Source organism: Doryrhamphus excisus, linkage group LG18 (assembly GCF_037039965.1).
Source record: "Doryrhamphus excisus strain RoL-2023G ecotype Guam linkage group LG18, RoL_Dexc_Guam_v1.1, whole genome shotgun sequence".
In the NCBI taxonomy this organism is placed as follows: Eukaryota; Metazoa; Chordata; class Actinopteri; order Syngnathiformes; family Syngnathidae; genus Doryrhamphus; species Doryrhamphus excisus.
The window spans coordinates 4,467,962-4,713,150 of NC_136374.1; the positions used below are offsets into that span (position 1 = coordinate 4,467,962).

The window sequence follows — 245,189 nt, forward strand, 5'->3', positions numbered from 1 at the left end:
TTTCCCACAAAGCCTATAGCTTGCTTTGATTACATTATCACTGCGAGAGAAACACTTTTTCTCATTTTCGCTCCAACTTTACAGCAGTGCTTCTCAGCCACATGAAACTGTTGCAGATAGAACGGGATGCGAAGCTGCGTCAGGCACACTTGGAATGAGCCTCCTGGCACCTTCCGCTGGCTCACAATGACCTGCCCTATCATCCTTTGCTCACAATGTGTTTGAGAGCGAATAAAGTGCATTTTCGAATAATGGTTGTGTGTGCTAAGCAAATAATGCACATCACACTAAATGTGTTCCATAAGTGCCAAAACCCTAACCCTAACCCTAGCCCTAACCCTAACCCTAACCCTAACCCTAACTTTAACCCTAACCCTAACCCTTAACCCTAACCCTAACCTAACCCTAACTTTTCTTCTCTGAGTGAGTGGAGTGCTTTTTTGGACGTGGCACACATGTGCCATATATGGAGAAAATTTTTACCACAAAGCCTATAGCTTGCTTGAAATACATTTTCACAGCGAGAGAAACACTTTTTCTCATTTTCGCTCTAACTCTACAGCAGTGCTTCTCAGCCACATGAAACGGTTGCAGATAGAACGGGATGCAAAGCTGCGTCAGGCACACTTGGAATGAGCCTCCTGGCACCTTCCACTGGCTCACAATGACCTGCCCTATCATCCTTTGCTCACAATGTGTTTGAGAGCGAATAAAGTGCATTTTCGAACAATGGTTGTGTGTGCCAAGCAATAATGCACATCACACTAAATGTGTTCCATAAGTGCCAAAACGCTCTTCTCTGAGCGAGTGGAGTGCTTTTTTGGACGTGGCACACATGTGCCATATATGGAGAAAAATATTACCACAAGCGAAAAGGTTGCTTGAAATACATTATCACAGCGAGAGAAACACATATTCTCATTATAGCTGTAACTCCAGAGCAGTGCTTCTCAGCCACCTGAAACTGTTGCAGATAGAACTGGATGCAAAGCTGCGTCAGGCACACTTGGAATGAGCCTCCTGGCACCTTCCGCTGGCTCACAATGACACGCCGTATCATGCTTTGCTCACAATGTGTTTGAGAGCGAATAAAGTGCATTTTCGAACAATGGTTGTGTGCCAAGCAATAAAGCACACCACACTGAATGTGTTCCATAAGTGCCAAAACCCTATCCCTAACCCTTAAGCCTAACCCTAACCCTAACCCTAACCATATATGGAGAAGATTTTTACCACAAAGCCTATAGGTTGCTTGAAATACATTATCACAGCGAGTGAAACACTTTTTCTCATTTTCGCTCTAACTCCACAGCGGTGCTTCTCAGCCACGTGAAACTGTTGTACATAGTATGGGATGCGAAGCTGCCTCAGGCACACTTGGACAAGGAGACATGACAATATTGTCATGTTTACCCAATTCCTGAAACTTCTTGTCACTTATACGATGGAACATTCTAATAACGTCTCTCTCTTTCTCTCTCTCTCTCTCTCACACAGTACGCACTATAGCATGAATAGCCTGCTAGAGGCTGTTATATTATAATCAGTCATAGTATTCTGTAACCCAGTGGAGAAATAAATGGTCTTTTGTGCAGTTCAACGTGACAGCGCAAGGGGTCAGTGTGCTGTTTGTGAAGGGTTGTTTGGCGGTTAGATGAACGGAGAAGTGAGGGTTGGACGAGAGCCAAGTAGAAGCTACGTGTGTGTGGGTGCATGAGTCAACTCTGAGGTAAATATTCTAAATATTATGCATTCTTCAGCATAATAAATAGTTTTTAGTGAAATGGTAATAGTCTGTCCTTACAGTGTGTGGGTCTTTTTATGTTTAGGTGATCTTTTGCTTGCTGATAGCAAAACAGCAAGGAGTGCTGTTCTTTGACAAGTTGGCAGTTTGCCACAGATTCTGCTGTCCAACGGTTATTTCATCAGTTAGTAATGTATGTAGACTTGAATTCTCTTTCTAGAAATTGTACATTTTTATGATTTCTAACCATACACTTGTATATCGTGTTGAGTATATATCTCAATGTGCCAACTCTTGTTACAGAAATGTGTGAACATTGTTGTTGCTACACCGATGCCTGTGAAGATATTGAGGTATTTAGTTAGTATTTTTGTTGTATCCAAATGAAATGTGTAACAAGATATTAAGAGGATGCTCTTTATGTGACAGGGTATAGAACCACTGCAGTTATTTTACAGAGATTTCTTTCTTGACTTTGATACCTTTTCTAAAAATAGTAGTCAACCACCTAATTCTAAATTCCAGAATAAAGAATTCCATAATAATTTTGTGTCCTGTGATTAACAAAGCTTTGCCAGGCAACAATTACTTTCAGCTTCTTCAATTACTGACTTGTTACTAACTTGCCTCTCTTTGTCTCTTCTGTAGTAGGCACTGCTGCACGAAGACATGAGAACAGCAACACTGATACAATGTATCAGCGTTGCTTTTTCCCCCGCAATATATCATAGTGATAAAGTGTATATAGTGTGTGTGTGTGTAAACGAAAGAAAAAAAGAAAAAAAAATGGTGCAATTGGGTAAGGCGTAAGGGATGTACGACAATTTTCACCAGGGGGGGGGGGGGGTGACACCGGTGCCAAGGCGGGTACGTGGTCACATCCCGTTTCACACCTCAACCCAGCCAACATGTACATGTGGGCCCCATATGGGTATCAAAGGGGCAGCATGGGTACCGAGTGGGCATGGGCTTGAACTGGGCAAATTGTCTGGGCCCCATATGGTTTCAATAACATGGTGTCACAGTTCCGTTCCTGCCTTCTGGTCTGCCTCTCCTTGTTTTCCAGATGTCCTGGAGCGGGCTGGAGGCGGGAGGACTGGGCACACCTGAAGCCCATCCAATCTACTGCCTATTTAAGGCCGCCGCTTGCAGCGACAGTCGCTGGTTCCTCGCTTCGTATCCTGCTACCCAAAGGGAACTTCGGTCTACCCAGCACTCCCTAGCCGTCCAGCCAGCCTCCTGTTATTCTGTTAAGTGATTTATGTTTGCTGAGCCCTGTGGCGAGAGTTTTGTTTTTTTTGTGCCCTTCCTCGCCACCACCTTGTGTTTGCCCCCTGGGCCGTTTATTTATTGGACTTTGCTTATTAAAAGACTCTAACTGCATCTCCTGTTGGCCTTCCTCTGCGTCTGGGGCCCAACCCACGACACCGCGTGACAGAAGGAACCAGCCATAAGATATGGACCCCGCGGAGCCAGAGCCGATTAAGTTGGCTCTACGCCACCAGGCACAACGTCTGGGGAAACAGGAGGAGCAGCTCAACGCCTTGGGCTCCTGCGTTCAGGGCCTGGCCGACCAGCAAGACGCACGCATGAAGGCACTTGAGGCCCAGCTAAGCGCATTGGTGTCCGCCTTGCAGCGCGACGTTCCCGTCACCACCCCCCCGGCACCCCCCGAGGAGCCCGCCGACCTCCCGCCGACGTCGGACGTCTCCTTACCTGCTCTTGGCGCGCTGCTCTCCAAGCCGGAGAAATTCTCCGGTGATTCAGGGGAAGTACGGCCGTTCCTCACCCAGTGCGAGCTCCACTTCGAACTGCAGGCAGCGGCTTTTCGCTCGGAGCGAGCGCGAGTGGCTTTCGTCACCTCCCACCTTACTGGAAGGGCTGGAGCTTGGGCCACTGCTGAGTGGAGCCGCCGTTCTCCCGTCTGCTCGTCATATGCCGCCTTCTCCCAGGCCATGGAGCAGATCTTCCAGCGGACCCCGCCGGGGCGCGAGGCGTCCCGGGCTCTCCTACGGCTACGCCAAGGCCGCCGCAGCGCGTCCGACTACGCCATCGAGTTCCGGGCTCTGGCGGCAGAGAGCGACTGGAACCCGTCCTCCCTCGCGGACGCTTTCTTCCTGGGCCTGTCGGACAACATCCGGGAACGTATGATTCCTCTGCAGACTCCATCCAACCTCGACGAGCTCATCGCCCTGGCCATCGGGATCGAGAGGCGCAGCAACGACCACAAGGAGGACCGCCTCCTCCAGCACGGACGCCTCCCCGACGGCTGCTATCTCCGCGCGCACGGGGACCGCTCGCCGCCGTCGTCGCTGCGGCCCCTCCCCGCCATCGAGCCGGCACAGGCGCCAAGATATGACGAGCCCATGCAGCTGGGAGGAAGTCGCCTCACCCCGGCCGAGAAGGACCGTCGTCGTAGGCTGCGGCTCTGCCTTTACTGTGGGCAGGCGGGCCACACTATCTCTCGCTGCCCGGTCCGCCCAGATCGCCCACGCTCGCAAGCATCGCCTCCTCGTGGCGCAACGGTGGAACCGCCGGCTGGGATGACGTCACTAGCAGACGCGGCAGTCAACAGACTACAACTCCCAGGTACGCTCTCCTGGCGCGACAGACACGTTGACATTTCAGCCTTTATTGACTCTGGAGCTGATGATAGTTTTGTGGACGAGTCCTTTGTTAACCGCCTCGCCATTCCTGTTATTAAACTGTCTGCAGCACAAGTTGTGCACTCCCTCGACGGGCGTCACCTGGCCACGGTTACTCACCAAACCGCGCCTCTCTCTCTACGTGTGTCCGGTAACCACCACGAGTCCATGAGTTTTTTTGTTGTCCCGTCACGCTCCGCTCCGGTCGTATTAGGGCTTACCTGGTTACTCAAGCACAATCCGCATATCGATTGGGTCAAATCCTCCATCTCAAACTGGAGTGTGTTCTGCCACACGCACTGCCTCAAATCAGCGTGGCCTCGTACCACGTCCCCCTGCTCTGTTCCTCCCGAGAGGATCGACCTCTCTTCCGTTCCCGACGCCTACCACGATTTGCGGGAGGTTTTTAGCAAGGATCGAGCCCAATCCCTCCCGCCTCATCGGCCGTATGATTGCGCCATTAATCTGCTCCCAGGAGCAGTGTTGCCGTCGTCACGGCTGTACAATGTCTCCCGGCCTGAGAGGGAGGCACTTGAGCAGTATATCTCCTCGTCCCTCGCGTCTGGTCTCATCCGTCCCTCCTCGTCACCGTTAGCCGCTGGGTTCTTTTTTGTAGAAAAGAAGGATAAATCACTCCGTCCCTGCGTAGACTATCGGGCACTCAACGACATAACGGTTAAGAATAAGTACCCTCTGCCGCTTATGGACTCCGCTTTTAACCTGCTTCACTCCGCCAAGTTCTTTTCTAAGCTCGACCTGCGTAGTGCTTACCATCTGGTGCGCATACGAGAGGGGGATGAGTGGAAGACCGCGTTCAATACTCCCCTTGGGCATTTTGAATACCTGGTCATGCCCTTCGGCCTTACCAATGCCCCGGCCGTCTTTCAGAGCTTGATAAACGACGTCCTGCGGGACATGTTAGGTCGGTTCGTCTTCGTGTACCTGGACGACATACTCATCTTCTCCTCCTCCCTCGCTGAACATGTGCAACAGGTCCGGTTGGTCCTCCAAAGACTCCTAGAAAATAGGCTGTTCGTCAAGGCTGAGAAGTGTGCTTTTCACACCTCCTCAGTCGCGTTCCTGGGGTTTATCGTGGAGCGGGGTCAGATTAAACCCGACCCAGCCAAGATCCAGGCTGTGGCCGACTGGCCTACTCCTACAACTAGGAAGCACCTCCAGCGGTTCCTGGGCTTCGCCAATTTTTACCGGCGATTTATTCGGAATTTTAGTCGGGTCGCTGGACCCCTCACTAGGCTTACGTCGGTAAAGGAGTCGTCTGGTTGGACCCCCGAGGCGGAGTCGGCTTTCAACCGGCTTAAGGGTTTATTCACCTCCGCTCCGGTACTCATTCACCCCAACCCTGCTAACCAATTCTTTGTCGAGGTTGACGCTTCCAATACTGGCGTGGGGGCGGTCCTCTCCCAGCGCTCCACCACCGACCAGAAACTGCACCCCTGCGCCTTCTTCTCTCGTCGCCTGACCGGGGCCGAACAAAATTATGACATCGGCAACAGGGAATTGCTGGCCGTTGTACTCGCTCTGCAGGAATGGAGGCACTGGCTGGAGGGTGCGGAACCACCATTCGTCATACACACAGACCATAAGAACCTGGCCTACCTCCGCTCGGCCCAGAGGCTCAACCCCCGACAGGCACGGTGGGCGCTCTTTCTTGCACGGTTCAACTTCACCCTGACTTTTCGTCCTGGCTCACAGAACTGCAAGCCGGACGCCCTCTCTAGACTGCACTCGGCACCCTCGGAGGAGTCCCCCCCGGAGACCATCATCCCACAATCCCGGATTCTGGGTGCCCTCCAGTGGGACGTGGAGAGGCAAGTGGCCGACGCCATGGAGAAGGTCACCCCGCCCAACGGTTGCCCCTCAGGGCGCCTGTTCGTCATCCCAGGACTCCGACCTGAGGTCCTCCGCTGGGCACACGAGTCCAAGCTGGCGTGCCATCCGGGGGCGTCGCGCACCGCCTTCCTCTTGGCACAGCGGTTCTGGTGGCCTTCCTACCGAGCTGACGTACGGGAGTTTGTGGCAGCCTGTCCCACCTGTGCTCGGAACAAGTCCTCCCATCAGCCCCCAGCTGGGTTGCTGCAACCACTACCCATTCCCTCCCGCCCGTGGTCCCACGTGGCTCTGGACTTCGTCACTGGCCTCCCTCCATCCAATGGCAACACTGTCATACTCACGCTGGTCGACAGGTTCTCTAAGATGGCTCATTTCGTCGCCCTCCCCAAACTCCCGTCTGCCCTGGAGACGGCTGATCTGTTGGTCCACCATGCCTTCAGACTGCATGGTATCCCCCTGGACATCGTCTCGGACAGGGGCCCCCAGTTCACGTCAGCAGTCTGGAAGGCTTTTTGCAAGTCCCTTGGTGCTTCACCCAGCCTGTCCTCGGGTTACCACCCCCAGACCAACGGCCAAACTGAGAGAGCCAACCAGGACCTGGAGGCGGCCATCCGTTGCGTCTGCCATCAGCAACCCGCCTCCTGGTCCTTTAATCTCCCTTGGATCGAATACGCTCGCAACTCGCTGGTCAGCTCAGCCACAGGCCTCTCACCGTTCCATGTGGCGTATGGATACCAACCCCAGGCTTTCCCCTCACTGGAGTCAGAGTCCGCTGTCCCCTCTGTGGCAGCCCACCTCAGACGGGCTCGCCGAGCATGGCAAAACACCCGGGCCGCATTGGGGCGCACCTCCGAGCGGAACCAGCGGTTGGCCAACCGCCACCGTTCGGCCGCCCCGGAATACAGGATTGGACAGAGGGTGTGGCTCTCGTCTCGGGACCTACCGCTCCACACGGACTCAAGGAAGCTCCAACCCAGGTACATCGGCCCATACCCAATAGTACGGGTCTTTAGCCCGTCCTCTGTGCAGCTCCGTCTCCCTGAAGCTCTCCGGATACACCCAGCCTTCCACGTCTCCCTCCTCAAGCCAGTCGCCTCCAGTACCCTCAGCCCCCCGGAAGTCCCTCCCCCTCCGCCCAGACTGGTCGATGGCCACCCCGCCTTTACAGTCAAGGCCATTTTAGACGTGAGAAGAAGGGGCAGGGGTTTTCAGTATTTGGTGGACTGGGAGGGATACGGGCCGGAGGAACGCTCTTGGATTTCCCGCTCCCTCATCCTTGATCCCACCCTCCTTTCCGATTTCTATAAATGCTTTCCAGAGAAGCCAGGTAAGCCGCCAGGTGGCGACTCTTAGAGGGAGGGGTACTGTCACAGTTCCGTTCCTGCCTTCTGGTCTGCCTCTCCTTGTTTTCCAGATGTCCTGGAGCGGGCTGGAGGCGGGAGGACTGGGCACACCTGAAGCCCATCCAATCTACTGCCTATTTAAGGCCGCCGCTTGCAGCGACAGTCGCTGGTTCCTCGCTTCGTATCCTGCTACCCAAAGGGAACTTCGGTCTACCCAGCACTCCCTAGCCGTCCAGCCAGCCTCCTGTTATTCTGTTAAGTGATTTATGTTTGCTGAGCCCTGTGGCGAGAGTTTTGTTTTTTTTTGTGCCCTTCCTCGCCACCACCTTGTGTTTGCCCCCTGGGCCGTTTATTTATTGGACTTTGCTTATTAAAAGACTCTAACTGCATCTCCTGTTGGCCTTCCTCTGCGTCTGGGGCCCAACCCACGACACCGCGTGACACATGGGTCCTATATAGGAAGCCCATGTGGGGTAACCATATGGGTGCCATAGGGGTTGTGAGTCCACAAAGTGGGCATGAGATGGAATGAGCCTCACATGAAAAACCCATGTGGGCCAACTCCATGGGTCCCATAGATGATATAAGTGGGCAGAGTGGGCATGGGTCAGGACTGGGTATCATTTCTTGGGCCCCACATTGTTCCTTCACCTTCGGCCCACATGGTCAACCCACGTGGGCATCCCATGTGGGCCCTGTAAGTGACAAGAGTGGGCTAAGTGGACATTGGCTGGAAGTGGGCAGGTTTTGTGGGCCTCATACGATTTTAGTAACATGGGTCCTATATAGGAAGCCCATATGGGCTGATCACATGGGTCCCATAGGGGATATGAGTCCACAAAGTGGGCATGAGATGGAAGTAGGCAAGTTATATGGGTCCCATATGCGTAACTTGACATGAGCCCCACATGAAAAACCCATGTGGGCCAACTCCATGGGTCTCATAGGTGATATAAGTGGGCAGAGTGGGTATGGGTCAGAACTGGGTATCATTTCTTGGGTCCCACATTGTTCCTTCACCTTGGGCCCACATGGTTAACCCCATGCGGGCCCATAAGAGACAAGAGTGGGCTAAGTGGATATCGGCTTGAAGTAGGCAGGTTTGTGCAGGCCCCATATGGTTTCAGTAACACGGGTCCCACAAAGGAAGCCCATGTGGGCTGACCATGTGGGACCTATAAGGGATATGAGTCCACAAAGTGGGCATGAGATGGAACTATATATATTTAGCACTGTTGCTTCAATAATTAAATGTTTTGTATTTTTTACAATTATGCTAACTTAAGTTTGCAAAAATTGTGTCAAATTTGAAATGGCTGCAGTTCGGGCCCTAGAACACCTGGTCCCAAAGTTTGGGCACACACTCTTGGCAAACGACTATCCTCTTTTTTTTTTAATAACAAAAGTGTCTCGGACTTAAACACTCCTACAAGACGCAACCTCAGAAGTGAGTTTTGAGACTTTAAGATTCTGGAGGGCTGAGGCTGGCATATTTCATTTAATCCACACTTGTTTCAGGGCAGGTGTAATTTATAGTAGGCTGTGTTAAATTCTCACCTTGATCCCAAAAATAAATTCTCCAGTGCTAGTTCCTGTGGCCAGAGTGCAAGCTTGGACTGCCTTCTTCCACCTCAGAAAAATCTCTGCCCATCACTGTCCCAATTCAGCATCAAAATCCCGGTTAATGATTTGTTACCTGCTGCATTACAGTTTTTCTCGATTGTTTACACACAATTTGTGATGCATGAGACCCAATGACCACAACATATAACCAATGCACCAACTCCATGAACCTAAGCACAATTCCTGCTTTACACTCAGAATGCAGATCTACAACACACTTTTTTCAAAACACTACACACAATTCTCTGAGTTTTGGCACAATTTTCATGAAGTAAACTTCTTGTTTTCACAAAGAACACAATGCCACTCAAAACACTCAAATTAATATTCCTATTATTCACACTGACTCATCACATGGGTAAACACTTGTCACACATTTGTACAATTAGCAGTCTAACAATGAGGGAGGTTGGGCAAAGGGTCAGAAATCCACAAACACACAATCCCTTCTCCAAGCTATGGAAGATGCTTGTGGAGAGATTCCAGTGGATGCTTTCCATGGCTGGATTCGCCATGCTAGGCGATATTTCCCCCGCTGCTTGGCCAGAGAAAACCTTGCATGTGATGTGGATGAGGTGCTGTGGCCTGACCCAAACAGAAGACATGAGGCAGCATAGTCTTTTGCTTTGTTATTGATTGATTTTTTGTTTATGATTATTATTATTTCTTTAACTGAAGCTGTATACATTTAGATGCAGACCACTGTATGTGGAACTTTGTGTTGGCTGTGATGAAAACTTCGTAGATTGTTTTTCTGTGAAAAATAAAAATATATATTTCTGTGTAATTTTGTGTTCTGAGTCAAAAAAATACCAAAAAACCAAGAAACAATTCTAAAATATTTTGTTTCACACTGAACACAAAAAGGCCAGAGTCATGATGAATATGATCACAGTGTTTTACACTGAGCACATCAGTGTTAAACTGGTTCATACAAATGTTTGTTCATATAGTGGCTTGTGTGCGTCATTTGGAGACAAAACACCATTTTGAGAAGAATGAAGACTGTTTTGGATGTAAAGTTTCATTTTGCAGGAGAATTGAGGGGTTTTCAGAAATGTGTGAGTGATTTTTGGATTTGTGTGTAGAGTTCTGAGAATATGAGGCATCCTTTCAGAAAATGTGTTTAAACAATCGAGAAAAACTGTAACGACTGCAATGCCTTCCTCACCCGGCTCCCTGCCAAACTCAACAGACTGCAAGTTATTCAGAACTCAACTACATACAAATTGTTTGACGCATCTCCCCTATTCTCATCCAGCTTCAATGGCTCCCAGTACAATACAGTATCCAAGATACGAAAAAAAACAGCCCCTTCCACAACCACTATTACACGTAGGTGCCCAAGCCTTCAGCTATCGGCACCCAGACTACACCTCCCCAAACAATCAGACTCCATCACAACATTCAAATTTCAAACTGATATACTCACTGTTGTACATTGCACACTGCACTTGTTTTTTTTTTAGATTAATGTTTTAATAATGAGTGGTTAGCATGTATAGGCCACACAGGAGTTCGGGAAGACCTAGGTTTGATTCTCCGCTTGGGCATCTCTGTGTGGAGTTTGCATGTTCTCCCCATGCGTGGGTGGGTTTTCTCCCACATTCCAAAATCATGCTAGATTATTGGCGACTCCAAATTGTCCATAGGTATGAATGTGAGTGTGAATGGTTGTTTGTCTATATGTGCCCTGTGATTGGCTGGCCACCAGTCCAGGGTGTACCCCGCCTCTCGCCCGAAGACAGCTGGGATAGGTTCCAGCATACCCGCGACCATAGTGAAAATAAGGTTTAATAATGTTTGATGTTATTGTAGGCTTTTATTTTCTGTAAGGTGACTTGGGTGACTTGAAAGGCACCATCAAATAAAATGTATTATTATGATTATTATCATCATCATCATTATTATTGATATTATTAAAGCACATGACCCTGTGCTATACAGGCCAAATTAGACAGCTTTGCTGTGTTGTTTTTATGTGTATTGTCTGCTGAACAGCTGTTCCATTTGTTGTTTGCATCTTTAAAAACACCAAAATATCAGTTAAACATTGGTTGACTATTTTGTAATCATAATTGCTGTACGGCGTGGTTAGCACGCAGGCCTCACAGCTAGGAGACCTGAGTCAATTCCACCTTCTGCCATCTCTGTGTGGAGTTTGCATGTTCTCCCCGTGCATGCGTGGGTTTTCTCTGGGTACTCCCACATTCCAAAAAACGTGTTAGCTTCATTGGCGACTGCAAATTGTCCATAGGTATGAATGTGAGTGTGAATGGTTGTTTGTCTATATGTGCCCTGTGATTGACTGGCCATCAGTCCAGGGTGTACCCCGCCTCTTGCCCAAAAGACAGCTGGGATAGGCTCTAGCACCCCCGAGACCCTCATGAGGATAAGCGGTAGAAAATGAACGAATGAACCTTGATTCATTATTTATATATTTATATATTTATATATTTATATATTTATATATTTATATATTTATATATTTATATATTTATATATTTATAATGGATTGATATAATGAATATACGTATATATATATATATATATATATATATAGAGGGAGAGCGAGAGAGATATCCAAGACATATATATATAATGAATATTATATATAATACTATATAATACTATATTTTCCTAATAATACGGTAACTATAGACATTAACTGTAGATACTGTACAAGGTGAGGTAATCCAAGAGCAGCCCCCATCCTGTTTTTGTGAATTATTATAAATATTATTATATTTTGTCTCATTTTGAGTGGGATTTTTTTGGAGGGAATTTCGTCACTGCTGTTAGTGAAATGAAAAAACTTATTATATAGACAGAGCTGCTCAAGCTTTGAACATATCTTGCTAGAGTACAGAAACAAAGGTACAGTAGTACTATGGTGGCAGATACTGATCATTTATGAAGGGACATTTTTGTCTTTTTTTGGTCTTGTTTATGAGAGTGTTACTTAACAGCTTAATATGTAGCTTTTAGGGATTCAATGAGTTTAATTATCATCTCGTCAGTTAATATGTGTGAGTGCATCTGACATAATAACTTAGAAAACCTGGAGAGAAAAAAGTTACCCATTGTTCAACATCTAGGCTGGCTATACAGTTATAGCTAGTATATAGTTTGTGCTAAAATTGTGAATTTGACCTGAAATTGTATTTTATAGTTGGTGGGTGAATGTTAACCACAAAGCATTTACCTGTGCAAAAACAATAATTATAGAAAGTGCCCCTTGTTAACTTCTCTCAACCATTGTCTTCCTGTCCCATTTAGAATTGTCCAGATCAAACCGCCAGAAAGTGTTCTTTGCCACGTAAGTAATTTAAATGTATTAGTTTGCCACATTTGCACAATGTACTTAATCTAAAGTCTGTCATTCGAAAGTAAAGAATTATTACCTCACTCTCAAGCTCTTTGCCAGGAGCGGTCCGAGCAATGTCCCAACAAAATAGTTTATACTTTTCTATTTTTGAGAGCAGCACATGGTCACTAGAGTGGTTCCCAGTCCACACTGCTTCTAGATCTACAAAAGTGAAACATATACGTTAATCACAGTTACAAGACTGAACACTGACTTAGAAACATTTAAACATCCATGCATACCAGATTTATTGTGTAAAGGCAAAAATAAACATAATAAACATACATTTCTGTACTTCTGTGTCACCGTATGTGCCACAATTTCTGGACAGGACATGTCCTTCAGCTGCAGAGTCTTGATATTCCGGTCCTGCTGCACCTGGGACAGCAACTGGATGGACTGGGGTAGTTGGTCCTGTGGCAGCGACGACAGAGGCAGCTGGGGCAATAGCTGTAGGTGTTGCGGCGAGGACATTGGCCGCAGGGACAGAAGCAGTCAGCACAGTGGCTGCAGGTGTCGTGGCAAGGACAGTGGTAGAAGGGACAGGAGCAGCCAGGACAGGTGCTACATGTGTGGCGGCGGGGACAGAGGCAGCTTGGACAGCGGCTGTGGTGGCGAGGGCTGAAGCTACTGCGACAATCACCGAAGGTCTCTTAATGAGGACGACAATGACTGCAGGTCTTGTGAGGACAGTGGCAGTGGGGAGAGACACGCCTGGCACATTGAGAGCAGTGGCAGCGGATTGGCACTCCAGTGCTCCAATTTTATGTGGAATCCGTGGAGTCTCCTGCCTGAAATGCTTCAGGTGGTCTATGCTGATTTTCTTGTAGTCCACTCCATTGTCGCCAAGTAGATCAGCACCTTTCCCGTTGATTGCTGTGATGGTGAAGGGCCCAAGGAAATTAGACTCCAGCTTCCCACCCTTACGCTGCTGGCTCCTCACATTCTGTCTCAACACTCTGTCACCCTCTGCGAAGCTGACTTGCTTCCGTTTTGAACTACTCTGTTGCACCATTCTCTGCTGAGATCGGGACACGTTTTTGAGGACTGTGTCCCTGATCACATCAAGCCGCCTAATGTCCTCGCAAACAGTCTCCGCTCCAATGTAATCCTCCACATTACTGTCCATCTGTAAAATAGACAATAGCTCATGCAACACTTTCATTCTACAAATACATTAAATATGAAAGAAAACAGCATGGAAATATATTACTTCTTCAATTTCATAATAACAACTTTAATTCTTCATAATGTAACTAAACTTAATATTGCATTTCACAAACCAGAAAGTCCTCTGGAACTTCTGTTGGGTATCGGGCTTCACGGCCAAACATCAAAAAATAGGGGGAGAATTTGGTAGTTATCTGTTTTTTGGTACGCAACCCAAACATGACAGCATCCAAATATTCGTCCCAGATTTCTGGTTTGCCCCCTACCAGTTTACCAAGAGCCCTAAAAGAGAAAAAATAGATTGCAAATCTATTCAACAATATGATTTTTGAGGGACAACTTGGATGACAAGGTGACATTACTTACCTCTGGATGGTTGCGTTCATGCGCTCCACCAAACCATTAGTTTGTGGATGGTAGGGGGCACACAAACTCATTTTGATCCCCAAAATATTGCAGACATTCTTATTGACCTGGTAACACATATACAATTTCAGACAATTGCATAACATATTAAGAAACCTTATTTTAAACACATAGTAATAAATTCCAATAAGGTGTAATAATGCGTGATAGAAGAGTTTCAGCTAAAAAGAAAGGAAAGGTATCCAAAACCGTGGTGAGACCAGCCATGCTGTTTGGTCTGGAGACAGGAAGCAGAATTGGAGGTAGCAGAGATGAGGATGGTGAGGTTCTCATTGGGAGTGACCAGGATGGATAAGATCAGAGGGACATTACATGTTAGAGGCCTTGGAGATAAAGTCAGTTATCGGCCAGACTGAGATGGTTGGGACGTGTCCAGAGGAGAGATAGTAAATATATTGGTAGAAGGATGCTGCGTTTAGAGCTGCCAGGTAGGAGGCGTAGAGGAAGACCTAAGAGGAGGTTTATGGACGTAGTGAAGGAGGACATGAGGGTAGTTGGTGTGAGAGAGACAGATGCAGAAGACAAGGTCGGATGGAGGCGGGTGATTTGCTGTGGTGACCCCTGAAGGGCAAAGCACAAATAGAAAGAAGAAGAATAGATTCCAATAAGATATAAGTTCTGTGCTTACCGCATTTACAAACTCACTCCCTTGGTCCGTGAGAATGCGTTTTGCCGCTTCAAATTGATGAACAAATTTCAATATTTGTTCCGTGACCTCCTCAGCCCTTTTGGTCTTAAAGGGATAGGCATACATGTGTCCGTTTGTTGTGGTGGTTAGTTTTCCTATGAGGTCCATACCCACCAGTTCAAACGGCTGTGTGACCTAAAAAAACACAAAAAACAGTGAAACATTAAATTGGCTTTGACACCAACCAGAACACCCGCGACCCTAGTGAGGACAAAGTAATAGAAGAAATGATACCTTTATGGGAGTATGCTGGACATTGTGCTTTATGGTGTGCTGAGCCGCCTGGCAGACAGTACATTCTGACACCTGTGTAATGAACACAAGACGGATGTAAACTACGCAATTTAGATTCAGAAGAAATATATATATATGAGAATAATTATTTTCCAACAGTATGTTACGATGCTGAAGTTGGCTTCCGATACAGTACTTAAATATACATAAGATAGAATTGAAGGTCACATAATGATGAATCTTAGTGTTTTTGGTCTGTATTTGGTGACACTTCTTTATGTGAAAACATTTCATGTAAGACATTGCCCTTTCCTGAAGGTGACTATTGTATTTGTGAATAAAGTCACATTTAAAGTCACAAATTGACGAATCAGAAGATGGCAAATCAGAGTCCTCAGTACTCAGTACAGTCCTCAGTACTTCTTTGCTTCTTTGAATATGGTTCGGCCAAACACTAGAAAATACAATTATAAACGTGTGTGTTCTTACCCATTTGTCAATATCTTTCGTCATTCCAGGCCAGAAAAAACGCATGCCAATGGCATCCCGTGTTTTTTTCTGGCCTGTGTGAGCTCCTGTTGGGCTGGCATGAAACTCCACAAAAATGGTGTTTGCATCTTCTGCACCACAAACCACTTTTGTTTGTGTTTTGCCCTTGGTGTAATACAGTGCACCACCTGCAGGATAAATGATGACATTAATTATTTTAAAGCATGCCACACCTTGAGTTGAATTAAAACACAAACACTATGATCACATCTGCTGACTGATACGATACCCATCAATGGCCTGATAACTTTTTTAAAGCTATATAGATTAATAAACATTGCAGCAATTGCCAGAAATACGCAGTGGCTGGTCTCCTGCAGGACTTTATTGGAGTTTGTAATCTGCCAGGAAGTGTTGCACACATAGAACATTTGTAATAACTTAGTTGTAACACTGTAAGATGGCAAAGTTTCATCTGAAATGTGTAAAATAATTCATCTTTTGCCCTGAATAGATAAATAATAAATAAAGTGTCATCATCCAAACCACGATTTAGTCACTCCAATATGGACATCTTAAATGTAATTTTATTTTTAAACCATGTATTGATTGACTGAAAGCATAGCATTTTATTTTCACGTTATTTTGACAAACTACGGAATGCACAAATTATATCACAAGCACCTGCACAGGTTCACGTTCGCCAGTTGGCCATAATTAGCCTACCCACCTTCAGCCTGATACTTCGACGATTTTCTGCGAAGTTCAGATTTTTGCTGCCTTGTCAATCCATCCGGATACCGCGTATGGGTCTTGTACAACAAAATATCTCCGTACAAAGTAGGGTCCATTATGAAGTTATTGGAAATTACCAAAATAACGTAAGAAACGCACTTGCCACTTGTGATGTTAGAATCGATACTGAAATATCGAACATTCGTTACCAAATCTCCATGCTCGAAAAAAGATTCTTAAATAATTTTTTTTTTTCCTTTTGATACTTATGTCAGATTCACAGGTGGTGTATATCATTACCAAGCACACAATAGGGGGTGCATGCAAATTTCAGCAGGCCAAAATCCGCCCTGCTGTAAAATGCATGCACCCCATATGTCCTATATGGGAACTTTTTTGGTCCAAAGATGAAGTCCACATGAGAGATGGATGTCTTTAAAGTAAATCATGTGAACTATAGACATGTAGAAGTTATCTTAGTCCAAATGGGGGTGCATGCAAATCTCGGCAGGTCAAAAATCCGCCCTGCCGTAAAATGCATGCACCCCATATTTGCTGTTAGGGAACTTTTTTGTTCAAAAGATGAAGTCCACATGACAGGTGGGTGTCTTTAAAGTAAATCATGTGAACAATAGACATGTAGAAATTACGCTGGTCCAAATAGGGGGTGCATGCAAATCTCGGCAGGTCAAAAATCCGCCCTGCCGTAAAATGCATGCACCCCATATTTCCAATATGGGAACTTTTTTGGTCCAAAGATGAAGTCCACATGAGAGATGTATGTCTTTAAAGTAAATCATGTGAACTATAGACATGTAGAAGTTATCTTAGTCCAAATAGGGGGTGCATGCAAATCTCGGCAGGCACAAAATCCGCCCTGCCGTAAAATGCATGCACCCCATATTTCTAATATGGAAACTTTTTTGGTCCAAAGATGAAGTCATCTTTCATATACTGTGTGCTTTAGATGTCTCATAGTAAATGATAAAGGAGACACAAAGTATAATATCTTCATTATTGTGAAGTCCTGTGGCGAAAAAACACCGCTGCGTCACATATTTTCGGTTTTAACTAAGCGTGCGCGCTCCCGCAAGGTGGATGCATATTCCGGCAGGCATGCAAAACTCAGCACAACACCGGAATATGCATCCACCTCGCAGGAGCGCGCACGCTCAGTTAAAACCAAAAATATGTGACGCTGCGGGTTTTTTCCGCCACAGGACTTCAGATTAACGAAGATATTATACTTTTTGTCTGCTTTATCAGTTACTATGAGATACCTAAAGCACACAGTATATGAAAACATCGATTTATTGGCTTGGTATTTGTTAGGTATGTCAAGCATTTGACGCATGCGTATCCAGGAATACGGTGAGTGGAGCGGGTTAGACATTTACAATGTAATTGTGGCGCTTTGTAACACATTTCTTCCGCCATTTAGGTATTTCTGCATGACAAATGACAACTATGACCAAACCAACCAAACCACAAGGAAGAGTTGTTAACAGACAGTGAATGAGGCATGATGCAACAGTCAATCTCACCCGTTTGACATACTTTGGACTGTAAAATGAAAAATAAAAGTGTTGAACTTGGGGGCTCCACTCATTCATTCATTATGTGGCAACACAATGGTTATTTGGTGAATTTTAAATTCCCCATCAGCAAATATGGGTGCATGCATTCTATGGCAGGGCAGACTTGCCGAGATTTGCATCCACCCCTATTTGGACTGAGATAACTTCTATATGTCTATAGTTCACATGATTTACTTTGAAGACATCCATCTATCATGTGGACTTCATCTTTGGACCAAAAAAGTTTCCCATCAGCAAATATGGGGTGCATGCATTTTACGGCAGGGCGGATTTTGACCTGCCGAGATTTGCATGCACCCCTATTTGGAATAAGATAAGTTCTACATGTCTATCATTTGAATAAAAAAATTCCCCATTAGGAAATATGGGGTGCATGCATTCTACAGTGGGTGGATTTTGACCTGCCGAGATTTGCATGCACCCCCTACTTGGACCAGGATAACTGCTACATGTCTATAGTTCACATGATTTACTTTGAAGACATCCATCTCTCATGTGGATGTCATCATTTGAACAAAAAAGGTCCCATATTGGAAATATGGGGTGCATGCATTTTACGGCAGGGCGGATTTTGTGCCTACCGAGATTTGCATGCACCCCTATTTGGACTAAGATAACTTCTACATGTCTATAGTTCACATGATTTACTTTAAAGTCATCAATCTCTCATGTGGATTTCATCATTTCAGCAAAAAAGTTCCCATATAGGAAATATGGGGTGCATGCATTTTACAGCAGGGCAGATTTTTGACCTGCCGAGATTTGCATGCACCCCCTACTTGGACTAGGATAACTTCTACATGTCTATAGTTCACATGATTTACTTTGAAGACACCCTCTTCTTCTGTTGACTTCATCTTTGGACCAAAAAACTTCCCCAACAGCAAACATGGGGTGCATGCATTTTACGGCAGGGCAGATTTTTGACCTGCCGAGATTTGCATGCACCCCCTATTTGGACTAAGATAACTTCTACATGTCTATAGTTCACATGATTTACTTTAAAGACATCCATCTCTCATGTGGACTTCATCTTTGGACCAAAAAAAGTTCCCATATAGGAAATATGGGGTGCATGCATTTTAGGGCAGGACCTGCCGAGATTTGCATGCACCCCCTACTTGGACCAGCGTAACTTCTACATGTCTATAGTTCACATGATTTACTTTAAAGACATCCATCTCTCATGTGGACTTCATCTTTGGACCAAAAAAGTTCCCATATTAGAAATATGGGGTGCATGCATTTTACGGCAGGGCGGATTTTTGACCTGCCGAGATTTGCATGCACCCTCTACTTGGACTAGGATAACTTCTACTTGTCTATAGTTCACATGATTTACTTTGAAGACACCCTCTTCTTATGTGGACTTCATCTTTGGACCAAAAAAGTTCCCCAACAGCAAATATGGGGTGCATGCACTTTACGGCAGAGCTGATTTTTGACCTGCCGAGATTTGCATGCACCCCCTACTTGGACCAGCATGACTTCTACATGTCTATAGTTCACATGATTTACTTTAAAGACATCTATTTGTCATGTGGATGTCATCATTTGAAAAAGAAGGTCCCCATCAGCAAATAGGGGGTGCAAATCTCGGCAGGTAAAAAATCCACCCTGCCGTAAAATGCATGCACCCCATATTTTCAATATGGGATTTTTTTGGTTCAAATGATGAAGTCCACATGAGAGATGGATGTCTTTAAAGTAAATCATGTGAATTATAGACATGTAGAAGTTACGCTGGTCTAAATAGGGGGTGCATGCAAATCTTGGCAGGTTAAAAATCTGCCCTGCCGTAAAATGCATGCACCCCATATTTCTAATATGGGAACTTTTTTGGTCCAAAGATGAAGTCCACATGAGAGATGGATGTCTTTAAAGTAAATCATGTAAACTATAGACATGTAGAAGTTACGCTGGTCCAAGTAGGGGGTGCATGCAAATCTCGGCAGGTCAAAAATTTGACCTGCCGTAAAATGCATGCACCCCATATTTCCTATATGGGAACTTTTTTGGTTCAAAGATGAAGTCCACATGAGAGATGGATGTCTTTAAAGTAAATCATGTGAACTATAGACATGTAGAAGTTATCTTAGTCCAAATAGGGGGTGCATGCAAATCTCGGCAGGTCAAAAAACCGCCCTGCCGTAAAATGCATGCAGCCCATATTTTCTGTATGGGACCTTTTTTGTTCAAAAGATGACATCCACATGAGACATGGATGTCTTTAAAGTAAATAATGTGAACTATAGACATGTAGCAGTTATCCTGGTCCAAGTGGAGGGTGCATGCAAATCTCGGCAGGTCAAAATCCACCCGCTGTAGAATGCATGCACCCCATATTTCCTATTGGAGAACTTTTTTGTTCAAATGATAGACATGTAGAGCTCATCTTAGTCCAAATAGGGGGTGCATGCAAATCTCGGCACGCACAAAATCTGCCCTGCCATAAAATGCATGCACCCCCTATTTGCTGATGGGAAACTTTTTTGGTCCAAAGATGAAGTCCACATGATAGATGGATGTCTTTAAAGTAAATCATGTGAACTATAGGCATGTAGAAGTTATCTGAGTCCATATAGGGGTGGATGCAAATCTCGGCAGGTCAAAAGTCTGCCCATATTTGTTGATGGGGAATTTAAAATTCACCAAATAACAATTGTGTTGCCACATAATGAATGAATGAGTGGAGCCCCCAAGTTCAACACTTTTATTTTTCATTTTACAGTCCAAAGTATGTCAAACGGGTGAGATCGACTGTTGCATCATGCCTCATTCACTGTCTGTTAACAACTCTTCCTTGTGGTTTGGTTGGTTTGGTTGGTTTGGTCATATTTGTCATTTGTCATGCAGAAATACCTAAATGGCGGAAGAAATGTGTTACAAAGAAAAAAAGAAGAGAAAGGTGGGGGGGGGGCAGTAGAAAGAGAGACAAAAACAGCAGCAACAAGAATTCCCATAACAACAACAGTAACAAACAGAACAGTTAAATGTCAATGATGGCTAAGGGTCACAATGGAGATGATATCAGTGAAATGAAACAGTTCAACTTACCAGTAGCAATAGTAACAATGAAGACATGAACCGTGATAGTAAACACAATTACAGCCATACAGTTACAGTAATTAAAATCTCACTGCTTGACATAATTTTTACTATAATAATAGCATACCAATAGCATATAGACATCAGGGATAAGATGGTAGATTGTGTAGAGAAGCACCCATGTGCTGTGAGTGTCCATATGGAGGTGTGTACTTCTGTGTATATATTCATATATGTGTGCGTAAGCGTGCTTGTGTATGTGAATGCAAGTGTGTGAATGTGTAATTGTCACTGAGAATGACAAAAAGAGAGAGACTTCTACCACCCAGCAAACCACCCAGGACCGACAGAGATCGAACACCCTGCGCCAGACCCCCGCAGAGCCCCCCCCACCCCCCCGTATATCTATATAGCCATATACACACACGCACACCCACATATATATATATATATATATATATATATATATATATATATATATATATATATATATATATATATATAGTGCATCCGGAAAGTATTCACAGCGCTTCACTTTTCCTACATTTTGTCATGCTACAGCCTCATTCCAAACTGTATTAAATTAATCTTTAAAAAAATCCTAAAAAAAATACTCCATTATGACAATGTGAAAAAAGTTTTTTTTGACATGTTTTGAATTTATTAAAAATAGAAAACAAAAAAATCACATTTACATAAGTATTCACAGCCTTTGTAGATGATAGACAATAGACGACAAACGACATCCCCTGATCTGAACCCCCATCAGGGCAAGGAAAAACTCAAAACCCATTAGGGAAAAAGAAACCTTGAGAAGGGACCGCAGATGGGGGAATCCCCCTTCTAGGATGACCAAGCTGCAATGGATGGGGTGGGGGGGTGGGAGAGAGAAGGAGTGGCAGTCAAAACAGGCAGGGAATATTTTTAACTAAACGCTAAAGTATAGAAATGAGTCTTAAGTCGGGACTTGAACATTTCTACTGAGGTAGCAGCTCTAATATTAACAGGTAGAGCATTCCACAACGTTGGGGCCCGAATGTAAAAGGCTCCAGAGCCCGCATACTTCTTTCTGGCACTCGGGATAGTCAAAAGACCGGCGTGTTGTGAGCATAGGTTTCTAGACGGAGCATAGGGTACAATTAGGTCAACCAGATAAAAAGGTGCCAACCCATGTAATATTTTGTAAACCAGAAGCAGTACCTTAAAGTCACATCTTAAATGAACTGGGAGCCAGTGCAGTTTGGCTAGTATTGGAGAAATATGGTCACACTTACGTGTCCTTGTAAGAAGTCGCGCTGCAGCATTTTGTACTAACTGCAAGCTTTTGAGACTCGCCATTGGAAGACCAGAAAGCAGTACATTACAGTAGTCAAGGCGAGATGTGACAAATGCATGGACTAGGGTCTCTGCATCAGAAGTAGATAGAATAGGTCGTATCTTCGCAATATTGCGAAGATGAAAAAATGCTGTTTTAGTAACATTCTTAATGTGTTTATGAAAGGATAGAGTCGGGTCCAATATCACACCCAGATTTTTTACAGAGTCACTTTGGGAAATTATGCTATTATCAAAACTCAGAGTGGTGTCCTTAAACAGGCGGCTCTGTTTAGCAGGGCCGATGATCAACATCTCAGTTTTATCAGGGTTCAAGAGTAAAAAGTTACAGGACATCCAATGTCCAAGCCTCAATGAGACAAGCCTCCAAATTAGAGCAGTCCTGCGGGTCAGTTAACTTTAGTGGGACATATAGCTGAGTGTAATCAGCATAAGAGTGAAAGCTAATCTTATGTTTGCGAATGATGTCGCCAAGCGGCAACATGTAAATGTTAAACAAAAGAGGGCCGAGCACTGAACCTTGTGGAACTCCACAAGTGACACAACAGAACTCTGAAGTCATATCATCACAAACGACACGATGCGTCCGATCCTCAAGATAAGATCTAAACCAAGAGAGTACCGGACCAGTAACACCAATATATGTTTGAAGGCGTTCCAGTAGGATAGAGTGATCGACAGTGTCGAAGGCAGCACTGAGATCAAGTAATAACAATATTGTAGATGTGTCACAGTCCATAGATAGAAGAAGATCATTTGTCACTTTTGCAAGGGCTGATTCAGTGGAGTGGTTCATCCTGAAACCAGACTGAAAAGGTTCAAAAAGATCACCCAAAGCCATGTGATCATTGAGCTGTTGTGCTACAATTCTTTCAAGGATCTTGGACAGAAATGGGAGGTTAGACACCGGCCTATAGTGGGAAATACTCCCGGGGTCGAGGGTTGTTTTTTTCAGCAGGGGTCGAATCACTGCAGTCTTGAAAGCTGCAGGCACAGTGCCAGATGAGAGTGATAGATTAATTATATTTAAGATTGAGGGGGCTAGAATTGGGAACAAGTTTCACAGGAAGCGGGTCAAGCAGACATGTTGTCTGTTTTGCTGCACTGACAAGTTTTGTAAGCTCGTCCAGAGATACTGCCTCAAAGTAGGAGAAACTAGTGGGACAGAGGATGGAAGTAGTCCCAGCAGCGGTCATGGCGGCCGACATGTTGAAACTGTTTGGCGGTAGGGTGTCCTTTATTTCCTTCCTGATGAGCTCAACTTTATTTGTAAAGAATCGCAAGAACTCGTCAGCTGAGAAAGGGGAACTACTAGGAGAGGTCCTCTTCTCGGTTAGCAATGCAACTATGTCGAATAAGTATTTAGGGTTATTTTTATGGAGGTCAATTAGTCTAGAAAAATAGTTGTTTTTTGCCGAAACAAGAGCCTGTTTATATTTAGTCAGACTATCACCCCATGCCTGTCTGAAGACCTCAAGTTTAGTTGCACGCCATCTGCGCTCCAATCTCCGACACAATTGTTTCAGCCTTCGAGTTTCACCTGTAAACCAGGGAGTAAGTCTTTTGGCATGACACTTAAATCTCAAAGGTGCAACAGTATCAAGAGCTTTACATAACACCTTGTTGAAATCATTTGTAAGGTTGTCTATAGGGCCCTTATAGGAAGGAAAAGAGGAAACCACTGAGGGCAGTACCTCAGCAAGTGCAGTAGCAGTCGAAGAACTAATATTACGACTGCTAGAGCACTGGTTCCGGTCCAAGCGGTGGCATTGGGTCAAGATTTCAAATGTTATAAAATAATGGTCAGACACAGTGGTTATGTAAGGAAGGACTGTTACGTTGGAGGTCCTAATACCTCAAATTAAAACCAGATCCAGGATATTACCACTGATGTGGGTTGGCTCATTAATTAATTGAACAAAACCAAAAGTATCGATTATTGTCTGAAAAGCCACACTAAGGGACTCTTCAGGAGAATTGACATGGATATTGAAATCACCCATGAGTACAATATTGTCTGCGTGGGTTACCAGGTCTGCAATAAATTCTGAAAATTCATCCAAGAAGCCCGAGTACGGACCAGGAGGACGATAGAGAAGTGCTAGATAAAATGGCAATGATGCGGTCGATCGCAAAACGAGGACCTCAAATGTTTTAATTTCAGATTTTGACCAAGTTCTGAGGTTAAGAGCAGATTCATGGATGAGGGCAACACCCCCACCTTTCCTATTAGGACGTGAAACCTGAGAACTCAAAAAATTAGGTGGAGATGCCTCATTAAGGGATATAAAATCGTTTGGTTTTAACCAGGTCTCGCAAAGACCGATTATGTTGAGATTAGGATCTCTTATCAGATCATTAATGAGCACAGCCTTTGAGGAGAGCGATCTAATATTCATGAGACCAATTTTCGTAAAGGTTGGCTGACTGAGGCTGTTCACTCCCAAATAATTAATAGTAGTAATATTAACAAGATTGCTCCGTCTAGAACCCATGCCATATTTTGACTTGTTGTACACACGATAAGAAGTCAATACCATAGGGGTCTGATAGTTGTTTGTTGACTCATCACTAGTACAAGAGGGAGGTTCAAGTTTGTCACGAGGCCCTACCTCAGTAGAAGGCAAGACAGACTGTGGAGCATTTATGGGTTGTGAATCTGTATGCATAATATGTTGCTTTATTCTACAGAAAGGGCTATGTGTATTGTTCAAGTCCGGCATAGCGCCAGTTAGCCATAACCTTACAGACTCCACACCCGTTCTAACAGGCTCGCTAATCACCTGTCCCCCGACTTGTTCTAGTGCAGGATGTCATGTGGGACTTAAACAGTAATCTATATTTCTGGAAAGGGTAAGAGCACCTTCCCCATTAGGGTGAAGGCCATCTCTACCAAACAGTTGGGGGTTCCTCCAGAAGGAAGGCCAGTTATCTACAAACTGAAATCCCTGTTTGTTACAGAAGCCAGCCTCCGGTTTAGCGAGAATAATCTACTAAACCTCTCATCATTGCCTCTCGCAGGCAAGGGACCAGAGACAACTACTCGATGCCGACACATCTTTCTGGCGAGATTACAAGTCCTTGCTATGTTCCTTTTTGTAATCTCTGATTGCCTCATCCTAGTGTCATTGGAGCCGACGTGTATCACTATATCAGAGAAACTAGTGTTGTTTGCTTTATGTCGGTGTTTGGACCTGTTGCGAGTCAGCTCCCTAAGGCTAGCTTCAATATCGGGTGCTCTGGCCCCAGGAATACACATTACGGTGGCTGGGTTCTTAAGCTTAATGTTACGGGTGATGGAGTCACCTATAACTAATGTGCGGGAGCCAGTAGACTGTGACATAGTGGGGCTTTCTAAGGGAGTGTAACTGTTATGCGTCTGAATTGGCTCACCGCGGTTAGCCGGCCGCTTAGGGCTAATGCTAACCAGACTAGTAGGTTGGCTACAACCTACGCTATCCGGTGTGCCCGCCACATCTATCGTTACGAAATTACTCTGCTCTAGTTGGCGGAGACGTTCCTCCAGCAGGGAAAGCCTCTCAAGGAGGAGGGAGCAGGAGTTGCAAGAAGCCATACTCACGTTTCTTGTTGATCGGCGAGTTAGTAGGAAACTTGAAGAACAACTCCGGTGACACCGCTGGAAGTCCAAGTCGACGGGCAAGCTTGGTCCAGTCAGTCGTTTTAGTTTAAGAAAAAAAATTGGTTGAGAAAAAAAGTCTAGAAGAAAAGATCTGTTGAAGATCGGAATGAACAGAGCTAGCTTAATTCAACGAGCGCGCGCGCGTGACTTCACTTCCTGTTGCAGTCCCAATACTTGTGTCGTCTAGTGTCAGTAGCGTTTGGGCTTTTATTGCCATCTGGAGGTGGAAGCGTTCATCAACTCTGAAGGCACTGAAACACTACTAAGTACTATTATTTTAGAAAAGTATTAAATATTAGTACAAATATATTCTAATGAATGTAACTGCATAGAAGGGACTATTTATTTGTGTGAATATTTGTGCATCTTTTTTCCACTGATCATCCTTGAGATCTTTCTACAGCTTAATTGGAGTCCACCTGCAGTAAATTCAGTTGATTGGACATGATTTGGAAATATAATAACTGTCTATATAAGGTCCCACAGTTGACTGTGCATGTCAAAGCACAAACACCAAGCATGAAGTCAAAAGAACTGTCTGTAGACCTGCGAGACAGGATTGTCTTGAGGCACAAATCTGGGGAAGGATACAGAAACATTTCTGCTGCTTTGAAGGTCCCAATGAGCACAGTGGCCTCCATTATTCGTAAATGGAAGACGTTTGGAACCACCAGGACTCTTCCTAGAGCTGGCCGGCCTTCTAAACTGAGCGATCGGGGAAGAAGGGCCTTAGTCAGGGAGGTGACCAAGGCCCCGATGGTCACTCTGTCAGAGCTCCAGCGTTCCTCTGTGGAGAGAGGAGAGCCTTCCAGAAGGACAACCATCTCTGCAGCAATCCACCAATCAGGCCTGTATGGTAGAGTGGCCAGACAAAAGCCACTCCTTAGTAAAAAGAACATGGCAGCCCGTCTGGAATTTGCCAAAAAGCACCTGAATGACTCTCAGACCATGAGAAACAAAATTCTCTGGTCTGATGAGACAAAGATTGAACTCTTTGGTGTGAATGCCAGGCGCCATGTTTGGAGGAAACCAGGCACTGCTCATCACCAGGCCAATACCATCCCTACAGTGAAGCATGGTGGTGGCAGCATCATGCTGTGGGGATGTTTTTCCAACAGCAGGAACTGGCAGACTAGTCAGGATAGAAGGAAATATGAATGCAGCAATATATAGAGATATCCTGGATGAAAACCTGCTCCAGAGCGCTCTTGACCTCAGTAGACTGGTCATGTACCTTGACCATATAGACAGTAGACATTAGCACACAGCCAAGATCTGTTATGCGTCTGAATTGGCTCACCGCGGTTAGCCGGCCGCTTAGGGCTAATGCTAACCAGACTAGTAGGTTGGCTACAACCTACGCTATCCGGTGTGCCCGCCACATCTATCGTTACGAAATTACTCTGCTCTAGTTGGCGGAGACGTTCCTCCAGCAGGGAAAGCCTCTCAAGGAGGAGGGAGCAGGAGTTGCAAGAAGCCATACTCACGTTTCTTGTTGATCGGCGAGTTAGTAGGAAACTTGAAGAACAACTCCGGTGACACCGCTGGAAGTCCAAGTCGACGGGCAAGCTTGGTCCAGTCAGTCGTTTTAGTTTAAGAAAAAAAATTGGTTGAGAAAAAAAAGTCTAGAAGAAAAGATCTGTTGAAGATCGGAATGAACAGAGCTAGCTTAATTCAACGAGCGCGCGCGCGTGACTTCACTTCCTGTTGCAGTCCCAATACTTGTGTCGTCTAGTGTCAGTAGCGTTTGGGCTTTTATTGCCATCTGGAGGTGGAAGCGTTCATCAACTCTGAAGGCACTGAAACACTACTAAGTACTATTATTTTAGAAAAGTATTAAATATTAGTACAAATATATTCTAATGAATGTAACTGCATAGAAGGGACTATTTATTTGTGTGAATATTTGTGCATCTTTTTTCCACTGATCATCCTTGAGATCTTTCTACAGCTTAATTGGAGTCCACCTGCAGTAAATTCAGTTGATTGGACATGATTTGGAAATATAATAACTGTCTATATAAGGTCCCACAGTTGACTGTGCATGTCAAAGCACAAACACCAAGCATGAAGTCAAAAGAACTGTCTGTAGACCTGCGAGACAGGATTGTCTTGAGGCACAAATCTGGGGAAGGATACAGAAACATTTCTGCTGCTTTGAAGGTCCCAATGAGCACAGTGGCCTCCATTATTCGTAAATGGAAGACGTTTGGAACCACCAGGACTCTTCCTAGAGCTGGCCGGCCTTCTAAACTGAGCGATCGGGGAAGAAGGGCCTTAGTCAGGGAGGTGACCAAGGCCCCGATGGTCACTCTGTCAGAGCTCCAGCGTTCCTCTGTGGAGAGAGGAGAGCCTTCCAGAAGGACAACCATCTCTGCAGCAATCCACCAATCAGGCCTGTATGGTAGAGTGGCCAGACAAAAGCCACTCCTTAGTAAAAAGAACATGGCAGCCCGTCTGGAATTTGCCAAAAAGCACCTGAATGACTCTCAGACCATGAGAAACAAAATTCTCTGGTCTGATGAGACAAAGATTGAACTCTTTGGTGTGAATGCCAGGCGCCATGTTTGGAGGAAACCAGGCACTGCTCATCACCAGGCCAATACCATCCCTACAGTGAAGCATGGTGGTGGCAGCATCATGCTGTGGGGATGTTTTTCCAACAGCAGGAACTGGCAGACTAGTCAGGATAGAAGGAAATATGAATGCAGCAATATATAGAGATATCCTGGATGAAAACCTGCTCCAGAGCGCTCTTGACCTCAGTAGACTGGTCATGTACCTTGACCATATAGACAGTAGACATTAGCACACAGCCAAGATCTGTTATGCGTCTGAATTGGCTCACCGCGGTTAGCCGGCCGCTTAGGGCTAATGCTAACCAGACTAGTAGGTTGGCTACAACCTACGCTATCCGGTGTGCCCGCCACATCTATCGTTACGAAATTACTCTGCTCTAGTTGGCGGAGACGTTCCTCCAGCAGGGAAAGCCTCTCAAGGAGGAGGGAGCAGGAGTTGCAAGAAGCCATACTCACGTTTCTTGTTGATCGGCGAGTTAGTAGGAAACTTGAAGAACAACTCCGGTGACACCGCTGGAAGTCCAAGTCGACGGGCAAGCTTGGTCCAGTCAGTCGTTTTAGTTTAAGAAAAAAAATTGGTTGAGAAAAAAAAGTCTAGAAGAAAAGATCTGTTGAAGATCGGAATGAACAGAGCTAGCTTAATTCAACGAGCGCGCGCGCGTGACTTCACTTCCTGTTGCAGTCCCAATACTTGTGTCGTCTAGTGTCAGTAGCGTTTGGGCTTTTATTGCCATCTGGAGGTGGAAGCGTTCATCAACTCTGAAGGCACTGAAACACTACTAAGTACTATTATTTTAGAAAAGTATTAAATATTAGTACAAATATATTCTAATGAATGTAACTGCATAGAAGGGACTATTTATTTGTGTGAATATTTGTGCATCTTTTTTCCACTGATCATCCTTGAGATCTTTCTACAGCTTAATTGGAGTCCACCTGCAGTAAATTCAGTTGATTGGACATGATTTGGAAATATAATAACTGTCTATATAAGGTCCCACAGTTGACTGTGCATGTCAAAGCACAAACACCAAGCATGAAGTCAAAAGAACTGTCTGTAGACCTGCGAGACAGGATTGTCTTGAGGCACAAATCTGGGGAAGGATACAGAAACATTTCTGCTGCTTTGAAGGTCCCAATGAGCACAGTGGCCTCCATTATTCGTAAATGGAAGACGTTTGGAACCACCAGGACTCTTCCTAGAGCTGGCCGGCCTTCTAAACTGAGCGATCGGGGAAGAAGGGCCTTAGTCAGGGAGGTGACCAAGGCCCCGATGGTCACTCTGTCAGAGCTCCAGCGTTCCTCTGTGGAGAGAGGAGAGCCTTCCAGAAGGACAACCATCTCTGCAGCAATCCACCAATCAGGCCTGTATGGTAGAGTGGCCAGACAAAAGCCACTCCTTAGTAAAAAGAACATGGCAGCCCGTCTGGAATTTGCCAAAAAGCACCTGAATGACTCTCAGACCATGAGAAACAAAATTCTCTGGTCTGATGAGACAAAGATTGAACTCTTTGGTGTGAATGCCAGGCGCCATGTTTGGAGGAAACCAGGCACTGCTCATCACCAGGCCAATACCATCCCTACAGTGAAGCATGGTGGTGGCAGCATCATGCTGTGGGGATGTTTTTCCAACAGCAGGAACTGGCAGACTAGTCAGGATAGAAGGAAATATGAATGCAGCAATATATAGAGATATCCTGGATGAAAACCTGCTCCAGAGCGCTCTTGACCTCAGTAGACTGGTCATGTACCTTGACCATATAGACAGTAGACATTAGCACACAGCCAAGATCTCAAAAGATTGGCTTCAGAACCACTCCGTGAATGGCCTGGAGTGGCCCAGCCAGAGTCCAGACTTGAATCCGATCGAACATCTCTGGAGAGATCTGAAAATGGCTGTGCACAGACGTCTCCCATCCAACCTGATGGAGCTTGAGACTTATTGCAAAGAAGAATGGGCAAAACTGCCTAAAGATAGGTGTGCTAAACTTGTGGGATCATATTCAAAAAGACTTGAGGCTGTAATTGCTGCCAAAGGTGGATCAACAAAGTATTAAGCAAAGGCTGTGAATACTTATGTAAATGTGATTTTTTTGTTTTCTATTTTTAATAAATTCAAAACATATCAAAAAACCTTTTTTCACATTGTCATAATGGAGTATTATATAGTAGAATTTTGAGGTAACAGATTAATTTAACTCAGTTTGGAATGAGGCTGTAACATGACAAAATGTAGAAAAAGTGAAGCGCTGTGAATACTTTCCGGATGCACTGTATATATATATATAATTATAATAAAACAAATCATTATTTATCTAAGTATTTAAAACAATAAATACATAAAATAATCTCAGACACACGCGCACGCCCCATCCACGCAATACGCACACACACAAGCACACACTGTGGACGTCCCCGGGTGGGGCGTCCGGGGCATCACAGGGCGGGAGACCCAGAGATTGTGCCAGCTACGCCACCCCCGGACCACCAGCAGCCGCGGACAAACCACACGCCCCGAGGCAGCTCCTACAACCACCAGAACAGCAGGGACAGCGCACCGGCAACACATCCATCACCATGGCAGCCCAGGGAGTGACACCACAGAGACCGCAGGAAAACCAGGACCCGCATGGGGAAGAGCCCAACCACGCTCCCAGGGCACGTGAGCCAAAAGTGCCAGGGCGGGACAGAGACACACACACCAGGCAGCAGAGCCCACCAGATAAACGACACCCCAACAGCCGCAAAAAGTGAATGCTCCCCCAGTCCCACCCTCCGCCACAGCGCCGACCCGTCTCCACCACATCTCCCATCCACCCATGAACCTGCGGAGTAGGACACCCCGGAGGCGGGAAGACCGCCACCAGACCGGAGACAGAAGGGGCCAACCAGGCACCGGCCAGCCCTGCCCCCCAACCCTTGGTCTAGGCCCCCCCACGACCCACAGCCCACCACCCCGCCCCCCAAGCAAGCCCCCCGCCAATCCCGGCTCGCGCCACGCAGAGCACCTCCCCAACCGCTACCCGCCCCGGTACCCACGCACCCACAGCCAGCCCCCCCACCCACCCGCCCCACATCCACCACAACCCAGCCACCCCCCTACTGAAGGGAGAGAAGCAGGTAATGCCCCCACCCCACCCAGAGCCCAAGCTGCACAAACAAGACCCCCCCTCTCTCCAAGAGGGGTGGTGAGCTTACCAGGCGCCCCACCCGGGAAACAGCTACAGCCAGAGTGGGACGATAGCACACGGTCCCCATAACTCCACATGCCTACCATACACAAAAATAAAAATTGAGAATAAAAAATAAATAAATAAAAATAAAGTAATTGATAATAATAATAATAATAGTAATAATAACAATAATAATATATTGATAATAGTTATGTATGTATAATAATGATACTACTATGCGTGTTCAAACTATACTGTGTTTAAAGAGAGTTTTTTTAATGTTCATAGCTCTCATACTGTCAACCAAATTTGTTTTACAGAGGCTCTCAAGAAGAATTTGCTGACGGCACAGGTGAACCAGCAGGAAGCAGAGCGAGCACTGTCAAAATGGTTCACTGGGACAAGAGACAGAGGAGGACGCAGGGCCTCAAGACAGCCAGTGCTAAAAGCAGTGATAGAATATGAGTGAGTGCAATGTTCAGTTTGGTTCAGTTTAGTTTTGGTTTTCTTGTAAATAACTTGTAATATATGGTATTCTGATTAGTAATTATGTTAATTGTTTTGTTGGAAATATTCAGAAATAAAAGGTTGAAAAAGGTTTAAACGAGATAGAGCCTGACTCGTTGGTTATGATGAAATTATTTCTTGATTAATTGTTGCAGCTCAAATTGGGTGTTTATTCAAATTATACTCATTAGTACTCAATCAGGATGTTGTAAGGGAATATTTTTATGTGTAAATCAGTAAAAGGTAACAGGTTTGTGAAAGAGGGATGCATGTATCATTTTATTTGAAAATTATTCACATCTTTTCATTTCGGTCAGTGGGGTATCATATAGACCAGGAAGCTTAAAGCTGGGGGCAAGGTGGGGCTAAACCCATCTTGCTATCCCACTAGCAACCCATGTTTTAGCTCATGTTGTCCCCATGTTGGGCCATAGGACTACAATCTGGGACCAAAATGGGTCTAGCATATATTGCCCAGTCGGAGCCCAACTCCAACCGACAGACTATCCCACTTGCAACCCATGTTTCAGCTCATACTATCCCCATGTAGGTCCCACATAGGACTTAAAGTGTCACAGTTCTGCTCCTGCCCATGCAGCTGGGAGGAAGTCGCCTCACCCCGGCCGAGAGGAACCGTCGTCGAAGTATGCGGCTCTGCATTTATTGTGGTCAGGCGGGCCACACTATCTCTCGCTGCCCAGTCCGCCCAGATCGCCCACACTCTCAAGCATCGCCTCCTCGTGGCGCAACGGTGGAACAACCTGCTGGGATGACGTCACTAGCAGACCCGGTAGTCAGCAGACTACAACTCCCAGGTACGCTCTTGTTGGAAGAATTGTACATAAAGTTAATCTATTTTTACTATATTCTTATGACCTATTTTCTTATGACCTACAAGCATTTCATATCACTCACGTGGCAATGTAAGATTAATGCTGTGACGCCTGCACATTTTGGTGTATATCATGATAAGAGAAAACAGAACGTGACAGAACATTCTCTCACTAGATAGTTCTATCATACCCTCGTGGACAGGAAATAGCTGCATGTGACCAAGAATGTATATATGTGTGTGTGTGAGTGTCTCCGGAAGATCACATGCCAAAGAGGAGATACCCACACACTATGGATAACATGTTGTGCAAAAAGGACCGGTTTCAACTGGAATAGTTAGACCCCCCTTCCCTTAGCCGGTGAAACCACGTGTACCTAGGGCATTCCTGATTCAATAAATAGCAGGAGAATGGAGACTGTTTCAGAGTTGGTTGGGAGGATTGTAACTGTGCAGTCTCCATCATCTCTCCTTGCAAGAAAAAGAAACTCACCTCTCTGTGTCTTCCTTTGTACAGGCAGTGTTTTTTTACAAGCGTCGGGTTTTTGAACCTGACATTTAATTGGTCCTTCGAGCCGGATTCCAAGACACCTGACGATCCGAGCGGGCAAGCGAGATCCAGGCAAGACTGTGGCCACAGCATTCAGACCCTTTCCGGGACTGGTCCCTCTCTTGCGGGCTGGGATCCGAAGGTTGAAGGAAATCCAGAGACGCAGAGACTGTGAGTACAAGTTTTGTTTAAAAGGAATGAAAATGAGAAAAAGTAAAATAGAAGAAAGAGTAAAATAGAAGAAGAAGAGACAAACCCTGCAGGTCAGACGGTTAAAATCCGTAGGCGGAGTAGACCCCCCTAGTTGAAACAGACTAGTTAAACTCTACATAGGATAGCGGAGTCCTCTGTGCTGAGAAAAAAGTAAAGTAAAAGTGTTACAAACCCTGACAATTCTAGACTCTATCAGGTCAGACAGTTAAATTTCGTAGGCGGAGTAGACCCCCCTAGTTGAAACAGACTAGTTAAACTCTACATAGGATGAGCGGAGTCCTCTGGGCTGGAAAAATAAAGACGCGCGAAGTGTGAATGTGAATGTATGAATGAAAATACAATTACCACTAGGTAACTGTGTTTTATACCAAACCAACAAGAAGCAAATGGTGAGCCTTTGTGGATGCTTGTAGGCAAGAAAATTCCACCTGAAAAGGTTGAAGAGAATTTTACCACAAAAGGTTGTTGATCACCATCTTGTTGAAAATAACCCCAGTGTTAGAACACGACAGGTGTTAAGAACCACTGGGTCCAAATTTAGTTCAAAATGGGGAAGGGACAAAGTAAAGAAAAACAAAAAGTCCTTGAAGAACTCTCCTGCAAGGACTGGAAGGTAGTTGAAAAAGAGGATAGTCTAGCAGTAGACGCCCTATATTATTGGATAAAATAGCACAAATTCAACGGAAAAATTATCCACAGCATGTATTAGGGAGTTACAACAAAACATAAAAAAGAAATGTAAGCAAAACGAGAAGAGAATGAAAAAGAAAGTGAGTTGTTTGGTCTTGTGGAAGGTCAGGTTATGAGTGGCTTGGTAAGTCAGGGTAAGAATAAAGATAGACAGATGGTACGTGGGAAGTGTGTGAAGGGCAGAGTTGGGATAATATTGTGAAGGTTCAGAGTAAGTTTAGACGGGAGGAGGAAAAGATTATGAGCAGACACAAGTCTGGATAAATAAATAAATAAATAAATAAATAAATAAATAAATAAATAAATAAATAAATAAATAAATAAATAAATAAATAAATAAATAAATAAATAAATAAAAATAAACAGGAGAAGGAAAGACAGCAGAAAGAAAAAGAAAGTGAACAAGAAAGAAAAAGAAAGTGAACAAGAAAGAAAAAGAAAGTGAACAGAAAGAAAAAGAAAGTGAAGAGAAAGAAAAACCTGTAACGTTTCATAGGGAGAATCATCGTTTCAGAGGGAAGATAATGAATATTCAGGCCCTTACAACGTGTTGCACCAAATGAAGAATTAGGAGAGCAACCCCCGCAGTGTACACCTCAAATGACAGACGTAGGATTAGCGAAAGGAGCAGCACCTGTCATAATTAGACCCAAAACAGAGCATCGTCCCAGGATAAAACAATACCCTCTAAAACCAGATGCAATGACAGGAATAGAGCCAGTGATTGAAGATCTAAAGAAGGCAGGTGTACTAATAGAATGTGCTGACTCCCCAGTAAACACACCAATATTTCCTGTGAAAAAGGCACCTCCATCAACAGGGTGGAGGATGGTTCAGGACTTAATAGCAGTAAACAACGCAGTAATCCAAAGATCTCCGTGTGTTGCAGATCCACACACGCTGCTGAATTCGCTAAATTCAAAAGCGATATTCAACATGACTAGGCTTGTCTTAACAAATACAACCACAACCAAATGATGAACCAGTAGTATAATTACAAGTACACCAAATAAAACTAAATTCATATGAAGGAATAAAACCAGCAATAGAAGATTTGTTAAAAACTTAAGTCTTAGTAGAATGCGATAACCCACCATGTAACATCCCTATTTTCACAGTGAAAAAAAAGAAAAAAAAAAAGTGCCACTCTCTGTGGTATGGAGAATTAAATTCTTTACCAACAGATGTCACATAGTTCACCGTAGTAGACATCAGGCATTCTTCTCCATTCAAATAGAGAAAGAAAGTTCAGGTTCGCATTTACGTTTGCAGAAAAGAGAATAAATAAATAAATAAATAAATAAATTAGTTTGAACCCCCAAATGGAAGCCAGAAATGATTATATGTAGATGACATCCTACTCGCGTCACAAGATAGGAAGTCATGTGAAGAAGACACAATAGCCTTATTGCACCATTTAGCGAAAGAAGGCCATAAAGTGAGTAAAGACAAACTACAATTTTGTAAGCAATCAGTGAAGTATTTAGGCCATCAGTTGACAGGACAAGGGCGAACCATTCTAACAGACAGAAAACAAGCAATCTTAAAAGAAGCTAAACCACATTTAACACTTGAGCAATGCACCACGCTCAACTCAGCTACCTTTCTACCATTCCCTGAGGAAGGCCAACCATGTGATTGTTATGAGCTAACAACACAAATTGCAAAGTGTAGACCAGACTTATTAGATCAGACACTAACAAAAAGGGGTGATTTTGTAGATGGTTCCTCAAAGGAAAAATTATTTGGGAAAAACAATAACAGGCTATGCAGTCATAGCGCTTACAGAAGCATGCACATTAATGAAAGGTCAAAAGGTGACAATTTATACTGATAGCCAATATGTATATTCAACAGTACATATCTTTGCACAATATTGGCAAAACAGAGGTATGATAACATCAACGGGAAAACCAGTAACTCGTGCAGGATTATTAACAACTTTACTAGAAGCAGTGCAATTGCCAAAACAAATTGCTGTATGTAAATGCACGGCACATACTAATAATTCGGATCCAATATCTTTAGGAAATATGTTCGCTGATAAAATGGTAAAACAAGCGGCACTAAAGGAACTGAACCATCTTAACACAGAAAAAATTACAAGTACACTTTGAGATCCTGGCAGACATGTAACAACAGAGTCCAAAGCAAGAAATTGACCACTGGCTAAGGAATAAAGCAACCCTGGACAAAAATGTAAATATGTCGACAGATAATAAAACAATCTTGCCAAAAAATTGCATAAGTGGGACGCTATTTTGAGCCATGGTTTTACACATGTCTCAACAGGAGGGATGTGCTGTGGCACAATAGTGTGCTATTAACACCCACTTTACTACGTAGGGATTGAATTCTTATTCAAAAAAATTTTGTAGAGCGTGTTTAACGTGTGCAAAACACAATGCCCAGGGCAGCTTGCAACCTCGGCGTGGCCAATTTCAAAGAACCACTTTACTTATTTCAAGAAATACACATGGACTTCATTGAACTCAACAACAGTGAAGGGAAAAAATTCTGTTTACTCATTTTCAAAATTTCCTACAAAACACTAACAGTAGCTAAAGCTCTATGCAACAACATAATTTCACGCTATGGTATTCCAGAAAAAATTTACAGTGATAAACTATGACTAAATTATCCATCTCCATCTTAGTATTTACCCTAATTGTACCTGTTTGCGTCATGATAATAGCATTGATAACATGATAACAGCGTTATTAGGAGGGGTTGCAAGCCTGCAGGTAAGATGATCACTCAGACGCATAAAAATAAAAAATAAAAATAATTAATTAGCAGCAGTAGGAGGACTGATCAGAGCAATAATAGTGATGTCACTGCCACTATGGAAGAAAAAAAGAAAAGAAAAATAAAAAATCTTAACATGCAGAAAAGAAGGGTGGGGACCCTAACCGATCACAAACGCAGATCGAACAAACACCTTGGATAATTAGGTGGGCATACAACAACTCCATATGTATGACCATAGCCCCAAATTCGACTACCAAATACCCATATCATCGTTGAAAGGATTTTCAAATAGACATCAGGTGTCAGGGGAGACATATGCTAGTTATTGGTGGTATGTTACTGGACACGTGTTAGATTTAAGTTGGGACACATTGATTACCACACAGGAAGGTGATTACTGGGCACCTGGTACCACATTAGAAGCCAGGCATTTCCATAATAAAATTATGTTAAAGAAACATGGGGCCATATTAAGTATGACGTTTACTTTTACCTCAGCTAAGCTCAACCCATATGACCAACCATTGGGCACGATTTTAAATACCTCGTGTTGGGGTTTCCTTTTATGGGCCTACTCTTCTGGGGCAGATCCCTACTTTCCTATAATTATTTGCAAACCATGACCCCTGTTGAACTGCCAATCACAAATAACTACACACGTCACGCTGGAGTTAAAATAGCCGTAATTCGAAATGCAGATGATTGGTTTTATGCCACTACGGGCATTTCACAACAAAGCAATAACTGGCTGCTGCTAGTGGAACAGGTAGCAAAAATGTCAAATCAAGGAGATTGTGTAGTATGTATGGGAGCCAGACCACTGTTGCAAGTAGTGCCTTCAACTATGGGAATAGATTGTTTGATCGAAGTAATGAATAAGAAAGAAAAAAAAAATTTGTTCACAATGAGATAAGGTCTATCCTCTTACTTCCACTGAAAAACAAAAACCAGTATTTTCTAAAAAGGTAGCTGTAGGAAACTTCTCATGCATAAACAGAACAGGTGTTGGAATCAAATTAGGAAGATTGAATGATACTCAGTGTCAATCAATAGAGAAGGTAGACATAACATTCAAACCCAGAATCAAAGAGATCAGTGTCAGGGTGGGATAAAAATGATCCCACCTACATAGACAGTATTGGAGTTCCGAGAGGAGTCCTTGATAAATACAAATTAGTCAACCAGATAGCAGCAGGTTTTGAATCATCGATTTGCTGGTAGTGCACAATTAACAAAAATGTAGACAGAATCAACTACATCCACTATAACGTGCATAAATTAGGAAACAACACTGAAAGAGGGTTCTCCGCCATCCATGAACAACTGTCAGCTACCTCCCTCATGGCTTTCCAAAACAGAATTGCTGTTGACATGCTCCTGGCGGAGAAGGGCGGAGTATGCGCCATTTTTGGTGATCAGTGCTGCACGTTCATTCCGAACAACACGGCAGCGGGAGTCTCACCAAGGCCTTAGAAAGTCTAAGGTCCCTTAACAGCATGATGAAAGACCATTCTGGAGTTGACACGTAAATGTGGGATGGTTTTGGAGACGTATTTGGCAAATGACAACTGATAATGTCAGTTTTAATGTTAATCGCTGTATTTGCAGCTATTCTCACCTTATGTGGATGTTGTTGCATTCCCTGCATTAGGGTTTTGTGCACCAGGCTAATCACCACTGCTATCCAACCAATTAAGCAAGAGGTGTCAGAAATGTATGCGCTCCTTACTCCAAAAGAGGAGCCCCAAGAAGACAGCGACAATGAAGACACCAAAACTGAAGAAATAAATGATGAAACATCATGGCATTTTCCAGACTTGCCAGGACTGAAAATCTAAAAAGAAGAGGTCAATGGAGGATGGAAGAATATAGTGCAAAATGAATAAACAGGAGGGAAATGTTGGAAGAATTGTACATAAAGTTATTCTATTTTTACTATATTGTTATGACCTATTTTTACTATATTCTTATGACCTATTTTCTTATGACCTACAAGCATTTCATATCACTCACGTGGCAATGTAAGATTAATGCTGTGACGCCTGCACATTTTGATGTATATCATGATAAGAGAAAACAGAACGTGACAGAACATTCTCTCACTAGATAGTTATATCATACCCTCGTGGACAGGAAATAGCTACATGTGACCCAGAATGTATATGTGTGTGTGTGTGTGAGTGTCTCCGGAAGATCACATGCCAAAGAGGAGATACCCACACACTATGGATAACATGTTGTGCAAAAAGGACCGGTTTCAACTGGAATAGTTAGACCCCCCTTCCCTTAGCCGGTGAAACCACGTGTACCTAGGGCATTCCTGATTCAATAAATAGCAGAATGGAGAATAGAGAATGGAGACTGTCAGAGTTGGTTGGGAGGATTGTAACTGTGCAGTCTCCATCATCTCTCCTTGCAAGAAAAAGAAACTCACCTCTCTGTGTCTTCCTTTGTACAGGCAGTGTTTTTTTTACAAGCGTTGGGTTTTTGAACCTGACAGCTCTCCTGGCGCGACAGACACGTTGACATTTCAGCCTGATTTCTATAAATGTTTTCCCGAGAAGCCAGGTAAGCCGCCAGGTGGCGACCTTTAGAGGGAGGGGTACTGTCACAGTTCTGCTCCTGCCTCCAGTTTGCTAGTTCCTGCCTTCTCCTGGTTTGCTTTTCCATGTTTTCCAGATGTCCTGGAGCGGGCTGGAGGCGGGAGGACTGGGCACACCTGAAGCCCATCTAATCAACTGCCCATTTAAGGCCGCCGCTTGCAGTGGGAGTCGCTGGTTCCTCGTATAGTATCCCACTTACCTAATGGCGCTTCGGTCTACCCAGCACTCCCTAGCCGTCCAGCCAGCCTCCCGTTGTTTTATATAGTAGTTTATGTTAGCTGTGCTCTGGGGCGAGATTTTTTGTTTGTCATCGTGTCTTTCCTCGCCACCACCTTGTGTTGCCCCCTGGGCAGTTTTTCCTTGGACTTTGCCTATTAAAGTACTTTAACTGCAACTCCTGTTGGCCTTCCTCTGCATCTGGGGCCCAACCCTAGACACCCTGTGACATAAATCTGGGACCAAGTTGGGATCTAGTTCGTTTTGCCCAGCTGAGGCCCACCTAAAACTTGGTGTAATCCTATCTTAAACCCACATGGGCAATTCCTTGTGGGCGAATATGGAACCCACGGACAATCCCACTTGCATCCCATAATTCACGCCATACTGTCCCCATGTAGGTCCCACTTAGGATTTAAAGCTGGGACCAAGGTGGGATCTTGTCTGTTTTGCCCAGCTGGGGCCCACATAAAACCTGGTGTAATCCTACCTTGAACCCACATGGGCAATTCTTTGAGGGCCAATATGGAACCCGCGGACAATCCCATATGGGTGTGATCTGAGAACCCCACACGGGGCCCATTATTTAGCCCACTTTGTACCCACTTGGGCCCCACATAAAAATGTTGGCTGGGAACCGGCCATAAAAAATTTCGGGACGATAGGACTGTGTGGAAGATACTTAGTGCAGATATACATTTCCACTAGTGGGTGGCGCTATAAAGTCTAGTACACACATGGTAACGGACCGGAGGGTGCCCCAAACCACCAGAAAAGAATTCGGGCTGATCTGACCATGCAGAAGAAAGTTACGGCAGATATACATTTCCACCAGTTGGTGGCACTATAGAGTCTATGTACACACAGTCACAGACTGGAGGGTGACCCAACCCACCAAAAATTTTTTAGAGACATCCGACCATGCATAAGGAAGTTACAGCAGATATACATTTCCACCAGTTGGTGGCGCTATACAGTCTATGTACACACAAAATAACAGACCAGAGGTTGACCCAACCTACCAAAAAACATTTGAGATTATCCAACCATGCAAAAGGAAGTTACAGCAGATACACATTTCTGCTAGTTGGTGGCGCTATAGAGTCTATGGACGCACACAGTCACAAACCAGAGGTTGACTGTTAGAATAAAATGTAGATACAATTATTATTTTGTTAGTTATATATATTATATATATATATATATTATATATATATATATATATATATATATATATATTATATATATATAATATCCATTTGCTTAGATAATAGAGAGAGTGTTTGAATGTGCTGAAGAAGGAATGTTCCCGTGACCCTGATCAGAGACCCCCCAGTGACCCCCAGGTTCTGGAGGTGCCTGGATGCACCAACAGCAACCCTGCGGATGCTCATGTTAATCCTGCAAGAATGTGTCAAGATAAAGAACTCATAAAACATTAAAAGTAGTTGCTCTCACATACACACACACACATAGACAAACAAATACAGCTCGTGCAACTGTCTCCAACCCCCCCCCCCCCCCTTAGAGTTGCATGACCATGTAGTAGGGACCCCCGAAAGAGAATAAAAGGAGAGGAGTGTGAACTGCATATTCAGAGTGGAGCGGCATGTCACTGGGTATGTTGTTTCACTCTCCTCGCTGCGAGAAACTTTGAATATTGTTGTCTGTCTCTTCTGTATTTCTGTATTTAAGTGTTTTTACAAGTGTCACAGGAGTTTGAACCTGACATTTACTTGGTCCTTCGAGCCCGATCCCAAGATACCTGAGGAGTCCAGTTGTGGAGCGGACAAGACAGAAAGACCGTGGCCACGGCAGACAAAACCCTTTGATGGGCTGTCTTCTCAGCTCAACAACTGGAAGCTGAAGGTTGACGGGATACCGACGGAAGAGAAGACAACAAACAGTAAGACACTTTTGATCAGAGTGTGTGTGTGAGTGAAAGGGTGTCATCCCTTTGTGTTAAAGCAGGGGTGGGCAGACTGAGACCTGGGGTCCACATGCAGCCTGCTAAGGGTTTTTGACCCCTAGAACTGAGTGCGGCCCGCGAGTCAATAAGGTTTGTCACCCGGTGCTAAAAGCCTTGTGTATACTAGTCGCTGGCAAGCAAAGAGACGGACTTGACAGTCTTCTGTAGGAAGACGAGCTGGCAGTCTTGTGTAATAAGATGGACCCACAGTGTTACGGAGTTGGCGGTCTTTCATATTAAGACAGAGTTGGTAGTTTTTTGTACAAAGACGGAGTTGGCGGTCATGTTAGGCTAGAAAAGGAGTGCCTCCGCGGTGAAAGGCCTTTTCAGGGTTTGAATGCGAAAACGTTTTCAAAGTACGAATGAGTGTGTGAATGGGAGATTTTGTCACTAGACAGGTCTTCATATTAAAGGGTGAGAAAAAGAGTAAGTTTTTGAGGAAGCAGAGGCAAGAATTCTCCGCCCTCACCGGGGTAGAAGCTTGAGAATTACCTCAAAGAAAAGTTCATTACTCTCTCACTAACAAACAACCCTGCTGTTAGTTTTCCCTAGGAAGCTCATCACAACAGGGACCAAATTATTCCCAAGATGGGAAATAAATGTGGAAATCCACAAGTCAAAAGGGAGGAACTAAAGTGCAAGGATTGGTGTTACGTGTTTCAGCACCAACCAACCAAAATAAAACATCTAGAAATATGGATTAACGAGTATGGTTTTGACGGACAATTATCGATCCCTAAATTAGTAAAATTGCAACAGGATATTGCAAAAAGGAACAAGAATCAAACCAAAAAAATGCAAAAGGAAGGGTATGATGACCTGTCATATTGGAAGGAGTTGGCAGAAAAAAGACAGAAAGGCCAGGCTAAAATGAAGAAAGAAAGGAAGGCGAGAGAAAGAGCAGAAAGTGAAGGTTGTAAAAAGGAAGAGTTATACAAGATAGTAAGGGAAGTTTTACTTCAGGAGTATCAAAAAGATGAAGGAAAAGTAAGTGAGGAGAAAGACTCAGACACATTTTTTACACGAAATGAAGATAACGAAAGTAGGGTTATGCCAATTAAAGGAGTGAGCAATAGTAGTCAAAATTATGGTGTAGTAAATGGACAATCACGATTGTATCCACAGTTCCCTGAACCCCCACATTATGACAACCATGATGTCAGACCATCAGTGCCATACCCACCACAAACAAGAGCTAAACCTTTTTCTGTGGAGTGGTCAAAACAGATGGGAGAAGTATTTTCTCCTAAATCACCACCTAGGGTTTCACCGGAAACCGATGCGTTTCCAATTATAGAGGTACCAAACCCTAATGTAGACGCAATACATGCTAATTCAAATCCTGGCATAAAAGGGTGGGTTGATAAACATTTCATCGGAATGCCCACAGCAACTATGGCAGACTATATCACATACGCGCAGCATGCAGAAAAGGTGTTAAGTAACAAAAATAAGATGCAAAAAATAGACACCTTTGTTACAGATAACGGAGAAATCCTCTTTCAAAGTCAAGGAAGATTCAGAGGAAAAGGTAGAGGAAGAGGTAGAGGAACAGGTAGACAGAATGTACGAAGCTATCCCAACACTACTGGATGTTGGAATTGCGGTGAAGAAGGTCACTTCTCCCGTGATTGTGACAAAGGCCAGTTCAAAAGGAACCAAAAGCCATATTCAGCATGACTAGGCTTGTCTTAACAAATACAACTAGAAACAAATGATGAATAAGTAGTACAATTACAATTTACAAGAGATATTTGCCTTTGAACATCCCCGACCGGAAGTCACATTGGAAGTGAATGGTAATCCAATCAGATGCCTTTGTGACTCAGGAGCATGTAGAACAACTTGCAGATATGAATTTCTACATTTCAGATCTGCAGGCAATACATGGCTCAGGACAGCAGGAGGAAAATTTGACAATAGTGGTCAACGCCCTACCAATAGCGTTGTGGTCTCTAGGTCCATCAGATGTAGGACTAATTAAAAGTGCCCAACCTGTACAAATTAAAGCTAAAAATGATTACAGACCATGTGTTAGGCAGTACCCAATAAAACCAGATGCATATGAAGGAATAAAACCAGTGATAGAAGAATTGTTAAAAGCTAAAGTCTTAGTAGAATGCGATGACTCACTATGTAACATCCTTATTTTTCCAGTGGGAAAAAGTGCCACTCTCTGTGGGATGGAGAATGATACAGGACAAGTTGTAAATCAAGCTGTGGTGGCAAGAGCACCTTGTATGCCTGACCCACACACATTGTTAAATTCTTTACCAACAGATGTCACATACAGTGCATCCGGAAAGTATTCACAGCGCTTCACTTTTTCTACATTTTGTCATGTTACAGCCTCATTCCAAACTGTATTCAATTAATCTCTTACCTCAAAATTCTACACAAAATACTCCATTATGACAATGTGAAAAAAGGTTTTTTTTGACATGTTTTGAATTTATTAAAAATAGAAAACGAAAAAAATCACATTTACATAGTAAGTATTCACAGCCTTTGCCATGAAGCTCAAAATTGAGCTCAGGTGCATCTTTTTTCCACTGATCATCCTTGAGATCTTTCTACAGCTTAATTGGAGTCCACCTGCAGTAAATTCAGTTGATTGGACATGATTTGGAAATATAATAACTGTCTATATAAGGTCCCACAGTTGACTGTGCATGTCAGAGCACAAACACCAAGCATGAAGTCAAAAGAACTGTCTGTAGACCTGCGAGACAGGATTGTCTTGAGGCACAAATCTGGGGAAGGATACAGAAACATTTCTGCTGCTTTGAAGGTCCCAATGAGCACAGTGGCCTCCATTATTCGTAAATGGAAGACGTTTGGAACCACCAGTACTCTTCCTAGAGCTGGCCGGCCTTCTAAACTGAGCGATCGGGGAAGAAGGGCCTTAGTCAGGGAGGTGACCAAGGCCCCGATGGTCACTCTGTCAGAGCTCCAGCGTTCCTCTGTGGAGAGAGAAGAGCCTTCCAAAAGGACAACCATCTCTGCAGCAATCCACCAATCAGGCCTGTATGGTAGAGTGGCCAGACGAAAGCCACTCCTTAGTAAAAGGGACATGGCAGCCCGTCTGGAATTTGCCAAAAAGCACCTGAATGACTCTCAGACCATGAGAAACAAAATTCTCTGGTCTGATGAGACAAAGATTGAACTCTTTGGTGTGAATGCCAGGCGCCATGTTTGGAGGAAACCAGGCACTGCTCATCACCAGGCCAATACCATCCCTACAGTGAAGCATGGTGGTGGCAGCATCATGCTGTGGGGATGTTTTTCAGCAGCAGGAACTGGCAGACTAGTCAGGATAGAAGGAAAAATGAATGCAGCAATATATAGAGATATCCTGGATGAAAAACTGCTCCAGAGCGCTTTTGACCTCAGTAGACTGGTCATGTACCTTGACCATATAGACAGTAGACATTAGCACACAGCCAAGATCTCAAAAGATTGGCTTCAGAACCACTCCGTGAATGTCCTGGAGTGGCCCAGCCAGAGTCCAGACTTGAATCCGATCGAACATCTCTGGAGAGATCTGAAAATGGCTGTGCACAGACGTCTCCCATCCAACCTGATGGAGCTTGAGACTTATTGCAAAGAAGAATGGGCAAAACTGCCTAAAGATAGGTGTGCTAAACTTGTGGGATCATATTAAAAAAGACTTGAGGCTGTAATTGCTGCCAAAGGTGGATCAACAAAGTATTAAGCAAAGGCTGTGAATACTTATGTAAATGTGATTTTTTTGTTTTCTATTTTTAATAAATTCAAAACATGTCAAAAAAAACCTTTTTTCACATTGTCATAATGGAGTATTTTGTGTAGAATTTTGAGGTAAGAGATTAATTTAATTCAGTTTGGAATGAGGCTGTAACATGACAAAATGTAGAAAAAGTGAAGCGCTGTGAATACTTTCCGGATGCACTGTAGTTCACCATAGTAGACATCAGTAATACATTCTTCTCCATTCCAATAGAGAAAGAAGGTTTAGGTTCGCATTTACGTTTGCAGGAAAAAGATATACATATGTACGCACGCCTACCGCAAGGATGTTGTTAAAGCCCGATAATTTATTCACAAGCAATGATAACCATTATGTCTATGTTTAACCGCCAAATGAAAGCCAGATATTACTATATGTAGATGACATCCTACTAGCGTCACCAGATAAGAAATCATGTGAGGAAGACACAATAGCCTTATTGCATCAATTAGCAAAAGAAGGCCATAAAAGTGGGTAAAACAAATGATGTCCTTTTTAGGATTCACTAATTAGATGTAGATGTTGGATTCCAAACCATGCACAAATAGTGTCACCATTAACAAACTTAATGTATACAAATGATGTCACTCTTACAGCGGAATGAGGAGGCAGAAAAAGCATTCTGTGAAATTAAAAGAGTACTGGTAGGAAGTACGATTCTAGCACTGCCTGATTACAGCAAAACATTTAAACAAACAGTAGATTATAAAGGTGTGAAGTGAGACTGAGGTCATGTATTCAGTCAAGAGTATGGTGCAAAGAAACGACCAATAGCGTACTACTCTTCTAAGCTAGATGCAGTAGCATGCACCATCTTACATTGTGTGCGGGCTGTAATAGCAGCACCTATGGCCGTGGAAACAAGTGCAACCATTGTATTGTTCCAATCACTAGTACTGAAAGTACCTCATGCAGTTTCCACCCTGCTATTACAGACTAGCATGACATTTTTCTCTCCTGCTAGACATCTGTCTGGTGTCCCAACCACACGTAACACTTGAGCGATGCACCACGCTCAACCCAGCTACCCTTCTACTACTCCCTGAGGAAAGCGAAACACAATGATTGTGATGAACTAACAACACAAACTGCAAAGTGTAGACCAGACTTATTAGCTCAGGCACTAACAAAAAGAGGAGATTTTTGTAGATGGTTCCTCAAAGAAAAATAATTTTGGACAAACAATAACAGGCTATGCAGTTGTTACACAAGATATGGTGTTGAAAGCAGAGCCGTTACCATCCTCTTATTCTGCACAAGCAGCAGAATTAGTAGCACTTACATGCAAAGTAATGAAAGGTCAAAAGGTGATTTATACTGATAGCCAATATGTATATTCAACAGTACATACCTTTGCACAATACTGGCAAAACAGAGGTATGATAACATAAACGGGAAAACCAGTAACTCATGCATGATTATTAACAGCATTACTACAAGAAGTGCAATTACCAAAACAAATTGCATTGCATGTAAATACATGGGACATACAAATACTACTAATACCCTAAGGAAATGCGTTCGCTGACAAAATGGTAACACAAGCGGCACTAAAGGAACTGAACCATCTTAAGACTGAAAAATTACAAGTAGACTTTGAGATATTGGCTGATGTGCAACAACAGAGTCCAAAACAGGAAATTGACCACTGGCTTAGGAATAAAGCAACCCTGGACAAAAATGTTTATATGTCGACAGATAAGAAACCAATCTTGCCAAAAAAGTGTAAAAGTGGGCTGATATTTTGAGCCATGGTGTTACACATGTCTCAACAGGAGGGATGTGTCACACTATTAACACCCACTTTAATTCTTAATTAAAAAATCTTATTCAAAAAATTTTTGTAAAGCGTTTTTAACGTGTGCAAAACACAACGTCCAGGACAACTTGTGACCGAGGCATGGCCAATTTCCAAAACCACAATATTAATTTCAAGTAATACACATGGACCTTATTGAGCTAAATAAAAGTGAAGGAAAGTCAGCCCTGATTCTTGCATCCCAGAGCTGTTGTAGATTGGCTTCAGATGGGATGGAATAGGGATTATGTGTATGAGATGGACCAGGATCCTGTTCCTGGACCAGATACTTGCTCCTTCACCCCATTATCTTTATTACCTCCTGAGTTTAGTTTTCCAACGAGTGAATGACCATAAATGCCTGAGACCATCCTGGCTTTTTGGTTCTCCCACAATGATCTCTGAAAAGATAACACGAGACGCAGCACAAGATGCTGTGTCCTGACCTTATACTAACTTTACTAGTGGTTGACAGGTACTGATCACAGTTTAACATGGTATTCATCTAATCTCCATGGAATATATTTTCAATGAAACAGAATTAGACTACAGCAGTCACTTTGTAAATTAACTTGTAAAAAAAAAGAAAAAAAGGAAAGGAAAACAGGAACAATGTTCCACATGGACTTAAAGAACCATGGCACGTACCATCCCCAAAGTGGAGGACTAGTAGAACCGAAAATGCATGGAAGAAACAAAGTATCCAAGGACACAATGTTTAGACCTTGTTAAATTACACATAAACATAACAGCACAAATGGTTTGAGTCGATATGAAACGTTGTTTGTTACACCTTATAGGTTGACACAGTTCAGAAAATGTGTAGGAAACTGATGACGATTCCACTTTGATAGAAGACATGAGACTGACACCAGGAGACTGAGTGTTGAGTAAAAGTGGAACAAGAAAACACTGGTACCCTCCCAAGTGGGAAGAGCCTTATCAAGTGTTGTTAACGACACCAACAGCATTAAGAATTGTAGAAAGAAACACTTGGATACATCAAACGCATTGTAAAGTAGTCATTGTTCGGGAGTCTGACGAGGAAGGTAAAGACCAGTCTGTGATGCAGGGGACTTCAGAGTCCTAGACTCTGAGGCATCGTGCTGAGCAGTGAAGATTATAGCACATACCCTTGTCCAGAAAACCGAACAATGCATCCTAGATCTAAGATCACTATTGTAACAGGATTGGTATTCCTAACAAGTTGCAGTGTCTTCTTTCCCATACAGTGCCTCAGTGTCTCAGAGTGGTCCATGATCTTGATCGCACACCTCCACCCTTGTCTTGCCAACAACAACAAGCCTGGTACAACAGCATGCATAAGTCCTCTCATCTCATCAGCCATGCCATTGTGTCCAGTTTTATCTTCACCAAGACCTGAAGAAGATCCATCACATGAACTGTGCTCTGACAGCAAACGATCACCTGGCCGACTCAGAACTGGACAGGATCACACCTTTGATGCAAGCACAAGCCAAGCACCAGAATCTAGAAGTGGCAACAAATGGCCACCTGCAAGGAGGACATCCAGAGGAGAGACTGGAACAGCAATATGACCCTGGCATGTGCAGCAAAGGAGACTTTGGACCAAAGACTTGATGGAGGACTTTCTTAACAAGCAAGGCGGAAGGAAGCAAGGAGGTGGGGTGTGATGGGATCATGCCTACTCTGACTCATCTGATGCCAAGGATGACAATGAAGTTGACAGTAACGCACGCACACACACGAACACACACACGCACACACACAAACAGTACGAGAGAGCAGACTGTGGTGTTGATGTAGAGACAAATACCACTATGACATTGTATGTAACATGAGCGGAACATGTGCATTAGTGACATTACTGATTCCAGTATCCATTTACCCTATGAGTGTTGACATGTTACTAAATGCTATCTTTGAAGCAGATGAACATCACCTCCCAAACTACTTCCAAACGAAAAGGGAGGTTCCAGACACCGACTGGATGATCAATCCCACTTACATCGATGCCATCAGCGTGCCACGAGGGGTACGACCAGAATACAAACTAGTAAATCAGATTGCATCAGGTTTGGAGGAAAGTATTATCCCATGGATAAGTTGACAAAAATGTGGATAGGATTAACTACCTCCACTATGACATACAAAAGCTTGGGAACTACACCGAGGCCGGACTCACAGCAATTCGAGAACAACTCCATGCCACATCACTCATGGCCTTCCAGAATCACTCGCAAAATCACTCATCGCCTTGGATGGACTGCTGGCACATCAGCAAGGAGTGTGCACCATGTTCGGCGACCAATGTTGCATGTCCATCCCCAACAATACAGATTCCACAGGAATGCTGATGCGTGCGATCTCTGGTTTAAAGGCGCTAAACACCAAGATGAAGAACACTGGTGTTAACACTGAGGTGTTTGGTGACTACTGGAGAGCATTTTGGGGACAATGGTCTCCTTACGTGATGTCCGTGCTTATTGTACTCGCTGTTGCCCTTCTTTTGTGTGCCTTATGTGGATGTTGTATCCCTATCTTGAAGGTTAGAATCACATGGACTGTGAATTTAGCCATGGCACTAATGACAACAAGGTAAATGAAATGTACCCCCTACTGGTGGCAGGTGGCAGCGATGACAGTGAGGATGACTAGGACAACCATTATAGATATGCTCCTGACGTGTTTCTGACTTGTACTGTTGACTCAGATGACGAGAACACTTCCGTTTAAATGTAAGCATATTTTCTGACAATAGAGTGAGGAAAAACCGAGAGGAGACCCAAGGAACAACAGCAAACAGATAAAAGTGTGATAAACAGGAGGGAAATGTTAGAATAAAATGTAGATACAATTATTATTTTGTTAGTTTTCACCCTTATATCCATTTGCTTAGATAATAGAGAGAGTGTTTGAATGTGCTGAAGAAGGAATGTTCCCGTGACCCTGATCAGAGACCCCCCAGTGACCCCCAGGTTCTGGAGGTGCCTGGATGCACCAACAGCAACCCTGCGGATGCTCATGTTAATCCTGCAAGAATGTGTCAAGATAAAGAACTCATAAAACATTAAAAGTAGTTGCTTTCACATACACACACACACATAGACAAACAAATACAGCTCGTGCAACTGTCTCCAACCCCCCCCCCCCCCCCCCCACTTAGAGTTGCACGACCATGTAGTAAGGACCCCTGAAAGAGAATAAAAGGAGAGGAGTGTGAACTGCATATTCAGAGTGGAGCGGCATGTCACTGGGTATGTTGTTTCACTCTCCTCGCTGCGAGAAACTTTGAATATTGTTGTCTGTCTCTTCTGTATTTCTGTATTTAAGTGTTTTTACAAGTGTCACAGGAGTTTGAACCTGACATTGACCCAGCCCCCTATAAAAAAATTCGGGTCGATGGGACAACGCAGAAGACAGTGACAGCAGATATACATTTCCACCAGTTGGTGGCGCTATAGAGTCTATGTACACACAGTCACAAACTGGAGGGTGACCCAGCCCACCAAAAAAAATTTGGTGGGACATCCGACCATGCATAAGGAAGTTAAGGCAGATATACATTTCCACCTGTTGGTGGCGCTGGTTTTTGAACATAGGTTCTGGAGTGTTGGTGCGTCCTGTCATGATGGACGTCTCCACCGAAAATCATAGCGGTAAGGGAACAGCTTTGGTGATGATACACTGGCTGTGCATAAGCTGGCCTAATCCTCCGGTCAGAGAAGACACAGCAACTTCTCTCCCTTTGATGGCTTTATTGACTTGTTTCCAAATAGCAGGACACTGTATCCTTTCTAATTGTGTGTGTGTATGTGTGTGGTTTGTGATGTCTGCAAAGACAACAATAATAACAGTATTAATGATAATAAACTTACAGTGGCAATAATGTTAGAATAACCTGAATTACTATTGACATATACAACATGTCATACTAAAAATCACCAGTAGGTGGCAGTGTAGGGTCATGAATAACACAAACGGCCTGGCGCAGCAGGCAGGTTACACACCAAACTAAACTGAAACAGCCCCGGAAGTTATCGATCCGGTCAGTCTGTCACGCTAGCATACAATACAATAGCAGCCCCAAAGAGTTAACAGCTACACGGCCAACGATGACAGAAATAAACAAATGCATGAGAATTAGTCATAGTCCATGTCGGGCCGTTCACGTTTCACAAGGCTCTGTAAACATGCTACATGGTAAGCTACACATTGAGCTTATTAACCTGGTCTTATTAATCAACAACTCTCATTACGTACAAAGTAAAACTCATAAAACTTACATCATCACCGACGCACACTGTCAGTAGTACAAAGGGATGAAGGAGAATGTTTCCTATCGGCGAGGGGCGACTCAACTAACTAAACACAGAAGTTACTGAACACATATTGTGCATGCGCAGAACAGTCTATAGTGTCTGCATGGGGCAGCTTGCTGTGACGTAGGCTCCTCACAGCAGGGAATTCACAACACATTCATTCATGAATGTGTAGAAGAAGTACAAGTCCCTGCTGTTGTTAAGAGACCCTGGTGACCGTGTCATCTTCAGGCATTTTTGGGAGTGGTACTAGCTTGGTAACCGGACGAGTGTAAACTGTCCCTTTAATGTTGACATCCGCTGAACGAACTGTCCCTTCGTCATCGGGGTGAACTTTGGTGACTTTTCCTATGGGCCAGAGTGCCCTAGGGAGCTGGAGATCCACTGCCATAACCACTTAGTCTGCAGTGAGGTCAGCTGTCGGGGTCCTCCACTTCTGGCGGTGTTGAAGGCCAGGAAGGAACTGCCGGGTGAATTGGCTCCAGAACCGGTCTGCCAGGACCTGACTATGCCTCAAATGGCGGCAGCCTAGAAGCTCACTGGAACCATATGCGGCCTGTGGAAGCGATGCGTCGTGCCGCCCCATCAGCAGCAAGTTAGGCGTTATGGGATCAGGGTCAGCCAGGTCAGAAGAGGAGTATCCCAGGGTCTTCGAGTTGAGTATACCGTCTACCTCCACGAGTACAGTTGACAGCACCTCCTCTGATACAACTTGGTCCTGCAGCACAACTTGTAGAGAGGCTTTAACTGATCCCTCTCCCACGCACCACCGAAGTGGTGTGAAAGAGGAGGATTGAACTTGAATGGGATGCTTTGATTGGCCAACTGTTGCTTTAATGATGGCTCGAGGTCTTCCAGTGATTCTTTGAGCTCTCGCTCTCCCCCTTGGAAGTTGGTGCCTCGATCACATAAGATCTCATATGGCTTGCCTCATCGTGAGATAAACCGACTTAAGGTCAGTAGGAACGAGTCTGTGTCGATGTGTGGCAACAGATCGAGGTGGACACATTTTAATATAATGCCTCAGCGTTTCTCATGCCACCTTCCGACTTTCACTGTATAGGGCCCAAAGCAGTCGACCCCAGTGGACCAGAATGGGGGTTTGTTGATCCGGAGCCATGCTGCCGGCAGGTCTGCCATCTTTGGTGCCACGGGGATGCTTCGCCACAAACAGCATTCTGCACAGTGTTTCTGATGCTTCTTAATGACCCGGCAACCATGTAGGAGCCAGTAATTTCTCCAAATCTCTGCGAAGATTCTCTCAGGGCCAGCGTGGTGCAGACGATGGTCGTAGTCTTTTACGAGGAGCTGTGTGATTGGGTGATCAGGGCTGATGACCACAGGATGAAGGCAGTCTCCCAGCAGGCTCTCTCCTTTACGTAGGCGACCACCAACTCGAATGAGGCCTAGTACTTGGTCGTATTAGCCGTATTAGGCACTTAGCCTGAACGGACTGGTTTACCCTGTTTAAGCCTTTAGTTCCTCTGGGAGTCTGTCGGATTGTATCCTTCTCAGCAGAGTAGTCTCCATCTCGATACGGTCAGTGAAGGGACTGGTAGGTAGCCTGCAGTAGTTCAGTCCATGTACTGTATTTAGTAGGATCAGGCTCATCACTGCTGGTGATGGAGATGTGGCCTTGACTCCAACGGCTTGGCTGGGATAATTCAAGGAGAGTCTTCCCGCGAGTGATATCATCACCCGGATTCAAGTTGGTGATGATGTATCTCCATGATGGTGCGGTGAGGTCCAGTATTTCAGTAACTCTTGTACGGACAAATACTTTGTACTGGTTGGACTCCGACTGTATCCAGCTCAGTACAGTGGTTGAGTCAGACCACAGCACCACAGATTGGACGGACAAAGTCAGTTCGGTCTGTAGCACTGTGATGGGAAAATTTATATTTCACAGGTATAACATAGGTTAAACATTGTGTGAATTACTTTACAGCCTTTTGTAAAGCTTCAACGTTTGCATCCGAGCACATCCTGCTGTCCCTTCAAGGATCGTGGGCACAGCAGGAGGCTATCAGTAACCTGGGGTTAGGGACAGTGTCGGAGGAGGTCATTCTTTGATCAAAGCGCCCCCTTCACGGGACAGGGGACATCAGAAGGTACCACCAAATGGTTGACCCTAGGAGGTTATCTCGCATGGGTGTGACAAACCGTGCCAGAAGGTTGGATGTGTAGGCTAACCCCATACATGAGGGCGGCATCGGGGGAGTGACAAGAATGTCTCCTTTCTATTGTAATGTAATTCATTTGCATGCTATGGAGTATAAAAGTTCCCGCCAAGAGACCACTCTTGGCCAGACACCTACAGGCCGCCATGCATACTGTGTGTTGTCTGACCCCTTTGTTTTGCAAAGGTAATAAAAACTACCAGAGTTATGTATTTATTTCAGGCATTCTCTATCCTACTTAGGATGATAGACATTTTTTCCACAACAATTTTGGTGTCAGAAGTGGGATTCCTTGCCTGATTGGATCTGGACCTGTAACGGACAGCGACTGATCATCCTGGAATTAATTTTTTCCTCCAGCCTCTCTGTCATTGACATTCAGAGATTTTGAGGGCTAACCGTCCAGGACTCCAGACCATCACCACTTGAATCTCTTATCAGAGTGGAACTACGTCTTTTGACGGTGAGAATCGTGAAATAATTACTATATTTGAGCATTAGTTGCATATACAGTGCATCTGGAAAATATTCACAGCGCTTCACTTTTTCTACATTTTGTCATGTTACAGCCTCATTCCAAACTGTATTAAATTAATCTCTTACCTCAAAATTCTACACAAAATACTCCATTATGACAATGTGAAAAAAGATTTTTTTGACATGTTTTGAATTTATTAAAAATAGAAAACAAAAAAATCACATTTACATAAGTATTCACAGCCTTTGCTTAATACTTTGTTGAGCAATTACAGCCTCAAGTCTTTTTTAATATGATCCCACAAGTTTAGCACACCTATCTTTAGGCAGTTTTGCCCATTCTTCTTTGCAATAAGTCTCAAGCTCCATCAGGTTGGATGGGAGACGTCTGTGCACAGCCATTTTCAGATCTCTCCAGAGATGTTCGATCGGATTCAAGTCTGGACTCTGGCTGGGCCACTCCAGGACATTCACGGAGTGGTTCTGAAGCCAATCTTTTGAGATCTTGGCTGTGTGCTACTGTCTATATGGTCAAGGTACATGACCAGTCTACTGAGGTCAAGAGCGCGCTGGAGCAGGTTTTCATCCAGGATATCTCTATATATTGCTGCATTCATTTTTCCTTCTATCCTGACTAGTCTGCCAGTCCCTGCTGCTGAAAAACATCCCCACAGCATGATGCTGCCACCACCATGCTTCACTGTAGGGATGGTATTGGCCTGGTGATGAGCAGTGCCTGGTTTCCTCCAAACATGGCGTCTGGCATTCACACCAAAGAGTTCAATCTTAGTCTCATCAGACCAGAGAATTTTGTTTCTCATGGTCTGAGAGTCATTCAGGTGCTTTTTGGCAAATTCCAGATGGGCTGCCATGTTCCTTTTACTAAGGAGTGGCTTTCGTCTAGCCACTCTACCATACAGGCCTGATCGGTGGATTGCTGCAGAGATGGTTGTCCTTCTGGAAGGCTCTCCTCTCTCCACAGAGGAACGCTGGAGCTCTGACAGAGTGACCATTGGGGCCTTGGTCACCTCCCTGACTAAGGCCCTTCTTCCCCGATCGCTCAGTTTAGAAGGCCGGCCAGCTCTAGGAAGAGTCCTGGTGGTTCCAAACGTCTTCCATTTACGAATAATGGAGGCCACTGTGCTCATTGGGACCTTCAAAGCAGCAGGATTTTTTCTGTATCCTTCCCCAGATTTGTGCCTCAAGACAATCCTGTCTCGCAGGTCTACAGACAGTTCTTTTGACTTCATGCTTGGTGTTTGTGCTCTGACATGCATAGTCAACTGTGGGACCTCATATAGACAGTTATTATATTTCCAAATCATGTCCAATCAACTGAATTTACTGCAGGTGGACTCCAATTAAGCTGTAGAAAGATCTCAAGGATGATCAGTGGAAAAAAGATGCACCTGAGCTCAATTTTGAGCTTCATGGCAAAGGCTGTGAATACTTATGTAAATGGGATTTTTTTGTTTTCTATTTTTAATAAATTCAAAACATGTCAAAAAAAACCTTTTTTCACATTGTCACAATGGAGTATTTTGTGTAGAATTTTGAGGTAAGAGATTAATTTAATTCAGTTTGGAATGAGGCTGTAACATGACAAAATGTAGAAAAAGTTAAGCGCTGTGAATACTTTCCGGATGCACTGTATATATGGAAGTGTTGTAGTGTTTCCCATATGCACATTTTGTCGTTGGTACGGATGAGATCTCTGTAATATCATAGAGTGGGTCACGTACCTAAGTATACTTTCATGCGAATAAGATCTCAGTAACAACATTGAGTGAGTTACGCATGGTATGGGCGGAGTTAAATTATTAACTCTGGATCATGGTCCACTCAGAGTGGATCATGATCTTGATCGCACACCTCTACCCTTGCTCTGCCAACAACATCCTGATACAACAACATGCATGATGAGTCCAGTTTCATCTTCACCAAGACCTGAGAAGATCCATCACATGAGCTGTGTTCTAACTGCAAACGATCCATTCCAGATATACGTACATTGTCACTCGTATCCAAATGGATGCTTAGCAAGTATCCTGTGACTGATGATGGGCACCATGAGTGGGACAATGGTGTAAGGAGGGCGTGCGGGGAGGCCATATCAGCCCTGCTTGTGCTTAGTGAAGTTGTCCCACTTCCCCTGACCACTGAAGAGTTCTGAAGACGTTTACTGATATGGTGTTCACCAGCCACTAAAGCGGAATGTGGCCAAATTAGAACTGGAAGGATCACACTTTTGACTGGATGGATCACACCTTTGATGCAAGGACAAGCCATGCACCAGAATCCATGGGTGGCAACAAATGGCCACCTGCAAGGAGGACATCCAGAGAAGAGACTGGGACAGCAATATGACCCTGGCATTTGCAGCAAAAGGAGACTTTGGACCAGGATATTGGAGGACTTTCTTAACAAGCATGGTGGAAGGAAGCAAGGAGGTGTGGCGTGATAGGATCATGCCTACTCTGACTCACCTGATGCCAGGATGATACTGAAGTTGACAGTAACACACATACACATCTATATGCTTGGTCCTTTTCTTCCTTTTGTTTAGTCTTGGCTTAAATCAGCCCCTCTTGCTGATAACTACATAGAATATGATCTACTTCTCTCTTTTAGAATATGCTATAAGAAGACTTTGTATACAAAATATGGCAAGGTTATTTCTTTTCCTTTCGACTCTGATGAAACACACTCATTAAGAATGACAAATTCCTAACCTCTCCAAAGTTGAATGGCAATTATGTTAACTTTGTTGGCCAATCAGGTGAAGTGGACCAAAGACAAGGCACCATTGGACTTTCTGTTTACGAGAAAATTCAACTTAAAAAATTAAGTTTGTTGGCATATGGTGCAAAGGGTCAAATGGCCTATTTTCTAATTCAGATGGAGGTGAAGCTCTAAAAACTGACACTTTGATTTAGATTTTTTGAAGTGTTTTCGGGAAAAAATACACTCAAAAAGGACTGTCCAGCTGGTTTTTCATTGTTGTGTTGTCTTGTTTGTCTGTGTGAGTGTGAGGCTGAAGCCATCCCTGACCATCCCTTTGGGAAAGGGAAACCAATGTATTGCAATACAGAACAAACCCTAATAGACACATGCAAAGAACATATTGGGCTGTTCTGCTCTTTTAGCATCAATAGGCATAAATTAAATCTGCTAAAATGTAGATAGTTAATTTGGTTAGTTTGTCTGCTGCTGGTGGTCCGGGGGTGGCGTAGCTGGCACAATCTCTGGTGGGGCCCCCTGCATGGGATGGCCGGAGGCAGGCCGGACTGGTTGCCACGATGGGCTGGGTGGGGCTTGTGGTTGGTCCTGTGGCCCACGGCTTGCCCGGGTGGCTGGCTTGCCCCGCTCGGTTGGTCGGTAGTGCGGGGTGGCCGTGTGTGGGGCCCCAGTCCTCCCAGCTGCACTGCACCACCTCACATACATACATGTAGGACCTTGTGGGGTGTCCTGCAACTGGTTGTGCCGGGGGTGAGGGGTTTCCTTGCGGATGCCCCTTTGTCCTCGGCATTCCTCTGGCTTGGTCACCCTTCAATTTTAACTGCACCTTAGACACTCAGTTCCGGGGGGGATCTGGGCAGGCATGGGACCCACCATTGCTCAGCTTCCCTCCATACACACACATACACATAAACCACACACATAGGTCAGCCCTGTGGGGGCAGGCCTATTTTTAATTGCACAGTCTACACAATAACATTATTACACACACAGGCGCAGCAGGCTGGACCGGAGGGCCTTCTGCCTACCCCTGCGATTGGCCCGCTGGCTGCTGGGGCTTGGCGGCTCGCTCACTAGGGGTGCCCTGGGCTGCAGGATATTTTGGTATGGTCTGCCTAGCCTTCCTGTGGGTCCCGCTGGAACCAGCTGACGCCGAGGCTTGCCCTAGGGACACGGTTGGCGGTCCTCCCTCGGTCTGTCCTGGGTTACGGGCACCAACGTGCCCTTGAAGGGGCGTTCTGCGACTTCTGGGCAGTGAACCCCACTGCCCAGAAGTCTACGCCGGTGGCTTGGGGTTGCTGCGCTGTGGTGGCTGCTGCGGGGACCGGGCTGTGTGTTGGGATGGGGCCTGATCTCGCTCATGGCGACGGGGGCCTGGGTGGCGTGTGGGGATGGGGGGCATGCACCTCGGAGTGGGGCCTGCTCCCGGGCGTTTGGGTGTCTGCTGCCACTGGTCCTATGCTCTGCTGCATCGCTGTCCCTGTCTTTGCCCATCCCCAATCTTGCATTGGGGCTCGTCGCGGATGGTTCTCCGGTACGTGGGTAGTGCGCTGCTGGTTCTGGGGGTGGGGGGCGGTCAGGCCTCCCGGTGGATGGTGAGGTCCGTCGGTGGCCTTGCGCTGGTCTTGACTCCTCGGCTCTGGTGCTTGGCCTCCCCATAGCTTGGACCTATGGCTCGTCCTCATGGGGGTGAGCTGCCCGGCGGGTGTCGGCCGGCGCAGTGGAGCGCCTTACGACTCGCCTGCACGCCCCCTCCGCTTGCTCATGTGCGGGCCTCCTCCCCTTGCCCGCTCCTTTGTCTGCCACACTGCCGTAGCCCCGACGCCGTGGTCGAGGGGGGTCTGTGGGTGCTATCCCTTGGCGGTCCGTATCTCCCTGGGCTCGGGGCCTGGTTGTGGGTCTGGGACCCCTGGTTTTTATTATAACTATATATATATATGTGTGTGTGTGTGTGTGTGTGTGTGTATGGCTATATAGATATACGGCCATCATGTAGTGTCTGACTGAATACCGACACTTTGTTCATATTTTGGCCATTGACATTGACTGTAAATGAACCTTAAAATTTTCAAATCGTCAGGAGAAAGCCCGCGTAAGCATGAGGAGAACATGAAACTCCACACAGAAAGGTTCTCAAACCTTTTTGCTGTGAGACAGCAGTGCTAACCACTCTTCCATCATGCCACCAATATCTATTTTAACTGGTGTTTGAAAGTTGCCTTTTAACATAGACCTCCTGCATTTAAGTTTTTGCTAAACAACGCAAGGTTTCACTGAATTTAAACCAATACATCGTCTGGTCTCTGCCTGAATTTGCATTAAGACAGACATTGTCACACTGTAGTAGTGTTCCTTGCTCACAGCTGGAAATTTGGGTTTCAATGGACCACTTGCTCTCATTAGCATGACCATTGGCACTATGAAAGGCAAAGTACCAAATACAGTAATATAGTCAAGAAAAACAAGATACAGTAAAGTCACCAAAGTCTTCAGCGTGTTGTACAATCCATGGAGTGTCATTACTACTGCTGATCACTGATCATTATCAACCTCTAATGTTGGAACTCACACCGACATTTGTTTGACTCACTTTGGTTTTGGAGAAACCAATTCTAGCAAAAAAATATATCATGTCCAATTGTTAACCATGATTACTCAACAAAATGACAATCTCCCCCCTTTTGACACATGTACTTCCCATGTGTCAACTTTCAAAAGCATTGGCAGTTCCCTGTAAAATCAAATGATGTTATCTTTTTGATACATCTGCAAACAGTAATCTGTGAAGCTGGACAACATCAAACAAACTTCAACAATTCAAACTCTGGATCCTGAAGAAGTGTCCTGTGGAACAAACGTTAACAAAAGTTAAAATGATGACACACTTTGCCCGGCGTGTGAATGACTTCAAGTGTTACCGTGTTAATGTTAGTACATGTTAGTAGTGTTAAACAGTTTTCAACAAAAAAGATTTCACGTTTCAGCCACATATGACATGTCTTCTCCTCCTCCAGGAGAATGTGCTTTCCTAATGTGGACCAAATGAAGGTTAGGCTGGAATAGTTCATAGTAATTTATGTCTTCCCACAACACAAGAACAACCCTACAAGAGCAATCACATTTACATTTTAGTCAATTTCAATTTTTGTCACAGTCCACTGTAACCCATGAAAAACCCTGCTGTGGGTGTGTCGCACTCATAGTCGTTATGTCAGGATGTCATTTGCAACACTTAAAAAGTCCAAATTCCTATGAAGCTTGGATTGACCTAATTTACAAGGCCTTTTTCATAATTGCTAATTATTAGATGAAGGTTCTGCATACCCTAAATTAACTATCTACATTTACTATCTAAGATATATATAGGTATACGGGGGGTGGGCTCTGCGGGGGTCTGACGCAGGGCATTCCACCTCTGCTGCTCGATATATTCCCATTATAAATGCATAATTTTGATATGCAATAATTCTGATATTTTTTTATGAATTGTCTGCAAAAAGTAGCTATTTCATATGCTTGGGATTCCTCTGGTAGTGTCAAGCTCTATGAAGGGTCCCTTTAAACAACCTCGGTTGTAATCCTCCCCCACCTCCACTAAATAGAGCTAGAGATGAACAGTTGATTTGCAGCATACAACTGCACATATGAGAAAACATCTTTTTTTGCTATTACAATGATCTTTGAGTGCTTACTTTCACGCAGGTGAATTGTGTGTGTACTTGTGTGTTTCTGCGGGAGCGCGCCTATCTGTTGGAACTGTTACTGTTACTGTTGGAAAATGTAATTAGCCCAAACGATTCCCATTAGAAACTTATTTTTTATATTCGATAATCCTGATATATTTAAAATGTTTTTCCATAAATGTCAATTACCATGCTTTTAGTCAAGACAAGCATTTGGAAAAAGTATCTTCTTACCCAACAAAACCGGCTCACAACAACACACACACACACAATGGCTGCAGAGACCAACATTTGTTTTTCTACAAAGGTTATGTGTGGTCAGAATCATAATTTATTTATTATCATTTGTGCTGTCAAATTATTAACATTTTTAATCATATTAATCAGTTTTCTAATTAATGAATCATGATTAATCACCATGCCTCGGCATGTCTGAAATATGCCCATTTTTACCATATTTTATTGAAAGAAAGACAGATTATAGGGCAGGATTATGTATATCTGTATGTATGAACAGTGGCAAACTTTAAATCAAATTAAAAGATGGCACACATGTCTGAAAATCTATTTACCTAACACTGCTTTATTTAATTCTCGCCTGAAGTCAGCTGGGATAAGCTCCAGCATACCCGTGCGACCCTAGGGAGGATACGCGGCACAGAAGATGGATGGATGGTACCTTTAGTAGCAGATTATTTGAATCAGACTTGAACTGTTTTATTATGAGCAATGATTAGATTAGATTAGATTAGATTAGATTAGATTAGATTAGATTAGATTAGATTCAACTTTATTGTTATTGCTCATGTCACTGTTACAGGGCAACGAAATGCAGTTAGCATCCAACCAGAAGTGCAATTTTATAAGTACCTCAGTAGTAAGCAAATGTAGAAAAATGGACAGATCTACAAACTATAACAATGAGTAGTTGCATTCAAAATCACTACTTCATTTAAGATGACTCATGATATAAGTGAATTTTATGGGATTTCCCAGCATCATTAAAAGCAGTAAAATGTTCTGAGCATTAATGGTTACAAAGTGAGTGACAAGAATATCCACTTATTGTTTTTATTTGCATTTGTGTTTTAGATCAGAGTCACCGACCTTTTTGAACCGTTACTTCTTGGGTCCTGGTGAATGCAAAAGGCTACCAATTTAATACACACTTCTCAGAGACAATTTGCTTTAACTAGATGTTCATTCATTCATTCATTCATTTTCTACCGCTTATCCTCACAAGGGTCGCGGGGGGTGCTGGAGCCTGTCCCACCTGTCTTCGGGCGAGAGGCGGGGTCCACCCTGGACTGGTGGCCAGCCAATCACAGGGCACATATAGACAAACAACCATTCACACTCACATTCATACCTATGGACAATTTGGAGTGGCCAATTAACCTAGCATGTTTTTGGAATGTGGGAGGAAACACAGTGGCAATGACAAACTTAGCTGTTAGATACCAGCTCGGCAGCTGAATCACAACACACTCCAATATCATGGTGCAAACAGCATCTAGCATTGAAGGAATGAGAAATAACCAGGTTACTCATGTTATAAGCGCACAAGGTTCAGAATCAGAATGACCTTTATTCTCATTTTACATATAGTAGAATGAAATTGCAGCAGCTCCAGCTCCAAGACAGTATGACAGTACAAAATATAGAAATTAGAAGAATAAATAAAGCATAAATCGAAGAATTAGAAGAATAAATAATAAATAATGAGGGGTTTACGATTGGTTGCCTTGGTTACATCTTGTTGAGGGAGATGATGGCTCGAGGAAAGAAACTGTTTTTTAGTCTGTTTGTCCGTGCCCTGATCCATCTGTATCGCCTCCCAGAAGGTAGTCGCTGAAACAATTGTGCGGCAGGGTGAGAAGAGTCCTGGATGATCCTGAGAGCTCTGCTGACTCACCGGGAGTTGTAGAGGTCTGCCAGGGAGGGGATAGGGCAGCCGATGATCTTCAGTACTGCTTTGACTGTCCTGTGCAGCTGCTCTCTGTCTGCAGCAGGTTAGTTGAACAGGAAATGTTACGACTCTGAAACCTGCGTGGCTGCCCTGGTGCATTCAGGTGCCTAATGTCGGAAATGAGACCTGCGTTTAATCATGTTCACTTAAAGCAGCAAAAGAGAATGAACACTACTAAAACAGTCTTTTGTACAAATGTCTAAAGTATTTTAAAATATATTGTCCTTTGCATCTGGCAATCTGTCTTCTGAGGAAGTGTTGCGATGACGAACGGACTAGAGAAGTGTTTGTTTTAGAGTTGGGATACATAAATGGTGTTTGAATTGCACCGCTGATGATGTGTTCAGCTCAGAATAAAGTTAGAAAGAGGCCACCTAGTCTGTATGACTCTGTGGGGAGCTACACTGTGCTGCTCTATGTCATCATAACAGAGAGCGGTGGCTTAATTACGTTAAAAACTTTAATGTAATTAATGAAATAAATTAGTTAACGCCTTTAACACTGTATTTTTGACAGCTCTAATTATTATTAATTATTTTTTATCAGGATGTTTTCATGCAATGATGGATAAATCTTTATTGGCTTCCATTGCATGTTTATTTCAACCATATGATTTCACTTCAACACTTCAAATGTGTGTTACCTTTTTGCCAGGTCTCCAAAAGGTGTGTACGCCAACTTTGTGGTTGGCGTACCGGTGCGCACATTCTCATGCAAAGTTTATTTTTATAAATCACAACCTTTGCGTGGGAAGTTAGGTGGGCAATTTTCCAGCCCAGTTTTGTGCATGAGCAAGTTTATAAATGAGGCCCCTGGCCTCATGGTTTACCTTTTGAATGCTTCAAAACTTTTTGAATGAGATCAAGGATTTGCTTTTGTGTGTCTTTAATGAAGCTTAGAGGCCAATGATCAGAAACAATGAAACAAGGCATCATTACTCTTTTGCCTAAAACAAATAAGGATACTACTTATATTGAAAATTGGAGTCTTATTACGACAAAATGTTGATCTCAGTTACACAATCAGGTTTCATGAAAGGCTGTCACATATCTGACAATGTCCGACTAGTGCTGGATATGAAATATGATGGATATGATCATACACATTTCATTGATGATGGAGCACTCATTATTTTCTTAGATTATATCAGGGATTTGACTCTGTAGAACATGAGTCCCTTTAAACAGCCCTAGGTCACTTAGTTGAGCTTTGGAGGTGGCTTTAAAGAAATGTTCCAAACTATATATAAAGGTATTAATAGCAGCGTCGCTTTATCTGAAGGTTCCTCCCAAAGATTTAAACTTAAACAAGGTAATGGTAATGGTAATGGTTTTATTTCATTTGAACATGCATCATATTACAATTGAGTGCATCTCATAATCAGTTCACAGTTCCACATGTCCAAAAGGAGTAGGAAGAAGCAAAGCTTATTAAATCCTACTCCTCCATCTGGTACATTTACAATCAGTAACTGTTACTAATTTACTGTTACCTAATTTCGCTTTTTTTAATTAAATTTTTGTCACGTACAAAAGTACGTGGTGATATGACCATACAATAACATTACTTACTCAATCCATTCCATAGTTTGATTCCACATACTGAAATGCTATGGCTAGCATAACGTAGTCCTAGCATATAAGTGTTTCAAATGTAGTTCTTCCCTGAGATCATATTTCTCCTCTCTTGTAGAGAAGTATTGGATGACATTTTTAGGTAATTGGTTATTTTTAGCCTTATGCATTATTTTAGCTGTTTGAAGATGAACTATATCAGCAACTTGAAGTATTTGTGATTTTAGAAATAAGGAGTTAGTATGTTCTCTGTAGGCGGCATTATGAATTATCCTTACTACCCTTTTTTGCAGTACATTTAGCAAGTGAAGATTGCTTTTATAGTTATTAGCCCATATTTCCACACAATAAGTAAGATATGGTAGAACCAGAGAGCAATAAAGAGTGTGGAGTGATTTCTGATTGCGAACAAATTTTGCATTGTTCAATATTGAAATATTTCTGGCCACCTTATGTTGTATATTTGTAATACGAGGTTTCCAGCTTATATTTTCATCTATTGTGATCCCCAAAATGTATTTTCCTTCACCCTTTCAATGTCTACATCGTCTATTTGTATTTGCTGATGCATGTCCTTTCTGTTGTTACCAAACAACATGATTTTAGTTTTACTTGGGTTCAAGGACAATCTATTATCATCAAACCATCTTTTTAGTGTGACCATTTCTTCTCTGACCTTTCTAATGATTTCGTCTGTACTCCCTCCGGAACAAAAAGGAATGGTATCATCTGCAAATAATACCAACTTTAAGTCTTTCGTGACTTTGGAGATATCATTGATGTACAAGTTGAACAGTTTTCGTCCCAGTATTGACCCCTGGGGAACTCCGCACGTAATATATGAACTTGCAGATGTGTATTCTCCTAGCTTTATGTATTGCTTCCTGTCAGCTAAGTAGCTTTTGACCCAGTACAGAACTAATCCTCTTATTCCGTACCTTTCTAATTTAGTTATTATGTCAAGGCGGGACGTGGGAAGAAGGACCCAAAGGCAGAATTGGCAAGCACTACACGTGGTAAGGTTCTACACGAGGGTGAGGGTCGGTACACAGGAAGTCAGTCCAATAAGGCAAAGGTATCCAAGAGTGGCAGGCAGAAGGAGAGGTCGAAAGGCAGGCAAGGGTCGAAAACCAGGCGAGGCGATAACAAAGAATGCTAGAACGAGAAATGAGAGTACAACGAACTTGCAGCAGACAGGAGGAATCTGAGGCAATAAATAGTAGGCCGGAAATCAGGTGATGAGGGACCCCTGAACACAATCAGGCAGGAGGCGGGGTCTCCAAGGTGAAGGCGGGGTAGGCAATGACAGGCATGACATATTAGGATGTCATGATTGATTGTATCAAAGGCTTTTGTCAGATCCATGAATACTGCGTCTGCACACTTTCTATGATCTATAGCAGGGGTGGGCAAGCTACGGCCCGGGGCCACATCCAGCCCGCCAAGTGTTTGAATACGGCCCGCCCAATCTTTCCAAAGTATTTCATTTAAACTCAACATACAACCTGGCATCATGGCCTGAGCCAACCTTTTGATGGTTTTATCAATTTCGTTTTTTGACATGGTCTGTTGTTTACAAAGTGCTTCTGAAAAAAGGGACACAAGCACATAATAATAATAATAATAATTATTATTATTATTAGATTATTAGATTATTATAATTATTATTAGGACTATTATGATTATTATAATTATTATATTAATTATATATAATATTATTGTTATATTTGCATATTTTACATAATAATATAATAATTGTTATTTTAATTTTATTGTAATTATTATAATATTTTATTATTTTTAAAATATTTAAATATAAATATAAAATAATAAATAATAATAGCAGATTGCATGACAATTTTACAGATACAATAATACCAGATGGACTGTTACGTGTAAAATATATAGTCTACCCCCCCCCGCCCCCCGTAAATTTTGTCATATCAATGCGGCCCGCGAGTCAAAAAGTTTGCCCACCCCTGATCTATAGCGTTAGTGATTTCCTCCGTAATTTTGATCAGTGGCATGGAGGTAGAAATATTAGCTCTGTATTCATACTGACTTTCTGATAGTAATTCGTTGGCATTAATAAATGTATCCAGACTATTGTTGAATAGCTTCTCCATAATTTTGGAGACTTGTGGTAGTGTTTGTCGCCATTTTAAAAATTTGGAACAACCTTAGCTGTTTTAATTTCTTGGGGAAATCTTCCGGTCTGAAAAGATAAATTACTGATGTACATCAGCGGTTCTACGATCTTGTTGACTACCGTTTTTATAGTGTCCATTTTGATTCCATTAAAATCAGTTGATGTTTTTGCTTTACAATTTTTGACAATGTCGATGATTTCCTTTTTTGTTACATCTGTCAGAAACATAGAATTAGGATTCCTTTCTATTGTTTCATTCCTTTCCTCGCTTGTCCTATTTTTCGGAATCCCTTCTTCTAGTTGTCTCATCCATATCATCATTATAGGTGTTTCCCACTGTGAAATAATTAGGGTCGTCTATCTTCTTGTTACTTTTCCTGATAATACTATTTAGAATGTTCCAGGTTGCTCGAATATTGTTTTTGTGCTTGTCTAATAGTTGGCTTTAATATTCCTTCTTACACGCTCTTAGGATTGTAGTTAACTTATTTTTATAAGCCATATATGTTCTGTCTGATTCTTTAGTCTGTTGAACGATGAATTTCCTGTGTAGTGTGTTCTTCTTCTTGCAAGCATTATTTAACATCCATGGCTGGTTGTTTTTCATACGGCTTCATATGAGCATGTAGAAAGTGTTTGTATGCTTCATCCACGTCTTTGGCAATGTACACACACTCCCATTTTTGTTCTTCTAGATCCTTCTTGAAAGCATTGACTCTGTCCTCTGAACGTAGTCTTTGGACAGTTTTTGTAGCCTCCATTGGTCTGTTGTTGTAACAATATTCATAAATTATGAACACTGGAAGATGATCACTGATGTCTTTGATTAGCAGGCCACTAGTGGTTTTGTTATCAAAGTCATGAGTGAATATATCGTCGATTAGAGTGGCACAATGATCTACTTGGTCTGGTGATTTTGGGAAACAAACTTAAGCTGTACATTGTATCTATAAAATCGTCAATTACCTTGTTCTTGTGTGGATTCAGCAGATCGATATTGAAGTCTCCACATATGAAAATTGTTTTTTGATTGTTATCTGAAAAGGTTGTTTTGATCCAATCTTCAAACATTTCTATCCTTGAGTGTGGCATTCTGTATAAACAACTTACGTACACGTTTTTGCTTTGTTCTTTACAGATTTAAAGTGTTATGCAATCTAGGATATTGTCAATAGCAACTGACATATTCTTTACCACTTTGTAATGTAGTTGTTTGTCCACATACAGGGCGACTTCTCCTCCCCTCGTATTGTTCCTGTTGATGCAGGTCATCTCATAACCTTCCAACTCAAAGGCCGTGCCTTCATCCTCGTTCAGCCAGGTTTCCGATACATACATACATACATACATTTGCATACATACATTTGCATATAATAACGGCAGTCAATTTTCATGTGTGAAAAAGAATTGGTTTGGTTTGGTCCTTGGTTTGTTTTTCCAAACCTTTTGTTAAAAAAATGTTCCTGTTGACTTGTAACTTTGAATGTCCTAAGTTAACTGTTAAATTGCCCCATTTTCATAAACAAGCATTGGATTCATAGAAGTTAGCTTGCGAACACAATTTCACTCCTCACAATTGGATTGTCTGAAATGATCAATACATCTTACATAGAACCAAGTCCATGTTCCACGAACAATGCCTGGAAAATAATATCATTTTTTCTCATATTTTCTTAGATAGAAAAGCAACATCATACGATTATAATATATTTGTTCAAAAACATAATATTGACATTGATCCTATTGATTATGAATGAGTGATTAAGGGAATTCCACCAGCCCAGCTTATGCAACTTTTAAGTCATCTCTCCAGGGGGAGCTGGTGGAAGGAGATTCTCCCAGTTCTACATTTACTCTGATTTTGAGATGCAGTGGAAGAAATAAAACACCAGCACCACATGAAGTTGTCAACATACATTTTAGTGAAAGACAACAGTCAAACGTCAAACATTTTTGGCTTGATAGATCCCCCCCTCCAAAAAAAAATCTGATTCAGTCAATTTTTTTCCTCTCTCTTTTTTTGGTACAATATCTTCATTTTATTTTTTATGAGGTAGACTCTTAATGTGTTAAAATGGAGAGACATTGTTGCTCCTAATAAACTGGCATATGAAAGGACATGAAATAAATACTTCCATGTACAATGTCTTCAAAATGAGGTAGAAACGGTTATGGAGGATGCACAACGACAAGAAATAACCAAAAAAAAGATAACACTGAAATTTATATTGGGTTGGACACTGAATGAGAACTAACAGCTTGTGGAGGACATTGAAGAGCATCAATTCTTGTAGCTTAAATGCAAGTTTAAATACTTTGCACCCAAGGGAGTTCCAATACATGTTTGGTGTGTGATCATTGTGTCACACGTTAAAGGTGCGTTCACACTTGTCACTCTAGTGCATTTGCTCTGTACAATTCCGAGACCCAACCCTCTGCTTGCAAGTGATGGCTGGTGTTTCACTTGACACAGATCAAATGTGAACACAATGTGTGGATCAGTATTCAAATGTCAGCAAAAATTAATGCAGGAATGGCAAATACTGAACAGAAAATACATCATACATTTTGCTCTTCTATGCTGTCTCCTTCTGTATATACAGTATTTATATATACTTTACAGTATGTATGTGAATATCACCTCTGCTCTAAAGAAATTCTACAGAAATAAATCTTCTGTTTTAATTTGTTGTGTAATTTTAATATTTGCTGTTTTTCTTGCATAATTAACTTTTTATTTTATTTATTTAGTGTTTGCTGTCTTCTCCGTCTGTGTGTGTGTATATATATTTCACAAATGCCCTTGGTAGATTTTGAATGCGCCTGCTCCAGAGAAATTCACCAGAAACAATTCTTTCTTTTTCAGTTTATTCTGTAATTTTAATTATTATTTTCTGGTATATTTTGCATGATTAATTTTTTTACTAATTAACATTTTGGACTTTTGTTTAGTTCATCAATGCAAATATACATCAGTGCATTTTGCAGTTGCAAAACGCATGCATTGATTACAAATACGTCAAAAGTCACTCAGTTCTGCTCAGTTCTGGGGGGGGCTCTTATTTTATTTCGTGGTGAAATCTAAGATGGTAAATTTAGCAGAATATAAAAATATCAATCAAATATCATGCAGCAGACTACGTTTTGGTTTGGAATATTTGAGTTACATCACTTAATACATTATTTTTTGTTTTTTAAACTGAGCAGCCTTTGCTCATGTGACAAAAATGCCAGTGTGAATGCTAAGAGAAATGCAGTCTTTTTTCCAGCATCAAACCACAAGCGTGAACACTGAATTAAAAAGAAAATATTTCTGCCAAAATCCTTCAACCAATCAGCATGTGCTCTTAAATGTACTCCCAAAATGTCCTGAAGCAATATGGTCAACTCCAGTTCCACAAGCTGCTGTTTTAGAACACAAAGACTTTATTAAGACCTTTAATAAACGTAGCTATAAAGAACATAGTGTATTGTAGCATTTAGTTTGTCACTTGCTTATCATAGAGTGATGCTGCTAACTACACACGCTAAACACATTAACATCATTAATCTCTCCACCAAAATCTATGAGGGCATCTATACATGAAGAAAATATAGTTAATATCGCTAAAAATGTCATCCATATGACATGTATTGTCCTTTCTTTAAAAAAAATATCTCAATTACATTCAATATTTCAGGCCTTGGTGAAAATATCGCCGCTTTCCCGTGTGTCCATGTGAGTGTTTGTGTACACATGTGTGCGTGTATTATCAAAGGCCATGTCAATTCCCTGAAGAGTTGAGAGTGTGTTTTGCTTTTCGACAGCTCCAGTATGGCTCCAAGGGCTCCCTACAAGCGGTAATAACATTCATTCGTATTCATCATCAGTCTGAGGTAATAATATTCTTCCTGAGTATACAATAACATGACAACAAATATTCCTTTCCAGAGGCAAAAAAAAAAGTTAATGCAAGTCTTGTGTGCATGGAAACACAAGTGGTCCCTCGCATTGCTAAATTCAGCAGTATGTTGCATGATTGTTGCTCATAGTCAAAATATATGCTGGATTCTTGTAGAAAGGCTTTTTAAAACAATAATGCTCTTCAGCACCAGCATGTAAACAATATGCCCCAAAGTTGCATACGCTAAGTATTGGGGGTGTAACAGTACGTATATACGAAATTGGCTTTTTCGGTATGGAACGTTCGGTTGTTGTAAACAATTATATACAGTGTTTCCCATGAATTTATTTGTGGCGGCCCAGCACTAATACATTAGGGTCATCACAAATAAAATTAGCGCTACCTGCTCATTATAAAGTTATGTCTTTTTCATTATCCCTTTGTCTTTTATAATAAACTGAAGAGTAGATAACATTGTAACTAGTTATTATACTTCACCATCTGCCAAAGAATAAGACGATGAGGGATCAGTGTTGCAAATGTATGTACGTATACGTATGTATGTGTGTGTGTGTATATATATATATATAATTATAAGTGTGTTAATATTTAGAGTCCTCTAGCTCTTCTTCTTGCTTTTGACATAAGAAAACAAGAAAACAAAAAGGGAACAAAAGAAGCAGCAGAAAAAAGTTCATTTGTGTTTCTAAAAATATTTGTTCTGTTTTGTTCCACTTTTGGTCTCCCACAGCATGCATAAATAATTACATGCGCATGCATCATGGGCAATTATTCAAATTACCCAACGGTGATTTGACAATGCCACAAATGCATTGCCGTCCTATGGGAAATGCTGATATGTTATTTTTTTTATTATTATATATTATTATTATTATATATATTATATATATATATATATATATATATATTAGTAGTATATACACACACAGTGGTATGTAAAAGTTTGGGCACCCCAGATTATTTTCAAGATTTTCCGTTATAAATCACTGGTTGTTGGGACCAGCAATTTCAGTTAATATATCATATAGAAGATGAACACAGTGATTGATGAGAAGTGATAGATGAGAAGTGTAGGATTTACAGAAAGTGTGCAGTAATTATTTAAACAGGTGCATAGATTTGGGCACCCTTGCTGTTTTCTTGATTTGAATACCTTGAGCACCTTGAGCAATTATTGGACCACAAAATTTGTTTGGTAAACTCATCGACCCTTGACCTTCATAAGCCAATCATATGAAATCTTGATCTTGCTGCAGATGGTGTCACTGTGCATCGTTTAACTGTTCAGCACACTTTGCACAGAGGGCTGCTGTCTGGGAAAGTCATGCGGACCAAGCCTTTTGTGTACATGCCACAAACTGAGGCGTTTGAGGTATGCTGAAGCACATTTGGACAAGTCTTCATTTTGGAATAAGGCTCTGTGGACTGATGAAGCTAAAGTTATTTGGAAATAACAAGGGGCCGTAAGAACAAAACAGTTGAACAAACACTTGCTTCCCACAGTAACATTTGGTGGTGGTTCCATCGTGCTGTGGGACTGTGTGGCAAGTGTAGGTACTGGCAATCCTGTTCAAGTTGAAGGTCGCATGGATACCAGTCAGTATCAGCAGTTTCTTGCCAACTGTGTTCAACTCAAATTGCTGGTCCAAACAACCAATGATTTATCAAGGAAATTCTTGAAAATTATCAGGACTGCCCAACCACTGTATATACCACCATATAATGATATATGAGTTTTCTAGTTTAATGTTTGTATTTTAATTGAGAATTATAATATTCAATAATTAATTCTCAGCATTTTGCAGTTCCTTATGTTTCATTGAAAAAAATCATTAAAGCTGTTATATACTTGTATACAGTAGCTTGTATACCTTTACGGTATTCAGGGCTTTGACACTGTTACCTCATTCACCTACTCATAACACAGCATTAGAAGCAACTAGGTGTTCATATCTTGCCCAAAGATACTTCAACTTCGTCACAGGAGGACAGAGGATCGGACCAGCAACCATCAAGTTGGGAGACGACTGTACCACCTGAACCATGCCTCCCCTACATACAAGCTTTGCAATTTTATGCTTTGCATTTGTTCCTTCACTGTACCCACAAACCATGATTATGGCGTACTGTTACACCCCTATTAAGTATACTGGCTTTGCCAATGCCAAAAACACTCAAAGTGCAGGGATGACATCTTGCACTGAAACAACTTAAAGGCCAGGTTAATTTCAGCCGCATGCCTGGACAACAGTAGCATTGAGTGGGAAACAAGATGCAGGCTAGCAGAAAAATAAGAGGGAACGCAAAAAAGGACAAATGGTCATGATTGTGTTGAAACAGTATGACCGCCTCAACTTTTGAGTTATTGCTTTCCTTACTTTTTGGTAACAAAATGATCTCTGTGGGCTGGTAGAGTACATTGCTGTTTAGGGCCATATATCATTACATTCGCTGCCATTAAAAAACAAAACAAAACAGCATTTCTACTGCTGGAAGATCCTAAAATACCGTAAATGCTGCCTATGCAGAAAATGTATAGACAACATAAACAGAATACACCTTACAGGATCCAATGCACCGTCTATCTTTGGGAAAACATGGAAAAAGACAAGGATAATCATAAACTTGGCTCTTGTGCCCACTTGTAGTTGAAAATTATGTGTGTTTTTGGCTTTCAGCTGTGAGGGAATCTCGTCAATGGTCTCCAGTAGGGTTCTCAGCTTGTGTGTGTGATGCCGCTATCTTCATAGACATCCTCTGCTGAGAAAAGCTGTGCTCCCCAGACACACTCTCCACGGGCAGGCCGGACTGGGGGCTGTATTCTCCTGTGCCACGATAAGAGGGTGACACAAGGGACTTTGCTGGTTTGTAGGCCTGCGGATCAGAACCTGAGCCACTGACGTCATAGTTGCTGCCTTTGCTGACGCCGTTGCCGTACTTTCTATAGCGCGATCCCTCCACCTCGGCTTCCTCTTGTTCATCCTCCCCCATCGCAAAGGCCTTGCGTTTCAGCATTGTTCCAGCCTCGGCACCTGCTCCCAGGCTGTGAGATGGGTAGCCGTAACTGCCCCCCATCATAGTGGGCCTGGGGGCCAGTGGAGTAGGGGTACTAATCCCAGAGGGTAGATAGGAGGCACTGGGGTGGCTGTATCCAGAAGAGAGGCTGTTTTGGGGATAGCAGCCCGGTGGGTAGTTGTAGACCGGAGTGCTGGCGCTATAGCTATGCACGAGAGTGGGTGTTGCCTGCAAAGTGTGAAGAGGGGCAGGGGGAAGTGCTGTGCCAGGCTGAGGGCAATATCCTGAGGAGAGGTATGTGCTGTTGTAGGCAGGAGGATAGTCCTGTGATGATGGGGCACTGCAAGGGCTGGTGCCACTGTAGCCTGTGTCTGAGGCTGAGTTACTGCTCACAACAGTCACACTTCCTGTGGCGGGAATGCCGGAGCCCATCTTGGTGCCAGTTAGTGCTTCAAGCCCGGGGTAGCACTCGATGCCCTGGCTGATAGCCCAGGGATCAGATTCTGTTTTGAGGAAAGCACCAGGCTCTGTGTAGGCCCCTGTGGCAGGACGCTCGTAGGGCAGGTCCAGGCCTGTGTATTTCTCTGCATAACGCTTGAGAAGCGAAGAAGCTGTCAGGGCTGATATGTCGTCACTGGCCCAAGGGTAACCGGCGTGGGCGTAATTGCGGCGAGCGGCGGAATAGGGTTCATGTTTGTGGACAGACGGGGGTGATGTAGTGGAGGTGACATCGAGGTGCTGCTCAGGCCACTGAGATAGAGGGGCGGTGTGCTCCGGAGACCAGTGCATCTTCAACAGACCTGCTGGAGACAGCACAATCAGATCACATCTTATTATTATTATCACAGATTATATAAGCTTTAGGTTAGTGACCACTTCTCCACTGCCCAGGTAATCCACTTACCTCACAGATGTGGCATATGAAGATATTGATTAGACAGCATGGTTATTCAACAGGTGTGCCTTCGGCTGACAACATTAAAAGGCCACTGATAAAGGTGCGGTTTTCTATCATGACTGTGGATTTATTTATTTACATTTATGGATTTATTTATTTATATTTGGATTATTTATAGAAATTTATGAACATTACTTGGTGGCTACAACAGCTGATACATAGAGAAAGGGGAGGATAAGTTAAGTTTGAGCCACAGACTGACCGCAGAGGTTCTTGTCAAACTAACTCAATGGGCACTTACATTTTTTTAGGTTGCAAGACAAACTTGCACACGTTGTATGTCTTTCTGGGTCATATGTTTCATATTTTGGGCAAAATGTAAATGTTTTCATACATACATACACTTTAATTTTGAAGAGAAATTCATACGTCACACACGGACTATGTGTGTTATGCGCACATCCTGCATACTTGACCTACATGTGTAATTAGTGCGGCCAACGCATGTTCATATATTTTGCATTTCTCCTTAGATATCCTCCATAGATATTTCTCCTTCATGCTCACCACAATGACACCCTTCAGGAAACAAAAACACAACAATTTGGAGAACGTCAAAAATGTAAATGCCAAAAAATAATACGTCCAATTTTGACCTTGGCTTTGCTAAACCATGGCCATAGTTTTATGAGTTATTGTTCATTGTTAACACCAGTTCTCTGTTGTGTGTAACAAGTTAGAATAGCATCTAATTATCCAGATTAAAATGGAACATTTTTAGCCTGCCCTAACTGAGCATTGTATCAGCACTTAGCTTGTGCTCTTCCACACCATTTCATTGAGGCGGAGGGCGGGGGAGGGGAGCAACTGTCCTAATCTTTATGAGAAGCCGCTAACATAGCCCCCAGCCTGGTCTCCACGGCGATAAGCCTCCATCAGCCGGAGCTCTGTCCTCTTCCTTTTTCTCTCTCACATTGGGTCTATTGTTGTTTCTCAGCGAGTCTCTTAGTCAACAAAGCTGCCCCCACTGAGCGTGTGATCTAATTCGGCTCAAACCTCAGGGGTGTGCTGGACAGGGAGCGCGAATGAGGGTGGGGTTAGTGTGTAGCAAGGGTAAATTAGAGTACTTTGTCAGTGACAGTACTCCGCAAAAGCTGTTTTCATGTGTGTTATAAACGCTTACAAAAGAAGAGGGTGTCTGCAATGGCCTCCTCAGCCCGTTTGGCCCAGCCTGGCTGACATTCCATGCATTGTCGAGTATTTTAATCTGTCTTGATCCCAGGCTTGGGACAAGGGTCTTCCATACAGCAACACCTGACAGTGTCCTTGATAAAGCACATTTAATTCACAATAACACTACAGGTTTTACACAGCAGCAAACCAGACATGGCCAATTCACCTAAGTTGAAATGAATGCCATATGCCCCACTTTACTAAATGAAAAAAGTTTCAATTACTATTTGACAGCAGTTTACACAAAATCTATAAAACCAATTTCCACCTCTTGACCCAAGAAAGAAGCCATTATGATGGGTGTCTTATATAGATTTAAAGCAGGAATTCTTTACTATTGTTTGAGGCCATGTCTTTAATAAGGCATCGTGTAGGAAATCAGTAATTAAAATCGCCTCTACACCGATTTTATGGTTCCATAGCTTTAAATCTGAAAGATTTTCCCAATTTTTGTAGATCTAAAATTCATGGAGCTTAACTTATTTCCTTGGATTTCGGGGCTGTCAAACTACTAAGTGCCCGGCATTTATAAAGCATTCAGAACAAACCCGACTTTTCATTTCTCAATAAATAATGGATACAATTTAACAATAAAATATAGCTTCATTTCTATGAAGGCATTTGAGGTCACAGTCGGCTTTTCATATAATCAAACTGCAGAGTGCAATGTTTGTTTTGGCTTTTATCACACACTCCACACACACACACACACACAGACTGTCACTGTCTACATGCAGATTACTGCAGGTCGCGTCACATGTCCACCAGGACCACCAGATGGGACTCTAAACGGTCCACATGTTGATCCCTAAATTAAATGATCCTTCAGCCCAATAATCCCGCTCATCCAACCAGGGATGGCAGCCCTCTAGGCCGGCACAGGATGGGAGAAATCCCTACACTCGAGGGAATTCCCGATCATGGCAGTGACCCACACACGGGGGGCACAATAAATATTACACGGTCACAAAAACACACACACAAAGAAACAAAAGACAGCAGTTTTTTACTATACAGCTCAAAGCCGTCATATTCATGTTCAGTTTTTGCACACATTTCCATCATCTTACATTAACTGAGTCAACGTGGTGTTACTGTGCCAAAAATTAAACAACATATGGGTCAATATATTATTATTAATTAATGTATTCATTATTTAACACACCAACCAAAAGGAGTGAACCAACTATGAGTAATACCTGAGACATGGAGAAGGGATAGTCCAAAAGTATCCAGTAAGACCAGTAAAAGTCGCTTTTTTTCTGTCATTGTAACATGGGACTTCCCTGTTTGCATGTTATATACAGACATCAATAAAGCACTTTGCATGTATTTTAAACAGCCAACAGTTAGTGCTTGTCTTCAACAGATGGCTCATCATCGATTGAAGGCCTATTCCAGTGCAGTAATCTAGTGGGACATGGAACCCCCTCCCCTGAAAATTGGACAGAGGAATGTAAAAAAAAACTTCGAGTGGATCACCAAGCTGGAGGGTGCGCAGATTGAGAAAGAAGACTAATGAAGGATTAGAGCAGGCTTTATCTCGCTGGAGTGTCACAGTCTGACACTCAGGCTAAACAAAGTGGAGAAGTGGCACCACTGGAGAGAAATATTGGTAATATCCTTGTGTAGAAGCCTATTTGATAAGCATGGAGCCATACAGTAAATATGATAAATACAACAATGTAGAAATTCAACCCTAGATCATCAAATTTTGTATTCATATGAAACTATTGTGTAGCTTTTGGGTTTTAGCAATGATATAGTGAGCATATATCAGGCTCTTTAATAATACTTATCTTTATCTAATCTTTAATTTTACTGGTTGAGCCACCCAGCAACTGCAATCAAGCATTGGCTATAACTTGCAATGAATCGCTTACAGTGATGTGGAGGAATTTTTGCCCACTCAACTTTGCAGAATTGTTGTCATTCAGTCACATTGGAGGGTTTTTGAGCATGAAGCGTGTTTTCAAGGTCATGCCACAGCATCTCAATAAGATTCAGGTCAGGACTTTGACTAGGCCACTCCAAAGTCGTCATTTTGTTTTTCTTCAGCCATTCAGAGGCGGACTTGCTGGTGTATTTTGGATCATTGTCCTCCTGCAGAACCCAAGTTCATTTCAGCTTGAGGTCACAAACAGATGGCCGGACAGTCTCCTTCAACAGTCTTTGGTAGAGAACAGAGTTCATGGTTCCATTTATCACAGCAAGTCTTCCAGGTCCTGAAGTAGCAAAACAGCCCCAGACCACCACACTACCACCACCACATTTTACTGTTGGTATGGTGTTCTTTGTCTGAAATGCAGAGCCTTAAAGTTCTTTTTGTTCAACAGTGGTTTTGGTCTTGGTTTTGGTCTGTCGTAGGACGTTTTTGCCCATTGTTTTTGTTATAGTGGGGTGGCAAGTGAGGCCTGCAGTTCCTGCAGTTCAGATGTTGTTGTGAGGTCTTTTGTGAGCTCTTGGATGGGTCGTTTTGGTTGCCCAGCCACTCCTGGGAAGGTTAACCACTGTTCCATTTTTTTTTCTCATGGCTCTCATTGTAGTTTGCTGGAGTCCCAAAGCTTTAGAAATGGCTTTATAACCTTTTCCAGACTGATAGATTTCAATTAATCTCAGTTAAGTCATGTTTGAACAGGTGGAACACTTTCTCACATGTAGGTTTTGGAATTTCAACAGTTTAATTTAAAAGCTGCATTTTTGTTTAGTTTTATTGTAATTGACTAATATTTAAATTTGTTTGATTATCTTTGAAGGGGACCTATTATGCTCTTCCCACTTTTCTGACCTAAAAATGTAGTTAGAATGTAGTATCCCCGTGTTAAATTATGCCAAAGATTCAGATAATGAGGTTTGCACATTTGAAAGTCAGCCCTGGAAGAAGTTTGGGATTGTTCAAAATGCTCGGTGTAAAAGGGCATGGTAAAACTGCCCCTTTGTGACATCACAGAGTTGCGGACTTCCTTATATATAAACTCTCTGCCCTCCCCCAAGGTCTGCCTGTGGCCTTCCCTTCGTGCTCTGCCAGGGAAATCTATGGAGCATGGTTCTCTGCCAGGCAAAACTTTTATTTGACTTGAATTGATTGTTTGTTGCCATGCTAATTTAGAGTGGCCAGACTGGAGCAGAAGGGGATAGAAAAGAAGAGAAAAGAAAACAGAGGGGGGACAGAGACAAACAACATCAAATCGGAAAATGTCCATGATGGTCATAAAGACCTTAATAGACAAAATAATAAAAACCACATTGATAATACCGAAATGAAACAGTTGTACATATTAGAGGTAATTGTAGTAATGACAATATTAACCATAGTGAACAGAATGACAATAACTGTAATGCACATGATTGTAATAACTATAGTTATCACAATCACTGTAATAAAATCAAGACCGCCCTTAAAAAAACAAAATGGAATGAAACTCAAATTAATACCCCTGCATACAGTTGCCACATTGGGGTTAAAACTCCCTCACTCAATTGCAGTTTTTCAAAAAACAATGCATTAACAAATGATGTTTCATGGTTGACTATTAGTCACCTGATATGTCATATTCTGGTCACTACGGGTCACACTTCCACACTTCTCTATTTATTTTGATACCCACACCGTCAATGTGGCACAGCTACATTTTGCATGTGTTATGTGTTTGTTGCACCATGAGTGAGGAAGGTGCGTGGTTTGATGAATGAGTGTCAAAATAGACATTTTTTAGGGATATCTCATTTACTCATTCATTGCTGTAGCATCATACATTTGTGTTAGAGCAAAGGTATTAGTTGTGTGTGCGCGAGTTGTGGAAGGAGTTGGTGGAGGGCTGGCTCAGGAATTAGGAGGGATGAGTGAGGGAGCCCTGGCCCTAATCTAGCAACTGGTGTTGGCTGGGAACTTGTCGAGAGCCCTCCATTCTTGGCTACGCTTGGCTTAGCAGGAGACAAAGATGAGAACTAAGCCGGCTTGGTACTGGGACAGCTTCCCTTAATCAGTGTGAGCATCATACAGTCTACTGCCAGTTTGGGGCTCATCACACATCTCTCTAAATGAATTACATTATTTTATCCCCTCAATGTTCAAACTCCCAATGGCAACATAAAAAGTTTTTTCTGATTTTTGCAAATTATCATATATATATACATGCATGGTACATGTCTGCAGTACGTGCACGTACACAAAAAGCAGTCACAAAGAGCAGACCAGCAATTAAGTCCATTTTCATTGAGCATAGCAGGTCGGACTGTGTTCAGTCATGGAAAGTCAATTTGTGTCAGTTTTGGTCCGCACATCATATTATTGTAGTTGAGACTGTCACAGGAGGGGATGGCAAGACTACAGAACACGCTGAGGCAGGAGGAGAAGCAGAGGAAGTTTACAGAGGAAATGCAACAAGGGAGAGTTGGAGGAACAATCAAAAGTAGGAGTGTCATAACCCAACTCGCGAGATGTAACTACACACAAGATTGGACCCGTGAAACTGAGACAAGATGACATTTACCATTAATTACAATGAAAAAATATGAACGAGTCACAAAACCATGCAGGTGAGTTTTGAAATGTTTATTGTCCCACAAATTGACACTAAACAACATTACTGTCTAGAGTTGAGGCAAAAAAGAATCTGTTATAATATGAATATATTTATTAGCATAATAAATAGTGAATCATAATAATGCAATATATAATGCAATATTTTCGTTAATATGACGTCTTCTGTGAAAGTTGCGTAATTTGCATATGTGACTAATTTTTTTCACATTTTTTTCATACTATCACACTTATCTCATTTTGTGGAAATATGGGGTAATAACTATAAATGCAATCTTCACTCTTTACTGACCAAAAAAGGTCAGTAAGGATAATTCAGAATGCTGCCTGCAGAGAACATACTAACTCCTTATTTCTAAAATCACAAATACTCAAACTTGCTGATATAGTTAATCTTCAAACAGCTAAAATAATGCATAAGGCTAAAAATAACCAATTACCTAAAAATTCCATCCAATATTTCTCTACAAGAGAAGGAGAAATGTGATCTCAGGGAAGAACTAAATGTGAAACACTTCTATGCTTGGACAAGGTTAAAAAGCCATAGCATTTCAGTATGTGGAATCAAACTATGGAATGGACTGAGTATGGACCTCAAACAATGCACAACAATGAGCCAAGTCAAGAAACAATCCAAGCAGTTGATGTTTGCTAAATACAAGGATGAAAGAGTCTTGAACCAGTCATGATGTGCTATACATATCACTATATTTACAGTTACTATGGCACCCATTATGTCATTGTATGGTCATATCACCTCATACTTCGGTATGTGAAAAAAAATAAAAATACAAATAAAAAATTTAAAATAAAAACAAATAATCATAAAAAAAACTTACATTGTATTAGGAAAGCAGGAAGTGAACAAATGTAACAGTTACTGATTGTAAAAGTACCAGATGGAAGGGTAGGATTTAATAAGCTTTGCTTCTTCCTACTCCTTTTGGACATGTGGAACTGTGAACTGATTATGTGATGCACTCAATTGTAATCTAATGCATGTTCAAATGAAATTAAACCATTACCATTACCATTACTTCTGCAATGAGGCCAGTTCCACAGATAGCCACTGCAGCACTTTGGATGTGTGTTTTGCCAGCAAGACAAGGCACTGCCAAGCTAAGGAGGAGTGTGTTGGTCTGTATTGGGGTGCATAATGGAGGTTTTAGAGCTTCTGGACAGGCATTGCATGACTGCTGCACAATCAAAGAGGGATCTCACCTGGCGGATACTTCACCTTTGTTGACTGCTTGCATATAATTACCAAAAAAATGCATAATGCAAGCAACACTTCCTGTATTAACCAGACAACGATTCATCCAATAAATACAGTAGATTGATGCAAGCAGCTGTAACGGCAGTAAATCTGGTATTGCAGTACATATATATGTATGGCATCCTCAGTGAAGACGAAGACAAACGATGCAAGTCCTGAATGTTTACAGAAGCTCGCAGGACCCGTGGTCCACTGCATGGTCACTTGGAGTCATTAAGGGCTAATTAGATGAAAGTAGAGGTGGGGGAAGGGACTGACTAGGAATGGGATTTTGGGGGTTGTGAAACATCAGAAGTGGCTGTGGAAGAGAAAAACACACACCATGCCTGGAGTTCTTGCACTCCACTTCCAATAAACATGTCCAGCAGGAACACAAACACACAACTGCACAAGCTGAAGTGTGTCTTTGTGTACTGTAGTGTAGACACACAGTCCTGGTCATCTTTCAGATGAGTCAGCCTGCTGGAATGCCAGGAATCTAACCTGCGCTCTATTTACACAGCACATATCCTCAACATGAACTGTCCACTTCCACACAGACTGTACTTGCGCATCAGCTGTTCGTGCATTACTAGCTCAATTGTGAACAGTTGATTCCGGTTCCCATACAACACAGCGTAGGGCCGATAAAGCATTCACTTCATTCCTCACAGCCTTATCTCCTCTGGCGAACAGAGTCAAGGGGACTGCATTATTATGTAAGCAGCAAGCAGAGTCCAACATGAAGCTGGGAAAGGAAAAAGGCTCCTCTGCCTTTCCTTGCTGCAGGCCTGCATAGCACACAATCAACTGTATCCTGTCATAACAATCAGACACAAAGCCTCACTCATGTCTTCCTTTTGAATGGAGTATGAAGACATTATTGCATGATCCTTCTGGTTTCTACTTTAGCTCATTGTAAAAGACGACTGTGTCCGAGCCTGTGTGGTCAATCTTCCCCTCCCCCAGCCCTTCAGTTCACACACACACACACACACACACATGTGGCCGAGGCCAACCCGGCCCCCTTTTGCTTATTGTGTCCACTCATATATCAGGCTGCAGCTGACCAGTGCCTCCTCACGTCGTCTCCATCTGCCCTTCACTTTGCTTTTTACTTGCCAAAAGACACTCAATGAGGGCTGAAGATGTGCTCTAATTTGCTTAACAAGCTGCTTTAATTATAATAGATGCCTAGTGTGTGTGTGTGTGTGTGTGGAGGAGGGCACGTTAATGTGTGCTCCTGTGCAGGACTAATGAGAGACTGTTGACACCAGCTTACTAACGATCCAGCCTACATTCACACAATCGTTCCACCCTGGTAACTGGCCACTAAAACAAGCTTACATCGCACTCTTGATGTCAACACAGCCCCGTAATGAGAGCAATATTTGCAGTCTGCAACCAAGAAGCAATTAAAATAGCAGCAGTGTTAAAAATACATGAGCAGAAATCTAACAAGAAGCTGTGAGTCTTTTTCGGAGGGAGGAATGTGACATATGCATGCTAGCACGGCTTGTGTCTCACCTAAAAAAAGACCCTCCTGCTCCCGGAAGGTACACTCAGTTTCTTTTCTTCCTTTTGTGTTTCAAAAAGGCCGAAATAAATCCCTGTTGCATTATTCCAATCAGGTTAGTGGCCTAATCCTGTTAAAGCCAGCTTTAATCAATAACTCACTCATTCAGTGGCAGCATATTCATCAGCCTGGGTAACAAGCTCTTCTGATGATCATCGCAAATATATGAGTGCTGCACGATGATGTGTTTATGCACCTGGAGAACTGGTCTTACTAATGCTGCAAGCCCCACCTAGGAGACAAACATTTTCCGGGCACCACACACCTATGTGTGCGATGCCTACAGTGTTGGCACCATCCCATATGAATGGCTTGAATTGCATCACTTTTTTGTTCCCTCACAATGGCTAACTCCAAACTGAATGGGAATGTTCACAATGACAATAAAGCAGTACAAAAAAGTACAAAATCTGCACTCACAGTGAAAGGTTTTCACTACTGCGCCATGTGGGGACCGAGACACCATCATCATCATTTTGTTCTATTTTATCATTGTAGGTTGGAAGTCATGGTTTGCCAGTACCACCGTTTTTTAGCTGCTAATTTTCATTTCTCATAGCATTTGTTGATTTGCCATTGTTGGTATTTCTTTGTTGGCTTTTCTTTCTTTCTTTACTATTTTACCAACACAACACACCTCAAAAGCTTCCAGTCTTGCTGCAGTTGACTTGGTCATTGTTCAAGTTTCAGATCCATATGATAAAATACATGTTATATATCATTTAAGTATTCTTAACCTTCGGTCTAGGGCTATTTTCCTTATATTGTTATGGCATTGTTTTTCCTTGTAACATCAAGCAAGATCAATGGAACACCACTATAAATTAAATCTTCAAGATTAAACACTCTAAATGCAGAAAATAATCACCAAACTCACTTATTTGTTCATAAGATGCACACAGAGCAATGAGTCTCCTTTCTGTTTTAAGTTCCGTTCTGTCGCCATGAGGTGTTCAGGCACACTCATAATTGGGAGTGTTACTTTGGGCACGTGAGGCAGTATAGCAGTGGTTTTCAACTGGTTTAGCTCCAAACCCTAATTGCAGTACTTTTTCAAGCTACATGAGTTACGCAGGTACCCACTTATCCCACTTATCACTTTCAGTCTTTATAGTGATTAAGCACAGTATATGCCCATTTTTCTATTTTCTGGCAATATAGCCATATTTATGTACTGTAGTTTTTGAGCTGAAATAATGTGAAATGCGCTAATTGTAAATAGCTTTAACAACAGCCCAAGTTGTTTGGCAAGTTGGGAAGACATGAGAGCACAGACGCTATTGTCTAAACAAACTTGCACTATATTCACATAGAGGCTGAACACGTTCTGTGAAATTCCTCAATGCAAAGCCTGGAGACACAGCTGTAAAAGCCATTAGTATGTCTGTCCACTCTCCAACACTGATTCTGGTGGGGCTTTGCATTGGCAAAAAAGGTTATGTCATTACCCAATGTCCAGTTTGTCTGTGCTATTAGCTTGCTAGCTTATTTGAGAGGTTTGAGTTGAAAAAATTCCACAATTTGTGTTGCTGCTTGTCACTGAGCAGGTGATGGTGGGTACCACAGCCAAACCAGTTGAGAATCACTGCTGTTCAGGATTTCCCTTAGACACACCAGCCTACCTCTGCTGCTACAGGATGACCTTATGGTGCATTCATGCAGACTTACTGTAAGGAGTGACAGGACTGAGCATTCTGCAGCCCCGGCCCCACGAAAAAAAGGACAGGACCGGGTCCACTTGGTGCTAGTGAGAGGCCAGCTGCATGCTGCAGGACCCCACCGGGCTCCGGGGAGTGAGAAGGCTGTGAGGCGAGTTAGCGAGTGGACCTCTGCGCTCCTCCATGGTTCATGTCACACCTTGAGGCAGCTGGGACAGGCGGCCACCTGAGGAACGCACACAGGCAGAGGTGTCAGACACCCAGAGATACCGTCTTGTCAATTTCTATTGATGCAAGGAGAGTGACGATAAAAACATTTTTGCAGATCTTCGTGTGCTCAAGTGATTTGGAATGCCGAATGTTCTAATATACACGGACAAGTTCCTAATCCCCTGAAGCTCACAAGCATAGCAACGCATGCAAAAACAAACAGACGGAGAAAACCTTCCTGAAAGCAATTGCAAGAGAGGACATGCAAAGAATGTATCAAACATGATGAGTGTTAGGACGATCCTTGGGTTGACCTACACAGGACACACTCCAAGCAACAGCATATAAAGTGGAACACATGTAAAATATTTTACACATTTTACACACCTGATCACGCATCGGCTTGATTTAAAAAAGTAATCCACTCTTCGGCAAAACAGTGTGAGAGTGTGTGTGTGTGTGTGTGTGTGAAGTGTGTGAGGATTGGACTCTCTTGTGGGACCATATCTTTCTCTCCTCCACTCCCTAGATCGCCCTTCAGCTCCCTCCCTCTCCTAGTGACAACAGAGCAGCATATACATCCCCTCCCCCAACTGCAGAACCCTCCCCCCTTTTGTTCAAACTATTTCAGCAGGAAGAGAGAGAGGGAAAATGTGACCAATCAAGCCATGTCAGAGGAGCAAGCCTCCTGCTGTGCTGCATAAATATGTGCATGCATGCTTGCATGTGTGTGTGTATTATGTGTGTGTTATCTTTTGGGACAGTTTGATTAATGAGCATGCATGCCGGACACATGGGGTTGAAAAATGTTGAATTTTCTCTTCGGGTGACCACATGAGAAGTTCGGTTATTGTTAATGACTTCTATTGATTCACCACATTGATCCCAGCATTGTTGGATGGGTGGGGTTGCAACAACCGTGTCAATATTACCTAATTCCTGATGCCCCCTACCCCATGCACAAGCATGCATGGAAAAGAGCAAATTACCTCAGTTTTGGCCTTAATCTTTTGACTAAAACACTAGTTAATGTCCTCACCTGTACATCTCAACCAGGAATCATGTGAGCACACTGCTTTCAGTTCACTCGTATCATCCATTGTTTTGTTTAGCCTCTCCAACGTGGAAACACAGCTGTGCTTCTGCATTTAGAATTATGGTGTAGGCGGGACAAGCTGCTCAACTCCTCATGTTACTTAGCTGTAAATGCTCATGGCTCAGCAGAACACACACCACAAACACCAGGCAGGCCCTCTGTCAACAAGCATACACACTTCTGACATGTGTGAGTCGATTCTTCCGTTCTGTCATGTATCATATGGTATACGCTTAGTAAACATACAAAATGTAAGTATTTTTTCCATTGGAAATAATGTCAATCCAATTACAGTACAGTCCCTCAGTAGGATCCACAAAGTTGGATTCCTTGTTTGAATATTTGACTCTGGGATAGGCTCCAGCACCCCCCGCGACCCTCGTGAGGAAAAAGCGGTAGAAAATGAATGAATGAATGAGTTTACAACATTCTAAATACGATTTGTTGCATTATGAGCGCCCTCTAAACATGAAATAACACACCTATAATCACCTCTATACTCCTATTACCCTGGATAGTGGCATATAACTGGAAATAAGGCATGACAGAATTTTCTGGACAGGGGACTTCCTACCGTGGCTATTGTTTCATTTACAATGTAGAACACTACATACTGTATTGTGTCTAGCTTACATTGGTATTTTCATTCATTTATTAAATTCACTTTGATGCTTGAAAATTTTTATTTAGGCCAAGAACTTGCACAATTTGCTTAAATATGCATGTTTTTTCACTAAACCATAGTCAACCACAAAACAGTGCTAATTTATGAACTCATTTAATTTGAAAAACCATGATAGAGTGAAGGTATGAAATTTAAACGATTGTAATCCATTGCATTCATTCATTCATTTTCGAACACTTATCCTCACAGGGTTGCGGGGGTTCTGGAGCCTATCCAGCTGTCTTCAGGTGAGAGACATAGACAAACATAGACAAACAACCATTCCCACTCACATTCATACCTATGGGCAATTTGGAGTGGCCAATTAACTTAGCATGTTTTTGGAATGTGGGAGGAAGCTGGAGTCCCCGGAGAAAACCCACGCATGCACCGGGAGTACATGCAAACTGCGCACAGAGATACCCCAGGATGGAATCTAACTCAGGTCTTCTAGCTGTGTGGCCTGCGTGCTAAGTCAAAAGTTGATGATGATACCTTTATTTACCCAGGCAAGAGATTTAAGAACAAATTATTATTTACAAATGCAGCCTAAACAAAGAGAAAAAGCACTTTGATGGGAAAGGGGAGTGCTGAAGATAAGAACAACGTTATATAAAATTACAAATATTAATACAATAAATATGTGTAATACATACAATACAAAAGCATTAAACAACAACAATAAAGCAAGTGCATGAGTCAGATGTATTTTGTTGCAAGTTTTGTTTAAAGACAGGGAGAGATGTGAAGGCTGAAAGTTGTAGAAGGCTGAGAGTTTTGTAGAGTATTCCAGTCATTAGCTGCAGCAAACCGGAAAGCGCTGCGTCCAAAGATGGTGCGACCTTTGGGGATGGAGAGTTGGATATAATTACTGGACCTTAGATTAAGAGCAGAGTGAGACAGATGTAAGAGGGAAGAGAGATAGAAAAGTGTGATGCCAAGTATGGATTTGTAAATGAGCTGGAGCCAGTGACGGAGCCGTCTGGTATGAAGTGATGTCCAGTCTACCAACTTATATAGTTCACAGTGGTGAGTGGTGAAAGGGGCACTAGTAGCAAAAACGGATGGCGGAGGGGTGAAGAATATCCAGCTCCTTGAGAGTGGACTGAGATGACATCCTGTAGATGGTGTCACCATAATCAAAAATGGGCAAGATGGACATTTTGACCAGTGCATGTTTTGCTGAACGGTTGAAAGAGGACTTATTGCGATAGAGAAAGCTCAAGCAAGCTTTGACTTTTGACTGTAAGTGCTTGATATGGGTGGTAAAGGAGAGGGATGAGTCCAACCAGAGGCCAAGATATTTGTAACAGGTGCTGACAGCCCTTTGTTTTCATCTGTGGTTGTACTTTGTAGGGCTTTCTAAAGAATATAGTGTACATATATTTAAACTAAATTAACTTAACATGATACTTTCTGCGCTGCATTCTGGTTAGCGCGCAGGCCACACAGCTAGGACACCGGAGTTCGATCCCACCCTAGGCCATCTCTGTGTGGAGTTTGCATGTTCTCCCCGCGCCGTACTCCGGTTTCCTCCCACATTCCAAAAACATGTTAGGTTAATTGGTGTCTCCAAATTGTCCATAGGTATGAATGTGGGTGGGAATGGTTGTTTGTCTATATGTGGCCTCTGATTGACTGGCCACCAGTCCAGGGTGTACCCCGCCTCTCCCCCAAAGACAGCTGGGATAGGCCCCAGCACCACCGCGACGGTAGAAAAAAATTAATGAATGAATGGTACTTTCTAGAATTCCCTTTAACGCAGACACCGTCCTGCCTCTAAAAGCTATCGCAGAATGCAGAAAATTGCACAGAGGAGTTGTTATTTATAGACAATAAATTGAAAATAAATACTTTGAAAGTAACAGTCTTATTGGGATAAGATAGAATAAGTTGATTAAACTTGATCACATTTCGCTCTCTGTTATGCTGACAGACGTAGCACAGTGTACCTTTCCCTCAGAGTCCCACAGACTCTGTCTCCTCTTTACAACTCCCATTTACAACACTAGTTGAGCACCTGAATGCACCAGGGCAGCCGCACAGGTTTCAGAGTTGTCATAACATTTGATGTTCAACTAACCGTGCAAGTTTATAAACGTGAGTAACCTGGTTATTTCTCATTCCTTCAATGCTAGACGCTTTTTGCACCATCATATTAGAGTGTGTTGGGATTCAGACACCGAGCTGGTATCTAACTGCTGAGCTAAGTGAGCCTTGTCAGCATTGCCACCAATTGATATTGTTAGCACACTATTTCAGTGTGTTTAGTGTACTGCTTATAGCTGGGATGTTATGTTGCTGTGCATTTGTTTATGTTGCTAACTGCTAGCTGTACAAGCATTGCAGTAGGTAGATGAATACCATTATTTATTCACAATAACATATTCAATCATTCATTCATTTTCTACCGCTTTTTCCTCACGAGGGTTGCGGGGGGTGCTGGAGCCGATCCCAGCTGTCTTTGGGCGAGAGGCAGGGTACACCCTGGACTGGTGGCCAGACAATCACAGGGCACATGTAGACAAACAACCATTCACACTCACATTCAGTTTTGTTAAATGCATTTGTCCTAAATACAATTTCCTAAAATATTGTTTCATTTTAGTTGAGTTCATAAACAGGACAAAAAATGAACATAACAAAAATTATGGACTGAGAGAAAGATGAATACTACAATGAGAGTAGGAAAATTATAAATAGGGATGAGGGAGTACACCACTACAATATCTGTATCTGTTCACCCATCTAAATGATCTGTATCCGTAGCTGTACTCGGAGTAGGCTGGGCATAAAACGGAAGTGGATGTGTTTTCACGGAAAATAGGTGGGGCTTACATCAGTACATTATTTTAAGTCTGAAATTGACGTGTATTGATCAGAAGTTGCTATATTTATTGTAATTCCACTATATGTTTACTGTCTATGTCACGCGGGGACGTGGGAAGGAGGACCCAAAGGCAGAGTTGGCAGGTACTACACGAGGGTGAAGGTCGGTACACGGTAAGTCAGTCCAATAAGGCAACGGTATCCGAGAGCGGCAGGCAGGAGGGGTGGTCGAAAAGCAGGCAAGGGTCGAAAACCAGGCGAGACGATAACAAGGAGTGCTAGGACGAGACATGAATGTACAACGAACTTGCACCAGACAGGAGGCATCAGAGGCAATAAATAGCAAGAAGGTAATCAGGTGATGAGGGACACCTGAGCGCAATCAGGCAGGAGGCGGGGTCTTCAAGGTGAAGGCGGGGTAGGCGATGACAGGCATGACAGTCTATGTGTTTAAGGGATTTGTCAGAGTTCATTATTTCATTATTTTTTGAGGTTGAACTTTTTTGAAGTTGGTAATTCATGCAAACATGCAATGATGGCAAACAGGGAAATAATCTGTCAGAATTATTCGCTGTATTCTCAAAAAACACAGTTTGAACAAAGTTTTCCAAGTGACTTTATCTCATCGGCCAAATTAGAAGAAAGCAGACAAACTCTGTAATTTCTGTAACTTCTTCAAAGATCCCAGATCTAATGAACACAAAAGGTCACGTGGTAAACCCAAAAAAATGTAATTGACCCTGAACCGGAGGATCCGATTAAATTCAATGTCTTCAAAGCACTCGTTTCCTTCAAAATTGGACATTTGGAATTTGCAGAAGAAGATCAAACATGGGACACTGAAAGTGTGTTTTCCTTCTTCTGTTTCTTTTTTTTTTTACACTTTGAAGTTCTACTTACTACCTCCAAAGTTCCAAAAGTGCAAAAGGCAATTTTCTTTCTTTCTTTCTTTCTTTCTTTCTTTCTTTCTTTCTTTCTTTCTTTCTTTCTTTCTTTCTTTCTTTCTTTCTTTCTTTCTTTCTTTCTTTCTTTCTTTCTTTCTTTCTTTCTTTCTTTCTTTCTTTCTTTCTTTCTTTCTTTCTATCTTTCTTTCTTTCTTTCTTTCTTTCTTTCTTTCTTTCTAAAAAGAAAGAAAAATAACATTTAACATTTAATAACACGTTAATAAATTTTCTCTTTCTTTCTTTCTTTCTTTCTTTCTTTCTTTCTTTCTTTCTGTCTGTCTGTCTGTCTGTCTGTCTGTCTGTCTGTCTTTCTGACTTTCTTTCTTTCTTTCTTTCTTTCTTTCTTTCTTTCTTTCTTTCTTTCTTTCTTTCTTTCTTTCTTTCTTTCTTTCTTTCTTTCTTTCTTTCTTTCTTTCTTTCTTTCTTTCTTTCTTTCTTTCTTTCTTTCTTTCTTTCTTTCTTTCTTTCTTTCTTTCTTTCTTTCTTTCTTTCTTTCTTTTTCTTCTTTCTTTCTTTCTTTCTTACTTTCCATCTTTCTTTGTTTCTTCCTTTGTTTTTAAAAAGAAAGAAAAATAACATTTAACATTTAATAACACGTTAATAAATTCTCTCTCTCTCTCTCCCTCTCTCTTTCTTTTTTCTTTCTTTCTTTCTTTCTTTTTAAAAACAAAGAAAGATAACATTTAACATTTAATAACACGTTAATAAATTTTCTTTAGACATTGTTTGGTCTGCTTGACAGTCAGATGACCATTATATATGATGCCATGCTCCATGGCTTGAATCGGGACTACTTCAAGAGTCGAAGTGAAGTCTTGCTATCTTTCATGAGCGGCTTCAGAGGAGCAAGGCCTGGTGCAGCGCTCAGCTATTTCACACTTTCCTGCTTTGCTGACAGACACTGAAAAAACTAACAAAAAAAACAGAACAAAAAAAAACACACCAAAAAGTCAGGCAGTTGTTTTCCAGGGAAGGAAACAATGCATGGAAACAATCCCACAATGTGCTGCAGAGGCTCTTCTTTTCAACATTTGAGCTGAAGCTTCCAGATGTGCTCTCTTGTTACATAAGGAACACCTATGTGTGTGTGTCACTGTGTGGCCCAAAGTGGGTCACTGGGACAAAACAAAAGACTGTGTGGTCATGAGTGGAATAAAGGCGTACCTATCAGCAGGTTGGTGCACTGATCGAAGACAAATGCACTTCGGAAACATTGACACATAAGGCCGGGCTGGAAAGTAACTCAAGCCAGGGTCCTTTTGGCCTTGTGGGTGGGATAGGTCACATGATATCACCCTGGAGAAGCTCAGCTGTTTGCCACTCTAATTCTGTCCCAAGCAGCTGAGCACTGGCCCACTGCGCCACAGAACTGTAACACTGATTATAATAGGCTGTATGTGTGTGTGTGTGTGTGTGTGTGCATGCGTACATGAGGGAAGGGGGTTAAACGTGGCACAAATCTTTTTAAAAACTGGACTGCTTGCACACTGAAAAAGGTGATAAAGGTGATATTGACCCATAGGAGATGTTACTTATATTAATCAAACATATTTTAACAGAAACAATTGTGTTATTTCACTAAATTTATAAAATATAAGTAATTTCAACATACATTGTCGGAAAAATGACAATATCGTATTTTCCATCCATTTTCTATACCACTTATCCTCATTAGGGTGTTTGGGGTATACTGACTTTGGCCGAGAGGCAGGGTACACCCTGGACTGGTGGCCAGCCAATCACAGGGCACATATAGACAAACAACCATACCCACCCACATTCATACCTATGGACAATTCGGAGTTGCCAATGAAGCTAATAGTTTTAGTAAAAGTTTTTTGGAATGTGGGAGGAAACCGGACTACCTGCACACACACGGGGATAACATGCAATCCACACAGAGATGCCCAAGCGGAGATTTGAACCCTGATCTTCCTGATCTCCTGACTGTGTGGCCAAAATGCTACTGTGCAGACCATTATATTTTCATTCATTCATTTTCTACCGCTTTTTCCTCACGAGGGTCACAAGGGGTGCTGGAGCCTATCCCAGCTGTCTTCGGGCGAGAGGCGGGGTACACCCTGGACTGATCGCCAGCCAATCACAGGGCACATATAGACAAACAACCATTCACACTCACATTCATACCTATGGACAATTTGGAGTGGCCAATTAACCTAGCATGTTTTTTTTGGAATGTGGGAGGAAACCAGAGTACCCGGAGAAAACCCACGCGTGCACGGGGAGAACATGCAAACTCCACACAGAGGGTGGAATTGAACCCTGGTCTCCTCGCTGTGAGGTCTGCGCGCTAACCACTAGACTGCCGTGCCGCCCTCCATTGTATTTTTTTTTAAATTAAATGTAGCTTGAAAAAAATAAGCTTAACCAAATTGCTCATAACATCCGGTTTTAATTGTGATGTTTGCGCATGTGCAAGAACTTTCAAACTTTGCAGGTCAACTCACCCTGGAGTCCACCCTGCAGGTATATGTTGCTCTCATTGCAACCTGAATTCTGATTAGTTTGGGTAAGTTTAATAAACAGTTGTATGTCGTACTTACGATATGAGCCCTATTTTCTTTATTTAAATGATTGTAAATTCAGTATAGACCTACAGTATTTAATTTACATCGTTAAGCTAGCCACCAAAACAAGCTTGTTAATGCTCCTAGTATTAGACTGTGCAAGAATTCGAAATGGTGGGTTAAGATTAACTTGAGTCGGTTGGACTTTGATTTGGTTAATATGGGGGGTGAAGGGGTAGGAGGAGGGGGAGGAGGAGCCTAGCGGCTGCGGTCCACCGTTCACACTATCGTATGTGGCATTTCCACTGTGCCGTGATTTCACGATGTGTATTACAAGAATAAACAAACCCAATGTTGTTTGTCTCCTCACACTTTTTTATGTTCAACACATGAATGCTGAATTTCAGCGAATTACAAAACATCTTTTCGTGACGACCTTCAAGGCACGGTTGGGCAGTCTTCAGCCTCAGCTGATACCAGTTTTCTAGAAAAAGGGAAGTGTTACTGGCCAGAAATTAGCCACACAACTGTAGATCTTACAAGAGGTAACTTCATTTAATTGGTGTCGACAGTATATGTGTGCTTTAATATATTCTGAAAGTTTAGATAATTAATGTTAAACTCATTTCCAAATAAATATTTTAAATGTTTACATGTCATGGTATCACAAAACCAACCCCGTTTTCTCTGGTGGGACAGTAAATTTACTTGACCTGCACTAGGCAAGATTTTTGGCCATGCTTAGCACAGTGCATTCATCCTATAAAGCCATCCCATCCATACATGCCACATATTACAAAGGAAAAGACTCCAGCCAACCACAGTGAGAACAAATGGGAAAAACGTGGAGTAATCACAAGTTTCCAGGTCCTGAAGCAGCAAAACAGCCCCGGACCACCATATTTTATTGTTGGCATGATGTTCTTTTTCTGAAATGCTGTGTTACTTCTATACTAGAGGTAACAGGGCACACACCTTCCAAAAATGTAAACTTTTGTCTCGTCAGACCACAGAGCAGGGGTCGGTAACCTATAAGGGAGAAGGTGTAGATGTCATTTTGAGGATTTTAACAAGATAATTCTTTTTTTTCTTATTTTGTGGAAAAAATATTACTCAAAGAGTATAATTTGAATACATTAAAGGAATCTTTAATTATTAAATTGTAATTTATTTTTAATTAAAAAATACAACATAATTGTGATAATTGAAATTGTTTTAATAAAATTATTATTATATTTTATTATTTCTTTTGATTATTTCTTCCCCATATACACACAAAATCACACATACAATAATATACTGTAACTAAAACGCACATGTACGCCCACAAACAGAGCGAGTTTTAACAGTACAATGCAATCTTTTCTTGATTTAATTCATGAAATTCATAAATTTTTGTTGAATTGATTTTTGGTGCTTTGTAAATATTGTTGTGATATTTACACCATTCATTCATTCATTCATTCATTCATTTTCTACTGCTTTTCCTCACAAGGGTCGCGGGAGGTGCTGGAGTCTTCGGGCAAGAGGCGGGGTACACCCTGGACTGGTCGCCAGCCAATCACAGGGCACATATAGACAAACAACCATTCACACTCACATTCATACCTATGGACAATTTGGAGTTGCCAAGCATGTTTTTGGGATGTGGGAGGAAACCGGAGTACCCAGAGAACACCCACGCATGCACGGGGAGAACATGCAAACTCCACACAGAGATGGCCGAGGGTGGAATCGAACCCTGGTCTCCTAGCTATATTTACACCAATGAAGCAAATTTAAATCTAATTGAATGGGAAAAATGTGAATACTAAAAATCTTCTGCTTATGCAGTACAAGTTGCTCACTAAATGTCTTCGACAGGCTGAAATTTTCTTGCCACATATATTCTTGTTCTTTAGGTTCTTGCCTATTTTCATCATATCAAGTGTTATGTATACAAATGAGCAATAAATGTAATTCCTGACTTTTTGGAAAATCCTTTATTGCAAAATGCAAAAAACACAGATTGAGCAAAAACAGGCTCCACTTGCTGCTGAACCAGTGAAAATAAAATAAAGAAAGAAAAGGGTCCACGGGTGCAAAATCCAGGTGAGGGCAAAAAGCAAAACAAAACACTCAGTGAAGCCCCTGACATCCACTGAGACTCAAAGGGTACCAGTTGTTATTAACATTATAGACAAACCAAAACAGGCTGGGTAATAGAAGTCTAGATGGCTAGTACAACAATGTAAATAAAAGATGTCTGCATATTGTAAACCAAACAAACAGAAATGTTTCTCAAAACTTCTGAAAATTAAAGCCTCTCAATTAATCTAAGTTGTTCTAACAGCAAATAAAATAACAAATATAAAAACATAACATACATAAACAATAACATAAAAAAGAAAGAAATCAGGAGCGGCAAACATATTTTCATGACATTGTAAATGTCATGCCTACCAGCACTGATATGGAGGGTGAAATGTATAATAGTAAAAGAGTGGGGAACAAAAAACAGGAAGAGGGTATCTTTGGTAAAAAAAAAAAAAGGAACAGGAAACATGATGGAAATGTTGTCAGCAATGTCTCCTGCATGCAACAGTGTTCCTGCAGGACATTGCCTGCATTGCAATGATAAGGTTTTTAAAGAAAATGTAAAAATATACTGTATTAGGGATGTTCTGATAAGGGTTTTATGCTGCCAATACCGATCACAATAATCCATGAGTGAAACCGTCCGATACAGATCACATGCAGTACATGAAGTGTAAATGTTTAAATGTACTACTGGTTATACAGTAAAAGAGGTGTTACCAAAGTGCACTTGACACCAGGAGGTGGAAAATGTAAAACAAAACAAAAACTAAAGACAACAATGTAAATATACAATATGCACAGTCACTGTAACAATATCAACAATCAGACAATATGAACAACACAGCAACAAAAAAAATAGATAAGAACTGAAAACTATCTATCTAATCAAACTAGTATTGATCCAATATGGACACTACCCTTGGATTCGCCCGGCCCACCCCACCACATGCATATGAACACACATGCATGGAATAAGGCCCACATTCTTTTGTGCACTCGCTCCTTATCAAATTCAGAATGTCATTTGGCTGAGCGAACTTGCCAAGTCCTAAGTGTCTCCCCAAGCTTTAATGGCAATGCTCAGTCTCAATGATTTTCCAATTATAGACAACAGCAGTGATGCTGAGGAGGGAGTGCATGAGCAAAAAGGAAGTCACACACACAGATGCATTGCTATAGTGTGTATTTGACTGCTTTTTTGTTCCCAGATATAGAGGACACAATATCCCAGCCTGGTAGTAGAGGTTAGATTAATTGCTGACAAATCTGTATTCAGCAGTTCCTTTTTTCCTGCTGTGACAGATTTATGACAGCGATTGATGGAGGGGCGGGCCCGGCCCACAGCCACCTCTGTTTTCTGAGAAAAGAGTGACATAGCTCAGAGTCCCGCATGAAACAAGAGGCAACCAAAGATTCATTTACACGCCAACACATAAAAACAGCTAAACAGAAAGATTACATCATCATTGCTACAGCTTTTATTAGAAAACAGTTGAAGAATATTAAGTAACCATTACAAAAACTTTAACTCGTGTTAAACAATGCCAAAGTTTGAGATAATGAGGTTTCCACATTTGGAAGTTTGGGATGGCTCAAAATGCTTACTTTCAGAAGGTGTGCTAAAACTGCCCCTTTGTGATGTCACAGAGGAGCTGACTTCGTTATATGGGCGTGATGTAAGCCAGATAAGGTCTCTGCCCTCTCCCAAGCTCTCCTTCTTTGTTTACATTGTTTACCATTCCTAAAGATGCGACCATCAAGTACAAGTGGTTGGAGTTCCTGATTACCTACCAGAAATCTGTCAATGGCATTTCACACTGGACTTTTGTGAAATGGACTAGTATGCAGCCGACAAGTCCGACGCCTTTCCAATGTTACTTGGTCATGTCAAAGAGACAGAAGAGCAAGCAGCAAGTATCAATTTATCAGTGCCCTGTGTTTATTTTGTTTAAGTCATAGCAAAAGCGCTTGTCTGTGTATCATTAGTGTGCAGACAGGGGGTGGGTTTGCTTTAGCCTTTTCCCTAAAGATTGTGGCCCCATAGCAGCAATAAAAATTAGATATCGGTTGACATCGGCATTGGATTTTTCCTTGAAAAAGAATATTTTTAAAATGCTGACTTGATGAACATTAATGTTGACCAGGAATGACACTACAGTGTATTCACATACAGTGCTAGCCCACCCCTTTTGTGCTTTTCCACAGGCTTGTGTTCCTGGCTGCTCTGATTGTCGTGAAGTTGGCCACCTCCTCACTTTAGTCTCTGGGACACTAGATTTTAGCCATTCAATAAAGCACAATTTTAAGGTCTTGATGTTCTTGCCTGCCCATCATTCACAATCCTTATGTGAAACATAATTCCAAAAAAACAGTGCCGTTGCCCTTTCAGTTGGAATAGACCTTGATGAGGTGAGACATTGTTGTTATGCAACAATCCAAGGTACATTTGATTTGGGTTGATGGGCATTATGACATTTATGATAACATTTCTATTTCCACCCCTGTTCAAAAGTATTCATACCCTTGTCCTCCTGAAGTAAAAAGTCATCTGTTTTTCATTGTTCAAGTATTTTTCTACTTGCAAGATGTGTCTTGTTGGTCCCTGCAATGTTATTCAACAAATCCAAGTAAATTAACTATAAATTGAGGGGATTGGTGAGGTCACTGTCAGTTCGAAGTCATTGCCAGATTCTCCACCATGATCAAGGAGAAAGAACTGAGTGAGGACCTGAGGTCCTCTGTATTGTGGATGCACACAGGGATGGTTTGGGCGACAGAAGAAGAAATATCGAAGCGCTTTCAGGTCCATTGAGCCACAGTCCAGAGCATCATTAAGAAATATAAAGAATTGCACACAGTGAAGAACCTGAGAAGACCTGGAAGGAAGCCCAAAGTCTCAGCCAGGCAGGCGAGAAAATTAGTACTTAGTAATTAGTCCATTAGCCCCCATATCACCACCAAGGAGATGTTGCGTGACCTCGGTGAAAAGGGAAGCAATATCTCGAGACAGACACTCCAGAGGACATTGAATAGGGCAGGACTCAATGGACGCTGACCACGCAAGACTCCACTCCTCAAGCCCAACCACAAAAGAGCACGTCTGGACTTCGCCAAAAAACACCTAGACGAAGCCAAGGCATTTTGGTTGTCAATTCTGTGGTCAAATGAGATGAAGATGGAGCTATTTGGGCACAGAGATGTTACGTTTGGCAAAAAAAAGGTGAAGCTTTCAAACCAAAAAACACGGTGCCAACTGTTAAGCATGTAGGAGGAAGCATAATGCTGTGAGGCTGTTTCTCGACGAGTGGGACGGGGAACCTCATTAAGGTGGACGGCATGCGGATGGAACAGTACATCAAGACTGTCCAGCAGAACATCCGGCAGTCTGCTGCAAAACTTGGTTTAGGGCCACATTGGCTCTTCCAACAAGATAACCACCCCAAACACACTGCCAAAAAAGTCAAGAAATGGTTTGAGGACAATGAGCCCGGACCTCAACCCTATCAAAAATCTGTGGCGGGAACTCAAGGTGAAGAATTTCAAAGTAGCTGTGAGGTCTGCGCGCTAACCACTAGACCGCCGTGCTGCCCTCAATGATATATTAAAATAGAACAATATAAGATTGTCAGTGATATCAGTGATCTCTGTTTAAACTCAAGGGGTGAAAAGTCATCTCAAATGTTCCTCCTACTTCCCCTCCTCCCAGGTGACATCACAGCCAACCGCTGGCTCATTGGCTAAAGCTGCAGCCCGCCAGCTGTTTGTAATCACTGGAGCTGGCATTGGGGATCGCATGACACCCTGGGGCTTGGCGTGCATGATTGGATATACATAAAGGTGGCTGTGCATCTTTAACCTGGTAGGCCTTCCCACAGGCTATACGTCTTTGTAGTCCAGATGTGCACACTGTTGCTCGCACCTCAAGGATCACATGTGCAGGACGGAGAAGAGCAGGATATGGAAGGAGATCCTTCAAATTAGGACAAGGGCAAGGTAGAAAAGAGTGTTGTGGCTGCCCCCCTTTGGTACAAAACATTACTACATGTCATCAGTCAATCACTGCTTCATTTATATATATATTTTTGTGTGAGCATATGCAAGGAAATTCGACTAAGAATATTTTTTGGGATTGGAAACTTGACTCTTGTATTTTGATAAACACCAAACTTCATGTTAGTTAATGACAAATACTGTATTGTTTGAAATACTGGAGAAAGTATTGAAAATATAGCATCATCAATACTAACAATAATAAATGATCAATGAATTAATAATGGTTATTACAATATGTAAATAATAACAATACAATAAAGAAAAATATTATGATAAATACAATATAAACAATATAACAAATAAATTAATACACAGTTATTAATATTTTATAATTTCCTTATATTATTAATAATGTATGTATATTATTAAAATAAAAAAAACATTATTAATAAGAAATTAAATGAAAATAGATCATATGAAAACCAACGTGGAGGCCACACACACTACTGTGTCACTACTGAGTCTCATTTTGACTTGTTTTAAGGACATCAGATCAAGGTTGGGTCAATGTAGTGTGTGTTTCAATTTTAATTTTGATTCTAATAAATACATTTTGTTTCCATTAATAATTTTTGTGGGATTTTGTTGTCATGTTGTTGAATGTGTCATTCATATCTAAGATGTGTTATTTTAATGTTTTATTTTTTCAACAGTGTATATAATAACTATTTACTCATTCACTTTCTATGTTGCGTATCTTCACTCTGGTCACGAGGTATGGATCCCATCTGACTCTGGCGAGAGGTCGGGTGCACTCTGGACTGGTCACCAGCAAATCACAGGGCAATAATAGCTGTGTACATTAAATACAATAGTCAATAAATTCTACTTAACAATGAAATATAAAAATCTATGAACTAAATATAATTTCAATGTCAAATCTACGAATACATAGTATTATTAGAATAATGATATTACTTAAATATATATTATTAATGTACAACTTGTAAATAATTATTTATACTAAACTCTGTACCCCAATTTATACAGGCTGGCTTTAACCTTTTTGTGCATGTCTGCATCCTCAGTGCCATGCGAGAGAATTTTGTCGACGGCCGGAGGGGTTGTATCAAAAAAGAGGAATCACCTCAAACCACAAATTGTTGAAAAACTATTATTTTTGAATTAAAATCAATAAAATCTCCAATGTCTTGTCCAAGTTATACAAGCATACATCTTCAGTGCCCCATTCCAAGTTACACAAGCACTTTAACTGTCCTCTGCCTGCATGAGCCCATGCCAGGTAACATAAAACCATGATGAAGCAAGCCATATCACGTGATGCTGGAAGCATCTATTGACATGAAAACATTCAGCATTTTATATATACTGTAAATTTTTGCTTACATTTTTTAGATGACTCATTTGGCAATAAAAATTGTGTAGTACATAATTATAAGAGCCAAAACATCTGAATTTAATGCATCACACATGGAGATCGAGCTGCCTGCAATTGTATCTAAGGCCAGCAGGTGGTTTCGTGTGCACATGAAACTTCAAGAAATGAACCCCTTCTCAAACCATTCATTCATTCATTCATTCATTCATTCATTCATTCTGACTGAAATGGTTCAAAGCCTCATGAGGCTTCATCTCGGCATCACTAAAAAAAAATCACTCACATCATCGTAACATAGTACTGCAGCAGCAACACCACCACACATTCCTCCCAAAGAAGCCCCAACTGCTTTTTTATAGGGTTCTCAATCTGCCCAGAATGTCCACTTTTGTCCATAGGTTAGTCTACAAAACACATCTAATCATGAAACTCTCAAAACTGGATTTCAACACTATCCTCTTATGTGAACCCACTGCTACTACAACTCTCCATAAAACATTAACACATACACATATTTCCCTACCTGAACCTAAGAATAAATACCCATCAAACCTTACAACCCCCTCTTCCAGCCCCAGTACATGGTATGGTCTGATGATGTCACTAATGACATCACCAAACCTATAAAACACAGAGATTCATGGCGGCTCCTCCCCTTACATTCCTGCAGGTGACTCACTTGGTAAGTATCCACAGGCAAGATGATCTCTGTACACCTGTTCCTAACAAATCCCAATTCAGCGTGGATTAATACAGCACTATTATCAATGCCATGACTCAACAAATCATGAATACAATAGTACAAGGGTCAAGTGATGAGTTCTAACTCATTCACTTGTCACGACACCTGGTCAAAACCTTTAGACCAGTTGAAAAATAGCTTGAATTTACCTTTTGTACATTTGGATCGTAATGTGGGAGTCGCCCTGGGCCCTGTGGGAGTATGAAGGATTTTATTGAAAACAATTAAAGTGAAATAGGCTGTTTTATCAGCTGATCAAAAGTTTAAGACCATCGCTCAAAAAAATTACAAAAAACTCTCCCAATCAGGACAAAAAAAATCTTGTCCATTGTTCTTGTTAACCACTTAAAAATTGGTTTGGGCCTGCTTAGGAACATTGCTCCTAGTGGTGAAGATTGTTTCACCAAGGGCATCAACTTTCTGGAACTGATGGCCATTTTTATAAATTTCCCTTGCCATCCATCCCCAAATGTTCTCTATGGGATTTAAATCAGGGGAACATGTGGGATGGTCCAAAAGAATGATGTTATTCTCCCTGAAGAAGTCCTTGGTCAAGCCAGCATTGTGAACTGATGGTTTTACCAAATGTTTTTTTTTCTTGCTTTTGTATATTGTAGCTTTATGTAAAACTTAATTAAGGTCCAAATGTGCAAAATGCATATTCCAGCAAATTTTCAATTGATCTTAAGATTTTGATTAGGTCTGTATTTTATTTTTTTGCGAAAGAAATCATGAACACATAAATTGAGCACTATTTAAATTCAAGTGTAATAGTTTATTTGTATTTTTACATAATGAAAAATGACATTGCACATGCACACGTGCACACACACGTACACATGAATATGAGACAATCATTGATGTTTGAAGAGACAGCTGTCACCCTTTATGAATCCTTATCAACTGTAGTACAGTTATTCTTCTCTTTCACTCGCTTCACTACTATTATATGATCAGATATTTTGGGAAAAAACTCCAGTTGTGACACATAGATTAATTTGTCATCTCAAATAATTAAATAATTCTACAGGAAATGGTTTATATACAGATTCGTAAGCATGTCAGCCATACATTCACATCTACTAATGAATGAATATAATATTTTGTTAGCACACATCCTGGATGGCAGCTTTACAAAGAAAAAAGTATACATTTATATACGTGTGTATATATATATATATATATATATATATACATATATATACATATATACACAATATATATATATATTAGGGCTGTCAAAGTTAAATCGTTAATGACGCATTAATGGAAGTTTCCTTTAATGGCGGTCATCTTTTTGACGTACGATTAACGTGCACTCCTCCTGTTTGACACTCGGCCTCCAGCGTAGTTTGGTTGAAGCACGGTAACTCTGTAGCCACAAGCTGGAACATATTGATGTGAAATGGAAAATTTAGATTGGTAAAGTTAGCTTCAAAGCCCTGGCAGATGGCTCTTGTAGCAAGACCAAAGTTATTTGTATCTACTGTGTTTGACTTATCACAGATTATACGGCCTGCCAGAGACTGGAGCAGTGCAGGTATTGTTTTTTGTCATATACAATGCTACTTTGGCATAAGAGTGGCCCAACTAACCAGTGCTTTTCACATTTTTACATCTCTCTGATGATTTTGGCATTGAACTGCCAGTGAAATTGGAGTTACAGCTGCTATTGACAGGCTGTCAATGTGATTGACTGTGGCTGAAGTCCAGTGTTTTGCTAGCGTTCCATTTAGCATTCCATTTAGCATGGAACTAGCTAGGGGAAGATTTTCATCTGGGTAAAACATACGTACATTATAGTGATGTGATTGATCCTATTCATGATGTATTGTATAAAACTATGGCAGGACCAACATCAAATGAAAAGCACTAAATGAATACACCATCCCGTTTGGTGGACTTTGTTTTTCAGAGGTTGTGTAGACAATGATGCAGCTCTCAAAGTCATCAAATCTGACCTTTATGCATTCCCACATAGTATCAGCATTTGGGAGCAAGTATGAGGTGAAGGGAAAAGAGGGAAAATACAAATAAAGCCATACGGGGCTGCACAGCAGCCGAGTGGTTAGCAGGCTTGCCACACAGCGAGGAGACCCAAGTTCGATTCCACCCTCTGGCATCTCTGTGTGGAGTTTGCATGTTCTCCCTGTGCATACATGGGTTTTCTCCGGGTACTCCGGCTTCCTCCCGCATTCCAAAAACATGCTAGGTCAATTGTCCACTCCAAATTGTCCATAGGTATGAATGCGAGTGTGAATGGTTTTGTCTATATGAGCCCTGTGATTGGCTGGCTGAAGACAGTTGGGGTAGGCTCCAGCACCACCCGCGACCCTCATGAGGATACACGGGAGAAAATGAATGAATACAGCCATACATCCCTCTGTGCATCGGTAGATGCTGTGTTCAATGACTGTCAAACAAAGTAGGACAAGTCGCAGCTCGTATTAAATATTAAAAAAACTGTTGGATTTCCAATTAATAGAGTATTATAATTTCTATGTATTTTAAAAGAGAAATAAAATTGAATTAGCAATTTTTGTTGCCCTGTGTTTTTAGGTATTTACATTTGTACATTTCATGAAGGAAAGGTGCATTGAGGCAAATATTTAATAAAAATTGTTTCTGCATGTTCCTAAATAGCCTTTTTTTTTTACATTTAGAATTTAAAACCAGTATCATAAATAAACAAATCGCAGGACGGGACATCGTAGCGTATTCATATATTTTCCCTAAAAGACAACATACGGTGCATGTAGCAACGGTGATGAAAACACCACTGGTGTGGGTGCAGAATTGGGATTTTAAAAAAAGCCCCAAGCATATTGGGACAGTGGTGGCAGGATGCGCAGAACTTTTAATAGTGGAGAATGCAGTTCAAGACTTGTCTCTAAATGATGATGATGGCTGTATTTACGTGAGAGGTGACAAACATTTTGGTGAGCGTGTTGGGTATGGTGGAGACAGGGATCTGACAATTTCAGAATCTGGTGACATCAAAATATGCACATTAGATGAGGGAATTTACTCCAATCACAAACTTGGTACTGGTGAGTGCGCCTTGATCGCTAACCATTTTGAAATAGTAACATCAAAATTGCATATTTTCTTGAAAAAAAAAACTCTGGCGCCAGAAGGGTTAATTCATATGTACAATTCCCTAAATTTTAGTATGCCGGAAATTACACTGAAAATTTTAAATTTACCTTCAAAGATGTTGTGAACACAATTCCTCATTGCTCATAATATTCAAATAATTCAAATGTTGTACAACCTATTGTGCTTTTCCCACTTTTCTGACCTGTAAATGTAATTAGAAGGTCGTACTCATGAGGTTGGCACATTTGGAAGTGAGCCCTGAAAGAATTTCGGGATGGCTCAAAATGCTCGATTTGAAAAGGTGTGGTAAAACCCTTTTATTTCCTTCCTTAAATTCCTTTGTGATGTCCCAGACTAGCCCACAAACTTGCTGAAGCCCTAGGCCTTTCCAACGTTACTTGGCCGTGTGGAAGAGTCAGAAGGGAAAGCAGTAAGTAACAATTTATCAGTGTCCTAACTGTGTTTATTTTGTGTAAGTCACAGAGCAAAAACACTTGTAGCATTATAACATTGAGGAAGCGGGATTGCTAACAGCGCTACCAGAGTTTTTTTTACACACTGGTAGTCCCACAAAAGGCATTACACGTTACCGATGCTGTCGGAAACCTCACGCTGAAATGCTAAAGCTAATTACCATTGAGAAACGTCTTGAAGTAATCTCTTTTTGTGTGTGTGTCCTGTCCAGCCATTGGGTAGTATTGTAGTATTGATACTACAGATCAATCCTATCTGTAGTATTGATCTGAATGCCCTTACATGCTAAATAGATTTGCTCTGTCAGGAAAGGTGTAAACTACCTTCCCTGTACTATTACATTTTTTGGCGTTATTTCATGTTTTTGTTATGCGAATTTGGAGCGGCCGGACCGCAGCAAAAAGGACACAGAAAAGAAGAAGAAACAAGAAACAAAAGGCAGTAAAGAGACAACAGTAGCAACAACAATTCCCATGACAACAACAGTGACAAACAGGACTGCATCAGTTAAATGTCAATGATGGCTAAGGGTCACAATGGAGATGATATCACTGAAATTAAACAGTCAAACTTACCAGTGGCAATAGTAACAATGAAGACATGAACTGTGATAGTAAACAGAATTACAGCGATACAGTTGTAGTAATTACAATCTCACTGCTTGACATCATTATTACTGTGATAATAGCATACCAATAGCATGAAGACATCAAGGATAAGATGGTAGATTGTGCAGAGAAGCACCCTTGTGCTGTGAGTGCGCATGTGGAGGTGTCTACTTCTGTTGGTGTGCATATTCATATATATGTGCTAAATGTGCACATGTGTGTGTGAATGTGTAATTGTAATTGAATGTGTAATTGTCACTTCGAGTATACAAAAGGAGAGCAACTGCCTCCTACCACCCAGTAAGCCCCACCCCACGCAGCCAGGTCAAGCTCCCACCGCCAGAGAATCACCGGCCCCGTGGGTGTGGGCAAGGCCAGGGCCGTCTCCCCAAGACCCCTCCCCCGAAGAGACCAGCAAGGGGCCATGGAGGAGCAATCCTGACCAGCAACAGGGCACCAGCAGGCCGGAGGAGAGCTACACCCCCGTGGCCAGCTAGAGTCCATACCCCGCTAGGGCAGAAGGGCATTGTGGGCCACACACCAGCGGGAATTGGAAGGGAGCCCACCCACGGCCGGAGGCGGAACCCCGCCCGCCCCAGGCAACCCCAAGCCCGACCACCGACACAGGACTGCCCCGGGCGGGACAGAAGAGACAAGGACCCACTACCCCATGGAGGAGAGATGGAACACCCAGCGCCATAATAATACTAATAATGAATAAATACATGAAAATAGCTCAGACATATGCGCACACCCCATTCACTCAGCATACACGCAAGCACACACCATAGTCGTAGGGCGTCTGGGGCGTTACAGGGCAGCATCAGTCCCCCCACCCCCTCAAGACCAGCGCTAGACCAACCGACGGACCCCACTATTCACCGGGAGGCCCGACCTCCCCCACACCCCCAGAACCAGCAGCGTACCACCCACCACCGGAGAACTATCCCCGACAAGCACAGACTAGGGACAGGCAAAGCCACCAGTACAAAGACTGGTGGGAGCAGACACCCAAACGCCCGGGAGAGCATTACCCCCCCCCCCCCCCAGCAGGCCTGACCTCAAGGACCACGCTCCCCACAAGCCACCCAGGCCCCCGTCCATACAAGTGAGATCAGGCCCCACCCCAGCACACAGCTCGGCCCCCACTGCAGCCACCACAGCGCAGCAACCCCAAGCCACCGCCGCAGACTTCAGGCCACCAGCAGCATGGGCCCCACTGCCCGGAGACTGCTGAACCCCCCCCCCCCCCAAGGGCACAGAGATGCCTGCGACCCTGGACAGTCCAAGGGAAGTACCGCCAACCGCGCCCCTACGGCAAGCCCCAGCATCAGCTGGTTCCAGCAGGACCCCCAGGAAGGCTAGGTGGACCAGACCAAATCATCCCGCAGCCCAGGCCACCCCGAGCGAGCTGCCGTGCCCCAGCAGCCAGCGGGCCAATCGCGGGGTAGGCAGAAGGCTCTCCGGTCCAGCCCGTCACGCCTGTGTGTGTAATGGAATGGTATTGTGTATATTGTGCAATTAAAAATAGGCCTGCACCAAAGGGCTGACCTATGTGTGGTGTATGTATCATATGGAGTAATTAGTGGAAAGTGGAAGGCAGCTGGGCTAGGGTGGGTCCCATGCCTGCCCAGATCCCCACCCCCCACCCCAGAACTGAGTGTTTACAGTGCGGTTAAAATTGAAGGATGACCAAGCCAGAGGAATGCCAAGGGCATAGGAGCATCCGCAAGGAAACCCGTCACCCCCCGCACATCCAATTGCAGACCAGCCCCCAAGGTGCAGTGCAGCAGGGAGGACCGGGGCCCCACACGCCCACCCCGCACTACCGACCAACTGAGCGGGGCAAGCCATGGGGTGTAACCTCTTTTCTTGAGAAACTTCGGACTGTACAGTCTCCACTGTACAATCAGATTTTGGATCCAACTCATATGGCTGTATGTTAAAAGCAGACATTTGAAAAAGATAAATCGCTGTTTATCAACTCATATAGAGTTGACAACACAAACCAGAAGTGTTTCTATGCACTCTGCAGTGTGACCAACCACAGCAAATTGGGCGTGCCTGGAGGCGAGCTGTGGGCAGAATAAATAAACAGACCGTTTTATACAGCTGAATAGGTGCAGATTCTGGAGGAACTAGAACGCTTTCTGTGCTGGTTATCATGTGTAGCTGCTCTATGGGAGTCCACAACACTATACAAAGGAACAAAAAACTTGTGAGGTGTATTTTATCTTGATTGGCATATTCAGTTCATTTGGAGCTCTTAATACATACGTGTTTTTTAATGTATTCATTAAATACATACATTAAAAATGGGCATATTTCAGACATAGTTGCTAATGGTGCTTAATCATGATTAATTAGTTAAAACTCTGTTCTTAATCTCATTACATTTTCCCATCATTTGACAGCCCTAACATACGTATATTTGTCCTCATTAATTCATATGACTATACACAATGAATATTAAGTCTTGCCCTCCACAAACTTTGTCATCTTCATGTACACACAGTTAATATTAACATTCTAATGCCTTACTTGAAAATACAAGACACAAATACAGACCATAAGAACAAGGAGGAGGCATTACAGCGTGTTACAGTCATGGATTAATGTGCCTACAACAGGGGTCGGGAACCTTTTTGGCTACGAGAGCCATCAAGGCCAGATATTTTAAAATGTGTATCTGTGAGAGCCGTGTACATTTTTTTTAAACATTGAACACAATAAAATGTGTGCATTTTTATGTAAGACCAACAGTTTTAGATAATGGGCTCTAATTACGTAGACCAGGCACACTACCCCAAGCCAATGGGGTGTGGCCAGCACACTTTCGTGAGCAGCGCAGTGTCTAATAATAAATTAAATACTTGTTGCCATTAATACAACTTCTGCTGCTGCATAGTTTTGCACCGTACTCCGTAGACGTATTTCATTCTTTTGGCCATCTTCGTCAGAAGGCTTGGTTCTGCAGCTTTAGATATTTAGTTTACATTTACATGTTTTTTTGACATCTCAATGACCGAGGTAGACTACAGCATTACCCAGTAAGAATCAAGTTTTGGTGTTTGACCTGGAAAATATCATCAGGAAAGATAGATATGGTTGGCCGTATTGCAGCAGAATATAGATGGACGAATTAAAATGCATAAGAAAGTTGTTGATTTTGAATATTTCTGTGATGTCATTTCTGTGATGGTTTACTTTAAAATGTTAGCAAAAATAAATTTTTATTGTGGTAAGAAATGCTTGAGAGCCAGATACAGTCATCAAAAGAGCCCTACCTGGCTCCCGAGCCATAAGTTCCCTACCTCTGGCCTACAAGATGACGGCGGAAGATAGGCAAAAAGAGTATACGTTATTCCCACTAAAAGGCAGATTCTAAGGCCCCTAACAAAACTGTTTTTTGCTTTTTGTCTATTTGCCCTACACCAAAACAGGAAATAATACACCAATCTTCCTCTTAACACATCCTAGCTTCTTACGCTTTATACAGAAAGTCATTCATCAAAAATAAGTGATTGTAACTGTGAAATAGGTCTCTTAAAAATAAAATCATCTTAATCTTAAACAGATGTATCTACACAAAGTGCTACCACAAATAAAGCACAGTTTAAAGTCAAAAAGGACTGAATGGCACCGGTCACTGCTCAAATGTTACTATTTCTGTTAACTGGCACAAAGCATCCCTGAAGATTGTAATAATTACTTAATTACTAATTACTTACTAATTACTTAGTTATTAATGTATATTTAATATCGTTATTGTTCACTTGAGATTGGGTCAATTATTGCTCCAATAACTTCTCTCCGCCACAAAAAAAATAGAGCAAATCTTTATCACTGCCCTCTGACACGCCCAAAACCTTCCCCACAAAGTGCCTTGCAGAAGTTTAAACAAACTAGTCTGAGGTAAAGAAATAAGACACTACTACATTAGAGTACTTTTGGCTGTGTCCACTCATGTGGATCCTCTAATATTTAATATTTATTCACTACACAAAATACACATTTACATTTACATTCAAAAAATGAGGTTAGATTTAGGTTTAGGAGGTTAAGGATAGGGTTAAGATTAGGGCCTTCGGGTTAAGGGTCATAGGGCTAAGGGTCATAGCGATAAGGATAGGAGGGTTAGTGTCGGGGCTTTAGGAGGTCAGGGTTGGCGGTAAAGGGCTTAGGGTTAAGCTTGGGAGGTTAGTGACAGGGTTAGGAGGTTAACCAAGGTTAGGGGATTAGGGATTGGAGGGACATTATTCGGTTAAGGAGGGTTAGTTTTACGAAGGGTTAGGGTTGGTGGGTTGGGGCATGAGTGTTAACGTCAAGGAGGTTTCGAGGTCAGGGGGATAGGAGTAGGAAAGGGCAGTGTTGGAGGGTTTAGAGTTGTGTGGTTAGGGTTGCGGGGTAGGGTATACAAGTGTGACAAGGTCTCTGCATTCAAGTCTTCAACATTGCTTATTGTTCAGAATCTTGTTCACAGGGGTTACGACAGACCCCAATGAATAATGAAACACCACAAAACATGGACACACCCATGAGAAGCCCTAAAGAAGCCATAAAAATTTGTGATACTCTTGACCAGGGCTATTCAGCAAATTTTTTCTGGAAAAATTTCCAAGGAAATGGAGGGGGTCATTGTACATGAAAGATGCTAAAACCAACCCAGTGTAGGTCAATATGTTATAGACGACAACATAAATTTGTTTCATATCTAATGATACAGGTCATTAATTTTTGGACACCATGAAAGTAGGTTTTTGGTAGATTAGCAGGGTCAAGCAACCAAATTCCACAAAAAAAACCTGGTGGGACTGGCAGCCAAGGACAAAAACACTGGAATTTCTTGTGGATTTGCATTATACTCTGTTTGAGAGAAAAACAAATAGTTTTAAATAAAAAGCTTTTTTAGAATTTCACACTAATAACAACTAAATTGGAGAATTTGCAAGAGGTGCATTAAAGTGTGGACAGAAACAAGTTCATGTGATTCTTGCAAAGCCCATCAACCTTTGCATATTAAAGATGTTATTTGTTAATATTCTAGTTGAATAAAATGTTGTTGTCCAGACTTTCGGGACATCCTGTATTAGGACTACTTTGCTGCCCCTTCACTATTTGGCTTCCTGGATTATCAAATTGTATGGTAATAACTGAGGTCCCCAGTTGACTTTTATTTTAACTATTACATGTTATTGATCCATAGGAGGGAGACAGCACAAACTCCAAAATCTGACAAGAAGATCTGTCATAACCTTCTTGTTGTGAGACCGCAATAAAAATCCCCGTCGTATGGACGTATGTATGTGTGTGTGTTGACGAACTGTACTGTTAGGTGTTACATGGAGCTGGTAGAAATCGGAAAGACTTTCCCAATTAGCTCAGACAGCTGATGGTCCAAAGAACCAAATCAGGACATCCTGAGGTCCAGTTCGTTATATGTCACAGCTGCACGGACTGTGGGAATCGTTACTCATCAATGAAGGTCATCTCTTCAAACCTGCAGAAGTAAAATACACATTTTGAGACACTAATGTACACAGTTTGATAAGAAGCTGTTAGGACATTAACATGGACACAGAAACGCGACTCATAGGGTAAGAACAGAGAACAGGTCTGGTCTTGCCTTCTTAGCAGACACAGGCTGAGAATCCTTTTGATTGGAGCTGAGGGATTTCCACATGGTGGTTTTAGACATTTCATCAGAGATATTAATATCAGAGGGATCACACCTGAGGAGCAAGGAAGGGAGAAGGAGAGGAGCTCAGAAATGATGAAAGGAGTGGGAAGTGTCACAGTGTTAGTTAACAGGGTGTACTTCAAACCACACACACATGCAGGAAAGGTAAAGCATTTTAAGGATAGTGTGTGTCCGCATAAACACAATTGTATGTCAATCTGTATACATACTGTACATTTACAATCCGTCAAATCCATGCAACCCATGTTGCCATCACACCCAAAGTACAGGCGATCCTCGCATCACCAATTCCAACGTTACAATTCTTTTTGGTGATGGCAATTCGTTTTGCAATGTTTTGTATTATGTCATACAGTCACACGTTTACTTGTAGTGGTGTTTTGTTTTACATTTTGTGGTTATGGCTTTCAACGTTATGGCATTTGTAGTTATAGTAGTTATGGCAATTTGTGTTACAAAATGTTGTGGTTTTGACTTGTTCAACACGAGAATACAACATTCTAACTACATTTATAGGTCAGAAAATGTTTAGTAGGTCCCCTTTAAACAATGCCTAAGGTTCAGATAATGAGGTTTGCACATTTGGAAGTGAGCCCTGAAAGAAGTTTCGGATGGCTGAAAGCATTCGGTTTCAGAGGGTGTCGCAAAACTGTTCCTTTGTGATGTCACAGGGGAGGGGGTTCCTTATGCGCGTGGCTGTAAGCCTGATCAGCTCTTTGCCCTACACCAAGCTTTGCTTCTCGGTTTATGAAGGAAGCTCAGGCAGAAGTTATTGGAACAAGAAAAAAATATTTTCATCTGTCAACGGCATTTGACACTGGACTGTTTTGCTGAAGCCAGAAGCAGAGTGCTCTTGCCGGCTCTCTCCAGCCAGTAGCTAATATGCTGCCAGTAGCTCCTAACACTTTTCAATTAGCTCTCCAAAGACTTTTATCAATTTATTATCAAACCCACTATATTAGAAAGTGGGGTTCATTCATAGTTAGGAAGCATTTTGGAGTGGGCGTGCCCAGAGGTGGGCCGTGAGTGGAATACATTAAAACAAAGTTTTGGCTTGAAGCAAAAATCCAAGAAAATACAGCTGGAAAAGGTACAGATTCTGGAAGATCTAGAAAGTTTTCTGTGTAGATTATTGTGTGTAGCTGCTCTATAAGAATGCACAATTCAATACAAAGATACCCTTTAATGGGGTATACATGAATTTGCTGAATATTATTTAATTATTTTGATTGATAATATTTTGGAGAAGTCATGTCCTAGGATTGTCACATGACACTCTCTCTCTTCTCGTGGGGCTCACTGGCTGGGGTGGGTGGGGGCTCTTTGGCGCTGCCCCCACTGCAGCGCAGATGGCACCGCTTCCTGACCTGGTTCCTCTGTACTCAGGCAAACAAACATCTTGTGTATATGTGTGTGTGCAAGTGTGTGTGTATATGTGTCTTGTTGTTTTTTTTTAAATCTAAAGCAATTTGTGCTACATTTTATGTATGAAAAGTGCTCTACAAATAAAGTTTTATTGATTGATTGATTGACAACCACTCCTAAAAGTTTCCTATACGTCACTTGGGGACTTAATCAGATAAAGTTAAGCTCAATGCTTTAGAGGTTCCATTTTAGGACAGTTAATGTGTTTGTAAGGGTTAAATTTACACTGATACGGTATGCACTGTAATGACCATGCCCATGCTGTCCCCACCCACCTGGGGTCATGCGACTTTGAGGCCTGCATTGGCTTACTGCTCTCCATGGGAATCTGAACAGTTGCACCATCTTCGCTTTTGGTACCCAGCATAACCTGGGTTTCCTACAGTAGACAATTGTTAATATTTGCAAATTAATCCTTTGTCATCCATATGTTCAACAAATACCTCCTCAATTTTTTTGGAAGCATCATCAAGGTTTTTCTTCTTCCATTCAGGCATGAGATCGTCCAGGTAACTGAGCTCCCGATCGGAGAAACAGAAGTCCAGCAGTTTGCGGATGAATACCAAAGCCAGCACCTGCAGACAATAAAAGGAGAGAGACAATGCGGTTTGAGATAATGGATGTGCGACAGAGAGAGTGGTCCTCTCACCATCATGGGGAAGACAATCGCAGCAGGTGAGGTCTTGATGACCCACAGGAGAACTAGACAGGTTAGCTGTGTGAGCGTGAACAGATGAACCTTCCTCAAGGGAACATGACGCAGATAGATAAAGTCTGGTTGGTGCTTGGCCGGCATCCCAAACAACTTCAGACGATCAAAGAACTGTAAGCAATATGTATGAGATATCACAGATGCATCAAGACTGTTAGATGGCACTTTTGAGTGCTTATTGAGCTATACCTGTATGCCCTTCAATGATGAGGCACCCATGTAAAGGAAGACACCATACAACACTGGCATCGGAATGAACTGTGGAACAAATGAAGGATTTTTTAAACAAAATGAATAAATACCATTACTACAGTGTCAGGCAAAATGAGGGGAAACTCACCTGAAGTGCTCCAGTCATGAACACAGAGCATCCCATGAGCAAGAAGATGACCAGGCCGGTGAGTCTCTGCTCTCGGATGCCCAGAAAGCGAGGTTGCTCACCTGGAGCAGAGCTCTCTGACTCCAGCTTCAAACTGTTCACATGAGTGATGGACAAAACGGTCGCGGCTACAAACCATGGCAAGCCCATGATGGAGCACACGGCCAGCATGAGACCCACCATCAGGAGGTCCAAGTGGTAGCCGCAACCCTTCTGTGGAACAATTGCATACAAAAAGTCAAAAGCCGAATTCATGTATGATTCGTTGTCTTTTTTTCCACTGAGGGTACCATCCAGAAGGTTGCAGGTGTTACTTTTGATATTCTTTTTTTCATATAACAAGTGGAAGATTAGCACACTGAAAAAAATAAATGTACCAGCAATTTGTGCTCTTTCCGGTTGATGATAACAGCAGTTATTTGTTGGTCCATGAAGATGAGGATGGTGCAGAGAAGAGCCGGAATGGAGGCTGCCAGAACCGTCCACCAAGGGTTACGTCCTATTGGATTGATCAACCACCCTCGGTCTTCTCTAGTGGGCTGAAGGTGGCACACATGAAGGAGATGCAAACATCAACTGGAAGGTATGCACACAGTCGTTCTTGGTTACCTGGAATTTGCTGGGAACCTTTAACTTCTGAGAGGGCACACCGATGATGTAGTCGAGCAACACCATGACCACGATAGTGAGGAATACAGCAAAGTCACTGATCATGGACCGCACCTGTGTGACCCAGGAAACATCACTCAGACATTCTGGAAGTAAAAACATCATTTTGATGCAATTTCTGTACAGCAGTAGCAGGGGAGTAGTATAGCATAAATGAGGGCTTTTCAAAGGGTGAGGTGACCCTGTGGTGCAGGTGCAGCAGATTTCTAAAAATAAAGAAAAAAACATTTTTTCAAAACTGCTAAGAAAGCACAAACTTGTACGGTATATACTATGTGGTGTCACACTTTGAAAACCTTGACCCAAGAAGGCATGCCTTTTGCGGATTACCTTGGTGGGGAAGTATCGACTCGTTTTGAACTGTTTGAGGAACGCTGACAAGAAGAAGGTGGAGAAGAACAAGATGACAGACCAGAAGAGGACATCTGGGGTATAGGGTCCATGGTGGCCGCATGCCGTACCGACAAAATCTCCCTCGAGGCTCAAACACTCCTGTAGAGAGATGATAAAAATGCAGCATCACAAATAGTTTGATGGACTTCTATGCTGTGTTAGGTGAGTACAGCATACAGTGTATAAATAAGTAGTATGACTGAGGTGGAAAAGTTCATTGAGCATTCAAAAGACAACCTTGCCATGTGCTCAGTGGAGAAAAGCAAATCAATGAAATGTCCTTATTAGTGCCTACAGAGAGGTGAGTTGTTTGGAGAGACTGAAGGGGTCAATTGCTTGTTAACAAATGCAAACATGGAACTTGTGCTTTTGTGTATGTGTTGACATGATTAGGTTACCTTGACAGTGAGGTTGGCCCAAGGTACGTCTGCAGCAGTGATATTTCTCTTGCTCCACAGTTCAACGGTTTTATTGCTGGGATGAGCTGGCTCTGCACACTGGCAGCTAAAGTCAGAGAGAAAGCAATAAAAATTAAGCATGGACCACGAACCAAATCAAATTAATTTCTTTCAGACACACAAAAATAAGAACAAAAATACTTTGTTATCAAAACAATATAATAAATAATACTTCCAAATTCCCTGTGACCACTTAAGATGTGCAGTGCACTACTCTCTGCCAGATTATCAATTGTTCCCTGCCTGTCTCCTGTGCATCCTTGCCTTGTGCTACCCTGCCGTGCTTTCTGTCAAACCTGTATAGTGTTTGTGAATACCTTGTATTCCCTGCCCAGCTTCTCCGGCAGTGGTTAATATCTTGTTGGCTTAGTTTTCAGCAGCCCTTTTTGTTATACTTTCTTTAAAATTAAGTTACCAGCCCTCAGGAAGTACATTCCTTGGACGGTCGCCCCCTAGCAAGACCGAACCTTTATCTCTTCGGCTCTCTAGCAATCACCACGAATTAATTAGATTCTACATCATGCCTTCTCAATTTGCGCCTGTGGTTCTTGGGATAACCTGGCACAATTTTTTGGTGGATTGGGGTAAGACCCGCATAGCTAATTGTAGCAGCTACTGTTACGTTAATTGCCTGCGCTCTGCAGTGACCGAGAGTGAGAAGGTGGCACACACAGAGGAAATCAATATGTCTGGTGTTCCTAGCGAATACCTAGCCCAAGGCCAATATACCTAGTGAATACCTAGCCCAAGTATTCAGTAAAGACAAGCCTTTGAGTTTGCCACCTCATCAGCCATATGACTACGCCATTAAGCTGCTCCCGGATGCTCCTTTGCCCAACTCCAGACATATTTTGGGCCTGGAGCAAAAGGCACTCAGGGACTATATCGCTTCCTTGTTAGCTTCTGGTTTCATCTGTCCTTCTTCCTCCCCGTTGGGAGTGAGGGGTTCTTTTTTGTTTAGAAGAAAGCTAAGTCTCTTGGCCCTTGTATCAATTACCTTGGACTCAATTAAATTACTGTCAAAAATATGCTATCTTTATGGACTGAGCATTTTCTTCCCTTCAGTCTGCTAAGATATTTACCAAACTGGATCTTTATATCACCTGGTACGGACTACAGATGCGAACGAATGGAAGACCACATTCAATACTCCGTTAGGGCATTTTGAACAGCATGCCGTTCGGCCTTACCATTGCTCCAGCCATGTTCCAGAACCTTTGTGACATGCTTAACCAGTTTTGTTTCGTTTATATCGAAGATATCGTAACATTTTCTGACTCTTTGATGGAACATGTACTACAGTGCCTTCTGGAGAATCACCTCTATGTTGAGGCAGAGAAGTGCGAGCCACTCATCATCCGTCTCATTTGTGGAGAAGGGCAAGCTTAGAGCCGATCCCGCCAAGGTATAAAGCACTTGCAGAGGTTCCTAGGGTGTGCAAATTTCTACAGGAGATTAGGAGATTCATTTGCAATTTCAGCAGTATGGCGGGACCAGGCTGACATCCACTAAGGTACTTTTAGTATTGACCTCAGCGGCTGAGGCGATGTTTATTAAGCTTAAATCTTTGTTTACTTCCACTCCGGTTCTCACTCATCCTGACCCATTTATGCAATTTTTTGTTGGTTGGTGCTTCCGATACAGTAGTGCGGTCCTGTCCTTGTGGCCCTTGGTTGACCAGCAACTCCATCCATGTGCATTCTTCATGTTGCCTCACCACAGTAGAGGGGAACTGCGACATGGGGAATCGTGAGCTGCTCTCCATTGAGCTCGCACTGCAGAAGTGGAGGCATTGGCTGGAGGGCGTGGCCAACTCATCAAGCCTGCTAGTCATTATTCCTCACAAGATTTGACTTCACTCCAACCTACCGACCCGGATGACGGAACATTAAGCCTGATGGACTCTCCAGAGTGTTTGGCCCGGGTGAGACGGCGAAAACCCCAGACTCCATCATACCTGCAGCTAGAGTGTGTGCCAGAGCCAATAAGTCTCAAGCTCCATCAGGTTGGATGGAGACGTCTGTGCACAGCCATTTTCAGATCTCTCCAGAGATGTTCGATCGGATTCAAGTCTGGACTCTGGCTGGGCCACTCCAGGACATTCACGGAGTGGTTCTGAAGCCAATCTTTTGAGATCTTGGCTGTGTGCTAATGTCTACTGTCTATATGGTCAAGGTACATGACCAGTCTATTGAGGTCAAGAGCGCTCTGGAGCAGGTTTTCATCCAGGATATCTCTATATATTGCTGCATTCATTTTTCCTTCTATCCTGACTAGTCTGCCAGTTCCTGCTGCTGAAAAACATCCCCACAGCATGATGTTGCCACCACCATGCTTCACTGTAGGGATGGTATTGTCCTGGTGATGAGCAGTGCCTGGTTTCCTCCAAACATGGCACCTGGCATTCACACCAAAGAGTTCAATCTTTGTCTCATCAGACCAGAGAATTTCGTTTCTCATGGTCTGAGAGTCATTCAGGTGCTTAGGAGTGGCTTTCGTCTGGCCACTCTACCATACGGGCCTGATTGGTGGATTGCTGCAGAGATGGTTGTCCTTCTGGAAGGCTCTCCTCTCTCCACAGAGGAACGCTGGAGCTCTGACAGAGTGACCATCGGGGCCTTGGTCACCTCCCTGACTAAGGCCCTTCTTCCCCGATCGCTCAGTTTAGAAGGCTGGCCAGCTCTAGGAAGAGTCCTGGTGGTTCCAAACGTCTTCCATTTACGAATAATGGAGGCCACTGTGCTCACTGGGACCTTCAAAGCAGCAGAAATTTTTCTGTATCCTTCCCCAGATTTGTGCCTCAAGACAATCCTGTCTCGCAGGTCTACAGACAGTTCTTTTGACTTCATGCTTGGTGTTTGTGCTCTGACATGCACAGTCAACTGTGGGACCTTATATTGACAGTTATTATATTTCCAAATCTTGTCCAATCAACTGAATTTACTGCAGGTGGACTCCAATTAAGCTGTAGAAAGATCTCAAGGATGATCAGTGGAAAAAAGATGCACCTGAGCTCAATTTTGAGCTTCATGGCAAAGGCTGTGAATACTTATGTAAATGTGATTTTTTTGTTTTCTATTTTTAATAAATTCAAAACATGTCAAAAAAAACCTTTTTTCACATTGTCATAATGGAGTATTTTGTGTAGAATTTTGAGGTAAGAGATTAATTTAATTCAGTTTGGAATGAGGCTGTAACATGACAAAATGTAGAAAAAGTGAAGCGCTGTGAATACTTTCCGGATGCACTGTATTTAACATTTTACAACACAGAGGAATAAATCCTGAGGGTGAACATACTTCAAGTCATCGTAGATTGTCTTCCTTATTCTGTACCACAGGTTAGTACAAAGTAGAGATAATTTATACTAACGGCTGTAAAGAGTTTAGAAGGTTGCTAGAGTAAACAGCTGACTGCAAAATGTTACAAAATGTGTTGTAGAGCATTTGAACATAAGCGAAATGGCTAATGCTAGCAAGCCTTAATGTACAGTTGATAGCATGAAGCAGGCTAATTGAAATATGTGAAATGTGTCTGGAAACAATAGTGTAATTGTTGATGTAATCATCTTATGATATCTGAAGTGTTGTTATTTTTGAAGAATAAATCCTGAGGTGAATATACGTCAAGTCATCGTGGATTGTCGTCCTTATTCTGTACCACAGGATTTTCAATGCAGACCCCTCTCCAGGTTGTGGAGGGGCAACATTAGCAAGATAAAATTCCTAGATGGTTTTTACCCTCATTATGAAATTGCAACTTGAAATTGCAATTTCATTGACCCGGTGACAGGTTATTTTACTAACCACAGTCTAAAAATGTAACGTGTAGGGTGCTTTGTTTGTTTTCCATAGTACAGGTCAAATGGATAAGTTTGTTATAAACAATACGAGACAGTAAATGAAAACAAAAAGCAATCATACAAAAACGGGTGCATACCAAGATGGACAGTACTTAGATTTGAAAGAATCTCAATTTATATGATTTCTTGCTAAGTTCTCATTCAAAATTGTAGGATTGTGTGCCTCACTATGCCAGCGTCAGCTTGTCCAGATCACTGTGCTTGTTGAAGGGGTAAATCTCTCCCAGGTGGAACAGCTTCTCCAAGGCCTCGTAGATGAAGATGATGCAGATGAGGGCAGCGAAGGCCTCCTCTGTGAAGCGAGTGATGTAGCACACCAGCGTGCTGGCGTCTGTGGCCACCAGCACCAAACACAGCAGTGCCGTCCACAGGCCAATGCAGGTCCTCAGCGACAAGTAGGAGAGGTCATAGTCCCTAGAGAGCAAAGGGGACATTGTGTCATCACAGAAGATGTCACAATATGAGGAAGTTGTCATGACATACTTGCAGAATTTGAAGAGGATCTTCTCAAACACCAGCACGGGTCCTGTGCTCCCTAGAATGGTGAGAGGTTGGCCGGCAAACAGCGAGTAGGCGACCCCAGTCATGGATGCACCGAGTAAGGATTCAATGGCACTCTGGAACACACATACCGTACATAATATCTTGCTCCTGAGTACTAATCAATCATCTTAAAAGTGCAAAACATGTTACATCTTACAATGCGTCCCTCTGTTGCCTCTCCCAGAAGCCCACCAAAGGTGATGACTGGTGACATGCAAGCACAGTATAGGAAGAGAAAAGAGGCCACACACTGCAGGCTGAGGCCATCTTTAAAATCGCTCAGATAGAAGGGAGCCTTCCTCTTGATATCCATTATCAGACCACCAAACAACCTGGTGACAACATCATCAGAGAGGGCTGTGCCTACTACAAGTAACTGTATTTATTAAGGCATAATTTGATCTGAAGTTTCAAGGCTGCTCTTTGTCATTTATCAGAAATGTAAAAATGTATTGGGATGGACCCAAATGTAGCACAAGTCCAAGGATTAAGTGGTATGTCTCAAGTTCTTTGTTCTCATTTTTTTACCAACTGTCCATGACTCACCGTCCAGTTCTCTGCAGCTCCGGCCCATGGTGCTCAGCATGGGGATCTTCCTCGACCTGGTAGGCTGTGCCATTAGGGACGCCAGGCATCTTCCTCTTCTCCTACAATGACCACCAAACAGACAAAAACAAGGTCAATTACAGCAAATCCCCACACATTCATGACCCCCTGCATATTTGCTGATTTTTGGTCATTTAAAAAATTTACATATGCCGTATAGAAATAATATAAATTTCTCCAATACTTTGTATTTAATAAATGGACATTTCTCTAAAAGTTTCTGAAATTGTTGATTGTTTGAAAAAAAATCAAACAATGAAAAATATACAGAATGAATTAAAAAAATAAGTAATATACATGCCTGTATAGAATCTATACACACGAGAGAAACCACGAACGCCAGCATGTACATATGAAAAACAGTGATTATTGCAAGCGATAAAAAGATATCTGAATACAACACAATTAAATACATGTATTTGTACGCTTGTGTCTTCGTTGGAATAGGTGTGTATGCTATGTCAGTTGGTTCTTCTGTTGCAGGCATGTGTTTGGCCAGCTATGTGGGGCGGGTTGAGCATGACCTGTGAACCAGGAAGTGCGGGAATCGGTGTGTGTGCTGCGCTCTGGTGGTGGAAGTGTGAAAAATAAAGTTGACTGGAAGCAGCCGTTCGCCGTGTTCTTTTTTGGTATTGAAATCCTTAAGCAAAGATTGATTTAAGCTGCTTTTGTATCGATATAAGCAGACCAAATTGGCTGGCGGTAGATGAAAAGGGCATCGTAGTAACCGGATTATCATAATAACCGGGTATCGTACTAACGGAACTAATTATATCATAAAAGACTAGAAATTTGCCGGGAAATGAAAATAGTATCGTAATAAGTAGTAATTTGTTATAACCGATATCGTAATTCTTTTTGCCATCTTAAAACAGCAACGACTTTTTAAAAACAACTTTCCTCACACTTTCACATCAGCTATGCAATTACAAGAGCAGTGGTTCAGTGGTGGATAAAACAATTATACAATAATTACTGCTGTAAAAAATACAGTACGCAGCAACAGCAAAGTTAAAGTGACACTTTCAACAGTGCAATCAATGTTTGTTTATATTCCTATCTGCAAAACATACTGCTAATATGAGTGCACGAGGAGGTAGGCTAATGCAGTAGTGAGGAGCAGAAAGTGTAAAACAACTTATACCCTTTTAAAATTGTTTCAAAATTCAGGAAAAAGCCAACTGCTGTGCTGTTCTAATGTTACCTGCTGTGCTGAACACTCGTTCGGGGGGGCACTTGTTGCAGGGACGGACAAATTGCTTCTGGACAATTTGGAAGGCAGCGGAAGATCGCTGTATCGATTAATGGCAATTATTTTCCACACCCTTAGTACACACAATACAATTACATTCTATATAATTCAACAAGGCTGCATGGGGGTTGAATGGTTAGCGCACAGACCCGAGTTCAATCCCACCCTCGGCCATCTCTGTGTGGAGTTTGCATGTTCTCCCTGTGCTTGCGTTGGTTTTCTCCAGGTACTCCGGTTTCCGCCCACATTCCAAAAACATGCTAGGTTAATTGGTGACTCCAAATTGTCCATAGGTATGAATGTGAGTGTGAATGGTTGTTTATCAATATTTGCCTTGTGATTGGTTGGCGATGAGTCCAGGGTGTACCCCGCCTCTCGCCCGAAGACTCCAGCTCCCCCCGCAACCCTCGTGAGGATAAGCGGTAGAAAATGAATGAATGAATGAATGATTCAAAAATTACATTTGTCGATGTTGATGTTAATCTTACATTATAATATACGTATACGTATATATATATAGTATATATATATACACACACACATATATATATATACACAAACACACACACACACATATATATATATATATATATATATATATAAAACACATACATATATGTATACTGTAAATGGTTTCTTACAGTATTTTCCATCCATCCATTCTCCTCTGCTTATTCGGGTCTAGGTTGCAGTAGGGAAGCCCAGACTTCCCGGTCCCTGGCCACCTCCTCCAGCTTGGACGGGAAGACACTAAGGGGTTCCAAGGCCAGCTGTAAGATATTATCCCTCCAGCGTGTCCTGGGGCCTTATTCCAGCTGGGCATAGCCGGAATACCTCACCAGGGAGGCGACGAGGAGGCATCCAGAGTAGATGCCCAAGCCACCTCAACTCTCGATGTGAAGGAGAAGCGGCTCTACTCTGAGCCCCTCTGGGATGACAGAACTCCTCACCCTATCTCTTGGGTTGAGTCCGGCTACCCTACGGAGGAAACTCATTTCAGCGGTTTGTATCCGCGATGATCATAAGGTGAGGGTGGGCACATAGATCGCCCGGTAAATTGAGAGCTTTGCCTTTCGGCTCAGCTCTCTTTTCACCTGGACGGTCCGGTACAGTGACCCATCACTGCAGACACTGCACCGATCTACCTGCCGAGCTGCCGCTCCCACCTTCACTCGCTCGTGAACAAGACACAGTACATGCTAACGGTCACAGCCCGAAGAGGCCATCTGGACCACACTGTCCGCAAATAGCAGAGACGAGATCCTAAGGCCCTCGAACCGGACTCCCTCAATGCCTTGGCGGTGCCTAGAAATTCTGTCCAGGAAAATTACAAACAGAATCGGTGATAAAGCTCGACGTACTGCTGGCAATGTGAACCAAGCTCCTGCTCTGGTTGTACAAGGACCGAATGGCACGTGTACCGAGCCACCAATCCTGTACTCCCGGAGCACCCCCCAAAGGATGCTGTGAGGGACATGGTTGAATGCCTTTTCCAAGTCCACAAAGCACATGTAGACAGGTTGAGCAAATCCCATGCACCCTCCAGCACCCTCGCGAGGTTATAGAGCTGGTCCGAGTAGAGGTTCGGCCAACAGTCGTACCCTACTCTCCAGCACCCTGGAATAGACTTTCCCAGGGAGGCTGAGGAGTGTGATCCCCCTATATTTGGAACACACCCTCCTGTCACCCTTTTTAAGGAGGGGGACCACCAACCTGGTGTTGAAGAGACGTATCAGCCAAGACAGTCCCTCAACATCCAGAGCCTTGAGGAATTCCGGGCAAAACTCAGAGGAGCATTTTGACCAAACCAGATACCTCAGCCACGGTGAGAAACTGTCTGCGTATGTGTCCTCTGACTTTGCTTCCTCTATGGAAGGTATGTCAGTTGGAATGAGAAGGGCCTCAAAGTCAGACTACATCCTCTACTACAGGCTACAGACTACAGGCTCCTATCTGAGGTGTCGGACGGTTTGCGAGAACCCTGTTACACCCGCAAACATAATAACTGCCCACAAACATAATAAACCATAAACGTAATACGAATCTGCAGCTTTGAATGTAATAATCCCGCAAATGTAATAACTATTACATTTGCAAGAAATTATTACATTTTGTTTGTGGGCATACATGTGCGTTTTAGTTACAGTATGTGTGATTTTGTGTGTATATGGGGAAGAAATAAAAGAAATAATAACATATAATAATAATAATAGTAATAAAATTTTATTAGAACAATTGCAATTATCGCAATTATGTTATCTTTTTTAATTTACAATAAATTATAGTTTAATAATTAAAGATTCCTTTAATGTATTCAAATGATACTCTTTGAATAATATTTTTTCCACAAAAAAAGAAAAAAAATTATCTTGTTAAAATCCTCAAAATGACATCTACACCTTCTCCCTCATTAAAAGAAGAAAGAACAAACAACAACCACAAAGATCATTATTTTGTCTCATATTAGATTTGTGGGAAGTTATTACATTTACAGATTTTCACTTTCCCACATATGTAATAATTTCCTGCAAATGTAATAGTTATTACATTTACATCTCCCGTTTCCAGCTGATTGCTGTCATCGAACTGGCCTGGAGGTACAGGAGTCAGCCCCACTTTCTGAGTAAGTAGAGTCGCTGGAGTGAGAATGGACTGGATTCTCAGCATCTGTTGATACTGAAGTCAAAGGCCTTGTGTTGACGATTGCTGTGACCTCGGCCATGAATGTCACAAGAACTTCACGCGTCAGTCTGGCGGCTCCAGAGCATGGCATCCAAAATGCGTCAAGTGATTCCAATCATACGCTCCCAGATGTCACCCATGTGCGAGGCGCGAGGCGTGTGGAGGGTTGAACTGCCATGTACACTCCTGTTCTTGCAGGTAAGTCTCCACCTTCTTGTGTATGCAGCCTTCTGAGTCAATTTGGAGTTCTTTGCAGGCTCCTACGAAGTTGGTTCCACAGTCTGACCTGAACAGTTTCACAGGGTCTCGTGTTGCTAGGAAGCGCCTGAGGGCATTGATGAAGGAGGAAGCGTCCATCGACTCCAAGACTTCGATGTGTATTGCCCTTGAAGTCATACACACAAAGATGACCGCCCATCGCTTGCTGTTTGCTTGGCCTCCTCTTGTCCTTCGTGAAGTCACAGACCAAGGGCCGAACACATCCTAACCCTACATAGGTAAATGGGGGGTCCACACTTAGACGGTCGGCAGGTAGGTCTGCCATTCTTTGCTCTTTTTCCCTCGTAACTTGCAACATATTACACAGGTGTGGATCCTACTGCTCACAGCTCTCTTTCCCCCAACTATCCAAAAGCCTGGAGCCCTTATAGCTCCTTCTGTGAAGAGCCGACACTGGTGATGAACCACTTCGTGAAAGTGCCTGATCAGCAGTGTAGCAATATGTTGCTTGCCTGGAACCAGAATGGGATGGGGTTCATCAGAAGTAATTTCTGCCTTGGCAAGACGACCTCCAACTCTGAGGAGCCCCTGCGAGTCCATGACGGGACAGTTTGCTGAGCTGGCTGTGCTTGGGAATTGACTTTCCAGCTTGAATGCATTGTATTTCCTCACCGTAGACTTCCCTTTGCAAGATGAGAATCACTACCGCTTTGGCCTGCTCACGCTGGACCTTGGTTAGAGCCTTGTCGCAGATGTGCCAGCCACTGCAAGGATTGTCCTTAAACGCTCGTACAAAGGAGTGTGCAATGTGTTATAGTAGTGCCACAGCTCACATGAGAGATGTCCAACTTGAGAAACGTTCAAACCGTGCACTACCGAGCATGCTGACAGAGAGTTTGGTGGCACACACATTTACTGCAGGGCGAACTTCCACATATCTTTCAGGGTCAATTAGCTGGAATGGTTCTGCGTTTGGCTAAACTTTTTGGACGTGAGTGAAGAAAGATGTGCCAGTTAGCTAGAGAGCTAGCTGATTGGCTGACACAGCTCTGGTGGCATGGTCAGCGGGGTTTTGGTCGGTGCAAACGTAATTCCATTGGCTCACTTGTGTAGATCGTCTGATCCGTTAGACTCGATTATGCACATAAACAGGGCTCTACCAAAAATGACTTGCCCATGGGGAATCCTTAAGGTGAGAACAACTTGCCTGAAGTTGCCCCATGTAAAATGAAAAGACTGCCATAATGATATCATCTCATTTTTGCGGCATCACATGAGATTCTCAATTAAAAATTAAATTATTATCATTTCTTGTGGTTGTTTGTGGTTGTGCACCACAATGAAACATTGTGGAACATTTGCTGAATGTCGGACATGACAGCAACTGGTTCACTTCTGAACCGGAGGAGGATTCCAATCAGGCTGTTGTTCAAATCTGGACCTTGTAACAACACTTCATTCAAAGATATGCCATTGTACTGTGCGCTTGAGTCGAACACAACTCTGATTTGTTTCGGCTTTTTTGGGTGGTAGATTCCAAAGCTTGGTAGGTACCAACACTTGATCTTTCTCCAGTGCCGGTGCAACTTTGGCATGACCATTGCATGAAATCCACAAAGTGGTCCTTCATCTCAGGCTTCCTCAGTAGAGTTCGGCGGAGGAGCATGAGGCGACTGAGTGCTTGTTGCCTATTGTTTGGCAGACGCTGCCTGGGACTACGGAACGGGAGAGGAGCCACCCAACTGTTGGAGCTGTCCTTGGTGAACTCTTTATTCATGATGCCGACGAAGATTTTATCTTCGACCGAAGAGCATGTCTTGAGGGTATAAGGGAATGCGCCCCCCTGGATCCCGAATGTGTCAAAGAAGGCTGACCTTACCAGTGATAGATTGCTCTGGTCGTCCAACATGACGTACATTTTCTTCTTCTCGTGAGGTTGTCCCTGAGGATAGACGTTGACCAGAATTATCTTGGAACAGGATTTGCGTTGAAAGTTCCCTCCACATATCTCTGTACAGCTTGAAGTGGCAACCTCCAGCGCCTCTGCAAACTGCTCCCCTCCATGCCCTGTGGTGGATGAGACTGACTCCTTAGCAGCCCAGGAGGGTGGACCAGCATGAAGGACTGAAACATGAGTGTTGCTGTCACATTCTGAACAGTGTATGTCTGCCCTACAGTTCTTGGCTTGATGGGCTGTTGACGCACAGCATTTAAAGCATATTAAGTGCTCTTTAAGAAATTATTTCCGTTCCTGCAGTGTTTTTTCCCTGAAAGCCCTACATCTGCTTAAGGGGTGTGTTTTTTGGTGAATAGGGCACTGTTTGGATGGGTTTTCTTGAGGTTTCTCATCCGCGTCTAGGGAGGAGTTGCGAACTTGAACCTTGTTGATTGAGACAGGGGTCTTGAGTTTCCACTTTGCTGGCGGGTGTTCACATCTTTGATCAGTGCTGTTGGAGAGTTGGAGAGCAACTTCAATGAGCAGATCTGCTAATTCTTGTAGACGGTGGTATTCTTTGCTCTGGATTCTCAGGAAGTTCTCCAATCTCATGAACAGGGATGTTTCAATAGCTTCAGGAGACCCATAACTCATATCTAACCGGTGCCATGCCATCTTCAAACCATTAGCTGGGTAATTGATATGAACTGCTCTGATCCTCTTCACGTGTTGTAGTGCTTCCCCACTAAGCCACTTGGAAAGTAGATCAAGTTCTTCACTGGGTTTGAGGTTCAACCTCTCAATAGCTTCACGGAAACTAGTTTTCCAACACAAATAATTTTCTGGACGATTGTCGAATATCTTTAGCCCTGATAGGATTAGGTCACGACGGGCTAAATAAGTGACAAGATCAGACATGTCAGCAGAAGTGCTTGCCGCCCTCTGTGGCTGGTCACGTTTGTTGCTGTTGCGTGGTAGAAGGGGGGTGCTGTCATTAACTTCGACCAGAGTGTGGCCCTTGGGCTGGTGTCCATGTTGGGGTAAAATTTGTTGGGGAGTTGAGGCTTGTTGAGCATGACTGATAGCGGTGACAACATTCTCTGGATGGGCGGGCTGCAAAGCATCTGTTGCCTGGGGAACACGGGCAGTATATCTTGCTTTGTGGTCCATATTTTCACTATATGTGTCCTGCCGTTGATTATGGAAATGCCTGCTGACATAGTCGCAGGTACGTTGCGCCGATGGCTCAGTGGTTACGAAAATGTTAGACCTTTTTTTTATTATTTTCTAGGTCCGCAGCTGCTTCGAAGACTTCAGCCGCTGCTAATGCAGCTTCGGCTTCACCTTCTTCTTTCAAAGTGTTCAATGTGGCGTCCATACGAGCCTTTTCAACAGTCATCTCTATTTGTCGTTTTGCATATGCATCTTTAACACGTGCAGCTTCAGCTTTTGCTCGTGCGTCTATCGCAGTGATGCTGACTAAGGATCGACCGATACATCGGGACGATATTTGCGTTTTTTCCTTGTATCGGTATCGGCCGATACGCGCGTGGGTTCGCCGATGTATTTTTCCACCGCATGATTTACAGCCAGGCAGCTTTTGTGTTGCCCCGGCGGCAGAGGACCCCGCAGCACACGTAGTCGCGGTACCCCGCGACTACCCCGTAGTCGCATATCTTAATCTTAATCTTACCCCGCCCTCACTGTTGAATCACATCAAGGGCACGTTTTCACAAGTAATAGAGTTAGCTTGCTTTTAACACTTTACCAAGCCCATCACATTTCACTGGGTGATCGCTAGGCATAACAGTTTAAGTCACGGTGTGACAACAAGAAAGCCCAAAAACATCACATACCAACGCAACAGACGAATAAAAGCACTCTCACTAGTTGAGCAGAACAAGAATGAACAACTATGCAACTTTAAATGCGTGTCGTGTTATGTGTGTGCGCTCTCTCTGAGCACACACGCACACACACACACACACACACACAGAAGGAATTTGAGCAGCCATGTCTGCTTATGAGAGGTCTTAAGAGTGTACAACACGAACTTTAATGATCAGAGAAATGTTTTATATATTGTACTAAATTGTGTCAGTGTGATGTGTTTGTGTGTGTGGAGGTGGGGGGGGTTGCGCGGAGGAGCAGTCATCACATCAATGCTAGATAAAACTTGAAACTAACTTAAAACTATGACAGAAATGTTTTGTACATGGTTGAATATTTATTTCTTTTAAAGTTGATAATGCTGTATAAATGTGTGATTAAGAAAGCTGAATCCGGCTGTGTTCAGTGTTTACATTTCAATAAATATTTGGTATCATGGTCATTTCTTCACAAATTTTCTTCACAAATATCGGCCCAAGCAAAATCGTCCATCAGCTAAAGGTGATGGAAAAAAAATCGGTATCGGCATCGGCCCCCAAAAAACCATATCAGTCGATCCCTAATGCTGACACTAGCTTTACTGGAACGGGAAGTTACTGACGATGATGATGGCGATGATGGGTGTGACCGACATGTTGATCTCAGCGTTGATGTGGTTTCCCGTTAGCATAGATGCTCTTAGTGTGAAGGAAACTTTTTACTCTTCTGCCCTCACCGTGCGTTTCTATGCACGGGTTAGCAGCGAGTTAAACACTCTCCCAAAGGGCACCAGAGACTGTTGTAGGCTTTAGATGCCTTTAATGGAAGCCGTGTAAAACTGAAAAACAATACATACATACATTCTAATGAGTACTGAAGTAAAATACGACCAAATATGTCATCAAATGTAAATAATATCAATGGAATATCGTATATAAGGATATAAAATGAAATAAACTTACAGTTTGTGCTTCTTCAAGAACAAGACGAACAAGGATGGAGGGAGACACAATGCGTCTGTCTCCCACCGACACAGTGTAAACAAAAATAGCCGATTCAAATTAACTTTATGGCTCCAACAGCCGACCACAATTAACACTACCGCTAGAGGCTACCAAATACGCAAAATAAATCTCATACTAATTTGCGGGACAGAACAGTTAGATTTGATTACCTTGTTGAGTGCTAATATAATGGGCATTTTTTGCAGAAAGCAATCTGATTCACTCTAAAGTTATTAATAATTTATACATTTATACAAGTAGATTGGAAAGGTAATTTTTTTTATTGTAATTTTACCGAATTATAGACATTTTTATTGGCATATACTCTGAGATTTTTGCGAATTGCGGGTGGACCTGGAACTGAACTCCAGCAAAAAGGAGGGATCTCTCAGATATCATACGAAGCTTCTCTGATGCACCAAAGTTGTACCTGAGATGGAACATTCTTCGGTGGCTCGATACGGATGGAAGGGTCCCACTCCCCTGGAGGTAGGACAGTCACCTGGTCCAAAAACTCATCTATGCCAGCTAGTAGGTCACCTCTGTCTTTGGCCTTGTAAGCTACACCATGGAAGATCTAGACCACAGAGATGTAAAAGACACATGGAAACACATTCAAATTATAATACATTATCATTACCATTATTATCATATCATTGTGCTGCCAATGTACCAGAATCCATTACATATTGGCAAGGATAATGTACTGATTATTCCTGCCAAATGGGGCAACGACCGACCATATCCAGGAGATGGAGCGGCACCTCAAGGGTTGGAGTTTAACATCATGAAATTGTACATCATGATTTCTCAGTCCAGCAAAACAGAAGTTTGTGACTGTGTTTTATGACACTTGTGACTTAGTTTTGAGAAGCTTGAGAAGGAAAGCCCTCACCTCATCTGTCATAATTGTTGCCATGGATCGTCCAATTTCATGGTACTGCTGTGCTTTTCCATCCGGGCCCAGGAGAATGAAGAGGAACCTGCAGTGACATGATCAGATGATAATTTTGACAAATGTCATGTATTTGTATGTCTATATATCATGGATACCTGGTGGGTATCGGAACCTCAGTGAGGCCAGTGAGCAGCACAGCGGGGGAGAGCCGGACAAAAGCCACAATGGGTCTCTCCAGGAAGTCCAGCTCTCCTACAAGCACATTGGAGGCTTCTGCTCCTTCTGGGATCTTCTTCATAAAGTGAAGGTCCACCTGGTAAGTGACAGGTAATGTCTGGTTTGGTACGGAAATTGGGCCGTTCGGAAGATACTGATTTTCTCAAGGAGTATAGTTTGGATTCAAACAAAATCTTCACCAAATGTGGTACAACATTAATAATAAATTAATAAAGAAAACAGTCGCCGGGTGGTTATGCCCCGCTGCCCTTGCAGAGCCTTCCCCCTTAGGTATGTATATGGCTATATATGTGTGTGTGTAGGTATGCATGTATATATTTATTATTATCATATCTAAAATAGCTAAAAGATCTAAATTATTAGAAAATATATTATATATAAATTATTATATATTAAGTATCAATAGTAGTATCATTATTATACATACATAACTATTATCAATAAATATTATTATTATTATTATTACTATTATTATTATTACCATTATTATTATTATTATTATTGTTATTATTATTATTATTATTATTACTATTATTATTATTATCAATTACTTTACTTTATTTATTATTTTTATTCTCAATTTTTATTTTTGTGTATGGTAGGCATGTGTGAGTTATGGGGACTGTGTGCTATCGTCCCTCTGGCTGTGGCTGTTTCCCGGGTGGGGCGCCTGGTAAGCTCATACGGGAGGGGGGGTCTCGTTTGTGCAGCTTGGGCTCTGGGTGGGGAGGTGCGGTGCTGGGGCATTACCTGCTTCTCTCCCTTCGGTAAGGGGGTGGCTGGGTTGTGGTGGATGTGGGGCGGGCAGGTGGGGGGGCTGGCTGTGGGTGCGTGGGTAGCGGGGCAGATAGCGGTTGGGGTGGTGCCCTGTGCGGCGCGGGCCGGGATTAGCGGGGGGCTTGCTTGGGGGGCGGGGTGGTGGGCTCTGGGTTGTGGGGGGGCCTCGACCAAGGGTTGGGGGGTGGGACTGGCCGGTGGCTCACGGGCGGCCCCTGCTATTTGCCGGTGTCTGGTTGGCCCCTTCTGTCTCCGGTCTGGTGGCGGTCTTCCCGCCTCCGGGGTGTCCTACTCGGCAGGTCCGTGGGTGGATGGGAGATGTGGTGGAGACGGGTCGGCGCTGTGGCGGAGGGTGGGACTGGGGGGGGCATTCACTTTTTGCAGCTGTTGGGGTGTCATTTACTTGGTGGGCTCTGCTGCCTGGTGTGTGTGTGTCTCCGTCCCGCCCTGGCACTCTTGGCTCACGTGCCCGGGGGGCGGGGTTGGCTCTTCCCCATGCGGGTCCCGGTTCTCCTGCGGTCTCTGTGATGTCACTCCCTGGGCTGCCATGGTGACGGATGTGTTGCAGGGGCGCGGTCCCTGCTGTTATGGTGGTTGTAGGAGCTGCCTCGGGGCGTGTGGTTTGTCCGCGGCTCCTGGTGGTCCGGGGGTGGCGTAGCTGGCACAATCTCTGATGGGGCCCTCCGGGGGGGAGCTGGCAGGCCGGACTGGCTGCCACGATGGGCTGGGTGGGGCTCGTGGTTGGTCCTGTGACCCAGGGCTTGCTCCGGGCGGCTGGCTTGCCCGGCTCGGTTGGTCGGTAGTGCGGGGTGGGCGTGTGTGGGGCCCCGGTCCTCCCTGCTGCACTGCACCACCTCACATACATGTAGGACTTTGGGGGGTGGCCTACAACTGGTTATGCCGGGGGCGAAGGGTTTCCTTGCGGATGCCCTTTTGTCCTCGGCATTCCTCTGGCTTGGTCACCCTTCAATTTTAACCGCACCTTAGACACTCAGTTCTGGGGGGGATCTGGGCAGGCATGGGACCCACCATTGCTCAGCTTCCCTCCACACACACACATACACATACACCACACACATAGGTCAGCCATATGGGGCAGGCCTATTTTTAATTGCACAATCTACACAATACCATCATCACACACACAGGTGTAGCGGGCTGGACCGGAGAGCCTTCTGCCTACCCCCGCGATTGGCCCGCTGGCTGCTGGGGCTTGGCGGCTCGCTCGGGATGCCCTGGGCTGCAGGATATTTTGGTCTGGTCTGTCTGGCCTTCCCGGGGGTCCCGCTGGAACCAGCTGACGCCGGGGCTTGCCCTAGGGTCATGGTTGGCGCTACCTCCCTGGGTCTGTAGTGGGTCGCGGGCACAAACGTGCCCTTGGGGGGGCGTTCACCGGCCTCCAGGCGGTGGGGTCCACGCTGCTGGTGGCCTGAAGTCTACGGTGGTGGCCTGGGGTTGTTGCGCTGTGGTGGCTGCTGCGGGGACCGGGCTGTGTGTTGGGAGGGGGCCTGATCCTGCTCATGGGGACGGGGGCCTGGGTGGCCTGTGAGGATGGGGAGTATGCTCCTCGGAGTGGGGCCTGCTGGGGGGGTGGTGCTCTTCCGGGCGTTTGGGTGTCTGCTGCCACTGGTCCTATGCTCTGCTGCATCGTTCTCCCTGTCTTTGCCCATCCCCAGTCTTGCCTTAGGGCTCGTCGGGGATGGTTCTCCGGTACGTGGGTGGAGTGCTGCTGGTTCTGGGGGCGGGGGGCGGTTGGCCCTCCCGGTGGATGGTGGGGTCTGTCGGTGGCCTTGCGCTGGTCTTAACTCCTCGGCTGTGGTGCCTGGCCTCCCCATGACTTGGAGCTATGGCTCTCCCTCACGGGGGTGAGCTGCCCGGCGGGTGTTGGCCGGCGCGGTGGAGCGCCTCACCACTCGCCTGCTCGCCCCCTCCGCTTGCTCATGTGCGGGCCTTCTCCCCTCGCCCGCTCCTTTGTCTGCCACACTGCCGTAGCCCTGATGCCGTGGTCGAGGGGAGTCTGGGGGTGCTATGCCTTGGCGGTCCATACCTCCCTGGGCTCGGGGCCTGGTTGTGGGTCTGGGACCCCTGGGTCCCCCGCCCTGTGATGCCCCGGACGCCCCACCCGGGGACGTCCACAGTGTGTGCTTGCGTGTGTGTGTATTGAGTGGATGGGGTGTGCGCGTGTGTATTATTATTATTTTATGTATTTATTCTTTTAAATACTTAGATAAATAATGATTAGTTTTATTATAATTATATATATATATATATATGTGGGTGTGTGTGTGTGTATATGGCCATATAGATATACGGGGGGGGCTCTGCGGGGGTCTGGCGCAGGGCATTCCATTTATACCGCCCGGTCCTCCATGGGGCAGTGTGCCCGGGCCTCTCCTGTCCTGGCCGGGGCGGTCCTATGTCGGTGGTCAGGCCTGGGGTTACCTGGGGCAGGCCGGGTTCTGCTTCCTGGGGGTGTGTGGGGGGCGGGGGGCGGTGCCTCCGGCCATGGACGGGCTCCCTTCCGGCTGGCGGGGGCGCCCCTGTGCCCACGGGTGTGTGGCCTTCGATGTCCTTCTGCCCTAGTGGGGTATGGTCTCCCGCTGGTCTCAGGGGTGCGGCTCTCCTCCGGCCTGCTGGCGCCCTGTTGCCGGTTGGGATTGCTCCTCTATGGCCTCTTGCTGGTCTCTTCGGGGAGTTGCTTCGGGGGCGGGTCTTGGGGAGTCGGCCCTGGCTTTGCCCACACCCACGGGGCCGGAGGATCTCTGGCGGTGGGGGCTTGGCCTGGCTGCGCAGGGCGGGGCTTGCTGGGTGGTAGAAGGCAGTCTCTCTCCTTTTGTCATTCTCAGTGACAATCACACATTCACACACTCGCATTCACATACACAACACACCTCCATATGGACACTCACAGCACATGGGTGCTTCTCTATACAATCGACCATTTTATCCCTGATGTTTATATGCTATTGGTATGCTATTATTACAGTAATAATGATGTCAAGCAGTGAGATTTTAATTACTGTAATTGTGTTTACTATCATGGTTCATGTCTTTATTGTTACTATTGCTACTGGTAAGTTGAACTGTTTCATTTCACTGATATCATCTCCATTATGACCCTTAGCCATCATTGACATTTAACTGTTCTGTTTGTCTCTGTTTTTGTTATGGGAATTCTTGTTGCTGCTGTTTTTGTCTCTCCCTCTACTGCCCCCCCACCCCCCACCCCACCTTTCTCTTCTTCTTTTCTGTTCTTCTTCTTGCTCCGGTCCAGTCGCTCCAAAGGGCATAACAAAAACATCAAATAACGGCAAATAAAATTTCATGGTACAGGGAAGTTGTAGCCAACACCTTTCCTGACACAGAGCAAATCTGTCTAGCATGTAAGGGCATTTAGATCAACAATACTATCTGCCCCAATGGCTGGACGGGACAAAAAAAAATAAAAATAAATAAATAAATAAAAAAAATTAAGAAAACAGTCAAGTTAGTGTCCATCTACCCGGGTAGTATAATTTTGTTTTGTCTTGTTCTAGCTGTATGATGAGATTGTATTTTTTCCAACTTTGTCACTGAAGTCACACCCTCCACACGTGTAAGCCTGCTTCATGCTCTCCAGCATTGTTGATCCCAGTTCTAGTTTGCCGTTCTTCTGAATTTTTGTACTTGGTGTAAAGCAGTAGTTGTTTCTAATTTTCATGTTCTCATATTTCAATATATTGTGACGTTGTTGCTGACGCTATGGAAACGACACAACTATGGTCGATAACAAGCTTTTTTATTGCACAACAATAATGGCTACTGTCAGCCGTAACCACGCTGCTAAAACCACAGCCAGCAACTCCACAGTGCTTCCTCAACAACGACACGCCCCCACCCCTGGTGCATTCACAGTCACCCGGAACAGTCAGACTGTCAGACTCGGTATCTATGTCGTGCTGCATCATGTTCGTCAGGCCAACGTCCTCCTCCGTCAGCGCAAAGATGTCCTTGAACTCGACCAGCAGCTGCCACAGCTCCTCCTGCAGTATGGGATCCAAGTTATCCCGGCTGCGTTCTCACACGTCTCTTACTGCGGCAATTCTGTCCGTCCCGGCAGCTGAAGTTTGTGTTTGGGTTTGGGTCTGGGGGCAGCGTGTCGACGTGAGCAGGTGGTGGGGTTGTGGAGGAGTTTATACTTGGAGGGTCTCGCCCCCGACAGGCCTCTACTGCCCTTGAGGTTGGGGTGTGTGGTCTTGGAGCCTGTGTGGGGTGCACCATTTCAACTCTGGGACCCCCTGGGAAGGTCAGGGTGTTCCTGCCCAGGTCCAACACACAGCGGGCTGCCCGCAAGAAATCCAGTCCTAATATGCAGGGGTCTTGCACTGCTGCCACCCACACCCAAAAGTTCACCTTCAGCCCCCCCACCTGAACGGCTACCACCCCCCTTCCAAGCATAGGGGCAAGCTCACCAGTCACCGTTCTCAGCTTTACAGGAGTGGGCTACAACTGCATCCCAGGTGGAACCACATCGGGTCTCATCAAAGTTGCTGTGGATCCGGTGTCGACAAGGGCTATGCCCCTCGCCAGGGTGATGGGGACATGGCAAAAATTCCTCACATGGCTCCACTCCCCTGTCTGTGCAGCTGTATTTGTGCAGCTGTGACTCCGTATTTGGGAAGCCAGACATTCTGGGACATAGGTGCAGGGGTCTGTGTCGTCCCTATCACACAGACCCCGGGGCGTTTCCCTGGATGTCAGTTCCCTGGATGGGTCAATGCACGCTGATATGGCCAAGACAGCCACACACCGAACACCCTGAAGGCCCACGGCGGGAACGAGAGCTGCGTCGCGGTGATTGCAGTGCTGCAGCACAGATAAGCTCGGTCAGCTCGTCCACCCACACTGGCTTCTCTTTGTCTGAGCAATCCTGCACCACTGTCCTCACCACAGGGTTGCCACCCCCATGATCACCGTGTGCGACGCCTCCTACAACTTCTCTTTCCACCGCCAGCTCTAGCGCCTCCTGCAGGCATGTGTCTGTATGCGCAGCTCCCTGGGGGGTAATGGCCCGGATGAACTGGTCTCTGGCTAGCTCACTTTGCACATCAGTGGGCATGTGCGCATACGCACATCTTGTCATGCTTTCAATGTCGTTAGCCAGCACACGAAGCGGTTCCCCAGCCTGCCTTTGCCTGTTTGACAGCTCAGAGCGCAGAAAGCTTGGCTGGCTGCATTGTCCAAAACACCGCTGTAGGGCACGCACCAAGGCCCCATAGTCATGTCTTTCAGCTGGGCTCAGCAGGAGTAAACATGACAAAGCAGTAAGGCACAGGGCAAGCTGTAAAGCTTCATTATCATCTGACCAGCCAACAGCCCATGCCAACAGTTCAAATTGGGTGTGGAATCCTTCCCAATCTGCCCTTCCTTTGTATTTCGGCGTCTTCACATGCTGCTGGCTGCCATGGGCGCCGCCATCTTTGCTCACGCCTCGTGCACCGGCAGCCATGTTGCTGCCATGGGCGGCGCCGCGATCGTCTTCACTCTCTGTTTCCGCGTACCTCTAGTCTCTCAGCAATCCAAAGCCGGCCTCGCGACGCGAGCCATCTGGCTGCCCAGCGAAGGTGAGCAGCGTGCTCCGAGACACTGTCGAGCACCGGCCCACGTCACCACATACCGCCAACAGCATCCACCTCCTCCTCCTTAACTTTCGGGTGGCCGCCACCGTCGACCCGCCGAGCCGTCATGCCGTCCGTTTTTTTTTCTTTTACTTTTCTTTTACTTCTGACACCAATGTAAGGCTATGGAAACGACACAACTGTGGTCAACAAGCTTTTTTATTGCACAACAATCATGGCAACAATGGCGACTGCCGGCCGTAACCACGCCGCTAAAACCACAGCCAGCAACTCCACAGTGCTTCCTCAACAATGACACGCCCCCACCCCTGGTGCATTCACAGTCACCCGTAACAGTCAGACACTCAAGAGCACAACATGTCAACATGAACACGTCAGGGTCGCTACAATATCTACTCAATAACTGTACTGTATATTTTTTTCTTTAGCCATAAAACGTGAATTAAATTACAACCCAGCTGCTCAATAAACAACAGCAATAAACAAATACAACTCAAAATGTCTCATTTAGCTTTATAGCAAGTGTTTCGTTCGACACAGCTTGTTTAACACAGTAATTTTGGCAGAATAATAATGTCAATGCAAAATATAAATATAACGGACTGGTTTTATGTGTTTTGTGCATGGCGCTCGCTCGATCCTGGCAACCCCTGCCGGACACCTGTTATCGGCCCGAATGAGGTGTTCCGAGTCCGGCGGTACCCGTTCTCCTCATAAATCATTGCAACCTGGATTCTTTACTTCACATGGATTGGATTTCATGTTTGTGACTGAGACGTGGATGACTTTTGATGAGTGCAGCGCTTTTACTGAACTTTTGCCACAGGAATGCTGCTATTTTAACTCCCCGGGGATGTCTGCGAACTTTGTCAAATGACTTTTTAAGCCTCATTGACTCTTTTAAGCTTGTGCAGTCTGTCTCTGGACCCACACAAGAACGCCGACACACACTCAACGTGCCTTGGTTTATCTGCCTGTTTTTAATCTTGAGGTATGTAATGTAGTTTTCTCCAGTCATATGCTGGTAATATTTGATGTCGCTCTTGCCTGTAATTCTTCAGTCAAAGCTGCCGCTGCTGCGAGGCGCTGCCGTGTTCTTAGTATTTATTTATTTATTTATTTACTTTGTATTTATTAGCAACAACAGTTCCCATAACAACAACCGTGACAAACAGGACTGCATCAGTTAAATGTCAATGATGGCTAAGGGTCACAATGGAGATGATATCAGTGAAATGAAACAGTCAAACTTACCAGTGGCAATAGTAACAATGAAGACATGAACCGTGATAGTAAACAGAATTACAGCAATACAGTTGTAGTAATTACAATCTCACTGCTACTACTGTAATAATAGCATACCAATAGCATAAAGACATCAGGGATAAGACGGGGTAGATTGTGTAGAGAAGCACCCATGTGCTGTGAGTGCCCATATGGAGGAGTGTACATATTCATGTATGTGCATATTCATGTATGTGTGCGTAAGTGTGCTCATATGCGTGAATACGTGTGTGTGAATGTGTAAAATTGTCACTGAAAATGACAAAAGGAGAGGGACTGCCTTCTACCACCCAGTAAACCCTGCCCCGCGCAGCCAGGTCAAGCCCTCACCGCCAGAGATCCACCGGCCCCTTGGGTGCGGGCAAAGCCAGGGCCGACTCCCCAAGACCCACCCCCAAAGCATCCCCCCGAAGAAACCAGCAAGGGTCCATGGAGGAGCAATCCCAACCAGCAACAGGGCGCCAGCAGGCCGGAGGAAAGCCACACACCCGAGACCGCTGGGAGACCATACCCCACTAGGGCAGAAGGGCATCGAGGGCCACACCCAACCCCCCCCACACACACACCCACAACCAGGCCCCGAGCCCAGAGAGACACGGACCGCAAAGGGATATGAGCCCAGGCTGAATGACACAACAGGAGACAGGAGTGCAGCAGAGCTGAGCGCAAATGGAAAAGGGACAAATTGCAGGTGTATTTTCAAACGTTAACTGGGACTGTTGGCAATGTTATCAAACAACTGTGAAAGCTGCTAAAAGAAAATATTTGTCTGACATTATCCTGTCAAACTGTCACAAACCTTGCATATTGTTTCAAATGATTGACTCTGTCCTGAATCTCCCACAGTCAGCATGCATGGAGGCCTCCCCTGCTGTTTGTGAAGGTTTTCTTCACTTCTTTATCAACAAGGTCTCTTCTACTAGGGCTCTAATTTCTCCCCCTGCTTATGACCCCTCAATCTAAGTCACCGGCTCTGCTGTTTTTAACCAGTGTGAGCCTGTGACTCTGTCTTCTTTACAGGAGATTGCAGGTCACTGAAGCCCACTGGTCCCCTGAATGATATTGCTTGGCTTTTTAAAGAGGTTTTCTTAACTGAGGTCAAATTTTAAACATGAGATGGTGCAACCACTGATTAAAAAACCAAGGCAGGCCCATATCTAAACTGTCCCTCCCGTCAAAGATTATCGGGAACATAGTTTACAGTTAATTAATGACCTTTCTGGAAAAGCATGACAATCTAGAGATTTCCAACCCGGTTTTAGGTCTTTGCACAGCACCGAATCTGCACTTTTAAGAGTTTTTAATGACAGACTCTGGGGTGGTTCTGTAATTCTCGTGTTTTTATATTTAACAGCAGCCTTCGATACAGTGGACTATGAGATCCGAATTTCTCGCCAGGACCAGTGGGTGAGTAATAGAGGTATGGCATTGGAGTGGTTGTACTTGGCCAACATAACTTTTTGTGTTAGCTTTGGCGACTCTGTGTCCCTCCTCTGCTCCCATGTGGGGTCCCACAGGGCTCAGTGCTTGGTCCTCTCCTCTTTTCGCTTTATTTGCTCCCACTTGGCTCCATTACTAGGAAACATGGCGTTTATTTTCATTGTTATGCAGATGATAGTCAAATGTATGTGCCTCTTAAGAAAAATGACACAGACTTGTCACTGCACTGCTGAAATATCTTGATGACATCAAGGCCTGGGTGGCTTTTAACCTTTACAATTTTAATGACAATAAAACAGGTGATGTTTTTTGGTGGAACCTCTGAGACCCCCAGCCAGATCCTGGTTCCCTGACCCAGTACATGAAACCGTCCATTACTTACCTGAGGGTAAAGATGGACCCTGATCTCAAACTCGACAGCCAGATCAGTTCTGGCGTTAGTTCCGATTTCTACCACCTGAGGGAAGCTGGCTAAAATAAAACATATTTTCTTCTTTGAGACGGTAATCCATGCCTTTGTTACACACATTACTGCAACGCATTATATGTGGGGATCAGTGCGTCAGCCATCTCTCGGCTCCAGTTGGTGCAGAACGCTGCAGCACATCTTTAAACTGGCACAGAAAAACATGAGCACATTACCCCCATTTGAGCTTCACTCCACCAGCTGCCTATACATTTTATGGTTCATTTCAACATTCTTTTAGCTGCTATTAAATCCCTCAACGGCCTTGCCTCAGCGTACCTCTCTGAGTTTCTACATTTTTACACTCCGCCCCGGTCTCTCAGTCATCTGAGAGAGCCTAAAACTAAGCAGAGGCTAGGGGGGATCGTGCCACAAAATTAAAGCCAAATAACATACTAAAATCAGTAGTGATAGCTGTGCTGTGCTAAGGATGCTATACAGTTTGACTCACAGTTTTGCACAGTTTTCACTTGACAAAAAAATAAACCCAGAAACAGCAGCGATGAATAATACAGCTTCTCACCAAAGCAGGGCTCCTTCAAGACTATAAAAACTTTTTGAAATGAATTGTCCTCATCAAACTTCTGCATGATTCTAGTGAGTGCTGTGCTTGCTACTCCGCAATAAAGGAGAGTTCTAGGACGTCAATTACTGAGTTGGGTCTATGTATGCCATTTTTTTCATAGTAAAGGTCTGAACCTTATTTTGCCTTAAAACAATGGTTTGTAGTGGTAGGTTACCGGGACATAATTCACCCCGGAATGATCGATAGGGGAGGGGTTGCCACCCGGAGGGGTGGTCGCAAGGGACAGGGGTTTTCCGCTTCCTGTTGTGGTTGAGAGACGGGGCTTTCATGTCTTAAGTAGCAAAGAGTGCAAGTTAATGTTTGCAAGAAAAATAAAGTTTTCTCCCAAATTCGACACTCCGCCTTAGACACCAGTTCTTCGCCGCTTCACTGGTGACCCCGACAGTAGTCCCGAAGTGTTCGGAGCTACAGCGAACATGGCTACAAACGCCACCCTAAACTTGCCGGAGTTCTGGGAATCAGCAGCGGCGGCGTGGTTCGCACAGGCGTAGGCACAGTTCGTGGATGACGACGACTCTCGCTACTACCATGTTGTTGCCGCGTTGAGCGGCTTGACGGCCGCTAAAGTGGTAAACTTCATCACCTCCCCGCCAGCCCAGCGGAAGTACGACGGTCTCAAGTCGCACTTGCTGAAGACTTTCGAGCTCTCTTGGCAAGAGCGTGCACGCCGGCTCCTGGACATTTCCGGGTTGGGAGACCGTAAGCCGTCGGAGCACATGGAGATGATGCTGAACCTGTTGGGCACGGAAGAGCCTAATTTCCTCTTCATGGAGCTTTTCCTACGGCACATGCCCCCGCAGGTGCAAACCGCCCTCGCCAATACTGCAGCCTCCGACCAGAGGACCCTGGCGGCCAAGGCAGACCTCTTCTCCTTGGCTGCCCAGAGCTCTACGCCCGGCCATCTGGCCCCGGTGCAAGCCCGCGCACCCCTGCGAACAACGTCGCCGGCCAGGGGGAGTCTCCAGGGGCCCCCCGAGTGCGAGGATGGATGGTGTTTCTTCCACGCCAGGTTTGGTGCAAAGGCGAGGAGATGCCGCCCCCCGTGGTTGCAGGGGGGGCGGAACAGCGAACCGGCTGTTGTTCAGGGACTCCCTCTCGGGAAGGAAGTTCCTCTGCGACACTGGCGCTCAGAGAAGCGTGGTTCCCGCGACGGCCAAAGACATCGCGGGGGGCGGGCATGGACCGGCTCTGGCCTCCGCCAACGATACCCCCATCCGGATCTATGGAACCCGTGCAGTGGAACTACACTTTGATGGACAGCGCTTTGTGTGGGACTTTGTTACGCTGGACATCGCTGTCCCCTGCTCGGCGCAGATTTTTTCTGCACACACGGATTATTGGTGGACGTTAAGAATGGCCGGTTGGTGGATGCTTTAACGTTCTCGTCCCTCGCCTGTGTCCGGGACGGAGGGCGGTACGGGGGCCTGTGCTGCTCACAATCGGAGGGCGACGACTTCCATCGCCTCCTCAAGGAGTTTCCCAGCCTCACCAGCCCCACTTTCTCCGCCCTTTCTGCTAAGCATGGTGTGGAACACCACACTGACACCACTGGCCCACCTGTCCACGCCGGAGCCCGCCGCCTCGACCCCGCGAAGTTGGCAGTCGCCAAGTCGGAGTTCACCAATATGGAGCGCTTGCGCATTGTCTGCCGTTCTGACAGCCCGTGGGCGTCCGCCCTCCATATCGGGGTCAAGCTACACCGCACCTCTGCCAACTACCCCCAAGCAAACGGCCTTGTCGAGAGGTTTCACCGCTTAATGAAAACGGCGCTGCGGGCTAGCCTGATGAACGGCAACTGGGTGGACAGGCTGACGTGGGTCATGCTTAGTCTGCGATCCACCCCCAAGGAAGACCTGCAGGCATCGTCGGCCAAGCTGGTGTACAGGCAGGTCTTGCATGTCCCCGGGGACTTCATTCCGGACGCCACTGCACCCTGGTCCGCCACCCAACAGAGGTCCACCCTGCAGAAGGCGGTGGACACCTTTATACCCATCCCTGCATCATACCACGGCACGGTGGACCCACATGTTCCCACTGCCCTGGGCAGGGCACGTTTTGTGTTTGTCTGCCACGACGCGCACCGGGGGCCTTTACGCCCACCCTATGACGGACCATACAGGGTCCTGGAGCACAGTGACAAGTATTTTGTTTTGGATGACGGGAGACTGTCTCGGTGGACCGGCTGAAGGTTGCGCTGGTGGACGACACCCAACCCCTGACACTGGCGGAGCCCCCTCACCGGGGTAGGCCCCCGCTCCCCGGCAAACCGCCCCCTGCCGGGCCAGGCGTGACAATCTTGTCCCCTTCACCACACCCTTCTCCCCTGCCACAAGCAGTGCGTACAGGGCGGGGCTGTGCGGTTGTCCCCGCATGCACGGACGATTTTGACTATGGGTGAATTCTGGGGGGGCTTGTGTAGTGGTAGGTTACCGGGACATAATTCACCCCGGAACGATCGATAGGGGTGCAAGGGATGGGGGTTTTCGGCTTCCCATTGTGGTTGAGAGACGGGGCTTTCATGTCTTACGTAGCAAAAAGTGCAAGTTAATGTTTGCAAGAAAAATAAAGTTTTCTCCCAAATTCGACACTCCGCCTCAGACTCCAGTTCTTCGGCGCTTCAGGTTCTCAATTATTTTCTGTCATGCCCACATCAGGGGACAGAGATTTGAAATTTAAGAAACTGTCTATTTTTCATCTGCACTGCACAGACTGAAATACAATAATATAAAGAGCAGTGAAGCATACAGCCTGCTGAGTATGACAAATTCATACGTTGGCAGGTCTGCCCTAATATTGAAAGTCCCTCCCACCCCCTAACAGTTCACCGAGCCCACCCCACTATTTGAGAAGCACCCCCTCTCTTCGGGGGGATTGCTTTGGGGGTGGGGTCTTGGGGAGTCGGCCCTGGCTTTGCCCGCACCCAGGGGGCCGGTGGATCTCTGGCTGTGAGAGCTTGACCTGGATGCGCGGGGTGGGGTTTACTGGGTGGTAGAAGGCAGTCCCTCTCCTTTTGTCATTCTCAGTGACAATTACACATTCACACACACACACATTCACACATATGAGCACATCTACGCACACATATATGAATATGCACACCAACAGAAGTACACACCTCCATATGGACACTCACAGAACATGGGTGCTTCTCTGCACAATCTACCGTCTTATCTTTGATGTCTTTATGCCATGGGTATGCTATTATTACAGTAATAATGACGTCAAGCAGTGAGATTTTAATTACTGCAACTGTATGGCTGTTCTGTTTACTATCACAGTTCCTGTCTTCGTTGTTACTATTGCCACTGGTAAGTTTGACTGTTTCATTTCAGTATCATCTCCATTGTGACCCTTAGCCATCATTGACATTTAACTGATGCAGTCCTGTTTGTCACTGTTGTTGCCATGGCAATTGTTGTTGCTGCTGTTTTTGTCTCTCTCTCTCTACTGTCTCACCCCTGACCCCCACCCCAGTTTTCTTCTTCTTCTTCTTTTCTGTGTTTTTTCTTGCTCCGGTCCGGCCGCTCCTATTTGCATAACAAAAACATCAAATAACGGCAAATAAAATCTCATAGTACAGGGAAGTTGTAGCTTACACCTTTCCTGACAGAGCAAATCTGTTTAGCATGTAAGGGCATTTAGATCAACAATACTATCTGCCCCAATGTGTTGTAAATTAACATGTTAAGACTCTTGTACAGTTTCCATACTGAAATATAAGCTTATAGACTTATAGAATACAGCTTGCAGACTGCACAAGCTGTTATTTTACATGCTCTCACATCAGATACTTCCCCTACAATGATTAATTTTTTCAGGTAATAGCACGTCACATTTGCACTTTTGACCAGCGCTACAGTTTCAGAGCATATAACACTCACCGTTTTGGCACTGGATTCTGATTTCTTTCTCAACTTCTTACTTTTGATTAATCCATGGTACTCTGATTTCTCAGCACATAAACAAACTATTTCTTTGGCTCATTTTGAGTGATGTCATGTTTTTGCTGTCACACAACCATAGTAACTGAAGTAATTACACCTGCAAACTGCCGCTGTGATCAGTCTGTGAGCATGATTATATGTTATTAATATCATTATTATTCACTTTAATTGGCCCCTGGTCAGTAAAGGGCCATTACTGCATCTGTATCCGGACCAAGGCCCAACGTTTGGTGATAGCTGTTTTGGAGCAGTTTTTCCCAAATAGGTGGGCAGATCCCTCTTGAGGAGGCACTGAACTGTCGAGGGGTGATGCGAAAGGCAGGGAGGATTTTCTAAATTAGTGCGAATATGCCAGCATGACTTTGTCGTACTCAGCATGCAATTTGAATATGCTTCGCTGTTCTCCATATTGTTGGATTTCATTTCAGTCTTGAGTTCGGTCTGTATAGTACAGATGAATAGATATACATATATACATATAAATAGATATCAGATTCTCAAAAGTATTTAAAATAGAGGTGGAGCACAAAATCGTCTCTGTCCCCCGGTGAGGGCATGACAGAAAACAATATGGAATCACTGTTTTAGACAGTAATGCCCTCACTATGTGTGTGGGGCACATGCGCACCCAGCTGACGAAAGTGGAAATTACACAAATGGGGAACATTAGATACACTGTTGCACAGTTAAATATTGTGATATTATTCATGAGCAGGTACATATTACTGTTTTAGTCTTAATTCATGTGCTTAAAACTACGTCAATATGTGTGAACTATCGTGACCGTTTCGACTGATCCCCCCTCCCTTCTCATGCAATGGACTATTCCATGTTACTGTGCATATGTAGATTGATTCTGGACAAACAAACTTGTTTGTGCGGTTTGGAGAATAATTAAGTGGAGTTACCCAGGGGACCGGGAAAGAAGAGAAGGCGAGAGGAAAAAACGACTCGAGGTGTCAACCTTTCTCACAGTGACAACAAACGTACACACTTTTCAGATGTGAGAATTAAAGTTAAATATTAAATAGTTAAATATAACTATGTTAAATATTGCTTAATCTTCTTATCAATTACAATCAAAGTAATAGCAATGCCACAAGAAGATTTTAAGGACTTTAAAGGATAATTTTCTCATTCATTCATTCATTCATTCATTTTCTATCGCTTATCCTCACCAGGGTTGCAAGGGTGCTGGAGCCTATCCTATTGCGACGAGAGGCGAGGTACACCCTGGACTGGTGGCCAGCCAATCACAGGGCACATATACACCAACAACCATTCACACTCACATTCATACCTATGGACAATTTGGAGTCGCCAATTAACCTACCATGTTTTTGGAATGGGGGAGGAAACCTGAGTACCCGAAGAAAACCCACTCATGCACGGGGAGAACATGCAAACTCCACATAGAGATGGCCGGGGGTGGAATTGAATAGCTGTGAGGCCTGCGTGCTAACCACTTGGCCACTGTATAGCAGAATTTTCTCATATTTATGCAATTTATTAGATGATAAACACTGGACTTGAAAGTGGAAGTGAAAAGAGAGGAATACATCAACAAAATCATGCAATGTATGTTTTATTTACCTTGCTGAGATCCACTGGATGCGTGTCCTGTCCAGCACCGTTCTTAACCGGGTCTGCAGGAGGTGGAGGCTGAGGTGATATGGCTGACCCTGCTGTAGAGTGGAATTCGACACAATTATATTCTATGTGGTATGTTTATCTACAAATAGATACTTGCATGGCCTTTGGCATTTTGTACCAAAAAGCTGATTTGAAAGTGGTGTGAAAGAATCTATTTCATGTAAGATTTGTGCCATCAACTACATTGTATGCTTAGGACAATGCCCTGACATCTCTCTTCCAATGATTGTCTCATTCCACTGAAAGAGTGCATGCTTGTGAGTTGTTGCCACAAGGAAGGCAAATGACTAAATTGTTATGCAGGACACAACAACAACCCTATTGTTACCCACCCAGGAGAGACACCCACCGTAGATTTACAGTGGTATGAAAAACTTGGGGAACCCCTAATCATTTTCAAGATTTTCCTTTATAAATCACTGGTTGTTGGGATCAGCAATTTCTGTTAAATATATCATATAACAGACGGACACAGTGATGTATGAGAAGTCAAATGAAATTCATAGGATTTACAGGAAGCATGCAAAGATTACATAAATGTAGGCAGATGTAACAAAATAACAACTATAGATCTACAAACAAAAACACAGGACACAGAATTGCAGTTGAAATGATCTGCATTAAAAAAAAAAATTTAGACATGAATTACCAATAAGGAGCTCACCACAAAGGCTGTAATTAGTCAGTCTTAGTCAGTCAGTCATATTTTGAGGTAACCTTGTTGGAACTGCATTTCCTTTTCTTCAGTCTTCTGACTTTCCTCAGATGCCTCCATTTTCATTCATTCATCTCAAATCATTTTTCAAAGGCTTGCTGTCGCTGCGTGTTGAATTGATTTCCCTGCATGTGCGCCCAGTTGTTTGATTGAAACAGTGATCAGTAGGATGATAGCACAATAATGCATTGTCAGTTTATAATACATCCACTTTTATTTATGCATTTATCTTGATGTTTTTAAAGGACATTTACTTTTTTGCTGTTTGCCTGTTGAAAATGTTTCCCTTGAAGTTACTGACAGAGGCATAACAAACTATTGTTTTATTTTTCTTTGAAGGAAGTTCGTTTTTGTTTATTTGCCTGTTGAAAAATATTTTTACTGGACATTTGTGACAGATCCATAAGAAAATATTTATTTACTTTTTTACTTCTTTAATAATATACACTGTTTTAGGTCAATAGGCTATGTGCAATCATTTCAATATGTTTTAATAAACATTGAACCAGTCCAGCCATCGGCTTGTAGCTAATTTCTTTTTTTGGCCCTTGGTGTGTTTGACTTTGACGTCCCTGTACTAAGCTCGGAGACCGGAGTTCGATTCCACCCTCGGCCATCTCTGTGTGGAGTTTGCATGTTCTCCCTGTGCATGCGTGGGTTTTCTCCCGGTACTCCGGGTTTTCCTCCCACATTCCAAAAACATGCTAGTTTCATTGGCCACTCCAAATTGTCCATAGGTATGAATGTGGGTGGGAATTGCCGGATGTCTATATGTGCCCTGTGATTGGCTGGCCACCAGTCCAGGGTGTACCCCACCTCTCGCCCAAAGACAGCTTGGATAGGCTCCAGCACCCCCACGACACCTCGTGAGGATATGCCGTAGAAAATTAATGAATTAATTAATGAGTCCCTGTACTACGGCATTCATGCAGAGGAACAAGTACAACGTTCTGGAATGGCCATCTCAGTCCCCACACCGGAATTTTATTGAAAATCTGTGGTGTGATTTAAAGCGGGCTGTCCATGCTTGGAAACCACCAAACCTGACTCAACTGGAGATGTTTTGGAAAAAAGAATGGTCAAAAATACCTTCAACCAGAATCTAGAACCTCAGTGGAAGCTATAGGAAGCATTTATTTCTGCAAAAGCAGGATCTACGAAATATTGATGTCATTTTTCTGTGTCCAAATTTAGGCACCTACCTACTTGTGTTTGCACACTTTCTGTAAATCCTATAAACTTCATGTCACTTATCATCTATCACTTTGTATGTCTGCTAAATGTTATATTTACCTGAAATGGCTGATCCCAACAGAACTCCACAACTCAATACAGAGTGCTGAAAAATGAGCATAACTGGTCCACTTTAATAACTGAATTTTGTGTTCAGTTGTGTTGTCATTGACTGATACTTAAATTTGTTTGATGATCCGAAACATTTAAATGTGACAAACATGCAGAAAAATAAGAATTCAGGAAATCACTTCTTCACTGCACTGTATTGAAATTGCAATGTGATGAAAGATTGTTGAGGACTACTGTTAAACACAAAAGTTGAACCATCTCAATACGCCTGTGACAAGTGCCGCAGAGAATAGATGGCTATGAACTCCCAGTCTTATCATTACCCGTAAGATGAGGCTCCGACTGTTTACGAGTTCCCTCGGCGATGGAGCGCACGATGGGCATGAGATTCTTCTTCTTTTCGTTCTGGTGGTGGTGCCTCTTGAGCAAAGCCTCACGCACTTTGACTCTCACACTGTCATCTAGCTCATGGGATGCCTCCTGATGGTCCAGGACCATGTCTGCAACACACACACAGAAAAATGTGTTATACAATCCTCCCTCACAATATACGCTACATATAGAGAACAGTCCTCTGTTTCTAAAATTACCATTATACAAATTTGTTGATTTAGTACATTTTCAAACAGCTAAAATTATGCATAGAGTACATTTGGAATACACAAATGTATTGTAATTGGTGTAAATCGGATGGAGGGTAGGATTAAATACTATGTGGAAGTTGAAAATTGCAAAGGCCCACAAGATGCCATGGAATCCAGCTCATTCCTCTTGCAATCACTCCATAAAACCACGCTCTTCATGTTCATCAACAAGCTCTTGAGTGATCTTTGAAGCAACTAGAGCCTAGGCCAAAACTGGGGCAGCTAAAACCAGACTGGCCTTTGCAGAAAAGGAGACCGGACTCAAAATTGAGCAAACCAAGCTCCAAGCCAGGATTGGCTACATTAATCAACAGCGAGAAGCTGAAGTAGCCCACGCAGATGCCATTACGTTTGAGACCGTTGTGCCGAGTGTGGAAACTTGTAATCGCTTGACTCTTTGAACTTCCAAAAGACTACAGTGCATCCAGAAAGTATTCACAGCGCTTCACTTTTTCTACATTTTGTCATGCTACAGCCTCATTCCAAACTGTATTAAATTAATCTCTTACCTCAAAATTCTACACAAAATACTCCATTATGACAATGTGAAAAAAGGTTTTTTGACATGTTTTGAATTTATTAAAAATAGAAAACAAAAAAATCACATTTACATAAGTATTCACAGCCTTTGCCATGAAGCTCAAAATTGAGCTCAGGTGCATCTTTTTTCCACTGATCATCCTTGAGATCTTTCTACAGCTTAATTGGAGTCCACCTGCAGTAAATTCAGTTGATTGGACATGATTTGGAAATATAATAACTGTCTATATAAGGTCCCACAGTTGACTGTGCATGTCAGAGCACAAACACCAAGCATGAAGTCAAAAGAACTGTCTGTAGACCTGCGAGACAGGATTGTCTTGAGGCACAAATCTGGGGAAGGATACAGAAACATTTCTGCTGCTTTGAAGGTCCCAATGAGCACAGTGGCCTCCATTATTCGTAAATGGAAGACGTTTGGAACCACCAGGACTCTTCCTAGAGCTGGCCGGCCTTCTAAACTGAGCGATCGGGGAAGAAGGGCCTTAGTCAGGGAGGTGACCAAGGCCCCGATGGTCACAGAGCTCCAGCGTTCCTCTGTGGAGAGAGGAGAGCCTTCCAGAAGGACAACCATCTCTGCAGCAATCCACCAATCAGGCCTGTATGGTAGAGTGGCCAGACGAAAGCCACTCCTTAGTAAAAGGAACAAGGCAGCCCGTCTGGAATTTGCCAAAAAGCACCTGAATGACTCTCAGACCATGAGAAACAAAATTCTCTGGTCTGATGAGACATAGATTGAACTCTTTGGTGTGAATGCCAGGCGCCATGTTTGGAGGAAACCAGGCACTGCTCATCACCAGGCCAATACCATCCCTAGAAGCATGGTGGTGGCAGCATGATGCTGTGGGGATGTTTTTCAGCAGCAGGAACTGGCAGACTAGTCAGGATAGAAGGAAAATGAATGCAGCAATATATAGCGATATCCTGGATGAAAACCTGCTCCAGAGCGCTCTTGACCTCAGTAGACTGGTCATGTACCTTGACCATATAGACAGTAGACATTAGCACACAGCGAAGATCTCAAAAGATTGGCTTCAGAACCACTCCGTGAATGTCCTGGAGTGGCCCAGCCAGAGTCCAGACTTGAATCTGATCGAACATCTCTGGAGAGATCTGAAAATGGCTGTGCACAGACGTCTCCCATCCAACCTGATGGAGCTTGAGACTTATTGCAAAGAAGAATGGGCAAAACTGCCTAAAGATAGGTGTGCTAAACTTGTGGGATCATATTCAAAAAGACTTGAGGCTGTAATTGCTGCCAAAGGTGGATCAACAAAGTATTAAGCAAAGGCTGTGAATACTTATGTAAATGTGATTTTTTTGTTTTCTATTTTTAATAAATTCAAAACATGTCAAAAAAAACATTTTTCACATTGTCGTAATGGAGTATTTTGTGTAGAATTTTGAGGTAAGAGATTAATTTAATTCAGTTTGGAATGAGGCTGTAACATGACAAAATGTAGAAAAAGTGAAGCGCTGTGAATACTTTCCGGATGCACTGTACGTCAAAATGGACTGAACTCCAGAACTACATTACCCAGCATGTCCAGCTTCACTTCAAAGAAGCTCCTAAAGAAGAAAATGATGTCCAGTTGACACACCCAGGCAGGGTTACATTGTTCACAGGACACTACACTTGCTGTCAATTGGAGGCCAGTGTTCCAACAGAGAACAGCCCAGACACACACAGCTGTCGGGGCTGTCTTGGGGCATGTGGCTGGTTCATGGCTCTCGGCAGTGTGGATAGCATGAAAACTGCATGAAAATGATGAATTCATGTCCTCCACAAGAAAGGGCAAATGATATCAAAGATCTCAGCCTTGATATAGACGACTTATATGAACATTATGCAAGATATTTTCACCTTCTTTGTCCCCGACAGTAAAAAAGCCATTCACAAGCAGAGGTCTCCTGTCAACAGTAAACAGATACCTCTGTCTTATGTTTGTATTTAGCGGTATATTGCTTGATATGCCAGGCAGGGGATGTGTCAGAATTACATAGGTTAGTGTGTTTCAATGTGTTTTTGCAACCGATAATTGAAAGCATGGAAGTCCTCTATTCTGCAGGCAAGACAGCGTGAGCATTTCAGTTCATTAATCTGGCTCTTAATTTGTTTTATGTCCACAAAATGGCTTGATCCGTAATTATTCTGCTGTTCACAATTGGCCTTGGCGATTTAACTGAACATTTACTGACGTCTGTAAATGCGGTGTTTTAATGAAAAAGAAAATAATTTTTTTGCCTGTTTTGCCTGTGTGCTGGTATGCTATGCTCATTCCCCTTTAAGTTGAGGTACAGCATGTGTAGTCACGTGACTCCACCCATCCAGAAGGGAAAATGGGATGTCACTACGTCATTTCAACTCCCAAAAACATTATTAAGATTTGACAAATTACAACATAATTGCAAATATTAATTAGTTTTGTGGGAATCCTCTTTCATCCTGTTTTCAAAGTTTTCAGTACGTTCATAAAATGTTGATATAAAACCCACAGAGCAACTTCATGCTCTGTTTCTTTTGTGCTTCGTTCTCCCTGCGCCGTGAGGCCCAATTGTGTTAGACACTAATTGTTTTTCATTTTTATTCCCGTACCCCCTATGACTATTGGTGTAGCCACTTTGAGAACATAGGTCATAAGATTGCAGCCATTAATAATGGAGATGTACTGTATGTTGGACAGGTGAGGTCAATAAATGCAATCATTCATCATTTACAGGTTTGGCCAATACGTCTTCTACCAATGACTCATCAGCAGATCTTCATCTCGCTGCCTTGTCTTCTTCTGTCCTTCAGTTCTTTGCAAATAAGCTGCTGACTCAGCAGCTTCCAAACTTTCCTATGCCCCTCTACTGCCAGACAGTCTGCACACTCTCACACACACCACCCACATTAAATCTGAGCACATCTTAAGGTCAGTCAGTGCTGACCTGTTGAGAAGCATCAGTGTGGTCAGCATTGCTAATTAGACCGCTAACGAAGGGCATTGCAGTACCATGCTGGTGGAAATACACCTTTATCATATTTAGGATTTAGGCCTGTCATGATAACAAGGTTTGCTGGTCAATAATTGTGCTATAATTTATCGATAACTTGGGGGGAGGGGGTGGACCATATTATAATTCAATGACAATGACGTCATGTCACATTTGAGCCACTACATGGTACTCAAGCATACCATACCTGTGCACGGCACAGAGGTCGCCTATTAATGTCAAGGTATGGCTAGACATCCCCAATTTACATACTAATCCTATTCACGGTGTCAAAAGAACTACACACAGCAACGAAATATGAATGATGAAATGTGATATGATGAAAACAGAGAAGACACTACCAACGTATAATTCAGAATAACGTCTGTCTATTGAAGCTAAATAGTGATTGAGATAAAAAGCTACCATGCATTGACAAGTCCATCAGTGCAAGGTGACTTATTTTTAATGCTCCATTTTCTGCAAGAGAAGTTTAAAAACATGTACAGTACGGTACAGTGTGTTGCCCTTTTTTTTTTAGCTCACACAGAGCTAAAAGTAACTAAAAATAGACTCAAATGTGTGGAAACGGATCTTTGTGCAGGTGCTTGTGGCACAGTGTGTGTGTGTCTGGATATAGGTTGCTCAGGGGTCGTTCAGTCATGAGCATTTACTTAATCATCCATCAGCACAGGCCAAGAGCAAGCAAGCAGGCTATTTTTCTATGAAGTAATCCCTCGGTTATCGCAATTAATTGTTTCCAGAGACAACCGTGACAAGTGAATTTACATAAAGTAGGATTCCTTATTTAAAGATTAGAACATGAAATAAAACCCCTAAAGTCACAATTGGACTCCTAGTGCCCGACATAATAAAAGAAATTAAGATATACAAAACATGAAAAAGACTCACCACACGTTTATTTTTAACTTCCTGTTCTGTACAGTACTTCCTGTGGTGGCTTTTGTATCATCAATACAATACTGCTGACACTGAGTGACCATACTACACGCCATCACGTCTGAATGCATCTTCTGAATGCCTTAATTTAGTTTTTGACTTCATTTAGACATTTTTATGCTTGAAAATGCTAAGAAATACATACAATACAAGTGTGCTTACATTTGTTATTTTAAACCAATAATATGACCTATTCAGCCACAAAATGTATATACAGTAAAGTCTCGTTATATCGATATCGGTTATAACGAATTACTACTTATTACGATACTATTTTCATTTCCCGGCAAATTTCTAGTCTTTTATGATATAATTAGTTCCGTTAGTACGATACCCGGTTATTATGCCCTTTTCATCTCCCGCCAGCCAATTTGGTCTGCTTATATCGATACAAAAGCATCTTAAATCAATCTTTGCTTAAGGATTTCAATACCAAAAAAGAACACAGCGAACGGCTGCTTCCAGTCAACTTTATTTTTCACACTTTCACCACCAGAGTGCAGCACACACACCGATTCACGCACTCCTGGTTCACAGGTCATGCTCAACAGGTCATGTATAGATTCTATACACACGAGAGAAACCACGAACGCAGTTGGTTCTTCTGTTGCAGGCATGTGTTTGGCCAGCTATGTGGGGCGGGTTGAGCATGACCTGTGAACCAGGAAGTGCGGGAATCGGTGTGTGTGCTGTGCTCTGGTGGTGGAAGTGTGAAAAATAAATTTGACTGGAAGCAGCAGTTCGCCGTGTTCTTTTTTGGTATTGAAATCCTTAAGCAAAGATTGATTCAAGCTGCTCGACATTGTCGAGTGCATTATTGCCCACTTTTAATGCAGTTCGGCGCAGGATCGGATATATGGATAGTCCGGTTATATCGGTATTTTTTCAGATTCCCGAGAATATCGATATAAAGAGACTTTACTGTATTTGGGAAAAACTGTATAGCGTGAAGCCACAACCTTGCAAAAACATGAATACATAAAATACTTTTTTAGTTGTTTAAAATAGTTTTTATTTGAAAATGTTGCACACAAACACACCTGCTATCTCCTCAATGCAGTCGGCATGCATGTCGAGCAGAACACTGCCGTTGATGATGCAACTCCGTAGCTCAAACAGACTGTGGAGAGAGAGCGTGGCCACGTACGGTTTGCTCCACCTCTCACCGCCATCCTCCACATCTTCCTCAAACTTTAGCCACCTGCGAGGACAGACCAGGTCGATATCATTGGGGTTCAGGTACTGAAATATGCCTGTATAATTTTTTTCATGTGCTTCTCAAAAGGTTTCCCTAGGGCTGGTTTTAAATGATCACATAACAACGTCAGAATAAAACAACTAAACCACTATGTTGTATTCCTGTGAGAGAGAGCACTTGAGCCCTTCCAGGTCCAGTAAGCTCTAAATGTAAACATCCATGCCACCAGAAGCTTTTATTACCAGGCTGGGATGCTGATGGCTCCCAGAGGAAATACTAACCTGGCTGTTTCCTTCCACTCAGCATCTTTGCCATCTTTCACACAGATCTCATCCAGCTCAGTGAATAGCTCATGGGCCATGTGCTCATCATCTTCCTCAGTTCCCAGAATAAACTGGACTCGCTGGGACGGCGTGTCTGAAGAGGGGACACCATACTTTGACATTAGAGTTATGATTTGTTTGTTTGGACATGCCAGTTACAATTAACTCTTGCACAATTCAACAATAATCAGAGCTTATTTACAATTAAATATTCATTCATTCATTTTCTACCGCTTATCCTCACGAGGGTCGCAGGCGGTGCTGGAGCCTATCCCAACTGTATTCAGGTGAGAGGCGAGGTACACCCTGGACTGGTCGCCAGCCAATCACTGGGCACATTTAGACAAAAAAACATTCACACTCACATTCATACCTATGAACAATTTGGAATAGCATGTTTTTGGAGGAAACTGAGGAAACTCCAGAGGAAACTGGAGTTCCCGGAGAAAAGCCATGCATTCACTCCAGCATGCCTGTGACCCTGGTGAGGATAAACAATAGAAAATGAATGGATGGGTGGACATAAAGCATTGAATTTAAGCACGGCAGGCTTCATAGTGATGTGCGTTTTGTCGCACTTTTAAAAGATAAAAACTTGATCAAGACATTATCTGTGTCTCTTTGTCAGTGACGTCATCTTCCTCAAGGCATGTGGTGGTCATGGGAGTTGTAGTGGACCTGTCAAATACAGTTGATTCGCTTTTCGTATTCATATTTAACTTATCAGCACTATTTATCATTCATACCTGATGCCGTATCTAGGAAACGTCACCTGCACTGTCCAGTATCCAGGTATTTATTTCACAGTCACACTGCTTGAATTTTTGGCTAAAAAGTTACTTAATCAATTTACATTTACTGAATCCTGAATATACTGAATTTACTGAATACTGAATAATAACAATCTTGTTACCTCTAATTTTGCAGCGTCAAGGCTGTTTCGTGGTTGAATGTGTCACGATGTGGGCGTCACCCTCTCGTGACAGCTCCTTTAGTTTCCTTTTTTGCCTCAGTTCGGTTTTCATGCCCTTATTTTGGTTCAACTTCCTTTCTTGTTCCCTTCTGCTCTCTGACTCAGTTCACACACCTGTCTCTAATTTCCACTCCCTATTTAGTTCAGGTGTGTGCTCTTTTCGTTTGTGGCTTCATTGTCTTTGTTTTTGGTTTGCCTGTAGTTGCTGGCTACATCGCTTAAACACCATTAAATCCCTTTTGCCTACATTTTTGGTCCTGCTCTCTGCATCCTGGGGTCGCATCGCTAAGCTCGCAAGCCTGCTCGTGACAGAATGAAGCCACCACAAGACGACCTCGCGGAGAGCGATTTCTGGACTTGGCAGATCTTGAAGGCCATGGAGAAGGAATCAGCCATGTTTACCCCGGAGGAGCTGGAGGATATGGTTTGGGGGCCGGACGGCACGCTTATCCCCATGGCGTGGGTGTATTCGGGACCCGCAATGGACAAGCCTATCCGACCACGACGCCGACGCATGTCTCGGCCGACCTCTGCAAAGGGTTCACGTGGCTGTAAGGTGAGGGCACCCCCTTCCTCCACGCCATGCCACGCCAAGGCGGAATTAACCCCCCACGCTGTCGCTGAGTGCTGGCCCATCACACCACTATTGATGGTGCCCCCGTTACGACAGCCCGCTGAGCCCCAGCCGCCTCCCTCTTCGGAATCCCCGTTGCCTCCCATGCAACACGAAGAGGACCACGGCGCACGTTCCCCTCCTGTGCCAAAGCCACGCAGCCTCAAGGGTTCCCAAACCCCGGCTCCCGTGCCAAGCTGCGTGACGGCCCAGATTCCTCCTGTGCCCAAACCACGCAGCCCCAAGGGTTCCCAAACCCCGGCTCCCGTGCCAAGCTGCGTGACTCCCTGGATTCCTCCTGTGCCCAAGCCGCGCAGCCCCAAGCCGCAGCATCCCCTGGCTCTCCTGTCCAGTGGCTTGATACTCCAGACCCCTCCCAAGCCCAAACCCCGCCTGAGGTCCCTTCTAGACCTGGTCCGGGCAGCAGAGCAGGCTGAACTCAAGACCCTCCTCCAGGTCCCCCTCCTCCCGTCCCTGGTTCCACATCCAGCAGCATACGGCGTCTGGAATCCGCCTTCGGAAGGGGGGGCTAGTATGACCAGCCGTGCGTTGGAGGACGCACATCACACCCTGTCCGAGGGGTGTGGGGATGATGCCCTCAGCTGGTCGCCTGATGAGGAACAGCCCGCCGGACCGCCAGCGCAACCGGTTCTTCCAGCTGGCCGGGATGTGCTGTCCGGTAGGTTACCTCTCGGCCAAGACTCACTGTGCTGTTCCTCTGCTCCACAGTCCAGCCAAGACCGAGAGTCCGTTCCTCGTGTTCCGGCGCCACCTCTTCCACGGTGGGACGCCACGCCGCCGCCGCCTCCTCCGGGGCCACCTCTTCCACGGCGGGACGCCACGCCACCGCCGCCTCCTCCGGCGCTACCTCTTCCACGGCGGGACGCCACGCCACCGCCGCCTCCTCCGGCGCTACCTCTTCCACGGCGGGACGCCACGCCGCCGCCGCCTCCTCCGGCGCTACCTCTTCCACGGCGGGACGCCACGCCGTTGCCGCAGCCGCCTCCTCCGGCGCCACCTCTTCCACGGCGGGACGCCATGCCGTTGCCGCAGCCGCCTCCTCCGGCGCCACCTCTTCCACGGCGGGACGCCACGCCGTCGCCTCAGCCGCCTACTCCGGCGCCACCTCTTCCACGGTGGGCGGGCCTGGTTCCCGGCCAGGCCCACCACCCTGCGCGGCCCCCAGAGGGGTCCACCCATGGCTTCTGCTGGGCCTGCCGTCATGGCCATCCTCCAGAGGAGCCCGGTTCCCTTCGGGCTGCTCACCCTGCGGGCCGCCCTCCTGCGTGGCCTTGCCACCCTGGCCGACCTCCGGAGAGGTCCGGCCAGCAACCCACCTCCGGTCCCCCCGCCTCCCATCCCTCTTTGTCTGTGGACTTTTTGGACGTCTGGGATCCGTCCTTAAGGGGGGGGTACTGTCACGATGTGGGCGTCACCCTCTCGTGACAGCTCCTTTAGTTTCCTTTTTTGCCTCAGTTCGGTTTTCATGCCCTTATTTTGGTTCAACTTCCTTTCTTGTTCCCTTCTGCTCTCTGACTCAGTTCACACACCTGTCTCTAATTTCCACTCCCTATTTAGTTCAGGTGTGTGCTCTTTTCGTTTGTGGCTTCATTGTCTTTGTTTTTGGTTTGCCTGTAGTTGCTGGCTACATCGCTTAAACACCATTAAATCCCTTTTGCCTACATTTTTGGTCCTGCTCTCTGCATCCTGGGGTCGCATCGCTAAGCTCGCAAGCCTGCTCGTGACAGAATGCAGTCTATTATTAGTCGAAACATATGCATATCAAAGCACATTTTATTAATTTGCTATACAAATAACAATAATACATAATACATAATAACAAGGGACTCTTGTGTCTTATGCTCAAACTACAAAAATATTCAATTTTTAAGGAATCATATTGGATCTTTAAACAATTAACTGCAATAAACAAGGGATAGGTTGTCAACCACTGCTGATGGTAAGGGGAATCATGGAAATGTAAAACAAAAACATCGGACGCGCAGCATAGCCTGTTCTTCTTGTTCAGCAATCCTTTCTTTTTAATGTGGTGGTTGAGTTTTGGTGAATTAAATAAAATGATTTGTAGTATTGTTAATACTACTAGATGTAGGGATTGTGTGGGTAATAACACACAATAAAGTACAGTAGTTAATGAGGACCGAACCTACCTAACCCTAACCCTACTCATTAGTTCCTTATTATTTCCTCATTAGTTCCTCGGTAACTGCTCTAAATGTATGTGTCTTAGTCATTAGTTCCTCAGTAACTACTGTATTTTTGTGTACATTATTTTGAGACCGTGTTGGTAAATGTGTGTGATTGCACACTATTGTGAGTCTCTATGATTACTACTAGTCTGGTTGTGCACAGCAGCGTAAAAATTTGCAAACGGGTCTCTCTGCTAATTAGCAGCTTGTCGATATTGGCCTTTAGGCATGTATCTACATGGGTGTGTGGATGTGTGTTCATACCGTATTGACAGGCGTCACTGAACAGGAATGACCAAAACACCAATGGACCAATGTGTGAGTTAGAAAATGTGGCGTATCTGTGCATACCATGACAGGGCGACTTCTCACTTTCCGCGCTGTGTGGCGTTGAGATGCTTCCTGCCCTCCTGTCTTTCTTACGATGCCGAGACCCATGAGCCTTGTGGTGCCGATGGCTCTGCCGTGGCATCCGGACCCCAACAAAGAGGGTCCTATGGCCTGGGAATGACGTGACAGGGACACGGCATTAGTACACCTGAAAGATAGAGCTATCTTTGATAAAGATAATAAGGCACACAGTCTTGATTGACACTGCCAGAGAAGTATTATGTAATGTAAAAAAGTAAAACAAGTAAAAGTAAAGTAACAAAGTAAAACAGACAATTAGCTTATGCAGGGATACAAGGTAAAAAAAATATGTAAGTAATTAATAAGAAATCAATCAAATCAAAAAATAAATATAAAGTAAAATAAACTAAAATTAGTAATAGTAATTACACAAACTAATAAGGAGCCATCCATAATTTTCAACATTTTCACGAGCGTACAAACCGTACGAGGGGGGAGGGGGTTAAGACATCAACGTACGCTTTTTTGAAAACCAGAAAATGTTGATGTCTGTATGTTCAAACCGCGGGACGCAGTCAAATTTTAGCGCAAATAGACTGGTCCCCTGTTGTCGTATGCTCGCGCGAGAGCGTACCAGTCCACGCGATACTCCACGTAGCTCTGCGTGCTTCGCATTCCAACACAACAATCAGACAATGGCCGACCCCGGTGATTTCGATTACCTATTTTCGTTCATCAAAAAGAGAATTACTGCCATTCATCGCTCACAGAGCAATGCATACGAACAATAAATCAATGTTTACTGCTTTGTGCGTTCTGAAAGAAAGCGGAAGGACGCTGTCCCGGCTGGCCAGGCGGCTTGGAAAGGTTCCAAATCGAAGGAATCGAGCAGGGCGGATTTGTTCCGAAGTGCCGTTGCGAAAATGGAGAAGATCAAAACTAAACCGACCATCCTGAATCTATTCGCCAGCTCTGTGTTTATTTTCTATATTTGGGCATGGACCTGGCTGTGATTGCCATTTTCTGAATGACTCTGTGGTGGTGAATTTGACTTTGTGGACAGTGCAGTAACAATCAATGTGATTTTCACTTCCTGTGATACACTGACTAGACTATAGGTGTGATTGTTAAGCCTTTTCAAAACAGTTGTGGCATCTTTATTGCATACTTCGCATTGAGTTGAGTTCAAGAGTTGTGTCCATCATTTCTAAAAAGATTTTATCTCCTCAGGCTTTTGGAAACCATGGGCAACTCTTCTGCTCCTTTAGTAATCATGTGTGTATAAAAGAAGTATTCCCTTGTTTAAAAAATCCTGTGGAAAACAGTTGTTGCATCAGGACTTTTCTACATGTATCATTTGATAGAAAGAACAATACAAAAAGACCAAGTTTTTAATACATTTGTATTTTCTTGAAAGAAAAATACAGTAAACCTCGGATTCCTGCGGATATATCGGATTCAATTGTTCCCACTGGTTTTGTCCGATATAAGCGAAATCCGTTATATGCGTATACCGGAAAATGTCCGCCACATTCATTACACGGACGCGCAATGCCATGGGGGAACTTTCTTTGATCCATGTTCACAGCCAAAGCTGAAGATTATAACATCTTTGTATGAATTACAGACATGTACATGAGCATGTACAACAACAAAAAAAAAAATCTCAAATCTGTAGAAATGCCTTCTTGTTGCTATTAGCGAGGTTTAGAAACCAAACAATAAACGTAAACGCAAACGATAATGACGTCACAGGCTATTGACAAGTCGGCAAGTTCCCATAAATTTCAATAGCATGTGACGTCATTATCGTTTGCACTTACGTTTATGTACATGCTCATGTACATGTCGTAATTCATACAAAGATGTTATAATCTTCAGCTTTGGCTGTGAACATGGATCAAAGATGGATCAAAGGCCACGATGCGGCCATCCGATATATGCGAGGGAAATTGGAACGGGACTGGAGATTTTGTCCGAAATGGGCGAAATCCGTTAAAAAAAATTGCATCCGATAAAAAATCCGATGCAATGAATTTTTATTGGAAATGCATTACAGAAAAATTGGTTCTTTTTTATCTGTCCGTTGTGAGCGAATTTCCGATATATCCGAGTCCGATATATCCGAGGTTTACTGTACAAAAAAGAGGCATTTGATATAATGTTTTATCTTGTTCGAATTTCCTGGCTGTATTGGGTCAGTTGGTCATGGACCTATCAACATTTTTCATTTGGGATTGTACTCTTTTTTTTTGGGGGGGGGGGGGGGGGGGGTTGCTCAAGTACTCTTTGTACTCTTGTGAAAATGTTGAAAATTATGGATGGCCCCTAAGCAAATACAGTTTATGTAGTGATGAAAGAAAGAGAAAGTACTAAAAATAAAGTGTGCACAATAAATCCAATTTGAGTTAAAAATAGAAAATAAAATAAACTTGATGATTAAAGACTAGAATTTGATTAATTCATGCAAGATATGCAAGAGCATATTAATTTACGATACATTAACATCTTCCATGACATGGTATTGTTAAATTCCCACACCTGCCTCTGTTATTATAATGAATAGTCGATTTATTGTCAGATTTAATGATTTAATGTTTAATATCAGGGCTATTCCTGTCACAATCTGCATCGCCTCCGGTGTGACAGTTTTGTTTTTCACGTTGTTTGCCTTAGTTCCGGTTTTCATGCTCTTATTTTGTATTTCTTCCTGTGTTCGTTTGTCCTGTGTTTCGTCACTTTTACACTTTTCTACGCGCACCTGTTTCCAATTTGTTTCTTGTATTTAGTTTAGCCAGGTGCGTCTAGTTTTTGTTGGTGCATTGTTTGCTCTTAGCTACGTGTCGTTTGCCAGTGCTGCATTCGCCGAATTTCTAAAATAAAGGCTAAGCTTTTTCCTGCACCATTCGTGTCATCTCTGCATCCTGGGGTCGCATCACAACACCTGCATGACGAACCGTGACAGAATGCACCAACCAGACGACGACCTCGCGGAGATGGACCTTTGGACCTTGCAGGTTTTCAAGGCAATGGAGGAGGAGTGCACGCAGTTCACTCCGGAGGAGCTGGAAGACATGGTGTGGGGGCCGGATGGCACCGCGGACACGGCGCTGGCACACCAGCCCGGCGACGACGCCGACGCACGTCTCGGCCGGCTCCAGCAAGGCTTCAGCGGGCGAAGCCGTTTCCTCCGTCACCTCCGTGCCAAGCCGGGGTGCACCCCCCCCGCTCACGTTGCTTCAGAGTGCCAGCCTACGACAAAGCGCAAGAAGGCTCCCACTCCCGTTGCCTCCGGTGCAAGACGAAGAGGAGTACGGCACACTTCCCCCTCCTGTGCCCGAACCACGCAGCCCAAGGGACTCCCACACCCCGGCTCTCGTGCCAAGCTGCGTGGCGCCACAGATTCCCCCAGTGCCCAAGCCACACAGCTTCAAGGTTTCCCAAAACCCGGCTCCCGTGCCAAGCTGCGTGACAGCCCAGATCCCTCCTGTGCCCAAGCCGCGCAGCCTCAAGGCTTCCCAAACCCCGGCTCCCGAGCCAAGCTGCATGACGGCCCAGATCCCTCCTGTCCCAAAGCCACGCAGCTCCAAAGGTTCCCAAACCCCGGCTCCCGTGCCAAGCTGCGTGACGGCCCAGATCCCTCCTATCCCAAAGCCACGCAGCTTCAAGGTTCCCCAAAGCCCGGCTCCCATGTCAAGCTGCGTGACTCCCCGGATTCCTCCTGTGCCCAAGCCGCGCAGCCCCAAGCCCCAGCATCCCCTGGCTCTCGTGTCCAGCGGCTTGATGCTCCAGTCCCCTCCAGAGCCCAAACCCCGCCTGCGGTCCCTTGTAGACCTGGTCCGAGCAGTAGAGCAGGCGGAACTCAGCAGGCGGAGCAGGCGGGATGTGCTGCCCGGTACGTTTCCTCCGGACCAAGACTCACATTCCTCTTCCTCTGTTCCACAGTCCAGCCAAGACAGCGGGACTGCCCCTCCTCCTCGGGCGTCACCGATACCACGGGAGGATGCCACGCCTCCTCCTCCGGCGTCACCGATACCACGGCAGGACGCCACGCCTCCTCCTCCGGCGTCACCGATACCACGGCAGGACGCGCCGCCTCCGGCGTCACCGATACCACGGCAGGACGCCACGCCGCCCCCTCCGGCGTCACCGAGACCACGACAGGACGCCACGCCGCCCCCTCCGGCGTCACCGAGACCATGGCAGAACGCCACGCCGCCCCCTCCGGCGTCACCGAGACCACGGCAGGACGCCACGCCGCCCCCTCCGGCGTCACCGAGACCACGGCAGGACGCCATGCCGCCCCCTCTGCTGTCACCGAGACCACGGCAGGATGCCACGCCGCCCCCTCCGGCATCACCGATACCACGGCAGGACGCCATGATGCCGCCTCCTCCGGCGCCACCTCTTCTGCGACGGACTGGCCTCCCCGGCCAGGGCCACCATCCTGGCCGCCCTCCAGAGGGACCCATCCATGGACTCCGTTGGGCCTGCTGTTTTGGGAGATCTCCAGAGGGGTCCCGCCTCCATCGGCCCACTCACTGTTCAGGCCGCCCTCCTGGGTGGTCCTGCCACCTCCACCGGCCTAGTCCTATTCCCTGCGTCTCGTGGTTGCCCTGCTGGCTCTGCAAGGCTTGTCGTCCCGGCCGACCTCCGGAGTGGTCTGGCCAGCAGCCCACCTCCAGTCCTCCCACCTCCCTTCCCTTTTTGTTTGCGGACTCTTTAGGACGTCTGGGATCCGTCCTTGAGGGGGGGGTACTGTCACAATCTGCATCGCCTCCGGTGTGACAGTTTTGTTTATCACGTTGTTTGCCTTAGTTCCGGTTTTCATGCTCTTATTTTGTAGTTCTTCCTGTGTTCGTCTGTCCAGTATTTCGTCACTTTTACACTTTTCTACGCGCACCTGTTTCCAATTTGTTTCTTGTATTTAGTTTAGCCAAGTGCGTCTAGTTTTTGTTGGTGCATTGTTTGCTCTTAGCTACGTGTCGTTTGCCAGTGCCACCATTCGCGTCATCTCTGCATCCTGGGGTCGCATCGCAACACCTGCATGACGAACCGTGACAATTCCTCTGTGTTATAAAGGAGCAGTTGCTGCCAATATTGGAAGGAAATGAGTGTGTGCATCTACAGTATGTTCATCTCCAATTATTCATCGTTATTTACATTGTATCCCCGAACATTTAGCATTTTGTTTTGCTTGTCATCTTTGTACTCACCTTCAAGTTCTTCTTTCTCATAGTGGATGTTCAGCACTGAGCTGGTCCCACCCTGGTCTACCACCACCTCCTCATCTGGCCGCTGGTGGACGGACAGACACAACATGACAGTTAAGTACAGTCTTACCTTACTCATCATCATCACAGACATTTGTCTTTTTCTCAGCTGCATCACACACACATATTCTGTTTTTAAATGCAACCTTTTCAATGCAATCAATACACACATGCTGGAACGATACAATAGTTTGAGATTGTTAACAACATCCATAATTGAAAGCAGACAGCTGAGCAGTTGCATGACCTTGTGCTAACTGCAATATATACAGTACCTCAGTGCTTGACTAATCTGTGACCAGAATCACGCACACACACACGCAAGCACGCAAACGCACAGAAAACACTGTATTTGCAGCAGATTCTGACAAGATTTTAGTTCGATGTCATAATACAAAAATAAATACAATATCATAGAGGGTGTATAATCCTATGGTATGTAAAAAAATAAATATAAAAATCACAAAAACAAAAGGGGGGATCTTAGACAGTATTATTAGGAAAAGTAATGAGAAAACAGACTACCCTTATTATTTCACGGTTGGAAACTCCAATAATGATGGTATAAATGAGATTGCTGAAAAGCTCAACAACTACTTTGTAAATATTAGTCCAAAACTGAAAGAGGGAATTCCAAAATTCTGGACAAGGCAGAAAAGGAATGAAACGATAGAAATGAATCCTAATGACTTATACCGGTGAACAAGCCGAGTGGATGTCTGCGTGCCACAGCAGTTATATAAGATGAATGAAGTGCTGTCATTGTGAGGAGAAGGAACGTTCGTGGGTGGAAGTATCTACTCAGCAGACTGCTCAGTCATAGCACAAAATCATTATAAACACTCAACAATCCTCTTCTGACCTAAACAGGTTGAATTGGTGATAAACCCCCGTGAAAGTTGGCTAGATCTCCTCTTATAGAGCGTGAATGGAAGCCAGCAGGAATTAGCTTGTATGGTTGTGTATGCGCGACTCGGGCTCGATGTTGATACGGCTTTAAGGTAAAGAACGGTTTATAGTGCCCAGTGACGACCTGGAAGTTCTGAGTGACAAAATACAAGAAGAATGTCTATTTTTGAACATAGCTCGTCTTATCCGTAAAACACAATCTCCACACACACTGTACACACAAAACAAGAGTGTCATAAATATCTTCCATATGCAGTTGGAATTGCGTGGGTGTCTACATTTTCCTTAACCACAAACACAGACAGGCATTACTGTTTGTTACAGACTTAGCAATGTGCGCAGAAGCTGACAAGTTAGCCAGATTGTTACCAATAAATAAATGTGTTTTACAATTTGAGACAAGAGTAATTCATTCATTCATTCATTCATTTTCTACCGCTTATCCTCACAAGGGTCGCGGGGGTGCTGGAGCCTATCCCAGCTGTCTTTGGGCGAGAGGCGGGATACACCCTGGACTGGTCGCCAACCAATCACAGGGCACATATAGACAAACAACCATTCACATTCATACCTATGGACAATTTGGAGTCGCCAATTAACCTAGCATGTTTTTGGAATGTGGGAGGAAACCGGAGTCCCCGGAGAAAACCCATGCATGCACGGGGAGAACATGCAAACGCCACACAGAGATGGCCGAGGGTGGGATTGAACTCGGGTCTCCTAGCTATGAGGTCTGTGCGCAAAACACTCGCTGCCGTGCAGCCGCGTAATTCATTATATGGCTTAATGTTTGTAGTTTTTTATACAAGACTGTGTTGAAGTTACATTTTATATCATTTCATCATCATATCAGAATACATCCTAAAAATACTGTGATATATGCTTTGTAGAACCGCTGACATACATCAGTAATTTATCATTTCTGACTGGAAAATTCCCTAACAAATTGAAAGCAGCTAAAGTAGTTTAAATTTTTAAAAATGGAGACAAAAATCTATTTACAAACTACCGACCAGTCTCCTTATTACCACAATTCTCTAAAATTATAGAGAAGCTATTCAATAACAGGTTGGGCAAATTTATGAATGCAAATGAATTACTTGCAGAAAGTCAGTATGGATACAAAGCTAACATTTCAACTTCACTGATCAATAATGTTACAGATCATAGAAAGTGTGCAGCTTCAGTATTTATGGATCTGACTAAAGCCTTTGCAATCAATCATGACATTTCAATAACAAAATTAGAAAGGTACAGAATCAGAAGATTAGTTTTGAATTGGGTCAAAAGCTACTTAGCTAACAGGAAGTAACATGTAAAGCTAGGAGAACACACATATGCACGTTTAAATACATATTACGTGTGGAGTACCCCAGGAGTTAATACTGGGACCAAAACTGTTGGTATTATTTGTGGATGATACTACTGCCTTTTGCTCCAGAGGAAGCAGAGAAAAGATCATTTAAAAGGTCACATATGAATTGGTTATATTTCATAGTAACAGTTACCTTGTTTTATCCTAAGTTTTATATTCAACAAAGTTTGCTAACAAAGGTGAAATAAACTATGCCAAGTAACGCTACAGTCCACATTTAGCTTCTTCTGACGCCATCAGCGCCTCTGATTGGTTATGTTAAAAACTGCCTTTGCAGTCCATAGCTGTATATTTTTTAGAGTGTGCCGTGGGGCAATTAAAAACAGCTGTGCATGCTTTGGACACCTCTGTTCTAATGTCACTACGTCTTACTGTATATAAAAACAACACAATCTCACACACTCACAGAAAGCGTTATCAGTCACTGCAGCTGTGGTTGGTGAAATGAGAGCTTCCATTCAGTGTGCGTCAAGCTGGAGGCACTGGGCTCCATTAGAGCTGGACCGTTACCAAACATATGGACAACAAACGTGAGAGAGAAACACCATGAAAGCTTTTTGTTCCAGAAATAGACACACAGCATCAGATCATCAATCGTGAATCCATTTGCTTCAAAGGCTGCATGGCTGCTGAGATGATGTTGCATATACTTCATTGGGGTATTTTAAACAGTAAGTATAACAACCAGTACAACAGAATACCCTTTTAACTACTGACCAGTTTCCTTATTACCACAATTTTCTAAAATTATCAAGAAGCTAAATAACTGTTTGGACAAATGTAATAATAAAAATGAAAGTAAATACCAATACAAAGTCAAATTTTAACTTCTATGGCACTGAAATTCTGGACTTCCAGCGGTGTCAACGGACTTGTTCTTCAAGTTTCCTGCTCACTCGCCGATCACAAAAAACGTGAGTATTGCTTCGTGCAACTCCTGTTACCTCCTCCTTGAGAGGCTTTCCCTGTGTCCGCCAACTAGAGCAGAGTAATTTTGTAACGATAGATGTAGCGGGGGCACCGGATAGCGTAGGTTGTAGCCAACCTACTAGTCTCATTAGCATTAGCCCTAAGCAGCCTGCTAACCGCGGTGAGCCAATTGAGACGCATAACAGGTATACTCCCTTAGAAAGCCCTACTCAGACACAGTCTACTGGCTCCCGCACATTAGTTATAGGTGAGAGCACCCAATATTGAAGCTAGCCTTAGGGAGCTGACTCGCAACAGGTCTAGACACCAACATAAAGCAAACAACACTAGTTTCTCTGACATAGTGATTAAGGATCGACCAATACATCGGCCGGCCAATATATCGGGCCGATATTTGCATTCTGTACTTGAATCGATATTGGAGTGGCTTCGCCGATGCATTTTTCCACCACATGATTTACAGACAGGCATCCGCCAGGCAGCTTTGTGTTGCCTGAAGACCCTGCAACACACACAGTCGCGGTACCCCTCCCCCACTGAAAGAGTGGTGAATCACACAGGTACATTTTCAACTTTTAATTAGCCTCTAACAGTTAAACTTAGTTGAAATATTGTCACCTGCTTTGAAATAGGAAACATGAACGCCAAGTGCATGCAATATACGTGCTTGAAAATATAGTTTAATTTGCTGAATGCTTAATCTTTAAAAGTGCCTACCGTTGTAATTAGGGAGCTGTTGATGTAGTTGGAGGCTAATATGTACAGCTGTTACCAACACCGCTTTAATGGCAACGTTGGCAATTCAGTCCCATGGTGTTTGTAGGAGTTTCATTCAGTCAACGCCAGGCTGAGGTTAAATGCGCGCCGTGTTATGCGTGTGCGCTCTCTCCGAGCACGCACGCACACACAGAAGGAATTGGAGCAGCCGTGTCTGCTTATCAGAGGTCTTTAGCATGCACAACACAAACTTTAATGATGAGAGAAATGTTTTATATATCGTACTAAATTGTGTCAGTGTGATGTGTTTGTGTGTGTGGACGCACACCTCCGTGCGTCTCACCGCGGAGGATGCTAGCTAAAACTTAAACTACAACAGAAATGCTTTGCACATGTTGAATATTTATTCTTTTTAAAGTTGATAATGCCGTTTAAATGTGTGTTTAAGAAAGCTGAATTCTACTGTGTTCAGTGTTTACATTTCAATAAATATTTGTTTAAACTTGAGACCTGTAATATTTGTTATCATTGTCATTTTTTCATGTTGCGGGATCAACAGCAATTGAGGGATCAAAAGCAGTATCGGCCACAAATATCGGCCCAAGCAAAATCGGCCATCGGCTAAGGGTGATGGAAAAAAAATCGTTATCGGCATCAGCCCCAAAAATCAGTCGATCAAATACCGTGCCACTCGCAAGTCTGAGGAAACAGTAGCTCTTGGCAGAAGCCAAACACAGTGCATGCACAATGAGCTCTTCACCCACTGGAAATTGCAGGAGTATAACCATATAACAGTCTGACTCACAGTGTCATCTTACTGAGAACAACACAAATTTAATCACACAGTAACTTAACACTACAAAAGTACAGTATACACACCTTCGTTGTTTCCTTCGCACATTCTGTCCTGTTTTCTTGTGTCTTCTATGTTCCTTTTTTCTTGTGTTAAAGCTAAACTTTTGCCCATTATCAACAATGGTCATGTGAAACATGAACCCATATTTCTGTCTCGTTTCTGTGCATTATGACAAAAGAAAAGTAGTTAATATCAGCTAGCTCAGGATGCACGTCATTGGGACCTACCCATTTCGACTATAAAGCCCTCTAAAAATCCTCAATTATTACAAGATACATGGTAACAACATGTTATTGTTATACAAATATACATGCTGTGATCATGCATTAAGAAGTACATTAATTACGGTATCTTGCAGTATTTTGATGATTTAAAACATGAACGAAACTTCTTTCCTTGGGCCAGGATTTAGGCCAGGAGCATTTTTTCCAACTAATTTATCTTGCAAACTAGGTGACCAAAACAGACATTACGTCATCTTGAAAGTTCTAACATTAATAAAAGAATAGAGAAACGGCTGAATAGGTGCAAGATATGCTAACACAATGGTTATTCAGCTACACCAAAAGTAAACATGAACAGAAAAGGTGTCCTGTCTTTATGTAACATAAGCAGGTTTAAGTACAGTAATTATACCCTAAAGAACAAAACAAGTGTACCTTTTAATATAATTAATAACAAGCAAATTCACTCCACATCACTAAATCCGTTGTATTCTTCGTCCTCGGTGTCACTTCTAAATAACTCCGCCAACTCCAGAGCTTCCTCTTCTACATGATTGTCTTCAGACTCAGACTCAGTTGCAGTTCCAATTATTCCAGCCTTTCTGAATCCAGACAAGTCACTGAATCTTGGTTGTCACTGAATCCCACGCTCGGTGGATCCATTCAATAGCTTGCAGAAAAGTTGCATGGCGCTCCCACAGGCAATGCAATACTGCCTTAAAGCTCCGGTTTACCAAGATGTCAAGTGGCTAGAGTACTTTTGTTAAACCCCCGGGGATGATTGCAGGTATAGAATTCACAGCTTTAAGTTTCGTTCTGAACTGTGGCGTGATGTGCGCTCGCATACTGTCCATCACAAGCAGGGCTTTGCGTGTTCTGTAGAAGCCATCGGGGCGCCGAGTGTAGCATTTTGTAAGCCAAAAAAATCATAATTTCCTGATCCATCCACCCTTTCTCATTCACGGCTACAACAACATCAGAGGGCGATTGGATTTTTGGCATGGTTTTCAGTTTGAAAATGACTAATGGTGGCAACTTTGATCCATCGCCACAACATGCTAGCACCACTGTGAAGCGTGATTTTTCATGGCCAATTGTCACTATATTCAATGCCCTTTTGCCCTTTCTCTGCGACACTTCGACCTATGGGGATGTCAATACTGAGGGGGACTTCGTCCATGTTGATGATATGATCTGGTATCACGGTGTGCTCAGTTACTTGTTTTTCAACAACCTCACAGAAACTATCGATCTTGGCTTGGAAATCTGCTGGCAGTTTTTGTGACACCGCTGTCCGTGCTCTGATTGAGAGGCAATTGTGTTTCATGAAGCAGAAGCATCAAGAAGGTCCGCCCGCAAAGTCCTCAATATTCATCTCCTTGGCAACGACCTGGGCATGGAGACGTAACTGCACGGTTGACAAGCCTCTACAGGCAGAACGTTGTTCAAGCACCCACTGGCGAACTCGGTCCTCTCGCTGGGGCCATCTAGCTTTGAGCCCGCGGTTAGCTTTTTTTGTTTTCTTCATCGTAGTAAGAGTAGCCTCCACTTTATGCCAGTCCCTAACAAGTTTCTCACTTACTCCAAACTTTCTCTTTGCTGCTCGATTACTGTTTTCAGCTGCAAAATTTACTACTTGCATCTTGTAGTCTGCAGAATATGTTTTCTTTTGGGGGGCATTTGTGGTCGTTCTCGGTTGTCTTCATAAGCTAACATCTACTGTTTAACTATTGAATTGTTAAGGAGTAGGAGATATCAGTGTGTAAGTCTAGAGTACCCTCTTGTGGCTGTCTGTGAAATCACATATATATTTTTTCATGTATAAGTCGTTCTGGAGTATAAGTCGCAGGAACAGCCAACGTATGAAAAAAAGTGTGACTTATAGTCCAGAAAATACAGTATATAAATATATATTTTGTAGCTTTTACATTTTTTTGTTTTGTTAGCTGCTACAACAGCTGTAGTAGCTTGGTTAATATGGAACACTGTTGCTTTGGTGTTTTTTGAGGGTTTTAATGTTAGAGCTTTAGAGCCAAAATAGGTAGGTTCCAATGACGTGCATTGTTAGCTAGCTTATACCAACTTGTTTTTTTCTTGTTAAAATGCACATAGAAGAGACACATATACATATGTGTCTGTATAGTATTTGTCATTTATGTATATGTAAAGTATGTAGATGTGGATACAAAATGCAGGACCTGTGCAATATCATCAACTTTGAGGTCGGTTTGCTTTGGTAGCATTTTGTCATGTCTCGCAACTATGGTTAAGGCAGTGTTTCTCAATCATTTTCTGTCATGCCCTCCTAAGGGACAGATATGTTATCATGTCCCATGCAAATTGAAATGTAAGAGAAACTGATTATATCTATTTATTTATATGTACTGTACAGGCTGAACTTGAAACTGAATCCATAATAATGTGACAAAATCATGTTGTGTAAAATATATTTGTACAAGTTGGCATGTCTGCACTCACATTGAAAGTACCCCTTGTTTTTTTTGTCCCGTCCAGCCATTGGGTTAGTATTGTTTTATTAGTATTGTTGATCGAAATGTGCCCTTACATGCTAAACAGATGTGCTCTGTGTCAGGAAAAGTGTAAGTTACAACTTCCCTGTACTAAGAAATTTTATTTACCGTTATTTGATGTTTTTGTTATGTGAATTTGGAGCGGCCGGAGCAAGAAGAAACACAGACAAGAAGAAGAACAGAAACTGGGGTGGGCATGGGGGGGACAGTACAGAGAGAGAGACTAAAACAGCAGCAACAACAATTCCCATGACAACAACAGTGACGAACAGGACTGCATCAGTTAAATGTCAATGATGGCTAAGGGTCACAGTGGAGATGATATCACTGAAATTAAACAGTCAAACTTACCAGTGGCAATAGTAACAATAAAGACATGAACTGTGATAGTAAACAGAATTACAGCAATACAGTTGCACTAATTAAAATCTTGCTGCTTGACATCATTATTACTGTAATAATAGCATACCAAAGCATAAAGATATCAAGGATAAGACGATAGATTGTGTAGAGAAGCACCCATGTGCTGTGAGTGCCTATATGGAGGTGTGTACTTCTGTACTTCTGTGTGCATATTCATATATGTGTGCGCAAGTGTGCTCGTATGTGTGAATGTGTGTGTGTGAATGTGTATTTGTCACTGAAAATGACAAAAGCAGAAGGACTGCCTTCTACCACCCAGTAAACCCCGCCCTGCGCATCCAGGTCAAGCCCTCATCGCCAGAGATCCATCGGCCCCGTTGGTGCGGGCAAAGCCAGGGCCGACTCCCCAAGACCACGAAGCATCCCCCCGAAGAGACCAGCAAGGGGCCATGGAGGAGCAATCCCAACCAGCAACAGGGCGCCAGCAGGCCGGAGGAGAATCACACACCCAAGACCGGCGGGAGACCATACCCCACTAGGGCAGAAGGGCATCGAGGGCCACACACCTCTTGGCACAAGGGTGCCTCCGCCAACCGGAATGGAGCCCGTCCATGGCCAGAGGCGCCGCCCCCACACACACACACCCAGGAAGCGGAACCCGGCCCGCCCCAGGTAACCCCAGGCCTGACCACCGACACAGGACCACCCCGGCCGGGACAGAAGAGGCTCACTGCCCCATGGAGGACCGGGCGGCAGAGACGGAACGCCCAGTGCCAGACCCCCGCAGAGCCCACTCCCGTACATCTATATAGCTATAAATATATATACATACACACACACACATTCATATATATATATATAAATACATATAATCATAAGAAAACTAATCATTAATAAGTATTTAAAACAATAAATACATAAAAATAGCTCAGTCACATGTGCACACCCCATCCACTCAATACGCACACACGCAAGCACACACCGTGGATGTCCCCGGGTGGGGCGTCCAGGGCGCTATAGGGCGGGGGACCCAGGGTTCCCAGACCCACAACCAGGCCCGGAGCCCAGGGAGACACGGACCACCAAGGGATAGCACCCCAGACCCCCTTCGACCACGGCGTCGGGGCTACAGCATTGAGGCAGACAAAGGAACGGGCGAGGGGAGGAGGCCCACACATGAGCAAGCAGAGGGGGCATGCAGGCGAGCAGCAAGGCACTCCACCGCGCCAGCCAACACCCGCCGGGCAGCTCACCCCCGGAGAGGAAGTGCCACAGCTCCAAGCCACGGGGAGGCCAAGCACCAGAGCTGAGGAGTCAAGACCAGCGCAAGGGCTAGCATGTAACAGACACCCAAATGCCCGGGAGAGCATCGTCCCCCCCCAGCAGGCCCCAGACCAAGGGAGGTAGCGCCAACCGCGCCCCTAGGGCAAGCCTCAGCGTCAGCTGGTTCCAGTGGGACCTCCAGGAAGGCTAGGCAGACCAGACCAAAACATCCTGCAGCCCAGGGCACCCCGAGCAAGCCGCCATGCCCCAGCAACCTGCGGGCCAATCGCGGGGATAGGCAGAAGGCTCTCCGGTCCAGCCCGCCACACCTGTGTGTGTAATAAGATGGTATTGTGTAGATTGTGCAATTAAAAATAGGCCTGCACCAAAGGGCTGGCCTATGTGTGGTGTATGTATCATATGGAGTAATTAAAAATGGAGGGAAGCTGAGCAATGGTGGGTCCCATGCCTGCCCAGATCCCCCCCAGAACTGAATGTCTAAGGTGCGGTTAAAATTGAAGGGTGACCAAGCCAGAGGAATGCTGAGGACAAAGGGGCATCCATAAGGAAACCTCTCATCCCCGGCACAACCAATTGCAGATCACCTCACAAGGTCCTACATGCATGTGCCTTTCTTCTTTTATATTGTTTTATTTTCTTGTATTATATTTTTAGAATGTGCCACGAGCAAATAAAAAGGCCACCAGGCTGCACTTTGGACACCCCTGTTGTACATAGTCATTGTGCAATATTACATGTAACAAACTTGCATTTGATAGCCTTTGGCACATTGAAGCAATAGGAACCTTCTAACACTAATAGTCATCTCCTCATAGTCACCTTTGAATAGCAACGAATAGCAATTGTGATCGTCTTTAGTGCTGACACTCACAACATTCTTTGGCCCCATGGTGGGCTATTTGATAGCAGTACTCAATAAAAAAACACGTAGGGTGCGTTGTTTGAGCACTCAATTGTGCAGAATGATACAGTACGGGGCAAACTGACTGGTTTCCGACGCACAATATCATATGATAACTGAGACATTATACAAAAATGGAGGCAAACCATTTACGAAAGTGTAAAAAAATAATAATCACGAAAACTGGGGAGTTTGAAAAGAAAAGTTTGAGGGTACTGTCACGCCCTGTGTGGGTTCGTGCGTGACAGTTTGTCTATGTTCCCTGTCTGGGCTTTGGTTTCCGTTTTGGACTCTTATTTTGTATTGGACTTCCTCTTTTGCCTCGTCTGCCTTTGTTGCCATGGTCACCCACACCTGTCCCTAATTTGTCTTCTATTTAGTTCAGGTGTGCGCTTCTCCCTTTGTGGGATCATTGTCGTTTGTCCGTCTGCTACCTGAGTTGCCTTTTTCTGCTGCTGCTATAGCAAAAATAAATATTTTTACTTGATTTCGGTCCTGCTCTCTGCATCCTGGGGGTCGCACCGCAACACAGACATGCCGAAGCGTGACAGGTACAGTGTGAATGATCCCACCAAAAGACGACGACCTCGCGGAGAATGCCTTCTGGACCTGGCAGCTGTTCAAAGCCATGGATGACGAGGATATGGCGAGACCGCCATGGGAACTGGAGAACACGGTGCGCGGGCTGGACGACACGCTCGTTTCATTGGCGTGGTTGTATCCCGGACCCACCGACGACACTCCAGACTGTCCGTGACGCCGACGCAAGCCGCGGCGCCGGAAAGAGAAGCCCCGTTCGTCCTCCCCTCCACGCCAAGCCAAGGTACCCCCGCCCTCCTACTCTGCCGGTTTCGACGAACCCGACGGAGATCTCGAGTTTGACAAGTGGACCCGGCAGTTTTTCAAGGCGTTGGAGCAGGCGTGTACAAGGTACACGCCGGAGGAGCAGGAAACCATGGTATGGGGGCCGGACTGCACGCTAGTGCCGATGGCTTCACAGGCCGCACACCCTCCGACGCAGCGGAGGCACGTCGCCAAGAGGTGTGGCCGCCCTCTTCTGCCTCGCCATGTCACGCCACGGCACAGCTCTACCCTCTCGCTGTTGCTGAGTCGCAGCCCGTCATGCACTCACCGACGGCTCCCGTGCCAAGCGGCGAGGCATCCCGAATTCCTCCAGTGCCCAAGCCACGCAGCCCCTGGGGTTCCCAAGACCCGGCTCCCGTGCCAAGCTGCGTGGCGTCACAGATTCCTACAGTCCCCAAGCCACGCAGCCCCAGGGGTTTCCAAGACCCGGCTCCCGTGCCAAGCTGCGTGGCATCACAGATTCCTCCAGTTCCCAAGCCACGCAGCTCCAGGGGTTTCCAAGACCCGGCTCCCGTGCCAAGCTGCGTGGCGTCACAAATTCTTCCAGTTCCCAAGCCACGCAGCCCCAGGGGTTTCCAAGACCCAGCTCCCGTGCCAAGCTGCGTGGCATCCCGGATTCCGCCTGTGCCCAAGCCGCGCAGCCCCTGGGGTTCCCAAGACCCGGCTCCCGTGCCAAGCTGCGTGGCATCCTGGATTCCGCCTGTGCCCAAGCCGCGCAGCCCCAGGGGTTCTCAAGACCCGGCTCCCATGCCAAGCTGCGCGGTGTCCCTGATCCCGCCCGTGCCCAAGCCGCGCAGCTTCGAGCCCAAACAGGTGGCTGTGGCCGGGACTGCTGACCTGGAGGAGCCAGTGACCCTCCTCCAAGCCTCTCTCCTCCCTTCCCTGGTTTCGGCTCCCTCTGATGACGGCGTCTGGGATCCGCCTTCGAGAGGGGGGGCTAGTACCACCTGCTGGGCTATGCTGGAAGCACAGCCCAGCCCGCCAATGGAAAGGGAGGATGGCGCCACCTGCTGGGGGAGTGAGGAGGCACAGCCCACTCCACCTGCAAGATGAGGAGCAGGGCTTGCTGGAGCAGATGGAGAGGCTCTGGCATGGACGACGCCTGCTGCTTCACCGTCTCCGCGTCAGGGCCGGACGCCTGCTTCTTCGCCATCTCCACGTCAGGGCCGGACGCCTGCTTCTTCGCCGTCTTCGCGTCAGGGCCGGACGCCTGCTTCTTCGCCGTCTTCGCGTCAGGGCCGGACGCCTGCTTCTTCGCCATCTCCGTGTCAGGGCCGGACGCCTGCTTCTTCGCCATCTCCGCGTCAGGGCCGGACGCCTGCTGCTTGGCCGTCTCCGTGTCAGGGCCGGACGCCTGCTGCTTGGCCGTCACCGCGTCAGGGCCGGACGCCTGCTGCTTGGCCGTCGCCGCGTCAGGGCCGGACGCCTGCTGCTTGGCCGTCGCCGCGTCAGGGCCGTACGCCTGCTGCTTGGCCGTCGCCGCGTCAGGGCCGTACGCCTGCTGCTTGGCCGTCGCCGCGTCAGGGCCGGACGCCTGCTCCTTCGCCGTTGCCGCGTCAGGGGCGGACGCCTGCTGCTTCGCCATTGCCGCGTCAGGGCCGGACGCCTGCTGCTTCTAGACTTTCTGCCGGAGCCCAGGTTCTACACAGGTTCTCCTCAGGGCGCCCACCTGAGGATGCCTACCTCGCGCTTGGTTGAGGGCGCCCCCCGGAGGGTGCTTACCGACCCAACCATTCCCTCCATCACGTGGAGGGGACTTGCTGGCTCCGCCGGTCCTGCCGCCCCAGCCTCCCCGGCCGACCCCCTGACGGGACCCACCTCCGGTCCCCCCACCACCCATCCCCCGTTGACTGAGAATTGTTTTGGACGTCTAGGATCCATCCTTGAACCCTGTGTGGGTTCGTGCGTGACAGTTTGTCTATGTTCCCTGTCTGGGCTTTGGTTTCCGTTTTGGACTCTTATTTTGTATTGGACTTCCTCTTTTGCCTCGTCTGCCTTTGTTGCCATGGTCACCCACACCTGTCCCTAATTTGTCCTCTGTTTAGTTCAGGTGTGCGCTTCTCCCTTTGTGGGATCATTGTCGTTTGTCCGTCTGCTACCTGAGTTGCCTTTTTCTGCTGCTGCTATAGCAAAAATAAATATTTTTACTTGCTTTCGGTCCTGCTCTCTGCATCCTGGGGTCGCACCGCAACACAGACATGCCGAAGCGTGACAGGTACAGTGGAACCTTGTTCCAGAAGGTTGGAAATAATGTAAATCCGATTAATACATTCTAAGAGATGGAGCTGACGGCCATCCTGACTGCCATGTTGTAGCAAAATGCTAACAGGGAAGTTTTGTGATGAAAATACATTGAGAACACAGACCACGTATCAATAATATGACACACCAGATTGTACACTAACTAGAAAAAGTCAGAAAACCGAGGCAAAATTTTGGCATACAAGTTTTATGCTAAGCAGGGTGTACGCTAACTTAAGTTCACATAGCTTTTTTCAGATTTGGTCAGCAGACTAATGCAACATGTTTTTCTTTTTTTTTCAAGATGTGTCTGAAAAGGATGTTCTGTCTCTGAGAGCAGAAGAGGGGGAAAGTGCAGTTGCACACGGTGTCCTAGTTACTGGAGGATGCTGTTAAACCTCCGTGTGATGCAGAAACACACAACACTCCCACACAAACACTCTTCTCTCATCTCACTCACTTTACTATTTTATAATGACGTACAATTTTCATCATATGGCCAAGCGCTGTACAAGTAGGGGTGTCCAAAGTGGGGTCAGGTGGAGATTTTCGGTCTGTAGCTCTTCTTGTCTATTGACCCTCTGTATATTCTAAAGAGACAATAACTTATGTATAATTTACATCCATTAGATACAGTTCGGGCTGGATGATATGAACCGAAAACATATACCCCGATATATGATATATATGCCGATATTTTTTCCACAAACTGAGTTTAGACAATATCAAAGCCAAATATGTTTTATTATAAATAAATACAAATTTTAATTATTATTAACGAAAACTGGGGAGTTTGAAAACCGAGGTTTGAGTGTACAGTAGAACCTTAGTTAGCGTCATTAATCTGTTCCAGAAGGTTGGCTGATTGCCATCCTGACTGCAATGTAGAAGCCAGATGCTAACAAGGAAGAAATTCATTCATTCATTCATTTTCTCCCGCTTATCCTCACGAGGGTCGTGGGGGGTGCTGGAGCCTATCCCAGCTGTCTTCGGGTGAGAGGCGGGGTACACCCTGGACTGGTGGCCAGCCAATCACAGGGCACATATAGACAAACAACCATTCACACTCACATTCATACCTATGGACAATTTGGAGTCGCCAGTTAACCGAGCATGTTTTTGGAATGTTGGAGGAAACCGGAGTACCCGGAGAAAACCCACACATGCACGGGGGGGACAAGCAAACTCAACACAGAAATGGCCAAGGATGGAAGGAAGAAATTAATTATTATTAAAAATGCCCCTTTAAAGGAGAACTGCATTTTTTTTTTATTTTGCCCATCATTCCCGATCCTAATGTGAAACATGAACACATATTTCTTTGCCTTTTCTGTGCATTATAACACAGGAAAACAAGTTAATTTCAGCTAGTTTACAGTGTTGTTCTCTTTGTTAGCCTGGTGACGTCATAATTAAGGATTGACCGATATATCGGCCGATATTTGCTTTCTTTATTTGAATCGGTGTCAGTTGATACGCGTATGAGTTCGCGATGTATTTTTCCGCTGCATGACTTACAAACAGGCATCTGCCAGGCAGCTTTGTGTTGCCGGAGGACCCTTCAACACATGCAGTTGCGGTACCCCTCCCACACTGCAACAGTGGTCAATCACAACAAGGGTACGTTTTCAACTTTTAATTAGCCTCTAACAGTTAAACTTTGTTGAAATATTGCCGCCATGCTTTGAAATAGAAAACATGAACACCAAGTGCATGCAATATACGTGCTTGAAAATAATTTCAGCTGTATTTCCCTGGCTTTACAAAATGGTCTGTTTTCATTTATTACTCCAACAACCCACCTCCGGGCATTCATCACACTTCCAAGACAAAACAGTGCAGCAGAGCTCACTGTGAGCCAGTATTAGCAAAAAGTCTAAAACTGAACATTCCGAGCCATCCCAAACTTCTTTCAGGGCTCACTTCCAAATACGCAAACGTCATCGTCTGAAACTTTGGCATGATTTATGACCAGAATCCAACATTCCAACTACATTTATAAGTCAGAAAAGGGGAAAATGCATAATTGGTACTAAAATAACAACATGTTTTCTCTAATATTTCAACTTTATGCAACTAAAATTACAATATTTTTCCTCATATTATGTTATGACTTATGTATGACTTTAGTCCCATCATCTGTTGACACTATTCTTGCAACATTTTCCACAACTTAATTTTCCAAAGATCTATTGTTCTCTCTTAATATTATGACTTGAAAATATGTTTTTTTAATGATGATATGCTCATAAATTTTTTTCTCATAAAAAGAACTTTTTCTTGTTAGATTACAACCTTTTTCTCTTAATTCTTGTAAAATTACATTTGAGATTTTTAGAATGTACTGTCGGCCAATAAACCACCAGTTGCACTTTGGTTACCGCTGGTCTACGGCAAGCTTCAGTGTTTTGGTCATTGAAATATATCGAAAAGGTCATCGGCTCTTGAACAAACAGAGCAGCAATAATTAGAGTCCACCCCCAGCTTCCTCCCTTGACTCCCTTTCCTTTTCACTCCATTAGGACCATGCTGGGCACCTGATACATCAGCAGAATAAGGTCATGTATTTTTGAAAATGGATATTGTCTGAAGGTAACAATGAATTACTTATGTGTACAAATCTCTGTCCTCACAATTAAGTTTAAGGACAGTAATGCATCAAGTTCAAAGAACTTTGTGGGCATGACTGATTAGGGCCGTCAAAAATAATGTGTTAATGCCTGTGATTAATCTGACATTTAATCAAACAATTTATTTAACTCACCAAGTTTGACCACAATGTCAACTTGTAGTCCTCATACAGACCCGAGTACTTTCAAGAGGAACTGCCGTCACAAGAACACAAGAATTCACAAACTGTATGGAAAGGGGGGTGTCCAAACTTTTACACAAAGTAAAGAATGAAAGGATGGAAGGGGCACGTTGATATTTTCTAAAACATATATTCAAAGAAGTTGCATATCTTTCAAGAAAAACAGTATCTCAGCTTTGTGATATGTGAAAAAGACGATACTATGAACTTTAGTCTTTGTCAAAGTCGTGTGTTCGTTTCTCATAATATTATGACTTACAAGATGGTATTCTCATTAAATAAAAAATGTTTTGCTCTTAATATTTTGACAAAATTCTTGTCAGATTACCCTGATTCAAAAAAAATGTTTTCACTTATGTTTTCATGTTAAATTACGTTTTTAGTATTTTAGAAACAAAAAGCCCCCGACCACACATTGGACACCCCTGACCTAGTTTCTCTGTGACATTCAAGATTTTTTTAAATCTGCTATCCTTAATTTACATTAAAAATCCCATATACGAGGTAGCAATTAGCATTAGTGAAATTAGGTAGAAATCCACCGCTGTATGGTCAGTCGAGCATTGCTAAAACTGATGTAACAGTCCCCACCAGAGTGTTGTGAAACATGTTTCAAGACTCCTTCTACAGCTTCTGTATTCATAGAAGCACCCTGAGTTGACACGGGGGCACAGAGCCTGACTCAAACAACCGGACCTGTCACTTCCAGACTGAGGATTGCATCTGAGAGTGAGAGAGCCAGACAGCCAGGGTGGTCTCTGTGCCACACACACACAGTGCTTAACAACAGTGCGTGGCTAGAGACATGTGACAGCGGCCGCTCATCAATACGTGGCAGGATGTAATGGCGAGACAGGAAAGGCGTTTGAGCCCACAGGCAGCATGAGTCATCCTGTACGCACCTCGCTCAATGCCTCATGTTCCATTCTGGCCATCCAGCCGTCAACCTCTAATTGTTTTACTTCTACAAGGATCAGCTTCAAGCAGCTTCATTTGACTTTGTGGCTACCAGCCTTTTGAAACACTCAATAAGAAGTGAAGAACTGTTAGTGAGCACTTGGTTTCTTGAAAAATCAATTACATGCAATTCAGTGTTTCCCCACACAACACAAACATTTCAAACAATTTCAGATCTTTTATTTACTGCCAGTGTTTGCCATACATTCACTTATTTACTTATTACTTTCATTTCACCTTAAAATATGTCCAAAAACAGGTCTAGAAAAGAAGGAATCGTCTTATATTTGCAGTGGTCTTATACTCAGGTCAACAGTAATACTTATTAGTTGTTCTCAAGTTCAGCAGGTTGTCACCGTGATCGTGGTAACAAACGAGGTGGTTGTGCATGCATTAAAGTGAGTCCACACTTTTGATTTTAACGAGGCATTTTTGGTAATTCTTTTCTTCTGCTTTCATTTCGTCTTCCTCTTCTGTGTTTCTCGCCCAATTTTGCCGCTGCAGCAAAGACCTCCTCGTAGATTCTCATTCACTGAGAAGGAACAGTGACATATTCAATTGAGACCCCTGCAGTATATAATATGAGCGTTCTGCTGTTTTGAGGATCTGTCCGAAAAATGTCATTTACATGACAGGTGTACTCTGCTGTTTTTACAGATTCACTGCAACAACGGTAGTCAAAGATCCTCTATATAACAGAAGTGCTCTGCTGTTTTTAAAGATCCGCTGCATAATGCTTGTTAATGATCCTTTATATGACAGGAGCTGTTTTTAAGCATCCACTGCAAAAACACACATCAAAAATCCGCTACAAGACAGGAGCGCGCTGCTCTCTGCCGTCATTAGACACCCAGTGCAAAAACGCTAGTCAAAGATCTTCCATATGACAGTGCTTTGCTCTTTTTTGGAAGGTACTGCATAAATGCTCTCCAGTGCTGGTCCTGAGACCGGGCGAGCATAAGACCTAAGACAAATCCCTGATGTGATTGACTTGCTGTGGCCAAAAGACAGAAGTCACATATATTTAATACGACAGGTTTTCTGCTGTTTTCTTTAGCAAGCGTCTCCAAAAACGAAACAGTGGACAGTTCTGATGTTATTTAAGTTCCGAATTTGTCCTACGGGCCGTCAGCTGAATAAAGACGTCTTGAAATATCAATCAATCAATCAACATTTATCTGTATCGCAACTTACCAACAGCAAAGCAGTTTACAAAGCGTTTAACACAAAGCAACACAATCATAATAACAGAAGTAAAAAGCGAATACACAAGAGCACAGACAGCATAATTCGGAAAAACACAAACTATATATTTAATCAAACATTTTGCCCCAGCTGTGCTTTATGCCTCCCAGCCCTCGCATGATATCATCATGGATCACACACACCACCCATACACACGCCAGTCCTTGCAGCCATGACAAAGCACCAAACATGTTTGCTCTATGGCCCATCCTGTATCCTCTCTGCATCGTTCCCCTTGCATCAGCATCAGCACAGCTGTCACCAGCCTGGTGCAGTACGCCTTGGAAGCCCTACTTCCCCTTCCTGCTGCCCTATCGACCAATAATATGGAAGGATGGCGTCAAGGTCATTTGAGGGTAATTTGGGAATAACAAGACTTCAAAGCCACTGAAGAGTGTGTGTGTGTTTCTTTTTGGGTGGGGGGTGCAATGTGGCTATGCATACATCATTTCCAACCAATGATGTGATGGATGGCTGGCTGCACGTGCAAAAACAATGACAACAATCCTCCATCATACTGCAGCTAAGTAAGCGTCGACTCTACATGAATTTATTCATGTACTGCATTTAAAGTTATGTTATGGTGGAATATGAGGTGTAATGCACAGTCTGCTGAGTCATTACATTAACACGTACACTGTGTAACTGGTGGCGGTTTGGTACCTGGTAGCTGAGAATGCTGTCAGTGTCGTGGACGGGCATGCCGGTGCAGGTGCTGCTTTGACCTGGAGGGAAGGTGACACGGTCCGCAGCACCGGGAGTAGGATGTTGCCAAGAAAAACAATCACGACGAGCTGGTCCGGGTTGCCACTTGGCGTCCTGTGAACGTGTCGTCGTGTGGCATCAACATCTCTTCCGCATGAGGAAAGATTATATTTCCCATGCACACCACACACCCCCACTCGGTGTTGCGATGTGACGCTTTCCCGCTGCTTCCCCTCCTCACTTGTTCCCTTCGGGGCGCCCGCCTACTCCGAGTCCGGCGAGAGCAGGATGTAGAGTTTAGTGTCAGCCAATCACAACTAAGGATGCAGAAAGTGATAGGGAATACAACAAATCAGAACGCGGAATGCTCAACTGCAGCCAACAAAAGGCGAACAAATTGTGTATCGATCTGATACCAAGTAACAAAATAATACATTTTGTTTGGCAGCGGCTTTATAAAAACACAGAAAAGTCATAATTCATAGTCATAATTTTATGAGAATAACATTCATATAATATAATGACAAAATGTCATTTTAGTCGCATGATGTTTAAATAATGAAGAAAAAATACGTGTTTTGTTTTTTAAATCGTAAAATTAAGATAAACACCCAACGTTGTCATGTCTGGAAAATTGGGTTGGGGAAAAGTTATATTATGGGAATAAATTCAAAAAATTCGAGAAATTGTTAATTTATTTACGAGAAGAAGGTTTAAAAGAAGAAACAAATCACCGGGAAATAAAAACTACAGAAAGCAACAACCGCAGAAGTCTTACATGAATAAAGTAAAAAATATAAAGTCCAAAATGAAGTTCAAAAAGTCGTATTCTAACATATATGATATGGATCACAAAGCCGGGATATTTTGTCTTGAAATATATAGAACCTGGTAATATCTACACGTGTTGCTCTACAAAATATCAAATTGCATCCTTTTCGATTTTCAGTTTATAATTTATCATGTCAGAAGCCACTTATAACATTTATTTAATTGGGAAGCATCCCATTGGATTGATTTTTGCACGTTTAATAAACTACATCATATTTACCTAATGTAATATACATTATATTAGGGTTAGGCGATATGGACCTTAGCATATATCACAATATTGGGATGTATCACGATATGACAATATAAAATGATATAAAATTTAAATTCAGAAGTCTTGTATAAAAAGCTACAAACTGATGTTTGTCAGCCTGATGAGCAACCCTCAATGCATAGACACTGACGCGGCTTTGGCTGCCCCCTTGCGAATAGATGAGGAATTACATCAAGAGTGACGAAACATCCAAGTTTTAATACGCTGTGTGCGTTATTTCACGTTGACACTGATGTACTGTAATATAAACGGAATCAGAAGATGAGCATCTCAGTAGATTTCTGACAAAGGTCTCAAAGCCAGCGGGCACCTTGCATCCACTTGATTGCATAACAGGTTAGCGACTAGCATTATTCTCCTTGCGGGTCTATTCAAAGAGCACGGCACGTGTTGTGTGGTGCGCGTGTGCGGGGAAGGTGTGCGAGCAGGTTGGTTGTCGTGGTAAACATTTTTGTGGGAGCTTGCACAGTTGGCATGGTTACAGTATGAAGGGAATGCTAAGGGCAGCAGACAGGGGAGCCCCAGTGGATAAAGCATGTGAGATTTTATTTTTTATTATTTTTAAATCTAATGCATATTGCAGGTGTGGGTCTATTAAATGTGCTGATTTTGCAGCCCCGGTCAGCTCAGAGCAGGATCCCATCTCTTATGGGACTAATATTCTTTTATACCTGCATGCAGCATGTCAGTGTTTAACCCTCTTTCCCCCACACTGGCCTGTCCACTTCACTTTCACTTTCAGTCAATTCATTCATTCATTTTCTACCGCTTTTTCCTCACGAGGGTCGCGGGGGGTGCTGGAGCCTATCCCAGCTGTCTTCGGGCGAGAGGCGGGATACACCCTGGACTGGTCCCAGCCAATCACAGGGCACATATAGACAAACAACCATTCACACTCACATTCATACCTATGGACAATTTGGAGTCGCCAATTAACCTAGCATGTTTTTGGAATGTGGGAGGAAACTGGAGTACCCGGAGAAAACCCACGCATGCACGGGGAGAACATGCAAACTCCACACAGAGATGGCCGAGGGTGGGAATTGACCCCTGGTCTCCTAGCTGTGAGGTCTGCGCGCTAACCACTAAACCGCTGTGCCGCCCTTTCTGTCAATTGAGCTGTGTTAATGCACAGGAATGGAATTTTTTCAACTGCCTGCACGTCTGACGACTGATGTGGAAATCTGAAAATTGAAAATTCATGTCATAGACGTGTGACGATAAATTGTCTCAATAAATTAGAATAGCATAGAAAACTAAATTTGTCAGTAGTTCAATTCAAACAGTAAAACTCTGAATCTGTCTTATAATTTAATAATTTTGATTCAGTATCTCAAATATTGAAATCAAATAACTTTAACTAATATTGCAATTGATTGATTTATTGATTTGATTGATTTTTTCTATTACATATTCTTATTAAAACTATATGGAATTGAAAATATTGAATAAAAAGGCATACAAATATAGAAATATTAAAATTATTATTAAGTCAAAGAAGTCAAAATATATATATAATAATTGGGACTGGCTGCACGGCAGTTGAGTGGTTACCACGCCGACAACCCATCTAGGAGACCCGAGTTCAATTCCACCCTCAGCCATCTCTGTGTGGAGTTTGCATGTTCTCCCTGTGCATGCGTGGGTTTTACTCCGGTTTCCTCCCACATTCCAAAAACATGCTAGGTTAATTGGCCACTCCAAATTGTCCACAGGTATGAATGTGGGTGGGAATGGTTGTTTGTCTATATGTAGGCTCCAGCACCCCCGCAACCCTCGTGACGATAAGCGGTAGAAAATTAATGAATTAATAACTGGGACTAAAGTCATAATTACAAGAAATATTGAAATATTCTGAAAATGCAAAAAAAAAGCATATTGTTAGTATGGACTATTAGTATACGCCGCACGATGACCTAGTGGTTAGCCTGTAGGCCACACAGTCAGAAGATCGGGGAAGACCTGGGTTCGATGCTCCTGATATATTTACACAAGTATCTGTTCATTAAAATGTACTGTTCCTATCTTAAATAAGTAAATTTAAAAAAATAGCAGAATATTGGAGTCAAACTTTATAGGTATGAATTATTAAGTGTTCACATAATAATTTCATGAACTATCCAAAAAAATAAGTGAAAGATACAGTATAATACATTGGGGGTGTAATCTGGCCCAGGGGGGCACTTTGGCCTGGGCCACATTATTCCGAGGTATATTTGGTTCAGGGGTCAATTTGGCCTCTTAAAGTGGGATGACAATCAGCACCTCCAGGTCAGAGTCTATGGTTGCCTGGAAATAGTGGAGTATCATCTTCAGGTCGGGTATGAGATCCTGCCCCAATGTTAAGTATCTCGGGTCTTGTTCAGGAGTGAGGGAAGAATGGAAGAGAGATCAGGGCACGTCCGACCGGTAAGAGGCTTTGGGGAAGACCCAGGACACGTTAGGGAGATGACGTCTCTCAACTGGGAATGCCTCCGCTGGGAGGACTTGTACATTGAATTGATAGTAAAACTGAACACAGCCAGATGGCGGAATTAAGGCTGGTTTGAAGTCGGAAAATGTTTTTTTCACTGGAGTCACCCCCTGTTCTGCTTTTAGGACTTAGGACTAAGCCTGGGAACATATCATATCTTTTCAGCCCTGGTAAAGACAAAGAGATTTAAATTGTAAATTGTACAGGAACTCCATTTACCCAAACTTTCCACTTCTGTCCCCTATTAAAGAGCGTTGAGTGTTTTTCATTTGTTGACTTTTGTTTACAGAAAACCAAAAATAAAGCAGTTTTGACGAGAGACATTCTCTGCAATAATGTCAGGTAAGCGTAAGTGCATAAGCACATACATACATAACTCTGGCTTACATGTTGCCTTGAATAAGTGGCTTTTCTTGCAGCCGTGACTCCGGCTGAGGAGAAGGTGGATTGCAATGTCAGCCCCAGCCTTCCAGCTGTCAGGCCTGACAAGTTGAAAACAGCCAAAGCCCTGGCAGAGAAAGCAGTCAAGGTGATTAAAAATGTAAAATACGCAGCACGACCTGCATGAATATTGCATCATAACCACCCCCCCATGCTCTCTTCATTGTTCTTCCTGGTGTCAGATGCAGAAAGTGTTTACTGTACTAGGCCGCTATCCTGTCATCCGGGCTGGCTTACGGGCCAGAGGGTGGGTGGAACGTCTTTTGCCCAACACAGGCCAGGGAAACTCTGCCCACCAGGGTGACAAGGAGAAGGATGAGGATGGTGGCAACGTTGGAGCAGATAATGCTGCTGAGATAAAAGGTTGGCTCCATCCCTGATGTGATGAAAAATACAAACCGTTGTTAATTGTTCAGTCGTACAAATCATTCTTTTCATTTTCTACTAAATTATACATAAAATCTTTTAGATAGAGGAGATGACGGCACAGAAGAGGAGAACCATAGTGACATATACAGCCTCTTGGTAGGTTAATGTCCACTAACATGCTTCCCCTCCGTGTAATTGTTGGACTGTGTACAAAGTGCAAAATAACAAATTAACATAATAACAACTTAAAAGGCAACAGCTGTACCATTACACCACCAGGGACTCTGACAAGTTAGGGGTGAATTTTGCCACGTGCTGTCAATCATTGTGGCAACAAGCCTGCTGACTGGACTGTAATGATGCACATCCGTTGCGCAAAATGGAGCTCGCCATGGATCACGGGGCCCTACGCACAATGTGTTCTGTGTGTTTGGAGGGGTGGCCCTGACTGTGAAGCAAAACTGAATAATGAAGTAAAAGTAGTCAGCCTTGGCAGATACACAATGTCAGCATCTAGTGTTATTTTTAGGTATTATTGGAATTAATTACCTGGCAGGTGGCAGGCAGCAAAAGGATACATTTTGAGGATTTTTTTGTCAGTACGTACTCCATTTATAAGTAAGTCTCTGTTTAACATGGCTTGGCATGTGACTGATTTTTATTTTTATATTTGATATTTATAGGCTGATGGGAGATTCTAAATTGTCCATACCTGTGAATGGATGTACCCTACAATTGGGTGGCAACCAATCTAAGGTGTACAGGGTGTATCTGTACTGGTGCCAAACTGGTACTTAAAAAAAGGAAAAAACATATCAATTGTGGCCACATAGTGGTCGAGTGGTGAACATTTTGGCACACAGTCAGGAGATCAGCAAGACCTGGTTTCAAATCTGAGGAGTTCGCATTGTCTCCTGGCTTGGCTTTACACCAGATACTCTGGTTTCCCCCCACATTCCAAAAACATGTTTTTGACTCCATGACTCCAAATTGTCCATAGGTATGAATGTGAGTGTGAATGGTTGTTTGTCTATATGTGCCCTGTGATTGGCTGGCCACCAGTCCAGGGTGTACCCTCACCCCCTCGCCCGAAGACAGCTGGGAAAGGTTCCAGCACTCCTGGGACCCTCGTGAGGATAAGCATCAATGAACCTAACATGCATGTTTTTGGAATGTGGGAGGAAACCGAAGTCCCTGGAGAAAACCCACGCATGCATGGGGAGAACATGCAAACTCCACACAGAGATGACTGAGAGTGGAATCGAACTCGGGTTTCCTAGCTGTGTGGCCTGCGCGCCAACCACTAGTCCACTAGACTAGATAAAATTATATTATTGTTAAATAACATTTCATTCGTATACAAAATAAAAGTTATTGATAACGTTTAGATATTAATTTTGTATATGTTTTATAGGTAAATACTTCAAAAAATATAAAAAAATAGATTACCAATAGCTACTTAGGTAATAGGTACACAATAATCGATGCAGTTGACTAAATAAATGTAGCGGACAATTTTTAAGAAAGCACAGTATCTGACTCAATGTCTTTTGCAGTCTCGCTTTGTCCGGAATGAAAGGACATATTTCTACTGGACTCCGCGAAACGACTCTATCGACTGGCGTACATTACGCCCTGACCAAGTGACCAATCACTACACTAACACCGGAATCTTCACCACCAAGGTCTCCTCTCCAGTGATTCCAATTAAACCACATTATTGTTATAAACATTACTCTGTTGTTATTGAAGGTGGGGCTTTGTGTCAACTTGCGTAACCTGAAGTGGTTTGACACTGCAGATCACGACACCTTCTTCCCGAGATGTTACAGGCTTGGGGCTGAGGATGAGAGGCATGCGTTCATCGGTCTGCTTGACACTGCTTCCCCACTTGCCCAGTGCAACCCCCACACTCACCTCCAAACCTTTTTCTTGTGTTTTATAGACGACTTCAGGAGGACAGCATGCAGCAGTCTGCTGAAGCATGTGGTTGAGACGAGCACAAGGACAAACGGAGCACAAGAGGAGAAGGGTACAACTGAAAGCAATGCTCAAGGTCAAACATTCAACATTCAGAATGTGTTCATGCTATATTTGTTTTGGACATGCAGTTACATCACGTTTACTCATGCCTGAAAAGGGGTAGGAAGAAACAGATGTTATTTTGTCATTACCCTTTTCTGTGTCTGGTGTTTAACATGCAAATACAGAAATTCCTTAAAAATAGTGTGAGAAGAATGAGTACGATTAAATAAGCTCTTCTTTTTCCTACTCCTTTTCGGACTTGTTGGATTGTCTAAAAGGAACCTATGATCCTTTTTCCACTTTTATGACCTATAAATGTAGTTACAATGCTGTATTCTTGTGTTAAATGATGCCAAAGTTTCAGATAATGAGGTTTGTGCATTTGGAAGTGGGCCCTGAAAGAAGTTTGGGATGGCTCGGAACGCTTGGTTTCAGAGTTTTTTCTAACAATGGCACAATGTGACATCACAGAGTACGGGGCTTCCTTTTATGGTCGTGCGCTGTCTGCAAAATAATCTCTCTGCCCTTCCTCAATCTCTGCTTTCCATTCCCTTCCCCAAGTTCTGCCTCTCTGTTTACGGTGTTAGCAATGTCAACCAGGAAGTGTTTCTTTAGGTGTTAGGGAAAGCTACATTTGTTTACAATTCAAATGTAAAAAACATGTAAAAAAACAAAAGTGATAAAAATAAAAATGTGACGCGAGAATAGGAAATCAAATAAGAATAAATGAAAATTCTTCTTTCTCTTTCGGCTTTTCCCTTCAGGGGTCACCACAGCAAATCAGTATCCTCCATCCAACCCTGTTTTCTGTTTTCTGCATCTGTCTCTCTCACACCAACTACCCTCATGTCCTCCTTCACGACATGCATAAACCTCCTCTTTGGTCTTGAACCTCTTTGACATGTCCCAACCATCTCAGTCTGGCCTCTCTGACTATCTCCATGGTCTCTAACATATAATGTCCCTCTGATGTACTCCTTCCTGATCCTATCCATCCTGGTCAATCCAATGACAACCTCAGAATAAATGAAAATTAATAAATAGAAATGACATAACATACCTTGTTCAATTATGAAGGTAAAAAACAAAAAAGCTACAGCAATAGCTACCTGCAGTGCTCCAGCAGTTTCTCCATCTGAGTCCAGCAAGTGGCATTTGAAACTCGACTTACTCCAGTAAGTTACTCCAATTCAATTCAGAGCAACAGTAGGTAAAGTAACTTTGGTCTTGTTGAGAGAGCCATCTGCTAGGGCTTTGGGGCAGGGGGAATATAGCGGCGAAGGCGTTGGATGGAGGGGGGCTGAGTGCAATGTGTCTTTGGATGCATGGGTGCATGGCCTGTGACGTTTTCCCTGTCAGGTGCCCAATGTTGGAGCTCAGTTTGGGTGTCATTCGGGTGTCATGTCATGGCGATAAACAGAAGTTGCCATGGAGACGTCCGTGGTGGGCCCAGAGAAGAGAAACAACAGGTTTCCGTGGAGAAATAATGGAGGGTCAGAGCGTCCCACTTGGGGAAATGTTTTCACAACCCGATCTTGGTAGCCGTGGGGGGGACGCCAAAATCCGGATTAAGAATATTGTTTGGGTTAGTTTGGGCAGCCACATTCCAATAGACCAGGCTGCCCTAGTGTCCATTCTGGTCTCCCAATCGATCCAACTGCCTTTGCAAAGCCGATATCTTCTCCAAGATGGCATTCTTGTTGTGATTGGCAGTCATAGTCAGAGTGTGAACGGCTTTGCCCACCAAATCATTCACGACGGGCAGCTGTGGGCCAACTCGATCCGCTGCCTTCATCATACGAATTCTGTGATACACCAGGAAAGTGCCAAATCCAATCAGCAACCGACCTGTTATCATGGTTCCAAATAGGTAGACGTCTTCTATGTCCTCCACGGAAAGAATCACCAGGCACATGACCTTTCACTTCCCCCAACTGTCCATCACATACCCGGTGGTGAATGTTCCGCTAGGGCAGACAGGTTCCCACGAAACTGAGCTTCTCGTCAAGAAGCTTCTCATGTCAATTGCGTGGAAAGACCAGTTAATCAATTCCATGATTTAGGTTTTTTGAGAACAGTGCAGAGAGAGGCTCTTGAGAAAGACGGGACTAAACAAGACATAAGAAGCAAGCAAGGCAGGGAAGATAAGGGATTAGGGAGGAGAGGGGTAAGATGCGACCGCCTTTGTTGAGAGCCAAAGCAGAAAGATGCAGTAATAAATGCACAATATGCAGCAAATATCTTTATTAATTATCAACAAATGAACTACAGTTCATGCTCTTACAAATTTGGCGTACAATTTGGCCAGCTTTATTTAACTGGGTTTGTTTCTCCTCACAGTCAGCGCAGGAGTGATCAGTACAGCCTTGCACCGGTGTCAGGAGTTTCTGAATATCTTAGCACACAGTGACATTGACGTGACTGAGAAGACCATTGCTGCTGTGGAGGAAAAGCAGTGGAATCACTTTCTGCAAAATTATTACATGGTTGTGCAGTGAGTACATTTCGGCACACAATATTGATACCTGATATTTACAATTTACAGAAAATAAACAACTGCGGGGATCCACTGTATTGTGTTACCATATTAATACGATTAGGATATTTGTCGATGTAGTAAAGGTGCATCCATCAGAGGCAGTGCAGAGTTTGTGAGCCGCTGCCAGGCCATGTTGGTTCAAATGCAGGACGTTTGTCCTCAGCTGGACGTTGATGGAGTCAATAACATCTGGATTATCAAACCAGGAGCAATGTCAAGAGGAAGAGGTGAAGTGATTATTTATTATTATTATTTAATGCTTTAATCTAACCATTCTACATTCTGGCCCAAAGTCTTGATTCTCCTGTCATGGTATGACCTACATCATCCAGGTATCGTTTGTATGAATCGTCTTGAGGACATTTTAGCGCTGGTGGACTCCGACAGAGCCATCGTGAAAGATAGCAAGTGGGTGGTTCAGAAGTACCTGGAGCGTCCCCTGCTTGTCAAAGGCACCAAGTTTGACGTGCGGCAGTGGTTCCTCGTCACTGACTGGAACCCACTGACAGTCTGGTTTTACAGGGAGTGCTACCTGCGCTTCTCCACTCAGCCCTACTCCACAAAAAACCTTGATAGGTCTGGGAGACAAGACACAAAACAACATGTAATCTGGAAAAAGTGCTGTTTTAAATGAATTATTACCTTCATTGTCCAGCTCAGTCCATTTGTGCAACAACTCCATCCAGAAGCACTTGCAGCCATCACGTGAGCGCCACCCAGGCGTGCCCAAGGACAACATGTGGTCCTGCACTGACTTTAAGAAATTTCTGCAGCAGCAGGGCCGTGGATCCAAGTGGGAGACTTTGGTGGTGCCTGGCATGCAGCAAGCTGTGGTCCACACCTTGCAGACAGCCCAGGACAAGGTGGAGCATCGGAAGGCAAGCTTTGAGTTATACGGCGCCGACTTTATGTTGGGCAATGATCTGAGGCCTTGGCTTCTTGAGGTCAATGCCAGTCCCACCATGGCCTGCTCAAGTGTGGTGACGTCCCGCCTCTGCCCCTCCGTGCAGCTGGACACACTAAGGGTGGTGCTGGACAGACGAAACAATCCCAACGCCTACACAGGAGGCTTCCAGTTGATCTACAAACAGGTGAACCCATGTCACAGAGTGTCACAGAGTGGGATAAATACTACAAGAGACAATGCAAACTGTTAGAATGTTAGCCATTCTTAGTAAGTATTAGCCTACAAGTCATGATGTTACCTCACTATGGAACTGCTATAAGACTTTCAGTACTGATCTTGCTGGGTGCTATCATGTTTTGGTGTTTTGGTCATAACACTTTCAGTAGGTAGTGCTATCTTGCAAGATGCTATCACGATAACTGGTAGCATTTGAGCCACTTTTGTCGTTATAAACCTTCAACTCATTATAGAACTGCCGTAACACTTTTGATAGCCAGTGCTAAGTTTCACTCCAAAAAATACACAGCTCTCAGCTTCTCCATCCAATGCGTCCTTTTGTGCATTCTCGCCCTCTCAGCCTGCAGTTGAACCACCACAGTTTGTAGGCGTGAACTTGTTTGTGGAAGGAACGCACATCAGGAGACCCAAACTTAGAAATCGCAGACAAAGACTTCCTTCTGCAAGGCCTTGCTTGACCCAGTCCTCAAGAGTCCACCCTTCTTCAGAGCAGAGCGAGATGATAACTGAGATGCCAGCGAGTGTACGCCAAAGCAAGTTACATGAGAGTATAGAAGAGTGCAAGAGGTTGCAAGAGAAAAGGCAACCAACACCACCCTCTCCAAAGAGGGACCAGCAGGAACGGACGGAGGTCCACAGTGTCAATGTGGTTTTTGAACAACGTGTCATAGAGAGCCACAATGAATCCAAGAAAAAAACCCAATGTTTAGGTCAGGGTCGTGGTGGCAGTGGGGTTCCACCAGCCTTGCGGAACTTCTCCTGTAAACGCCCCACCCACCCCCGCAGTACTACGCATCATGTATGTAAAACTCCACTTAAACGGAACCATGGAGTAAACCTGTGGAAGTCCTTCCTTCCTAGGACTTTTTCCGAGACTTGCTATAGGCCCTGTACATGGGCCACTTCTTTCACCCGGCTCAAAAGCCTGCCGCCAAATATACTGACGATCTATCAGAAACCTTCTATGGAGACCTTTCAAATTGAGTCGAGTTACAGATTCCACGTGCAGCGTTTTAAGCAAACCATGTCCAGGCATTGTGCAGGATAATCCACAAAACAAATGGGCAACTATTCAGTTCATTATACATTATATATTCAATTCATTATACATTCATTATTTATACAGTGGGGCATTCATTGGTAAACTGTGAAAAGACAGACCTAAACCAAGATCTCAAGAGATCTTTATGAGAGCGTTACCCAATATTCTGCCTGGACAAAGATAATAAAGCTCAATTCTGATTGACACTGCCACAGAGGTACTATGACAATAGGACATTTTAAGTGCTTATCATTTGTTGAAGGTGTTTAATCTCCCCAGCAGAAGGTGCCACCGTCTGTGATCAAACAAGCCAGGAAATTAAAATGTTTACTTTGAAGCTCCTAAACATCATCAAAAGATGACAGTGCCATGCTTTTGACTTTCACTTCATCCATCCATTTTCCTCCGCTTATCTGGGTCCGGGTCGCGGGGGCAGCAGTCTTAGTAGGGAATCCCAGACTTCCCGGTCCCCAGCCACCTCCTCCAGCTCCACCGGGAGGACACCAAGGCCAGCTGTGAGACATAATTCCTCTAGCGTGTACGTCTGCCCCAGGGCCTTTTCCCGGCTGGGCATGCCCAGAACACCTCACCAGGGAGGCGTCCGGGAGGCATCCGGACTAGATGCCCGAGCCACCTCAACTGACTCCTCTCGATGTGAAGGAGAAATGGCTCTACTCTGAGCCCCTCCCGGATGACTAAGCTCCTCACCCTATCTCTTAGGGTGAGTCCAGCTACCCTACGGAGAAAACTCATTTCAGCCGCCTGTATCCGCGATCTCATTCTTTCGGTCATGATCCAAAGCTCATGACCATAGGTGAGGGTGGGAACATAGATCGACTGGTAAATTGAGAGATTTGCCCTCTGGCTCAGCTCTCTTTTCACCACAACGGTCCGGTACAGCGACCGCATTACTGCACCGGCTGCACCGATCCGTCTATCGACATCCCGCTCCCACCTTCTTTCACTCGTGAACAAGACCCCGAGATACTTAAACTCCTCCACCTGGGGCAGGACCTCATTTCCAACCCGGAGGGAGCACTCCACCCTTTTCCGACTGAACCATGGCCTCTGATTTGGAGGTACTGAGTCTCATCCCAGATGCTTCACACTCAGACGCAAACCGTCCCAGTAAACGCTGAAAGTCACAGCCCAAAGAGGCCATACGAACCACATCATCTGCAAATAGCAGAGATGAGATTCTAAGGCCCCTGAACTGGACTCCCTCAACACCTTGGCTGTGCCTAGAAATTCTGTCCATGAAAATTGTGAACAGAATCGGTGACAAAGGGCAGCCTTGGTGGAGGCCAACGTTTACTGGAAACAGGCTCGACTTACTACTGGCAATGCAAACCAGACTCCTTCCCCGTTTGTACAATGACCGGATAACACGTAGTAGCGCGGCACCAATCCCATACTCCCGGAGCACCCCCCAAAGGATGCCACGAGGGACACGGTCAAATGCTTTTCCAGATCCACTAAGCACATGTAGACTGGTTGGGAAAACTCCCATGCACCCTAGAACACCCTCGTGAGGGTGTAGAGCTGGTCCAGTGTTCCACGACCAGGACGAAAACCGCATTGCTTCCCTTTTCTGAGGCGCCGGACAGTTTGCCAGAACCTCTTCGAGGCTGACCGAAAGTCGTGCTCCATGGCCTCACCGAATTCCTCCCACACCCAAGTTTTTGCTTCGACAACCGCCGAAGCCACGAACCGTTTGGCCTGACGGTACCTGTCAGTTGCTTCCGGAGTCCCACAAGCCATCAATGCTCGATAGGACTCCTTCTTCAGCTTGACGGCGGCCCTGACCTCTGGTGTCCACCATCGGGTTTGGGGCCTGCTGGCACCGACCGCCTTGCGGCCACAGCTCCAGTCAACCGCTTCAGCAATGGAGGCACGGAATATGGCCCATTCGGACTCAATATCCCGGTCCTCCCCAAGGATGCAGGTGAAGTTCTGCCGGAGGTGAGAGTTGAAGACTCGACGAACGGAGACTCTGCCAGACGTTCCCAGCACACCCTCACTTCTCATTTGAGTCTACCAGGTCTGTCCAGCATCCTCCCCCGCCATCTAATCCAACTCACCACCAGGTGGTGATGAGTTGACAGCTCAGCCCCTCTCTTCACCCGTCTGTCCAGAACATGCGGACGCATGTCTGAAGATATGACTACAAAGTCGATCATAGACCTGCGGCCTAGGGTGTCCTGGTGCCAAGTGCACTTATGGACATCCCTATGTTCGAACATGATGTTAGTTATTGACTGTGGTTCGCACAGAAGTCCAGTAACATCACACCGCATGGTGTGGTCAGATCAGGGAGGCAGTTCCTCCCAATCACGCCCCTCCAGGTCACACTGTCATTGCCCACATGGGCGTTGAAGTCTCCCAGTAGAACGACAGAGTCACCAGCTGGGGTGCTCTCCAGCACCCCCTTGATGGACGCCAAGAAGGCCGGGTACTCCGAACTGCAGTTTGGCACGTACGCACAAATGACAGTCAGGACCCTTTCCCCAGCCTGAAGACGTAGGGAAATGACCCTCTCGTTCACCGGGGCTGACTCCAACACACCCGCCCTTGACCGCCACGCAACACACAATGCACCGGACCCTTATGAACCGATGCCATCTTGGTGGAGACATGACCAGAACACGTTCCAGGAACCAGATGCACATGAAACCATGAAGTCACAGTAAAGACAAGGAAGTGATGTTTTCACAGCAATAACACATTCACTAATGTGTTGTGAGAAGTATTTTTGGTGGCAGTGATAACAACAGCTCTCAGCTTGCTGTTTGCACACTGCAGAGCTGAAGATGAAACGATTGTTATTTAACAAGCAATTTGGCATGAAAACCCATATATTATAAGAGTCGTTGTGATGCTGCAATCAAAGATGACCCCCCAAGCGTTAGAAATTCCAGCAAACACATAACAAAAAAGAATGTTAATGGTTCTCCAATGACTCGTTAGAACCGAACCTTCTGATTTTGTGTGTGTCGTTCATGGACCAATAAATGTGTGCCACATATGGCGGCACACAGGGAGGGCTACGTGTTACCAAATGAGTTGTGTTCATCCTGTGTTTTCTTTATACTATCACTATATGACCGCCACTTTAGTCAAAGGCTGACTGCAGCTGGCTGAAGCCTAGGCTTCCACAGTGTTTTGGTGTGTGTGAGTTTGTGGAGGTGCGCTCTGGCGGCAAGCCTACAAGTCAAGAAGCACTGCTTTGTAATGACAAATGCATGATGTAAATGCATGATGAAAGGAACACTTTGCTTTCTGTTTTTCAGCTTGCCACGCGGTAATTACGAGCAGATTCACGATGTATACAAATGCATGAGTGGAACAAGACTATTTTGTATTTATTTTGTAGATTTGCACCCCAACAGGGTGAGCAGCGTAGTCTGGCGCAGCTCCATGCACCCACGCCTCCATCCCTCCCACTGCTGCAAGTGACAAAGAGGGAGGAGAGAAGGTGTGAGAGAGTTTAACACAGCAGAGTGTAATCTGTACCAATCAAATGAACATTTATTATTATTCTCTCATTGTCTTTAAATGCGCGAGACTGGACTGCGCATCATAGGCCACCATACGCGTCATTCACCACATATGCCATCTTGTGGGACACGTCATCTGTTCAGTTACATTAAACACAGCATCACGCTAATCCAAGCATCTTGCTCGTTTTCCACCAGCATTCCTGCTCTACCTCTACAATTAGGAGAACCTTTGATGGTATACTCGTATGTCCTCATCCTCCTTGAGAAAAAATGAACGGTAAAAAAATATATCCGACAGCCAGATTTGAAACTTTACATTAATCGTTTTTAGTTGTTAATTATTAGTTGTCTAATGTGTCACTTTCTCTGTTTACACAAAGTCCGTGCTGCGTGTTGGCTCATTTGTGATTGGATTACTAAGGGGAGAGTTTTCACTTCTAAAATGTTGATTTCGGGGGACAAGCCATTTATTTAGGTGGCCATTGTCCCCCTCCACCCCCGCCCCAGCCCCAGTGTACAGTCGGCCCAGTTGGCATCATACTTTCAGCTGCCGTCAGTTTGAGTTCCCATTATGCGCAATGTCTCGATGTGATGGGACAATTAATACAAAAATGTACATGCTGGTTCACACGCTTACATGAAATAGTGATTGCTGTCATTGTTTTTCCCACTGAAATGTCTGCGACACTCTGAAAAATCTGCCTGTGAGGTTTTGGTAACATGTCTACACTGTGCGCCTGTCAGCCAATTTACCATTACACAGGCTGTGCTTTGCCTGCGCCCTAAATAGACCAGGTCGGAGTTGGCGAGCATTCTTTGCACCTTTGGCGCGCTGTTTTGCACCTCCAGCGGCCGTTGTCACAAAATATGTGGACCAAACTGAAGCCCAGTTGGAGGAGTCAGATCAGGCTTGAGTCCCACATAGATAGTACATTATTATAAATCTTCTATTTGGGTCGATTAAACTAATTTAATAAATTTTTCACTTGTGGTGATCAGAAAATTTATGGTCAGCATTAGGCCAATTTGTCATCTTTTGTGAACTTCAGCTGCACTTGTTTCATTTTTGTTTGTTGTTTGTTTGCTGGGAATGAATGAAGCCGGACCAAGCAATTTACACACTTTCTTTGGCACACCCTTTTTCACACTTTGGCACCTTTTTTATTTATTCGTATTATGTAGTATATCGTATATTTTCGTAATTTAGATAATTTCATTATCTGTCACTATTTGTATTTTTTATATTGTTTTCAATAAATGTTGGTCCACGTAATAAATTAATTATACATATACATATTAGGGATGTCTGATAATTATCAACCCGAAATCAGCATACAAATGTGATAATGGATAATATCCGCCTCTTCCCTTTAATGAAAGCCGATGTCAAGCACGTAGCATAAATGTTGCCATTTTGCATTTTGCAATTTTGCTGAAATTGCATCATAATGCAGTTAATACTGTGCCTCTCACAAGTTCTGTGAGATAGGGGTAAGTCTTTAACAACAACAGAGATCAGATTGAACATTGCAGCACTACAGAAATCTCTTGCAGGTGAATATTCCACATACTATTCTTACTCACAGTAGAAATAGTATGTTTGTTTCTTTTGGCATTTTCCTGATCATGGAGTCGCCACAGCTGATCTTTTCATCTGCATACTGATTTTGGCTTGAACACTTTATGTTCCGGATGCCCTTCCTGAATACCAATGACGCTTACAAGTGGAGATTCTAACCCAGGGCGTTAGATCCGAAGTCCAGAATGCTAACCACCACCGCGGCCAGGTAGGAATAGAATATGTACTATTCCTACAGTATAGTAGGAGTGCAACTATACATGTATTTGTATGAACCATTCAATATAGGGGTCACGGTTCTAATATGTAATATGTATGTAACCGGTGGTGTTTGGCTCTCTGCGTTGTGATATTTTGAGCACGCTCGGGTTGAAAGACGAAGAGATTAAAAAGTACTCGTGTGTGAAAGAAGCCTTTGATAAACACTTTATAGGCAAACACAACGTAATATACGAGAGAGCACGTTTTAACAAAAGGTGTCAAGAACCAGGGGAATCAGCTGAGTCCTTCATTGCTTCAGTCTACAAGTTAGCAGAAAACTGCCAGTATGGACCACTGCAGGACGAAATGATAAGAGATAGGCTAGTGGTGGGCATGCAGCACCAGGGCCTGTCAGGAAAACTGCAGATGGATGGCGGATTAACACTGGAAAAAGCAGTGCTACAGATAAGACAGCATGAAGAGATAAAGAAACAGCAACCAGTCATGAGAGAAACAAATGTTAAGGACATTAAGGAGGCAAATGTGGATGCATTAAAGTTTAAGAAAATGACTTTTAAAGAGAACCAAGCACGAAAACCATTTGAAGTCAGTTTCAAAACCAAAAAGGGAACAAGTACTGTGGACGCTGTGGCAAATCACCTGCACACTCCAAAAATGACTGTGCCGCCAGAGACGCAGAGTGCAGAAAATGTCGAAAAAAGGGACATTTTGCAGCTCAGTGCAGATCAGGCAGAGTTGGAGCAGTCCTGGAGGATGAGGACAACATTTTGTTTTTAGGAGCAGTTTCGGCAGGAGCACAGCCCACCAACTGGAAAAAGGCACTGGAAGTAAATGGCAAAAATGTGACTTTCAAACTGGATACAGGAGCTGACGTGACCGTGATACCAGCTGCTATCTACTCAAAAGACATTCATGGCCCACTCACCAGAGCAGAGAAGTGGTGAAACCCTGAAAGTGAAAGGTCAGTTTGATGCTGTAATAAAATACAAAGACAATGCAACAACACAGCCCATTTATGTCGTACAACGATTGTCTACACCTCTGTTAGGCTTTCCTGCAATTTCAGCACTAGGCCTGCTGCATCCTGTGGACACAGTGTCAAGGAGCTAGAGGCTGACATGAAAAAACTGTACCCCAAGGTCTTTACAGGACTGGGCCTCCTAAAAGGGGAGTACAAAATAAAGCTGAAAGAAGATGCCAGGCCCTATGCACTGCCACTTCCGCGACGAGTCCCACTACCTTTATATGACAAGGTGAAAGCAGAACTCGAGAGAATGGAGAAGATGGGAGTGATTGAGCCGATTGAGGAACCTACAGAGTGGTGCGCATGAATAGTGGTGGCTCCTAAGCCTAATGAAAAAGTCAGAATCTGCTCAGACATGACTCACCTGAACGAGTATGTTTGCAGAGAGCGCCACATCCTGCCTGCTGTCGATGAAACATTGGCAAAGTTAGCAGGTGCAACAGTCTTCACAAAACTGGATGCCACAGCTGGATTTTGGCAGGTGCCTCTACATCCAGACTCAGTTCCGCTGACAACTTTTATAACACCGTTTGGAAGATACTGCTACAAAAGGTTGCCATTCGGAATATCGTCAGCACCGGAATATTTTCAAAAGAGACTCACTCAGATGATGACAGGACTGGAGGGAACTGTCGACATTTCGTTGGCAATTTCACTACTGTGTTTTTGTGCAATGACAATAAAGGGAGTCTATCTAGATGACATACTGGTTTTCGGGTCCACCAAAGAACAGCACGATCAAAGACTGCACAGAGTGCTGGAGCGGCTCCAGCAGGAAGGGCTGACTCTCAACAACGATAAGTGTCAGTTTGCAGTAGAAAAAGTCATGTTCCTGGGTCACATCGTGACAGTGCAGGGCATTGAAGCGGACCCTGGCAAAATCAAAGCGATTATGGAGATGCCTACACCTAAAGATACTGCAGATGTAAAGAGGTTTGTGGGCATGGTGAACTATGTCGGAAAGTTTTCCCTACGTGTTGCTGAGCTCACACAGCCACTAAGAGAGCTCCTCAAAGCAGACACCACTTGGGAATGGGGGGCAGCACAGCAGCGCGCCTTTGATGAACTTTGACAAGAACTGAGCTCACCCACTGTTCTGGCTCAGTACTGTTTAAACAGAGAGACAAAAGTTGCTGCGGACGCATCCTCTTTTGGGCTAGGAGGAGTTTTGTCACAAAAACAACCAACTGGTGACTGGCGACCTGTGGCTTTTATTTCACGCAGCATGACAAACACAGAGCGTAATTGTCATTCTCAGTGACAATTACACATTCACACACTCGCATTCACATACACAACACACCTCCATATGGACACTCACAGCACATGGGTGCTTCTCTATACAATTTATCCCTGATGTTTATATGCTATTGGTATGCTATTATTACAGTAAAAATGATGTCAAGCAGTGAGATTTTAATTACTGTAATCGTATGGCTGTAATTGTGTTTACTATCATGGTTCATGTCTTTATTGTTACTATTGCTACTGGTAAGTTGAACTGTTTCATTTCACTGATATCATCTCCATTATGACCCTTAGTCATCATTGACATTTAACTGTTCTGTTTGTCTCTGTTGTTGTTATGGGAATTCTTGTTGCTGCTGTTTTTGTCTCTCCCTCTACTGCCCCCCACCCACCCTTTCTCTTCTTCTTTTCTGTTCTTCTTCTTGCTCCGGTCCAGTCGCTCCAAATGGCATAACAAAAACATCAAATAACGGCAAATAAAATTTCATGGTACAGGGAAGTTGTAGCCAACACCTTTCCTGACACAGAGCAAATCTGTCTAGCATGTAAGGGCATTTAGATCAACAATACTATCTGCCCCAATGGCTGGACGGGACAAAAAAAAAAAACACAGAGCGCAGATATGCCCAAATAGAGAAAGAGGCACTTGCGCTGACTTCGATTTCAGTCTTACCTGGTAGGGATGGACTTTTTGATCCAGACAGATCATAAGCCTCTCATTTCTCTACTAGGCAGCAGGGCTCTTGATGATTTGCCACCTCGTATTCTCAGGTTCAGATTACGACTACTTCGCTTCACATATAAAATCGAACACGTTCCAGGAAAGAACTTAATCACAGCGGATGCATTGTCCAGAGCACCCATCCAAGCTCCGCCCACAATGCAGGACAAGCAGTTGGAAGAAGATGTGTGCGTGTCTGTCAACCAGATTTTGCGACAGCTGCCAGCAACAGAAAGTAAGCTTGCACAAATCAGACAGACACAGGAAAAGGACAATACATGCAGAAAACTCAAACAGTTGATCCAAACCGGGTGGCCTGCCAGCAGGAAAGCTCTCCCACCTGAACTTCAAGAGTATTGGCAGTACCACCAAGACCTGCTTGTTGCAGATGGACTATTAATGAAAAGTGAAAGGCTTGTTATTCCAGCCAGCATGCAGGAAGAAATGCTTGACATTATACATGAAGGTCACCAGGGCATGACAAAATGCATCGCGAGAGCACAGCAGTCCATATGGTGGCCTGGTTTAACCAAAAGGATCAAGCTCAAAGTTGAAAACTGCCCAGTGTGTGCGCGGGAGGGTCACAACACACCAGAGCCTCTCCTCACGACAGAACCACCTAACAGACCATGGCAGCGTGTGGCAGCAGATCTTTTCCAGTGGAATCGTGCCATGTACCTGTTAGCAATAGACTATTTTTCCCGATACATTGAAGTGGCCAATCTTACCTCGACTACTGCAGTCTCAGTGATTAACAAGATGAAAGCGATTTTTGCACGGCACGGGGTCCCGGAAACTCTTGTCACAGATAACGGCCCCCAATTTTCAGCAGCTGAATTGGCGGCATTTGCAAGGGACTATGATTTCAACCACGTGACTTCAAGTCCCCACTACCCTCAAAGTAATGGGGAAGCTGAGAGGGCTGTGAGGACTGTCAAATCTCTCCTGAAGAAGGGGGAGGATCCACACAGGGCTCTCATGGCGTACAGGGCCACACCCTTGGCTCATGGCTCGTCACCTGCACAGTTGCTGATGGGTCGTAACATCAGGACACAGCTGCCCGTCAGTCAGGAGAAACTTCAACCAAAATGGCCAAATCTTCAACTATTCCGGAACAAAGACCAGGATCAGAAACACAAACAAGCTATCTGGTTCAACAAGAGACACAAAACACAAATAAAACAAGAGCTCAGACCAGGACAAAAGGTCTGGGTGAAGAACACCAACGACTCAGGAACAATCAGCAGTCCAGCCAACACCCCGCGGTCCTACAACATTGACATGCCATCGGGACATTTCCTGAGGGTGCCACAGTCACAAGATCGGGGCGAGTTGTTCGCACTCTGCAGAGACTGGACTTATGATAATAAGATAGGACGCTGTGGTCCACAGGGCAGAATAATCCCTGCACAGCTTTGGGGGACCCAGGCAGTCACACCTGACCCCTAGACAGGTTCTGTGTCACATTTGTTAAAAATGTTTATTAGAATTGTGACACTGTTAAAAGTAAAAAAAAAAAAAAAAAAAAAAGAGGAAAGAAAATGAAAAGTTGATGCAATTTTGGCATATTGTAAAAGCACTTAAATGTTTATTGAATTTCATGTCTCATAAGTTTATTATTAATGTTACAGAAACAAGAAGAGCTAAATAATAAGAAAAAGGTTCTGTGAAAAATAAATAGAAATATACACTCTAAGCTAAAGGGGGGAGGTGTACTGGAAGCATTTAGATAGGAACTAATGTGATGGTTATCCGGTAGGACACATTAAGAGGTGACACGTTCCCATGTCGAAGCATGTTAATAAAGCTTCAGATAAAGACCTACATGAGCCTTCTTTATGCACGTCCACACATCATAGCACATCGACGATCTCATCGCCTTGGCCTTTGGGATCGAAAGGCGCAGCAACAACCACATGGAGGACCGCTTCCTCCAGCATGGACGTGTTACGGGTCCCAGGATATGGCACCACAGTAACAAAATACAGTAATCTGTAAGGACAGATATGGATGGACAGCAGTGAGGACACAGAGCAGCAACATCTTCATCCAGATTGTGTCTTTTGTTAAAACTTGATTCATTTCAAGAATTACAATATACAATATGTATACAATATACAATAATTGGTCACAAGTGTGTGCAGGAGCTCAATAACTACCTTCAATGAACCTGCCTGTGAGACAAGGCTGAGGGCCATCTAAACCCAAAATGGCCGCCACACGGTAATAACTGTCGTCTAAACTGCGTCTGGCCGGACGCTACAAATAAGCTTGCTCTATTTAAAAAAGGCTTAACAATATCATATGAGCTATAAGATATGCTTGGATTACTTCCCTTCAACGAATTATGAATTTACAGAGATTGAATTTGTTCCTCTTAACAACAACTGACCTGTAAGGACAGATATGGATGGACAGCAGTGAGGACACGGAGCAGCAACATCTTCGTCCGGATTGCGTCTGAGCGTTGGCGGAAGTCCACGCCTCAATGCAATCTTGGCACAACAGCTCCCGAGACAAAGGTTCCACCTGAGTACTGCCCCCACTGTTAATATTATTAGTTTTACATTTACACAAAAAACAGATGTGTGTTGGAAGAATTGTACATAAAGTTATTCTATTTTTACTATATTCTTATGACCTATTTTTACTATATTCTTATGACCTATTTTCTTATGACCTACAAGCATTTCATATCACTCACGTGGCAATGTAAGATTAATGCTGTGACGCCTGCACATTTTGGTGTATATCATGATTAGAGAAAACAGAACGTGACAGAACATTCTCTCACTAGATAGTTCTATCATATCCTCGTGGACAGGAAATAGCTACATGTGACCCAGAATGTATATATGTGAGTGTCTCCGGAAGATCACATGCCAAAGAGGAAATACCCACACACTATGGATAACATGTTGTGCAAAAGAACCGGTTTCAACTGGAATAGTTAGACCCCCCTTCCCTTAGCAGGTGAAACCACGTGTACCTAGGGCATTCCTGATTCAATAAATAGCAGGAGAATGGAGACTGTTTCAGAGTTGGTAGGAGGATTGTAACTGTGCAGTCTCCATCATCTCTCCTTGCAAGAAAAAGAAACTCATCTCTCTGTGTCTTCCTTTGTACAGGCAGTGTTTTTTACAAGCGTCGGGTTTTTAAACCTGACAATGTGTCTATTTGCTTTTTTTTGGTGTATGACACACTCCCTCACAAACAAAAGTGGCTCCTGACACTCGACAATACTATACCCATTTTGCCCACACAAATTTTACCTACAATTGGAACATTTCAATAAGCTCAAACATCTCAACATATGTACATGGAATTGTCTTCAAAGGTTACATGCTACGGTAAGTATTTTACATGTCAATAATAGCTAACAGGCTGTGTGGCAGGGACGTGTAAATATGGAATTGTGACTGGATGTTGGAATGTATAGGGATAAGTTGGAATGGAATGCATATGCGTGTACTGCAGGGGGTGGATCTCAACTGCGCTGACGGCGGGACGCAACTCATAAGCTGGTTGTCCAAGAGATGAGTATGTGAACACATAGCCTGGTCTACGTTCTCGAGTAGACTGTCTCAGCGGTCTAGGGCTGTCCCTTAATGTGTCCCCTTCCCGGCCCTGGTGACCATCTTGAACATTGACTTGCTCAGCTTCTGGTTCTTGCCCAGGTACAGTCGCATTAAACTCTCATTGTCCCTCGACAGAGTTTCTGCTCCTGTTGTCACAGTCATAACTAGATCCTTGAGGTTGGTCAGCCATTGCCTGTTCAGGCCTATTCTGTGTCCCTTGTGCCACAACCTGACCTTGGAAGTCTCTCCTCCTGTTCTTGTCTGCCGCGGGGACCCGAAGCCAATAGTGACATGGGTTGCTGTCCTCTTCATCATCATTGTCATCGTTAGAGTCGTTGTCCGACCTTTGTGTGTTTGGGATCCTTTTCACTTTCTTTAGTGACTGGGGTGCATTGGCGGGGGTACTCTGAGGGGTCTCAATAGGCAAGTCATTAACTTGTAACAACAAGTTTCTGTGCAGCGTGCGGGTGCAGTGGCCTCCAGATTCTGGGCTTACCCTGTAGACAGGGTTGCTGCCTACCTGTTCCCTTACGACATAAACACTTGGCTCCCAGTAAGGTCTCAGCTTGCCAGGCCCGCCTCTCTCGCTCAGATTGCGCACAAGGACTCTGTCTCCGACTTGAAGAGTGACTCTTCTGCATTTCTTATCGTAATGTACCTTGCCTTTAGCACCTGACTGTTGAAATTGGCAATGCGGTACGCCTCACTCATGTTTCTCGCCCATTTCTCAGCGTAACTTCTTGGACTGTTAGCTTCTTCATCTGTCATGAGCCCAAAGAGAAGGTCAACAGGGAGACGAGGGTGTCTGCCATACAACAAATAATAGGGGGAAAAGCCGGTAGCCTCATGCTTTATGCAATTGTATGCATGGATGACATTTGGTAAATGGTCCTTCCAGTGTTCCTTCTCCTTGTCTCCTAAGGTACGTAACATCTGCAACAGTGTGCGATTCAGTCTCTCAGCTGGGTTGCACTGGGGGTGATAGGGGGAAGTTCTTGAGTGCCCAATTCCTGACCGCTGTTTGAGTCTTCTGAACATCTCATTTTCAAACTCACGGCCCTGATCATGGTGGAGTTTGGCAGGGTATCCGAACCTTGGTATAAAGTCATTAAACAGACGATCCGCTGCCGTTTTGCCTGCTTTGCTGCGGGTAGCATAGGCCTGTGCAAAACGAGTAAAATAGTCTATAACAACCAAGATGTACTCAAATCCTCCACAGCTAGCTTCTAAGTGGATGAAATCAATGCAGACAAGCTCAAGAGGTGAGTTGGATGTAATATGACTCATGGGTGCTCTTTCATGCAATGTGGGCTTTTTCTGTTTGATACATGGGCACTTTCTGGTTACATACTCCTCAACTTCCCTTTTCATGAAAGTCCAGTAGAACCTGGACCTTGCCAAATTTAACACCTTTTGGACACCTATATGACCCATGTGGTTGTGGAGTTGGGCTAGAACTGTCTGCTTATAGGTGCCAGGGAGTACGAGTTGTTTTCTTTCCGCAGTCTTCCTATAAAGGAGGCCATCCTCTATGTGCAGTCTACTCCATTCCCTTAATAGTCTCCTGGTGTTTATGTCGGTTTTAAGTTTGTCCAGCTGTGAGAGTGTCATGTCCTTTTCTTTAAATCCGATCACTTGTCCGATTGCTGGATCTTTTCTCTGCTCTATAACCAACTCATCATGACTTATGGGTTGCAGTGGCTCCATTTGTGGCTGACCTCCAGATGTTAAGTTGAGGGCCGCAACCCAGGCCACATCACCTTCCTGGGCTCTCCGGCTCCCCTCCCATATTGCACCAACGGTCTCTTGGGAAAGTTCCTCAGAACACTCCTTTATTAGGGATCCAATATCTAACAGACAACGAGACAAAGTGTCTGCGTCAATGTTTGCTCGGCCAGGTCTGTATTTTATATCAAAAAGGAAATCTGCAAGCTGACCCACCCAGCACTAGCCCACAGCGTTGAGCTTGGCAGTGCTTAGCACATATGTCAAGGGGTTATTGTCTGTATATACAGTGAAGTGGGCTGCATAAAACAGATAATCCCTAAATTTGTCACACACCGCCCACTTGAGAGCCAAAAACTCAAGCTTCCCACTATGGAGGTGGTAATTCTGCTCAGCTGAGGTCAGTGTGCGTGATCCATATCCAATGACCCTCATCTTCCCATTTTGGTTCTGATAAAGGACTGCCCCCACACCCTTCTGGGAAGCATCTGTGTGCTGTGGGCTTTCAAAATCAGAGTATGCAAGTACGGGGGGTTTAGTCAGCAGGTCAATCAAGCATTCCAGAACCTTTTGATGATCCTCACACCAGTTCACTGGGGTCCGAGATGACTGCTGGGCGACATTTTTCCTCACACGTGACACATTGGGCTGTGCGGTGTGAGTCCTCACCTGGAGCAGGTCATACAAAGGTTTTGCTATTCCAGAGAAATCTTGCACGTACGTTGGATAATAACCCAAAAACCCCAGCAGCTGCCTTACATCGCCGACTGTCTGTGGTGTCTTGTTTTTCAATGCTTGAACAGCTTCTAGGTCTTTGGGATCGATCTTCACACCCTCTGCTGAAACTAATCGACCCACATACCGGACCTCCTGGCAAAATAACTCACACTTCTCTGGTTTTAACTTAACTCCATGTCATTGTAGGGCTTGCAGGACTTTGCGCAGCGCCTCCACATGCTCATCAAAGGACTTGGCAAAACATAAAACATCGTCAAGGTAGGGGATGCAACATTCATCCCGCAGGGTGTCGAGCATCTCTTCCATGCTCCTCTGGAAGGCGGCGGGTGCATTTGATAGTCCAAATGGGATCCTGACCCACTCATACAGACCCCGAGGAGTTATGAAGGCTGTCAGGTATCTTGATCCCTCTGCTATAAAGCCCTGGTGGTAAGCTTTGCCTTGGTCAAGAATTGAGAACCAGTTGTAACCCCCCAGTGAGTCAGTGAGGTCCTGGATCCTGGGAAGAGGGTGTCTGTCTGGCACAGTTTTGTTATTCAGCAGTCGATAGTCTATACATAGCCTCAAGGTACCATCTTTTTTTCTTACACAACTTACAGGGGCTGCATAAGAAGACCGGGACTTTACTATCCACCCCTTCACCAACAGCTCCTGTATGTACTCCTTCACTTTTTTATACAAAGGGTTTGGGGATCGATGCATAAGCCTTTTGAACGGGGATGTCATCTTTGACTCTGACCTCCATTTGCAGCGAGGGTATACAGCCAATGTCATCACTACTGTAGGAAAAAGCGCCTGACTCCTCAATGAGCACTTTCTTCACCACTTCTCGTTGTTCAGCATTCAGGTGGTTGAGATTGACAGGGGGCCCCCTCGGCTCAACTGGGTTGTTTGAAGAGGCTACCTTTACTTCCGCTGTCTGAGCTTTTACTCTGGTCTGCTCAGTCGGTTGTGTATTTGGTGTATCTGTCACAAGGATTTTGTCAATGTGCTGTATTGTGCCCAAGATGGTTCTTTTTGGTATGGTGATCTCATGTTTTGTATAGTTGGCGACAGGTATTTTCACATGAGGCCATTGGGTGTTGTTGACCGCCAAGACTCCCTCTCCTACATTCCATTGTTTTAAGGCTTTGTCATCATCCATGGGTTCATACAGGACAAAGGGGTCTGAGGTACAAATATTTGGCGGTATCCTGCACCAAACATTCACAGTTCTTCCAGCTGGAATACTGATGTTTTCTTTTCCAACCCTCACTGTACCTGGGTCACAGGGCGTTTCTTGGGGAAACTGGAGAAAGTTGACCATAGCTTTGATGTCATCTGCTTCCATCTGGAATGCACGACAGAGAAGGCCGGTAACTGTGGCCACAGCATCCCCGGATAGTTCTTGCCTCTTGATGATTGCCTGAAGCACATTCGCTTCTACTAGTGGCTGAGATAGGGGCAACTGGCTGACTAAGAAAGGCACTTGTATAGTGAGGTTGGGGTTAGGGTTAGGGTTAAGGTTAGTTCAACCCATCCATCATAGGGGATTGCTTGTCCGTTTACAGCATACACATCAAGGTTCTCCTCAATCAGTTCCTTTAGTGGCCTTATTGCATAGTTGGGGATGTGGGTGTCAGCCCAATCACGATCAATTATGCTCACCTGTGAACGAGAATCAAATAGGACGCTCACTGGGTATCCCCCTATTAGGCATTTCAACAGGCTCCTATTACCAACCAAAGGTGCTCTGGAGATGGGGGTATCATGGTCTGAAAGTACCTCAGCCTGTTGGTTGATGTTTATGGTCCTTTGGCCCCCCTTATTGATGGGAAGTGGGATTGTGCATTGGCCTGTCCCTTGTCAGAGGCCCTCTCCCATTTAACTGAAACTTAGTCCGCTTCAAGCATCCCACCGCTCGATGCCCCGCTTGTCCACAGGTAAAGCAGTGGTCACACTCGGGGATATTCTGTTCAGTGCACTTAGGGCAGAGAGCTGTCCTTGCTTTTGTTTGATTTGGACTCGGGGTTAGTGGCTTCTGAATAACAGGCTTGGATGGCATGGAGGGACAGGTCCCATAAACATTGGCTGCTTGTTGTTCCATCAGTGTTGCCACTAGTTGTGTCAGGTTCGCCACCTGGTTACTAAGTTGTTCCAGTGTTGATGGGTTTGTGTCTTTTCCAGCTCCATTTTTGCCTTGTTCATACATCTGCCGGCCCTCTGTCTCTACTCTGGCACTGAAATAACAGTTTTGGTTTCAGCCCGATCATGCGGTGCAGGAACTGCTGGGGTGACTCCTGCTCGGCTTGTCTCGAACACATTAGCTCCTGGAGCATCTCTGTGGTTGCCTTTTCGCCGAGGTGAGACCTAAGAAAGCCCGAGTTCCAGGACACTGATTTCATCTTTGTTTGCCAGCATATCCCTAAAGGTGCTGGGTTTGACAATCTTTAACACACCCCTGACTACTTCTGTCCCTGTAAAGCCTTCTCTAACACCCTCATCAATTTGTTTGCTAATGTTGTTATAGGTAATGTCCGAAGTATTGTCTGCAATTTGGCCCCCATGTACTTTAAACTCACGGTGTTGAAGGTATGGTAAGTCTTTTAGGGAGACCATTCCCTCAGTAACTGGCGGTGGTCTGGACATGCTAAGCGTAGTGACTTGGCGACTACCTTCAGCCTCATACCTTCTTATGCTTTCACCTAACTCATCATACACCCGCCTTAGTTCTCCTACTGACTGTGCGGTTGTCTCATGTTGAGTGATGTTAGTAGTGTTGCTGAGGTTATCTAGCTGTGTAGCAGTGTGTTGTGAATGTGGGTGTGATGGTGGTGGGGTGTGTTCTGCAGTTACAGTTGATAAGGTGGAGCGAGACAAGGCATGCGTAATATCAACATCTACGTTAGCAGGTAAACCAGTAGCAGCACCGGACACCATCTTGCATACTATATCATTCAGTGTTAACAGCTGACCCATACCTTCATCTTCGAGTTCAAGTAAGGTGTGGGACTGCAGATGAGTGGTGATATAGTTCATGGAGTTCTCATCATCACTTTCGCTTAGCGTGACAGTGTCTTGTCCATCAGCTGCGATTCTCCTTGCTACTTGGTAGAGGTCAGCGCTTGAAAGTCTTCTTAATGCTTCTTAATGCTCCACACCAGTTCGTTACGCATGACTGACATGGTGTAGGGGTTAGCAGTGCTATGTGGATCTGTTGAATCAGATACACTCTTGTAGTGACCTGTGTACGTGGAGCCTCCGATCAAGCAGCGCGGTTCCCTTTGTGACGCCCAAATCCTGCTCACCGGGGCCACCTGCTGGCTTGCTTCTTGGCTACAGTCACACCTTGTCACGCTGGTGCCGTGGTTCTCGTATCACTGGACCTGCTCCTCCAGTTAAGTGGACGAGAGATCCCGGAGGAGCCCCCAGAATTTGTTACGGGTCACAGGATATGGCACCACAGTAACAAAATACAGTAATCTGTAAGGACAGATATGGATGGACAGCAGTGAGGACACGGAGCAGCAACATCTTCGTCCAGATTGCGTCTTTTATTAAAACTTGATTCATTTCAAGAATTACAATATACAATATGTATACAATATACGTACAATAATTGGTCACGAGTGTGTGCAGGACCTCAATAACTGCCTTCAATGAACCTGCCTGTGAGACAAGGCTGAGGGCCATCTAAACCCAAAATGGCCGCCACACGGTAATAACTGTCGTCTAAACTTGCTCAATTTAAAAAAGGCTTAACAATATCATATGAGCTATAAGATATGCTTGGATTACTTCCCTTCAACGAATTATGAATTTACAGAGATTGAATTTGTTCCTCTTAACAACAACTGACCTGTAAGACAGATATGGATGGACAGCAGTGAGGACACGGAGCAGCAACATCTTCGTCCAGATTGCGTCTGAGCGTTGGCGGAAGTCCACGCCTCAATGCAATCTTGGCACAACAGCTCCCGAGACAAAGGTTCCACCTGAGTACTGCCCCCACTGTGTAATATTATTAGTTTTACATTTTTTCACCGTATAAAGTCATAAAAACATAGATGTCTATATTTGCTTTTTTTTGGTGTACGCACCCTTCCCAGCTGCTGCCGCCACAAGCACAAGGACCGCTCACCGGCATGGCCACTCCCCTTCGTCGAGCCAGCATCGGCTCCCAGGTACGACAAACCCATGCAACTGGGTGGATGCGGCCTCACCCCTCACCTCAGGCAGGCCACTCCATCTCTCGCTGCCCAGTCCGCCCCGATTGCCCACGCTCTCAAGCATCGCCACCTCATGCCGCAGCCGCGGAGCAACCAACTGGGACGCTCTCCTGGCTCGACAGACATATTGACATTTCTGCCTTTATTGACTCGGGAGCTGATGATAGTTTTGTGGACGAGTCATTTGTCAAACCCTCGCCATTCCTATCGTTCAATTACCCGCAGCACAAATAGTGCACTCTCTCGACGGGCGCCACTTGGCCACGGTTATTCACCAAACTGCACCCTAGGGTGGCCCTCTGTAAGGGGGTGAAATTTCAAACGAATAATGTCTATGCTCCAAACCCGGATTCTTGTTCCTTTTGACCCAGAAACGTGCTGTGCAAAGTTTCGTTGAAATCGGAATATATTTAACCGGTGCTCAACAACTCTGAAATTTTACTCAGCGAACGCTAGTCACAAGCACTCCGGGTCCCCCTCCCACGTTGCTCTCGTGGGAGTATTAGCCGCTTTCCTCTCCTGGCGGGGGTTATGTGGCTGCTAGCCACTCATTGTCGCCCGGTCCGTGCAAGCGTTCCCTTCCTGGTGTCCGGGAACTGGCGCCGATGGTCCGCGACGACCTGGACGAGGAACTGCAGTTGTTCTTCGTCCTTCGTCAGGAGCCGGTTATATTCCTGAATCAGGGCAACGCCTCGTTCCGCGTGGTCATTGGTGACCGACAGCTTCCCCAGCGCTTTGCACGCCTTGCCGTACGCCTCATCCTTCTTCCAGTCTGCCGGTTCCAACGCCAGGAATCCCTTGTCGATGGACATCTTGTCGAAGAACGAGGACGTATTGGAGGTCACAAAGTCCTCAAGGCTGCAGCCGCTGATCGCTGAAGCGGGAATGGTCACTCGCTTCTGGGCTGTGTCGTTGCCATCCTTCTCCTCAATCGCCGCTACCATCTTCTTCTTTGTTTCTGATGAAACCCGGTCGTCGAAGAACGCCAGGGCTACCAGCTCTTCCGAGAGGTACCAGAGGTGGCCGAGGAGCTTGTTTGTCGCGGCCTTGGAGACCTCCGCGTCCTCGTACCCGTCCAGTGCCTGAAGTAGCTGAAGATCGTTGAGCGGAGCCGCGACAGCAAGTGGGGCTTGCATCCAGGCTTTGCTGTAGAGGCGGGCGGAGAACATGGCCACCCTCAACAGTCCGCGCTCCTCCTTCGGCGTCAGTTTGAACTGTCCCCTGAACAGCCACACCTTGAGCGAGTACAGCACCTTGCTCATCCACCGAGCGTGGTGCATGGGGCCAATGGCACGGAAGCGGATTCCGCGGGGAGGTACGCCGCCGAGAAAGATGACGGTTAGTTCCAGAAGTTCCTGGTAGTCGTCCCGAAGGTCTGTCCGCTCTTTCAGGGCCTGAAGGAACCACTCGATGTCGACCTCTCCTGCTCCATCCTCGATCGGCTGGAACTCGCCTTGGTTGATGAAGGGCCACCTCTCCTGGAAACGCTTGAACAGCAGGACAGCAGGCCCTGTAGTTGGCCCCATCACCGACGTAAAGACCGCCTCGATCACGAGCTCGAGAATGTCGAGAGGTTGAGGACGAATCCTCCAACTGGACTCTTGCCGCGGACGTTGACGCCTCCTTCTGATTGAGAAGGAATTCCTTCTCAATCAGAACGCACTCCAGAAACATGCAAACACGTTGAAAAAGTACTGCCAAGCACTAGACAAATCCTAGACAGAGGAAAAGGAGCACTAGACGAGAGTTGCCACACACAGTCCTTGGTCCATAGTCCACCAACGAGAGCACCTGAGAACAGAGCCGCGGCATTTGTCACCGACAAAGCCCCTGTATCGTTGAACGTGAAAATGATCTTATATAATAAAACTTTAAGGTCGTTGAGCACCGGGTAAATATTATTCGATTTAAAAAAAAAATTACTTGCGTGGTTTTCTCATGGAGTGGAACAAGAATCCGGGTTTGGAGACTGGATTTTCAAACTTTCGAAAATAAGGGCCACCCTACTGCACCCCTCTCACTATGTGTGTCCGGAAACCACCATGAGTTTTTTTGTCTTTCCGTCACGCTCAGCTCCTGTCGTGTTAGGGCTTACCTGGTTACTCAAACATAAACCCCATATATATATATATATATATATATATATATATATATATATATATATACATACATACATCTGGACACTGACACTGGCTGAAATTGTGTTGTGTTCTTTTGGTAAATAGACGAGGTGGGAGGCTGCAATTTCTTCTCCAACCAGAAGAAGGCATTTATTTCTGCACAACAAACAAAATGTACAGCAGCTTGAGCACACTTGCACAAGTTTCCTCATCCTCAGCAGTCCAAAAGGCGACTGAAGAGGCTCTATGCAAATTAAATGAAACAATAATGGACTTACATACTTGTGCACAACAAACAAAATGTACAGCAGCTTTAGCACAATTGCGCAAGTTTCCTCCAGAAAAGAAAAGTTCATAAAAAAACAAAAACTAACTCATACAACAACGGTAACTTTTACAAGGTACCTTTACATGCCGTACATAATACAAGCACGTACTGGGGTTGAAATGTTGAACATATTAATATTTTATATGAAATTAATCGCTGCCACTGACTAGCATACCTCTTCCGCAGCAGTCCAAAAGGCGACTGAAGAGGAGCGTGTCAGAAAGTGACATCACACGATGTCAAAGTTCACACAACAAAAATAAATGCAAATAAAATAATTGACAATGAAAAAAAGTTGGTCCTCTAGAGTCTCCTCGAGAATAAACTGTTCATTAAGGCGGAGGAGTGTGCCTTTCACACCTCCTCTGTTGCATTCCTGGGGTTCATCGTGGAGCGTGGTCAAATTAAACCCGACCCAGCCAAGATTCAGGCGGTGGTTGACTGGGCCGCTCCTACATCAAGGAAGCACCTCCAAAGGTTCCTAGGCTTCGCTAACTTCTTTAGAAACTTTAGTTGAGTCGCAGGACCCTTGACGAGGCTAACATCGGTTAAGGTTTCGTTTACTTCGCTCCGGTATTCATTCACCCCAACCCTTCTTCCCAATTCTCGACGTTGACGCTTCCGATACGGGCATAGCGGCTGTCCTATCCCAGCGCTCCACCTCCCAGCGCTGCACCCTTACTCCTTCTTCTCTCGCTGCCTGACCTCTGCCGAACAGAGCTACGACATCGGCAACAGAGAATTGTTGGCCGTCGTACTAGCACTGCAGGAGTGGAGGCACTGGCTGGAGGGCGCGGAAATCCCTTTCATCGTGCACATGGACCACAAGAACCTGGCCTACATCCGCTTGGCCCAGAGGCTCAACCCCCACCAGGCAGGTGCTCTTGCTGGGTGCTCTTCCTTGCTCGGTTCAATTTCACCCTGACGTTCCGCCCGGGCTCACAAAACAACAAGCCTGACGCCCTCTCTCCAGACTGCACTCATCACCCTCGAGGAGCCCTCCCCTGAGACCATCATGCCTCAGTCCTGGATCCTGGGCACCAGGGACCCCCAATTCACATCAGCTGTCTGGAAGGCATTCTGCAAGTCCCTTGGAGCCTCAACCAGCCTGCCCTAGGGCTACCACCCCCAGACCCCCAGATCAACGGAAGCTGCCATTCGTTGCGTCTGCCATCAACAACCCGCCTCCTGGTCTTTCAATCAGTCCTAGATTGAATATGCACGCAACGCTCTGGTCAGCTCAGCCACAGGCCTCTCCCCATTCCATGTGGCATATGGATACCAAACACAGGCCTTCCCCTCACTGAAGTCTGAGTCCGTCGTGTTACATGTATAACAATTGGGGCTGTCAATCGGTTAAATATGTGATCGTGAGGAAATGTATTTTTTGTCCACAGTCAACTCACAATTATTTAACATTTACATTTAATTCAAGATAGAAATAGGGGAAATCTCTTTGTTGGAAACGATTTGATGTGTAACTACAATGATAATTACCTTAAATTTTATGTAAAAGGATATCAATTTCAGAACTCTGGGCCATTAGTTACAACAATAACCATTTTTAAAATACTAGTTTTCTTTATCATTAGCATATTAGCTCTTAAACTCGCCCACAAACATTCAGCAAATTCAAAATGTTGTCACGATCAGGCTTGAGAGCTTTGTGGTGCGACCCCAGGATGCGGAGAACAGGACCGAATGCAGGTAAAACTTAGAATTTAATGCTAATAATGGCAGCAGCAGGATACAACAACTCAGGAAGCAGACAGACAAACTATAATGATCCCACGCAGGGAGAAGCACACATCTGAACTAAATACAAGCAGAAATTAGGGACAGGTGTGGGTGATTAGGGCAGACAAGGCAAAACAGGAAGTCAGATACAAAACAAGAGTGTGAAAAACGGAAACTAAAGCCCAAGAAGGTAACTTGAGCAAACTGCCACGTAGGAGCCTACACAGGGCGTGACAGCACCCCCCCAAGGACGGATCCCAGACGTCCCAAAAAAGTTCAGAGTCAAAGAGGGATGTGTGGTGGGGGAACCGGAGGTGGGTCGCAGACGGGACCCTTCTGGGGGTCGGCCGGGATGGCAGGCCCGGCGGAGCCAGCAAGACCCATCTCCAAGCGATGGAGGGAACGGCTGGGTCGGCGGAGGTGATAGGCGTCCTCAGGGGGGCGCCCTCGACGATGAGCGAGGTCGGCATCCTCAAGGGGGCACCCTGGGGGCAGAACCTGGGCTCCGGCAGGGAGTCAAGGAGAGGCAGGTGGCGTCCGGGCCTGACGCAGTGAAGGGAAAGCAGGCGCCGTCCGGGCCTGACACGGCGGAGGGGAAGCAGGCGGCGTCCAGGCCTGAGGCGCCAGAGGGGAAGCAGCCGGCATAACCCAGCAGGTGGCACTAGCCCCCCCTCTCGAAGGCGGATCCCAGACGCCGTCTTCAGCGGGGACCAAAACCAGGGGAGCGAGGAGGGAGGCTTGGAGGAGGGTCACCGGCTCCTCCAGGTCAGCCATCCTGGCTGAAACCACCTGATTGGGCTTGAGGCACTGATTGTCAGGCAGCGGAGGTAGGTCGGCCACTTGAGGTTGCTCTGGAGGCAACGTGGGAGGCAGCTTGAAGCTGCGAGGTCTTGGCATAGGAGGAGGAGTCTGTGGCGTCACGCAGCTTGGCCCGGGAGCCGGGGTTTGGGAACCCCTGGCGCTGCGTGGCTTGGGCACAGGAGGAATCCCGGATTCCACGCAGCTTGGCACAGGAGCCGGGTCTTGGGAACCACTGGGGCTGCGCGGCTTGGGCACAGGAGGAATCTGGGATTCCACGCAGCTTGGCACGGGAGCTGGTCTTGGGAACACTTGGGACTGCGTGGCTTGGGCACTGGAGGAATCTGGGGCATTATGCCGCTTGGCACAGGCTAGAACTCTGCAACAGCGAGAGGGGAGAGCTGTGCCATGGCGTGACATGGCGAGGCGGAAGAGGGCGGCCACACCTGTTGGCGATGTGACGTGCGTTGGTGACACCGTCGCGTCGGGGGGTGTGCAGCGGGTCCTGGGGACACTGAAGCCATGGGCACTAGGGTGGTGTCCAGCCCCCACACCATGGTCTCCAGGTCCTTTAGCGTGTACCTTGCTTTAGCGTGTACCTGCCGGGTCCACTCGTCGAACTCCACGAGATCGCCGTCGGGTTCTTCGAAACAGACAGGGCAGGATGGCGGTTGCACCTTCGCTCTCTGGCGCCGCAGCTTGCTTCGGCATGGCGGACGGTTTGGAGTGTCATCGGTGGGTCCGGGACACAACCGTCCGGCCCGTGCAACATGTACTCCATTTCCCATGGCGGTATCGCCATATCCTTGTTCTCCATGGCCTTGAAAAGCTGCCAGGTCCAGAAATCGTTCTCCGCGAGGTCGTCATCTTTTGGTGGGATCATTCTGTCATGATCAGGTTTGAGAGCTTTGCGGTGCGACCCCAGGATGCAGAGAACAGGACCAAATGCAGGTAAAACGTAGAATTTAATGCTAATAATGGCAACAGCAGGATACAACAACTCAGGAAGCAGACGGATAAACTATAATGATCCCACACAGGGAGAAGCACACACCTGAACTAAATACAAGCAGAAATTAGGGACAGGTGTGGGTGATTAGGGCAACAAAGGCAGACAAGGCAAAACAGGAAGTCAGATACAAAACAAGAGTGTGAAAAACGGAAACTAAAGCCCAAGAAGGTAACTTGAGCAAACTGCCATGCAGGAGCCGACACAGGGCGTGACAAATGTGAGCGGGTGAGACCTCTCACACTAACACTGTTTTTGTTTATTTGTGTCAGCTATGTGATTTGTTTATTTATGATACTGGTTTTAAATCTAAATGTTTGTGAGTAAAAAAGCCTATTTAGGAACAATTACAAACGATTATTATTCAAGAAAACCAAACAAATGACAATGAACCAATAAAGGAAGGAGCACACACCTGAACTAAGTAGACGTGAGTCAAATTACAAACAGGTGTGGGTGATAGGAAAAGCAGGAAAAAAGAAACAGGGCAAGACAGAAAGTGAATACAAACATAAGAGCATCCAAAACGCAGAAACCAACACAGGGCGTGATAGAGAACTGCGATTTGTCCTACTTTTTTGACGGTCAATGAAGGCATCCTCTGACGTTCTCCGATGCACAGAGGGCTGTATGGATGTATTTGGATGTATTTTCCCCCTTTTTCTTTCACCTCATATTTGCTCCCAAATGCTGATACGATGTGGGAATGCATAAAGGTAAGATTTTATGACTTTGAGAGCTAATGTGCATCATTGTGCTACACAACCTCTCTGAAAAACAAAGTCCACCAAGCAGGATGGTGGCCCTGTATTAATTTAGTGCTTTTCATTTGATGTTGTTCTTACCATAGTTTTATACAATACATCATTAATGGGATCAATCACATCACTATAATATATGTATGTTTTACCCAGATGAAAATCTTCCCCTCGCTAGTTTCATGCTAAATGGCTAACACTAGCAAAACACTGGACTTCAGCCACTGTCATCACATTGACAGCCCGTCAATAGCAGCTGTAACTCCTATTTCGCTGGCAGTTCAATGCCAAAATCATCAGAGAGATGTAAAAATTTGAAAACCACTGGTTAGTTGGGCCACTCTTATGCCAAGGTAGCACTGTATATGACAATAAAAACAATACCTGCACTTTACTCATTTACTTCACTCGTTTAGCTGGTTGACTATGCTGGTATATGCTGATTTCTGCTGGTTTAAAGTGATGGACCAGCACAAACCAGCACTGACCAGCATAATTTCCGTGCTGACCGATGCTGGTGGGCCAGCATAGACCATAGCATAGACCAGGGGTGCTCACACTTTTTCAGCATGCGAGCTACATTTAAAATGACCCAGTCAAAATGATCTACCCACTACAAAAATGCAAAACATCTATTTATTTTCAAATGTATTGAGGATTATTTGTACGTACAATGTATGTTGATGTACCTTACATAACCAAATGAGCCAATATTGCAAAACACACATAATTAACTATTAACATTTTTTGTAATTACCTGAGTTTACTTTGATGACTTGCACTGAATTGAATCAGCCAGGGATGCATAGTCCGGACAGTAGCTGCTGATAGCCAGGTTAGCCAGGCAAACGCACTTCGAAAAAGACATTGTGGAAAAAAAAGTCCACCTCACATTCCGTATGGAAGTGATATGTTTTTGCCTTTTTACTTGGTCCAGCTACTTCACTCATTTTAGTGACCATAAACTTTAGCGAGGGCTTAAAATCTGACGCAATTCGCCGACTAGCTTAGCACTTTGCATCGTTGTTTACGCATGAGCAGTGACTTAAAGGTCAAAATTCAGTTGTCATCTGATTGGTTGTCCTGTATGTCAATCAAGTAACGGGGATGGATGATAGGCTGACATCGTAAGTTTTGCTGCACTTAGAGACGTTGTTTGATTTGATTGGTCACCCGAAGGGCAACATTCAGTTGTCATCTGAATGGCTGCCCTGTATATCAATCAAGTGACGGCATTGATGCTAGGATGATATTTTTTTAATGTCACGCCGTGATCGACCAGTACCACCTTCGCGATCGACCGGTAGATCGCGATCGACTTAATGAGCACCCCTGGCATAGACCTTCTGGAAGCTCAAGAAAGCTTGTGTTGTGTTTAGCTGCCCTATAGGAGTCCACAACTCAACGGCCAAAAATGAGCACAATAGATGCCCTTTAATATAAAACAAAATCAGCTAGATTAATTTAAGAGTAATTTTTCAGTGATACATTAAGAACTTTTCTTACTTTTTTCATACAATAGAGCTTGAAAATTTTGTTGAGTCAAAGGGACTTGAAAACATCTTGTTTTGAGTCATATGTCACAGCTGAAAAAGCTTCATTTATATATATTTATATTTATTTACGTTTTAAGAAAGTTGTTTCAGGAAATATACTCAACTCAAATTAAGACATTGAATCTGAAATTTGCATTATTGAAAACGTCAGAATGCAGACTATTATTCTTACATTTCTATCAAACCACATCCATGTGATAAAGACAAAAAAAGAAGCAGAAGGAAGCTCTGGAATATTTTTTACCCTTTTCTCTGTTCTTTTATACCCTAAATAAATCACACCACATGATACCATAATGTTATAAGTGAAAATAAATACTGGCATTAATTACACACTAATTACATGCCATATTCAGCCCAAATGCCCCCGTCACTACAGATGCCAAAATGATGTTTGTTGTTTGTTTGATGTTTGTCCCTGTGAAACAGTGACATGCAGTGAGGTTTATTGATGGTGAGGTTATTACAATTACAATTACAAAGAAAGCTTCTAGAACCACACCAGAAAACTGGAGTACATATTGGAAAGTTTTCACCCAAAGTATGTTTTCATCCCTGCTGCTTGTAATAATGAGTTATCCTCCAGCAGCTAACAGCAGAATGTCCCATGTTATCAATAAACCAAATGCCCCTTGTCATGTCTTGGGGTGAAAGACAGTGGTTTCATGAGATTTCTGAGTTGATTTAAAATGTGCAAACGGCTTCATAGTCGTTAAATAAATATGTTATAATGGAGAACAAAACTGGTTAAATAGCAATGATTACAAAATAAGTGAGACATTTTTAAAAAACAATTGCTTCAGTGACAGGAAGAGTGGTAGACAATCTTTGACTTTTTTTTTCTTCTCTCTTTGAAACGCTCAAAAACAAGCTGTGTTTGTTCTAGAATGTTTGAGCCTTGGGAAACTTTCGTCTTTGTGAGTATCTGATTAAAAAGCACCTGAAATAGTGATCTTAAATGTCCCTGAATTGTTATTTTGAATTTTTGTAAATTTGGTGTGATGTAGCGGTTAGCTAGCTTGTGTTTAGCATCTTTAATACACATTTATAGATAGTAATTGTATTCTCTGTATGTTACAGTTACCGCGCACACACACACACACACACACACACACACATGCACAACAAAGAAAGCTTGACTGAATCAAGATAAGTAAGCCGCAAGCAGCAATTTACAAAGCTGTATAGGACCAGAGGAGTGGATGAGTGGTCATCTCGTCGGCCATCTGTGTGTGGAGTAAGTTCTCCCTGTGCATGCATGGGTTTTCTCCGGGTACTCCAGTTTCCTCCCCTTCGTCCCCATTCCAAAAACATGCTAGGTTAATTGCCATAGGTCCATAGATATGAATGTGGGTGGGAATATATGTGCCCTGTGATTGGCTGGCCACCAGTCCAGGGTGTACCCCGCCTCTCCCCCGAAGACAGCTGGGATAGGCTCCAGCAACCCCGCGACCCTCGTGAGGATAAGCGGTAGAAAATGAATGAATGTATAGGACCAATTTTAGAACATGGTTTGCTTATTATTATCCTTTGGGGCGAACTACGTTGCAGGTGCTTATCCACCTTAGCAGGGGGTTCTACAGTCACAGTGATCAAACAATAAAGAACATGAAAATATTCACTTTCTCCGAGCACGATTTCCTCCGACATACCAAAAAGATGCATGTTCGGTTAATTGGAGACTCCAAATTACCCATAGGTATGAATGTGATTGTCTATACACGATCTATAATGATTGTCTATATGTGCGACACTAATGAAGATTAAACGGCATAGAAAATATGGATAGATGGAAAACGTTCACATAATAGCTAAAGATAGTTGACGGTTGATCAAACGATAACCGTGCTGTGCTTTGACTTCATTGTTACGTTTTTTCACTTTCTTACTTTTTTTTGTGTGTGTGTCCCGCCCAGCCATTGGGGCAGATAGTATTGTTGATCTAAATGCCCTTACATGCTAAACAGAGTTGCTCTGTCAGGAAAGGTGTAAGCTACAACTTCCCTGTACTATGGAATTTTATTTGCCGTTATTTGATGTTTTTGTTATGCGAATTTGGAGTGGCTGGACCGGAGCAAGAAGAAACACAGAAAAGAAGAAGGGAAACTGGGGTGGGGGGTGAGACAGTAGAGAGAGAGAGAGAGGGAAAAACAGCAGCAACAACAGTTCCCATGACACCAACAGTGACAAACAGGACTGCATCAGTAAAATGTCAATGATGGCTAAAGCTACGTTCACACCGACGCCGAATCGATGGCGAATTAAATCGCGCAAAACGTAACAAAGCTTAATGAAAGCGTAAAGACCGTAATACAGTGTAAGAAAGGTTTGAGCAATTCGGGACATTCGGCAAGAGCGCCAAAATTTTTTAAACTGTTTAAAAATTTGAGGCGATCTGTCACGAATTGCGTAAAGCGGGGAGAGCGTATTAAAGCTTATCAAAGCGTCACAAAGCTTATCAAAGTTTTGCTCAAAGCGTAGGAAAGCTTAACAGAGCTTGGTTCAAAGGATCAATGGATCTGCTGCATCTTTATATATTGTAGCGTCGTTGCCGACGGAAATTACACGACTGCGATCGCTGACAAGCTTTTTATTGCACAACAATAATACGGGCTACTGTCGGCCGTAACCACGGCGTTGCAACCACCGCCAGCAACACAACAGTACTTCCTCCACCAGACACGCCCCCACCCCCTGGTGCATTCACAGTCACCCGGAACAGTCGGACACCCAAGAGCACAACGTCAACATGAATACGTCAGGGTCGCTACAATATGCTCTGGATCAGAGGTGGGATGCAGTCGGGATCTCGAAATTTTCCATTGCATAACAGAGCTTAACAGAGCCTATCAATGCACAAGAGAGCTTGATAATCGTATCAGAGCGCACCAAAGCTTATCAATGAGTATTAAAGCGTATCAAAGTGTGATTTAAAGCGTAACAAATCCTGATCAATCGGCATCAAAGCGTGAGTTGCCGTAGCGATTCGGGAAATAATTTGTCACCTAAAGCGGGAACGAATTTCAGATCAGAGCGTACCAGAGCTTATCAGAGCTTAAACATATCTGAGGAGATCGTGAGATTTTTTGAAAAATGACTCCGAATTCGTCGCCGATTCAAAGCGCGACATTCGGTGTCGGTGTGAACGTAGCTTAAGGGTCACAATGAAATGAAACAGTCAAACTTACCAGTGGCAATAGTGACAATGAAGACATGAACCGTGATAGTAAACAGAATTACAGCAATAGAGTTGCAGTAATGAAAACCTCACTGCTTGACGTCATTATTACTGTAATAATAGCATACCAATAGCATCCATATAAATATACTCGCTTTTCCGGATTGTTTAACTAGTTTTCCCTTAATTAATTTGGAGCAATTTATAAGTAATATTTACATGAGATTTAAGCTACCACCTACACCACTTTTCTAATATGATTGTATTGTATTTTTTAAGATGGCCTTCTTTGAATTAAATGAAATTATCTTAACACATCTTCTGCAAAACATTATTTCAAACCAGAACACCTTTACTACATTTGTACTACATTTGTAGTAAAGGTGTATTTACTTCCAACCACTGAGTGTGGTTAGAAATACCATAGAACACATTCTATATCATTGGAGATTTGTTTTACATTCACAATTATGCAAATAATTACAATTAAAAGACACAATAAAATGTGCTGAACTGTAACTTTTACGATAACAGTGAAATCGTTCAACACGTGTCATGTACTGCTTTCACACATCAGACAAACAGCAACTTGCCAGCCACATTGAATGAAAACATTTGGCAGAGGAGCCGTTTATATATGTGTTCATCAGAAGGAGGGACATATTTGATCACGGTGCACAAAAACACAACACATCTACAGGTTGAGGTACCTGTGAAATAAATTAAGCATTTCATAACTAAACCTGGGTTAGATTCTCCGCTGCAGGCCTCACAGCTATTCAATTCCACCCCTGGCCATCTCTATGTGGAGTTTGCATGTTCTCCCGTGCATGCGTGGGTTTTCTCCGGGTACTCCGGTTTCCTCCCACATTCCAAAAACATGCTAGGTTAATTGGCGACTCCAAATTGTCCATAGGTATGAATGTGAGTGTAAATGGTTGTTTGTCTATATGTGCCCTGGGATTGGCTGGCCTCCGGTCCACACCAGAATTTTTTGGGGTGTACACCGCCTCTCGTCTGAAGTCAGCTGGGATAGGCTCCAGCATACCCCCACCGTAGTGAGGATAAGCGACATAGAAAATGAATGAATTAATGAATAACTAAACCATGTCATGTCATTCAACAGCTGTACTGATACCTTGTCTAAGCTGTTGAGACCAAATTCTTGAGCGTCAACGTCCTTCAATATTCTGTGAAATGGATAGAGAAATCATTTCAATTATGGCAACAATACAAAATCTAAAATCATCACTATGGTTTCAGATTGTGTGCACATTAGTCTAAACTACAAAGCTGCTTAACAATATTTGTTGTTTTTTTAAAACAAAACACTCAAAATCAATACTAATTTGTAATACTAATATTTATTCATCTGTGTCTTGAAACCTAACCTAAACAAAACTTCTTCTTTTTTCCTCACAATGGGATATTGTTGAGGAACTTCATTATCCAAGTCTTTTAAATCAATAAAACTTAACAAAGGCTAAACTGCAATTTACAGATTCAAATAACTATATACGTATTATTGTAATGTTACCTTCTCAGTCAGGCGTCTTAGTTGAAATAGCCAAAATAATCAAAAAACATATGTAAGGAATGAATCCTTACAGATTTAATAAACATAAAAACCTCCTGTTCTGCAACCGAAAACACCTCTACAAAGCTCGCAGTTGATACCTAGCAAGCTGGCAGGCTAAAGGTAAGCTAATGCTGACGTCGAGTATTTCATATTACACTGACGTAAACAGATGAGGAAAGGTTCCAGAAAAAAGTCAGATAAGCATATGACCTACCCATATGGCTCCACATCGATGAATTTCCTTGTTAAACGACTGTCATCATCCACGTCTCCTGTGAAAACATGGCGCCCTCAAACTTTGCCTTGGGAAGTCTGAGTGTTCGCGATCCTCTGACGCATGCGCAGAATGGCCATTTTACAATCTGGTATCAGGTTATAAAATCAATACATTAGTGTGACTGCAGCTGTGACGGTGTTATTTTGAAATGTATACTTTTATTTTGAACTATAGCAAACGAACGTCATCACTTCCTTAAGTTAAGGACCGTTACGGCCGTTAGGTGGCGCTCGTGCATTTTGAGAGAGGTATAAGAAGGACAACTGCTCAAGAGATGTAAATGTCACTATAAAATGTCTAGACACTGTTAAGAGCAGAGTTTTGTAGAGTCGTGACTCCGCCATTGATTGAGAAGCAGGCTAAAGTGGTGAGTGCTATTTATATTTGGTATTAACTTTGGTGCGACAGTGCCGCTGATGTTTAACTGCCGTATGAATTTCATGTATGAATTTTCATGTTATTGTAACACTCTTCGATCTCGCCATGCTCGCTGCAGCACGTTGTCTTTCAGCCGAAGAGTCTGAAACTTGGCCCACAGTCCTTTAGTGAAGATGGAGAGCCCGGTGACCTGGTCCCAGGGCGGTCTCTGCTCCTGCTGCAGCCAATGTAACACCGGTGTTAGCTCCAGGTCTTGCTCTTGTCCTGCTCTCCAGTCCACCGTGTCCACGGCCTGGAGTGTTCTGCAGCGTTCCTTCGTCCATCTGCGTGAGCTCTTTCTCTCGCTCCTCTCTCTTCTTGCAAAAGCGGCAGCCAACTGCAGCACATGGACGGCAGGAGAGCGTATCCGCATTGCTGTGGTGTGCACCAGCTCTGTGCTCCACAGTGAAATTGAAAGACTGGAGCTCCTCCAGCCAACATGCCACTTGGCCCTCTGGCTCCTTGAACGACATCAGCCACTGCAGTGCCGCGTGGTCTGTCCGGATGATGAAGGGTGTACCACACAGGTAGTACCTGAAGTGTCTTATTGCCACGACCACTGCCAGGAGTTCTCGCCTCGTGACACAATAGCGCCGTTCACTCCTACTCAGGACGCGGCTCTCGAAGGTTGCAGGGGCGTTACACAGGCCGAAGCTCATAACTTTGAACTGCCACAGACCTCCAGATGTCAGCGGTCTTTGGTTTGGACTCCTGGGCCAGCGGAACTTGCCAGTACCCACTTCGTAGGTCCAGGGTGGAGAACCACGAGGACCCAGCCACCAAGTCCAGGGACTCATCAATTCTGGGGAGGGGGTAAGAGTCTTTTCTGGTGACCTTGTTCAGGGGCCTGTAATCAACGCAAAAGCGCATCCTTGAGCTGTTCTTCTTGGGCACCATCAGCGGAGGCCCACGGGCTGTCGGAGGGCTCTATTATGCTGGCTTTAAGCATTTCGGCCAGCTCTCTGTCTGCCGCCTCCTGACGGGCTAATGGCATGCGGCGAGGGTGCACTTTGACGGGCTGAGCATCACCGGTGTCAATGGTGTGCTCCACCAGGTGAGTTATGCCCACGTCGTTCTCCTCCAGTGCGAAAATGTCCTTATAGTCCAGCAGTAACTGCCATAGCCTCTGCTGTTGCTGATGGTTTAGGCCCTCGCAATTCTTGTCCTTTACTGCAGTGGTCTGCTTGCTGCAGTTCCTGTGGTGGTGCTACTGCTGTCTTTATGGTGCTGGCTGTCACAGCGGGGGTGGTCGAGGGTGCTGTGGATGATGTCAGCTTTACCACACCTCCCCCAGGAAGCAACAGGGCGCTGGTGCCCAAGTCCAGCACTACGCCAATGGCTCTCAGGAAGTCCAGCCCCAGGATGCAAGCCTCCTGCACCTCCGCCACCCATGCAGTAAAAGGCAATGAGCGGTCGCCCACTTCGAACTGGAATACTCCGCGTCCTCTCATCGGAGCGAGCGCACCAGTCACCGTCCTCAGCTGGACCACAGTAGGTTCCAGGGCAGCCCCTGTAGGGACAGTGTCAGGCCGTACCAGCGTTGCGTTGGACCCCGTGTCCAGGAGAGCTGTGCACCTCTTGCCGGCTATTGTCACTAGGATGTGGCAAAAGTCCCCGACATGGGTCCAGCCCACCGTTACCACTTGGCTCTGTGTAGGCAGCAATGGGGTGTGGTTGCTTATCCCTCGGGCCCGTGTATCCCCCTTTGCAAGGGCCCCCGCTGGTTTCCCTGCAGCGCTGCCAGCTTGGGGCATTCTCTCAGGAGGTGTCCTTCAACTCCACAGCCCCAACATGTCTGTGGTCGACGACGTCTGTGGCCAACTGGGGCAGCCGACTGCAGGACAGCTGCTTGCACCACAGCTTGCGGTCCTTCTGGCTGCTCCAGCCACTCGCTGGTCGCTGTAACTCGAGCTACTGACAACTCCTTGCTCCTCCCCCCGTCCACACTTAGCATCTCTCTTTTTGATGCCAGCTCCAGAGCCTCACTCAGTGTGCCAGGTTGCTCCAGCTGGGGCTGAGAGCTTGCAGAAACTGGTCCCTAGCAAGCTCTGCGTGCACAAACGGCAGCATATTGTCATACGCTCGCTTGCAAAGACACTCTATATCGTGTGCCAGGACACGCAAGGACTCTCCAGGCCGTCTGTGTCTATTGTGAAACTCTGAGCGTAGCAACACAGGCTGGTTGTACCGTCCGTACCGCCTCTGTAGCGCCCCCAGCAGTGACGTGTAGTCCCCCCTCTCCTTGTGACTTAACAGGAGCAGGCATTCAGCAGCCTTATCCGACAGGCAAAGAGCTAACTGCAGGGCTCTCTGTTTATAGGACCACCCGGCTGCTTCAGCCAGAAGTTCAAATTGGGCTTGGAATACCTCCCATGCCGATTTGCCGTTAAACTTCGGCGTCTTTATATTCGCCGGAACGCCGCAGACATGGGCGCCGCCATCTTTGTTTACATCACGTGCCGCTCCAACTTCGTCCATGCTGCCGTCGTGTTGTCCAAAGTTTGCCCGCCGCGCGAAAGATGGCGCGAATCCTGCCTCAGCGGCCAGCTGTCTTGCCGCCTCTCTGGACGAACGAAGATCCATTTCTTCCCCTTCCTCCTTCTTCACCTTGGCCGTCGACATAGTGTGCGCGACGAGTCCTCAATCAGCAACACTAGTTCTCGGCGCAGGTCCGTAAAAACCCTTCTGACACCAGTGTAACACTCTTCGATCGGCCAAACACCAGACCAGACAGGCGGAACAACAGCCGGTTTTTATTTAAGGCTCACAGGAGACAATTCCTAACAAGGGCTACTGTTGCGGCCATAACCCACGCCTCCAACTCTCTCCATGCGGTCTCTCTCTCACTTCCTGTCCGCCACCCCTATTCCTTACCAACCCGGAACATATCTCTCCATGGCAACACATGTGCAAATACAACATATACGTAACACGTAACACATAATACCCCTAAGGGTTATTACATTATTTTTTGTACATTAGTTCTACGATGTTCCATGACGAAGGGAAATAAACATTTGTAAAAGGAACTGGAGTCTATGGATCAATCGAGTGGCGGTACAGTAGAACACTTCTGCATCGACGAAGACTCGAGTGGAAGAAGACAAGTTACAAGCCTCAACGGGAGCGAGAGGAGCTGCATTGAGGTGTTGTGTGATTTCAACGGACAAGCTACAAGGTTACACAAGCAAACACACTGAAGAAAGGTGTCTTGGAAGTAAAGCACGTATTTGCTAGCTGTCATTAAGTTTATCACTAAGACATTTAATTTGTGCTCTTTCGTTAATCAGCAGTGGACATTTTCTCTGCAGTTAGTCACTAAGAAACAAAGTGCTTTAATTTCTGAGTATCTAACTATTGCTCTTCCAAGTGAGTTGCTCATATTATTGCTCATTCAAATATTTTATGATAATGTGTGTGAGACAAGGAGATTTACATTAGCATAGATTAGAGAAGTGAATTCATTTCATAAATACTTCATCACATCCTACACTGACACATTTAACATGCCGTACAAAAAGGAAAAGACCTTTCTGCCAAATGAAGAGGACACACATGATACAAAGCAAAGCAAATGACCCTATCACAGCACATGGATGTAGGTGAGCTCAGTGAAGACACACAATCTCAGGTTGGTATGGATGATGCACAAATCCCTCCTGAAACTAAGAAAATTAGACGCACGCGAAAGCTCACTGAAAAAGGACGTTCTCTGCTAGATGATAAAGTGACCAATCTGAACACAAAATTTGCGAAGCTGTATACAAGACGGAAATATCACATCAATGGATTGAAAAGGTCCATCAAGAGCAATGATGCTGAGGACTTGATTGATGAGATCATAAATGAAATCAACACCTTCCAAGTCGACATTGACAATACCTACCTTGAGATAAGATCAATTTCAAGTCCTGAATCTGACATCCGGAGAATGAATGAGACATGCCAAGCACTCACCAAGATTGCGAATGTAAAGGCTCAACATTTTCACAATGGATATGATTCAGGAGACATACCATGGCCTGATGATAAATCAGTGTTTGGAAGCACAGTAGCGTCTAGTGTATTCTCAGCTCAAACCGCAAAGTCAGTGACTTTTTCCAAATCATCCCAACACTCTTCCATTCTGTCCCTCAATGCTAAACAAGCAGCAGCTGAAGCTTTGGCTACGCAAAAGGTGATAAAGATAGTAAATTTACAAAATCAACAAAGTGAAGAAATTCAAAGACTTGAGGTGGAAGAACAAGTCTTAAAAGCTGATAGAGAAGCTAAAGAAAGGGAATTTGAAGCAAAAAGCGCTAAAAAAAGAGCGCAGTTTATAGCAGAAAGTGCTGAGAGAAAAATGAGGATGGAAAAGAAAAGAAGAGAATTGGAACGACTAGAAGAACTTAAAAGTCATGTTGCAGCACAAGCAAGACTTTGTTACAAGTTTATTCAGAATCTCTCCATCCATCAGTTGCACTTAACCCTTTAAGTGAACCATTTTTCCATCACATCAAATACAAGTCTCCCATCCTCCTGTAGAACCAGCCAAAGCAAGTCAAGTCCATCAGCAACATGAGGTAAAGGTCCCTCTACAGTATCCCTCTGTGCGCACCTCATATTCTGTTGCACAGCCAACCAAGGAAGTTCCAGCCACTAAAGCAGTCAACCTTTCGACCTCTGATGAAGCTTCCATTGACCTTGTGAAGACACTTGCTGAAGCAATCATAGCTAACCGAGTTCCAATACCAGAACCTGACATCTTCAAAGGAGATCCCCTCAAGTACAATGATTGGAAGCTGTCTTTCTGTGCTCTGATTGATCGTAAAAACCTTCCAACTCAAGAAAAACTGTTCTTTCTTCGCAAGTATGTTGGAGGAACTGCTAAGAGAGCTATTGAAGGCCATTTCCTTGCAGGAACAGAAACGGCTTATCATGCTGCCTGGGGCATACTTGAAGACAGATTTGGTAATCCATTCATTGTTGCCAAAGCATACCATGAGAAGATACATGTATATATACATGTATATGCATGGCACAAAATTAGCCCCAAAGACAGCGACAATCTTCGCGAGTTTGTTGATTTTCTAAACAGTGTGGAATCAGCTATGCCATATGTTCAAGGCCTACAAACACTCAATGACTGTGTAGAAAACCAAAGGATTATTGCCAAACTACCAGATTGGTTGAGCTCGCGTTGGAACATAGAAAGTTACAATTTATCAAGACGAACACAAAATGTTTCCTGACTTCAGATATTTTGTGCAATTTCTCAACATGGAGGCTCGAATCGCATGCAATCCTATTACATCACTAAATGTAATGAAGCCAACTGACCAAGAAAGAACAAAGCCAACAGAACGAGAACAGTTTCAAAGAAATCAAAACTTACGTGCTAAGACTTTCACAACTAGCGCAAGTGAGAGAACAAACATCACATGCCTTTTCTGTAAGAAGCGGGGACATACTGTCCACAAGTGCCGCAAAATTATGGAAAAAACTGTTGAAGAAAGACTCAAGTTTGTACAACAGGAGAAGTTATGTATTGGTTGTCTCAAGAATGGTCATAACTCCAAAGCCTGTACACACAGGAGTGTGTGTGACTTATGTGGAAAACGTCACCCCACATGCCTTCATCAAGACCGTGAGAAGAGAGCTCAAGAACTAGGACGAAGTAAAAGGCAAGCAACAAATGAAACCACTACAGACGAAAACAAAGGAGAGAAAAACCAGCAGTCTGAATCCATAGAAATGCAGCAAGTTACATCCAACAGAGTTGTTCAAGAGAAAAAGGGAACTCATACTTCATCTATTGTTCCAGTCTATGTTTCCACGTCAACGGAACCAGGCAAGGAAGTTCTAGTGTATGCTTTACTGGACAGTCAAAGTGACACAACTTTCATTTTGCAAAATGTAGCTGAAATGTTGTGCATCAAGAAAGAGCCAGTAAAACTTAAAGTATCCACAATAACGTCAAAAACAAAGGTGGTGAAGAGCGAAAGGGTACAAGGACTACAAGTAAGAGGCATCGGCTCGGACACAAAAATAAAACTCCCAACAACCTACACCAGAAGTTACATACCAGCTAATAGATCTCATATACCTACATGTACAACTGCAAAGGCCTGGCCTCACTTGGAATATTTAACAGATGAAATGTCTCCTGAGCTTGACTGTGACGTAGGATTGTTAATCGGCTACAACTGTCCCCAAGCCTTACTTCCCAAAGACGTCATCACAGGCAGTGAAACTCAGCCATATGCGCAAAGGTCTGTGTTGGGCTGGAGCATTATCGGCTACAGCAGTAATGACATTGATTATGACCACGAGGATGTAATTGGCGTTAGCCATCGTATCATCATGAAGAAAGTTTTTCCAGCTATCAAGCCATCTTTGGAGATCAAGTCTGAGGTTCAGTTTGTCTGTAGAACTCAGGTTAAAGAAATTATCACTCCAGCGGAAATACTTAAAGTATTTGAGTCAGACTTTACTGAAAGGTTCAGTGAAGATGTTCTAATATCACAAGAAGATATTAATTTTTTGACGACAATGAGAGAAGGCATCAAGCATAAGCCAAATGGACATTACGAAATGCCATTACCTTTCAAGGAAGAGAGGCCCAAGCTGCCAAACAACAAAGTATGTGCAGAACATCGACTCAGGTGTCTGGAAAAACGTTTTAGGAAAGATGACGTATACCACAAGCATTATGTGGCCGTTATGGAGGACATAATAGCAAAAGGCGACGCCGAAAAGGCGTGGTATAGACATGGTATATCCCTCACCATGGGGTTTACCACCCACACAAGCCAGGGAAGATTCGCGTTGTTTTTGATTGCTCAGCTAAGTTTCAGAATACATTGCTGAATGAGCATCTACTTACTGGACCAGATCTTACCAATACCCTTGTAGGGGTCTTGTCTCGCTTCCGCAAAGGACAAGTCGCCCTCATGTGTGATGTGGAGCGGATGTTCCATCAAGTTCATGTTGCACTAAGAGACCATGACTACCTCCGATTTCTGTGGTGGGAACAGGGAAATATAAAAACTCCAGTGTCAGTGTTCCGCATGGAAGTTCACTTGTTTGGAGTTGCATCATCACCCGGATGCGCAAACTTTGGGCTCAAGCACCCGGCTGCAGAAGGAGCAGGAAACTTTAGTGAAACCACAGTGCGGTTTATAAAACGCAACTTTTATGTCGATGATGGATTGACAAGTTTGGACAGTGAAGCAGAAGCCATCCAGCTTGTCAGAGAGGCAAGAGAACTGTGCAGTGCTGGTAAGCTCCACTTGCACAAATTCATCACCAACAATCGGAATTTGCTTGACACAATCCCAAAGCAAGAACAGGCAGAAGGTGCAGCTGATCTGGACCTGGCCCTGGGAGAACAAAGAATGGAACGGGTTCTTGGGGTCCAGTGGTGCATTTGCTCCGATATGTTCCAGTTTAGAGTGAGGATAAAGGATCATGCCTTTACTAGAAGAGGAGTATTGTCGACAGTTGCCTCAATTTTTGATCCTCTTGGATTTGTGGCACCGGTCATCTTGAAAGGTAAGCAGATTTTACAACGGATGTGCCAAGACAAGGTAGGATGGGATGAGCCACTTCCTGATCACCTCAGACCGCATCTGTCTGAGGTTGAGATTCCACGACACTATATACCACTAACAACCAAGGAAGTTCAGTGCTATGAACTTCACCATTTTTCGGATGCCAGTGTTTCTGGCTATGGAAAGTGTTCTTACCTCAGGGCTGTTTCAATGTCTGGAGAAGTCCATTGTGCTCTTGTCATGGGGAAGGCAAGGGTTGCACCAACAAAGATGACAACAATTCCAAGACTAGAACTCTCAGCTGCACTAGTGGCAACGAGGACAAGTGATCTGCTGAGGAGAGAGATGGAGATGGAATCTTTACAGGAATACTTTTGGACTGACTCCAAGGTTGTCCTTGGATACATTAATAATGAGGAAAAGAGATTTCATGCATTCGTCGCTAACGGAATCCAGCAAATAAGATTAAACACACAACCACGTCAGTGGCGATATGTTGCTTCCGAAAATAATCCGGCTGACCATGCTTCTTGTGGACTCTCTACTAAGGAGCTTGCAGAGTCTACCTGGTTCTCTGGACCTAGCTTCTTGTGGAAAAATGAACTTCCTAAAGAGGAAGAAATTAAGGTGGGAGAACTCAAAGACGACGATCCAGAGATCAGAAGAGCACTTGTAGCAAAGACAAAAGAACAGAGGTCGCTCGCGGACTTGATAAGTTTTCAGACTGGAAGAGTGCCGTGAGGGCCATAGCAAGGCTTAAACGTTTGGCAAAGGAAGTGAAAGGATTTAAAGCAAGTTGCAGTGAAATGACACTTGAAGAAAGAACGAGTGCTGAACAATTCATCATCCATATAGTTCAACAAGATGCATTCAGAGATGAAATCAGGTCTCTAGTCCAAAAGAAAGGATTACAAAAGGTCAAAGGGTCAACTCAGCTGTACAGGTTAGACCCATTCATGGACAGCAAAGATATCCTGAGGGTGGGGGGAAGATTAACACAAGCAACACTCCATCCCCACGTCAAACATCCAGCTATCCTCCCAAAAGGCCATCATGTATCTCGATTGCTGATAAAGCACTACCATGAGAAGGTCAAACATCAGGGTCGTGGAATGACTATCAATGAACTACTTTTCAGTGGAATTTGGATCCTTGGTTGTAGTAGTGAAGTGTCAAAGTTCATTTTCAAATGCGTCAAATGCAGGAAATACAGAAAATGTCATCAAGAACAAAGGATGGCTGACCTTCCAATGGAGAGGATGGAAGTTACACCTCCATTTACTACATACAGTGGCATGGATTGCTTTGGACCATTCCACATTAAGGAGGGAAGGAAAGAACTGAAGCGATACGGTCTCCTATTCACCTGCTTGTGTTCACGAGCCATTCACATTGAAGCATTGGATGATCTTTCTACTGACGCTTTCCTGAACGCATTGCGATGCTTTATTGCTATAAGGGGCAATGTAAGTCAACTACAAAGCGACCAAGGCAGAAACTTTGTGGGAGCACGCAATGAATTCCAAGAACTAATGAAAGGAATGCAGAATGAGCATTTAAAAAGGCTAGGATGCAATTTTGTCATGAACCCACCTGCATCAAGTCACATGGGCGGTGTCTGGGAGAGACAAATACGAACCGTGAGGAGCGTCCTCACATCCATCTTAGACCAGGCGAGTGGACGACTGGACTGCTCTTCATTAAGAACCTTTTTGTATGAAGTGATGGCTATAGTGAATAGTCGACCATTGACCACGGACCATCTCAATGATCCTTTGGGACCAGAGCCCCTGACTTCAAATCATATATTGACGATGAAATCATCATTCATCGCACCACCACCTGGAAGTTTGTAAGGGAAGATCTCTGTCTTCAGAAAAGGTGGAAGCTAGTTCAGTTTCTGTCCAATATATTTTGGACCAGGTGGAGGAAGGAGTATTTATTGAATTTGCAACAAAGACGCAAATGGAACAAGGTCAGGAGAAATGCCAAAGTGAATGACATTGTCCTGTTACAAGATAATGACACACCAAGAAATCAGTGGAAGCTGGCAAAGGTAGTTGTTTTCCAAGGAGCAGACGGAAGGGTCAGAAAATTCAAACTGCTACTCAGTGACACAACTTTGGACAGTAAAGGCACTCACACATGTAAGCCAGTTTATTTAGAAAGGTCTGTACACAAGACAGTGCTGTTGCTTGCAGCCGAGTAATTAGTATAGATTTCAATTAGTGTGTTCAATGTTTGAAGTCATACCTGTATGTTATCGATGTTTGCAAGGCTCATTAAAGGGCCACTTTTCATTGTAAATCCCACGTTGTGTGATGGTGGGAGTGTGACTGCAGCTGTGATGGTGTTATTTTGAAATGTATACTTTTATTTTGAACTATAGCAAACGAACGTCATCACTTCCTTAAGTTAAGGACCGTTACGGCCGTTAGGTGGCGCTCGTGCATTTTGAGAGAGGTATAAGAAGGACAACTGCTCAAGAGATGTAAATGTCACTATAAAATGTCTAGACACTGTTAAGAGCAGAGTTTTGTAGAGTCGTGACTCCGCCATTGATTGAGAAGCAGGCTAAAGTGGTGAGTGCTATTTATATTTGGTATTAACTTTGGTGTGACAGTGCCGCTGATGTTTAACTGCCGTATGAATTTCATGTATGAATTTTCATGTTATTTTTTGTACATTAGTTCTACGATGTTCCATGACGAAGGGAAATAAACGTTTGTAAAAGGAACTGGAGTCGATGGATCAATCGAGTGGCGGTACAATTAGTTATGTAAATATTACTTGGTATCAGTGATCAAATGTACATATAAATGTGAGGATACAAAGTTACACACAATCATTAAGTAAGGCATTAAATAAAGAGTGATATTTTAGAGTAAAAGAAGTTAAATAATAAATCCTTGTAAAATTTAATATTTGAGGTAATAATTACAGGGCCAAAAAAAAACATTTTTTTTCAGTGTATATTTGTACGTAAGTGTGCTCATATGTATGAATGCGTGTGTGTGTGTGAATGTGTAATTGTCACTGAGAATGACAAAAGGAGAGGGACTGCCTCCTACCACTCAGTAAACCCCGCCCCGCGCAGCCAGGTCAAGCTCTCACCGCCAGAGATCCACCTGGCCGACTCCCCAAGACCCGCCAAAGAGACCAGCAAGGGTCCATGGAGGAGCAATCCCGACCAGCAACAGGGCACCAGCAGGCCGGAGGAGAGCCACACCCCCGAGACCGGCAGGAGACCCCACTAGGGCAGAAGGGCATCGAGGGCCGCACACCAGTGGGCACAAGGGCGCCCCCGCCAACCGGAAGGGAGCCCGCCCACGGCTGGAGACCCCGCCCTCCTCCCCACACCCCCAGGAAGCGGAACCCGGCGCGTTAAAGGGCGGGGGACCCAGAGGTCCCAGATCCACAACCAGGCCCCTAGCCGAAGGAGACACTTTCCATTTTTTCTTTCCAATGGTCGTTGAATTGCACGAATGATTTCGGCTTATTTTTTTCAGGATGAATCGAACCCACGTGGCAGCAACAGTTGCTAAATGGCGACGTGTAGGGTATGTCACCAGCTCGCAACATTGATAGTAATGAGTACACATGTACACATGTACACATACAGTAGCGGATTAAGTTGTTGGTGAGTATGCTGGTTCAATTTTACACCGATACTAAGGTCTTTACGGCAGGAGATGACTTCTATTCACTTCTATTCGTGGACAGACACCTCATCAGGCGATCCAGGCTGTGAACGTAAAGTTACATAACGTGAACGTGCCAGCGCCGCTTCACTATCGACACATGGATACATCACCGTGCCTCTCTTGGTACACATAGACATGTTCCACAGGAAAAAAATAACTTTATTAATACACTTATATATTGTATCAACATTTATCAACAAAATATGTACAAACAGCAATCATCTTTCATGTAGGTCCCAAAATATAAAATCTTAAGTACCTCTCTCTATAGAAAACTAGTTTTCTGTGGTCAAACTTACATTCATTTCTCTTCCCCCCTCCCCCCTTGACTCATGGCGCTCTGGGATTCATGCGCACTAACAGAGAACATCTGAGTAAAAAGTAAAAAGGCAACAGCAAGAACAAACGCCAGGTTTGACTTGAGCGGAAACAGATGTGAGTATGCAGACCAGGTCCAGCACAGTGCTACAGTATGTACACACACACACACATTGTCTCCCCCCCCACCCCCCCAAGCTCAGCAGACAAGAGTGCATGGACAAGGTATCAAAAATAGAAATGTACAAGAAGTTTATCCACAGTAATTACATTAGAATCCATCTCACCTCATGAATGGTTGACTTTTCATTCGGTATGGTCAAAGTGTCAGACCTCTGAAGTGATGATGATCATCATCATCATCATGGTGGTGTGAACCAACAATAGGCAACAAACTTTGGGTGGAGTCTTATTTCTAACATTTGGTGTAATGTTTTCTAGTACAAAAAAATTGTCTTATCACAAAAGCTACAAGTGAAATGCGTCAGTGTCATTTTTTTTCTCAACAGCAGCATCTGAAACGCCTTTCTTTACATTCAACCAAGTGTGCGTGTGTTTGTGTGTGTGTGTGTGTGTGTGTGTGTGTGTACGTGCAGGGCAAGTCCATTTGCACAAAACATTCAACCATTTGGACACTACTCTTCCTCCAACCCTCTTTCTCTTGTCTTGTATGACACCTACTACATTCCAGGATGAGGAGCAAAGTAGCAAAATGACTTGATGGACTGCAGGACGTTCTCAGGACGTTCTCAGTCATTCTCATCTCAGTCTTTGGTTTCCATGTTGAGGGGTGGCACCTGCTTCAATGCCTGAAGGAGGGCTGGGGAGTCCATGGGCGTCTGGGATACTGCAGGAGCCGGAGAGCCTCCTCTGGGAGACATGACCAGCGGAGGCGGCCTCTCGCTGGGGACGGCCGTGGTAGAGCCCCCCATGCCGGCGTACAGCATGGGCATGGTTCCTGGGTACCAGCATTTCTCCAGCATCGGTAGGTAGGCAGCGGCAGAGGGCGGAATGAGGTAGAAGGGCATGCAGAGGGGGTGTGGGGGTGGTGTTGGATGGTTGGGTGAGACGCTCATGTAGCTCCCGTAGCCACTAGATGAGGAGGAGGCTGACGATTCAGCACCTGAGAGCAGCTCATCCTCAGATGATTCCGCCCGGGCCCGTTTGTGCCTCGGCTCATCGTCTTCCCGCTTGACACCAGAGCTCTGCCTCTCGGCCATGCTCCTCTTCATCAGCTTGCCCTCCTGGCTGTAGTAGTCGGGGCGCCTCTGAGGGGCGCTGCACTCGTTCTTCTCCAGCTCGCCACCGTAGCCGCTGTCTGTATCAGTGTCGCTGCCGCTTTGCTCGCTACTCGGAGGCGCATGCGCTCGCTGGATGACAGGCACTCTCCCGTAGCCCTCACTGGGTTTCGGTGGCAAGCTGGTGGGCACCTCCTTGTGGGGTTGGTGCTGGCTGTAAGTGGGGATTTCTTCGGGTGGAGGGCTGATGGGGGAACGGGGTCGCTTTGGACTTTGTTGGAGCACATCAGTGGCCAGCTTATGAAGGTGGTTGATGACGTGAGATGGCGTGAAGTTGACATCGCGCTCGCGACTGGCCAGATACTGGAGAATCTCCTTAGCACACATGTGGAAGCCAGAACGGAACATCTCCTCAGACTTGTCCTGGCTGACCAAAGGTTGCTCTGTGAACACAGCAAGAAGCCATGTTTTTAGTTTTTTCAATGACTACTAGTATAGTACTTTACATTTGTCATGATCAGGGGCAGGGGAATAGAAATGCAGCCTGAGACAGAAGGTCCACGTGTTCGAGTACCCGCGCTGCAATGTGGTATAATCCAATGTGTCCTTGATCACCCGAGCAGTCAACATACTCTACTCACCAATATGCATGCCGCTCTGCAGGGCGAGGATCTTCTGCTGCTGTTGCTCCAGTAGAGTACTGAGCGTCTTCACGTGCTTGAGCGTGAGCTCCAAAACCACAGCCTTCTCTAGATGGCCCAGCGTCTGCAGGACGAAAAAGATGCTTGGTGTTAGATAACAGTCTGGTGGAGTGGAGTTTGCATGGGACACGATGCGCAGTTTAGTTCTGAAGGTACATTCTTCCTTGTGCTGACGCACCACCCCTGTAATATTAGCGTCTATCCACCAGATGGCGCGCTAAAACAGTGAATCCTACAAGTGGACGCATGAAAGAACAAACCAGCAAAAATCAAACACAAAATAAAAACACTTACAGTAAGTTTGAGGTGTTCCGGTAGCAGATCCTTCAACTGAGCGATGCACTCGTTTATCCTGTCACGTCTTTTCTTCTCGATGAGCCTGTGAGGCAGCTTGTAAGTCTCCTGCGGGAACGGCAGGAATGTTATGTCACAGCGGGAATTAGGTCAAACGCCAGACCAGCTTCCCCTTTATATGAATCATTTCCGCCATTAAAATAAAACAAAGAGGTACACACCTTGCTCTCCTCGCCTCGTTTCATTCCCCGCCTGGGTTTGTAGGCATATATGGGAAAGTCCATGCTGCAGGAATAGGAGAATTAGGAGGAAAAATCACGTTTTCTATATTTCATTCGGTGGAGTAACTTACCCGTGCATGTCTGTTAGATCACCTTGATGTTTCGACATCGGAGGAGGTTGCGCGCTCGGAATTCGCTCCATTATATTTTGTTGCGTGAAGGGCAAAAAAACTCAAAACTAAATCCGGCTAAAGTTACGTGGCAAGTTTATCCCTATACAAAAATATACCGGTCAAGCTTTCTCATTCAGTGTGACATGTTTTCCCCCAGCTTTAGAGGCGATCCAGGAGCAAAGGGATCCACCGGAGGACTAAAGTCTCTGCAGTCTGTCCGCTCAGCCTGACCCAGCTCTGTCACATGAGGCTCACGTGTCAAGCGGCGCTGTCTTCTCCCAGCAAAGTCCCGCCCACTCACCTCGAAGAAGGCGCTTGAGTGGGCGGTAAATTGTGACGTCAGAGACAAGGGGCGGGGTAGAGCCGATCCCGTGTACCACCATGCTGAAGTGTGGGGAAACAAGGTAGGGAGAGCCACCGCGCAGGAAACGTGCTTGGAGGCGAACCCCGTACACCGTACACGGTGTCTTACACGCCTTTATCCACACCTAGTAGACACTTCATGGTATTTCAAAAATGAAATAAAAATAAATACAAAATTCATTTTTGAATGTTCTTTTTCTAATTTATATAGTAATAAATATTAGCAAGCTGATCATCGTCGTCGTCGTTAAATGAAAAAATTCCAAGTTCCCCTTTGCACCCGATTCCGCGTCCTCGTGCGGGCACGTGCACCCGTGCGTGGATGTTTGTTGTCATGAGGCGGCGCGTGCTGGCTGTCACGTTGGTCTCCTCATGGTACGCGCTCGTGCCCACATACACACGGAGGACACCTGCTGAGCCTGCCTGGCTGGACACACACACGCACACACACACACACGCACTCTGAGAAAGCAGGGGGCCATCATGTGCATACACATGGAGAAAAAGTATACATTGTATTATAAAACTTTACATTAGGTACACCTGAAACAAGAACCTCGTCACCAGTTGTATCTTTGCAAAGATGACAATGCTCATTTGACAAATTGTGTTTATTATACACCAAAACATGTGCGTGTAGTTTGCAGTGGTGTTCTCTGCACCACTGGCACGTGTGGGAGTGGGGAGTAGGGGGTTGAAGCACCTGGCCCTTATGCAGCTGATGCCCAAAGCTCCTGCACCTCCAAAGGTCTCTGCAGGCCCTGCAGCACCGAAACGAAATAGGGAACATTTTAGGAAGCACAGCGCAGTTGTGCACAAGTGCATTATGCCCTTATTATTATTTTGACTATTTTTGTAAACATTTTTCATTTATTTTACATAAAATTTAATATTTTAACTTTAGGCTTCAAAATTTGAAATTAAGATTAAAATAAGATGCAAATATAACTATGTATTTTTTTTAATGATTTGGGGGCTTTTCTATCGTCCTACATTTGTCACGATTGGGCTTCACTCACTCGTGACAGCGCTTAGTTTCCCTCTTTTCCTGGTTCATGCAATTATTTTGGATTCACTTCCTCTGTTGCGCTGTCCTGTTTTCCGTTGCCTTCAATTATCTCCCGCACCTGTTTCCCATTTTCTGTGATGTCTATTTAGTTCAGGTGCGCGCTCTTTCGGTTGTTGGGTCATTGTCGTTTTTAGTGTGGACATGCTAGTGCGTTGTGCTGCTGCATTGCATCTCCAATAAATGCATTTTTACCTGCAATTGGGTCCTCATCTCTGCATCCTGGGGTCGATACACTACGCGACCATACCGGAACGAGACAACATAAGAACATAAAAAAGCCCAGTTGGTAACAGCTTTGAACACTACAGGGTCCCTTTAATTTCCTAATGAATGAATGAAGTCTAAAGAGAACAAAACAGTCTAAACTCCCCAACCTTTAATTTTTCTCAATCAGCTTGAGTTCTCATCAAAATGGTATGGTATGTTGATATGTTTCAGACGTGTATTACATTGAGTAGTAAAGAGCAGATGTTAAATTTAATCCTTCTCCTTCCCCTATATCTGGTAGCTCACTGACACAGTATTTCACAGTTCGACATTGTTACTTCCATATTTTTCCATTTCCTGTATGAAAGGATAGAAGGGAAACTTAAGAAGTAAATAGGAGTTAAAATAACGATAGTTAACCTTGTGCAGTATTAAGGGAATGAATACAATTAGAAAAATAATAAATTGGGAATAAAATGTTAATAATAGCAATACATTTTCATTAATAAAACATTCAACAAAACATTGAGGATGTTGACTTCAAAGGATGTTGACTTTGTGGGTTATGTCCTTAATTTCCTTGTCGTCGGCGTGACGTAATCTTCATTACTTTGTCCAGTTCTTGGATGTCTTTGACAAGGACTCCGGCTTCCTATGCTTTTCCATTTAACTTGATGTAGATTTTGCAGTTGGCCCTGCTTTCTTAAATGGCGGTGTCAGCATTACGGTTTATCAGAAGCTCATGGATGGAGACGTTTGTTTCTTTAAGCTTACTTCTCTGCCTCAACAATGCTACCTTGTTTTTTCTGTTGTTAAACAATTACATTGTTCATGCGTGTTGCATCCATTCTGCACATCATTTGCAATATGTGATCCTAGTCACCATTTTGTGTGTTTAGAGCTTCCACTTTTCCTTTGAGCCCAAATTTGTCTTCAAAGTGATGCATTTTCATTCCTCAAATCCTTTTTCTTGGTATTACTAACGTTGGTAATCAACGTTGTACATTTTTTACGAGTTGGTTTCTCATATTAGACGGTATACAAGCTAGTGGTGTCAATAAACAGATCTTTATAGCCGAGAACCGTGGCCAGGAAGATGCTAAAGCTACTTACCATTGAGAGACATCTTGAAGTAACCTCTTTTCTTGAGAAACTTCGGGATCCAACACATATGGCTGTATGTTAAAAGCGGACATTTTAAAAATTATCATTTATTATCAACTATCAATACCGTTTATCGACTCCTATAAAGTTAGCGGCACAAGCCGGAAGTCTTTCTATGCACTCGGCAGTGTGACCAACCACAGCAGAGTGGGCGTGCCTAAAGGCGGACCATGGGTGGAATTGATTAAAATAGATGGGAACCACCAAATCCAAAGAAATACAGCTGTATAGGTGCACATTCTGGAATGCTAGAATGCTTTCTGTGCTGGTTATTGTGTACTGTGTATTTTTTAAGATGGCGGCGCCCTGTCCGGCTGCGGCTGCTTTGGCTCCTGGTAACACAGACACTTTATCAACAATTTCACCACAGAGATCAGTGTTTTCAGCATCAAATGTCCAGCGTAACAGTGCAAGAATAGTATACGACAGACAGGCTATCCTTATTCTGAGAAAAAACAGCAATTTGAAGCCTGTAAACTTTGAAAGCCTTGATCTGCTACGCCAGTTAGGAATAACAGATCACAGTACAGACGGCCCGTGGAGACATCGAAGGCGATGTGAGAGGAAGCAGAAGCGGGGCTGTCGTGGTGGACCTACAGCTAAGCTATAAGCAAACCCGTTCCGACTGGCACTTCCATCAGTTTTGCTTGCCAACGTACGCTCCCTGGAAAACAAATTAGACTGAAATTGGACTTAAGCACCAAACGTGAGACAAGAAACTGCTGCATCCTCATCCTCACCGAGACATGGCTCAACTCAACTGTCCCGGATTCTGCCATTAGCCTGGACGTGCTCACAACATTCAGGTCCAAGGGGGGGGGGGGAGTTTGCATTTACACTAATAACAGCTGGTGTAACAACACTACCCTGGTCTCCAGTCACTGCTGTGTGGACATTGAATTTATGATCGTGAGATGCAGACCTGTCTACCTACCCCGAGAATTCCCCAGCGTCACCATTGTTGCTGTCTACTTCCACTTGATGCTAACTGTACGCAAGCCCTGAATGTACTCTACCTTGCCATCAGGGACATGCAATCCACACACCCGGACAGCGTGTTTATTGTTGCTGGAGACTTTAACCAGGCCAACATGAAGACGGTGCTTCCAAATTTTTACCAGCATGTGGATTTTGCTACCAGAGGGGAGAATACATTGGACTTGGTTTACACAAACATCAAGAAAGCACTCAAAGCAGTCCCCCGCCCCCACCTTGGCTCCTCAGACCATCTCTCTGTTATGCTAATTCCTGCATACCAGACCCTGCTCACCAGAGGAAAGCCTGCTGTGAAGAAGGTGAGGGTGTGGCCAGATGGAGCTATGTCTGCACTGCAAGACTGTTTTGAGTGCACCGAATGGGACATGTTCAGAGAGGGTGTAGCAGAAAACCAGCAGACCAACCTGGGAAAGTATGCTGCATCTGTAACAGGCTACATATAGTGGTGCATGGAGGAGGTTACAGTCACCAAGACGCATCACACAGGCCAACCAGAAACCTTGGATGGTGCATGAAAGACTGAGGGAAAGCAATGTTGCGTTTAAATCTGGTGATGTGATGGCACTCAGATCAGCAAGGACAAACCTGAACCATGCCATCAGAGTAGCAAAGCGTGCCCACAGTCAGAAGATCCAAAGCTTCTTCCAGGACCCATGCAACACCAGACAACTGTCGCAGGGTATCCAGGCTGTCACTGGCTACAAAGCCACACCTGCACCCTGCCAGAATGACATAAACTTCCTCAATGAGCTAA

At 44.3% G+C, this 245,189-nt stretch overlaps 4 protein-coding genes across 10 annotated transcripts; 1 reads left to right on the plus strand and 3 right to left on the minus strand.

The window, feature by feature from the left end:
- Positions 1–62,924: 62,924 nt before the first annotated feature.
- Positions 62,925–85,495, minus strand: LOC131106389 (fidgetin-like protein 2). Of its 3 annotated transcripts, none has more exons than XR_013630271.1 (3): positions 85,342–85,495; positions 84,755–84,970; positions 62,925–63,045 (listed from the first exon to the last, which is right to left on the minus strand). XR_013630271.1 is itself a non-coding variant. In XM_058055383.2 (3 exons), the coding sequence occupies exons 2-3, from the start codon at positions 84,777–84,779 to the stop codon at positions 73,261–73,263; spliced, it is 1,146 nt and encodes a 381-aa protein (XP_057911366.2). In that variant the 5' UTR covers positions 84,780–84,970; positions 85,342–85,495; the 3' UTR covers positions 68,158–73,260. The 3 variants fall into 3 exon arrangements, 2 of the variants coding, with proteins under 2 accessions (XP_057911366.2, XP_057911365.2); XM_058055383.2 differs by lacking the exon at positions 62,925–63,045 and adding an exon at positions 68,158–74,381; XM_058055382.2 differs by lacking the exon at positions 62,925–63,045 and adding an exon at positions 68,158–74,384.
- Positions 85,496–109,354: 23,859 nt separating this feature from the next.
- Positions 109,355–183,361, minus strand: slc4a8 (solute carrier family 4 member 8). 5 transcript variants are annotated; one of them, XM_058055935.2, is made up of 25 exons: positions 182,976–183,351; positions 164,047–164,128; positions 158,831–158,980; positions 154,642–154,777; positions 154,203–154,363; positions 148,366–148,542; positions 145,963–146,054; positions 130,173–130,330; positions 130,015–130,102; positions 129,550–129,696; positions 120,098–120,198; positions 119,709–119,883; positions 119,492–119,625; positions 119,177–119,422; positions 115,087–115,192; positions 114,626–114,787; positions 114,236–114,349; positions 114,004–114,165; positions 113,588–113,839; positions 113,437–113,505; positions 113,185–113,358; positions 112,979–113,110; positions 112,811–112,914; positions 111,036–111,141; positions 109,355–110,909 (listed from the first exon to the last, which is right to left on the minus strand). In XM_058055935.2, the coding sequence occupies exons 1-25, from the start codon at positions 183,012–183,014 to the stop codon at positions 110,904–110,906; spliced, it is 3,273 nt and encodes a 1,090-aa protein (XP_057911918.2). In that variant the 5' UTR covers positions 183,015–183,351; the 3' UTR covers positions 109,355–110,903. The 5 variants fall into 5 exon arrangements, with proteins under 5 accessions (XP_057911918.2, XP_057911920.2, XP_057911919.2 ...); XM_058055937.2 differs by lacking the exon at positions 182,976–183,351 and adding an exon at positions 166,794–166,882; XM_058055936.2 differs by lacking the exon at positions 111,036–111,141 and having other exon boundaries at positions 182,976–183,361.
- A 1,135-nt stretch (positions 183,362–184,496) lies between these two features.
- Positions 184,497–194,161, plus strand: LOC131106605 (tubulin monoglycylase TTLL3-like). Its single transcript, XM_078798708.1, has 13 exons — positions 184,497–184,659; positions 186,885–186,937; positions 187,015–187,124; positions 187,219–187,399; positions 187,506–187,561; positions 188,962–189,090; positions 189,158–189,272; positions 189,351–189,461; positions 191,771–191,924; positions 192,048–192,196; positions 192,302–192,545; positions 192,625–193,060; positions 193,454–194,161. The coding sequence occupies exons 2-13, from the start codon at positions 186,931–186,933 to the stop codon at positions 194,159–194,161; spliced, it is 2,400 nt and encodes a 799-aa protein (XP_078654834.1). The 5' UTR covers positions 184,497–184,659; positions 186,885–186,930.
- Positions 194,162–237,829: 43,668 nt separating this feature from the next.
- LOC131106079 (class E basic helix-loop-helix protein 40-like) lies at positions 237,830–240,995 on the minus strand. Its single transcript, XM_058054814.2, has 5 exons — positions 240,595–240,995; positions 240,464–240,527; positions 240,243–240,350; positions 239,889–240,012; positions 237,830–239,690 (listed from the first exon to the last, which is right to left on the minus strand). Exons 1-5 carry the CDS (start codon positions 240,663–240,665, stop codon positions 238,774–238,776), a joined length of 1,284 nt encoding a protein of 427 aa, XP_057910797.2. The 5' UTR covers positions 240,666–240,995; the 3' UTR covers positions 237,830–238,773.
- Positions 240,996–245,189: the final 4,194 nt, after the last annotated feature.

What these genes read in the sequence shown, in the direction of transcription:
- LOC131106389 (XM_058055382.2), bottom strand. Translation starts at nt 84,779, where the DNA reads ATGCTCAGTCCTGTCACTCCTTACA. An exon ending in CAGTCCTGTCACTCCTTACA is followed by an intron (nt 74,385 to 84,754) that starts GTAAGTCTGCAT and finishes TGCTGTCTCCAG; the next exon opens with CAGGTCTGTTGAAGATGCAC.
- slc4a8 (XM_058055935.2), bottom strand. Translation starts at nt 183,014, where the DNA reads ATGCCCGTCCACGACACTGACAGCATTCTCAGCTACCAG. An exon ending in AGGTTCCCAGCAAATTCCAG is followed by an intron (nt 114,166 to 114,235) that starts GTAACCAAGAAC and finishes TGCCACCTTCAG; the next exon opens with CCCACTAGAGAAGACCGAGG. An exon ending in GGAAAGAGCACAAATTGCTG is followed by an intron (nt 113,840 to 114,003) that starts GTACATTTATTT and finishes ATTGTTCCACAG; the next exon opens with AAGGGTTGCGGCTACCACTT.
- LOC131106605 (XM_078798708.1), top strand. An exon ending in AATTATTACATGGTTGTGCA is followed by an intron (nt 191,925 to 192,047) that starts GTGAGTACATTT and finishes TTGTCGATGTAG; the next exon opens with TAAAGGTGCATCCATCAGAG. An exon ending in TCCAGTTGATCTACAAACAG is followed by an intron (nt 193,061 to 193,453) that starts GTGAACCCATGT and finishes TCGCCCTCTCAG; the next exon opens with CCTGCAGTTGAACCACCACA.
- LOC131106079 (XM_058054814.2), bottom strand. Translation starts at nt 240,665, where the DNA reads ATGGAGCGAATTCCGAGCGCGCAACCTCCTCCGATGTCGAAACATCAA. An exon ending in AACGAGGCGAGGAGAGCAAG is followed by an intron (nt 240,351 to 240,463) that starts GTGTGTACCTCT and finishes CCGTTCCCGCAG; the next exon opens with GAGACTTACAAGCTGCCTCA. An exon ending in GCAGAGCGGCATGCATATTG is followed by an intron (nt 239,691 to 239,888) that starts GTGAGTAGAGTA and finishes CTGTGTTCACAG; the next exon opens with AGCAACCTTTGGTCAGCCAG.